This window comes from Epinephelus lanceolatus, chromosome 20, assembly GCF_041903045.1.
Source record: "Epinephelus lanceolatus isolate andai-2023 chromosome 20, ASM4190304v1, whole genome shotgun sequence".
Classification (NCBI taxonomy): domain Eukaryota; kingdom Metazoa; phylum Chordata; class Actinopteri; order Perciformes; family Serranidae; genus Epinephelus; species Epinephelus lanceolatus.
In genome coordinates this window covers 21,043,101-21,288,722 of record NC_135753.1, presented here as the reverse complement: position 1 = coordinate 21,288,722, position 245,622 = coordinate 21,043,101, and the positions used below count along the sequence as shown (strand labels likewise).

Here is a 245,622-nt window from a genome sequence, read left to right as displayed (position 1 = left end):
GGGGCGTAGCACTAATTTCTGGGCCCTAAGTTTTTATTTAGGCCAACATGAAGTTTGTGTCGTCCTGGTTCCCTCACCGAAAAATCAGTGGGATTTTTCCATTGGATTTTAGATAATCATAGAAAATAAGCTCCTCTGCAAACAAACATTTATGATATGCAATTTGTTCAACAAGCTAATCTTCACACATTAATACCCCCTTCATTATTTTTGAACCCTAAATGTAATCGCCAGGAGTAAAAAGCTAATGTTACCAAACTACATGGTTGAATCACTGTTGAATTGTGTTTTGATTTTGAAAGATGATTCAGCATCAATTTTGCAATGTTGTTTCATAAACTTTAAACATTGTTTTAAAATTGTTTCAACCTTAAAACATCTTTCTGAAATTTCAGTGTTGATTTATGAGGATTGTGTTAACCTTTTTCCAACCATAAGAATTAAACATGGTTTCATTGTTGTTTTAATGTTGAAACAATAACTGACATAATTTCAACCATATTTAAATGTTGAAGAACGGTCGTGTGCCAGCTGGGTACCACAGTCACACATCTTAACATCCCTACCACAACAGACTTTAAAGCTGTGCTCGGTGTGGTGACGTGCTTTAGTGTCACTTAGCTACTTGTTTACCATTTTATGGCATACAAATGCTTCAGAATTCACGAGTGGCATATTTACTGATGTATTTTATGTTGCAGAACAAAATATAAACTCCCTTAAGCTTGTGTTAACCACAGACCTTATTTCAGGCATCTAGCCAAAGACCCATTAAAAAAACAAAAAACATTGACTTTTAGAAGAAGGAACCAGGAGTGCAAAAATACTAACTCATTTACAGGTTTTGGACTAATTCCTGGGACACATGCCGTTTCTGTGGCCCACTGCCCTTTCTCTCTTGATCCATGTTTCTCGTGCACCTGTTTTTTTGTTCCGAGGTCAGTTTGCTCTTTTCCCTGTCCTTTCTTTTCTTTTTTTTGGAACCTCACTTGTCCTTTCTTGGGAAAGACATGACAGTGTACTTTGGTGCTGCAGCAGGATATACAGTCACTCATTTGGCTCTGGCTGCATTTAGAGATTAATCCTAGTGCAGGGGTGGACTAAACCATTCTCCGCCTTTAAGGGGTGAGAGGACTAAAGGGCATTCACCATTGTTTAAAACAACGTTCAGTGGTCCAACTGATTTATTCTGCCAACTTTAATTTAGTTATGGCACTAATTACTTAGAAAAAAAAAAATGCAGACAAAACCAAACTTTTCTAGGGCCCCCCTCCCATTGGAGTCCTGGGTAATCAGACCCCCAACTACAACACCTTTGACTTTGATAATTTGATGTTGATGTATAACTTTGTATTATAAAGGCAGCTTGATGACTAATGACTCTTCTCTACTAATGCAACTGTTAAACTACATTTTACCATTTACTGATAACCCCTTTAAATGATAAGCAGGTGTATAATAAAACATACTTTCTGTTACAGATACATTTCAGTCATCTCTGAAGCAGATTATCATATGTCATAAAAACTGCAATACGAAAACCTTTCATCTTTTTTTGAGTGTTAATTTTTTTGATAAATTGATACAATAGCATTAAAAAATGCCCATTATATTCAATCTCATACTTTGCGCCCAGAGGACACTGCGCGCACGTACGCATCACATCATGCGATGCGCGCCTCCGTGGCTCAACTGAATGGACACCCATGTGATCAAGCCACACAGGACAGGACCGGAAGTTTGATAGTTGTCCTTCAAAATAAAGGTTCACGGATAACTTCTCAGAAGCATGTAAGTAAAATTGTTGAAGTCACTATAAATGGGAGCTGAAACTAACAATTATGTTCATGTCAAATAATATGCCACTTATTTTCTCATTTGTCAATGTATCATTTGGTTAATAAAATCAGATACTGACAAATGCGTTTTAACGTTTACTAAACCCCAGGTTGTTTTATTGTTTTGTTCTACAAATCGTTGAAACTGAAAATATATTTAATTTACAATAGTAAAAAAAAAAAAAAAGACAAATGATTTCAAGAATTGACTAAAATAATTTCAGATTATTTTGCATTATGTTACTAATTGATAATCAGTTAATTATTTCTGCTGAAGTGTAATGTGACTAAGAATAAAACAGCAGTGTCTCAAATGGTACACATCAGAAGAAGTAAAAGTATAATGTTGTATTACTTCCATGATATCGTAAAATATAGAGATATATGATGGTCATAACGGTATATTTCTTAATATGTGGTCTTTTAAAACTTTCTTTGGCTTCAAGTAAATAAAAAATAAAGATATTATTGTGTCCCAAAAAGAGCAATGTAGGCTATTTGATGAAAAAAGCCCATTTGTAAAAACCACAAAGTCAAGTCAACTTTATTGATAGAGCCCATTTCATACAAGTGTAAACTCAGTGTGCTTTAAGATGCATCATACATGACAAACAAAAAATATCATATGAGACAAAGTATTACACATATATAGCAAGCGAGACGTGATAAAAACAAACAAAATAGGAAGGTACTATTATTATTAGTGATACAAAGGAAATTTAGATGCTTGTGTATGTCTTCAGATCTATAGTAAACTGTGACACCCTTATCTGCCAGTTTCCTCAGGTCTGTCCAATTTTTATAGGCTGTAAATGTTGTGTTAGAGTATTAAATGTTAAAAAAAATGTGAAGTATTTTCTAGATAATATTTGTTTAAAATAGCTTGTAACATTGATCTTGCAAATGTGGCTACACCTATCCACAATTGTATTGTCACATGATTGAACTGTACATGCTGACAGGTAAAAATAACGTTGTTATTTATTACACTGAAGATGGAGCGCATTCCCCTTGAGCCTTTACTGTAACGTACTTTATTTTGAAAGCAGTGACCGGAAGTAGCACTTACTTCACTGCGCCTGACTCGACGCTGGCTGAAGCTACCCTCCACAACATTACCTCCGCGGTCCTGCCGAGAAATAATGGTCCCTGAGCAGCAGCAGCAGCGGCGGCCGCAGCCCGGGCCTGGAGCAGCCTTCCCCTGCTCTGTCGGTGAGCCATGAGCATGCCACCGCTGCGGCCTCCCCGCCCCAGCCTCTCTGACAGTCCTTCACCACCAGCAAGATGTATTTCAACCGGAGAGCCAAGAAGATACACAGTGAGGGAGGTAAGCTATAAAACAACAACAAACACCTTGCTCAATATCTGCTCTGTCAAGGTTCCGCCCGCTTAAATCGTGATCTGTCACTGTCAAACCGTGTTAATATCTGTGTCGATGACAGGCTTGTCATTATAGAGGGTATAGCGGCCTGTATATAATCGTGCGTAGGCCTCTTTGAGATGTGCTTGGCATAATAACGGGGATCGGTGTTGTCCGGGACTGCGGCATGCATGTGGGGTGACTTGCTGTACCGGTGTTTATCCTCCAGTCTCGCTCGGTTTTTGGCACCGGTTGGTGATGCAAGGGCAAGCAGACTGCAGGTGCCTGCTTAAGGTAGCACCGTCTGCCCTTTATATAATAAGATGGGATATTTATATAAACAAGCGAAGTTATCCGTGCTGTGCCTTAACGAAAACATAACATTTATTCTTGATAGGATGAATGTGATTTGTTGTGTGACCTTATCACTCTGAATTCAATGCACTGTGTTTCCTATGGCATCATTATGGTATTATATAATGTTGCAACAGCCTCTTGTATCCAGACCTCCTGGATCGCATCATATGGGATATTTTCGCATGGAATGACTCGTCTAAATTAGTCCATATCCAAGTGTTCAAAGGGAACTTATTTTGCATTTCAAACGTCAAAGCCAGATCCCATAGATCAGTCAAAGAACAGCCTATTACCTCGCCGACTTAAAATCCACGTGACCGTCTAAAGAGCGTTTCTCATTCTGAGCCCGTCCAGAAATTAAGCTCACCTGACCTGAAGGCCATCCACACATCCAGGACCTGTTTTACATCACAGCAATGTACACACTCATGTCTTCAAAGGTGTAGATTTCAGGGGGATGCAGGAGACATGCCCCCCTCAGTAAGAACATGAAGGTAGCAGAGGGGGTTTATTTTGTCAAAATAAGACATTTACAGCAGAAATTAATACAGAAAGGGCACAAATTGGTGCATAGAAATTCACCAGAATGCAGGACATTAATTGCCAAGGTCCAGACCTTGGAATCTGTCCACTCCTCCCACAATTTTGCCTGATATTTTCCAGCAGATGACCCCCAAATCCTGTTTCATATGTGTGTCCCCAGATGTTGAAACGAAACCTGCGCCCATGCACGTGTCGGAAAGAGATGGTTAAGGCAGTTGCTCGGAGGGACTGTGTCTGTATGAGTCCAAGACTGTTAATTCAAATAAATCCCCCATGACAAACTGTATGGTGAGGGCTATAGTCTCACTTTTTGGGAGAAGATGCCTCATATTCTCGTCAGAGTAGGAGCTGGAGAGAGGAGGGGGATTTTTAAAACACAAAGCTGCCTCGGATGACTTCACTCATGGCAAACTGACATCGGATTGGATTGTCCTGGAAGAGAGGAGCATGTGTTTGGCTCATCCAGTGGCTTATAATAGTGACTGGCACATATTGTCGGGCTGCTTTGCTGTTGTGTGTGTGTGTGTGTGTGCGCATATGTGTGGCTGCATGCCTCATGCAGCTTCCAGAAATAGTAAGCAGGGCAAATTTGGAGCAGAGATGAGCGCCAACTGGGCCACACTGTCTTCAGGCCAGAGTTTCCCAGAAATTTATTTGCTGTTAAAAGAATATGCCACTCGATCTTTTGACACTGGGGGTAGCACATTTTTACTAGAAGGCAGGTCAAAGGTTAAAATGGTTCAGCACCAGTTTCAAAAGGTAGAGGTGTACATTTTTGACTGTATAGTGACAAAAGGTATATAATATTTGCCATCATATTTGTAAGTTTTAATTATATATAATATCATAAGGCCTCACAAATGAGTCACATCTCTGTTGTCAGTTGTTTGTTTTACATCCAGTACTGACCTAGTCATGTGTTTTTCTTCTTGTTTGTATCAGAGCAATTAATGTGGGACTTTAAGGATCTCTAGTGGGCATTTGTTTTGGTTTCTGGTGTCTGAAAATTGTATAAGAGTGTTTACTATTGCTGTATTTAAAGCATATCAGGGTGGATGTGGAGGGGTACTCCAGTATGTACATGTGTTCTCTCCTGGATTCACTTTGCTGCCTTTACGGTAATCTCTTGGAGCCTGACCTCTTGCTTCTTTGCTCCAATTAGCGAGCTGCCATATCCCTGGCGATGACGTCTGCGGCTACCAATCTGTCACATTTACTCACACACTCTGAAACACATTCACACACAGAGTAATATTTGTACTTGTTTGTATGTAGGAAGACCATAAATAAAAGGTGATACAAACTCAAACCAACATTTGCACCTTTTATACAGAAGTGGTCTACTCACAAGCACATAAAGCACTTCTCACATTGGTGGAGAAAGCATATTATACTGTAGAAAAAATGATTTTACCCTTATGTCACAGAAGCTAAACAAACTGTAATGGAGATGTCTTACAGTTTTTGCAGACAGTCCTGGACAGCCCATAGGATTTGTATTTAAATGTGAGGGCACATCTTGTCCCTTTGTTGATGTGTCTAGTTTATGCGAGTCATGCAGCTCAGCCAACTGTCAACAATACATCTGTTTTGGAAAGATAATGACCGGTTGTCATGGCTGCCAAGCTACTGAAGATGCCTATTGAGAGATAGAGAGAGGCCTAATAAATTGCAGTAGTGATGTATTTACGTATTTTGGACACAGGGGGGCGCTCCTGTGCAAGCCACAAGGTTTTGGTCAAGTCTATGTCTGTATGCAACTCTTCGGGGCCAACATATTTCACCTGCAGGCATGAATCTCATCTGACTATCAATGCCTCCAGCAATGGGCAAATACAAACACATTTACAGTTCAGTTATTGACACAGATGTGTTGTGTGTGGTATGTGTATATTGACTCCTTGTCTTGTGTGTGTTGTTTTCTCCTGCCGCGGCCTCTCTGGCACCCACAGAGCAGTTAGTGTTGACCACCATTAGGCAGGAGGCTTCTGAACCGCAGGACCCAGGCGAGGGCACCGGCGCTACCATGCGTGCCCGCCTCACAGACAGGTTTGACAAAAGTGAGTTTGCTCGAATTAGACTGGATGACGCCCCATTTGTGTCTGGAGTCCCAAGGTGCATGTGGCCATGCGCAACGGCTAGGAGCAGGTGTCTCCCAACCCCCGGCCCTCAAGAGCTACAATGTCTAGTGACCTACTAGAGTGTCTCTGGTTCTTGTCTGAAAAGGTGTAGATACGAAATATCTGCTGTGGACCTTGAATAATCTGTAGCTCCTTGGGGCCTGGAGTGATGAATGCTGAACAGGAAATAACCCTTTCACTGCATGTGCTTGTGGATAGTGGGGTGGCCACTCATGTCAGACCATGCCGATGAAGACAGATCAATATGCACTGGGGTCAATAAGCAAAACTGTCAATATAGACACATCTGCATGCTGTAGAACACGACACATGCATGTGTTGCCATGGCATGCCTGAACAGAGCATGTACATGAACACTGCTGCATGTGTGTATGACACATAAGTGACTGAGATGTCAGACAGGGGGCAGGGGACTAGCAGCATGTCGGGGCCTTGCATGTTTTCTGGCATTAAAAGATGTATGTTCGACTCTGCGTGTGTGTGTGTGTGAGAGTGTACCCATAAAACAGTGTCAGTGTGTGTGTATGTATATGTGCATATGCATACATCAGTGTAATGTGTATTTGTGTGCGTGCCGCAGTGTCACCTGTAGGATTACCAGGTTATGGCTTAGCAGCAGGTGAAGTTGCAGAGCAGACACAGAAGGGATTATCATGCTCGTAAACTTGGTGCGTAAGAGGCTTTCTTTCCTTACTTCCTACTCTGTTATGGTGACAAAGGACCCACTGGGAATGCTTGAGGCTAGTTAAACGAGGACCTGCAAATAGGGCCTGCAGGTCTTGAGGCCAGGACAGCCATGGGACGTAGGGTTCGCTCAGGCAGACGATGCTCTGTTGGTAATGCATTTCTAACCACACAGCATTATTGTTGGCTGGATGGAAGTGTGTGGGGAAAGATATTTTATGTTTTGTTTATTTTATTAGTTGTGAAAACTAATTAAGGTGGTTGTGGTTGAGTGTTTAGCTCAAGAACACTTTTGCAGGGCCTGTGGCTGTTAGAGGATTCATATGCACAGTATATGCAATACACTCTGATTTGCCATGCTCATTTAGCTACCCAAGTGCAATTGCATTTTAAATGTTTTGACAGTTTTCCGATGATAAAAATGTGTAAACAGCCAGAGTGTGTGTCCTCAGTGTTGCTTGTGGGGGTTGGAGTGCTCAGACAGCTGGGGATAATTGTAGCTATTCTACTATAACTGCTGTTATGATTAGTCGTTCTTTCCTTTCTGGCTCATTTCCGCCCTGGGCTGGGTGTTTAGAAGATATGAAGTGCATTTCTATTAGACGAGATTCAATTAAACGTGCAAGCATTTCCAAAAGCTATATCGGTGTCATTTAAGACGCAGTTCTGGCAGTCGCGCTAATTGACACAGCCGCTGAGGGAGACACGCCGATAGTGGCTGACATGTGAGCCATTTCTTGAGTGAAGACTGGGGCACAACACCAAGGCAGAGCATCTGGTGAAATATGCTCTGCCATACTGGAAAATGTAGATGAATTATGCAGCCCGTCTTTATCCATTATTTAGTAGCCTAGCCTACTTTTAACAGTGAAACTTTGGCTCAAGGCCAGGGCAGCTTGGGCTCAGCCCAAAAGTTAATACTCCATATTAAGATATTATGAAGCGTGTGATGAGTGACATCTTCTTCAAATGACATGCATGATGGATTTAATTGCCTGCATTTTCAGACTGCATTGCCCTTGTTCTGCTCACTGATACCAGAACCAGTAATTTTATCTGCCCACTGTATAAAATGTTTTTGGTTTAATAGGCTTCTAATGACACACATGTTCATGTTGGAGAGACAGTAAAAGGGCTATTAAGCTCCTCTACATAATGCACGGAAGTTTGGCTAATTAATGTGTAGCATTGTTTTTAAGAAAGGGGATATTTGCTGTTTAAGCCTCACCAACTAAATGGGTAGCTGATCGGTCTAGTCTTACCTGCTCTGGCTGCAGGTTATCAGACCTATGGTACCTGTCCGGCCAGCCTGGGTGCTTCATGTGTAATTGACCTGACTGTGCGCTGCTGGGGTTTGCTGCTGACTCATCAGTGGTGCATCAGTAATAAGTTACGGAGGTGACTGAGCCTGTTCTCCATCAGAGATGAGTAACCGAGCCATTGATCTCTTCAGAAATGAATCAGAGCTGAAGTGGGCTGCTGAGAAAGCCATTATTGATCTGCTTGGAAAGGTAGGATCTAGAGGGTTAAAAGGTGGAGGTAAGGAGGGGTTGAGAGGACAGTAAACAGTGCTGCATGAACAGAAATAAGCAACAAGGTATAGAAGGTGTAGACGATTCATGAGGAAGAGAGAAAGGTACAAAAAGGAAAGGGAAAGAAGACATTCCAGGTAACCATGTGCATCGCCCTTCACTACCTTTTAACCTTCTTAATCATTTCCTTACAATCACTCGCTATCTTGATTGACCCCTGTGCCATTTGCAGTGTGGAGTGCTGAGCTGTGATTGTGACTTATTGCTCTATTAGGTCCAGAGGTAATAGCTTGGTTGGAGATATAGCAATGAGGGATAGGCTGCTTATTATCATTTTGCTTGGATAGACTTTGACCCTTGCTCTCTTCCTCGTGCAGACACTTTGCAGGCTGGTGTGCTATAGCACTATACTGTGCTTAGAGTTTTAAACCAAAGTAATATCTCCCCTTTAGATAGGATAGATATGATATGATAGCACCCTTTAAATAGCACTCAAAAAGATGCAGTTATTGAAGCTGTTTCCTTTTAACACACACGACTTTCTGTGTGTGGTAAAGTGGAAGTCTGACATGTCAGTGGTGATGATAGCACATCAGGTAGATAAACCTGACTGGCTTTTATCTGGGTCGTTTTACAGTTCCTCGCCTGCTTCAGAATAACAAGCTTGAGTGGAATATAATGCTATTTTGGTTATTGATGAGGGGAGAGAATGATCCGTTAAATGTGGGATTATAGTGCTGCAGAAATAGAGATTCAGGACTGTGGAAACTCAATCTGCTAAAGCCTGCAGTGTTTATTCGATCCTAAATTATTTATGCAATTAGGCTGTTGTTTTAACTTACAAGCTCACTCACAGACAGGCACACAATTCCCAGATCCTAAGAAAAGATAGGCCTGCAACAATCCGCACAAATAACCTTATTATGCAGCTCACCATATATTAACAACTGAGCACTACAGGCACACTGCACGGGCTATATTATCAGAATAATAACAGGATTTTGTTAGAGGCTTACCTGTGGCTTTCCAGATATAATTCTTATATCTTATCTCATTACTGGAGATGCAGTCTGACACAAACTATCTGCATCTGTGCAAACTAATGAGAAAGAGCAGAGACTTGTAGTTAGTGGACACTACTGTTGCACGGTGGAAGTGAAGCGACATGAAGTGATCTCCTGATGGATGGTTCCTGCCTCGGCGATGTCATTTGACCCATCTGTCTGACCGCAAGACCTCAAGGCGATATCAGGCTTCTGGCCCTTTAAAAGTGGAGCCCCGGCTTTGCCCCTCCGCAGCACTGAAGGAGCGCCATATGGCTCCCTCTTGTTGTCTGCACCGGCAGTAGTGAGCCGCTCAGCATCAAACTGGACAAGGAGACTGTGCAAATCGCGCCCGCATAAAAAGGCGTCCCGAAACGGCAGGTGGCCAGATGACACGGCTGCGGAGCTTGGCGGGACACTATCTGTTACCGGGGCCGCGAGCTTCCTCTTTAGCAGGGCCGAAGGAGGAGCGAGGAGGCACGGGCACGGGCGTGCTGCTGCATCTGTCCTCGCCCAGGTCCGCCGTTGTTGTACCAGCTGAGTAAACTGTGCCGTCCAGACCTGTTTGCATTGCTCCCACTTCCCCTACAATGTCCCTGCACAACTACACACATTCTCCCGTCATTAGGCGCACTCAAGGATGAGAAATGTCCCGCTCCTGGAGCTCATGCGGGGGTGAATGCGCGGAGATCACGACGCGTTAAAATGGTTGGAGATGACAAAGCCAGGCGGGCGGGACGCAGAGAGTCTGCAGGAGAAGCGTGTTGCATCCTCTCGTGTCACTTTTTGGGATAATTTGTGCCTGTAGTGTAATGACAGCCGCGATGTGCGCCGGGTCTTCTCTGTGTTGCATATGGACAAGTTGACGTGCTGATAAAACAGACAAACTCGGTGTGTTTGTTCGCCATTGTGCATCCCTCAGCACATCCATTATACGCGGGGGGTCCCGTGGGCGTCGCGAAACGCGCGTGTGCATTGACGGTACCTGCATAATAATACTGAAAGACAAGGGGGGTGTTTATAACGGGAAACGTCATTGAATCGACCCCGCCGGCTTCAGCATACATCAGCATACAGTAGCCTCTAGTACTAATTGGTCGCCTTCGCTTTTGAGCCGTAAACCACGTCTCCCGTCCATGTCTCTGTCTCTCTCTCCCTCCCTCTCTCTCTATCTCTGTCTCACTGTCTCTCGCTCGCATTCACTCAGCCTCGCCTCTCTCCCATCAATCCAACGGTGCAGGACCTGCTTGCTCGTCCGGCGGTTACCGCAAGGCAGATGATGAGATGTCCGGGACCACTTCCCAGGCGGATCCTGTAGACGCCACCGCGCGGACGGTGCTGCTCAACCGGCCCCAGAACACCAAGTTCTGCGACAACCATGTCAGGTAGGTGTCACTGTGGACTTCTATCAACTGCACGTTTTGCTGTGTGATGCATGCTGTGTGGCTTGTTTGCACTGATTTCTACAATGTGCACTGAAAGTTAAATATTAGCCTGCTTGGTGAGCAGCCAGCAGCCAGAGTGGTGTATCAAAACTAATTCAGTGTTTTATTTTGCATAAGCTTTAATCCAAAGCAAAGTACTGCCTTGATATCAGACTTATGAAAGCTCCGGTCATGTTATCTGATACTTTTTACTTATTTTGTGTTAAATCAGAGAGTGATATGCACATCTTGGCTGGATTTATTTAAACACAAGTTCATGTGTTTGCTTGCCTGAGGTCAAAGTGCAGGGTCGGCTTGTAGGAATTCCGTGTCTTGCTAAAGGACGCTCCAGCATTGTGGATGTTTGCTCAGGGGGGCTTTTCTCCAATGTTGTCAGGTTAAAGGACAGCCTGTTTGTATGCTTTTCTTACCATCATACCATGTGTGACAAGTAGACTTTGGACCACTGAGAATTTGCTTTATTTCTCTCTTAAACATTTCCCTTTTTTTCAGTTTCACAGTATCACAGTAACCTAAATGAAAAACTTTTTGTATTTTGTTTTACAATTACTAAAATCTTACACGTGAAACTCTATAGATAAGGCTATTTAATAACTAACCTATTACTGTAAGTTACAACTCTGCAGCGGCCCCCGACGGGTGAGGCTGATGTATGTCACCTAAAGTCCTGAAGTCCACTCGAGAATCTCAGTGGAAAAGTGCTTGGCTAAACAACTTAATATGACCGTGTTGCTTAATCAGTGTGTCCGAATGAATATTTAAGGCTGCCAATGAAAGTAAAGTAACTACGCTCACATGTTTTTACACAATTGTCAGAAAGCGCCTTAGCTGTGTCTTTCTCAGACCTTGAGGGTGTGATTTCTGTAGGAAGGAGGAATACAAATCTTGGACTACACTTTATAATATTTCACATATTGTGCCGATGTGGCTTCCCATGGTTCAGCAGTGATTATCTGATTGAATTCCCTGATTGTATGTAGTAGGCAGAGTCATTAGCTGGGCCAAATGTCACATACTGTAGTGGAGACGTCACTTTCATAAGCAACATCCCAGCTGTCATCTCCATGTTTTATGGGCTTGGTTGTAGTCATAATTACTAAGTTGCAGTCAGGCAAACTATTAGAGTTTGATTTAGACTGACAGCAATTTCATTCCCCCTCTGTCTTTACCTATTATTATTTCTGTTTGTATGTACTAACTGTGCCTGGCGCCATCGGGAGCAGTGGGCTCATATTCTATAAGTTGGAGGCTTGTCGTTATTCGGTTGACATTCAGTGGTCTGCCATTACGGTCAGGAGATTTAATTTCACTTTTAAAAGAGCCTATTTCAGCTCTACGAATAAGATTAAGGCAAGTGCTCCCTGGCTCATCTGATTGGATCACGTGTGGTGTTCTGCCCCTTGCCGCATGCTGATTGGAGAGTCAAGAGCACTCTGGCTCCAGGAGGGGTGCCCTCTGATGTCCCTGTGTTCCTGTAACTCTTTAGTTTATGTTTGAAAGGTTCAATAGCCTTATTGATTTTTCTCAGATTAAAGCCTTGTAGCTTTTATCTGTGTACTCAACTCACCGTCTCTCTATTCCCCTGGTCCTCCACTTCCATATTTCATTGTATACAGTTGTGTTTATACATACTAAGCATTAGTGCTGCTCTCCTGTGCACAATTCCCGCAAAGTAACCTGCTTGATTATTCTTAGGAATGGACATGGAACAATGTAAGTAAATCATGTGAAACTGAATAGCGCATGCTCCATTCTATTGTTACTTGAAATTAAATCAAACTTGGCACAGAAATTGAAACAATTATTTTACACTTGTATTTTCAACAAATCTACCTGCCTGTGTTCACCAACTTTGAGAGGTGTTCTTCTCTGATGACAGCCCAGTGTTTTCTTTTTTCTTTTGGCCTATAATGTACAAAGAACACTGACCTTTGTATTAAAAAAAAGAAAAAAAAAAGACAAAGCCACCCAGCAGCAGGAGAGCATCACTCCTGCAGCTAACAGCTGTTAACACCACATGCAAGTTGGACATCTATAGTGTGAAAAATAACTCATGTTTTTCCTTTTTTTTTGCGCGCGGTCCAATGGAAATGTGTGTGTGTGTGGTCAGATATCACTTTTCTTTGATTGGATTAAGGCGGCTTTATCTGTTGGATCATAGGTGTAGTATCACCAACTCTGAGTTATTCAGAGCGTCAGGGTCAGGACAACGAGTGTGTCTGTGTGACAGACGAACAGCTGTTGCTACTCTGTCCTGTGTGTAGTGTCCTGCTCTTTGTAGTTTTGTGTCTGCGTGAGTGAGGCACACGGAAAAAGCGGTTAAGGGTTCATCTCCTAGGAGATGCTGAACTGTGATGGAGGGGGTGTGGTTTCCCATTCAGTACTTGCACTTGCTGCACTCAAACACATAAACACCAACACACCCCATCCCTTAAACAAATGCCTTTTCAGAAGCTCTTATTTTTCACTCAGGCCATACAGGAAAAAACAAGGCAGGCCTTGACTTGAAGGTTGACTTTTTGTATTTTTAACCTCTCTAAAAGCTTTTACGGTAGCTCCTAGGTAAAACAAGGTTAATCAATACAGCTGTCCAATCAATACAGCTGATTGGCAGACAAGTTGAGGTCGCCAAGGTTTCTTGCACCTATTTTATGGGGTTTCTGGTCTAAATATAGATTGCTGGATTTAAAGTATCGGTCTATTTATAGCTGTGATGTGTGTGCACCCCATAATGGCTCTGTTTGCCCTCTCTGGGCACAATTGAGTGTTTCGAATAGATTTTCAGCTGCTGCAATATTAAAACCCAGCCGTTAAGGTAATGCTATTTGAGCTTGTCAGGTGAAAAAATCATTAGCACACAATTTATGCATGAAATCCTGCTTTTGCTAATGCACTACTTGGCGCTGCCTCCATCTGTCTGAGTGTAAACAGAGCATAACGTCTCCTTTTCTCCTCGTTTTTTTCCGCAGTACCACCAAGTATGGGGTTCTCACCTTTCTGCCCCGGTTCCTGTATGAGCAGATCAGGCGGGCTGCCAACGCCTTCTTCCTGTTCATTGCACTCATGCAGGTAAACCCCACGCACACAACTGTAACGGCTCAGTGTGCCGTTTGGTTTCAGATTGCTTCTGTGGCCCACACAGACTTTAGATGATACATCCTGAAATGTCTGTTTTAAAGCATTCCAGGATTCCCACAGGCCCAGCTATTTTTGAAATACTGCGTTATGGATTATTGAGCGTCGTTTTCTGGATGGCAAAAGTTAAATTTTGGTACATTTCTTCAGAAAGCCAGAAGGAGGAGACTAAAAACTAAATGTAAATCATGAATATTTCACAAATGGGTCACACCACATATACTGATACATATTTGTTATTTATAAGATATTAGTAATAGTACCTAATTGCTTAACAATATTATATTCCCCACTGATGGTAGGAGAAGGCGGGCACTCTCCTCTGTGTGAGCCTCACGAAAAGTCGCACCACCTTCCATCATGCTCACATGGCTGTGCATACCCATCAAAGATTCATTATACAGCACACTCATTACACTCCGCTGCCTTGTCTAATGTTTTTTTCTGTGGCGTCACTATGGTGATCCATTATAGGTTCTTTAAACTACTCAACATTTGCTATCAGCAGTGATTTCTGAGTGCTGCCTCTCTTGACTCTTCTCAGCAAATTCCTGATGTATCACCGACCGGTCGCTACACCACACTGGTCCCACTCATCTTCATCCTCACTGTGGCCGGGATCAAGGAGATCATAGAGGACTACGTGAGTACCACAGCACCACCTGCTCTACAGTTATTTCTTTTCAGACTTTAAAGTGAAGGAGAACATCATATCTTAGCTAACTTGTCTTTATCTGTGTCTTTCCAGAAAAGACACAAAGCAGACAACACAGTAAACAAGAAGAAGACAACAGGTATCGTCTGCATGTGCGTGCTTGCTAATGTGCGTCAACTGTCTGTGCGCTTTTCCACGAGTGTGCTCGTGTCTATTTGTGTGGGTTTTGTTTTCCTTTCATGGCTGAGTGAATGGCTGTTGTCTGTCACTCACTATAGTGCAGGCCCTAGACAAAAAGTTTAGCTGCTATGAATACTGTATGAGTGCTGCTCTATAGGCTGACTGATGGCTGTGTTGTCCTTGTCTCTCAGTGCTGCGGAACGGAGCCTGGCAGACGATCATCTGGAAACAGGTATCACTATCATCACAGACTTCATCTGTGTCGCTCTCTCACTCATCACTCCTGTGCTTTGCCTTCCTCTCTACCTCGGTTTCACTGTTCAGTTTGTATACATGCTTAAAGGGAAACTAATGTACATTTCAACATTTTCCCATGATTTTATGTGTAAGTGACTAATGGAGACAGCAATTTTTAAAATTGGTTCAGTACTGAGCGAGACTGCGTTAGCTGCAGCAGTGAAACAGGCTGTAATGTAATCCCTAAGGGCAATTGTGGGCCATCGGTTTACATCCACTCAAAGTGCTTGTTTTTGCCACAGAGAGGCTCAGATTGTTATTAAACTTGTCCGACAACATTCTTGAAAAGACCCTACAAAGAAAAAAAAAATCTTAGTGTGTGTAACCAAGTGTCCCTTAAGGAGAAGTATCGTTTTAAAAATCCATGGACTTTTCCACATTGTTGAAATTAGCCAAATAAAACACTGAAAGTGTTTTACATGACACTAAGCTAGGCTTTCTGTACTCCAACACAACAGACTTCCCAGCATTCCTCTCTCCAACTCTAACTACCATTTTACCATAGTTTTCCTGCAACACATCACCTGGCACAAGATTTTAAAACATGACTTCTCCTTGACAAAGAAAAGTTCTCTATAGGGTCTTTTCCATAATGGTGTCAGACACTTCTAATAACAGTCTGAGCCTGTCAGTGGCAGAAACAAGCACTTTTAATAGACTTAAAATGATGGTGCAAAATTGCCCATAGGGATTACATTGCAGCTTTTTTTTTAACTGCTGTGGCTGCCGTAGTCTTCTTTTGTACTAGATCAATTAAAAAAGTATTGTCTCTATCAGTCATTTACGCACAGCATGAAAATGTGAAATAATACTGTAAAAAGCATGTAAGAAATGCAAGCTTTTAAGATACACTTGTTCTAAAAATAGAAAACAATGTAAGTAGATTAGCAAACAAAACTAAATCAGTGAAAGCAAAAACATTCAAATAATAGTGTAAATATGAGAAATACTGCAAAAGCAGGCACTGTAATAAAATGAAAGTCTAGTTGTTGTTTTTAAATGAGGGATTATCTACTTAAATGTTTTAGCCTTTTTTACATTAAATGGTTACATTTGTCTCAGAGGAGCGACATTTCGGTCTCAGTCTCACCTGTTGTGAAGTTATCCCATATTTTCTCCTCTTTTGGTGTCCAGGATTTCTGGCGTTCAACTTCTTGTGGCTACACTGCAGTCTCTCCGCCTGTCTCCCTCGCAGTAAAAAGATACTCTGTCAATTAGTATTGATGTTTTAGGGACAGATAACAAGTAAATTAGTAGGTGATTTGTCCAGTAATTCACAGAGACACATGTTGTCTTTGGAATAAGTAGGTTTTCCCTGATTATCTGCAGCTCATCTAAGTCATTGACCTGCTCAAAGTTTTCAGTGCAATCTCTGCCAAATTTAAACACACCTGAGCAAAATAAATCCTTGTCACAGTACAATGAAGGCTCACTGTACATTCTTAAACAACAAATGCATCAACTATTTTCTTGAGTGTAGCCATTAACGGAGTCCAGCTGTGTACATTCTTGGTCCAGCAGGTCATATCAAATCAAACTTGAGTTCTTGCTATGCGATTTAGGGCAGGAATGCAGCCCTCTTGTTATTCAGGGTCAGAAAAGGTGAAGGAATTTGCTCCAGCTGCCCCGCTAACTCAGTAATGTTCATGTTAAAGGGAGGTGCTGACAATTAGTTTCACTGAAGTGCTCCCTTTTTCGTGGCAGAAGAACTCATATAAAGTGTCATAGAAATGTCTCTTCTTCTCTCTCTTATCTACATGCTTGTTATCTTTGTATCTCATTCTGGTCTTGCAGCCTAATCACAAGAGTTAAAGCTTTGCACCGCTGTACTCACTGTCACTTTATCTCAAGTCTTCTTCTATCTCTATTGGCTGCCTCTTGGTTGGTCACTAATTAACCTGCCTGTTGTTTCCCCTCTCTGTCCTCCCTCACCCCTCCTATTACCCCTTACCCTCTGCCTCAACACCCTTCTTTTTCTTCCTCCCACTTTCTCTCATGCTGTTGCACTGCTGCGTCCTGCCCACAAGGTGGCAGTAGGAGACATAGTGAAGGTGACCAATGGCCAGCACCTTCCAGCTGACATGGTTATTGTGTCCTCCAGGTCAGACTCCAGTGTGTATGAGTGTGTGTGTATGTGTGTGGGTGCTCATTTACATTTGTATGTTAATATAAATGTGTTGTAATCATTTGTTGTGTGTTATACCACTTTTTTGGGGCTGCAAATAATGATTAGTTCTTATTATCGCTAAATCTGTTGGCTAGTCGTTTGATTCATTACTATGTAATGATAAATTTCTGTCTTAAATTGCGGTGGAATAGTCAAATAGTAGTTTTGATATTAATAATGTTAATAAAGTGAATATTAAAAAGATAATTCCCTAGTTGATTAGTTGATTTTCGAAATTGTCACTGACTCATTTCCTTTGGATTGATGGATTAATCACTTTAATCAAATCAGTGTTTATTGCGTCTTCTCCACAGCGAGCCGCAGGCCATGTGTTACACTGAGACCTCCAACTTGGATGGAGAAACCAACCTGAAGATCAGACAGGTATGACACTGGAGCACATGCTTAGTGGTGTTTTAGAAACATCTAATACTTGTTGCAGTTTGGATGCAAATGAACAAATTAATAAAAGATGGTGAACAATGTTGGCATTGGCTTTCAGGACTCTGTCTCAAATTAAACCTTCGCAATCCTCACGTTTGCGTCCACACGGGTCACAAATAAGATCTGATCATGTTTCATGTCATTCTTGTCCATTCTGTATCCCCTCTTGTTATTTGTGTTTGTGACCTGTTTTGCTTTTCCATAATGTATTACGTGATAATCCTGTAAAATTGCACCCACGTTTAACTTTCCCTTACTTGTCTTGTTTAATTTTTTCCAGGGTCTCTCGCTCACAGCTTCTTTTCAGACCCTGGAGGATTTGATTGCACTGTCAGGTCGTCTGGAGTGTGAAGGTCCCAACAGACACCTGTATGACTTCACTGGCACACTGCGGCTGGAGAACCAGAAGTGAGACACACACACAGACATAGTTTTTTCCTTGATCAGTTAGTCATAATTATATATGCTAAATTTTGTGGTTTTATTAATATACAGGTCAATAGAAATCAAATAGTATCTTTGTGTAAAGCAGATCTAGCCAAGACAGCAGGATAAATCTGTAAACCTATCAAAGATTTCATATTTGTATAGACTTATCCAGCACAAAAGAGATAACATTTTAAAACCAACCAGGTACATGCAGCCTGTCATTGTAAAAACAACATTAACTTTTATAAAGGGTTATATAAACTAAAATTTTGAAGCAAAAAAGTAAAGCTCGAGAAGTGAAAGAAGAAAACACCCACAGTATGAAGAGCAATGTCCTTCTAAATGCATCAAATTTACTCATAAATAACCCAAAAATGCAGGGCGCCCTGAATCTGCATTTATTTATCATGTTCTGTTGCTGATTACCGCCCTTGTTCTTCTCAGTCCAGCTCCCCTGGGTCCAGACCAGGTGTTGCTGCGCGGCGCCCAGCTCAGAAACACTCAGTGGGTTGTGGGCATTGTTGTCTACACTGGCCATGACTCCAAACTGATGCAGGTAAACCCATGCGTCTTGTCTGAATTTAGTAAATTGTGTACAATGCATGAAAACAAGTTTGACTTGATGTTATTTAATAACTAGAATCTGTCCTTCCTTGTGAACTTCATAGGAATAATTTAGAGGTTTTAACTGAGTGATGCATTCATAACTGGGAGCAGTCACAGCATTTGGACTGCTGACACATTCTTCTGCCAAAAATGATTTTGTAATTGTGTATGACAAATTATATTAGTGGAGCAAAAGTGTTCAAAGGCTGCAGCGAGTGGATGTCTTCCCAGAGAAACCATTGTAGCTCAGTGAAAGTGTTCCCTCATCCAGCACCGTCTTGATGTCAGTGTCTTTGTGTTGTACTCATCGACCTGTCCACCTGCCAGAACTCCACCAAGGCACCACTGAAGCGCTCTAATGTGGAGCGGGTGACCAACATGCAGATCCTGGTCCTGTTTGGCATCTTGCTGGTCATGGCTCTGATCAGCTCCGTGGGCGCTGCCATCTGGAACAAAGAACACACTGAAGATGCCTGCTGGTACCTGTCCCGGGCTGGTGAGAATACACACACATACACATACCACATCTCACAAGCTGTAACTAAAGTCTCTTAACAGTGATAGAGTGGGATTAACACACAGTTTAAGAGTCAGCATAAAGGTGAATATTATTTGTTTGTGCAGGTGACATCTCCACTAACTTTGCGTATAACCTGCTGACGTTCATCATCTTGTACAACAACCTGATCCCCATCAGCCTGCTGGTCACTCTGGAGGTGGTCAAGTTCACACAGGCCCTCTTCATCAACTGGGTATGTTCCATGTCAGAGCATGTGAACAGAGTGGAGCGGTGAGTGGATTTCTGCTCCTTGCCCACAGAGCCGTTTGTTCCCTCTACACCCCTGCTCAGTATCGCTCCGCGCTTAGCCAGATTTCCCCCTGCTCCACTCAAATCGCTCAGTTTCCTTTTAAAAAGCACTTTTTAAACCCCACTGTCGAGTTCACGCCAGCCAGTTTTGACAGAAAATAGTGTGTGTGCACACTACACAGATGCATTCTGAGTCTGGCATACTTTGAACTCCTGGTGTGAGCGGTATTGGAGCAAAATTGGAGCGGGGTCGAGCGGGAGATAAGGCATCACTCCAACTTTTTAAAAAATCCACACTGCGCTCCATCCAAAATCTTTCCCCTCACACTCCCTGCTCCCTCGCACTCTGCTCCGATCACATGCTCAATTCCATGTGTGTTTTATAAGGCATGTTTTCAAATTAACTTAATGTAAGTGTTCAAATATTCCTCTTTCTCTTTATCACTTTGCTTATGTTTTTCCCTCAGGACGTGGAGATGTACTACTCAGAGACAGACACACCAGCCATGGCTCGAACGTCAAATCTTAATGAGGAACTGGGCCAGGTCAGTTCCTCCACGTCCTCATAATCAGTGGCTTTAGGATGGAAAGTAGGAATGACTACAGTAACCGTTACATACACAGTCAGTCAATACACGCCTGTTATCACTTGTGCTTTCATTACCTACCGTCTGTCTATCCTTTCCAGGTTAAGTACCTCTTTTCTGACAAGACAGGAACTCTGACCTGTAACGTCATGCACTTCAAGAAGTGTACCATTGCGGGAATTACATATGGGTCAGTCATCTTTTTTTCTTGTAAATCCATTCTTGTCTCTTAGCTCTGCCTTTAAAGGAGCCAGCTGCTTAAAGAAAATGCCACTAAATGCACTGTAGCACTGAGTCACCTTTTAATCTCTAATTATTATTTTAATTAATGTCTCAGACTAACTTATAGTGAAGAATAAGACATTATAAATCCTGCTGATTAAACTCTTGCATGCTTGATCAAATGAACTAATCAACTCATCAACTTGATAGTAACTTGATTCCTCTTTCAATACACCCTCATTCATCACTGCAGCCACTTCCCTGACCTTGACTGTGATCGGTCAATGGAGGATTTCAGGTCAGTGACCTTCTGACCTTCGTAGCTGTCTGCACCTTTCTGATTTTCTTCTCCACTTAGGCTCTGCATGTCTCAGCATCTTTTACAGTCATATTCACAGTTTTTGGATCAGAAAATAGAGAAATAGTTGACAAAAACTCACCTATTGTAGGCTGTGATGCTAAAATGATGCCAAAAATAAATTTTCCACACAATCTTAGAATAACTCCTGCCATCATTTTTTTCCCCGCAGCAATCTGCCGTCCAGCAGCAATAACTCTACAGAGTTTGACGACCCGACTCTCATCCAAAACATTGAGAACCATGTAGGTGTCTCTGAGGCTTTTCTCATATTTCTTTATTTTAAGTAACCCTATTCAGCCCCAAAATAACCAAAGGATGCTGTAAAAACCATGTCCACTCTGTTTGTGTGAATGTGTACAGCCTACATCACCTCAGATCTGCGAGTTCCTGACAATGATGGCAGTGTGCCACACGGTGGTCCCAGAGAGAGAGGAAAACCAGATCATTTACCAGGCCTCTTCGCCTGATGAAGGAGCGCTGGTCAAAGGGGCCAAAGGGCTAGGCTTTGTCTTCACTGCAAGAACCCCACATTCAGTCATAATCGAAGCTGTGAGTGTGTATCTGTGTGTGTCACTGCAGTAAAAGCTGCTTTTTGCAAAGGTAACAGCTGACATTTTGTTGTTTATTTCAGAGAGGAAAAGAGATGAGTTATGAGCTACTGAATGTGCTGGAGTTTTCCAGGTAACACTCCCATAAATGTTCTTCTCAGTCAGTAAATAACTCTGGAATATAAGACTGTTGTGTGTTTTGAAACTAAGCCCTCTGCTTCCTTCACAGTAACCGCAAACGCATGTCTGTGGTGGTCCGAACCCCCCACGGGCGGCTACGGCTTTACTGCAAAGGAGCTGTATGTTTATCTCATTACAACTGTAATTCAGTACTCTAAATGTCTCTTGACATTTTCATGGATGCTTATTTTGTTGTTTTGCAGGATAATGTCATTTTTGAGCGTCTGACTGAGACGTCCCAGTACAAAGAATTAACTGTTGCTCACCTGGAGCAGTTTGCTACAGAAGGTAAGACAGAGAAAAAGGTGGAGGGAGAGAAAGCCATAGTTGAATTTCTATGTTCGCCGTTGCTGCAACAAGTCTTTTGCACTGACTCAACTTTACATATTTTGCTCTGTATTAGCATTATTTGCCATATCTTGGTACTGATCTGAATTCAGATAGAAGTGTCAAGACTAGGCCTAATGATAACTACTTTTGGTAGATGATATAATGTCCCAGAAATAATTGCAATAAACTTTTATTATCGTCATTTTAAGACCATTTTATTGCCACTGATATAATGATAATAGTATTATCCTGCAAATACAATCTTTCATAGAATAATAAACTTTTAATTCTCAAGAGTTTTTGACACTGGAATTGGAATGTGAAAAAATATTAAGTTATCCTTAAAAAAACATAGAAACATCTATGTGTAGCCCAATATAAAACTCTTAAGAGGGCAGACGAGAGGACAGAAGCAGTGTGACCAGAAATTACACCAAAACTTCTCTCAGCATAGTTTGTTTCTGTTAGGCACTGTGACAAAACGCAAGTCTTAGAACGGTTGGGAGACCCCTGCTGTTAATTCTGGCATCATGTTGACTAAAATTATGGTGACATTGTTATGTTAACCTGACCTTTATAAGTCAATAACGTAATTATGGTGTCAGGCCTAGTCAAGACTTGACATTATTTGGTCCCACTTCCAGTTTAGGCTTAAAATACACCAGAACCATCTTTCCCAAGTTTCCTCCCTTCTAGCTGCTTCTGTGTTCCAATGGAAAAACATTGGAACACTCAGTTCCTGTCAGAAACATAATCTGTTCTCCATGATCCACTGATCGATCATCTTATCCTCCCTTCTCTCCAGGACTGAGGACTTTGTGTTTTGCCTATGTGGACCTGGAGGAAGAAGCCTACCAGGAGTGGCTGAAGGAATACAATCGTGTCAGCACTGTGCTCAAAGACCGCGCTCAGAAACTAGAGGAGTGTTATGAACTACTGGAAAAGGTAAAATTCTCCATAGTGATCTACATTGTTGGTATCCGACCTTATGTGAGATGTTTTGAAATCAAAGCAGAACCCTGGAAATTCTTCATGCCATGAAACTCCTCCTGATATGTACTCACACACACACAAACACACTCTGTGTATGCCAGCAGGGGGCAGAGTGGCCCCATTGATTCCCACACTTGAATAACCACGGTGCTCCTTCATTACTCATCACCTTAGTAATTTGTAATACACGGTCAGAGGTCCCTTTCAAGGTGTGTGTCTTTTTTTTTTTTAGCTGAAAAATATAAAGACAGATACTGCTTCATTCTGAAAGGATGACTTTGTGAGAATCATGTCTTGGTTGATCAGAAATATGGCACTGTATGGGCAAAAAGTGTACAACATACTGCAGAGATTTCAGATGAGAGGATATTCAGAAGAGAGCTAAGGAGATGTGGGAAAATGAAGGATTTAAAGTAGAGAGTCTAGGTGAGAAAAGTAAGTGAGGAGAAAAAAAAAGAGGAAGCTGGAGGAGGAGGGGAGCTCAGACTGGGAGACCACAAGGGTAATTACCTGCACCAGCCTGCCAAAAGCCCCATAAAACTGGAGTCAACAACACAGTAGTGTTAACTTGTGTGTCTGTGCGAGTGTTTGTGTGTGCGTCCGAGTATGTCTAATGAGGGTACACATGCATTTAAATGCTGAACAAATTAAAGCAAGGGGGGGAAAGGTAATGGGTTACTTCTTGGCACGTAGACACAGAGTTGGTACAGAGGTCTAAAATGAGCTGCTGTACCAACTGAACTGAACTTTCTGGCATCGTTCTCATCCTCTAACTAGTTAAGGGTGATGTTCTCGGTAGAGAAAGAACCCTCACATACAAACTGGTGATATTTGGCTGGATCTTTTGCCTAAATAAGATCATTCTCACTGTTTAATAATTTTTGCTTCTCAAATAATCTCTCTGACATTCTTCTGTTACATCAACAGAACTTGCTGCTGTTGGGCGCCACAGCCATAGAGGACCGTCTGCAGGCCGGCGTGCCAGAGACCATCGCCACTCTGATGAGGGCTGACATCAAAATATGGGTCCTCACTGGGGACAAACAGGAGACAGCCATCAACATAGGTACGGAGAACAGCATTTAATATTCACACTATGGCCAAAATGTGAGTTTAAGTCACAGCACTGACAGTTTTGCCAGAAGAAGATGGAGAATAGGGTGTTTTTAGGCCTTGTTCAGATTGGCATATCTAGATTGCATCCAGATTTATTAGAGAAAGTCTAGACAGCTAAAAAAACAAACAAAAACAAAACACATGTAATGCGTTTTTTTTGCAAGTCAGCTCCAAACCAGATTTGGAGGTCATTTGAAATGCAATTTCAATCAGATTTCTATCAACTGCGTCTCCGTCTGGACGTTCTGGCGGCTTCAGTCGGATTTCAAAGTCTCTTTTGCATCACTTGCACACAACAACTACATCAAATCCAGGACAGAAGTACTGAGCAGAATCCATGTTGGTACTAGCAGAGCGCTTTGGAGAACAACACAGCGACATGATGGCATTTGGAGAGCGCAATGATGGATCTCCATTTCTCATACTTGTGGTGGAAAGCTTTGCCACCAGCGTAGTTTGGTCGTTACTGAAGGCCACATCATTACTGCAGCAACCCATGCAGATACTGTAGGTTGGTGATGTCTGGAGACACAACTTGCAAATAACAGTGAGGACAGTCAGTCTTAAAGATCTGATTTGCCTACAGTCTGAACGCAGCTTTAGTGGAGCATGTGCCAGCGATGGTGTGGAAGTCCCCTTGTCACTGCAGACTGATGTGCAGCAGTCTAGGAAACTGCATCTATTGTGGAGATTATTAAATCATGGCAAAAAGAATAGAGGGCATTATGTGAGCTGTGAAACATCAGGCACATCTGCAGTCTCGAAGTGAAATTTGCCAGTGGCCAGTGTGCTCAGGGAAGAAGGGACTTAAGGTTGCACAGCAATGTCGTTAGTGCATTTGGTTTCTCTTGGTAGTTGTGGTGGAAGTCTGTGGCAGATGGCCACAAAAACAACACAAATAAAAACAAAATTTAGTTTAAAAGTTTGGACATCCTCTGAGAGTGTACTTTTCCGCACACTTTTATATAATCAAACTGCTCTCTACACCTGTAATAGTATTCAGATTACTGTGAGTTTTGCTGTGTCTATTTGATGTATAATGTAGCTGAACAGCCCACAATAGAGATATGATGGCTGGAGGCTGACGGAAGAGAGTGGAGTCGGGTAGCTGTGAGAGAATGGAGCTGGATTTTGCAGTTGTACATGAGACCAGTTTTTCACCTGTGTTTTGGGTTTGAGTAAATCTAATCTCCTTCCCATCCCCCGCTTTCTACCTTCCACTGTTTGTCTCTTAGGTTACTCCTGTCGTCTGGTGACACACGGCATGTCCCTCATCATCGTCAACGAGGACTCTCTGGATGTGAGTAGACCCTCCTCGTCCTCTTGCCGACCGCCTTCATTCATGTCTGTGTGCACTTTGTACAGTGTTGGGACTGTTTGTGTATGCATACAGGAGGGAGGGGCTATGCGGTGGGGTCTTAAGCAGGTTACCGTGGGAACTAGGGTGTGGTCCACAGCTAGATTGGTGGGTGGGGCTCTTTGTGCGCTCACAGGTGTGGGCAATTAAAGTCTCTGGTGTCCCTTTGGAGAAAGGGATGAAAAGAGACAAGTAGGGAACTATCACTTCTTTCCCTCCTTCTGTTTCTGTCACAATATTCACGTACAGTACCTGACTTTTAACGATCCCACAGTGCTTTCACATTGTTTGTGTCTCTTTATCTAACCTGTGTCTTGCTAAATGGCAGCACAGTTCACAGACTATACATGTGTGTCTGTTCCTCTTGCTATTTAGAGTTAGATCTAAGCTCTCTAGATTAAATTTCTACCCTGGTTATGTGATCTTTGCATTCAGGTTTCTGTTTAACCAAAGTGGCTTGATTACTGTCATGTGTCTCTGCGTCTGTCTCTCTTTCACACACTCCCAGACTCCCACATGTGTGCTTATACTCAAACATACACACACACACAATCACAGTGTGTTCACTTTTACAGGGTTTGTTTATATGTGAGACTGGGGAGATTATGCCTTATAAACTCTAAGCGTCGGAACTGTGTGTGTGCTTGTGTGCGTGTTTACGGGTGTTTGTGTGTGAGCGCCTGTTTGTGTACCCAAAGAGGGATTTTATTAGTCTATAGCATAATCAACACGGCATCAGACAGCTCTGTGTGGTTAGCATTGCATCCAACTGGAATCCTGTGTGAAAGGATTTAAATGATGGTCATAATTTAAAATTTAATTGCACAACTTCACACCTATAATAATTATTTTGTTTCACTGTATTCTAGTAAAGGGAATATACATTTTATACTCGCGTGCATCAAAGTGGTGTCTGGCTGGTCAAAAGCCAGACAGCGTGCAAGGCCACTTAGACGCTGAGTAAACTGAATTGGACAGGCTGAATGTTTAATGTGAGGGTGATATGGGTACTTTAGCCTGAGAATCGCCTGTCCAATTAACACAAGAGGGTGGAAGCTAATACAGTTAGCACTGTAAGTGGATCATTCTTAACGTGGTTTGAAAGATTTTGTTAGCTGCCTGTCTTCCATGTTTGACCACATACTGTACTTTTCCAGTAAACAGTTCAAAGTCTGGTCAATACAGTCTGGGTCGGAGGATGAAACATTTGGCTCGAACTGGTGACAACATAAAAACAGTTGTTTTATTTTCTTCTCTTCTGTTATGGCTTATAAATATTTGAAATCTTTGTCTGTAAACTTTAATTGCAGCCCAAGGGATTGTTATGCCCATAGATTACCCAGAGATTACACATAAACACAGGCAGATCCAATAGCACATCAGACAAGAGGTTTTTGTTATCACGAAGTCTTTTTGCACCCACATGTCAGAAAAGAAAAAAAACCGTTCTCATCCCTGTCATTAGAAATATTTCCAGACTGAAATAAACTCTCTTGTACAGATGAATGACTTGTAATGAGGCAGGATGTACTGCAGCAATGAAGGATTTAGGCTGTTGCTGAGAGGTGCTGTCTAAATATGGGACTTCCAGTATAAACAAAAAAAGACTGGGGGGAATGGTATGTAAAGTGGTTGAGCTGATCATGTAAAAAAAATGTAGAAGTTACACCTTTAAGACAAATCTTTTTATCATGTAGATTTAATTGAGAGTGAATGGCAACTGGAACTAAATAAAACGTTGACTTAACACTCCTGATGACTGGAAAAAAATTGTTAATACGATTCTGTGTGATGCCGTTTCAGAATCCATACGCCAAATGCAGACAAAGACTTTCCGTTCAATACACGCCATTTAGCAACAACTCAAAACAACGTGGTGCAGCAGGGAATCCATCTTTCAGCTGGAAAGCCTGGCCCACACAGAAATGGCAAAGTTCCACTCTGCTGAAGCAAGTTTTTGAATTTGTACCAGCTCAGGGTTTTTAATCATTCAGGGGGTTCTTTTGTAAAATAGTTGTACTAACACATTTCTGTATGGCACACAGAGACAGGAGAGTTGAGAGGGACAGCTGGCTGACATGAAACATAAACCACGGGTCATGAGGGGAATTTTTCATGATCTGCAGTATGCTTCAGAGCCGGCTGTGTTTGTTGCACACTTTGAAGTGAGTGTAAATGCAACACAGTAAACATGAGACAGAGTAAACAACATGATAAACTGAAGCAACAAAACCCAATTTTAGAAAAACTTGTATAATATAGCATCTTCTTATACACAAGTAGAGTAATGGCATCCCACAGAAAATCAGGTATTTGTGAGATCAGATATCCGACGTCCTTTCCTCTTGATTCGCAAATCTGGATTTATTTTTGGACACATGGCTGTAAGAAAAGAAACATTCTCTGTCACGTATGAATGCGGCATGCTTGTGTGTGCACGTGGTGTCACAGTCATGCCTGTCAATCAGGACGACTTCAGAGAGCGGTTGTCGGCACGGATGAAAGCAACACTGTCTTCATTTATCTCACACTTAAAATATTTTGCGCTGGCTCAGCTTCTTTATGCTTGTGGGCCTGTTTGAAAGTGTAACTGTGCGTGAGCAAAAGCAGAAGCTGCTTATCAAAATCTCACCGTGAGGTTGACCTCTTGCCACCATTTTAAAAAATAACTGTCCCAAGTTTTGTCTTTGTCTGTATCGCGCCCTCCTTCTGCTATTATCAGTGTGACGTCTGATCTGTACGAAGGATCTTGCAGTTGGCAGTCTTGGCGGCAGATGCAACCCCCCCCTTCCTCCTCCCATCCTGACCAAGCCCATTCTCCGCTCCATGTCTCCTTCACACTACCACCTCCACATCTGTCAGCACCCTCTCTATGCACAGGAAGCGACTACACAGGAAAAATGAGCGCGTGGGTTAGAGCGAGATTCCGAGGAAGAGCAGAACAAGCAACAAAATACGTGTGTTTATCTCAGTGAAAGCGGCAGGAGTGTGTTTGTGACTACAGCAGAGGGAGTGTTTATTGTACTTCATGTATGAGACAGACAATCTGGATTGAGAAAGAAAAGGGGGGGCAGAAGGGGGCCGAGCCATGTGAGGGCGATGAGTGAGCGGTAATGCGATCTCCTTTTGGTGCTCCTCCTCATCAAAACAAACCCTGTGAGCAATGCCTCCTGGGTAAACGGTTTGCGACCACTGAAGCTGTGACAAGCGCCATCTGTCACCTTCGGATCACATACCACACACAGACTGACACAAATCTTTGCCCTGTCTGCTTCTGTTTAGTCAATATTGAAGGACAAGCGTACGAATGTAAAGTCTCCTTTGTGCCCTCTTATTTCTGTCTCTGAATCACACACACACACACACACACACACACACTCAGAGAGACACAAACACACACACACACACACACACACACACACACTCTCTGTTTACCCCAAATGCAGTGGCACATGATCACCCTGATCGGCTTGATAGTTCTGAATATACATTACATCTGACTTTCCCACAATCCCCCGCTCCCTGTCATGCTGCCCGCAGTACAACTCTTAAACAAACAACATCTCTCTTCTGCTCATTAATCATCTTTATGCACACACACACACACACACACACACACACACACACACACACACACACACACACACACACACACACAAACACACATTAAAACATACACATTTTGTAGCACCTCAACTTGCATGCTCTATTGTTCTGGCATTTTTTAATTTATTATACTTTTTTGAACACCAGGCCTCCCACTGTTAAAGTCCACATGTTTTTTTTTTGGTCAGCAGTGTGTGTGTGTGTGTGTGTGTGTGTGTGTGTGTGTGTGTGTGTGTGTGTGCTGGCTCAGGCAGCAGAGGATGTGGGTGTTTGCACAGATGCACAGTCTGATAATTAAACGGTATATTAAATCTCAGTGGTGACAGAATCTGCACTTCAGATATGAGTCTTTCTCCGCCTTTTTTTCACTCCGCACCCCTCTCTCTCTCTCTCACTCTCTCTCTCTCGCTCTCTCTGTCTTCCTTTTCCCGAGTTGACTTCACACTCCATGTCCTTCATCATTCCCTTTGTCTTTGTTCTTTTTTCCGTCTATCTTGCTTAGTGCTTTTCTGTATATTTTATACTCTGCCTATACATTTGTCATAATGGCACTAGCGATTAAGCTCTTTTTGAATGGAGAAGGCGGCTGGAATGGATCAACATTTGGCTTTCCCCATCCTCATTCTGTGCATTTATATATATATATAGATATATATATATAGATAGATGTGTGTGTGTGTGTGTGTGTGTTATGTTGAAGTATGCAATGAGAGAAGGTGACCTGTGATATCTCAAACTGCCTCCATGCCCTTCCCATTTTGCGATCCAAATATAAACCTGATAAAATTCCACGCAGAAGGGCCTGCGAACATGGTTTACAAAGTGTGTGTGTGTGTGTGTGTGTGTGTTTGTGCGCCCGCGTGTGCATGTGTGTGGGTGTTTCCACCTTCTTCAAGCTCAGATGCACATGACAAAATAAACATTTATTTTGGAACATTAAAATGCTTGGTAATGAGATCTGTCATATTGCAACTGCTGCAATCAAATAATTAAGCAAACAGAAACGGCGGGTAATTTAGCGTGAGAATGAGGAAAGTTACATACTAACGGCTTTTTCTTTGGTCTCTCGTGTTTGTTCTCTTGAGAAAGTGTTAACAGATCATAGTGGACCTTTTGTGAGCTGTTTCTTTTCATGTTAAGACGCTGGTCTTTCTCATGAGGATACAGTTAGGTCTGGGCATGCTGTACTTGAGGAAGAGGCCGCCTGTTAGCTTCAAGAGCTAACTAGTGTTTGTACCTTAGTTACTTTTTTAATCTTCGCTCTTTAATGCTGCCTGCATACTTAGCCTGGTTATTATCCCGGGTTATCTTAGCCGCCGCTTAAGCTTTGACTCAACCTGCTGTGACAAGTTGCTGTGTTGTATTAGCACCTCACTGCCAGGCTGGTGAACTGTTTGCATTCACTTGAGGATTAACCCGTGTGTGTGTGACCCCCTCTTTCAGTGCCTTTATGATGTGGTTTATGATATTGTGACTTTCAGACATTATTATTCCCCTAAATAAATCATACAGTCTGTGGGATTGTAGCTGTCCCCTCACACACCCACTCATATAATGTCAGAAAGAGCCTCACAGAATTAATCTCCATGCAGCAAGTTGTGCAATACTTGAAGCATCAACACCCACCGCCCCGAATATGTGTCATGTGCAGTGTTTTCATACAATCATTTTTCACTTACAGGCTGTTTACTTTGCATTATGCCGCTGAGGCTTTCTGTGTCCATTCCTCTGTGATGAGGTGAGGACAAGCAGGGAAAAGGAGGTTTTGTCAGATTCTCATCTCTCACACATGCACGACATGTACACATACATGCAACCCCTGTGCACCTACATGCAAACACTCATACATGCGTACACGTGTTTCACTCCTCTGTAATAACACATGCACATCACACACACACACACACACACACACGCAGACACTTTGAGTTTCGGGACTCTGACAACCTGTAATCTCCTTTAATCCTTTCATTATGTTTTTGTTTTCCTTTCCCCTGTTTGGGGGAAAAGGTGAATGCAAACAGGAATTCCGGCATACAAAGAAAAACACACACAGCCTCAGGCTGAAAAAACAAGAGCAGGGAATTTTTGGGAAGAGGAGGGACACTTGTGTGCATGTGTGCATCACTATTTGGCAGGAAGAAGAGAGACCGCATTGTTCATATGATTACATACATGTATATGTGATTGTGTGTGTGTGCTGCTTTCTCTTGCACATGCTGACCGGTGAACAGAGGGGTCATCTCTCTGCGGGTCACTGGACTCTCTCAGGTCCAATGACCGCCAGTAACCCACCACAAGAGTCAGTGTAGATTGTTAACGCCGCCAAATTTTCAAATGTTTGTGCACTTTTGCGTCTAGAGTTTGGTATTGTGTGGCTGATTGCTGTGTGTTTTGTTGTATTGCCCGTGTTTCCGCAAACAGTTCCTGTTATGGGGCATTTCATTTTGCGTCATGCCTCCTATTTATTATGTGTATAAGCTGAATTCCACATGTTCAACTACCAAAACTGTCCCTAGATGGACAGTTAGTGAGCTGTTTGATGGATAAAACATCTGGTTAGTGTTGGAGTGGTTTTAATAGGCTTTAATAATGTGAATTCACCTGGTGATCTCCTTCATGTTAAGAGTTCTTAGAAAAATTAAAGGAACAGTGCGTAAGATTTAGGTATATTTAGTGGCGTCTAGCGGTGAGGATTGCAGATTGCAATCAGTTTGAACTTTTCCTGGCTAGAATTCTTTCAGTGTTCATTGTTAGCAAGGTTTTTACCAGAGGCCAGATTATCTGCAGAGGTCTCCTCCTCTCCAAAAACAGACAGACCAGATGATGATTCAAACTGGTACAAACACTGAATAAAGCAGTTTCATGTTACAAATCAGTGTTTCTCTGACGCTATTTGGCACGTCGCAGATGGGCCGTTCGCCCGGTGCCTGATAATGTGTGCTCACCTCATTTCCGATCCAGACATTCAGGAGGACTTTACCACGAGCTGAATTGTCCACAGTGGTCTCCTCCTCACTGAAACAAGCAGACACAGTGATTTAAACTGGTAGAAACACTGAATAAAGCAGTTTCATAGTACAAATGAGTGTTTCACTGACGCTGTTTGGCATGAGGGTGACAGGTTGTTACACCAGCACCTAATGTGTGCAAACCTTTTTTCCCTAATAACTTAAGATCCAGATGTTCAGGAGGTTATTAACAGGGGCAGAATTATCCGCGGAGGTCTGTTCCTCTCCAAAACCAACCGATGCAGTGATTTAAACCGGTAAAAACACTGAATAAAGCAGATTTGCGTTTAAAAAAAACAGTGTTTTTCCTGTGCATTTGTTGCAGAGGGACTGCTATCTATGGTAGCTGACGCAAAAACACAAATGGACCTATCTAGAGCCAAAGTTTTGACTTGTCCATTCTGGACTACTGTAGGAGCATGGCATTGCAACATGGGGATCTCCATATAGGAGGACCTGCTCCCTGTGTAGTTAAACAGCTCATTTAAATGTAATAAAAACACAACAGTTCTTATTTTCAGGTGATTATACATTGAAGAAGGCGTACTCATTATATTGTATTCCATTTCTGCCAATATATCCCCCTTAATCCTACAAACTGGAGCTTTAGGTCAGGGCTGGAACTGTTAAGTCCTGTTAACCTTATCTATCCTTATCTAACCTTATTTACTGTTCTTAAATGGTTTAATAATGATTTGTAAGTAAAAGCTAAAAGTTGTTCCTTTTTATTTCTAATTTCTTATTGTATGATCAACAGAACGTCTGCCTCCCATCTAAAAGGCACAGATGGACCACACAAGGCAGAGATGATGCATATTGAAGCATTTTAATGCTCTATAACATTGAGATCCCATGGAAATCATAATTTCAGTCAGTGGAAATGAAGAATTCAGGTGTGTGTGTGTGTGTGTGTGTGTGTGTGTGTGTGTGTGTGTGGCCTGACTGGTAGCTTATAGCGTGCCTGCTCCTCCACATGGAATTCATTACAACTCCGTGGGATGTTTATTTTCTCTATTAATCCCTGTTCCTCTATTATCAAGAGCTCCATCAAAACTGCCCTCAAACTACTGTCCTGCAGGCAAGCTGGCATTTACACACACACACACACACACACACACACACACACACACACAGACACACACACACACTTACACTTTGCTGATAGAAAGGATGCATTTTACCCTGCTATGACATTAATCTGGCTCGTTTATCGTTTTTTTTCCATTTTCCTCTGTTTTGTGTGTCTTTTGCATATTTTCTCTCTCTGCTCTCAGTTTTGACACCATGGTTCAGCATGCCCCCAGGCCCCTATAGCGTCAGCTTGTTGTGATGATGTCTAGAACAACTGTGAACTTTATATTGGCATTCTTAATTGTTGAGTGTACACAGAAGCAAATTCTTTCCCCAGATGAAAGCAGCCCGTGCAACCAAGAGCATATGTCTTCCATTTACCGCCGGTGGTTTTGACCTTTCAGCAAATTTGTCTGTGTTTTGATGTGTGTGATTTGTATTTTCACCACTTTGTGAAGCCACAGTATCTCCACAAATGCATAAAACCTGGAAATGCTTTCACTTAAAAGCGTTGCTGCTGGATTACATCAGAAAAAGAGTCATTTTCAGGGTGAGATTTAGAGTTGCATTTGGTCAGGGTGCAGATTAGGATTTAAGATTGTCGGCAATTAGCGGTGAGGTATAGGGTTAGAGGTTAGGGTTTCACTCAACGAGAAACCCACCAGCATTTCCTGATGCATCCTTATGAGCACTGATGTGTTTGTGTGTGTGTGTTGCTGACTTGAACCAACTGTTGAAGAGATGCTGGAGATAAATTCTCATCAGTAAAAGCATCTAACCAGTTTCTGAAGCTTAGCTTGGGGAAAAGGGAAAATATCTACTCAATCTTCCCTTAAAGATTTAAGAATAACCCAAACCCTTTCTCTGTGTCTTGTCTCCTTGTAGGCTACTCGTGCCACTCTGACAGCTCACTGTTCGTCCCTGGGCGACTCTCTGAGGAAGGAGAATGAGCTGGCGTTGATCATCGATGGTCAAACACTGAAATACGCACTGTCCTTCGAGCTCCGCCAGGCCTTCCTTGACTTGGCGTTGTCCTGCAAGGCTGTCATCTGCTGTCGGTAGGGAAGACTTACTCATCACACACATACACACACATGCATTAGCAAACTTTGGTTTATTACAGAGTGTCTGCGCAAGTCTGGTAAGCCTGGAAAAAATATAAAACTTCATTGCTTTACCTTGTCGTTGCTTAAATCTAAATAATTGTTAGCCATGAATCAAAAGTAGTTTATGGTGCATTTGATGGAATAATTAATAATAATAAAAAGGAAATGACAACTTGTCTTGGTCATCTATGATGACATTTCATCCTGTTGAAACATAGCATGGAAAAAGTCAACATTTTTTTCTTAATTAAAGGAGCATGAAAGGTAAAAGTCCCACAAAACACACGGACCTCATATAAAAATGACAGTGTGGGCAAATTTGATGTCTTGTGACCATAAAACTGAAACAAATAGGTCTGCAAGAAGTCTAGACAAAGTCTGGAATTTTAATCCGTCAAAAGGTCGAGCATCCTGTATTAGAAAATCGTTTACAGATACACAGGATCATTGTGCTGTTGTGGGAAAACCCCTCTGTACTAACAAAAAGAAGAGCTTGTCTGCACGCTGAAATTTCAACGCTCCCAAAAGTATTCTTTAAACGCAGCTTTACTTTACAAGGTCTTGGTTAGGCAAACCCTTGTTTGTTAGCTGCTTTTATGAAGCCTCTGTTATCACGTTACCAAGCTTTTGTTTTACTTAGACATGGCGTTTTGACCTCAAATGGTCTTCCTCAGGTGAATGTGAGGGTGTGATCTGTGATGACATGTCAGACATCATCTCTGAAATTAATTCTGACGACAAACAAAACCTTGATGGAGTGTTCCTTAAACCCTTAAACTTCTTTAAGAACGTAAGCCAGTGTTCTGTGTGTGTGTGTGTGTGTGTGTGTGTGTGTGTGTGTGTACACACGCAGGCATGTATACCTGCGTGCATGCGTGTTTGTAAAGGTTGTCGGTTGCCCAGGGTCAGCTTATTAACGAGGATGATAAAAGCCTGTACCGCTGCACAGCAGGAGTAATGTAATACACTACGCTGCATGGAAATGTCAAAGCCATGACTCACTGGCTGGTGGCACCCCGGGAACGGGCACCGACACACACACACACACACACACACAGACATTGCCGTTATACATTTCCATTCATACAAAGTGCACTCTGTTCATAGATTGTTTACTGCATGTTCCCTTTTTTGGTCATGTTCCACTCAGCACCAGCTGTGATGTTTAACAAAAGAGTTTCCACTCGTCTTTTGTGTGTGTGATCGTACTTGTGCGTGCGTGCACATGTGCGTTTGCAGCCAGGAGGGAAGTAATTGACTCTCCCTTGCATATCCAGGCCATATCCGGACTCAGGTCTCACAGGCCTTGCAAACAGCCTCCAGCTTCCTTTCCTCTATTCTCACTCCATCCTATTTTGTCCGTGTGTACATCTCATATCTCCCTCACTACCTTGGTTAGGGCTGGTTATCAGTCATCAATACATGATTAATGCAGACAGTTGAAAACATGTTAAATACAGAAAGTTGGCATCAAAAGTGTGGTCTGATTCACAGTTAGTTCCTGATTTAAAACAAAATTTTGCCAGTTGTAAAACAAGTTTTTGATCGTTACATGGCTTGTTCATGGTACCTGAAGTTTGCTTTTTTGCACATGTTGGTGTAGGTCACCTAAATGGAGGGTGGAGAGAAAACAAATCTCCCCATCTCAGTATCTAAATATTTGTGTTCAATAAGTTTGGTTATGTTGGCTTTAAAGATCTGTAGAATTCCTTTTGATAATCATTACTGCAGTATCTTTACTGCCACAAAAGATAATGAGTGCACACAAAAAAAGTGAGTGCTCTCCTTTGTCAAATATTAAACATGAACATTAATATTATTTTTTTTTTTTATTCGCTATGATATTGAACAATAGAAAGATATTGTATTACTTATGGTTTGGTGCGGCTTCTGCAGTGATGCAGGTGCTGCGCCAGTCCGTCGTGGTGAAGAGGGAGCTGAGCCAGAAGGCAAAGCTTTCGATTTACTGGTCCATCTACGTCCCAACCCTCGCCTATGTTCATGAGCTCTGGGTAGTGACCGAAAGAATGAGATTGCGAATGAGATGGATTGGGGTGGCTGGGCTCAGCCTTAGAGATAGGGTGAGGAGCTCGGACATGCGGAGGGAGCTCGGAGCAGAGCTGCTGCTCCTTCGTGTCAAAAGGGGTCAGTTGAGGTGGTTCAGGCATCTGATCAGGATGCCTCATGGACACCTCCCACTGGAAGTGTTTTGGGCAGGAGGAGCTGGAAAGCGTTGCTGGGGAGACCGATGTCTTGGGTGCTTTGCTCGGCCAGCTTCCCCCACAACCTGGCCCCGGATAAGCGGATGAAAATTGTTGGATGAATGACTTGTTCCAATGGGTTGCAGACGACTTCTGGTCTGATTGCTGGTTACATGATTGGCCACCACAGCATGCCGTCGGTTTGTGTTTCTCCAAAACTTGAATCTGTTTTAACTTTCCGTCGTAGGCCTCTGCTTGTTTTTTTGTTTGTTTTCTGGGCACCCCTGCAGCCCCACCTCCTAAGCCTAGACACACTACCTGCATTCACATAAATTTATGAGTTTATGATGTGATGCAGCCTAAAGGTTAGGCAATACTTTGTGGAGTGCATCTGAAGATTTACCCATTGAGCAAAAACACTGTCTTTGAGATTTGCCCATTTAGAGCATGTCTTTATATGAGCGGTTAGTTCTTGTACAGCTGCTTGTGTTTAGACAATATTTAACATTTGAGAAATTTGGCTCCAAAAATGGTCTTGTAGAAGAAAAGTTTTTATTTATCAAAGTTAGAAATCAGTAAAAATATTGACTCTGGTAGATATTTGTGTATTCTACTGTAGGTCAGTGGTTCCCAATCATTTTGGGCATGTGGACCCTTGATAAGCTTCAACCAAAGAGTTGCTCAGACTCTTTCATTTGAATAATTATAAGAGTCCTGATGAGATAAAACTCTCCACAGCTCAGATAAACAAAGATTAGAGAAAAGTTACATATCACACTGCCTTGGGAGGTCCCAACCTGCATGTTGGGAACCACTGCTGTAGGTGATTTCTGTTTGTGTGTGTGTGTGTGTGTGTGTGTGTTTGTATGCATCCAGGGCACAATACTGTTAATAAGGTGCCTGTACACAATGAGCTTTGACTTTTAAGCACAGATGTATCTGTGAGATAATAGCTCACCTACTGTATGTGTACAATGTTTCACAGTATTGGAATGTGTGCATGTGCGTGCGTGTGTGTGTATCTCATGGGCGGCAGAGTCGGGTGCACTCGTACGCATGGCTTCCTGACTTCACTGTGCGTTTGTTTATGGGAGGACTTAGCGGCTGCTTATTTTCTGCTCAGTTCCACCGTGAAGAGCACCGGGAGCCTTTCATCTCCCCAACGCCACTTTACACAATCCCAGACACTGTTAGCAGTGTTTAGAGGAAAGGTAGAGTGAGAGAGAGAGGGAGATAAAGAGAGATTTGTGGTCAGAGGCCAAGAGACACACAGGCAGACACACTCGCACACACTTCAGACGCAGAATCGGGAAAAACAAAGAGCAGAGGTTGATCCCATCCTTCTGCATGACTACAGAGGCCAACGCTCTGAGGTTTTCCCCTGTGGTGTGTGGTGGGGTGGGGGGACAGGAGGTGTGTTTGTGAGTGTGTAAATGTGTGTGTTTTTGCACACGCCTATGTATGAATAGTAAGCAGACCACCCAGCTCTGTGATTTCAGCTTGACCGGGGCATGATCCTTCTTACATATTCATAGAAGATAGACCATCTTTATGACCTGTGGGTTCCAGCCGGATGTGTGTGTATGTGTGTGTGTGTGTGTGTGTGAGAGGGTTCATACATCTGCTCATAATTTCATTTTGTCATATCTTTACCAAGGCATCTTGCTGCATTCTGTCTGCATGTGATGGCTCATGCAGCTGCTCATAATTAGATTTTGTAATTACGAACATGGTGGGGATTTGATGCAAGACCTTAGAGTTAGCGCTGTGTGACACACACACACAGAAACAGTCATTGAGACAGGGACTCCTCCTCTTTCTAGGAACAGTTTGAAGTATTGTCTACATAATAGCCCAGTGTTGATACTCAAATAGCTATCACCTAATACATCACTGAGGCTCAGGTAATTACTATAATCAGGGAAATGTAATGTAAATATTTAATATCTGGATTTGTGCTAATCTCTAGTTATGCAGCCTATAGGCAAAGTGGCCTACTGTACCTTCAAATGTATGAATTTGTGCAGAATAAATACCAAATTTTATGTAAAACACACACATAACCTGTTTGAAGTTACTGTAAAATGTTTTGTCTCGTACTACACAGTCCTGTGCTGTGGGAATTATAGCTTGCTTTGTTATAGAAGTTTAATCCCAGTGTCAGTTTTCTCCCATGTCTCCTCCTTTGTAGATGTTTTTGTTTTCAAAGCACAGGTTGAAGGTAGTCGGAACAAAACTCACTTAAGCTGTACGCATGTGAATGAAAGGCAATAGGAACGCCTCCTCATGCAAAACATGTTTTCAAAGCAGAGATGACTGTACAAATAAAATGTTTATACTAATGCATGTGAGAAACAGGATTGTATAAATGTCTTGGTAGCTCAGCAAAAAAGAAACCCTTCTTCTCTTGTCACTGCTTCACAAAATGAACAATGTGATACAAACCTCAAGAATAGCTACTAAATTGGACCTTGTGGTGCTGCTTCCAAGGTCACAGCCAATGAACTGTCAATCAAATTCAAACAGATATTTGCTATGTAAAGATAAAGTGGAGTTATGGCGTCCTGTGCAGAGAATAAAGTCACGCTCCCTATGTGTGTGTTAAAATCCGAGCTTCTCTGTGGGTTGTTGTGGTAGCTGATCCAGCCGCTTGTGTCTGGGACTGCATGTTTGTATCCTCATCTCTCATCGCTTTGCACTGCACTCATACAGTGGTAACCGCTGATATCTGGACAGCGTTGTTGTGGAAGCATAGCACCCACCCTCTGGTTCGCGAATCTGCATTTTCTAGAATTGCGAAGGTGTGACCCGCCCCACTCTCCCTGATTGGCTAGTACTTGTTGCCTTTGGTTGGGTTGGTTGGGTTCAGGCAAGAGGAGTGTGATTTGTTAGAGTCAGGGTAAGCCAAGGTGCGTCATGCCTTTGCCTTTGTTTAGCGCTGCCCATGGAGTTGTTAGCTGTTAGTTGTTAGCCGCTGGCTCAGCCTTGTCCATGTCAAGACAACTCACACGCTCTGAATTTTGCACAGAGGCCCTTTACAGTGCTCAGAAAGGGGAAAATGGGAAATACAAAATTTTCATGACAACTGGGCAAACTCTTTTTGCTGGGAAAGGCCATGTGATATGATCAACAGCTCCAGTTCTTATGATTTTTTTTTCCACAGCAGATGGTGGAAAAAATTAAGGACTGATGGGAAAAAACAATCTCCAAGCCAAACAGAAAACCAGTGCAGCGGAGGGCAGCGGTTTGAGCTTTTTCCTCATTTGTCCGCAGGTGTAACACATGGCACCATAAAATGAAAAAATACCCACAGTACTTGAGCAAATGCACCATAACACCTCGCTATCGTCTCTCAGTGGCCCTGAGGGAAACGTCTGTAATGGAGCCTCCCTGGGTCCTTCATTGTCACTGAAGAGACAGAACCGGTTATGGACAGGAGGATCAGTGATACAGGTCAAGAGGGTGGAGTACCAATGAAAGCTCCCTGAACACACACACACTCTGAGGTGTACTCAGATGTACAACACACACCGCTGTAAGCACACACACACAGATATATAAACACATCAAACATGAGCTACCCAGAGTGTTATTAGCAGAACAGTGAATCATTGTTTCCTAATTCCTGGTGAAGAGCAGTTAACAGAGCCCTGCAGTGAGTGTGTGTTTCTGCCAGCCTCTCGTTCATCTTTCTTTTTCCCCTTTCAACTGTTTCCCACTGTTACTTTTTCAGGCTTTATTTTTTTCCCTAGTTGTTGGCATCTTTGTTTTTCCCCTTCTAACTCCAAATGTATTTATTGTTTTCTTTATTTCTCGCTGTATTGTTTTATTTCCCCATTTTTAGTAAAGCTATTTACACTTTTAATATCAACCCACCATCTCTATCTTTCTCTTCTTCCTGTTTCTGCAGAGTGTCTCCACTGCAGAAGTCTGAAATTGTGGATATGGTGAAGAAACATGTGAAGGCCATCACGCTTGCGATAGGCGACGGCGCCAACGACGTGGGCATGATTCAGACGGCTCACGTTGGAGTGGGGATCAGTGGCAACGAGGGCATGCAGGCCACCAACTCCTCTGACTACTCCATAGCGCAGGTGGGCTGCAGACATAACACAAAGACATGCAGAAGACAGTCACTCATGCTTGGCCAGGGTCATACAGATATGTTACAGGCTTTATATGAACGTAGATAATGGATTCATGCTTGGTTGTCCACCCTGATCAAGTGTCTTAAGGCAAGACACTGAATCTATACCTGCTCCTGATCTTTGACCTCCCTGCAGGGCGACAACTGAAAGGAGAATTTACTCACAGGGGTCACTCAAGTATCGTGTTGTCAATAGAAACACACAACTCATCACAGGTGTTTAAATACTTACATTAATGCAAGTCCACAATAAAATACATAGATTTTATATGCTCCTAGCAGCATGAGGAAGTCACCTTTTGCCTGTTTTAGTGTTGTTTCTTTTCAGGGGCAGTTTTATGCAAACTATTATAAATGGTAATTTTTTACAGCAAAAATGAATTTAAAGTTAAAATTTAAACATGAATAACTTACATAGAGTAATATTTAAAAATATTAGATTATTAGATATTTTTACCCAAGGTTTCCTTATTGTTTAAGTAAATCCAACCAAGACAGTTCATAACAAGATTCCTGCAGATCCTTTAAATTCTTAAAAAGCATTTAATTCATAGATCTAAAAATAAGGCCTTAATTGGTATTACAGTGTCTAAATAAATCTTTCTAAAGTCCTAACAATGCTAAGATTTGAAAGTAGGATTTTAGGAATCTTTTTTTATGTTGCTTTTCAAAATATTTGGTAACATGTATTTTTCTTAAATAATTTACCAAATGCCTATTGCTCTAACATCATGCAGATAAGGATAGTGGAACCAAAAACACTCCAGGATGCTCAGAGCAGAGGATCCACTGTCCACTAGCCAGCTGTCATTGTGTCCTGGATGACAAATACATAAAATTTGGCCATTAAACCAAGATTTTGTGGCGTGGCTGAAACCGGCACAAGGCAACATCGAGCCTTCCTATGAGACTCAGTGTATTTTATGCAAAAGGTTTTTCAAGCCCACAATGGGTTGTGTTCCTAATTTCCTTGTGTTTTTAATGATACAATGACAATAAAAGACATCCTGGGATTAAGGCAAGAAACAAAATTGCCGACAAAACTCTGCATCAAATGACAAGTATTTCAAAGTTCTGTGTAATCCCCGTTGGTGCCACAAGAAAAAAAAGTTGTGTTTTATGTTACAGTAAATGCTTATGCAAAATTTGACCTAACCCTCTGTAACTGATGCCACTTCATATATAGATATATATTTTTTTAATCTTTTGGCTATTTTAAAATTGGTCTTAAATTTCATTCCAAGTGGCATTAAAATGTCTTAAAAAGTCTTAAATCTAATTTGCCCTCAGCTGTTAGCCATTAATCATCTGTTAGGCTCATAATGACAACTGAAGGTTCTCCTAATTACTGAGGAGCCTTGTCTTTGTGTCTCTATCTTGCACAAACGCATTCTGTCACTTTCACTGTTTGGCACATTTATCTTGTAGCCTTTGGGCTTCTTGCACAGCTTATCTGTATCAGCGGGCCTCCTCTTGCCTCAACTTTCTTGTGTCCCTGTTACATTCTTAATGTTCTCTCTGTTCCCTTTACATCTCAAATTTTCTTTGTAACTCTTTTTTTTTCTTCTAATTATAGTAACACATTTCTCACTCTCTCTCCTTTCTCTTGTCCTGGTTGGTAGTTCTCCTATCTAGAGAAGCTGCTATTGGTCCACGGGGCATGGAGCTACAACCGTGTCACCAAGTGCATCCTCTACTGTTTCTATAAGAATGTGGTCCTCTACATTATAGAGGTAGGAGCTTCACCACCACACCCTCTCTGTTTTACACACACACACGCAGTCACATTAACAGAGACGTTCTGCAGCTGTTTGTCGACACGGCTGACAGTGATGGACGAGGTGCCCTTCTGGTGTCTGCTTTCTGTCTCTTTCGCGCACACACACATACACACACATGCACAGAAAAAATGTGTGTTTAGATCAGCAGTGGCGAGACCTTGGCTCCAAGGGTCGACAGCTTTGTGCGTCTGTATGTATGTGTGTGTGTTTGACATGAAGGCACACACCGCTGCCCTGGCCTGCCTGTTATGAGGGGTATTTGTCAGCTGTGCTCCACCCCCTCCTCGCCCCTCTGTCTCACATTAAGGATGCCAGCAGGTGCCGGTCCTCATGGGAGCCTACTGTCCTGCTCACACCACCACTCTGTGTCCATGTCTGTGTGTGTGCGTGCGTGTGTGTGTGTGTGTGTGTGTGTGTGTGTATATCTGTGTGTTTCCATGATTATCTCACATGATTGGCTCCCTGCAGGGCACTCTAGGCCAAAGGTTAGAGACTGTCTCTGTCCACTTAGTGGAGACAGAATAAGGGGGATGGGTGTTGGTGTGTGTGAGTGTGTGTGTTTTTGTGTATCTGACCTCACCCCTAGGCTGTATGCTTCACTGTATGCCCCAGGAATGCCACACTTCCCACTAGCGGCCCCAAACATTTTCTGTATCTGCCCTCAGATCAGCCTGAGAGCCAGTCCAGTCTGTGTGTGAGTGTGTGTGTGCGCATGTTTGTGCGTGCGTGCGTGTGTGTGTGTGAAGGCGTTAACGAAGGTTTCCCCTGGGCCAGAGTCATATTTAGACACTGTGTTTTCAGTAAATTAACTTCTATAAAATCAGAAAGTGGTTTCAGAGCCAGCCACGACCTGTGTGAGGAATGCAGTAAAAATTTCCTGCCAGACAAGTTAATGGAGCTACAGGAAGTGCAACTACCATACAAGCATATATTATATTTTATTTTACATAGAATCAATATAGCATTGCCTGATGAATCATTATGCTTTGGAATAATTACTGTAAACAAATGGGACCACAGTCCCTTTTGCCTCTTACATCAGTGGTATTGTTTGTTGTTTCTCAAAATCAGTGCAAAAACCCTCCACTTTCTGTCTTTGTTTCTTTTCTTCAATGTGTTAAAGAGGTTAAAATGCTGAAAACCAGTTTTCTGTTTGCCGTTTTATTCCTTTTCTTTTCTTTTTCATGTTTCCCCTGTTTAACAAGGTACAAGCATTGAAACCTTACAACAAAAAATACAAACAGTATAAACAGCTTAAGACAACTGTCACACATGACAGAAGAGTGCGCACAAAATTCAGTTATGACAGTTTGGACTTGAATTCAACTACAGAAATCACTCATTGTGAGGTAATTTGAAGAAGAAGAAAATTAGAAGAATAGTGATTTTAAAAAACTATCTGGCCCATCATACAGTCTTATGTCTTGTAAACTATGATAGACCCTCATTCACATATCTGAATCTTACCTGATAAAGATTTATCAACTGGAATGTCATAACTAAAACAAAAAGCCTTAAACTTTTAAAGAATCCTTCTCACCCAGACAACAACCTTTTTAATATCCTTCCTCTTCACAAAACATTGAGAAGCATTAAATGGATACTTTGCCCATTTTCAACCAGCTCTGTGTCTCCGCGATGCGGGGAGTGTGTACAGATAAACACTGTTAAGGGGCCTCAGTGCCTCAAGCTTGCGGAGCTCCCTACTGGTCAGCCAGCCGTGTTTTGTGTTCTCAGGTGAATTTGTGCTGCCGGCACAGGGGCCACCTTAACACCGTCCATTTGCACACACTCCCCAGACCATGATGACACAGACCTGGTTGAAAATCTGCAAAGTATCCCTTTAGGACCACAATATCCAGCTATCAAAACAGCACATATCCTGAAGCTGTCTGCCTTCCTAACTCAGCACAGAACACCACTTGGCAGGTTAAATAATTGTGCAGTAGGGTGGATTTTTAATGCACTTTAAGCACTTTATCTAGTGGGTCGTTTGATGCTGTTTATTTCCCTATTGGTGCTAGTGGTGCTCTTATGTGTTCGATTTTATTTGACCAATTGGTTTTATGCTTTTATGATCATTTTATGGGTGTAGATATTACAAATCTTTTTTCTTTTTCTTGTTTACTTTAATGTATTATGTGCTCTATGAGTAAGTGGCTTTACTATTTTTGTTTAAGTGAGACACTTAAGTTAAGACACATTCTAATCAATCATGTTGATATGGCAATAAAGTATTGAACGTTTGGTTTTCTATTGGTTTTCTCTGCCACTAAAGAACAAAATGTTCTAATGAAGTTATTTTATTGTGCATTCATATAATTTTGTAAACAGATGCACACATTTGGCCATCTCTCCCTGCTGTTTCCACTATCAGTACCTCCCTAAGGCAGATTTACCCTCCACTATTGTCCCTCTCATCCCCTCTCATCCCTCTCTTTGTGTCCCAGCTCTGGTTCGCCTTTGTGAATGGGTTCTCTGGTCAGATCCTCTTTGAGCGCTGGTGTATAGGCCTCTACAACGTGGTGAGTATCCACCCCTGCACCCTCTCAAACCGTCTCTTTTCCATTTCTACACTCTCTCACCAGCTCCTTGTTTTACTAAGTTCACGTTAAGTGCTGTCTCTCACTCTTAACCTATCTCACAATCACTCTCACTTTGTCTCCTTATCACTGCTCTTTCTGAATGCCAGAAATGTTTGTATGTGTGTGAGAGGTTTTTACCTCTGTGTGTACTCTGATTGCAGATACCTTCAGGCACATTATGGAATTTCTCCTAATGCTGCTGCTGATACGAACACTGAATGTCCAACTAGTTGAAATGTGTGTTTATATGTATACACACAGATCTGTCCTCATGTGTTTTAATGGCTGTATGTGTGTCTTGTGTGTGATGCAGATATTTACTGCACTGCCTCCGTTCACTCTGGGGATATTTGACCGGCCATGCAGCCAGCAGAACATGCTGCGTTTCCCACAGCTTTACCGAATTACCCAGAATGCCGAGGGCTTCAATACCAAGGTACACACACACACACACACACACACATTTGCAGTCCGCATGTGCTGCGTCTTCAGTCAAAGCTAAACACTCTGCATTCGACTTGTCATTCCTTGTGGCTTGTCTGTGGGATTGACGAGTGATGCCTGCTGTTTGTTTGGGACGCCAGCGAGTAAACAAGAGTGGCAGGGAGACCGGGACGTTTCCACGGCAACCCCTAATGAGATTCATAGGGCCAGAATAAGGAAGTCTTTCATTTTAGAGGGTACACCAGCAACCTAACCTACTGTATGTGTGGGAGTGTGTGTTAATGTGTGCAAGTGTACAGTACAGGAGGGCACTTTTGATGGCAAGGACACAGTGGAAGATGTGTGTTACTGTGAGGAATTGCTGTTTTTGTATGTTTTTATGTGTGTGGGGGCATATATGTGCTTTGGCATTAGTCTTCACTGACTTGTTTCCCACTCTTTTCTCCCCCTTCTCTCTCTTTCTGTCTCTCTCTGTACTTCAGGTGTTTTGGGGTCACTGTATCAATGCACTGATTCATTCAATTATTCTCTTTTGGTTTCCGCTCAAAATGTTAGAGCATGGTAAGTGACATGCCTGAGTAACTCGTCTACATTCTCATAATTATGGCTGGTAACACTTTGTCATGAGGCATCTGTGCGTGTGTGTGTCTGTGTGTGTGTGTGTTCCTTACAGACTCTCCGTTCAGTGACGGTCAGGGAAATGACTACCTGTTTGTTGGAAACATGGTGTACACAGTAAGCATCTTAGTTGTACTTTCTTTTTGTTTATGTTCTGTTTGTGTCTATTAGCATTGCTGATTTGTGCTTTTTTTTTTGCATATGCACAGTATTTGTGTACACACCAGCACTGCGCTGCTTCCTCAGAGCCGTTTCAAGTCTCCAGTCAATCTCGACTTGTCTAGCCAGTCTGTCTCCCCTCCACAGTCATCAATCTCCTCTCTCTGTTCACCTCTCCATCTCACACTCTCGCTATCATTTTACTCCCCACAGTCTCATGTGTATTGCTGAGTTTACTATTAATGTTTATTATCTCCACAGTCGCCAGCAAACTAATCCTGTTTCTCTGTTTTTTTATTTGCCCTCCTTCTACTGTGTGTGTGTGTGTGTGTGTGTGTGTAGTATGTGGTAGTTACAGTATGTCTGAAAGCTGGAATGGAGACCACCGCTTGGACCAGGGTAAGAACATTAACACACTCTATTACGCCACACCACATGTGCTGTGTTTTACTCAGCCGTTGATAAATAAAGAGGAGGAGGGAGCCCACTCTGTGAGGATTTCATATAACCTGAAGTCTAAATGCTTCATATTCAGGATAGACATGGGAAAAGATGTGGTGCACCTTGATGTTGTGGTGAAGGTTTGGGGTTTCTTAAACAGCAGTTGCTTACACCAACCCGCCAGCTCATTTGTGGCGGCGATTTTTTTCCATTGCTCCTGTTCAATATTTCAAAGTTATCCACTTTCAAAAAAAAGCTCTGAAAATGTCAAAACGTTAATAACTTCCTAAACATTTAAGTCAGTCAAATTTACTGTTGAATATGCCTTGACAGATGAAACTTGCAAGGATCGCATAGACGTTGTTACTGCTCAGCAAAGGAGAAAAACAGACAAGAAAACATCTGTTAGATGAAGAGTAAATACAGAAACATAAGAGCGAAACAGATTTAATTTAACCGTTAACTTAGAGCCCAGATGTCCTCATTCCTCTCAAAGAATGTCCTTTTCAAGTCATGAGAAATATATTTTTACACTCGTCTGTATGGCAACTGTCAGGAGTTGAAATAGAGACTATTGATGTAAATGTCAGGGCACACTGCCAGCTCTACTTTCTTTGGACCGGTTTCTCACTTATAAACATCAAGAATATGAACACCACAATGTCGTAGTAGCTTAAATATTGACAGATCCACTATTAATTAAAAAAATGGAAGCTACTTTTTTTTAACTTAAGTTTTTATTAGTTTTTACAAAAAGAAAAAAGGCAGACAAAAACCAATAAGAGACAAAACCAACAACAGGCAGGGACATTATAGGCAAAGGTGAAATGCCCAACATTGAGCAAAACTGAAAATAAGAAGAAGCAAGGCTATACAGCAGTGCCACTGACAACAGATCTTCCATGTCCATAATCGTCATGATCGTCTCTCAAGGTCCTCATGATCCCCAACGTTGACCCCGCTTCAGGGAGGGAGAAATCTTCAGTCATCCATGAGCCACGATCCATCCTACATGTCCCAACACCAAGGAGGACAAAATGAAATTCACCAAACAAATTAGATCGCTTCAAAGTCAAATAAAATTTCCATTTTTCTAATATTGTTCACATTTTTAGTGGCATGTCTCAGGGAAAGTTAGTTGTTCTATAACATAATTTTCCTTAACTATTTCTGTCCAGAGGCTGTTGGAGTCTCTTTACTCAACCATTTTCTGGTTATTGCCTTTTTAGAACCTGCTAGTAGTATTTGTAATAAATATCCGTCCTGCTTTGATCGTCCAGTTAAAATCCAGCTCTAAACACGTTATTAATCTGATCTCTCTCTCTAACCACATTTAGCCAGTAAGAGGAAATTTTAGGCTGAAAATGACCAGCAGGAAGCTACTATTTAAAAAATGATTATGCAGCACTTGCACTCATGTCCTAATTCCCCTTCTTACCTGTAGTGCTAGTTAACAATCTAGATTGTTTTTGTGTGAGTTGCCTACTGTTGGAGGTATCGGCCGTGGAGATGTCTGCCTTTGTTCCAATATAGTGGAAGTAGATGGCACTCAGCCTGTTGTGTTCAAAGCACCAAAAAAGGGAAGTGTACACCTACTGCGAGCTCACCTAGCACCACTGAATCTAGCTAAAGTTGCAGCTCAGCCGAAGGACGCCATTAATGTCGATTTCTTGTACTGTTGTGAGCTTGAGCCTCTCGGCCATGATTAGATGCATGCTTCCCTCTGCGTGGTGTAGTTCGGTAGACAGAAAATAGTTCCTACATGAAACTGCTCACAACAAGGTCTGTGGATTATCTTGAGTAACTGGGTCAGGATTTCTGGAAAGAGACCACCACAAGCCAAATGCTATCTAGTTCCATTATATTAGAGAGAAGGCAGACATCTCAACGGCTGATATCTCCAACACTTGGCAACTCACACCAAAGCAATCTAGACTGATTAATAGCACTACAAGTAAGAGGCAAAATATGTATTTTGGATTAAGGGGTGAATTGTCCTTTTAAGCATGGAATCCCATGGAGAAATGGCAGCTTTATCAGTGATATCACTAATAAGGACCACACAAAGTTAGCTCTTCCAACTAGTTAGAAATTATCTGTCATGTGTTCCAGACCAGCAACAGGCAGAGTGGGTTAAAAGTGCTGACACCAGCCTGACACTAGTAATGTCAGCATTGAAAATGCTGCTGTTTACTCTCAAAATATACCAGATAGTAGATATATGCCAGATGTCTTACAAAAATAATATCAGATGACCGCAGTGTATACAGGAAAAACCTGAGCAGCTGTACACAAACTTTACCTCAGTAAAATGAAAATAAATAGTTAACAAAATGATGTTTTAAACAAGGAAGTTCAGTAGTCAGCAGAGATGGATGTAGCAGTAGCTCGGGCCGTGATGGTGACATGACTTTTGGCTCCTTTCTGCTGTTGGAGAGAGAGGGAGAGATTGGCAGGATGTACGAAAGGCGCTGACACTTTTGTCCGCTCAGCTGTCCACACAACAGCCTGGCAGTAATGAAGCAGGGTCCCACTGGAATTCACACAGTGTCCCCTTTCAGCGGATCACAGAGAACAGGACCAAGATATGGGAACGAGTAAGGGAAAGGTTGTGTATATTCGGATGAGCTGTATGTAAACTATTTGACCTCATGCTGTCTTTCTTCCCCATCTCTTAATCTCCATCCTCTCCCACACTCCCTCCCATTGGCTCATTTTTTGATTTCTTTCTGTCTCAGTTTTCCCATTTGGCGGTGTGGGGAAGCATGGCGCTCTGGATGGTCTTCTTCGGTGTCTACTCTGCCATCTGGCCCACCATCCCCATCGCTCCTGACATGCTGGGCCAGGCAAGTTCCTCTCCGTAAACATTCAATTCACTAACAGGGGGTGAATGACGTTAAAATAGTCCCTTCCTCTACATCTCTTTTCTGCAACTTCCATCACCTGTCCCTCCCTTGTTCTTGGTAGCCAATACATGGCGCCTATAAGACTCACCTCTTGGGTGTTCCACGTCGGCACTGCTGGAGCCCCAGGGGAGATTTATGCCTAGCCAGCCCCTCTCACCAGGCTTCCTGCACCTGCTGCATGTCACCCGAGCCCCCCGTTTTTTACTGCCCTCTGTGAAGGTGTTGACTCAAGAGGGTAGACTGCTGCTGGTGATGAGGATCCAGTGGGGGTGAGGAGAGTGGACATGGGGACCCCTTGATTGAGAGACTCATTTTTAGAGTTTAGGGATCAGGCGGGGGTGAGGTGAGGTGCCCCACTGAGTGGGTAAAGAGTCTTGGGAGGGGAAGGCAATAGGGACGTCTAAACTCCCCACAGCCCATTAATTCAATTTGTGTCAGAAATCAGGAATGCGGTCAAATATCTCTGCAGCTGCTCAGTCTTACTGAGGAATGGTCAGAGACACTCAGCCACCAGCCCCCAACCCTCCATCGTCCCCCCCTAACTACCCTATTACCTCTCTTATTTCCCCTGCTCCTGCTATCTATATTTCCATCTGTCCACGGGGGACAGGGGATGGAAAAGAGCTGTGTATTTCTGCTCAGAATAACTGTGTGGGTACGTTTGTGCATGTGAGAATTAATGCGCCATGTGTGTCCAGCTATGTGTGATTTGTGTTGATTGTAAAGCAGCGGAGACCAACAGTCTGTTTCTATGGATATAACAAAGCAGAGAAAATCATTTAGCATTCCTCCATCCTCAGAGTGTAAAAAGACCATGTGATATAGTGTGTGTCCAGTTGTGCTGTAAAAACGAACTGTGTGGAGGTGTTTGTCGCACACAGAAAGATATGTGTGAGTCCAATTGGATCGTCTGTGACTTGGTTGTGATTCCAGCTGTTGCCGAGGATATTTCCTAATGGTTGTCCGACTAATTTTTCCAGTTTCCTCTCCCTCTGGGAAACAAATTGTCTCTACATCTCTGGATCTAAACACAGGAAACACATGATATGGGCAATAAAGTAGAATTTCAGGGCGTTATGGCACATAAAGTGTTTGTGACTGTTGACTTAAACGTTAACGCCTAGAGACAAAGACTTGTGAAACACCACAGAGCTCTTGCAGATAACTAAAGGGAGATATTGGGTAATAAAGGGAAAATGGAGGGATTTGCAGTAACAGGCGAGGACAAGCAACAGAGGATAAAGTCACTAATAATGAAAGGGAGTTGTGAAAGACTAAGATTGGGGGGGACCACAGGAGAAAGAGATGTGTAGGAGTAGGAGGCATGGAGACAGACAGACAGACAAATCAAGACAGCGGTTAGATGCATGATTAATCTCAAGAGACAGACTCAGGAGGAGGGTCAAAGGTCGATGAGGCAGTTTGCAGCTGGACCGCAGAGACAGGTAGGGGGGATCTGTGGTTAGTCACTAGCATTTTTACCTTTTAGCATCATGGAAGCATTGTATTTCAGCGCTGGGAATACTGTGTTAACTCCAGTTTGTGGTGTAGATATTGGGTGTGAGAGAGCTGTTAAATATGTTTGGCCACCTCTGATGTGAATGGCATTCAATGTGCTTTGTCCCACATAGCTCTTTGCCTTTTCCACACATATTTCTCTGCACTCGCTGCGGAGAAAAATGACTTAATACTCAATTTGAATTAATATACGAGTGAAATAAATGGAGCCTGTGTGTTGTCATTGCAGGCTGGCAAGGTGATGCAGTGCTGGCACTTCTGGCTGGGCCTGGTCCTGGTGCCTACTGCGTGTTTACTCAAAGACTTCGCTTGGACCGCGTAAGTAGAACACATTTAATATAAATACATGGGAAATCCATACAGAGACTATTTAACTTTACAGAGGCGTTTACATAACCCATATTGAGTCTATGTCAACACTTACGCACACTTTATATTATGAATCACATGTGTCTGCAAAGTAAAACACTCAGACTTTCCTTCATGGGTCTGATGAGCTTATTTCTGCTTTGCAGCACACGTCGCACTGTGAGAAAGTCTCTGTTAGAGGAGGTGCAGGAGCTGGAGGCTCGGGCCGTGGACCCAGGGGCAGCTGTACTTAGGGATGCCAGCGGCCGCAGGTATATACAGTATGCTAACAAGCATCACCTACATTCATACCCACTTTTATTTGTCATCAGTTAGTTCACTCTAATGGTTTTTGTTGATTTATTTACTTTCATTTAATTCATTTTATTATTTTTTTATCAATGTTTTATCTCAGAATAATCCATTATTATTCATATTAACACTCTATGTATATTTGCAGATTACAATTACAACTGTAACATACTTCGAGGCCACCTTGTTGGGTACACCCATAAAATTTAATGCAATTCATTACAACAACACAGCCACACATTTTACCTTTACAAAGATAATTTTCATTGACACTGTCAGAAAGGTATCCATTTACAGGGTTCCTGTGGATCCTTAAAAAGTCCTAAAAGTCATTGAATTCATCAAAAAATGAGGCCTTAACTGGTACTAAAATGTTTTTTATAAATCTTTCAAAAGTCTTAAAAATGCTAAGACATGGGAAGTAGAATTTTCTGAATAATTTTTCTGACGTTGCAATGTAAAATCTCAAATAGGTAACAGATTTTTAAAAAATAATAATTTACCGAATGACTCTGGCTTTAACGTTGTGAAGATCAGGATAGTGAAAACTCCACATTCATATATTGTTTCCAGCCAGGATGCTCAGAACAGAGGATCCAATGTGTGCTAGCTAGCTGCCACTGTATCCTGGACGATATGGGGAAGTGCAAGTTTTACGAAAAATTGGCTGTTTAACCAAGATTTTGTTGCATGGCTGAAATGCAGAGTGAGAAACAAAACCACCAAGAAAACTTGCCAAGAAATGGCAGCAATTCCCCAGTTCTGTTCCACCCTTGCCCAAACCATGAGACAAAAAAAGTCATGTTTAATTTTCCCTAATCTAAAGTAATTGGTATTGGTTCATTTTTTTCCCTTCAATTTTGGTTATTGTAAAATTGGTTTCAAATTCTATTCCAAGTGGCATTAAAATACTTTAAAAAGTCTTAAATCTAACTTGCCTGCAGCTGCAGGAACCCTGAGGCTGGCTGTTTGTTACTGAGTCTACAGTTTACTGTGGTGTTGAACAAGACTGTATTTTATTCAGAGGGGTTTTTAATGTTTTGCCAACCCCATTTACAAAAATGAGGAAGAAATTATTATAGAAACATATTTATTATAATACAGTCCAGTACAACATCACTACAACCTACCACCTCAATAATGAATTAACACATCTCGAAAAGGTTTTAACAAAAACTTGTGATTCTAAGCTTCATATAGGAAGAAGCTGTTGTATTGGTCTGCATTAGATTGTATGGGTGTACCTAATAAAGTGACCAGGCAGTGTATGTTTCTGTATGCGTGAAAATTAACATTAACATTTCTAACTCCCCGGTGGCACCGTCCACAGGGCCGAAGCCAAGGCTGAGGTCCCGTAGAGCCGTCACATGCTCACAGAGGTAGCTTCTGGGTTTGCACTGTCCCACTGTGTGAACTGTGACCTCAAACGACCTGTGTGCCCCGCTGCAAGCTGCTTTGGAGTGACCTGCGCTTGTTTTCCATTCACTGAGTTCACACCTCTCTCTGGTTATCTTTCAGTCACTTGTTCCCCTTTGTCCTCTTTATCATTTTTTAATTTCATTTCTCTCCTTATGTTCATTTTTTCCATTTATCCATCTGTGGAGTGTGTCATAGGTGGATCAATTTGAACTGCTGTACAGACCTGGTGTGTCTTCTGGATTTGTCTATAGTTCTCTCTCTCTGTGATTTAGTCATGTGGTGTCACTAGAGCTGTGTTACTGTGTTAGAATCGATTGCATTGTTTAGTGTTTTAGGACATTTCTCTGAGTTAAGATATGGCATGAACTTTGTAGGATTGTAGAGGTTTGACCGTTCGCTAGCAGCATTGGAAGTACAGATTTGAGGTACCTGTACTTTCCTTGAGTATTTCCATTTTATGCTGCTTTTTACTTCAACTTCACTACATTAACTTAACAGCTTTAGTTACAAGAAGGGATGTCCTGATCAGGTTTGTTTTTGCCCCGATCCCAATCCAAGTAATTGAAGATTAAGTATCTGCTGATACCAAGTCCCAATCGGATATTCTCCCCTGATAATACAGCTGTACAGTGTACACTTCAAGTATTCTAACGATATTAAAGATATTAAAATCAATCCAGTGGATATGCTTGAGACTTAATTAGCTCCACATTGCATAAAGGAAAAAAAAATTCCCTGCATCCAAGCTGTTCCTCGATGTTTTCACAAACATATAAAGCAGGCTATAAAACATCAAATCTTCCTATCCCTACTCTGTCCCTTTAAGAGCATATTCTCCAGTGTTTGTTGCTTTGATGCAGCATCTTGTCTGGGTTATCTGACTAAACTGTTCCATTAAGTGTTTATTTTCGTGGTCTGTACACTATGTTGATGTGCGGATTACATTAATTAATTAATCTCCTTGTCTGTTTGCCCACTGAGCTTTTGTTGCACTTGCGGTGGAGTCATGAGTGTCCGAGGTGAAGCATGCACCATATAGCCTGTGGCAAAAAAACAAACCACAAGTTACTCTCTCACACTGAGCTGAAATGAAATGAGTGCACATAACTTAGGAAAATTACACAAATAAACAGTCTTACACTGCATTTTGCTGTCGCTTAATGTGTGTGGTGTTTCACCGCAGGCGGGGCTCAGCCCTCGCTCGTACACAGTAGAGTAGAGGAGAGACAGATAGTGGAGAGTTGCAGAGTTGATGACGGCTGCATGAAAGCTTCGCAAGAAAAATTATCTGTGTGATGGCTCACGTAAAACAAAGGATTTAATCGGGCTGTATACAGCTCGATATTGCCTATGCTGATCAATCAAAAATGTCTTGATCGACCCTGTTACCGATCTTTGAGGTCGGATTGGGACATTCCTAGTCACAAGTTAATTTGCAGGCTCAGATTTCAGATACTAAACATGATCCACAAGTAAAATGTGATGTTTTTATAGATTAAAAAGCCCCAACAGCATATAATTTACATAAAATTAGCCCAACCTTAACCAGATATAACATTGAAATGCAGCATATATGTAAATGCATCAGAAATAACAATCCACTAATACAACAGAATTTTAAATTCCAAAAGGGTCCATCTTGCGTAACACACCTTTTTACTTTTGATACTTTAAATATATTTTGATGCCAATACATTTTGTACTTTTAATTAAATACACTATTTAATGCAGGACTTACTTTTGCACAGTGGATCTGAGTCCTTCTTTCATCACTGTTTGCCCATAAGGATTGCTAAGACTTTCTTAATAATGACTCACTGTATTAAAGACTCAGATGTGAGTGAGTCACTAAGCTCAGCTACTTTCTCAGAGCAGTTTGGTCGTTGAAAAGAGCTGAAGAAGTCTGAGGTATGCTTTTAAGGGTGGGTAACCACGCTTGCTGCTGACCCCTACACAGGGCCCCGTCCTGGACTGACCCTGCTTTAAATCCAGGAAACCAGGACTGGGTCCTCAGGACCTCTCAGTTTAGAATAAGAGAAGTAAAGTAGTAGTGTGCAGAGAGGCAATGGAGCAAAATGGAAAAGAGCACATCTGTGTTTGTAGTTCCTGGGGAGGTCCTGGGGTGGGCATGGGAGAGGGGAGGAAAGGTAGAGTACAGGAGCGTCTCGAGGGAAGAGTTCAAACGGAGCACATCCTTGGGCCTTTTTGAATCGGAGGTTAGCCAGAAAGAAACATTACAGAAGGACAACTTGAGTCGCACTGATGCATGAGCCTTTCATTTATTTATGCAGCCACCATTTAGTCTTTTATCATTCACTCAGCACTGTCATCTTTCTAACAGACATAATTTTTTTGGCCAAAGATTTCTTGAGCAAACTTCAGAGCCTCTCAATTTTTTTTTTTTTCGACAAACACTCTAGTGAAGGTTCCCAACAGTCACATACAGTATTAAGAATTTCCTAACTGCCTGATCCAAATGTTAACCTTGGGTAGGCTGGCTCTGGTCCATAAGTACTCCGTTGATCATCACAAGTGCCAGGGAAACCCCTCTTCAACGCTCCATTGGCAGATAAATGCAGAAGATGCATTTATTCAAATTAAACTGGAAACTGTCTGATGTGGCGGTTGCTGATGCTGGTGTTCTTACGTTTACATCCAGCGCCTCCGCCTAATTACTTTAATGGCTGTAATGATGGTCATAAAAGTGCAGAGAGGTATCGGACTAAATAAGTGTGTGTGCATGCATTTGTGTGCATGCTTGCATTTGTGTGCAATATCTGGAAAGGGCTTAGTTATTTTTGGTCACAGGAGGAGAGGAGCCGTGACGGCGTGTGGTCTCCGAACAGAGGATCCAGTCTTCTTCTTGGAAAGGGGGAGAAGTAGGGGAGAGGAGAGAAGAGAGGAGTTGGGGGGGGGCTGAGGAATAGTTTACTGTGAATGTCCTGTTACCCTGCAGCCAGTTTATGACTTTCTGTTAGGTTAAATTGCATGTCAGGAGCAGTCAGTATCCGGGCGTCCTCATACCAACATCCTGGTTTTAAATCCACTTATACTTTGTTTGCTCGTTGATCTGAGTGTTTCTACGTTGATCCTTAAAGGAGAAATACACTTTTGGCTTTTATTCTTTAATGTTTTGCTCAAGGGCATTTGAAGGTTGAACAACTGTCTTTAATCATCCTGCTGCCTTAAATCTGTAGGTAGTTAAGACGTTATATTTTGTCTCAAAAAAAAAGGCTAAACCTGCCACTGCTCATAACTGAAAGCAAAAAGTGAATAAGCCCAGTTTCCCAGTAGCTAGTATCGGTGTTGTGGAGTTTTGTGAATAGTGGAGAGCCTCTCTTTAATTACCAATTATTAAGTGGTTATCTGCCGTCACTGTGGAGTAACTGATCCCTTTTTCTTTTCTCCGCAGTCTAAACGAACGGGCCCATCTGCTGACAAGAGTCTTTAGGAAAACGCCTTCAAGCGTAGGACGCTCAAACTCGGTGCAGCAGACTGTGTCACGTGAGTCTCCAAACACACACACGCTATAATGTTATCAATGTCTTGCTCTAGTACCGGCCTTAAAAAGAGAGAATTGTGTTTCAGTCTTTTTCTTGTCCCTCTCACTACATGAAATAAAGTCTTAAAAACACATATGTAGTTTTACAGTCAGTGCATATACTGCCAGTATAAACTAATGCTGGTTTCCTGTGGTGTGAAGTATGTGCAGATCAGGGGAAGGCCATCATGGCCACACTGATTTCAAATGTCAAATTTTCAACATGTTCAATATTTACGATCCGATATCCTGTTGTGAGGGGGGAACCCTGAGAACTGCCGGAGGTCCAGCAGATCTTGGAGGGTTTTGATGTAATATCAAATGGGATTCAACTCAAAACTTTCTAGCCTCCAGCTCATGCTGTAACGTATACAATCCATGTCCATTTTATGTCTCCATGCCAGCGATAGCCTCGGCCAGAGGCATCATGTGTGTCCATCTGTCCCATTCTTGTGAATTGGATATCTCAAGAACACCTTGAGGGACTGTTTTTTTTTTTCTCCAAATTTGGCACAAACGTCCACTTGGACTCAACAATGAACTGATTAGATTTTGGTGATCAACCTTGCATCCATTTCATTCTCAAGAACACGATATATCAGGAAAGCCTTGAGGGAATTTCCTCAAATTTGGCACAAATGTCTACTTGGACTCACCTCAACTATTTAAAATTTGATAGTAGGTTAAAGATCAAAGTCATTGTGACTTCACAAAATATGTTTTTGGCCATAACTCAAGAATGTATACACTAATTATGACAGATTTCACACAAATGTCTAATAAGATAAAAATGATGAAGTGATGACATTTTATATACAAAATGTCAAAGGTTACCTTCATTGTGATGTAATGCTCTGCAGAAACACTATTCTGGCCATTACTGAATGTCATATAAGTAACAGTACACAGACATTGAATTGGTAACACTAATCCTGGGTGTTCATCTTGAAACTGCGCTGATCGTATAGATCTTCTGTGCTGCTGGGGGGAAGATGTGTGTGAAGCATCCATGTTTTCACTGACAGAGACCTAAACTGTAACTGCAACTTGACAGGTTTGCAAGGTGGTATTTCTAGTTCTTTGTGAATTTTTTGTAAAAAGAAGTGAAAAAGCAACAGCTAGTTTTTCCTGCACACCATCCACCACATTTGTTTACTCTAAAGTCACATTTGATCATGAGAGATTTGCAAGATTTCCAGTTTTGTGAGTTGGGACTGTTTGTTTCTGTTTAGTTTATCGTTCAGTGTGTGGGGTGCTGTTTTGTCCAAATCGTTGCTCTCCACACACGATAGACATTCTAAAACTTGACCACATAAATTTTCTAAATGGCCCCCTTTGTATTTCGTTTTGGGATGTTTGTTAATGCAGATGCCGACAGGAAGTGAACAGGAACAAAAGCTGTTGCCAAAGCAACAGAATAACAATGAAAGAATCTATTAGAAGAAAACTTTTAAATTTATTATTACATCTTTTTTCGTGTGGAGTCTCCCACATTTTCAACATCTGTTAAGATCTTTTTATGTGTGGGCCAGTATGACAGATGTAGACGAGGAGAAGAAAACAGCATGTTGATTTCTATTTTCTATATATTTGCAGAGTCCGATTTGTTTAGTGCTTCTGATTGGTTTGTTTGCTTATGTGTTTATTAAGGGTGGAAATCTGGCAAACCATGTGGAGAGTAAATGGAGAGGGACAGCAATGCTATTTCATGTTTCTATCTTACGTAACCCAAAAACAACAAACTGATTCCCAGTATTCGGACAAATATTGAGTGACCAGGAAAATACAAACCCTCGTACACAGTTAGGCAATCCAGTATAACAGTCGTGTAATGAATAACACATTTGTGAAACTCAGTTTAATTATTATTGAGGCAGGGTTTGTCTGCACACGAACATCCCGTGTGATTAACAAAATATGGAGTCATACAGTTGTTTGTTTTGTTAAAATGTTCCTCCGTCTTGTCTCTCTCTGCAGATGGCTATGCCTTCTCTCAAGAGGAGCACGGCGTGGTGTCCCAATCCCAGGTAGTGCGCTCCTACGACACCACCCGCCAACGCCCCAGTCTCTAGCCCCACCCCTGACCAAGGCTTCGGCTCACCGTAGCAACGGTTAACAAGGCGACAGCGGAGACAGACTCACGTGACACCCTCACGCCGGGTGACTGACCCCTGCTGTGGCCTTACTGGAACTATAACCTGACCCCTTGCCCAGGGCGGGGGTCACGGTCAGGCGTAGAGGCCATCGCTGGTGCATAAGAGGACTAACTTGAGAGAAGGGACCAGGCTGACTTTATGGGGAAAAAACATTCTTCAAGCTGCACAGGCATGAGCAATCATATCCACGCACAGACATGACAAGTCAAACTCAGAGACTGCTCCTCATATCTGTATACCCCACAGACTGGGTTTGCTTCATGCCACTGTGTGTTTATCTGTGTGTGTGTGTGTGTGTGTGTGTGTGTGCGTGAGTGTGTATATGTGTGTGCATTCCCGTGCGTCTGTATCTGCCTGTGCATGTACGTCTGCACGCGTTGGCGCTCCTGTGTTTGTGTGCATGTGTGTCGGCCCGCGTGTGTTCGCTTCCACGGTTCTCTCTCATCTCTGTTGTGAGGTGGGTTTAGCTTGTCTGTCATCACATGCCGATGCGGGAGGGAAAGGGACATCTAAATAAACACACACATATGCACTGATGAATTCCTTATAAAGGGACGGAGGGAGGGAGGGAAGCAAAGAGGGAGGACCATTGCAGCCCTGAACCCCAGCTACAGCCCCCCCGTGTCCCATTGCAGCACCAAGCCTCACTGCCAAACACCACAGAGATGCCACTGAGGCAAAACGCTCATGCCAAACTGGACCACCCTGCTGCAACCCCTCCTACCCCACTGGGACGTCCTCCTGCTTATCTCTCCTTGTACCTCTTATCTCTCCATCTCTTAGCCGCTCTGCAGCCTCCATGTCTCCCCTCCTCTAGCACATCATGTCTTGGCCAGTTTTTAAAAAAATTCCACCTTGTTTCCTGTTGTTTCTGACTGCTCCTGTGATTCCTGACGCCGCCTGTCAAGCATCATCAGCTGACATGGAAGCAGCGAGTCTGGCATTAAAGCTTCCTTCTTCAGTTTTGTTGGATTTCCATTCTTTACTGGACTGTTTCTTTTTTTATTATTATTAAAGTGGACATTAATGTGTATGTTTATATTTTTTTTTTCTCTTTTCATTAATGCCTGTTTTTGTACTCATGTGTGGAGACATGTCTTAGAGGGAATACTTTACTTGAACTAGCACTAATAGGCATCCAAACAGAAGGGATCTGCCTGGATCATGTGTTTTTCTGGCTCTGGGGTTTGTCTGAATGTAGAGTCCATTGTGTGTGTGTGTGTGTGTGTGTGTGTGTGTGTGTGTGTGTGCGCTCTGTGTTGAGGACACTCTGGTTCAGGAATGCAAGACTAAAAGGGAGGGAGAGAAGGGGGGGTTGTCCATCCGAGTCCTAATCATTAAATCTAATCAATCCATGGCCTGACTAAATGTCTCTGTCTCTTGACTTGAAGCTGTCTCGACTCGAGTAATCAAGTGAATTTTGTGAGTCAAAATGTGGCTGCAGGCAGGGTGTCTGCACATCCTTAAAAATATGATTTTATAAATATAAGGCCTTGAAAGTCATTAGTCTTAAATTTGAATCTGTGAGGTCTTATTTGCCACAAACATTTTATCTAATTTCATTCATCCATCCCTATTTATTCATTTATTTTTGTCAGTGAGTTAAGCTCTTCTGTGTGACAGTCCACATTTCTGATGTTACTGTACTTTTACTTTATACCCGCAATGTCCTGTTAGCAAAATGTACCTAACCTAACTCATTTTAATGACAGCATTCCTACATAATAATAATGCTAGAGCACTTTCCATGGTACTCAAATACGCTTTGCATTGGTTAAAAACGACCACAAAATAGACCACAATAAAATACACACAACATCATTCACACATTAAAAGCCATTCCGTTCACTTGAGTAGTGATTTGAACTTGGACAGGTCAGTGCAGTCTCGAATGTGTTTGGAGAGAGTGTTCCAGAAGAGGGGCAGCTATGGAGAAGGATCTGTCGCCCCAGGTTCTGTGCTTGGTCCTGAGTGGTGTCAGGAGTTGGGAGGCTGCGGGAAGGAGTGTGGCGGTGGAGCAGGTCTGTGAGGTAGGAGGGGGCCTGGTTATGGAGGGCTTAATAAGTGAGGAGAAGGACTTTGAATTGGATGCGCTCAGTGTTGCAGCACTCAAGATAGGTCTTAATCCGGGGACTGGTCTCCACATTTTAACTTGGCTGTTTCGGTGTTAGACAAGACTCTGGATTTTATGTCAAGACTGGTCAAGACTGAAACTGCGGGGATATCGCTAAATTGCCTGTGCAGAAAAATGACTGTTAGATAAGGATGATTCGGTTGATTTTAGCTCCTTAGTATTTGTTGATATTTGTCTACTCATAGAAAAAGGAAAAGTCCCACACAACATATACATCTAGACATTTCTCATGGTACACTCATACATACACACATATATACACAGTGTGCATGCAAAGAGATGCCTGAAGAGGAGTCTTTGTTTTCCTTGGGTGTTTTCACGGGAATGTGGATCTTTGAGATCAATTTGAGGAGTGCCTCGGGTTTGTGCTTTCCACATTTTATCCTATGTGTTTCATGCCGTGTGGGACTCGCAATGGTCTGGTCTTGACTTGGTCTCAACCCTCAAAGTCTTAGTCTTGTCTCGGTCATGACTGACTCAGTTTAGGTGGTCTTGACTACAACACTGATCAATTGTACCCATACCTTTATACTCACCTACAGTGCTTGAATAAAAAAAGGTAGGTCCAAAAATCAGTCTTAAATTTTGTTAAGCAATTATCTTAAATGTTTTAAAAGCATTAAATTTAAGTGTTGATACCTGTAGGTGCTCTGACAGGGCAGTAGGAGGAGCTGGGTTTATGCTGTATGTTTAAAAAGGATCAAAAACGCTCTATTGGTACATGAGATGTGGATGATTTCATACATTACCAGATTCAAACCTCTCCCACGCTCCCTCTTGAAGCTCATGAGAGCCAGTGTAGACAGACCATTAAACGATTAATACACCCCCCAGCCTCTGGACACTGGAGTCCAACTGGAGCTCCCTTTCCCACCCACCTTCCTGGATGTGGCCCAGCCCAAACCGACTACAGCTGCTCCAGTATGGAGAATCCATCGGGCCGCGGCCGAGCAGGAGCCAGAGAGCCATTTGTGCTTTTCAACTTCTCCCCAGTGACTCCCCAACCCAGCGGCCCGCTCCGCTTTCCACATTACTGTAGTTTCTGGAGGAGCTTGCCAAAACTACACCTCCACAACTTCCCATTGTTGTGGTTTATTGTTCCACCGCTCTGTGATGTGACGGGTACTCGGTCTGTCCACTGTGGGTGGCAGAGCTGTCTGTAAAGGTGTGTAATTAGTGTTTCTAATAGCTTTGCCGTGAGTGTGTTTGTGTTTCGAGGGGATTAGGGATGTGAGACAGTTCTTTGTGTGAAAACCCGTTCACCTCACAGGTTTGTTGTTTGTTAAGCAGGCTTTGTCTCTGAGTGTGTGTGTGTGTGTGTAAATCTCACTCATCCTGACAGTAGAAGCTGAAACACAAAAGCTGTCAACACACTGATTTCTGTTTAAAAGTTTATTTTCTTAGAACTCATATGAAAAATGTCACTGCTGCATCAAATTGGACCAATGTTCATTCATCATTTTACTTATCTTGTCAGGCACAAGCTGCCGACTGCATCTTACAGACATTATGCTCGCAGCACAGATGAGGTACACACAAACATACCAGTTTCAGTACTCTGGGACATCTCAGGCTGCACGCTCAGTGGAGCAGCACATTCCTCAAGTTGCATGTTACTGAGTTACCAGTGACCCAGCTGCACGACAGTACGCAGAAAAAAATGCAATGTTGACTTTTTTTTTTTTACATTAACGAGCAGTAACCGCCACTTCTCTGCTGTTTTTAAGTGGGAAATAATGAGTCAAAGCTGCCCTGGAGCTGCCAGTGCCCTCAGCTAACGCACCGAACTGTGTTAGTGTTAAATACACACACACATGCACACACACACCTCTCACAGGAGAGACGTGAAGGGGGGCAGTTTTTGCTGTATAATTAACTCTGTAATCTTCAGAGAACGGCCTCTCACACTTCTCTGGGACATTAACTGCCAGCCTTGCATGAATATTTAAATTTTTTTGGGGTCTGTATGTGTTTCCGCTCACTCAGAGCAGTTTGGGGGTTTTTTTTCTGTGTGTTTTCTTTTTGGGTGGCAGGAGAGGTTGTATGGCAGGGTGGAGCGTCACAGTCTATGTCCTGTGTTCACTTCATTAGAGTTTAAATGGTCTAAGGGGAGATCGCGACTGCCTTTCACATTACACCACCTGCATTTCCCATTACACACAGTTCACTCACAGTTACTCATACGACCACATCCCTCCACACTTCACACTAACTCACACATGTACAGTACAAACATCTTTTCACATGCTTTCTTTCCTCACACTCTCAACACAAACAAATGTTACTGTATAAACCACTCACAACTATTCACAAGTGCAGATGTGCACATGGCATAAACACAGCATGTGGTCATTACTTTTTTTTTTGCTTGAATATCCACTTTTCATTCAGTCCACTGCTATAAATCATCCAGTCATCACTCACTCCAGCACACATAAGCCAACAAATCTTTTTCTCACTCTCACATACACATACATGCAAACACAAACACATGCACAGTCTTTATTTGAGCTGCAGGCTGCTGCTGCTGCTGCAGTGGGCTGTGCGTGATCACCCATCTGGGCTGTATAACCCTCCTATATGCAGTTTTGTCTTTGCATCAAGACAGAAAATTGTTTATGCATCCATCACGGGCTGAGCTTAGCTCATTCCAACTTGCCAAGAGATCATATGACACACTAAACAGACACACACCGTACACAATAGCAGGGCAGGCCCTGAGCCAGCAACAGCTTTATGAGTCCTTCATGTGAGCCTGACTCCCTGCCTTTCTTTTTCCACTCTGGCAGCGTCCCCTAAAGGTCTCTGGTACAGCCCTCACAGGTTAAACTTCACAACAAAGTGGCAGAGTGGTCTGCAGGCTGGGCCCTCATCACACAGTCACTGCAGGGAATTTCTGATCACTGGTGACACTGGACCCAGCGGTGGGAGGAGGGCAGGGGGACTGGAGGGGTCTGTATCCTCCCTGAGTGGGGTCCAGGAAGGCTGCCTGGGACACAGGGTGAGCAGCGTAGCCGATGTACTGCGGGTGCAGAAACTGTCCCTGATGAGGCATGATTTGCGTGGCCTGCTGGCAGTTGAGTACGGAGAAGTTAGTGGGCATGTTGACGAAGACGCTGGCGTCAGGGGGCAGGCAGCAGGAGGCCTGAGCCCGCATGAGGGGAGGGGGAGCAGGACGGGGTGCAGCGGGCGGGGCGGAGGAGCTGGACGAGGTGGCCGTGCTGGACTGGCGGGACGATGAACCTCTGGAGGTGCCCACGCTGGCCATCATGGGGATAGTTTCCAAGAGGCGACCACTGCCGGCCCCTCCTCCTGACGCACCTCCTGATGACAGTTCCTGTTTGGGCCGGAGGCAGCGGCAGCAGCACACGGCGACCACAGAGCCCACCAGGATGAAAGCTACAAACACAGAGCCCACGATCAGGAATGGCACGTAGATGGGCACTAGATAGAGAGAGAAGACCCATTCAGGTTAATGAAAACACCTGTAAGATTTTGTGGCAGACTTCTAGGTTGAACAATGAAGGTCCAGTGTGTAGGATTTTGGGGGATATATTGGCAGAAATTAAATATAATAATTATTATTATTTCTACATAGTGAGCGGGTCGGCCATGTTGCATTGCCATGTTTCTACAGTAGTAGGCCAAAATGGACTGTTAGTGTTTTTGTATCAGCCACCATAGTTAGCAGCGCTTCCAGGACGAGCAGTGTATAAAAAACACAGAGATTTTTTTAACATGAAGCTGCTTTATTCAGTGCTTTTGTGGTTTAAATCACCTGGTCTGTTTGTTTTAGAAAGGAAGAGACCTCTGCGGATAATTCAGCTCCTGATAAAAACCTCCTGAAGGAATTCTAACCGAGAGGAGTTTCAGCTGGTTGCAATCTGCAATCCTCACCACTAGATGCCACTAAATCACCCTTAACCTCACACACTGGACCTTTAAACTTCAAAGCAGCACCGCGTCACACGCTCAGGTTTTGCTTTTCTGCACAGGCAAAGCTCCTACATGTGAGTGGAGATTGGGTGAGACAGTGAAACAAAAGACTGAGCAGAGAGGAGTGTTTGGACTTTGGTAGAAGAATGAGAAGTACACTGGGACCGAGTCCCCAGGGAGCCCCGGGCTCTCATTAGCAGTTATTAACTTTGTTTTGATCTGTTTTAATCCTCAGCACCCTGCTGTGTCCCCAGCCTCCTCGACCCTGCACATCTGTGTGTGTATGTGTGTGTGTTTGCATGGGTGACATTCTTAAGCCCGGCTGCCAGCAGATATTTGTGACCCTTCTTTTGCTGCGGCTATTTATGATCAAACCTTTGAAAATCAGTTACTCAAGTTGAACTGCAGTACTTGGCTCCTGCTTAAAGAAGAGTATTAAAGTTGACTGATTTAATGTAGCTGAATGGGAGCTTATTCAGCGCTTTAAATCAAAGGAGTAAGCCAATTTCTCCTCACTGACCTTTTCTTTTTGTTTAAAACAGCAAATCAGTCTTAAGAAAGTACTTGTGTAACTCACATTTCCACCCATCACTGATTCGCTGGGTCAAATAACAGAGGCATTATTAAACAGGTACAGATCTTGACAGTTTTATATGTGTGTCCATCTCAGGTTCCAGTTGGCTATCTGTAAATTTGCTAAATGGGCAGGAGAAGCTCCAAAAACAACTCTGAAACGTGATCAACAATAACTTTCTTTACAAGAAAATAACAGTTTCTGCTCTAGTTTCACCTTTTGGCTGAGCAGTGAGGGCACAGAGTGAACGTTTTGTTGGCAGAAGCAGGGTGACAGGCGAGATGAGGTCACTCCTGAGGTGTTCTCCTCACTTGTTCATTCCCATGCTCGCTCGCACAAACACCTTACAAACACAATAACGACCATGTTATAGTGTAAGTGATTAGTTGTGTTTTATTGTTCCCACAGGGTGCAGTTATTTTCCGCTCTGAATGTGCCCATGTGTTATGAGGTGTAACTGTATGCCAAACGGAGAGAGGTGGCAACTGGCTCCGGTTTCCTTTTGTCTCTTTGAAATACATCCATACGGCCTTGAGAAACTTTTCAGAATGCTCATCAAAAGTAGCAGGGTATTAAAGGGATTACTGCATGAGACCTGTTAAGAGCTGGGGGACATTCACTGGTGGAGGCGGTAAGTCCAGGTGACAAAAGACACAGGCCAGCGGCACAAGAGGCCGAGACACGGTGACATGAAACAAACTAGGACCTTGACCCATTTCCCTTTGACAAGAAGCGGCGTCGACTTCAGAGGCTAATGTACCTCACAGCCACACATCTTCCAGTAAACAGGTCTTAACAGGAACTCTGCTCTGGCAACACATATATACGTTACAAGCGCAGAAATGTCCCAGGGAGCCTTTGACTGCCCTCTTTTCCTGCACTTATATGGCCTCCACCTCAACATCTGGGCTTCCACTCCCTTTTTCTGCATGGCTGATGAGGATTAGTAATTGCAGAAACTTTCGTCTTGTTTTACTTCATCCCTGCTTTGAACTGCAGAGCTGCTTTCCAAAACACTGTACTGTAAATCAGTGATGGAGGGGGGAGAAAAGCACCACTTAGAGTTCAGCAAATAAACTGGTGTCAAAAGAACTGAGGTCTTTGTCCAACTATAAATATCAGCACTGCAATCTGAAAATACTTCACAACAAGTAAAAAACAAAAGAACTCAGAGTGGCCCAGGAATGAGTCCTAAAATCTGAATTGGTTAGATGCCTGAAATAAGGTCTGTGGTTAACAGAAGCTTATGAGAGTTTCACGTTTTCTTCTATGAATTAAAATACGTCAGTGAATACCCACTTGTAAATTTTGAAGCCTTTACGTGTCTTACAATAAAAGGTTGCTAATAAGTGGCTAACTGAGACTACTGAACGTCATTACACCGAACATGGCTTTACATCTTCGTTGTGGTGGTGACACTAAGTCATGTGATCATAGTGCAGTTCATTATATCCTAACGTTAGCTTTTTACTTCTAGTGATTACATTAAGGCTTCAATGATCATGAAAATGTTTTATTTTCAGCAATAATCCAAAATCCAATGGAAAAACCCCAAAGGCTTTTTGATGAGGGAGCCGGGGTGACGCTAACTTCTGTGTTGGCCTGCACAAAAACGTGATCCGTGAAGCACTCTGTTATGCAAATTGTTGCAGATTATGCAAAAGGGCCCAGAGGGTCACAAAATAAATCTGTGAAGCTGCACTTAAGTGAAATGTTGCTTCGGGCCAAATGCTAATATCAGCATGCTAACATGCTCACAATGCTAACTGACTGACGTTTAGTCAACCATATTTACAATTTCACTTGTTAGCATGCTAACATTAGCACCAAACACAAAGCACAGCTTAAAGGGCCAGTGTGTAAAATGGGTTGAAAACAGTGACATCAGTGGTCAAATTCTAGATTGCAGGGCTCACTCGCTCACCCCTCCCGTCGGGTAAATGACGGTGGCCTCGTAGGGTCAAAAAGCCTTGCGCACGAGTTTTTCAGGAGTAGGTCTATCTAGCGACGAGGTGAATGTTTATTTAGAAATCTAAACCATGTTACGATATTGTAATGAATCCCTCACGAGCAGGAGACCAGAGTAGCGTTCGGGAAAAAGGCCAGTTTATTTGAGCACTCCAGAAACTCCGGTAACACTCCAGGGGGTAAAAGACTCCGTCCCAAACTCTGACTCTTCTAGCGTAACACACACACTTCATAACTTTACACACATACTCGTTTACAATACTGAGTGGGGACCCCCCCTCCCCTCTCTGCTCCGCCAATCTCCAGCCTGCACACTGACTGACAGCGTAGCCGGTAAATAGAGCTCAGCTGTTTATTTAGCCTAGCAATATCTCCGGACTATAGTAGCTGCAATGGACGACTTTGAACGCGATTTTGAAGAGTTTCTTGTAGCGGACACAGACCCAGAGCCATACCTGTTTGAGCCGGAGCATACAGATGAGGAACTCCATGTGTTTGATGCTAAGCGGCCGAGAAGAGAGGCTGAATGCACAGAATGGGATTCGGTGCTACTGCTACCATCGTTGGGGAGATATATCATCAGGAGGAAAAGCGCCGCAGAGAGTGCATCACAAGAAGTGAAGTTGCGTCTTCTTTTCCTCGCAGATGACGGTTCGGGTTCATTCTCTCCTGTTGCGTGGTAAGTGTGGTCCATTCGCAAACTTTATAACTAAAAAAACTTTTCACTACTCTCTATCAATGAACTACTAACACTCTCTGCTGTTTCCTCCTCCTTCTTCCTTCCTTCCGCTGTCTTCGTTGGTTCATTTATACACACAAAACGCGTTCTCTGGCTGGCTGGATTGTCCGCTTGGACTGCCTTACATACATGGCGGCGCAAGATGTCGACCTCTCTAAAGCAAGGCCCATGCTATATACACAGTACAGGCCAAAAGTTTGGACACACCTTCTCATTCAATGCGTTTTCTTTATTTTCATGACTATTTACATTGTAGATTCTCACTGAAGGCATCAAAACTATGAATGAACACATGTGGAGTTATGTACTTAACAAAAAAAGGTGAAATAACTGAAAACATGTTTTATATTCTAGTTTCTTCAAAATAGCCACCCTTTGCTCTAATTACTGCTTTGCACACTCTTGGCATTCTCTCGATGAGCTTCAAGAGGTAGTCACCTGAAATGGTTTTCCAACAGTCTTGAAGGAGTTCCCAGAGGTGTTTAGCATTTGTTGGCCCCTTTGCCTTCACTCTGCGGTCCAGCTCACCCCAAACCATCTCGATTGGGTTCAGGTCCGGTGACTGTGGAGGCCAGGTCATCTGCCGCAGCACTCCATCACTCTCCTTCTTGGTCAAATAGCCCTTACACAGCCTGGAGGTGTGTTTGGGGTCATTGTCCTGTTGAAAAATAAATGATCGTCCAACTAAACGCAAACCGGATGGGATGGCATGTCGCTGCAGGATGCTGTGGTAGCCATGCTGGTTCAGTGTGCCTTCAATTTTGAATAAATCCCCAACAGTGTCACCAGCAAAACACCCCCACACCATCACACCTCCTCCTCCATGCTTCACAGTGGGAACCAGGCATGTGGAATCCATCCGTTCACCTTTTCTGCGTCTCACAAAGACACGGCGGTTGGAACCAAAGATCTCAAATTTGGACTCATCAGACCAAAGCACAGATTTCCACTGGTCTAATGTCCATTCCTTGTGTTTCTTGGCCCAAACAAATCCCTTCTGCTTGTTGCCTCTCCTTAGCAGTGGTTTCCTAGCAGCTATTTGACCATGAAGGCCTGATTCGCGCAGTCTCCTCTTAACAGTTGTTCTAGAGATGGGTCTGCTGCTAGAACTCTGTGTGGCATTCATCTGGTCTCTGATCTGAGCTGCTGTTAACTTGCGATTTCTGAGGCTGGTGACTCGGATGAACTTATCCTCAGAAGCAGAGGTGCCTCTTGGTCTTCCTTTCCTGGGTTGGTCCTCATGTGTGCCAGTTTCGTTGTAGCGCTTGATGGTTTTTGCGACTCCACTTGGGGACACATTTAAAGTTTTTGCAATTTTCCGGACTGACTGACCTTCATTTCTTAAAGTAATGATGGCCACTCGTTTTTCTTTAGTTAGCTGATTGGTTCTTGCCATAATATGAATTTTAACAGTTGTCCAACAGGGCTGTCGGCTGTGTATTAACCTGACTTCTGCACAACACAACTGATGGTCCCAACCCCATTGATAAAGCAAGAAATTCCACTAATTAACCCTGATAAGGCACACCTGTGAAGTGGAAACCATTTCAGGTGACTACCTCTTGAAGCTCATGGAGAGAATGCCAAGAGTGTGCAAAGCAGTAATCAGAGCAAAGGGTGGCTATTTTGAAGAAACTAGAATATAAAACATGTTTTCAGTTATTTCACCTTTTTTTGTTAAGTACATAACTCCACATGTGTTCATTCATAGTTTTGATGCCTTCAGTGAGAATCTACAATGTAAATAGTCATGAAAATAAAGAAAACGCATTGAATGAGAAGGTGTGTCCAAACTTTTGGCCTGTACTGTATATATATAAAAGCATAATTATAAGGCTACAAAAACCAAATGAATTTTATTTTATAGCGATTATACACTTGTATAAACATATTAATGGGTAGAATATTCAGATTCAGATTCAGATTGACAATAAACCATGCCAAATATTACACACTGGCCCTTTAAGCTGTTGGGAATGTCATTATTTTTCAGGTATTTGGTCATAAAGTGGACAAATTAAAACTTTGACTTCATGATGACACTCAATGAAAAGTTGAGAGATCACAATTCATCCTAACGCTGCAGTCCTACAATACGCAACCAGTTTGTTTAAACTTATGTCCACTCTGCCTGGCCAGTCACTTGTGTCTGCAGTTTGACTGGCTGTCTTGATGTGAGCACTGTCTGAATTTTAAAAATTGTCACACCCTCTCATTGTATCACCAGTTTGGTCTGCATAACACGTATCCTAACATGCTTTGTGCAGTGAATCAGTCACTTCCAATACACAATGAATGGGAGCAAACTCCTGATTGTGTATAGGGCTGCACTGTACAGGGGACAATGAATATCTGTTTGAAACTTCATGAAAGTCTTTATTAATAGTTGTTGAGATTTTGATCTAGACCTAATTGGTGGAACAACATAGCCATCCATAGAGCCTGGCTAAAAACTAAAAATTTGTACACATTTTTAGTACTTTTAATCCCAGCTGTTTTTAAGAAATGCTGGAAAACTAAACCTCTTTAGGCTTTGAACATTTATTTAAACACAATTCTCCCTCTTTAGTGAGCCGCTAACAATTCGTAGACATTGGAATTAGGGCTGGGCAGTATATTAATATTATATTGATATTGTGACATGAGCCAAGATATCGTCTAAGATTTTGGATATCGTAAAACTGTATGTGTTATATCTTAAAGGCTGCATTACAGTAAAATGAACTTACCAGACTGTTTCATTATTTGTCTTTGCCTACGTAGTCATTATCTCCACATTACTGATGATTACTCATTGGGTAAATATTTTGTGAAAGCACTAATAGTCAACTCTACAACACCCTCACAATATTGATATCAGGGTATTTGGTCAAAAACATCATGATATTCTCCATGTTGCCCAGCTCTATGTTGACCATGTTACTTTAGTGTGTTAGCATGCTAACATTAGCACTAAGCAAAGTACAGCTGAGGCTGATGGGAATGCAATTAGTTTTGCAGGTATTTGGTAATAAATCAAAGCACTAGACACATTAAAACAACTTAATGATGAAATGAAACACACACAATTCATTGTGAGGGGGAATATGTTCTAAAACTTCACAGAAATCCATTTAATAGTTGTAAAGTTTTAAATATGAACCAAAGCAGTGGACCAACACACCAATAGAGCCATGATACCGGCATGGTTAAAAACTTTTTTAAGATTATTTTATGGCATATTGCCTTTATTAAACTGGACAGTATTAAGTGTAAAAGGTGGAGAGACAGAGGGGGATGATATGCAGCAAAGGGCGACAGGCTGGAATCAAACCCGTGGTCACTATGGCAAAGACATTTTAGCTACTAGGTGCCTTCTGTGTGGTTAAAAACTTAGCTTTACAAGACAAATTTGTTCACATTGTTATACTTTTAATCTATGTTTTTTATGAAATGTTGCAAAATGGTACCTCTTTTAGCATCGAACAGTTATTCAAATTGAATTATCATCTCTTCTGGGAAAAAGCTGCTGTCAGCTCATAGATTTCTAAATGTGACAAAGGGTTCAGAGTAGACACTGGAACCACTCGGTTTATTTAACAATGTCTTGTGATTTAAATACAATTGAAAAAAAAACTATTTCATGGGGAAAAAAAAGAAACCTCAGAAAGAGCAGCTGAGGAGGGTTCCCTCTCCCAGGGCGGACAGATGTGCAATAGATGTCGTATGTACAGATTACACCATCATAATAAAATTACAGTTTTATATAATCCAACTTTATAAGCTTAGAATATTTTTATTGTAAAATCTTACTGTGTAACTCATAACTACAGCTGTCAAATAAACATGGTGTCGTAAAAAGTACAATATTTCCCTCTGAATTGCAATGAAATGAAAGCACTTGAGTACTTTCTACTGCTGCAAACACTGAATCTGTTCTTGGCTTCTCAAATTCAGGACTTAACTGTCCACAATATCTCAAGAAAGGATTTAATTTCTTTTCCTGTTGCCCTGTGTGATTTTCTCATCTTGTGCACATGCTGTTTGAAACCCTCCTATTGTTCCCTGTCACTCGTCCACACCTGTTGCTGCAGTTGAGCTGTGGCAGCCATGCCGCAGTAACAGCAGCCCCCCTTTCTTAAGCTCTTGTTTTGGGCACAGTCTTTGTGGCTGCGCTGGCTGGACTCTCCCTCGTCTCCCTCGTCTGTCCCACGGGCATTCTCCTGTTCCTAAATACCATATGTTCCTTCATGTTGAGCACATTAATAATTTCCTGCCTGTTATCCATTGACATCACAGTGTGTATCTTTCTTGGATGATTAATAGGCTGCGAGCATAAGAAAAATGAATAAAATGCACAAACTGAACTCGGCCTTCCTCTTTGCTTGGGGAGGAAAAAGCTGCTTTTCTTTAAGTTATTTTGGCTGTAGGCCACTGAATGAAATGTATATACCCCTTCCTGCAGCGATAAGGCATGATTGTCTTAGCAAATGACAGATTATGGCTGGAGGTCCAAAAGAGGGCATAATATCCCCAGGGAAACATGAAGTAGGGCTGTGTTGCTGTTCTCTCTGATGTCCAATATTTGCTCCATTTCTCTGGAGTGCTCTTATCTACTTGTTGATCTTTATTCAAGATATGATGCAGCTTCACAGGACTTCATGGTGGATTAATTTATGGGAATGTAAGCAATGACGAATGGAGATAAAGAAGTTTGTATACTTGTCTTATCCACTTGAAAATATGGGTTATGTTTGCCTTTAGTTTTGGTAATGATGCCCCTCTGATATGCAGTTTCTGTGTCTGAATGTGAGTGTCTTCTTTGAGTGCGAATCCCTTGAAAGCCCACAGACACCAGAGAGAGTGCAGTGGGGGATTACAGGAGGAGCGGGGCTCCACGAGCCTAGTAGGAAATGATACATAACGTGATTTGTGTTTTTTTTATGAGCAGAGCTGTCAGCGCCTTTGGTGAGCCACTGTCCAAGATCCGGTCAAGTCCAAACTTGATCCCCGTGGGGACAGCGTGATCTGAGCCCGGCCCCCTCTTGCACTGTTACAGGCCAGAACAAACACGGCTATTTATAAGTGCACCACGGCACAGTTTGCCATTTGTGAGTGCAGTTAACTCGTTTTTTTTTTTTTTTGAGGAGTCTGTCTGCTGTCTCCTGTGCAGCTGTCGTTGCCAACCGGGACAGGGAGCAGATGAGCCTTTTAACAGGGAGATACTGTGGGACTGCTGGGTTTATGAGGGGAAACCGGAGCTTGTAATAGGTCTGCAATTCACAATATCAAATTTAGGGCATCATGTGCATGTGCCTCTGGCATGGCGTCAACACACTTTATACCATTTATAATCATTTATAAGACTTTTTCAATTAAATTTATTTGGAATTAAAAAAAAAAACAAAGGCTCAGCTGAGATTAACAATACCACACTGACCACTGAAGCAACAGGTCAATTAGTTTCAGTACCAGTCTTCCTCTGACATAAATCACAGTGAGGACTACAGTGTGGAAGTGTTAGCCTATGTGTGTAGGGATTATCCATGGGCGGATTACGGGACAATGGGCCCCTGGGCACAGATATGCAAATGGCCCCACCACCTTTCCTATAGGAGCAAGAAATACAGACTTCATTGATGTTTAGCCTCTTTTTTAAATTAATTTTGTGTCTCTTTGTAGTCCTTTTATGTCTCTTTGCAGTCATTTTGATTCTTTTCATGGTCATTTTGTGTCTCTTCAGAGTCATTATATGTCTCTGTGGTCGTTATGTGTCTCTTCGCAGTCATGTTAAGTCTCTTCCTAGTCCGTCTGGGTCTCTTTATAGCCGTTTTGTGTCTCTTCATAGTCATTATGTGTCTCTTGGTAGTCATTTTGTGTCTCTTCATAGTCATTTTGTGTCTGTTTGTGGTCACTGTGGGTCTCTTCGTAGTCATTTTGTGCCTCTTTGTAGTCCTTTTATGATTCTTCGTAGTCATTTTAAGTCGCTTTGTAATCATTTTTTGTCTCTTCGTAGTCATTTTGTGTCTCTTTGTGGTTGTTTTGCCCCTTTTGTAGTCATTGTGAGTTTGTTCGTGGTCATTTTGAGTCTCTTACTGGTCAGTATGTGTCTCTTCAAGTGACATTTTGCAGGTGGAGGCCAGGGGGCCCCTGACACTTTGGGCCCAGTAGGCCTGTTCAGTAATCCATCCCTGGGATTGTAAGGCTTGTACTGTGACAGTGCCCATACTCCAAAAATATTTTCAAGCATCACCTTTATGTGCTAATCCTTTTTTAAAAATTGCTCTTGCCCTCTTTTGCATTGTATTTTGTTGTTTAAGCAGGTATACACACGTTTTCTTTAAGACTGTAATTAATGATGACTGGTTATGATTATCAACATACATCATACTTGTGGTAGAAGTTGTTCAAACATTAAAAGTTGTGGGTTAATACCTGCACCGGAGTCCTTGTTCTCCTTGCTCTCTGTCCCGGGCTCCTCAGCCTGCCGGTCGTTATCGCAGCTCCCCTGATCCAGCCGTGCCTCCGTGCTGCTGCAGCAGTAGCGCAGCTCGCATTTCCCGCAGCAGATGATCGCATCCTCTCCGTCGATCTTCTCCGGACACTGGAACCCTTCTTTCCACGCGCCCTGGGAGTCGCGCCAGCCATGGCAATACTCCCCGCTGGCTTTCACGTCGATAATAACCAGGAGGAGAGTCACAATCGCGGTGACAGACATCGGGAACCCTCTTCCCCACATCCTCAGCCGGGTGGCCTCACGCTGGCGCACTGAGAGAGACGGAGAGGTTTTCACTCCCTGCGTCTAACCTGGTGATACGGTGGGTCGGTGCGATACAGGGAGCTGAGGGGATGAAGTGAGGGAGCAATAAACCACTTAGAAGCTGTCATTTGTCAGAGGAATCCCGTGCGTAAATCAGATCCAACGTCTCCAAAAGTGACTCCGCAGTGTGGCTGATTATCCAAGAGTTGCAGAAAACAAAACTCAGAGTAGCTGCTATTGAACTGTAACAGAAATCAGAGTTAAGCTTGACTGATACTCCACTTGCAAACCTTCAGAGCTCTAAAATCCAGTATGAACAGACTAAATGATCTCCTGTGGCACCGCAGCAAGGCTGTTCATGTCTCCTCCTGACTCTTAAATGACTTTCCTCAGGGATGCAAGGAAACCAGCACTTGTAGCCTGATCCATGCTGCTGTCACTCCTGAGACCCCTCACAGCCAGCCCCGTGCGCAAAGATAAGATTTCAAACTTTTGTGACTCGGTCTGCATTGTTGGGGCGTCGGGAGTCAGTCATCCAAGTCTGGGTCAGTGTAGCCCGATTGAACTAGAGCGCGCAGAGTCTATCCTACTTTGCGTCAGAGTGAGAGGGGCGTGCAGAGAGTCAGATGCAAATACACATCCCTCTTAATCGAGTAATAAACTGTCGGAACTACCAGTGTCAACGAAGAAAGAGTTAAATACAACTTCCGATTGAAACCTTTTAAAAATAAAACCATGACGCGGAATAAAAAGTGCATATTTGCGACTTCATGGAGTAGCTATAGGAAGGCACTAAGATGAATATAGAAATTGCCAGCAAGCATTTAGCTGCAACTTGAGGAATTTTTGGCATTATTCTTTATCCTTCCAGTCCTGCTCCAGAGATATTTACTTAAATAGCTGTAAATTATGACTTTATTCGCTGTCACTCACTTTCATGTATCACTATAAATGCAGACTTTCCCCAAGCCTAACTTCTACATCGACCACTAATACAATATTCACTAAACCATGCTTTTATTTTGACAGCGACCTAGTTTCCTTCCTGTTTAACATTGTTGCCGACTTGACGCAGCGCCTCTCATCATTCTCCATCCGAGATTTGCTTGCAGCAATTGTCCCAAAGTTCAGTTAAACTTTTCCAGGCATAGTTTTGTGGTAACTGCCTCCTGGTGAAAAGCAGCTGAGAGTTTTGGCAGTTTGGCTCATCGCCTGCTAACATCCCTCGTCTGCTCCCTCTGCCCACCAACTGAGATTTATATGGTGACAATGCCATCTAGTGGAGTTTCCAGATGCTTGCTCCTTTGTGAACATCTGGCAACACCATTAGAGAAACTAGAAGTTACAAATGCAACTTTTGAAATGACCTGGTGGGTGTTTTAAGGAGACTTGTTTTTTAAGGACAATACTGGGTCATATGTGTGATTCTAATATTATCATAAATGTTTAAAATGTATTTTAGACAGTGTTATTACCAAGTGGCCCCAAGTACTTCTCCTTTCCTTGAGTAATTCCACTATTCTACTTAATAAATAATGCATCACATCTTAGAGGTGAATATGGTGCCACTTTTTACTACCTGTACATGACAGCTTTAGTTATAAACTACTTCACAGGTTAGGATTTTACATGCTACAAAACCAAGCATTTTATATGATGAAATATCTTGAACAATGGTGGGAAGTTATTACATAGCCTATATTTACTCAAATATTGTACTTAAGTACCATTTTTTAAGTTCCTGTACCTTAACTGAGTGTTTATGTTCTGTGCTACTGAATGAGCTTATGAAATTGCAATACATTGCTGTGGGCTGAACTTTATATAGTAGGCCTTAAAGAGCTGCAACTGTAAAAAAGCTGCTGACATAGTATGCATCCATAATAATAATTACATAATAAAATATGTAGTAGGCTAATAAAACACTGACAGGTTCCATTCAGCCCCATGTGGGGGTTTTTTTGTATATTTTGCTAATAATATGTCTGAATGCAGCACTTCAACACTATCTGCTACTTTTAGATAAAAGGTCTAAATATTTCTTCCACCACTGGTTACTACCCAGCAGCAAATAAAGCCAGTGGTGAAATGTAATTATGTATATTTACAGAGTACTGTACTGAAGTACAATTTTAAGGGTACTTGTAGGCCTACTTTACTTGATTATTCCCCCCCCCCCCCCCCCCCCCCTTTACTATCTGCAAGAATAGAGCATGATCACATTAATTCATCAATAATTATAATATTCTTAAATGGGCTGTAATAAATAGCCTACTTTTACTTTTTGTTTTTTAAGTATGTACCAATAGCCTATTTTTGCATTTTTACTTGTGTAAGATTTTTAATGCAGGGCTTTTACTTCAGTAAAATATTTGAATACCTACTTCTTCCACCACTGAAAGAAGCAGTTAGCTCCCACTCCACAAGCTAGCTACTACATTAAAATTGTTCTTAAAAAAACAGTGTGTATCAGTAGTAATGACTAAATTATCTAATTTTGCAGTATATAACACTCACGCCGTCTATTTTAATGTAAATTTAATTTCTATACTTACCTTGGTACTTACTTTTTGACACTTCCAGATTCCTCTTCTGCCGCTGAGCCGCCTTGCTCGCCGGTACTTCATTTCCCATGATGCCCCGCCGTGAAGCGGTGTCCGTGGCAACATCACAGGAAGTGGCGCGCAACTGTTGAAAAACTGTCACACAACAAACTGAAGAGGAGATGTTGATGCTTTTCAGCTTCGTCAAAGCGGCGGTGGCGAACTTACAGACGACCTGAAACACTTTTCTGATATAACTAACCGTGCCTTCGGAACTTAAAACGTAAGTGTTGTTTAAATATTTGGCTAGCTTCGTATGAAATCACGTTTTAGCTAACCTTAAGCAAAACTGTTCGCCGAGTGAAAACAGATAGCTAACGTTACCTTACTGGTGCACAAATATCTGTAGGACAACTATGTTGAGGGAAACTTCACTCACTCACACGTTTGCTGAAACATTCAGTTAGTGTGGACATGTTACTAAACAACTCTGTTCATACTGTGAAGCCATAGGACCAGTAGTTGGTGAGGTGGGTGTAACTTACTGCTAGGTAGATGGGTAACAGTAGGTTACAGAGGTGGAAACTGGTTTACTCCCCTATATATCCCAATGGCTTTGAGGCTAATAGGTGGGTGTTCTGTAAATGGGCAGAAAAAGAGGTCGTTATACACTGTATACCTGCATACACTCTCCACCACACCACTACATAGGACTAACCTTTTCATATTGTCTGATCAGATGTCATTTGTGAGAGTTGGGCGTCCGCAACAACACACCAAAGGAAAAAGGCCTGTTCGCACCAAGAAGGCTGCAGCTCCCAAAAAAGACTGGGTGGTGAGTACTGACATCAAAGTATGTCCTTGTACCCTTTTTAGACACATTCTTGCTACTCAATCGGGACTTGTGTTTGCTGTGAACATTTATCCGCCATAGTAATTTCTTCTTCTATAAATAAGAAATGACCTCTACGTTTTAAATTCATTTAGTAACGACAGCTGTCTCTTGTTGGTTTCAGAGCACTGTCAATGACCTGTCTGTGCACAAGCTGTCACCTGCGGAGCTGGTAAGATGTTTAACCCTGTGCTCGTTCAGTAGTTCTTCGTACATGTGATGTGTACAACTGTAGAACAATTTAAACTGTTTCATTTCATACTATGCATTAAATTAGCACCTGAACATCATTTTAGTGAGCTGATAGTACTGAAACAATTAAAAGGGTTGTCTGCAGCCCATATTTGCTTGTCTGATTGTTCACTTCTGCTTCAGAGCCATCGTCATGAGATCCACAAGTCCCACAACAAGGCAGCGGCTCAGTGGGAGTTGAGAGAGAAAGCCCTGCAACGCCGTTTCAGACACGCTGGAAGCCCTGCACCTCTCGACAAGGCCAGCCTTAGCATCATCAGGGAGGTGTGTGCAACCTCTTATTGTTAGTGTCTCTTTTGCTTACTCGATATTTTTTGTTTAAGAAGATTTCGCTGCTGGGGATGGTGGTGTGTTTTACTGCTGCAGGTGTTCTCTGACCAGCTGCTGCTGCAGGATGTGCTGGCTCGGTCTGACAGAGCCATGGCTGTTGTCAAAGACTTGTTTGGAGACGCCCCACGCAGGCAGACTGGTAGATTATCCATCATAGCCATAAATACAGTACCAATAAAACATGTGGAAAATCTGTTCCCTACTCATAGATATAAGCATATGCAACACATTTTCACCCTTTTGAATGAGATATATGATTTTCCCAGAAGATTAGGTGGTGTATACAGTGTGTTTGTGAATTTCTGCAGGGCACCCCAGTGTGACGATGGCACCAAACTGTGACTCTGACTCAGAGCCTCCTGTTCTCCAAAGACCAGATCCTCCAACTCAGCTCTCACTGCTCAGCCAGTCTATGATGGATCCACAGGTGTGTGTGTTTTCCCTTAATAATAATACACTCTTAGTCTGTGTCTTTTTATAACCTAGTTTTATGTTTTTGCCTAAAGAGTTCAATCTGTATTAACGTGTTTTCATGCGTAAAATTTCCCCTCAGGCTCTTAATGAACTTGAAGCTTCAGAGGAAGACCACAGTGATGAAGATACCCATCCTACTGGCACTTCAGGCCATCATGTGATCCAAAGGTAATAATGCCTGTGAAATAGACAGTACTTGCACAACACTGAGCAATCTGAGATAAGAGACCGCCTTGTGTTTCTTTATAGGTGGAAAACATAAATTAGTGATCACTACTGAAGCTTCAGATCCTGATGACATCATTACATTGCTTGTGATACTTTTCTTTTCAGGGCCAATTTACGAAAAATGAAGGCACAGTCTCGGGGTAGAGGGATACAGCGACAGAAAGCCCATCATCCCAACTCTGACCAGGCTGATCGGGATAATGTTCCTGTAACCCCCTGCACATCAGGCAGAGCACCAGACCAAACAGGTACAATGAAAAGACGAGAACAGCAGTTAAAAAATATTTATTTCATGCAGTCATCACAAGGAAAGGTTTACTTTTAAATCAGGTTTGAAATCCTTTTTCATTTACAAACTCATCCCACCTTATTACAGCTCTCAACGCCACAGTGGCTGTTGAGCGTGTTCGGTCCAGACAAAGCCAGTCAGAGGAAGGCAAGGAGGAACCGTCAGTCCTGGTTTCTCAGGTCCTGAATCCTGAGCTGCCTCTCAACCAGTCAGGTAATATCAAGAGGGTATCTTCATATGACAGCCTGTGACAATGTGTCATCAGATGAACAACTAAATGCTGCAATAAACAGAAGAAATTAATGATATCTTTTTTGGTTTCTCTGTATGTGTTTCTCAGGCAGGATCAGTAGTCGTACCAGCAGGAACAGGAAGTGTGTTTCTCAGAGCTCAGAGCTGGATGGCTCCTCCGTTACCTCTCTCAGTGGGGACCAGTCCAGTCTGGGCCTCCTGCAGGCCATGTTGGGTCAGGTGGAGGCAGACTTGGATACTCTGAGTCCTGACAGTGAACCAGCTTCAGCACAGAGTCAGAAACCACACAGAACACAAGGCCTCACTGGATTCTCTGTCGCCTTGGTGTCCACTCTGGGACGTTTGGTGCACCTTCTCAAACAGGTACTGCAGTTGCTTCAATTAAGGCTTTGTTACACACTTTTATAGACAGATAAATCCAACATGCATGGACACGTCACAGAAATGCTCACAAGAGCTTGATGTTTGACACTGTGCTGGACCATCGTTAATTTCATGACATCCACTTGTTTTTACTGTCCTCAGAGGGAAGAGGAAGCTCAGGAGGAGGCTCGAGAGAGGAGGAGACTGGAGGAGGAGTTGAAAGAGCAGCGTGGGCTGGTTGATGCTCTCACTGCTGAGACGATGACTCTGAGAGAAGAGGCCGCTGCCCTGCAGGTGAGACAGAGCTTACAACATGGTCTGATTGTCCTGATACCAGCTGTACTCATAAATCCTGTCTCTTTCTGTTTGCTTTCTCTCAGGCGGGGTTGCAGCAGCGGACAGCAGAGCTGGAGCAGAAGTTGGACACAGTGGTGTTGGTGATGGGGGGACTTGGACTACTGGAGGCACACGTTGACCCACCTCAAGGCCCTGATATCAAAGCTACAGGTTCAGTTCAATTTGGTTCAGTTTGTCAGTCTGCACCTGAGCGAGATCCTGAACGACCACAAGCCCCTGTGTCCCCCGCTGTCTTGCTCTCCCCGCCTCGACAGAGAGACAACTGGCAACAAAGTCCCGGTAACAGCCTGTTTCTTTTTTAGTTATCTGATTTCAGCTGTACGACCTCATGCCATCATCTCAGCTGTCAGAATTCAATTTTTGCTTTCTCCCCTCTTCTTCAGTGATCCATCCTGCCCTGCTGCACCACGAGCTTCCTCCTGCAAATTTCCTGCATTCCTGTGAGGACGTCCGCTCCCACAGCTCAGCCTCTAGCCTCACCAGCTTGCCTCTCACCAGCCTGCCCTCTACATCCTCAGTATCACTGACCTCTGACCCTCTCGGCTCACACCTCTCACCAGAGGCCATGCTGGCTGAGATCGCTCAGCTGAGCAGACAGAACGACATGATCAAGGCCCAGCTCAGTCAAGCTAGGGGCCTTGGGTCAGGGGTCACAGGATCGCCTGACAGTAGCAGCGAGCAGAGGAGGTCAAGCTCCAGCAGCACAGGAAGAGTCACACCACAAAGTGTCGTAGAGAGGAGGAAGTCGGCTTCCAGCGGCACAGGAAGAAGGAGTCAGCATTTGCAGGCTGCTGAAAGGGAGCAACTGATGAATCAGGTGCGATCATTTATACATTTTTAAACAAAGTATGCCACAAAATAACCTTCTTGTCTGAAGATGTAAAATTTTAGTTTTAGAAACCCACATTAATTGTTTCATAAGAGTGTAACGGAGTCTAACTAGACACCAGGAGAAAATACACACTTTGCAAGAAAGAAATCCCGTCAAGGTGTCATCTCAAAGGTCGGGTCTGTAGGATTTAGTGGCATCTAGTGGTGAAGTTGCAGAACTGAAACTTCTCCAGTGTGCCAAGCATGTAGGAGAACTAAAGTGGCCAACATGAAAACGGGAATGACCTGCTCCATTTGTAGATATAAATATCTCATTCTAAGTTAATGAAAACATAATTCTTATTTTCAGAAGATTATAAACTAATGAAAACATAGTTATGGATATTATATTCCATTTCTGCTTATAGATGCCCCTAAATCCTACACACTGGAACTTCAGGGGTCACAGAGCATAGAATTAATTTTCCTGATGCACTTTAAAGCTTTATTTCATCTTTTAAATTGTGTTTAAAAATTCTTGAAGCTAAAAAAGTAAATGGGAGGAGAGATTCCTTTGTGCATTCTACCAACACCACAGAAATTCCCCTCACAGATAGGTTGAACAGCCTGTTGAACAACCAATGAAGCACAGCTGATGATTTATTTCTGTCTCTCTTCTTGCTCAGGCAACATCACCCGACACCCTCCATGTGGGCAGTGTGGAGCAGCGCCTCCTGGAGCTCAACAGACAAAGTGCAGCAGCAAGAGGTCGACTGCTGGAGCTTATTGAGCAACAGAAGCAAAGTGTTTCAGCCAAAGTTTCTCCCTCTGGTTCCCCCATCCCTCCCTCCGCCTTCAGCCCACATACAGCAGGTACAGTGGCTCACCCGACACGTTTCTGTCTGTCTGTGTAATTTCCTGTCACTGTAGGAAAAATCATCTTCATCATATGTTTCTCAGCTGGAGGAGGAAGTCCAGAGCTGCTGTCTGCCCAGGAGCTCCCGTCAGAGACTTTTGGTGCTGAGAGACGGTGAGTAGCTCTTTAAGATGATGGAGATGCTCCCTGATGAGGCATGGGAATTAATTCTCCATATTGCTTTGTGTTTTTTGCTCGTAAGCTGTTTTTTTTTTTGAGCATGCCGTTTAACAGACATTTACCAGACAGTATTTTGAGGCTTAACATTATTGTATTACTGTGCTGCAGATCTGCTGGTTCTGAAGCGTCTTCTCACAGTCTTGGAAGAGAAACAAGGGATGGGAAAACACAGGTACACACACACACACACACACACACACACACACTATAGATGACATAGAAGTACTTAGGTTATTGTTACCTTGGATCTAAAACTGTATAACATCTTTTCTTTTCCCACAACAGATGGAGAAACGGAGAGAAAGAGACGGGTGGTTCGCCTTGTCCGCTCATGTGAGATGACAAGAAGAGAAGTAACGATTCAGCCTGAGGACATTTTCAGTATTTTATCTATGCATTTTTAAATGACTGAATTAAAAGTGTTTTTAAATGAGATCTATTTTTTGTCATCCCTGTTTTATAACACACACTGTGCTGTGGGAAAACCCTGATATATATATGAGTAATGAGTGATATGTGAGCAGAGACAGTAAAATAACCAGAGTGCCTGTTTTCATTCAACCTTATTGAGATTTAATGATTTTCCCTGCAGAGCGATTTCTGTGTGTTATGTACATGTGTGCAGCTGCCTCTCCAAAAATGTGTGTGTGTGTATCTGAGTGGCCATATGGTGTCTTAGCCCCCTAAATATTTTAAACTCCAGCTATATCAAATCCTGCATTAAGGTCCAAACTGCACGAGGTCAGTCTGTCTGTCCATCTGTCTCTTTGTTTCTGTGCCAGTAGTTTGGTTTAATTATGGTCTGTTTCCACGTCTTTGAGGCGCGTTTGATATCCCTTAGTTTCAGTGTTTGTGTTCTTCAAATGGAGGAGGGAATTGCGTGCCAGTAAGTCACAAAGGAAAGGAGCAGAGGAGAGAGCAGGGGAAAAAAAAGTAGCTTCAACCCACTTAGTTCTCTCCGTTGTGGTTTCAACTAATGTATGGCCTCATGGGGCTATTTAAGGTACACAAAGATATGATACACGCACACAAACATTTGTTTTTCTTCTTTTCTTAGACTCTGTTATATCTGATGTCTGTTTATCTGGGTCTCTGTGGTCCTAACAATCATCTCTCTTATTTTATGACAGTTGTTATTTCTTAAGAATTCACACACACAAGTTGGTTTAAAGGAACACTTCACCCCCCAAGTGATCATTTGTATATCAGTCACTCACCCCGTGCTACACTGAAATTCATGAAGAAAACTCTTTTTCTCACATGCCACCATGGTGAGCAAAGAATCCCAAAGTGGAGAAAATTCTGCAGGGCTGCGTTAAACTACAGTAAAATTATATTAAACATCACATCTCTATTTCTATCAAGACAAGACATGCGCGACAGCGTGCACTAGGGCCCTACATAACTTCCTTACACCACTGGGCCCATGCATATATAAAAATAAGCCTTTCTCCCTTGGCTCATTTTTTTTTTATCTTAATTTTTTTGATGTATACACTTTGTCTCCGAGTACATTTTCACTTGTTTCTAATCTAGTTCTCACTGTGCAGTAGCCTGGCAGCAACATGACAGACCTGCAGGACTCTCAGCCGCCATGGATATCTGTAGAACAGTCACCGTAGACATGACAACCAATTTCAGCAGGTGATGACAGGACTGTTGCGTCATTATGTTTTATTTTTCCACTTCTTGTGTATGCTGTGTCTCTCTCATTCATAAGCTGACTCTGATGCATTTATCTTTCCATTCGTGTCATATGCACTGGGTTGTGTGTGCGTGTGTGCAGGAGAAAATGGTGCACTGCAGTCCAAAGTCAACAGATGGCAACCTGGAGTCATTCATTAGAGAGAGAAAACACCGAGGTGTGAGGACATCTCTGGTACTGGTCAAACTGCAGCAGGTAAAAGCCTATACCCTGTGAAGGAATCAGCTGTATTTCCTGTACTAATATTATTTCCACATATTTATTCCACACATTTACCAATACAATACTTTTACAGAGCATGTTTTTAAAAAATATATTTGACCTTTGTTGGACCTTTATTGTTTGTATTAAGTTACACAAATCCATTCAGTAAGACCCCTGTAACAGTAACATGTTGAAAAGAGATGCCAACCTTTGGAAATCCCACCACACAGAGCAGACATGTCTGACGTGACTAACTTTTTGTAGGAGGTAAACTGAAAAATTAGATTATTTAAAGACACAGTGACATCTGGTGGATTTTCTCAGCACAACATACCTAAACTGAATGGTAGTGACAGCTCAGTCAGGTTGAGTTCAGTTCAACACATTTCTCATCAAAATAAAGTGACTCAAAATGTGCTCTACCAAACTGTTAGCAGGGCGTTAAAGGGTTAACACCAACCATCTTGAGCCATACAGGGTGATGCCAGGGCATAATATCAAAAAAAGTGCATATTTCTATGAGGACCATTTCGGTACTGATTACACAAGCAGTTTGCATTGTAAGTCTTCCGTTATTGTTCAGTTATTATTGACATGATGACATCACACAGTTGCTGCAGATTTGTCAGCTGCACATCCATGATGTGAATCTCCCGTTCCACCACATCCCAAAGGTGCTCTATTGGATTGAGATCTGGTGACTGTGGAGGCCATTGGAGTACAGTGAACTCATTGTCATGTTCAAGAAACCAGTTTGAGATGATTTGAGCTTTGTGACATGGTGCGTTATCCTGCTGGAAGTAGCCATCAGAAGATGGGTACACTGTGGTCATAAAGGGATGGACACGCTCAGCAACAATACTCATCAATACGCTCTGTGGTGTTTAAATGATGCTCAGTTGGTACTAAGGGGCCCAAAGTGTGCCAAGAAAATATCCCGCACACCATTACACCACCACCACCAGCCTGAACCGTTGATACAAGGCAGGATGGATCCATGCTTTCATGTTGTTTACACCAAATTCTGACCCTACCATCTGAATGTGGCAGCAGAAATCCAGACTCATCAGACCAGGCAATGTTTTTCCAATCTTCTATTGTCCAGTTTTGGTGAGCCTGTGTGAATTGTAGCCTCAGTTTCCTGTTGTCAGCTGACAGGAGTGGCACCTGGTGTGGTCTTCTGCTGCTGTAGCCCATCTGCTTCAAGGTTCAACGTGTTGTTGGTTCAGAGATGGTCTTCTGCAGACCTTGGTTGGAACCAGTGGTTATTTGAGTTACTGTTGCCTTTCTATCATCTTGAACCAGTCTGGCCATTCTCCTCTGACCTCTTAACTTAACTTAACTTAACTTAAACTTAAGAAACTTTGATATACGTATGAAATGTAAAAATGTGACGTATCCATGGTTTGCAGAAACGTACAATGCCAACATTTTCTCCTGGTGCTGCTCTTCTGTGCGGCTCCTTGTTGCCTAAATCAAAAAGCCATCAATAAGTGGTCGTAAGCTGACTCATTTCCACTTCAGGTAGTGTTTGCTGAGGGTTTTAAGGTTTCGGGGGTGATGCTGGAGGAGGAAGGAGAGCACTTGAGTTTTCCAGTCAGTCAGGAGAGCTGTGTGGGCGACCACAATGGCCAGCAGGGAAATCAAAAGGAGTAAATATTGCAGATAATAACAGGATGGAGGCATAAAGGGGCCAGGGACAGCAGCCGTAAACGTGGGGTCAGAGGTCACTGTGGAGAAGCAGGAGGAGGCGGGCGGGGCTTATTGTGCCCGGCCTGGCTGAGTGAAGGATGGGGTGAATGGGGATTAACCCCACCCCAGTGCCTCTCAATGCCCCCCTTCCACCACAGGGCCGAGGGAAGGTTCCCATGTGACACCACCACCTTTATGTGGGCCTCTCAGCAGCCTCGACACACCTCCTTTACTCCTCATATATTCACACATGCATCATGCAACTTATAGCTGAGGGAAACTCAATAGATGTTAATTAGTGTTTTTCAGTTTTAGGTAAAAAATGTGCACCCGATGAGAGTGGAGTAAAGTCACACAGCCACATACAATGACGTGGGGGTGCAGCGGGGGCGTTGGGGGTGGGGGGTAGTTTTCTTTACTCATTTAAATCTGCCCCCACTTCACCTCAGTAAAGGAGGCTGAAGTCACTCAGAAAAACACACACACTTGTGCACACAGTGACACACTGACTGACTCGTACTACTGCCTTTGATAGTGTCCAAAGTGACGTAGGTGTTGTCAGATGGTCTAGAGTCCAGAGCGACCTGAGCAGGAACTAGTTTATTTCTCCAAAGAGAAAGCCATTGATAACTATTACTATATGTTGTGGTTTTAAGCATTTGAGCCATAAACTTTCCTGAGCTATCAGAGGATCGATCATCACTAAGATGTTTGGATCTTGTTTATTTCTGCAGTCAGTTTCTTAGGTATTTAAAAATTATATCAAATACCATACTCCAAATAGCTTATCTTAATATAACACACCTCTGAATGTTTTCTTTTAGATTTAAGTTTAAGTTAAAAAGATGTGTTATCTTTATTCTTTAAAGGAATACTTCTCCCTCATCAGTTTGTCGTGCCATGTTCCCTTGAATTCATGAAGAAAACTGTTTCCCCTGGCATTCTTTCATCAAAAACAGCCACATATTGATTTATTGATTGACTGGGGACAAGTCTCATTTATTGAGCAGTGTGCGCATTACTTTCTAAATATATTCATGTTTTGCCAAACCTTAAAACTGAACTAAAAGTGATCTTAAGTGCAATATTTTAGGCAGCTGGACTTGCTTGAGTTTCTTGAAGACATTTCGCCTCTCATCCAAGAGGCTTCTTCAGTTCTAACAGACTGGTGCACACATGCAGGAGTCACATACTAATTTATGAATTGATTGAGCCTGCGTCTGAAGAAGCCTCTTGGATGAGAGACAAAACGTCTTCAAGAAACTCAAGCAAGTCCAGTTGCCTATGATATAGCACTTAAGATTACCATGACCTGGATGACTGAGAATCTTCACCAACATTAACTAAAAGTGCTCTTTTGGAAGGCAGACTCCAATACTGAGGTTTTAGCGATACATGGATGTGTTTTGGAAGGACTGAGCATATAACTGGATAAATGAGACTTGGATTAAACTGCTGCAGTTATGTGAGAGTTTGTTAACAGATGTTACAATATAGTTTTGCTGTTGTTAAACTTGGTCCCAGTCAAAACATACATCAGTATGTTCCCAGTTTTCCATGGAGGGAAGTTTTCGTCATGAATTAAAGGTAACAATGCCACTTAGGTGAAGTATTCCTTCAACTTCTCTGTCCCTTAAATGTTGCAGTGTGGTTGTGATGCCACTAGAGGGCAATATTAATGTGCTGCTATAGTTTAATTTTGGGTCTTGAGGAGTTTATATAGAACTATTTGATCAACTTTCTCTTTTTCATTGTATCTTATTAATTTAGCAAAACCACACCGCACATTACACTGACAACAAAATACAATGTTTTTAAAAAGAAAAGAACCTAATGGTGCCTTTAAAGCATCCATCCTGTATGTTATGTGCACTATTTCATCAGCTTTCAACCAAAAAGAGGCACTGAAATAAATTAGACTGTGATACCTTAGTGGTTTAATTCACACATGAGCCATTATAACCAGCAGATCCCATTTTTTATACAGAGTGTGAGTTTGTTTTGGTGCAGATGCAGCTTGTTTACACGTTTAGAAGCCATTTTGTGAATTAACTCCGCTGCGTTCTCACCTAAAGTTCCTTCAAAATGTCTCAAGTTTTGGAACCAGCATGGTGTGACATGTGCGTGACGAGGAAACTGTGTGTGCATGTGAGTGGGTGCCCATGTGAGAGCGCTCTGCAGCTGTGCGAGGCTCTGATCTGAAGCAGGCTATTGCTTGCTGTGAAAATATTATTGCAAGTGTTTATTATTGCTTCAGTGTGAAACAGTGGGAGTGTTGTGTGTGCTGCACGGGCTGGTGGAGTGTATGTGGAGGGATAGTGGTGGTACTGGTGGTGTGAGTGAGTGGGGAGGAGGAGGAGGAGGAGGAAGAGATGGAGGAGGAGGAGGGGGGGTGTGCTGCCTTCTCCTCCTCTCTGTTTCCCACCGGCCAGCCCCCAGCCCGTGGCCCATTGCACCCTGGGTAATGGGGAGGCCTATTGGAGTTGATTAGTTCCGGCTGGATCCCAGATAGAGTTCTGACAGGCAGGAGAAACGAGCTCTCAGCGTGACCCCCCACTTCCCCCTCACACACCCCTGTCTCAGGCACAATGGGCAAGGCAGGGGAAGGGCTTTTTAAACAACTGCAGCTCCACTCTACTCCGCTGCTCCCCCCGAAAACCAGACCATTATTACTACAAAAACCACATTACACTGCTGCACAGATTCAACCTCTAATGTGTCTACTATTAGAGGTGCATGCGTGCATTTTTCCAAACTTTTCCCCCTATCTCTGCCGGGACAAATAAATCTATCTATCAGCGACACAGTGTCACAACTTCCTTTGATGAATGTTATGGATGCAGCATGCTCAGTGTGTTGCCCACAGAATTGGCTGCATACATCAGGATCAGCCGCAGCTCATTGTATTTCCCTGACAAACCATCACATCCACTATGTTGGACACCTGTGGCATAAACTGACACCCATTGGACACATTCCTCAGCAGAGCAGCATCATTCACACACTCTTCCCTCCGCAGCTTCATCCCCTCTATCCTCTTTATTTCCCACTCCACCCCCCACCAGATCCTCTCTTTCTTCTTCTCTCCTTCTCCCTCTCCCCCTCTCTCTCCACACATAATTGATTAAGGGCCGTTTTCATAAATCAATTTGGGACGCACATCAGTCAGCCCTGAATGGAGGAACCCCCCTCTGAGCAGCGGTATTAATCTACCTCAGCATGCCCTGCCACTCTCACTTACACACACACATACGCACACACACACACCAACACTGAAATCTGTATAGTTTGTTTTCTTTACTTTAGGTTTTGGCTGTAGCAGGTTGCCAAACATGAAATATGCAAATGTTTTCAGCAGTTTTGTAGTTACTATGACCTGGAACAGGCGATCTGACAGACGCACACACAGTTTCCACTGAGTCTGAACAATGCTCGCTGTTATGAAGGAATTGGAAGAGAAACACGGGTGTTTTAAGGGGGCTGGAGGGGTTGATGGATTAGAAGGGACGACAAAAGCAAAGGCAAGCAAAAATAAAAAAGCCTTTTTTTAATGGACGTGAAAGGAGTCCAATTCTTTCCACATGTCTGTGCTGTACATCCCTAAACAAACAAATATGTTGTTTGTACACTCAGCAGTCTGTCTCCAAGACAAACGTGTCTCACTGCTGTTTATAATTACATTGATTTAATTGCCATTACTATTAAGTGACTTCATCTCTTTCTCCCTCTCTCCTCTTCTCTTTGTGTGTCTCTTTCTCCAATTCAAAGCTGTTGTTTTGGATGTTTTGATATTAATGTAACCATGACACCGCCCTTTCTTATTAGAAAAACTGTGCCAAGTTGCAATGGATTCTGGGAACATGAGCCTGCAACAGCTGCAAGTGATATGCCTGACTTTTCCCCTCTTCTCTCAGTCTGGGTTTTCTTACACTGCCCCCTTTTCTCTCCAACCTTTTCCTTCACCTTGATCTTTTGTTCTTTTTTTTATTACCTTCTTTGTACCCCCGTTGCTCCAGCTCTATTTGTTTCTTGTTCTTTCACCTTCCCTCCATCATTCCCCCCTCACCGCCGCCCCTCTCTGTGCTCCAGGGTGTTGGCTTTAGTGGTAGTGAAAGCTGCTTTGCCTTAAAAAACAGTTTGTCTTAATGAGAAGGGGGGGCCAGGCAGGAGGGAGGGGGCGGCGGGTCACAGCTGAAGCCAATTGCGTCCCTTTCCTGTCTGAGGTGCTGCTGGCCGGGGTCAAGCTCAGGGTCACGCTGCCCCGTCACTCCGGCTGGGTCCTGGTGCCGGTTCTGAATTGCCGCCGGCGTGTGTGTACAAGACAGCGTGTGTTTTTGTACGAGTTAAGAGAAGAGGGGCAAGAGGCACATCTGTTTCTGATCCCCCAGAAAGCCTTGCTCTCCGGACCTGGAGGTGCTGGCGTGCCTGTGGAGGACTTGCGAGGGAGAAGGAGGGGAGGGGAGGAGAGGGCGAGTGAGCGGTCACACGCACACAGTATGTGTCGGGTACGATGTGGTGCGATGTGGCCTGTTTTTACCGCCACCTCCTCCTCCACTTCCTTCCACTCATGCCGCTTTTACATTTACATTTTCAGAATGTAAGCAAGTTATAATCAAAGTCGTCAAGTATAGGACATCATATACACCATAAATGGCCTTGGATAAGCCGCAGCTGCTTAGCTTAGCTTAGCATTAACACTGGAAGGAAGGGAACACCGTTAGCCTGGCTCTCTCCAAACAAAATCTGACTGCCAACACCTCTAAAACTCACAAATTAACACGATACGTCTTGCTTGTTTAATCCGTACAAAAACCAAAGTGTAAATATGATATTTGGTGGTTTTATGGGGGTTTTGTCCAGAAATAGTAACAACTACACAGTTACTTCATGCCACAAAGTTTAATCAAGACCACATTTTGATCCTACTTAGATTTTCGACAAGTTAATATGTTTGAAAAGTTAAATCCCCACCTATATCTATGCATATTGCACACCAATAGGCTGTCGATAGCAGGTGGAAACGTCTTGATTGAAATTCTGTGACATGGAGTACGTGTGCAGGTGTTACTTTCCTCCCCATATATGCTGTTTTTTATAGCCTTGCACCAACATGAAGTGTGTATAATTATTCTCCCTCAGCTTGCAGGACTATCTCCTGGCAAAGGACCAGTACCTTCCTTAAGCCTCCGCTGGTTGTTTGCCAACCATGTGTTGGCAACAAGACTTTTTAAAGTCATTTTTCACACTTTCTGGCAAGGCTAGCTGTTACCCCTGTTTCCAGTCTTTATGCCAAGCTAAGATAACTGTCTGCTGGCTCCAGCTGCAGTGTTTTTCTTCAGATATTAGAGAGGTATCTATTTTCCTATCTAACTCTTGGCAAGAAAGCAAATAAGCATATTTCCAGAAATGTCAAGCAAGCCTGTTGACAACCCTTAAAAATAAAGTTTTCCCCCTTGAGTCCCCTGAAGTGGTTTTAAGACTGTTAAAATCATCTTCTAAGACACTCTCCAGCAGTTTTTGTTTATTCTGTACCAGCCAGCTCTTATTTGAAGCTGTGTGATGTTTTCTTCTTCTTTGAGTTAGCTGCTAACTGCTATTGGCTCCTTTTTAAATCTCCCACAGTGGGTCGCACACAACACATGTCATCAAAATGTCACACAGGTGCCACCCATGATCCCATCCTGACATCATGCTGCACCAGTGTGTGATTTTAGACAGCATGCCAGCATCGTGGAAGCAAAAGAGACATGACAGGTGTGACATGTAACATAACAGTGTCAGCCTCGAGTGTGACATATAACATACGCATCATAACAATAACAGTGGCATAACATGACAGTAACAATCATTTACATCCCTGTTCTATGGCATTGTTTCCAATTTGCGAACATTGTCGGGCGCTGTTCTTCGTCTTTTAGTTAGCTGCTAACTGCTACAAACACTTTTTAAATCTCCTGCTGTGGGACGCGCATTGTCAAAACATACCTGTGCTGCCTATGATCCTGTTGTGCTGGCTGTCCCTTTTAAACAGATGTCATTGCAGCGCTGTTACTGCGTCCAATGCCACCTTAAAGGCGGGACAACTCTGTCCCCCACATTCCGTTATTGTACCTTTTATACAGAACGGCAAGGTGGCATAACCCTGTGAGATTCTGGCCTTGAAGAGGCAGTGTAAGAGGGACCTGTCCAGGACTCCAGGGCGTACCCTGCCCCTCGCCCAGTGTCAGCTGGGGTCGGCTCCAGCATCTTCGTGACCTTGTAAAGTATAAGCAGTCACAAATAATGGATGGGATGAGTTTCTAGCACCTGACTCTGACTATTTTCTGATAGGTCAACGTCTTCTTTCTAGTTTGTTCTTAAAATTTAGACTACAATATATTGTGTTCTTAATTAAGGATCTTTAAAAGTCTTTTCTGAATTTTTTTTCCTCCCCTCTGTCCAGTTTGTGTCTGGCTTCTTCTTTGCCCCGACATCATCCTCTTATGAAAGCATCATCTTACCTCATGCTTTCTTTCCAGAGCTTTCAAGTCTTCAGTTTCTTGTTGTTTTGTTTGTTTTTGAGACGTGCCTTCATGCTCCCACCTATATGACACAGTATTTTCCTATCAAAATATATTTTTCAAGCCACAACCTTATGAAAGTGTCTCACAACCCTCCGCACTGTAGGCCCCACTCCCCCCTCTTCCTCCTCCTCTTCCTCCTCTCCTCCGTCTCTGACTGCGTGGAGAAGGTAAGTTTGAGATGAAACACCACGTCAGTCTTTGAACAGAGCCCATAAAACAGGCGCATATTAACGAGCATGACTAACAAGCTGCAGGACCTGCAGAGCTGGATCACACTGTGCACTACACACACACACACACACACACACACACGCCATCATGTCTTCTGCGTGATATAGTTTTCTTTCTCTCCCTTCATGATGGGTTTTTTTGGTCTCTAAGTTGCAGCTTTCCTCCATTTTCCACACACTTCACGGATGATATACTCCAGAGCTGTTTTTAAGTCTTTCTGATTTTTTTCTATGTTGTGTCAAAGCATAATTCCAGCTCACTTCGACTTTGAGTCTTATTTTAGTTGCCTCGCCTTGGCCTCAGTTTCTATCGGTTGTGATGAGATTGTAGGCCGCTCACCAGAGTAATTGCTGAGGACACTGAGTCAACAATAAAGTCTGCAAAAAACAGACAGATAACGAGACGTGTTGTAAACAAATCAAACGTTTAGACAGATGATCTGGAGGTAAAATGAAACACGAGCTTACCAAAGTTGTGACTGATGATCCTCATTTAACAGTGAAACTACAGCAAGCACATTATGTCAAAGTTCAACTGGGGAGTCTGTAAACTGTGACGGATAATTACCGGTTACGCTGGATGTTTTGGGTCATAATTCTGCTGTTTGCCTTTGTTTTGTCCTGCATATACATTTTTCTAACTGACTGCTGTGTTTCTTGCTGTCTGACTTCTTTTTGTTGATGTTGCCGTGCTCCCAGATCAGCAGTTAACTTTAGGAGTGAAGTATCATCATATCCAGTAATACCGTTTCCAAACCTAGAAAAAAAGAGGCCAAGTTGTGTGAACTAGAATGACCCTTTAATTATTTTATTTTTTTACACAACTGAGACCGTCTTTTCAATGCAGATGTCCAATGAGTAAATCATTCTGGTTTCTGGCTGTGCATGACCTGCCTGTTGGTCTGTTTTTTTACTCTCCTGAGATTTCACGACACAACTTATGTTTCTCTTTTTAGGTGCTAGTCAACTCTTAAAGCAAGACCATGTCACCATATGGGATGTTGTCACTAATTTAAAAAGAAGAAATAAAACAGTCTTCTGATTACAAATGAAAGTTTGCACGAAATAAAACACAAAATTGTCAGTTGTTTAGTTTTAAGTCGACACTTTGGTGACTTAAAGAAATGATTCAATATTTTGGGGAATAAACATACTGGCTTGAATACTGAGAGTTAGATGAGAAGACTGATTTCACCCTCATGTTTGTACAATAATTACGAAGCTACAGCTAGCAGCCAGTTAGCTTAAATTAGCTTAGCGTAAAGACTGGAAACAGGGAGATATACAGCTGCAGCCATGTTACATTTGAAGGACATATGCCCTGACAAACTGTGTCAACCTGGAGGTCCAAGACAAACCCACTAACCTGACTGTCATTTGAATCCTGCAACAACTCCATGTTGTGGTGAATAAATATGAGGCCAAACGCTTTATAATTCATTATACATGAGATGTCATTCGTGTTGTAAGTAACAAGATGAAACCTTTCCCTCTGCCCTTAATCCCTCCTCTTTAACACTTAACACTTCATAGCGAGTTTAATCTCATTTTAACATTTGCTTTAGGGCTTCCACTTGCGGACCAAGGGCTGAAGGTGGCTGATTGGACTAACATGGACTAATGTGTAGGTATGATGGATGAGTCATGTAGCTGCTAGGAGGGTCACATAGCTGCTATACCTACTTGGAAACAGGTGGAAACTGCTAGCTTGGCAAATGTGACAAAACCTACTAGCACCTCTGAAGGCCTTTACACACCAGGGCATTTAATTCAGGCAATTAATTCCCCAATATTTAATGAATGTTAATAAATCAGGTGTGGTTCTACAAGTACCTCGGCCTTAGCCGAACAGTGTCTGCTCTAGGTTACAACAAAGTCTTGATTTCTTAGGAAGACTTCGGGTGTTTGGGGTGGACCAGAGGATTATGTCTTTATTTTATCAGGCTGTTCTAGAGAGCGTTGTCAGGTGTGGTATGTCAGCATGGTTTGGGAATCTGAGTGGGGAGTTAAAATCCAAACGTGCTTGTCTGGTTCAGACAGCTATGAAGGTCATGGGGAGGAAGGAACACCATCCCTTCAGAAACTGTATGAGCAGTCTGGTCTCTGTCTGTCTGACTCTTCCCACATTCTTCACACTGAGTACAAGCTCTTACCTTCAGCAGATGACACAGGATGCCAAAACTTAAACTGAAGCATTTTAAGAATTACTTTGTGCCAACCTCAATCATGATTTTGAATGATATCCCTTGATGCTTTAGGTGCTATGTGGTGCTTTGCTTATGGTGCTCTGTTGTGTGCTGGTGTTAAGTGCAATACATGAGTGGCTGATGTGCAAAACTGTTTTGTGTAGTATGTGTTTTTATGTTTTTATGGTGTATGCTTCATTTCTGACTGACTGACTGTCACTGTAAGGCAGCAATACTTGTGCAGCTCCAGAGTGCAAGATAAATTTCACTTTGGGGACAATAAAGTGTATTGCATCGTATCTTATCGGGGGGGGGGGGGGGTTTAACAGTTTTTTTTTCATGAGTACTTTCACACAGAACACAGATGTTACCTATGGTAGATATTTTTTCTTTTTACCTTTTGCAACGCAAAAAAAGGCCATCAACTATTCACGTTATGTCACAACGTCACAAGAATGGCAGACCTTTTGCAACTGTCGTAAATTCACATTATATGGGCGAATATTTCGCATTTTTGTGTCATTTATTCATCAAGCCCCTGCTATGTAAAGGCCTTGAAGCTCGCTGGTTAACATCTTGTTTGATTAATTCATACAAAATCCAGAGGTAACATGCCGATAGGTGGATGTTGGTACCGCTGGACAAAACCAGGCTTATTTCTCCTGGTGCAAGTACTCCGCTTGTCGCTAGGCTAATTTATAAAATGTAAAATGCCATAGCTTGTGCTAATAACGTTAATAAGTACTTAATAAGTATAAGTAGGGGCTGTGACAAACAGAGAGGCCATGAGAGTGGTATTAATCTTTCCATCAAACTCTGGGTAAAAATGCAACTAAGTAAATTTCCCCCCAAAAAGAACTTTTTGTAAGAGTCTGACTCAAGTCTACAGCTCAGTACTTTCCTCTCTTCTGTCTGTTTCACTTTTCTCTCTTTCTCTTGGTCGCTATCCATTTTCTTCAGGGTAGACACACACACACACACACACACACACACACAGAGCACACAGAGCTCTTTGCTATGACACACACTAATATCCCCCAGTCACTCTTTCACAGTCCCAGACTCTCCGCCCGACACACCTGAGCCAATAAAGTGGAACGTTTTTGCCAGGAAAAGCTATTTCATTCTGTCTCTGCCCTCCCTCTCGCCTCCCCCCTAAACTACCTCCATTTCAGTCCCTGAGGCCCTAAAAACTGCCCCGTACTTAACTTCTCCCAAACCCCTGAACACCACCATGTCCACCATCACCCCCCCAGTCCTTCTCCTGTTCCTCAACTCCTCTCTGGCTCCATCCCCGAGGGCCTTAAGCCGCCGAGCATTTAACGCGTCCCTCCCTCCTTCTCCTCCCCCTCCTCCCCCCTTTCTCTCTCCCCCTCCAGGCTACTCCAGAGAGGTTCTTTACAGCCCTGTCATCCCTGCCAGAGCAGTAAAAAACACATCTGGAATCGCACTCTACGCTCTACGCTCTCACCCCGTGTTTAAGAAGCCCACCCTCTCTTACCTCCCCCTTCATCCTCCCCCCCATCCCTTTCCCTCACACACACACACACACACACACTCACTGCGAGGGCCATGCCGCAGGAAAAACACTCCCATAACGAGCTACAAACACTGAAATAACACTGTTACCCTAAGTGAGATGTTTCTAATGAGGGCTGGAGAGGAGCGTGACAGAGAGGCACACATTTTAGGGGGGGAGGAGGAGGACTGGGGGGAGGAAGGACACCGTGAAACAAGACGCAGGCACGTTGGATTTGACTGTATTCATCCACCCACACAGGCTGAGGCCATTTTGGATCTTGGTCAAGCTTCAGCTTTCCCTCCCTGTGTTCTCTCATAAGAGGAGTTTGTCGTACGACCCCGTGTTCGCTCTTTTCGGCCCTTTGTGTGAGAAAGTGTCTCCTGGGCTGAAGCGTGACTATATATACATTTAATAAGGGCCTTTGTGGTGTAGTAATGGGCGGTTGGGCTCGGCTATGGTACAGGGAGGAAATGTCAGCAACAGATAGAGAGCTAAGAGAGCGGAGAGAAAACAAATTGATTCCCTGAAATTGCCACCTCATCTTCTCTGATTGAGACTTGCGTGAAGAAACTTTGCTGCAGTGTTTTCGCGCGCAGTAGTGTGTGTATTTGTGTGTGTGTGTTTCCAAGCTTTTGGTCCACTTTACTGTCTGTGTGAGAAAGTCTGAGCCATTGTTCCTCTCCCTCTGTCTCAGTTTTCCTGAACTGGCTCCAGAGATGGATAATAAAGGCTCAAGAAATCCTCCAGCTCTTTTGCTCTCCCTCTTTTTTTTTTACTATGCAACTTAATCAGGACAAGAAAAAGAGGGGAGAAAAGGGGAATGATTGAGGAGGGAAAAATAGGACTCCTCCTCTTTCGCATTTTAAAAGTTTTAGAAATGAGAGGAATAACTCCACGACAGATTGGGTTTCATTTGGAGCCAAGAACCTTCTAACCAAGACCATGTGCCACTTCTTGGGTTGGTTTGTGTGCATGTATGTATGTTCATGTGTGTGTGTGTGTGTGTGTGTGTCGGAGGGAGACAGAGGGTCAGGTTTCGGCGCTGAGGGGAGGCGCTCGGTGCTGTAAGGGAAAGAGAGCAGTGCTGCGGTAGGTAAATAGGGCTCTGACCCAGGCCTGCCAGTGGAACGCTCTCTTCTCCCTCTGCCAGAATCTTTTTTGTTTTGTTTTTGTGTTTTTTTCTTCTTTTTCTTCTTCTTCTTCTGCAAGACTTTTGGGGGGTGAGGTGGGGTGAAGGTGGAGTTTAGGTGGAGGGGGAATGTGTGTGTGTGTGTGTGTGTGTGTGTGTGTGTGTGGGGGGGGGGGGGCTGGCTATTAACAAGCTCAGCACCATCGTTTTTCTAATTAGTGCTTTGGGGAATATTTTCTTAAGGACTGTCGACCCTCCCTGCAGAGCTTTTTGGGGGAGAAATGCATATGTGTGTGTGTGTGTGTGTGTGTGTGTAAGAGAGAGAGAATGTGTGCATGTGTGTGAGAGTGTGTGCACGTAAGTGTGTGTTTCTGTCCGTGCGTGTGTGTACAGTATGTTTGAGTTTTCTTTCTGCGGTTTTTCCCTTTTTGTGCAGAAACTTTGCAGAACTTTATTTTCTCTCCTCCTCTCGTCTTCATGACTTTTATACATTCGCACACACCCTCATCACATCCTGAAAGGTATATGGATGGACACACACACACTGCACTCCCAGTTCATTAAATCGAGGGGTTTCAGATTGTCTCCCCTTCCTGTATTCTCAGAACTCAAGAGCAAAGGAAATTTTCCTTTCTCTTTTCTTCCCTCTCAAAACTTTCTTTTCTCCTTTCTTCCCTCCTCTGCTGTTTCTTTTCAGGGAGTCTGCTGCTCTCCTCCTCGCTTTGATCCCCCCTCTTCTTCTTCTCCCCCCTACACCCCTCCACCCCTCCCAGGGCCTCTAGCCAGCTCACTGGAGCGGTTTCCTGAGTCTGCCCAGATTAATGAGTGTAACTTAGTGTGTGTGTACGTGTGTGTGAGAGAGAAAGAATGCCTCAGTGTACCACAAATTGTGAGTGTGTGAGTTTGCATACTGTACAAGCCCTTGTGTGTGTGTGTTTGATCTGCGGTTTCCAAACCAAACTTTATTTTGTGGATTTTCTTTTTTTCAGAGATCATCAAAGTAAGTGATTCCACAGAAGGCTGGCTTTCGCCTCGCATCTGGGCCATTTTTTTTTTAAAAAGAAATTCCCCCAATCACAAGGATGCTGGGATACGATTGCAATCAAGCGGCAGGCGTCTGCAAAAGAAGCCAAAAAAAAATGCTCCCAAAACTCGTCTCTGCGACGCTGTGAGGGGGTCAGTTTGTGGAGCCGGGGCTGAAAACTTCATTCACGTTCTGAGAGTGTGCAAAACAATCACAATACAACTGATTAGCATTCCTCCATGAAAACACAAAGTGCTAAAAATAATCCCCTGATTGGAGCCATGTGTTGAATTTGGGGTGGTGGGGTGTGTGTGTGTGTGTGTGTGTGGGTGGGTGTACTGCGGTGGGTCGTACAGAAAGGCAGGAGGCAGCAGAGGGTGGGATGAATCAAACCGGAGTGAAAAAACAGTTTGTCTTTTCTCTGAGCTCTGATAATAACGCCACGTGAGTCCCCGCTGCACAGCGTTTATTTACTCTCACAACTCACAGTGTACACACTTTCACTCTCACACACACATGCATACACACACGGACATGCACACACACTGTCGTCAGCACTGCAGACAAACACACATACACACACAGACGCCTTCCAGCAGACTTACAAATATGGACATAAACATGTAATCACAACCATGCATGGTCCAGTTTCTCACTGATCTCTCTCTCTCACACACATACACACACACACACTCACACACAGCTGGGAGGAGGAGTGATGGAGAAGAGGGAGCTCATAATGGCCAGGTGGTTTCAGTTAGGATGTATTCCACCTGAGAGCATATGAAATAAAGGAAAAAAGACAGAATGAATTAGTTGTCTTGGCCAGGTAAGTTTCCAGGAAATTCAACTTGGGTGGTTCTCACGTGTTACAGTAAAATGACATCGAATTTAAAAATGTTTACGGTAGAAATTAGAGTAAAGGTCTTTTTTTGGGGGGATACAGAAGCACTGTGAGACATTTGCAATAAGCTTTAAGCCCGTAACAGTCCAGTGTTTAGGATTTAGGGGCATCTGTTGTCAGAAATGGTATATAATATTCATAACTATGTTTTCAATCGTTTATAATCACCCAAAACTAAGAATCATTGTGTTTTTGTTACCTTAGAACGAGACGTTTATATCTACATACGGAGCGGGTCCTCTTCCATGTTGTTCTACAGTAGCCCAGAATGGACAAACCAAACACTGGCTCCAGATAGGGCCATTTACATGTTTGCATATTCACGTCAGTGATCTGCAACCCCTCAGAATGCCACTGAATCTCACACACTGGACCTTTAAAAGTTTCCCCCAGTATTTCAGTTCTATAAACTTGCAGGAAATTTACAAGAATGGTCAAAATCGAAGCAGTAGATTTCAGGATATCTTGACATTTAGTCTTAAATGTGGGTCAAGCTTCAAAAACACTGGATCCTACACTACCCATGATGCAATCTGGTGCTTTTTTTTTATCAGATCCTCAATGTTTGATAAGATGCCTGCACCTTTTAAACACCCCACCCCCAGTTTGAAACTTCTGTTAAAGATCTGTGTGGTCTCTCAGCTCAACCTGGGATAACCCTGGTGACATCACCATGACATCATCCCGGTAATTTTTGTCAGATCTTCACCAACCAGTTGCCATGGAGTTATAGATGTTAAAATTCATGTTTTTCCTTAGCACTTAAAGGATATTTCGTCCTTTGGTCTTGCAGTTGAACATGTGCATTTCAATGACATCCAGCCAAGCATCACTGATGAAGATCACGTGGTGTGATCGAAAGCTCCAAAATCAGTGTGATCTCATCCCTACATGTCATAATGTTGTGCTTGGGCTGAAGCCATTGGCGTTATTGTAATGATGGCGAGGGCCTCTGCCCAAGTGTCAAAACATTTTGCGTTGTAAGGTCGGAGATGAAACTTGAACTTAACTTATTTTACTCCCAGGACAAATAGATTACTGACTTTAAAACTGTAATGTAACGGCAACATTGAAAAACGTAGTGTCCAAGAGGTTATCGACTAAACCAAGAGGCAGTAAAAATACAAGAAATGCACCCATGGAATGAATGGATAGTTTTGTGTATCTGACTACATTTCAAATTCATTCATTCTTTCAGTCTGGAGCTCTCATTCAAGTGTCTGCAGCGACTCTCCAGACCCACATTTACTCATAAAGCCCCCATTGTGGGAGCCCTTATCTCTCTGTCATAACTGAGGGGGCTGCCATGGCAACAGGGAGGAAACACTGTGTCACATCTGCTTTGTTTTTGCACGCATCTCTGTGGACTGTAAATCAGGCACATCCACAGTGATACATTGAAGGAGATGCAGATATTGTAGATTATTGCAGTTGGCGGATGCTGTCAGTAGCATGTGGTTGGTTCAGCTGTCAGTCATCACAAACAAGCCGAGGCTCCACAGCCCGGAGGAAAGTGGGCGGGATATCCTCTGGGAGCGCGTGGTTGGACAGCGGGCTAGGAGGCAGTGTCTGCTTATTTGATAAGAAGTCGTCCGTCAGGAAGGAAAATAAACAGCCGAGCGTGCTGCTACTGCAGAGCCAGAGGAAGAGCTGTTACTAGAGCACAACACAATATTTACACTGCTGGACCACCACACATCCACATAGACGCGCTCGCCAGCACATATACCTGCACACATGTAGGAGTGAACAAACACTGAGACATGTGTACATATACACAGCACAGAGGGGAAACAGGTGCTGGAGGTGAAAACAGTCTTTGAAAAACATGATTTTAGTTGTACAAACAACAGAGACTGTGAATACGTGAAAATCAGGATGCATGTGAGGGCCTATATTTAGCACAGGAAGTAGAAAATGTCCTTTTCAAGTGCAATTACTATCACGTTATTGATGTTTCGGTGGGTGAATTCAAATGTACTTAGAATAACAATAACTGAGGGGTTCCCAAAGTGGGGGTCCAGAAATCAAAATGTATGTAACTAAAGCTAAAAAAAATCCTCTCACATTTTGGCGCCCTTAAAGCCCAGACACATCAAACCAACATCAAATAGCTAGTTGCAATTAAGGCCAACTGTCACCTCATGTCGCCTGTGTCTCGGCTAAAAAGTTGCACTTGAAAACACTCCAAACACTACAACCAATGGCCTACTAGCATGTACATTCTGCACCTGCATGAGAGGAAATAACTCTCCATACCAGTAGGCAATCGTAAACTATATTCCTCATTCCAAAAGGGAAACCAGAGGATCGACAAGCAGGATTCAAGATGCTAGTTAGCCAGTTAGCCATTAACAACACAACTTGATGTTGAAAGAACAAATGATAGCAAACTATAACACAAACTGACACGAATCATTCTGCTAAAGAGCTAAATGGCTAGAAAAAGAATCTTATCTAATATAACAAGTTTGTTTTGATCTCACTCCCTCTTGACTTTAGCCGTTTGTTTGCTTTCCTCACTTCTGTTTCTCTTCTCGTGTGCTGAGCTGAACTGCTGATTACATATGCTGAATCAGCTGAAAAACAGCTGACAAAGACCGACAAGGGCCGACTGGTATAGTGTGGGACACACCGCAAAAACTAGACAACATTGACCAACAGCCGACCGTCATTTGGTGTGTCAGGGCCCTTAAAAGGCAACCATCGGCTAGAAATTATTTTTTTCCCCCAGTGTCAGTACACTGTGACATCACTATTAGGTGTGGCACAGGTGCAACAACCTTTAACCTTTCAACCGAACATGGCAGTTAAAGGTATGGTCTGGAGGATTTTCCAGTTGCTGTTTGTAAACACACATTCAAATTTGGCCCCTCCTATCAGGCTCAACTCTCCTGGGTGTATGGAGCCCGGAGGTATGGAAGAAGGCTTCACAGAAGAGGTTCAGGCAAGGCTCGCGCTGGTGCACACTCGGACACGCTCGGGCACGGCTCAACTGTGTGCTGCCCCTACCCCTCCCGGCAGTTGGGTGTTACACAAAATGATTCAAAGCTCAATCCTCACACTACATCAAGCCATATATTAGCTAAATGTAAAGTTATTTGCATCGGTTGATAGTCGGAATTAGCCTCCACAACAAACTATGTAGGAATTACAGTTGTTGTAATGGAAAAGTTGATAAATTAGCAAACTAGCACAAGCTAACCGGCCTGTATTTGGGATTTACCTATCCAACAGAAAGCAGGCCAACTCCACGTCGCTGTACATCCCGAGCCTCTCCTTCAATGTTCGAAAGCGGGTGAAAGCCACCCCGATATTCACACGGGTTTTGGTCCGTGCTTTATCGGCTCTGCGTTTTGCCTCACTCACATTTAATTTCCTTTTCTTCGTGGGTACGTCTGTATCCGCCATTTCTCCCGGGTGTACGGAGCCCGGAGGTACGGAAGAAGGCTTCACAGAAGAGATTCAGGCAAGGCTTGCGCTGGTGCACGCTCGGACACGCTCGGGCACGGCACCTGCGCTCTCTCATTGGCTGGGGAAATCTCCACCCAGAAGCGGTCCGAGCTCACAAAAACACCAAAATACAGTTAAAGGGCAGGAGCTCTGCAAACAGAGTCACCACCACACATGAGTAGAAACCCATAGGTGATGATTAAGCAGGATTTCATTTGTATATGTCTATATTTTGTTTTGTTTGAAAATCCTCCAGATCCTACCTTTAAGTGTCTGGTATGAAGACAGCCAAACATTTGCTTAATCTAGCATCTCAAATGTGAGGATTTGCAGCTTTTTCTCTGTTTTCTACCATTATAAACAGAACATTTTGAGGTTTTGGAGTGATGGTTTGGCAAAAGTTGAGAAAGGCATCAGCCAAACCATTTGTGCTTATTACTCTTCTGCATCACAAAAGAATGAAGACAAAGCAAATGTGAACTTTGAAAGACTTTTTTAAAAATCAATCTGACAAAACAAGCAATTTGAAGACCTTCACTTGGACTCTGTGAACTTGCAATGTGAATTTTTCACTATTTCCTTACATTTTTTTTAGACAAAACTACTAGCCAATTAACTGATAAACTAAATAAAGAGATGGACAAATAATTAAAATCATCATTAGTTGCAGCCAAAGATGGATGTGACCCTGATCAACAGGTTCCAAAGGTGTTGGTTCAATCCTACAGTTATTTTTGAGGCTACAACTGGAGGTATCGTTGTGCCGTGTTACTCTGTAAGGTGTTCATGTTATTGTGTCCACCCGGCTGTGCTCATATTCCGCCTGTTGGTGAGAGCATCCCGAGGATTTGTTTGTTTAGATAAGGAAGGAGGGGAGAGCCGAGGGACCGTGAGAGTCCTGACCTCCTGGCTCTGAGCCCCGCCCTCTGGCTGTGACTGACAGATAGCATCAGTTCAGCTCCTTATCAGCTCCCTGCCCTCTGATCTGGGATCTGCCTCCCAGCACTGCAGCGAGGAGGAGGAAGGGTGGGAGGAGGCTAGTGAGGAGGGGGTGGCATGCAGAGGCAAGAGGGCACACAAGACACAAAAAGTGTTAGGAGTGTTATGTACAGTTGTACATATATGGACAGGTAGAGCTGTGTTGAGAGAACAATGCTCTGGTTTGTGGTTTATGTTAATCCGACATATGTGACACAAGAAATTAATAAAAACGGAGAAAACAGGAGGAAAAACACAGTTTGATTTTTGTTTAACCAAAGAACCAGGCAGCTTTTTTACAATCTTTCTCCCTTACTTTCTTTACTTTCTCATCAGAATTAGTCATAATCAGAGTTGCTGCCAGTGGACGCCTTGTATAGTGTGTGTCTGTGTGTGTGTGTGTGTGTGTGTGTGTGTGTGTTATTGCTCTTGGATAGTAGGCCGTTCTGTGTTTGCGGCCTGTGTTTGGGAGTCTCTGTTAGTCATTTGGTGTGTTTTTTGGAGGGGGTGAGATCATGCTTCGCCGCTGACGCTGAACATAAAGAGTCATTGAGTGGAGTGTGGACCATAGGCCAAGTCTGGAGGTACGGGGGAAACAGGGATCTGTGTATGCACACACACACACACACACACACACACACACACGCACACACACACTCGTACTCTCTCAGGGTAGTGAGTGTAGAGGGCTCCCGAGGGCCAGGGGGACTATCGTTTTCCCCGTTAATTATGACCGTCTGGCAGGCTGGAAAGCAGGAAGTCAGAGAGGGAGAGATGGAAAGAGGGAGGGATGGTAGATAGATGATAGGAGGGAGAGGGTGGCGGGTGGAGGGTGGAGGATGGAGGGGGGTTAGTGAGAAAGTGAGTCAAAATAAGGGAGGAGAAGGCAAAGCCAAGATGGATGATGGGAGGAAAGAGGGAAAAGTATGAGAGGGGAGTCCAGGAAAGGATGGGGGAGTGATAGAGAGACAGATCCAAATAAAACCATATGCAGGGAGGGTTTTGATGATAAAACCAGGTGCTTGATAAAAGGTGGAATGTCAGGGGTTTTTTTACCGTCGGCCATGTCAGGTTTTGGCTGTTTTCTCTTCCCTCCGCCGCTCTGTCTTCTGGCGTTCACTCCCTGACTTCTGATATACAGCTTACATTCCTCAACCTTGGCTTTCATTCAACCTTTTGACCCTTTCAGCAGCACCAACTTGTGCCTATAACTTAGCTTTACTATCCAACCTTTTGTGCCGTCCACCTCCTCTGACAGGTCATTTTTCATCCGACTCCCCTGAGAGCAGAAACAAGAAGACGTAGATGTAGCAACACAGCAGCCTGTGCACACAGATATTGATGTTTGTTGTTTAAAAAGTGAAGTGCTGTAAAGACAGTTCAGGCCAACCCTGGGCCAAGCAGCTATGAGAGCTGAGCTGAGCAGAGCGGGTCCTGGATTTAACTGGCTCCAGGTCCAATTAGGACTGTCTGCCGCATCTGGACACAGTTAGAGTCAGAGTCAAAACTCACACTTTGCTCCAATAGGGATATAAAGTCACAACTTTTAGACTGCAGGCCAGTAAAGCTTCACACCACAAAGAGCAGAGAATATTTACAGCTCTGCGGCAGTCATAACACGGCTGCACAGATAAAACCTGAAAGAGGAGACGGCAGTGTGAGATGGAGTGAGGCTGGCGTGCTGCTGTCAGATTGTGTCAATAAGAGGATTTTTTCCATGTTGCAACATACTAGTTATGTTTGAGGCTTTTGCTGAGGGCAAACAATTACTGGAAAAATTGCAAGATCAAGATCTCTACACTAACAATGCTCAGAGTTTTGCCTTCAAGTGTCTATTAAGCGTTCAAGCCAAGAAACACAGTTATTATCTCTACATACCCATGGAAAAAAGAAACAGCTTAACATAGAAAGATTGGATTCAAACAACTATTTCTATTTCTAGCATCTTTTTGTTGTTGTTGAAATAGAAAAAGGACATTTCACCAGTTCCCAGGCAGAAAAAGAAACTCAGATTTGAGACGCAAAATGTAAAAAGCATAGTTCCTATGAAGGGAATTTTTAAAAATTCCCTTTGGAGGGAGTTGAGCTCGCTGTTTTCTCTCATTTCCACACCTTATGCTTAGCTAAGATAACCAGCTGAGAGTGGTAGCTTCATATTTAACCAACTCTCCAACTCTCTGTGAGAATGCAAATAAACATATTTCACAAACTGGTGAACTATTCCTTTAAATTGAGTCTGTGTAACTTATATTAAACAACTGATTAACTGTAAATGCTACAGCAATGTGTAAAAATTGCAAGGTTAAAAAACATCAGTTATACAGTACAGCCATATCTACCTTTAATTAGCATTTAGCATTAGCATTATTATTAACATTAGCAGGCGGCACAGTGGAACAGTGGTTAGCATTGTCGCCTCACAGCAGTAGGGTTCCCAGTTTGAATCCAGGGTGGGGGCTTCGAACTTCGGGGTGGGGGAGCCCCTCAGTGTGGAGTTTGCATGTTCTCCCTGTGTCAGCGTGGGTTTTCTCCAGGTACTCCAGCTTCCTCCCACAGTCCAAAGACATACAGGTTAATTGGTGACTCTAAATTGTCCGTAGGTGTGAATGTGAGTGTGAATGGTTGTCTGTCTCTATGTGTCAGCCCTGTGATAGTCTGGTGACCTGTCCAGGGTGTACCCTGCCTCTCGCCCAGTGTCAGCTGGGATAGGCTTTGGCCCCTCGCGACCCAAACAGGATGAGTGGTCACAGAAAATGAATGAATGAATTAACATTAGCCAACATCAGCCACTGGTCACACCAGACATAATGAGCCTGTTTCAGCAGCAGCAGCAGCGTTTCATCCAGACCCAGGAAGTTGATTAGTTCATGGAAAGCACCCTCTGCTCCCTCCACCTCCTTCCTGATAGTCTGTCCAGCTGACCCCTCACTAAACCTCTCCCTGCAATGGCCATTGTCCTATTTTAGGATAGCAACCGTAACTAGGCATAAGAGGCCTGTCAGGCTTTCAGAACAAGGGAAAATGCCGAAATGGTGTACATATGGAACTGGCAAGTCCAACAGCAGATGTCTTCAAGGTTAAGAGGAGTGTTGTGTTTTTTGCTTTTCTGAAGCTAAAAACATGAGAGGAGAGATGTCGGATTAAACAGCGGAGGCCCTCACTTACAGCTTAATCCATCAAAGATCAACAACAACTCTTTGTTTGCTCAGAGGTAAGATGCTAATCAACGTCAGCGTTCTTTGCGCATTTGCAAATGAAGACGGGTGAATATTAATTAGAAGTTACGTATGTTTTAACTTTAAATTATGTTTAGGCTGTTTCCGCTTCAAACAAATGGAAGGGCAGGATAATTTAGCTTTGCGAGCAATGGGCTAAAACATTTATTGGATTAGTAGTTCCCAGCTGGTGGGTTGTGATCCAGGAATGGGTGACGGGTCCATTCTGAGTGGACCACAAGTGACTCACGAATGTGTTAAGTTTTAAAAAAACACACACACACTCTTTATTTTAAAGCACAGTGAATTTCTGACATGTGATTTTGTTTCGAAGCGCCATTTCAAACAGACAGCTACTTAACAGACAGCAAGCTAAGTATGACGCTGAATATATTAAACTGTGTGGACCTTGAACTGATGATGAAGGAGAACTCTGGATCCCTTGGCTAGACCAGTTGGGAACCACTGTATTAGATAATGAAAACTATAGAGTGCCCCGGGGATGAGTCCTAAAACCAGGAAATGAGTTAACACTTTTGCACTCCCGGTTCCCTTGTCTTGAAGTCAGTGTGTTTTTTGAATAGGTTATTGGTTTGATGCCTACAATATGGTCAATGTTTCACACAAGCTTAAGAGACTTTTACATTTTGTTCTACGATATAAAATACGTCTATACATACTCCATTTGTGAATTTTGAAGCTTTTACGTGTCTTAAAAAGACAGTTGCTAACAAGTGAGACTACAGAATGTCATCACGCCGAACACATTTCTACAGCCTCGTGGTAGGGATGCTAAATCATGCGACTATGCTGTAGTTTGTTCACAGCCTAACGTTAGCTTTTTACATACGGCGACTGCACTCCGGCTTCAAAAATCATAAACGTGGTGTTCATTTATGAGGACAGTGTTGCAAGTATCATAAACATAATTTGCTACAGAGCCAATTTTCTGCAATAATCCAAAAACAATGTAAAATCCCAAAGGCTTTTTGAGAGAACCAGGGCGACACTAACTTCAGCATTGGTCTACAGAAAAACTTGATCCCTGGAGCACTCTATAGGGAGTCATAACTAAATACTGGCTTGAAGTAAAACAACGTGCCGATTTACCCTACCATGCAAGAACATTGTTGTTCTTGTGTGGGACCAGTGAGCTCTTCCCTCAATCTTAATGTCCTCATAATTCAAAATACTCCACCGACAAATAAGCCTATATTGTGACTGTAGCTCTCAAATAGTAATCGCTTCCCGTCTACTTCTCTCTAAAATTTTTGAGCTGTTATTCCAGGTATTTGCTATTATTTCCTTTGGTGTATCTCTCAGTGATACTGTTGAAAATGCCATATAGATGTGTTTTGTGCAGCTTGACAACCCTCAAAGGGGGTGAGGCTTAGCAAAGTGTCAGTTTATAAGTTATGCATGATGTTCAACTTTAATTCACATTTTCGCGCTTTTTTGCATCTTAAGAACGTCTTCCAGTTTTCATCAGGGAGCGGGCCTTTTTAATTATGATGGTTTATATCAATGTCAGGCTTCGTCACAGTCTTCTGCACGAGATTTCAGCTCCTCAGTGAGGTAGCAACGAAGCCAAATGGAAATAGCTTAAAGACGAGAACGAACGTTGGATCAGAAGCCTTTGCACTGTGGAAACAACTAACGGATGGAACAGCATCCAAGCAGAAATGGAAAGTTACAGATTTCAGCTCCGAGCTGCGACGATGACCCACGTCGACGCGCTGGATCGACGTCAAGTTTCAAAATCTCTGGAACAAACAAGTAAACACAGTAAATAAAATAAATCAAATGGATCTCAACAAACAGATGCCATCACTGCTGCGAGAGCTCCGAAGAACAATAAAAAACAGTTGCAGAAAATTGCATCCAAGTCTCGGCGGAGATATGAGGCGGCCTTGCTGCAGAAAAACAACATCTAATCAGAGCAGTCACACACAGCACATTCCACATCATGACACACACAGTAACTCAGCCTGAGGTCCGACCCCACCTGAGCCTGGATCTCTGTCTCAACAGCACAATCACACTGGAATGAGAACCAATAACAGCCAATTACCCTCCATATCCCTCCAACACACACACACACACACACACACACACACACACACACACACACACACGGAAAGTAAGCTTTACATCAGTAAGAATGAAAAAGAACAATAAAATCTCCGGATATGAAAAGCTCCCAAGGCAACAATGTAGTTAAAGCACAAGATGCTCTTTCTTTGTGCTTTAACAGAAGACTTTAACAGAAGACATCTGAAAGAAAAAGACACCATAAATCTCTTCTCCCTGAGTCTTACTGAGAATTTTGATTGTGTGTCTCGATGTGAGGCCTGAAGCACAGTTTCCAGCATGTATCTGTAAAACTGAAGCAAGCTGAGAAATAGCAAAGTATGTTTCCTCCAGGAGCGTTCAGGTACTTTAGTACATACTTTTTCTGATGGCTGGTACCAATAGGTAAACGTTGCATGATGAAAAATAAACAAAAGGATGTATTATTAGAGATTTTGCTGCCTTAAAAGAATCCCTCTGTCTATGGTTTATTGAGGAACTTGTCAGTAGCTACTTGATAGTTTTTTAGGGATGGTGCTTCTTTTACGTAGGGAGGCACAAACATGGCAAGCATTATAAGTAAAACAAAAAACCTTTACTACAATATGATGGATTACTTAATAACCTCATATAGAAAGGGTGTATCTTATTCTTTAGAGAGTAAGTTATTTTCTCTAGAGGTATGCAACTGTTCACGTCTGAGAGCCACAATCCAACAGGTTGTGGGAGATCTGACCCTCACCTCATTGCAATACATTTTTTGGCAGTAGCCAACGGGATTTCTGTAAGCTTGATGGAATAGCTATGTCTGATATTGAAATTTAAGAGGTTGCTCAAAAGGCATACCTCCAGATCCATCGGGAAAGTGACTCCATGGATTGTGGATAACGCAGGTCTCCTGCCAAAAGCCTTGTAGTTTACTACACTGCCCTCAGCTAGACCACATCTACAACTATATCTTGAGTTTAGTGTACCCTCCTCAGTCTAGATATTTCCGGTTCAGAAATTAAGATAAAAGGTAACAGGGCTTCATAAACCTTAGAGATGTTTCTAACCATTCTTTGCCCTGAAGTCACTGAACTGAACATTCTGACACTAAAATTACATTTTTTAGACAATCAGGAGAAAATTAATCTTGTTCGAGAGCAACAGCTCAGCTACACACTCGCTGGATCTGGTAGCTATAGCTGACACAATCTTATACTTGGTTGAAACATTACATTTGTGCTTTGTATATGTTGTACTGATCTGAATCTGCTTTCATCCATCCACACAATGCTTACAACACCTCAAAACAATGTGGGGGAAGAGACAGGACGACTTAAGAGACAGGAAGTGTATACCATTTCATATCATGTCGCAGCTTGTAATGTGTTATCTTTTGTTACAGAGCATCTTTGGCTACACTAACATTCATACTGTCATTTTCCATAACTGCTAATCCTCGTGAGGGTTACGGGGTTGCTGAAACCTATCCCAGCTGACATTGGGTGAGAGGCGGGGTACACCCTGAACAGGTCACCAGACTATCACAGGGCTGACACATAGAGACAGACAACCATTCACACCTACAGACAATTTAGAGTCACCAATTAACCTGTATGTCTTTGGACTGTGGGAGGAAGCCGGAGTACCTGGAGAAAACCCACGCTGACACAGGGAGAACATGCAACAGAGGGGCCCGAACCCCCCACCCTGCATTTGAACCAGGAGCCCTCGTGCTGCTAATGCTAACATTTTCTGTACAGACACCAGTCATATAAATTTTTCATCTCTCTCTTTTTTTCTTTACGGATTGAGAATATTCTACTTCTTCTTATGTGAAACCATTTGAATCTTCTCAAAGAAGGTGCATTGTCACAAAACTGAAAACACGTCTGCATTTCTTGGCTCATGAAAAGGTCATATTTTGGGGATACATGGTTTTCAGTGACAGTGACAATTTAAGAATCTCAACAGCAATGTCTCTATAAAGAAGCAATTTCCTGATAATATCCTGGATCATCTACAGACCTCACTGTGGACAGTTTTTACTATGACATTCAGCAGAATATATTTTACAGTTCAAGAAAGTCATATTCTTTTACGGTTTGAGCATCTTTGGGTAAAAAAACACACCTTGGGTAGCTCAATGCTCTTTTGTGAACATCTGGTATCTGTGTGTCTATTTAAATACTGTACAGTAAAGTCCATCTTTTTCATAGCTAGTTCAGTTTTTCTATTTGAAGTCAAAGAATAGGTCAGTTTGGATTGCAGGACTGGTGCTGTTGAGTAAAGGATTCGTGAACTTCCTCCTCCACTGGATTTTAGATAAATCATGTGCATGAAGCTGCAGTGCAGAGGTCATAAAACACCATCATTCAGTTCTCCATGAAGACATTTTCCCATGAGCTCCTTCACTGAGTTTTTTAAATTTAGGAGCACAGGAGAGACAGCTCTGACATGTGCTCTGCAGTTTTTCAACTCGCATGGGTTTATTTTTAAGTTTATATGCTCAGAAAACATCAGGAAGTAAAACTCCTGCCACTGAGCTGTTGCCTCTCCTTCCCATCATGCTTCGTTTAATCCTTTCTTCGGATACTGTAATAGTATTATGTGTCATGAATAGGAAGGCCTTCCCTGTGCTGGTATAGAAACACCTGTTGTTTGAATGTCTGGGTTATTGTAATGATTTGAACCATGACTGAGGGTGTTTATGCAGCGACCAGCAGCACGTTGCTCCAGTCAGTGGAGATGAACCCTGAAACTCCCACAGAGCGTTAGGCTGTTGTTGTTTTCACAGAAATATTCAGTTTGTCACTTTAAAGAATTGGTTTGGATTGTTGCCAAGGTTATCTTAATCTATTAAAGCCTTTACTGGTGGTGAGGTGACGACCCTGTAGTGTAGGGGACAAAATTCACAGTCCTCATTTTATGTAAAACGCACTATGAAATAGCAACAATCTTGCAGGTTTATGTCACACTGTGTGAGATAAGTCTGATAAAATCTTGGTCACAAATCTGTGTCTGACTGTACAGTATCTGTTTGTGTTGAAGGAGAATTTAGTGAGGGCCAGGTGCAACTATGATGCAAACAAATTGCAAGTATAGACACATCATCAACCCGCATCATCCATCTGCACCACCGTCATGTTCTGTAATGCAGGAAAACAAGAAACATCTCTGGCCAAGAACCAAGAGAGTTCAAGGAATAGTACTGGTACTGTTGTTTTTTTTTTACTTAAAGGAATACTTGTATGTCAGGTACTCAACTCATGTTACAGAGAAGAACTTTGTTTTTCTCAATGTCCTCCGCAATGAATGAGTAATCCAAAAATGGAGAAAACTCTTGATGAACTGAGGTGAAAGACGTGCAGGTTTAACGACAGCAAAAATATATAAAAACATACATTAAAGGGATAGTTCTGTTTGTTTGTTTTAAAATTCTGAGGTAGTAGCAGGTCAGACAACAGAATCCTACAGCAGAAAATTTGAGCAACAGGGTGAAGCTTATCATTTGCGTCCATAGCACTTAGATGACTAAATGAGAAATGGATGTGCACTGGCAATACTAGGTCTGAGTGTTTTGTATATAATGTACTTGTAGATTGTATTACGTATAAAATGTGTATTTTATTTTATATTTCCGGCATGCACATGATATGTGTGTGTGTTTAATAGTGCACATACAGTGTATCTTAGTGTTTTTAATGGAACATGTATGACTACACGAATTTTCCCTTTGTAGGATAATAAAGTTTACCTAAACTGACCTAAAGCTTTTATATAGATAAGAGCTTTCACGTTCAGCTGAAGCTCATGTGAGACTTCAGCAGCCTGATATATTAACATTAAGTGGTGGGAAACATGTTTCAAGACAGACTTTTACATAAAAAAAAAAAGACTGAAACTTTGGTGGATACTAAATTGCATCTGCAGTGAGACAAAAGCCCTTTTTACACAGAGATTCCGCTACAAAGTCCCTTCTTTGTGCTGCATTTGCATTTTTACACAAAACCAAACAATGGCAGCATCATGCTGCTCAAGTGTATGATTTCAGACAGCATGCCGGCATCAATCAAAAGAGGCGTGACGGGCATGACATGTAACACAATAGCATCAGCCTCCAGTGGGACATAAAACATGTTGGCAGTGCTTTATAAACAATAACAATGGCATAACTTGGCAATAACAATCATTAACAGTCTCTGCTATATGGCGGCTGATCTCGTTCTCTATTCTAAGAGTAAGGACATTTATGGCTGCTGCTCTTCTTGTTTGAGTTAGCCGCTAACTGTTAGCAGCTACTTTTTAAATCCCTCGGTGGGTCACATGCATGACACACTGTCAAAACATCACATCTGTCCTGCCGGCTGTCCTGTTTATACAGACACCATTTAGGTGCTGTTTCACTCTGTCCCCCTATTTCGCGATCATACTTCATATGCAGCACAGCAAGGCCGCATAACGGTGCGATATTCTTGAACAGGCAGTGTAAAGGGAGCTAATGCAACAAGATTGACGATGTCCAGTCTGAGTAACAGATCCACGACTTTGACGGCTTATTGGGTGGCAAAATACTGCACATATCATACTATGAGACAGGATTTCATGTCACGGTCATGACCATCTTATCCTCTATTAGGACGATAGGTAGGTAAAACACTTGCATGTATTTAATCGGCCAGCACCGCAATGCATGATGTTGCATTGCCAGTTTGAACTTGCTTTCTTAATCAACTCTGCATTTTTCACTGGTTCATTTTGTGTCAGTACCTCCACTGTGTTAGTGCAGTGGCCCCAAGGAAATGAATGAAGGAGCTGCATTTTGAAGTCGCACTATGAGGGAATCACTTCCCGGCCAATATGTACAGGGGGGATGATTACGGTGATCAATAACCATTTCAATGTATGTATAAAAACCCCTGGCTATCCTTTGATATTTCCTCTTGGCAGCTTTAGATCAGCAGCACACCCTAAATGATCAATAGTTAAACAGTATACGAGCGTAAAAGAGCAAGACTCCTCTTCTGTCTTGCTTTAATGAACGTGAGAGTGAAAGTGTGCTGATTTAGTACTCGTATACACCACAAAGCACAAGTGTGTGTGTGATTCAATCTGGTTTTGTCACACTGAGGAAGTGACACAGCTGCTAAGGTCAGCAGGATACAGAGAGGGAAGGAGAGAGAGGGTCGTTGTCATGGCGCCCAGCTAAACAATGGAGTGAGGAGGTCGGCAAGGAGGCAGCGTCGCATGGTTGAGACCCTTGAGGAAAAATCACCTCCTACTCCACACACACTCTCATTGATGAACAATACACCGTTCAATAATGAGACACACTGAACGAGTTCACACCTGACAGCCAACACCCAAAACTCACCCTGTGCTCTCACTCCATCTAACTTCTTCTTTGTTGGTAAAACGCACAAAACACACCACAGCAACACACAGCGCCGACGCCCCCCGTCTCTCCTTCTCGCTCTCCATTACTTTCATAACAACATTTATAATCATCTACATGACAATCTGTGTGGGGCTCTATAGTGAGGCTCGGGGGTGACAAGGGTTAGCGCTGAAGGGAAGCGGTGCATGCTGGGATTGCGGCCTGCTGAGAGAGTGGCATTCTGGGAGGCAGTGTCCTGCGGGCAGGGCCTCTGGGGGATGCAGTATGGTTAATAGGCCTTTCATGGCCGGCCCACAAAGCCTTTTGTCCCGAGCTAATTCATCCAGCCCTGCATGGAGAGATGGAGAGGGGGGGAGGGGCACCATGGAGGGGTTTTTTGGGGTTGGGAGTCCCCATTTTTTTCTCCCCACTCTGTCTCTCTTCTCTGCAGTGCAGTGCAGGGTGGCGCTAGTGTGAGGGAGCCACATACAAACAGAGCCCTGCTCGGTAGCAACAACACCAAAACATTGGCAGAGCTTGCTGGCAAACTGCAGCACAACACTGGAAAACACCCACGATTAATGACTGCTTGAAAACATCTTGAAGCTGGAACATCCTGCTGGGTATTAAGTCAAAGGGATGTGTGTACTCTAATGTGGAGTGGGGTTTTATTTAATTGAAAATGCTGAAAAAGTGTCCACACACAAACATACCTTTTCACCTGAACAAGAACAACAGGTGTCATAAAATGCCACAGCTGGTCGGTGAATGGAGCCCCGCTGGGTTGCAATAACCCCTCAGGTACATCATGGTGGGAGTTCTTGCGTTCACAGAGGCGAGACGCGGCCGGCTTCCCACCATCAGACCCCCCTATCAAACCCTGTGATCTGGGAATAGTCAGTTATTAATGAACTGGACAGGAACGGCTCCCCTCGTTTCAAAGTGTGCTGATTGAAGTGGAGAAGAGAATTCCAGAGTGAGCGCAGGGGGGTCAAGCTGTGATCACTGTGCTATGAGTGTGTGTGTGTGTGTGTGTGTGTGTGTGTGTGTTGCACAGTCCTGACTGGGCCCGTCCAGTTCACAACAACACAACACAGCACAGCACTGCACAGCTGCACTGGAGGGCCTGCAGGCCTCAATGGACGGGGGTCAATACAAACTCTGTGGGGACCAACGCATACCAAATCAGGGGGAACAGAGCAGGAGGAGGGGGAGGGGGCGCACTTTTCTCCTCCAGGACACCGTAGTTTTTAAGAAGTTAAGTTTCTATGTGTTTTTAATTATCAAACACACACATATATACTTTAAAAGTATTGCTCCTGGTTCCAGTTGTACGCACAACCTCTGGAAAGTCCTCATGTGCAGTGAGTAGGGATCTGTAGTGTGGAGAAACGGCGGCGCAGTACCCAGCTCTGGGATTTTGGGAGCCAGTCCCTATTGTTCAGATCCCTCCTCCTGCTTGGGAAGTGGGAGGACCCGAAAAGGCGTCGCAAAAGGGAGAATTGTTTGAGAGCTCAGTCATCCAAAAACGGCCTTTCAATGTGAGAACTTGGGGAGCCGAAGAAAATGTCGGTGGCATCGCAGTAAATTACTAAAGCAGCGAGGCTTTAGAGGGAAAAGAGAAGTAAAAACTGCTGTTTCTTGGGACTAAAACTCACCGCAGAAGAGAGCAGAGGAGGAGATCGCTCGCTTAAAACGAGGTGTGAGCACCAAATACAGCAGTTTTGGTAAGTTTTACCTCTTCATGCGGTTCATGTTTTTGCGCTGTTACGCTTTGTATCAACATGTTTTACAAAGTTGTACACAAAAGTAGCAGCTTTGGTGCGTGTTTGCAGCCTAACGGAAGTATTTACCGACTTATTTGCTACTTTATTTACACACAAAGTTGTGATTTAGATTACTACTTCATGCTGGTAACTGCTTTGATAGCCGCATTTGTTTTGTTATTTCAGCTTATCGATGCGCGTAAACTTCCCTACAAACTTTACGCAACACAGATCCTCTTAATTCGGATGGAAACGCGTGTTTCTGCTTTTGGTTTTAAAGTTACATTAAATAAGAAACGTTAACTTTGCGTCCGGACTTAGCCTGTTGTTGATTGGTTGAGCGCTGCGTCCATATTTTCCCAAGTTTTCCTTAATTTTCTGCCTCTATCCGCAAACTATTGCAGCACTATGCATGTCTGTGGAGAGGACTCAGCTTTGTGTGACACGTTGCAGAAACTCAAAGCACTGTTTTTGGACATAGTGTGTTTTTTTTTAGGGAAAATGCGTCTGCGTTTTGCAGGCCGCAGCCTATAGTCGCTCCCATAGGGTAACAGAAAACAGACATGGTGAGCCGTGCCAGATTTACCCCCATATTATCATCGGGGAGTGCAGCTATGCAGAGGCAGGCTGGGAAACAGTGAGGGAGAGCTACTAAAATGATGCATCATGTTTGTTAGTGATGCGCACGATAATAAAAATGTGTTACCCAGAAAATAAGGAGGGTTTTTTTTGGAAAATGCATGCTGTTATTGCACAAGATGCTGCTCAGATTTTATTGTTTGCATAGAGAAAATCATAAGGGAGTGCATGTCCATAGTGGCTCTCCCCCTTCACCCCCCAAATCAAAGTCCGGTGTCAGAATAACCTAATTAAAGCCTCCAATAAAGTGACAGCTGCTCAGTGCAGCCAGGAATGCAGCATCCTGCCTCCCTGTCAGGAGAGTCTCTCCTGATACCATCGTCTCATTCAGGTTTGATTTAATGAGAAAATGTTTGTCTTAATCCCCGAGCTGCTAATGAGTGTTTGGCCCGGGGTGTCACTCACCGTGCGGGGCCGTGCAGAGAGGCAGAGGAGGAGGAGGAAGGGGGGGGTATGCGGACATGGAGGAGGCCTGTAGGAACAGCCGCAGGGGCTCAAGTTTCCAACCCCAGGTGTCGTTTTGTTATTTGGATTACATTTAGCCTCCGCTGCCTCGCATGGAGGAACCTCGGCGATTCAGTGACAGGACATGGCATCAGACAAGAGGGCCCGATTGTTCCCGCTGAATCAATGTCACTTGGATTAAAAGTCGAAACGAATGGCCTGGCCTCCTCCAATTAGGCGCACAGCTTATAAGGGAATTAATTGGTCTCAGTAAAAAGGAGCCTCTTGTTGTTTGGTCGCAGGGTTGGTTGTTGTTGTTGATCATCTCTGGCAGTCGGGTGGATCAAAGTTGGACTAATTGATTCCACTCTGATTATCTGCTTGTTTCTCACACGGTTTGGCCCTTTTGATTACTTATGTGGAAACTGGAAAAACACAATTAGAGGAATTCATAATCAATCTTGCAGGACGTGATGCAAAAAATCACAGAATATTTCAGTACTGTGCAGCTTCTGTTAGTTATAACTATGACATATAAACTCTGCAGAGGATAAAACAATAAGGACTGTAGTAAAGTAGACCCAATTCATTACTGAATGACACACTTCCCTATAGCAGGTTTATAATGATGTTATTCAGGATATGATGCTGAATGAACAGCTCTCAGGGTGCAGTCCATGGCCAAAGTGGAAGTACAATAGTTTCCTTTATACAGAAATACAGCAGCAGAAAGTGAATCATCAACCACTTTGATCACTTGTTAATGTTTTTTGGGCATAAATGTCAAACACCCAGCTCCGCAGATGTGAGGATTTGCTTCTTTTCTTCATCTGTTTTGATCATAACTTTAGTATCTTTGGATTTTGGACTGATGTTGGGATGAAAAAAAGCTCTGAGACACTACTGAAACTGCAGCCCTAGATTCACTAAAGTAGACTCAATCCATTACTGAATACCACAGGCACACTTCAAGTCCCTATAGGAGTATTATAATATGTTGTTTTCTATACAGGACACTGTGGCGAATGATTTCAGGCCGCACTCCCAGGCCAAAACAACAGCTACAGCCTGGAAGCTGTCCTTAAAAGTGTATAATACCCTGCACGCTATACTTTTTGGCCTAAAAATGTGCATAGCTTTAGGCGAATGAGACCTCTATGTCAGGACAGGAAACTAACTTTATTGTCTTTTGGTTCCAGAGCCTGATATGTGTCAGATTTTAGGAGCCTTCTTTTTTTTCGTCTCACTGTTACAGCGAGGCTGGAACTTGAAATTATATGTGATTGATCTTGGTTACCTGCCAAGCAGAAATATAGCGGAGACAAAAGCTGCCAGTTTTCCACTATTTGTCCAGAAGCTTGTGGATAGTTTTTCATCCCAGTGTCTATAGGAGCTGAGATTTCATATGTGTTGCAGCTTGTAAAAGAAAAGTTACTGTGTGGATTTAGGTACGCAGCCAATAGCAATAGGGTTTCTTACTCATATCTCAGTTTCGAAATTTACTCTGCCATATTGAACCGTGATGTGAGATACGAGTGGCAGGATAGGATTTAACTTGTTTGGCTGTCGCCTGGTGTGTTTTTACATCTGGATGTAAATCAAAGTCTTTAGATGAAGATGGATGTCGAGATGCATTTCGAGATTACAAACAGCCAGCGGTTCCATCAGTTGCTGCTCTGATCTCAGTGTCTGTGAGCCAAAGTTCCAGAGGTTTGACTGCGGTGCTGGATAGCAGCATTGTTATTGTAGAGGGTGTAACATTGGCGTTAATTGACAAAGGAGGAAGAAAAAATCCTTCCTGAGGGCAGGCTTTCATCTCTATGACAGCGGGTACACTCATGCAGTCATAACAGCCTGCAGGCACAATCTGTGGGCCTTTGCTGCACAGATGTGTGTGTGTGAGTGATAGTTCCTGTCCAATCAGGATTATCTCTTTGCACTGGAATGTATTGCTTGTCACTGTGGTCCTCAACTGGCCTCACCTGCATGGTCGTTTTGAGATCACTGCATTAGAAGAAGGAAGAGAGTGTGTGTGAGGGAGAAAGGGGTAGTTTAGTTTTTCTTAAATGTTCATAAGGAACACACTCATCACCAAATAAGGCTGCATCATTTCCCAGAGCCGGACGTTATTGGCCTGCTGACATACGGTGCATTAGTCCCCCAGCGCTGACAGATTGGAGGCACAGGCTCAAGCCCCATGCCCCCGGGAGGGTCTCTGTGTCCGGACATTGGATAACCAGAGAGGGACACCTGGACCGACAGGTGGCCGGGGTCCAGGCTCCTCCCCTGGGGTTGCATACCTCTGTCCTCTCCTCCCTGTCAGCCAGGACCACAGACCGAGAGCAGGAGGAATGTGAGGGGGAATAGTGAGGGAGAAATCTGACAGAGAGTTGGAGAGGCTAATTAAACAGGCCGTGATCAAACAGAGGGAGAATATTGAGGCAGGGATGAAGATGAATTGGACGTAAGGAAAGAAGAGACATCTGTCACAAGAGAATTAGCTTTTTTAGAGATGGAAAACACCTTCTTTTAAAGTTCCAACTAATATTCAGAAGCCATGTTGATGCCCGTCCAGTTTATATCTGTATCATAAATATAATCTCACTCTCATTTGTTGTCTTAACCACCTAATAGGGATTATCCAAAGCCTTTAAACCAGCTGAGTTGATTTGTTCCACTACTTAAAGTAAAAGTTAAGAAGCTCTTGATTGGATAATGAAGTTACCCAAGCCGTACTCTCACTCTCTCCCTCTTACACACAAACACAAACACACATTGTGAGTCTGGAGTGAGTGCTGTTAGATCATTGATCAACTCCAGACTCGGGTAAGAAAGCAGTGTGTGTGTGTGTAGACAAATAGCCCTGTGTGTGCAAAGCAGATATTTGGACAAAGATTAGGGGGTGTTATTACGAGCCAAAAGCAACCCAGACGCTCTAATAGATCATTCACACACAGGCACAAGATTGCTCTCCGACTGGGGCTGTTCAATTTAAGCTCTGGCCAGTCATTCTTTTTCTCTTTGTGTCTCAGCACAGACATTTTTAAAAGTTGGCGTCACTTTGGTTAGCTTTATTAGACCAGTTATTTCTCGTACTCCTTTTATACACTGTAATGATAACTGCGTAATATATTCCTGTCGTGATGCATGTGCGAACGAAACAATAAAAGTGCCAGAAACGTCAAGGAATCTGGGTCGTGTTCCAGGGCTTTAACCAATAATCAGATTTAAAGTGTTGCCCCAGAGAGAAAAAACTCATCATTGAAGAATGTCAAACTGGCAGGAGAAGACATGATTCAACAGAATAAATCACTGGGCACCAGATTAGTTAGTTATTGGGCCCCTGAGGTTATCACAACTGGAATTTTCCATCGAAAGCGCTCCTCTGTGCTCTGCTTAAATGTGTGTGAGGTTTTATTTTATATTTCGCAGCCCCCCCCCTTCCTCCTCCTTTAGGATAACGCACATCCGTGGCTCTGAGTGACAGGACAAGTGGTAGCTCTGCTGTACCACGCAAATCCAGCTCCTGACACTGAGAGCTCTCTTTGAAACAAGCCTCCTCCAGCTGTTTCTCCTCTTAAGAAACTCTTTCAGAGCAGCAGCTTTCACTTTATAACCGTGGAGTAAGCAGTCAAAGCCGGTTGCACCATCTCCTGCACAGTTGACGCCCCACAACGCCTCGCTTTCTGTTTAATTTCCTGCCTCCTCTCCGTTTTCTAATTCCTCCCCGTAGCTGTTTTTCCTATAACGTTCTCCTTCGGTTGTTTCATATAACTTTACGGCCTTTCTCCATTCCCTCATCTCTCTTTCCGTCTGCCTTATCTCAATTTCCTAATGCCTCCTCATATCTGTTTTTCATATAATATTTCACTCTCTCTGCTTTTCCCTTCCTTCCTTCCTTCGTCTCCCACTGAGAGTTGTAGGGCCAGTCTATCTCTTTTTTTTCCCCCTCCTGGTTCCTGCTGAATAATGGGGAGAAATTGCTCTTGATTTATAATTGGTTCCATTCACTCTGATGCATGAGCTGCCAAAGGAGTTTGGGGCCCCTTTCACCCCCTCTCATCCCTCCTCCCTCCCTCGCTCCTTCCCTCCCTACGATGCAGGAACACACAGGGAGCAGGCTGCAGATATGTACAGCTATGAAAGCCTATATTAGCGTGCACGAATGCCGTGGTGTGTACGTAGTTTATCTCGCGGGCCGGGGTGAAGTGGTAGTCTGTTTTTGTGCGTGTTGACATTTGGTGTTGGAAAAACTTCCTGAGGTCTGCATATTTATGTGCCTCTGTGAGTATACTTTTACCATGTAATAGGAGTTTGTGTGATTGCTTGCTTATGTGTCATCAATTGTGTGTGTGTGTGTGTGCAGGGAAAGAATGGCTGTGGGTAAATGAAATATGTAACTGCATGCGTGTGTGTGTTTGTGTGATGAGCACTGTGAAATCGTGGGTATTAGTTAGTTTTCCCAGCCCTGTATGGGAATGATTAAGTGTGTGTGTGATCTGTGTCCTTAGACTCTTGATGCTCGCCCAAAGCTTTTCTCAAAAATGTGTGTGTGTGTGCCACCAAATAAGACTCACACACATACTGTACTATATAATGATTGGGTTTTTTCCATAGTGATGTTTTTAATTTCTTGGTTTGTCCAAAACTTGAAAGTCATCCAGTCTTTTTTGAGAAGCAGTTATAAAAATGTTATTTATTTATGATATTTTTTGCATGTATGATGATAACATGTTTAGTGTGTCTTTCATTGAGGTTTAAAGTCAGCGTGGTCAAAGTTTTTAGTTCAGCCTCTTAGACTTGTTTTATTCTAGTGTTTTAGACTGCAGCTAGTCAGCCATCTTTAGTTTTCATCATTCCTTCAATCTGTCTATCCTCCCCTCTTTACTTCTGTTTCTTTATTTTCTGCTTTCCCTAACATTCTTTCTTTCCTCCAGCCACTCATCCATTTTATCTTTACTTCATTTTATCGGTCCATTCATCCAGTTGTCTCTCCTTCCTTCCATCATCCAGTCATCTATCATTGCTTCTTTCCTTCCATCTATCATCTATCCATCTTTTCAATCTTTCTTGCCATCTTTCTTCCCTTCTTTCCATCTATCCATTCCATTCTTCTCTTCATCCATTTATCCTTCCTTTCTTCCTTCTGTCATCCCTTTATCTATCGTTACATCATTGCTACTTTCCTTCCATCATCTATCCGTCCTTCTTTCTTCTTTTTCCCCTTCATCCTATCATCCATTTTCCCCTTTTCCTCTCGTCTGTCCATCTCAGTGTCTTTCCTGCCTTTCATTCCTTCCATCCATTCATTCATCTTTTCCTCCTTCCATCTATCCACTCATCCCTCTTTTGCCACATCCACTTATCCATCTACCTTAACTTCCTTCACTCCTTCCATCTATCATCCATCCATCGCTCCTTTATCCTTCTTTCCTCTCATCTATACATCTTGCAGTCTTTCCTGCCTCCTTTCTATCCATTCATCTACCTCTATTTCCTTCCATCAAGCCATTCATTCATCTTTCCCTCCTGTTCATCCAGCCCCTTCTTCTTTTCTTCCATTCATTCATCCATCTTTCTTTCCTTCCTTCTATCATCCATTCCTCTATCATTGCTACATCACTTCTTTCCTTCCATCTGATCACCCTTTTTTCCTCTCCTTAGTCCATCGAGGTGTCTTTCCTGCCATCTTTCTTTCCATTCATCTATCTTTATTTCCTTCCATTGAACCATTCGTTCACCTTTCCCTCCTTCTGTTCATCCAGCCCTCCTTCTTTTCTTCCATCTATTCTTCCATCTATCTTTTCTGCCTTCTTTCCCTCCAACCATCCATCCATCTTCCTTTCCTTCCTTCTATCATCCATTCATCTGTCATTGCTTCTTTCCTTCCGTCTGATCATCCGTTCCTCTCCCAGTCCATCCTAGTGTCTTTCTGGCCTTCTTTCTATCCATCTATGTTTCTTTTTTCCCATCCATCCATTCATTCATCTCCTTCCTTCCCTCCCTCTATCATCTATTTGTTTTTCTTTCCTTCTTTCCTTCTATCTGATCATCCATTCTTCCTTTATCCTTATTTCCTACTTTCTACTTGTCTGTCCATCTCAGTGTCATTCCTGCTTTCTTTCTATCCATCTATCTTTCTTTCCTCCCATCCATTCATTCATCTGTCCCTTCTGCTATCCATCCACCTCTCCTACTTTTTTCCATCCATCTACCCGTTCTGCTTTCTTTCTCCTCCAACTGTCACTTTCTTTCCTTCCTTCCCTCCAGCCTTCTATCATCTGTCCATCCTTTTTTCCTTCTTTCCCTTCTTGGTGTCTTTCCAGCCTTCTGTCTATCCATCCATCTCTCTTTCTTTCTTTCATCCATTCCTCCCTCTCTCTGATCTGATTGGCTGATGCACCCTACATCACTGTCTGGTCCGTCTATCTGGCTCACACTCCCGCGGCAGTGCCGATGATCCGATCCTGTTCCCATGGCCCCTGGTGGGCATGCTGGCATCCCACACCAGGCCCAGGAATGTGGGTGGGTGTGTTCACCGTGGCACAGTAATTAGCTCTCTGTGGTTAATTCAGCTTCGTTATCTAAATTATGCAAATGCCTCAGTGCCTAATTGATTAGAACGCCCCCCTCCTCTACACGGCGGGCCTGTCCAGATCCCTCTCGTTAATCCTCGAGATGCTCTGTAGCTCGTTAGTGTCGGTTCGGGGGGCGAAGGAGGGGTTGGACAGGCATATAGCTTGTTAATACTTTGTGAAGCGTGTGTGTGTGTGTGTGTGTGTGTGTGCGTGTGTGAGTGAGTATTATGAAGGAAGAGGGGGTAAATTCTCAGCCTCGTTAGGGATGCTGAGATGCTTTTGATGTGTAATTTTATGGCATGAGAACGAGTGATGTCTCGAGTGGAGGATTTGGACTGGCCCCCTCTCCACCTGTTGGGCAGAGTTTCCATGCCAGGATAAGACTCCAGAAGGTTCTCTTGTGTCTGAGAGATAGATGGGAATAGATTTAAGATCTGCTCTCTGCCAAGTTTTTGCTCGTGTGAAGCGCAGCAGAGATTCTCCATTTAAGTTTGAATTATCAGAGACACTTTGAGGTAGAGGCAGCCACGTCCAACAACATGATCTCTATGAATATCATGTATTTTGGTTATTTTTAACACACTGATACCCAACAGACCATTTCTTCCCTTCTAATCATCTCATAAACCTCAATAACAAGCAAAAAGTTAGTTCATAGATACATACATTGAAAAAATACAATATTACTTGGGGATATGAGTGCAGATCAGAGCTGCAATAATTAATCGATTAGTTGTCAACTGATCCCAGCTTCTTAAATGTAAATATTTTTTGTTTCTTTACTTCTTTGTGACAGTACACCCAAATTATCTTTGGGTTGTGGACAAAACAAATCATTTAAGGATGTTATCCTGGACTTTGTGAAACACTGATCGTCATTTTTAAATGATATTCTGACATTTTATCGACCAAACGACTAATCAATTAATCAAGAAAATAATTTGTAGTTTTAGCCTTAGCAAACCAATCACTGATTACTTATTATTTCCTAAAAATCTTCCCCCTCTGTGTTGTTGTTTTGTTGCTCTGGTACCATGTGATGGTCTGATGGTGTGCCACTGGTTTGTTAAGCAATCTCCGGATCCTCCTCGTCCTCCTCCACCCAGCACCAACCTTGGGCCAAACCGAGAGAGATCAGCAAACACATTGACAGAGTGAGGGGAAAATATGTTGGGACATTCAGCGACGCTCTCACACACGCTCTCTCAAACACACCCTCTCATTGACGAGGCCCTGCTCTCTCCTCCTGCTCGCCCGCCAGTTGACATCCTCTTTATTAATTTGAGTCGCCGTTCTGCTTTCTCAGTCAACCTCTCCACCCCCCGCCCCCCACTGCCTCCATAAACCCCCTTCACCCATCTCACATCAATCCATAGAAGCACTGACCCCCCCCCCCTTTCCTCCCCAAACTCTCTACTCTCAAACCTCTTGGTCATTGAGCCCCCCCCTCCTTCTCTTTGGTCATTGAGCAGGGCCCATCAGCTCTTCCCTGGGCCCTTCAGAGTAGCGTCTCCCCTTTCTCCAGGGGTCCGTGGGGTCTTTGTCCGTGCACCGGCTCACTGCTTTACAATGACTCTCCACTCTATTAAGGTGCGTTCTGCCTGTTAGCGTCGCCAGGGGCAACCGGCCTCCCGCATGGCAGCTATGCAGCATGGCATTGTGGGCCGCGGGCCCGAGCGGAGCAGTTGAACCCCCGGCACTCCTCACACTTGACACCGCATGTGTTTATCTAAAGGGGGGGCTTTGTGGTGTTTGGAGAACCTCGAGGAAGGGGGGTGGGGGGGGGGGGGGTGGGGGGGTGGGGGGGGCACGGGGTGTAAAAAGACATAAAACTGGGGGAGGAGGGAGGGCAAGAGGGGAGTTTGGGGAGGTGATAAATATTCAACAGCTCAGCTCCTCAGAAGGAGTTACTACCCTGCTACCCCTCCACCACCGCCGCCCCTCCTGTGTGTCCTCTCCATGCCAGAAAGCAGATGGAATGTGAGAGCTCAGGGAGGTGGCTCCAGTCTGGTTTTATCCAATTAGCAGGGTTGTCAAAATGAATTTATCCACGGAGGCTGGGGGACAATGGGACTGGCAGTGGCCCGGGAGAACAGGGGCCCCGGTGTCTTTACTTAGCACGCTCACAATGAACTTCTGTCAAGTGACTCTCTCTCACAACGACATATAAGGTACTTGCATACCTACACTCATGATGCATGCCTGCACACCATCGCCACAACCTGGAACTCTCCTTCCCTTCGCCCTCTTTATGATACATACACTTAAAAGTCTTTTCACTTGGGTCCAAGTCAAGTCACAGATATCCAAGACAAGTCCAAGTCAGGTCTGAAGTCCTTGAAGGCAAAGTCATGAGTCTTTAAAACCAAAATACAAGTCAAGTCGCAGTCAGGCCTCTGTGTCTTAACCTTTTAAAATGAAACAGCTATTTCTTGTGTCCATGGTAGGGATGCACCAATCTATTACTTTACTGATACAGATTCTGATATCTCAGCATAAGAGTCTGCCATTACTATACCAATACCTAAAACAAACAAACAACTTAATGACATTTAATGAAATCAGTAAAAACATCTTTACCTTAGGGAAAAGGCAAATGCATGCAACAAGCAAAGGATGTAACTGAGAGTGGAAACACTGACGTCATTGATTAGTGACGACATAGCCCGTATCCATTCCAATCAATAAGGTCTGTTGTAGGACTACAATTAATGATTAATTTCATTGTTGATTAATATGTTGATTATTTTCTCATTAACTGAGTAGTTGTTTGGTTTATAAAATGTCAGAAAACAGTGAAAAATGCAAAATCTGTGTTTCTGAAAGCGCACAATGACGTCATCAAATGATGCATTTTGTTCACAACCCAAAGAATTTAAGTTTACTGTCACAGACGAGTTTAAAAAATGAAAATCAAACACACAAAAAAAACCAGAAAATATTCACATTTAAGAAGAATCCCAAAAAAAATCGCAAAAAATTACTTAAACCAATTGATAAATTGTTGCATCTTTATACCACACTTCATGAAATTCATTGTGTAAGGTATTAAAAGTAAAAGCAAATACATGTGACAAGCAAAGTGTGTAACTGATGGTAGAAACACTAAATTGTGATGACATCATTGACAAAGAAACTCTATGTAATGTACATCAGTGATGTCATGTCCAATATCCAGTCCATTTAATGAGGTCAGTGTCTACACTGATATCCCTAATTAATGTTTTTGTCAGTTCATGTGTCTAATAAATGAATACATAACATCTGTTACCATGTAAGGCCCACCTGTTGCAGGGGCTAGGCGTCATTTGAAGTTTTTCGACACTAGTGCAGTACAATGCTTAGTATTGACAGTGAAATTAGCCTTTTTTTAACACGTTACCTAAAGGAAAATAATCAAGCTTTTCTACAAAACCCTTTTTTCATTCAACAAGAAAAGCAAAACGTCTCAAATGTTACACGTCAGAGAAGTTGTGCAAGAAACTCTGATATGAATTAGTAGGTGTCTGATAAAACACAGCAAGTAAACACAGCTTTGAATTCGACCAGACATTTCATTTCAGCTTGACACATTTTGATTGGTCACCATAGCAGCTTTGAGGTTCATCCCAGGATTTTGCCAAGTCAGAATGTCAGACTGTTTCCCCCTTTTTGGTCTTTAAGGAGTCAGCTCTTCAGATCTCACAGTAGTCAAGTGTCATTTTCTCAACATGATTACACAAATAGCTTCACTCCCCTATAATCATACTTGTGCACTAGAACTGGCAGATTTGAGCAGTTCACACAGTTCTCCTCAGTGCACTGTCACTGAAGTATGTTTTAATACCACAAAGCTGCTCCCACAAAGTGTTGGCCACGCAGCGTTGTTCCTCACTGGTAAGGCTGTAACAAAACAGTTGCAGGAACACTTCAACACACACACACACACACACACACACACACATTCCCTTGGTTCTTAATTTAGGGGAGCTGTCTGTGCGTATGCTCTGGTTTTTATCAGTCTTGCTGATGCGTAGGAGGCTCTTCTCCCTCTCTGTGTCTGTGATTTCTCTGGGAAGGATGGATGGAAAAAGTTGGACATAGATGTCAGGCCAACTTTTCATCTTGAGGCAGGGTATCCGCTAAGCAAACACAGGACCCAGCTGACTAATGAATCAGACGGACAGACAGGCTCAGAGGAGTATGGCTGTTTTTAGGGAGTGATGATATATGAGGGGCCTTCTCATACCGCTCTTATAACAAAGCTCTATCTCTGTCTCTGTCTCTCCTCCTGTCTCACTGTCGCCACTTTCATTTGTGTGTGAAAGACAAATTGGACAGGTAAGAGGTCTCACCAGCCGGTTAACGTGTCCTGCTGTGTGTCCGGTCGGCAGATTGACTGGTGTGGGTTTTACGGTTAGTGACTCTCACAGTCGGGACAGGTGCTTCATACAGATGTGTGTGTGTTTTTCATGGGCAGCTGTCCCGGGTTGTGTCCATACAGCGACCAGCCACTGAAGCCACAGACCTTCAGCTTTGCTTCCTGGTTCCACAGCAGCTCAGTGTTTGTTTACTGAGCGAGGCCACGGCTGATGGGCCGCTCTGAGTGGCCGAGGGAATGAATTAAACTGTACATGTATGTACGACAGCGACTGGGGATTATTTTCAATATCCAAATACTGAAACTGGCTGTCACAGTCTCCCAGTCCATGGTGACATCCCCAAATTGGAAGCTTAATAGAATAGCCTGAAGTAACTTAGGCAGTACAACTCAGACAGACTGCCAGATGCTGCTCTGGGTCAATATGATTCTAGTGATTGTTGTAAATTTGCATCACAACCCTTTATGGATCAAGTTTTGCAACTGTTGCAAATTCACATCACTGCTGATATGAATCATTTTATTCATCACCCAATGTGTAAAGGCCCTAACAGTCCCAAAACAAAGATACTCAGTTTGCATGAAGATGAATGAGAGAAAGCTGCACATTTGAGAAGCAAGAGCCAATGTTGGTCATTTCTGCATTAAAAATGTATTTTATATGTACAGAGAATTATCACCCAACTCTTAAGTGTCTTTAAGCTCTTTGTTTTGGTTTCTGGGCCCGTAACTGTAGTGTTTTAATTCACTCTCACGGCTCTCATCAGTTTTAATAAGTCTAAACACACTAAAGAGGTGGGTTAAAATTTTCCAACCGACCACTGTCAGCCCAACAAGCAGCAACTGCCGATATATTAGCGCAGGTGTGTGTGTTGTGTGTATGCTTCAAAAGCTCTCCTAGATTTTTTAGTCCAATAACTACATAAAATAAACTCACAAAATATCAAGAAAACAGACAAAAACAGAAAATACAATCGCACACCCTCTAATTCAAGTTTCATGTGTTCCTGATCTGAAATCTTAATTGCCTTGTTTCCTCATCGTGAACACACTTCATTAAGACTTATCAGAAACAAAATAAAACAGTCTTAGTCTTTTCACTGTTCCAACAATCGCCAACTCTGGTTGAAATAAACCCTTAATTCACTGAGTTAGATGTGAAAATATTCTGGCTCTACACGCTGTTTTCTCACTGTCTCTTGCTACTAGCCGAGCAGTGGCTCTTATTTGTTGGTCTGAGGCAAACCATTAAATTAGCAAAATAAAATGACAAAAATCGCCCAAACATAAAGACTGGTGATATACTCAGCCATACAACCGATACATTCGTCAAATTACTCAACCCTGGTAACCTACCTGCTTAGGACCAAACAGCAGAAAGTTAGTAATTTGTTTGTAAACATATTGAACAATTTGGCAGCGAATAAGTGAGATGTTTCCCTCATGAGATGGTGGAGACCAAAAACAGAGCTAAAAGAGAGTGAAAATTGGACTTGCACTTATCAGGTGGTCAAAGACACGACTCCAAATGAAAGCTAATGCACCATTTACAGTGGATGTGTGAATAAGCAACTGTTTGCTCACTGGTCAACCATATAAACTTTAAAGGTGCTGTCAGTGTTATAGTGTGAACAGATTGTTTGTGCTGCAAAAAAATAAATTGCTTTTTTGCAGGACAAATAAATTAATGAAAAAACTGCTGATTCACTATGTGAGTAATTGACTAGTCTTTACAGTCCTGCGAGTTGGACTGGAGTTCTGCGGAGCTGTTCATGTCGTGAGAATTAACAATTTAAAAGAGTTTACACACATTCATAATATGCAATTAAAACATCGCAGAGTAATGTGTGGCCTTAGTGTGGCAGTTGGCGTAGCTGACAGCTGTTTTTCCATCAGCCTGCTGCTTTGCTCATTTTCAATAAATGTGCCAGGCAGCTAAACATTTTCACTGCTGCCATTAGATGATGAAGGTGCACTGTAAGAGTTTCCATTCTCTTACTGTCCTGCTTTGGCCCCTTGTGTGTGTGTGTGTGTGTGTGTGTGTGTGTGTGTGTGTGTATAGTCCCTAGTCTCTGAGCTTCATTAATCAAACCCCTTGCCATAATAAGATCAGGACAAATATGTATGAGAACGCTGTGTGCTTCCATTTTTACTACCCCATCTCAGGACAGTTTATGCCCTTGAGTGTGTGCATGTTCGGCGACATGTATGTATATGAGAGAGGGAGAAGGAGAGATTCAGTTTTGCAGGACCACCCTCCTCATCCTGACGGGAAGTTGTTAGTTTAACCTGACAGGAAAGAATTTGGGAAACTTGGCAGTAAGCGACAAGGGAGAGAGAAAAGCTCCCCTCTCTGCTTTAACTGTTAATAGACTGACCGTTACCGTCGCCTTCTCCATTTTCCCCGCAAATATAAACTGCACCCATAATACACCCCATCTTTCCTCCATCTCTTGCACACTCCTCGCTGTTGTGATATATATTTCCCCCCTTCCCCCTCCCCGTCCTCCTGCTCATTAGTTGTTCTTTGTCCCAACTCCTGAATGCAGCCTGTGTGTTTTCCCCTCTCCTCCCCTCTCCTTCCCCCTTCCTCCTCCTGGACCCTCTACCTGTATCGGTTACACCTGAGCGGGAAGGTGGAGGGGTCGGGTTACGGCCCGCAGAATGTGGGCGCCCCTTTGATGAACGCAGGCTGGATGGGTGCGGGTACAGGCGGAGGAGATGGGGTCAGCGGTGAGATGGGGGCTGACAGAAAAGAAAGGCTTTATTTGTGTCTGGAGTTTGGCTGCTGAGGGTACCGCAGAGTGCACCGCCTCGCCTGGGTTGTGTTTCCTTAATGGCTGCCTGTTTGTGTATGTGTGTGTATACAAGTACGATAGAGAGCAGCTTATGTATGAATCAAAATTGACTGTTTAGATGGATGATGTATGTTTCCAAGTTCTGGTAGCTTTGTTTTCTGTACAGTTCTGTCTGTGTGTTTGTGTCAGTCAGAAGAAAGTGGTTTATGCTGTTTGTTTTGAGTGTACCAAGTCTGTAAATGACCCTCTGACCTTCTTCTGTATATGTGTGTGTGTTTCAGGGGGTAGTGTATGGAAGATGTCTGGAAAGCGAGACTGGACTCCGTGGATGAAAAAGAGAAGGGCTCCAGTGTTGTGCGCTCTGGGTGCAGTACTGCTATGCTGCCTGCAGAGCGGCGCCTCTCTCCCCGGTGAGTAGACAAACTGAAATGGTTAAAAAAACTGGATCAATCTGCATAAATAAGATTTAAAAAGTTTCCATTTTGTGCTTTTTGTCACGGTTTCAAAATGTATATTACTGACTTGATGTATGCTCGCTTTATGAATGCCTTTACATTAGTTTTTCCAAACACCTGGTGCAGGATAAGTCTTGCCAGGGACAAAATATTCTGGCTCAGTCAGGGAGAGGGAGGGAGGTGTGTTTTACGTGTCTTGGCAGCAGCAACAGCAGTTTATTTGAAATGAACTGAAGAAGTGGGTAGTTTCAGGCCATACCAGCCACCATGGGTGAACGAAGAAGAAAAGAAGCACTGTATGAAGAGAACTAATGATTAGTAGATAAAGAAAATCAATCAGCCGCTCTTATTTATTTATTTTAGATTATTCTTTGGGATTGCCTTTATTGATAATTTAGCTTAAGACTGACAGGAAAAGTGGGAAAAAATGAGTGATGACAGGTTGCAAAGGGCTGCAGGATGGAGTAGAACCCAAGCTGCTGCAAATGACTGAGCAGATATGGGGCGCACACTCTACCAGGTGATCTAGAGGGCGCCCCGGTCAGGCACTATTTCATTATCTATTATTTAAAAAGTTATTTTCAAGCATAAATGCCAAACATTCGATCATTTTAGGTTCTCAAATGTGAGAATTTGCTGCTTTGTTGAGCATATTTGTAGCTTTTAGACCGGTCAGTAGTGAAGTTAATTGCTAATTGCAGCCAAAGACATTCAAAGACAAAAGATGTCACACTGCTGGCCTCATGTAATCAGTGGGAAAGGTCTTTATGTGCCAGAGGTGGAACCAAATCTTTGTTTTGCAACTCCCAAGTCCTAAACTTAAAGTTTCGAGTCATAAACAAGTCATAATGCACTCTTAGCCAAATGTAATGCCATTTTAACCACAGGGTAATAATATATAAAATGTGGAAAAATCATGAATGGTTACTAAAATTTGTATTTGTTTGTGGAACAAGGTTGTTGAAGTTGTTGCTTCCTCGTCTGTAATTGTGACCCACACGTTTTGCATACTGTGATTTGGGTTTTTTCGACCATGTGTAGTTTTTATACACAAACAAAATTAGCTTTTGTGTCAGTTTTTCCAGCTGCAGCTCAGTAACTTAATGTTAGTTCTTCATAGTTCTCTCCTGCAGCTTGGACACTGTTGGATCGGTTCCAAGAAAGTGCATTAGCGGGGAATTAAGTGTCATCTTGTAAGGAGTAAACGGCACCAATGTGAAGTTGATTGAGGAAATGGATGGAAATGAATTGATTCGTGATACACTTTTGAAATGACATACGTTTTAGTCTTTGGGCTCAAGTATCAAGTATTTTCAAGTCACAAGTCTGAAGTTAAAGTCAAGTTGCAGGTCTCGAGTCCACACCTCTGTAATGTGCTGACTTGTATGAAATAAAATATGTTTCCCAAGATGCTTAATTTGTTTCTGACTGCTTTCTTTTCCCTCAGACAATGTGCTGCTGTTCACTGAAGAGCCCATGTCCGTGGTGCAGAAGCTAGGAGGCAGTGTGAATCTTCGCTGCAGCGCCCAACCCGCCTCCGCCAACATCAGCTGGCGCCTCAACGGCCAGGAGCTGATGGACGGATATTTGGGCGTTGTGCTGGGACCCAACAGCCTGTTCATCCCCACACTGTCCAACCTGACTGTGGGCAGATACCAGTGTGTGGCCAGCACCAGCGCAGGAGCCCTGGCTAGTGTACCCGCTAACGTCACCGCTGCCAGTGAGTAGCCACCCACACAAATCTGAGACAAATAAACAGCCCCTTTTTGGTTTGTCAGAGTATCCAAAGAACGCCTTTGACTTAATTTTCCTTGAGTAAAACAAAAACAGTGAAGGGGCGGTATTTGTTTGCTTTAAATCATCACCAATACAACTCTGTAAACCTTGTACTTTTCCACCCGTGAGTGCAACCCTCGACCAACTGCAGCTCTGATCAGGATGAGAAACTGCTGCACGTTATTGATTCCTGACATTCAGATAGTCACCCTGTCTGGTTTAATACAACAGCTGCTTTTATGGAGTGCCATATTGATCTAATGGAGTTCAAGTGAATTATTCTCACTGCTAACGTTTTTAGTGTGCTGCTCCGAGTGTGTGATGTTATATTTGATATGCATCATGGGACTGAGAGGGGGGCCTGAAGCTGTGTAATCTGAGCCAGAGGAATGGAGGGGACCTAGGGGCCGGGGCCCGGTCAGAGCAAGGAAGAGGGGACCAGGACTCCAGCCTGGGGGCCCCCTGCTTCCATCGGCCCCTCTGCTTCCCACAACACCACATTCCTCTCCACAAGGCCCGACAGCAGGGCTTGCCAAAAATTATGGCCCCGTAATTGGGTAGAGGGCTCGGGGGGGAGATAAGGGTGTTTGTGTGTGTGTGTGTGTGTGTGTGTGTGAGGGGGTGGACAGAGGATATGCCTCACTACAACACACCATTAGGTAAAAAAAAGTGCTGTTAGCTGTATTGTTTTACATGTAGTGATGTGATGTATGAGGCTGCCAGAGCTGGAGAAACTAAAGGTGTTTTAGGCCAGTCGAGACAAGATCCTCACACAAGATGAGACGTGATGTCACATTCTCTGTCTCCTCGAAGGCCTCCGTAACCTTACACACACTTACACACACGCATTTCTCTTCTTCTGCACATTTTTCACTCTTCACCCTGTCACTTTCTCTCCTCTTGCCTCCTTTCATTTCTCTCACTTTCCCCTCCTCTTTTGTCATCTTCACCTCTCATGTTTTGCTGTTTTTCCTCTTTTCTTCAGAGCAGGCGCGCAGGCCGTAAAAGTTATTGATAGTTCCAATAGTGGATGAATCGTGTTGAGATAACCACATGTGGAGGCAGACTGTTCGCCCCACCTCCCCCCCCAAAAAACGTCTCTAATTTAATAATGGTCTCCTCTCGGCCACCCCCAAACCGCCTAAGGAATTGCTCCACGGGGAGTGTGTACGTGCCTGCTTTTCCATGTGAGCCCTCTTAGCTGTACGCACATGTTTTTTGTGATCAGGATAGGTTGATTCCAGACCCTCCTCGCTATCCGTCTCTGAAGACTCTGCGCTTTTTTGGCATAAGTTAAAAGCTCTTCGCTTGAATTCTTGTGCAGACAATCGCCCTCCCCCTTTTTTTTTTGCTGCAGAAAACAGAGACATGTATCTGCGCAACGTGAACGCACAACACGTTGCACAAACATGTTATAATTCAGACACACACACACACAGGCCTCCTACTGCTCCACATAAAGATGATGAATGCACTGTCTCTCTAGAAATATTTAAGTCTGCCTTGCCAAGCAGCCCTGGTGCGGGAGGTCTGCTTCACTTTATGAATACCATCAATCCTCCATCGCTGCAGGACGCGCGCACACACACACACACACACACACACACACTCACACACACTCACACAGAAATACATATGCACGCTCACACACCTGAGAGGCACCCATGCGGGGTTCTTCCTGTGAAGAATGCGGGGTGGTAGAGTTGTGGGGGGGTTAAAAGGTACAACTGGAGGAATTTGGGAGAAGCAGGCAGGAGGAGGAAGGTGGGATGGGTAGATATGAGGGGGAGTCAGGAGGAGAAGGGGGGTTGGCTGTAAAAACAGCACCTGATTGATTTAGCAAATGGAGCGCCACACGGTCCCTCTTTAAGGCTTTCTTTCCCTCCAACACACACTCATACACCACTTAGCTTGACATGTCCTGGCTGGGATTCTCATCTTTCAGAATAAGAGCTCCAAGTCAGAGATGGAGTTGTGTTTTAGTGTTTGTCTGTGTGTGTCTGCAGCTAAAGCTCCCCCAGATGCAGACAGAGGGACAGATGCATGGTGGATAAATCATCTGTCCTGCAGTGAAAGTGTTTGTTTAGTGCTTTGAGTAAATCACTGTGATGTCCCTATCAGCAGATACCCTGGCCTTAACTAAACGTTTCTTATTGAATTAGAGCTGTATACAATGTCTCATCAGCTGACTGTGTGTACCAGCAGCTTCTTGCCAGAAAGAGCGGCCGGTCCAAGAAAAACACACCAGTCAAAGCACCTCCGGAAAGAATGGAGAGAGGCCGTGTTTGTTAAGAATAAATCAACAAAGGCTGGTAGACGGTTAATTACGTTCCTGGAGATTTATCTTTCATTTCGCTGCTAGACTACTTCATGACAAATTTCTCCAGTTGTTTTCCCCCTCCTTTGCTGCTCCCTCCAGTCCTATTTTAGTTTTCCTCTACTCCAAATCTACAAAATGGCAGCATCCCCCCGCTAAGATTTTTGTGGGTTTTTCCTTTTTTTCCCCCTGGCCTCTTAAGAGCAAGAGTTTTGCTGTTTCCTCCCAAACTGGATATCTTTCTTTGAAACTCTATAGGATGGACACCTCTCACCTTTGACCCCGTGGCCAGGCCTCTGGGCCACTCAGGCAGAGGGGGTTTTAGGAGGTCAGAGGTCACATGAGTGTCTGTGCTGTGCAGACTGTGTGTCTGCGGGACACAGTCGCAGCACATGGCCCCAGTAATCCCACTCCACCCATTTCCCACAGAATCTGAACCGGCTCCAGTCCCAGTATAATGTTTGACAGGATTAATGACACCTACTCCAATGTTACAGACACCACTCTTAGGCTTTGGACTTACCCAGAGCGACATGAATTGAGCAAAACAGAATAATTAGTCAGAGATATAAAATTCTGGCGACTTAAAGCAGATCATGTTAAGACAACATTACTAAATGGAGGTTTTCTTTCAAAGGGAAGGACATCGGAGACGTTGTGGGAATGTGGTTACAATACAATAGGGACATCCAACGTGGAGAGACACCCAATATGGAAACAGCCCAGTTATTACAGAGTTTATTATTGCTCAGAATATTGTGGTTTTCTGCTTCTGAGGCTGAGGACTGACTGTATACATGTGCAGTTAGATGTGATTTACACTGCGTATTAAGATGATGAAAGACGCCACTGACTTCTCCCCTCGCCTCGTGTGTTTTCCAGAGCTGCGGGACTTTGAGCCGGACGACCAGCAGGAGATCGAGGTTGACGAAGGCAACACGGCTGTTATTGAATGTCACCTCCCTGAGAGCCAGCCCAAGGCTCAGGTCCGCTACAGTGTCAAACAGGAGTGGCTGGAGACGTCCAAAGGTACCGAGCTGCTTGAATTCATTAGGATTTCCTATAATCACCCCCCACTTCCCTCTTAATTCTCATACTATCTTCATAATTTACCGGAATGCTATAATCCTGCTATCTGTCCCATTATAAAACCGGTGATAAGGGTATTATCTCGAGAATGTTGAAACATGGGAATGCGGTTGTTTATTTTTCAAACTAAGTTGCCTGGAAGAGAAGAAAAGCTCCAGTGGTTTGTGGCTGGTATGTTGATGATGCCTGGGAGCTGTAGGTACTGATATCTGCAGCTTATCTGTGAGGAAATGAATACCACATTGAGGGGCATTCACTGAGTGTTCTCAGACTCTGGGGCGCCACCTTGTGGTCTGTGCTGTTAGTGCATCTGTGCACTGGAATGGCACATAGTACTCATATTACACACTGTTTCGCAATATGGACTTGATTTTTCTGCGGTTCCTGTTTGTCTTGGTCATATTCATGTATTGTATAATATATTTCCACATGGATGTGCTTTAAAGTTTGGAAAGAAGTATGTGAAACCTGGTCTCATGTCAATGCTGTAACAGTATTGCTTGTGTAATGCTCTGCAAATCCTTTTTACTTCCCTGCACATTTGCACTCAAGTGTGCACAAATGCTTTTTGTGTAGTTTTCTGAACAGCTGTGATGAAGTTAGAAGTTTTTTGTCTTTGTCTGTGCTTTTTTTTTCTCTTCATCTAATACTTATTTTTACCCTTATTGTTATTCTGCACCACAAAGGCGAAAAACCTTAACTCACTAGAGTGTAACTGACTTTAAAATGACTTTAAAGTTGTTTTGGCATCAAGTTTAATGAATGGTTGGCATAATATTGGAGATGTGGATTTCTTTGTATTGTTAATGATTTTATTTTATATCTACTTAAAAATCTTGAGCTCAAAATTGACCTTTGACCTCTAATTTTGGAAGCCACGATATTAATAAGGGGTCAGACCAACTTCCATTTGATCTCTTACACTGTTTTTGATTACAATACTGTATTAAAATAATTATGACTTTGATAGAAGCTTTTGATGTATTATGAAACTACCCACTTAATGTAATATAAATAAGAATAAACCAATCAATTTGTAGGGGTTCTTTTTAAACCTCTCTACTTTGATTGTCTTTAATGGTTCATCACAAGCTCACATCATTAGGACCAAATTGGGTCAAGAAATATTTGTTTTGAATAAAAACAAAAGCATACATTTTTGTTTTTCTTAATTCTCAAAATTTCAAGTTGAAACACCAAAAATAGTATCTTTATGCATAAGTGCAACATAACAAAACCAGAGAACCTTAAGTGAAGTTACATGGTGATGCCTTCTCCCTCTATTTTCAACAAAAACATAACACAGGAGACTTGGGATATTTATCCACATGATAGAGTGGGTCTTTATTGTTCCAAAAATGATCAAAATGAAGTTAAAGTCTTGTGCTTTTGCATGGCAAGAGACAACAAATTCTTCAGCCCATCAGAAGCAATAACTGCCCCTATAGATGACGACTCTAGGTGTGCACTCTGATTCATTTGTGGGTTTGTTAGTCCTTAAAAGCACACTTCAACATCTGTTTGTTTTTGTTTGTCTACAGGGAACTACCTCATCATGCCATCAGGGAACCTGCAGATAGCCAACGCCACGCAGGACGATGAGGGACCGTACAAGTGTGCTGCTTACAACCCTGTCACTCAGGAGGTCAAGACATCCACCTCGGCTGACCGCCTGCGTATACGCCGTGAGTCATGACCTCCAACACTATGATGTTGAAATGGAACATAAAGTTTTTTATTAGCACTGCAGGTTTTGATGAAAACGCAATTTAATAATGTGTAAGAAGAAGTTAGGGGTCAAACTGAAACATTAACAGTGAAGAGCTATGTCAGAAAAGACATTATTAGAGAGCTTGTGTTACTGTAGACACATGTGGTGTACATGTGTCCCACACCCTCCACTTCAGTGTGACTTTTATCATCTTGCCAGGACACATTTAGTCACATGTGAAGTGTGAACAGTTCTTTGTATTTTAGACGTGATTTCAGCCACATGAGCAATGTAAAGAAATGAAGAAGGGCAGAAAAAAAATGCACAGATATTTTCCTACATATTGACCACATATTCATACCCTGACTGTCCGCATCTTTTTCAGGCTCCACCTCAGAAGCAGCTCGCATCATTTACCCGCCGGCCTCTCGTTCCATCATGGTGACCAAAGGCCAGCGGCTGGTGTTGGAGTGCGTAGCCAGTGGCATCCCCACTCCACAGGTCATATGGGCAAAAGATGGGAAGGACCTGCGCTCCCACAACAACACGCGCTTCCTGCTCAGCAACCTTCTGATCGACGCGGTGGGCGAGGCAGACTCGGGCACTTACATTTGCAGAGCGGACAACGGCATTGAGTCGGCCGGCTCTGCAACGGTGCTTTATGACGTGCAAGTGTTTGGTGAGTAAAGTGGAAAGTTGTTTTAGCGTGTTGTGTGTTGGCTGCTCTGGGTGTTTATATACTTTGTTTTGATAATCTTTTATAAAGACCTCGAACTAATCTGTTAAACGCAGCTTCCTGTAAAAGCTTTTCATAGTGAATGGAGTTTATTCTTTTGACTCTGCGATGATTTTCTTTTTTATAAGTAGAGTTTTGTTTGTATCATGGATTTAATAATTAAACCGACTCCTGTTTGGCGCACAGAGAAGACAGGGGTCTGTATGTGTGTGCGCAGTCATGTGTGGGAGAAGCATGTAAGCCTGGGCGGTGTTGTGTAAGAAAGAGTTTGTGGAGACAGAGCTCTCTATTCTGTAGCGGGACTTGATTGAGTGTGTCTAGGTTATGGATGACTGTTTTTACAGTGATTTTCTGTGTGAGTGTGTGTATGTATGTGTGTGTGTGTGTGTGTGTGTGTGTGTGTGTGTGTGTGTGTGTCTGTGTCTGTGTCTGTGTGTGTTGTAGGCTTGTCTCTCTGCAGCTGGCTCTAATTAAAGCCAGAGAGCTGCTGTAGCTGTAATGAGCTCCGTCTTTCCCTGATTCACAAGCAGCCAACCATCAACTAGCTGGCCTAGCCCCGCCTGCCTGGCTCTATACACCCCTCTGTCATGCAGCCTTTAGAAACACACACGCATGATAGTGATTCTACTCACACATGTGCCCATACACGTGACGTTACTGATGCTTAGCCTTAAAAACTTTTAAAATGGTTGTAATTAAGAGAATAATAGTAATTTCCTGCTGATTAATTACCTCAGCTCTAAGGAAAATAATAACCATTTGCACGATCACACCTGTGCATGCACAAACAGGCTGTTCAACTTTGTTTCTGTGTCGTGCAGAGCCTCCTCAGGTGACGGTGGAGCTGCAGCAGCAGGAGGTGGTGTACGGAGAGACTGTGCGCTTCACCTGCCAGGCCCGCGGCAAACCCACTCCCTCAGTGATGTGGCTTCACAACGCCCGGCCCCTCTCCCCATCTCCTCGCCACCGCTTGACCTCCAGGGTGCTGCGTGTCTCCAACGTGGGCCCTCAGGATGACGGACTGTACCAATGCATGGCTGAGAACGGGGTGGGCAGCTCGCAGGCCTCCGCTCGCCTCATCACAGTATCAACCGGTAAGCCAGATAGTGGGTAACCTTTTAGAAATGTAACTAGTTTAAGTCAAAGCCTTTTTGTTTCATGATGTATTTCTCTTTAGGGATCTCATCCAGGGGGAAGCTGCCCTCCATCTATCGGCCGCTCAGCCCAGATAAGGTGCTGAGAGAGCAGCCGCCTGTGAGGCCGGGGGCCACCGGTGCCATGTTGCCTCTTGACTGCTCTGAGCTGCCGGGACATATCCTGCCTGCCGATGCTCCCATCATCCTCAGCCAACCCCGCACGGGCAAGGCTGACTACTATGAGCTCACCTGGAGGCCACGGCATGAGCGAGGAGCCCCTGTACTGGAATATATGGTCAAATACAGAAAGGTACTGCAGTCAGTTCACTGCACTCTCAGTTAAAATACACACAGATTCACTCTCTTGGCGTTTTGCCTCGGTATATTTGTGTGTTTTCTGTGCTGTGTCTCTTGGATGCCTGCTGTTTATGAACTGGCACCCAGTCGCCACCTTATTATAAATCCCTGTCCTCACCTAAGTGCTGTGGGGGTACATGCTCATAAACACCCAGACACAGAATATAAGTAGGAAGTAAGAAAATAGAGACGGAAGGATAGTCTGGGTCGTAAGTGATGATTTAAAGGAAAATTCTGCATAGCATGTCTTCAACAAACATATACTCGTACTTTGTCAGTTACTCACCCTCCTGACTCTCTGTCTATCTGTCAGGTGGGAGACCCTCTAGCAGAGTGGACCTCCAGCAGCATCTCAGGCGCCCTCCACAAGCTGACTCTGGCCAAGCTGCAGCCAGACAGCCTGTATGAGGTGGAGATGGCTGCCAAAAACTGCGCAGGTTTGGGACAACCTGCTATGATGACCTTCAGAACTGGCAAAGGTAAAAACACTGTCATGTTAGCCTTGTCAGTGAGAGCAAGTTAGCACGCTTACATTAGCATTTAGCTCAAAGTACTGCTAAATGCCCTGCCATCCCTCTCCATCCCCAGGTCCAGACCCGGACCTGCAGCATTTGTAGCACTAGTTTAGCAACCCGCAAACTCTGTGCATTCTGATAAGCAATGTGACGCCAGTGAGTCGAGAAGTATTAACAAATTGCCTGCTGATTACAGCCTCACAGAGCTGCGAGCACAGCTGTGGACTTGTGAAAATGTTATTTCTGCCTTAAAAGAGAATTCAATTGAAATTTTATTTGGCCAAAAAGGCAGTTCTTTCATTTAAACTCTGATCTAATTGTGTTTTTCTGTCTTCAGGTCGCAGAGGTCCAGGGCAAAACGACCCACCAAAAACTCCTGCTGTTCCTTCGCCAAGCCTCTCTCGTAAGTATCCCTCCAATCCTCCTCGACCTCTCAATGCCTCTTTGCAAAATCTATCTCCTATTAACTATACTAACTATAAAAAGTCACTTATACAAAAATAACTGTATTGTTTAACTTCTAACCATTCTTTTTACTAACATGCAAACTTCTTAATCTCTTTCCTTTCTGTCTCTGAAGGATGAGCTCTCAGTAAGTGCTGAATGAATCATGTTTTTCCTTTTAACTGACATGATTTACAGAATGTCTGTGAGTTGTTGTCCTCTGTCTGACACCATTCCTCCTTCGCTGCAGCTCCCGAAGCCCCCGACAAGCCCACAGTCTCCACGGCGACGGAAACGTCGGCGTACGTGACTTGGATTCCTCGTGGTAACCGTGGCTTCCCCATCCAGTCATTTCGGGTGGAGTACAAGAAGGTGAAGAAGGCAGGAGAGGACTGGGTGACGGCGGTGGAAAACATCCCCCCACAGCGGCTCTCTGTGGAGATCACGGGCCTGGAGAAAGGTCGGCCATCTTCCTTAAACAGTGTTGTTATTATTCACAGCAGTTTACTCTGAGTTGGGGGGGAGAAGTAGGATGTCGTACCGTATAATTACAGCGATGATGTCCTGCATAATTACATTCCCACGGCCCGTAAATTCATCAACATAATGAGTGTTGTTACAGTCATTTCAGTAATTGCTGCCATCAATCAAAACCATAACTGAATCGCTTGAAAGGAAAACATAAAGTGATGTGAAGACAAACATCATTAGTCAACACAACATAGAGCTTCAGTCTGGGCAGCTGGTGGCCCCCAGAGACACATTAGTAATAGTTATCCCTCTCCCTGTAGGTACGTCATACAAGTTTCGTGTTGTGGCGGTGAATGTAATCGGTTCCAGTCCTCCCAGTGCCCCTTCGAAGGCGTACACAGTGGTGGGTGGGAGAACTCATGAACGCCCTGTTGATGGACCCTACATCACCTACAATGAAGCCATCAATGAGACTACCATCATGCTCAAATGGACGGTGAGTGACTGGAAGAAACAAAAATGAAAAATGACTGCAGTGCAATGTATCGCCTGTTCATTGTGATTCTAACATGATTGATTTCCCTCCCGACAGTACACCCCCGTAAACAACACACCCATCTATGGTTTCTACATCTACTACCGGCCGACAGACAGCGATAATGACAGTGACTATAAGAAGGATGTGGTGGAGGGAGACAGATACTGGCATTTAATCACTGACCTCCAGCCCGAGACCGCCTACGACATCAAGATGCAGAGCTTCAACGAGAAGGGAGAGAGTGAATTTGGCAACGTGGTGATCCTTGAAACGAAAGGTGAGGTCATTTTTGGGCGGAAAATTAAATGTACCATACAGGATGACAAGGACATAGGTTTTGTCTCAATATCGGGCGGGGACACATATGAAATGGGGGGTTTGGGGGTCCTCTGCCAGAAAATTTTGAGCATCAAACACTTAATTTTCTGTATTCTGGTGCCATTTTTGCATCAATTTATGGTGTAAATATCTTACTTTTTTTTTTTTTATCAAATTAACTCCTCTGAGACAAATGCACATGTTCTAAATATTGAGAGGGACGTGTCCTCCTCCAAAATCTACACCTATCTGAAGGCAGCACAGTTTCTGCTCTTGTTTAAACAGATCTTTCCCCTTTTGTCTCCTCAGCTCGTCCTAATCACCAGCGACCTGCTCCATCAGAGACCCCAGACCACGGGTTAGGACCCACAGGTGGACTTGTGCCTCGGCCCGGTGACCTCCCCTACCTCATAGTCGGTATTGTCCTGGGAGCCTTCGTCTTCATCATCGTCGCCTTCATCCCCTTCTGCCTTTGGAGGGCTTGGGCCAAACAGAGTGAGTTCTCGTCACAGTTCCTGTTACAGTCGTTAAAATATTAATCTTTGTATCTGTGTAATCTTCTCTTTCTGCTTATTTCAGAGCAAACGTCAGACTTGTGTTTTCCTGCCGTGGCCGCGCCCGTGTCGTCATGCCAGTACACCATGGTTCCCCTCCAGGGACTTGCCCTGGTTGGCCACTGCCCGCTGGACAGCCACATGACGGTGCCACATGGCATCTACCCTGCTAACGGAGAATACACCCCGAACGGCAAACCTCACCACCCCACACACTGTCTGCCAGGGCTGCAGCAGGTAAAACAAACTGAACTGGTCATTACAGGTTGTTAATTAGCTGTCCATGTTATGGAAGTCCAGTAGTGTTGAATATATGATGTATATGCTCTTGTGTTCTGCAGGAGGAGGTGGACTGTGACATGGAGTGTGACACGTTGTTGCCACAGACAGTGTCAAACGGACATCTTCCTGTTTACCACTACTCCACCAGGTATGTTTACGCATAAAGCTCATATACGGTATTTACTGTAATGCACAGGAGGGACTATGTAACAATTTGTAAATAATTGAGTAATGGGGAGCAATAATCTGTCCTTAAAGTGGTGCTGAAACAATCAGTTAAAATCCTTTGAAAGCTGGAGCGACATTACATTTCTTGTGCTGCTTTCAGACGCCTTTCGCAAGTATTTAAAACTCTGAACCCGAATAATGGGTGCAGTTTCTTTCAAAAACAGGAGGAAAAAAGGCAATGAGAAAATTTGTAAAAAATATTCCACACTATATTTAGAAATTTATTAAAAAAAAAAAAAACTAGGGAAAAACTCTATTTATAATTATTATTATTTTATATTTAAAATTATGTTACAGAAGTACTAGAATTTTCTAAGCTCTTTTTTTTTGGAGTAAATTCCTTATTTGCTTGTTTTTTTTTTTTTTGGTTTTTTTTTTAATTTCCTGTTTTGATTTTTCTCCTTTTACCAATTTTTTTACTAATTTTGGGGGTAATTTCTTCTTTCATTGCTTGTTGCCTTCTTCCCATGTATTTGAAAGAAACAGAACAGAAAAATAATTTAAGTAATATTTTTTTTTATCAAAGACGCCAAATGTTTCTGCTTTTTGAATGTAATGCTCATGCTGTATGTTTTGAATGTATCTTCATATCATTGTAAATACAGTACTGACTGAGGGATGCCTTCAGGCACATTATTATTGAGTGTAGCTCAGCCTGTGTTTTGGCCGCGCTCAGAACCCAAAACACAGTTGCTGGGATTTTGCATGTAAAACAGGAGAAATAGACTTGAAGCATAAAAATTATGGAAGCTTATTAATGCAGTCACTTGAGAGAATAAAATCTGCTTCGTTTTTCTGATTAAGGACATTATTATCTAAGAATTCTGAAAGAAGATTTAATGGAAAAAAAAAGCAGCTTGTTTTTCTGAATTGAGAAAAATAATCTTGTTAATTGAGACACTGGACAGATTTTTTTTTCCCCAAGTAAATGAATTAGCTGCCATATAAAAAATACATTAAACACAAGCTGTAATAAACCTATTTGAAAGTTCCATCTTGGAAATAATAAGCTAATAATAAACTCACCTGCCCCTCTTTGTCTCTCTGGGTGCTCTGTCATAAAAGCCACAATAAAAATTTTTTAAAGATAATTTTACTGAAAATATTTTTAAGTTTAAGCACTAACATAAACGTTTTCCTCGTCTTCTTTAGTAGTCCAGATCATCATGAACAGAGTTGCTGTCCTCCTGATGACTCCACTCTTCAGCTCCTCAACTCTTCCCATCAGCACCTCAGTTCACAGGAACAGGAAGGTGACGGCCACTTCTGTGGTGGAAATAAAGCAGAGGATGGCATCACTTACAGTATGTGTGGATATTTTCATTTACTGACTGAAATACTCTCAAGTTAGGGTTAACTAACACATTTAGAACATAGCTTTTCTTGTATGTGAAGTCTACAAAATGAGCTTTATATTTGTCTGACCAGCTCTCCTCCCCTCCTCCTCTCTGCAGAGCCTGCGTCCTTTCCTCTTCTCTCTCTAGAAGACGAGGGGATCTTCACCACATCGTCATCTTCAGCAGCCACAACACCGCACTCCCAAGACATAACAATACAGGAAGTGAACATCCTCCCAAATGAAGCATCCCCTGAGGACGAAGGGACAGCCAACACAACAGATGCATAAGAGACTGTTAGACAAACAGAAGAAAACAAGAGAAAATATTTATTTTTGTATCACAGATATTTATATATTTATGCTTTTGTACATAGGTGTCTGATTATACTGTATATAAGGTTATTTTCATATTGAAAAAGAAAAGCTGAACTCTGTCTGCGTTTCCTTGGGAGGGACGTCTTTCCTTTGTGTTAAGAAGATCAGTCAGGGGACCTTTAAACCTGCAGGGGATTCCTCTCAGCTCAGCACTTCATGTCAAGACCCTCCTCGCCCACGTCATTCCTCACAGACGTCCTCCATCCTCAATGTTTGGACCTTAGGTACTTAGCTTTATGTACAACAGAAACAAAGGGACCATTCAAACCAGTCTGATGCTGTAATTATGAGGTGCTTCATTACCGTTGTAGTTCCGTTGCTTTGTCACATTTTCAAAAATACAACTGTCTGTCGTCTTGTATAGCAGTAACACAAATGTATTATGCATTGCTCATCATTAACAAACTATTAACAAGTGTATGCAACATAAATCATTCTGTTTCAGTAGTGAACAAGAGATTATATATTGTATAGTTATTTATTTTTTTGATTTTTATGTTATTTTTTTAAATCACTGAATGGGAGAGATTCTGGAAAAAAATATCTTAAACTCAGTCATTGATAAGCTGAACTTTATACTGCAACCACTTCTGTGTTTACTCATTTGCTGGTTACCAAATGACTGCCAGGTGAGGGTGCTGTGACAGGTGTGTCAGTATTACTCCTCCCTCACAGGTTGGTGCATAAGTATTAGTCTTTGCCAGAGACATCTGCAATCGAAATGAAGGAGATCCTGAATCTACACTCCCCCTTTATCAGTGTGGCCGCTCTGTGGTTGCACATGCTGGAGCACTATTGCATGTAAATAAAAGCTTATGAAACTGAATTGTTTGGTGCATCTTTTCATTAAATGTGCTAACTACCGTCTGTACACTATGATTAAGATGATTTTTTTTTTCCTATGCTTTGCTGTTTTTCAGTAAAAACAATTTGCTCTGCAATTTCCTTCTGCAGATGTAGCAGCTTAGTTTAAAATCCACTCTTGCTGGAATAAAGTCACCACTACCACCACTAATTTTGACTGTTTCTCCAACTGGTGGATCTGGAAACAACCCCCTGGAGCTAAGACAAAAGAAAAAGATAGCAACTGAGTTAAAGTGGCATCTAGTGGAGGGAGCAAGAAATGCACACAGTTCTTCAGTTGGCAGCAAATACAAATGTCTCCTTATAAACTTTATTAATCAATTTTGTATTTACAAATACATACATAATCTAACAATTCTGATATGAAACACTGGTATTTACAAAATAGCTCTTGGAAAAAAACTGATTCTGTACAGTACAACCTGATATAAGTTAGTAAATTACATTGGTAGGTAACTGTGCAGAAGGTTTCTTAATGACCCAGAAGACACTGATTAAAGTTCTAAACCTAAATTCTGTTTTATCACCAAACTGTCGGTTTGACCAACGCTTCAAACAAAGTAGCTTTAAGGGACCAGATTTTCCTGTCGTCCTACAAATCAAAAGATTTCTGAAATGATACAACTTATAAATTTGACATCACACATATGCCAAAAGGAAAAACAATTTGAGATCGAAACTGAACATGTAAACAATCAGACAGACATGGTGTCATTTCATCAGGAGGTGCTTCACCACCACTTTGTTGAACATTTAAAAAAAAACAAATCTCAAATCGAAAATTAAAGTCTTCACTTCAGAACACCAGCTCATCAAAATGCAGCAGGATGCCTCCTCACACAGCCGAGCTGCCGTCATGGCCCAGAATGTGGCTGATGTTGTGGGCGGGACGATTGGGCTGCTTGCCAGAGTCAGCAGCTGAGGTGTTGGAGAGAGACAGCAGGGGAGACATCGGCATGGCCGAACCGTCGGTGGGCATGCCTGTGGCGATCTCGGGGAACAGCGAGGTGAGGCTGAAGTTGGATATATGGGGGGTGATTCCAGACGAGTTGGCAATGGGCATGGGGGGCATGTCTGGGAGCAAGGGGAAGCTGGGCTGGCCAAAACCCACAGGACGAGGTGGGGAGAGGATAGAGCCGAAGCGGTTGTTGAGCGGTGGAGCGCTGCCCTTGTCGGCACTCGGGCTGGTAAACATTTGGTTAGATAAGTACTGGAGGGTGACATCACTGGGTAGGCTGGGGTGAGCAGCAGGAGAGTAGGAAGTGTAGAAGGAGGATAAAGTGTTCTGGGGCTCCACAGGCAGAAGGGATGGTGTTCGGGAGGCGTTGGGCTGGCTGACTGGAGGGATGAATGTGGAGTTAGCATTAATGGGAGGTGGAGGGTTCATTCCTCCCTCTGGAATAAAGGGGAAACCAAAGTTTTGTGTCAGGTGTTGGTCAGGAACCAGGTTGTTGTCACTTGGAACCTGAGCACTGTCAGCCATAAAGCGAACAATAGTGCTGCGTCGCTCTCCTCCAGACTGCGGTCTGCTCAGCAGCATCCCTCCACCCGAGGGCAGAGGCAGGTGGCCCTCAGGCTCAAAGGGGTTGCTCTGTCTCAGAGTACCTGATCGAGGCCGGTCACCAGGTCTCAGCTTGGTGGGCTGAGTGTCTCGAGCGATGTGGCGAGAGTGCTGGCTGACAGCAGTGGGTGGTCTGGAGGGGGCTGAGGAGCGGCCTGGCTCAGAGCTGCTGTGTGGGGTTGGAGGGTGGGGGAGACCTGTGCGCACACCTGGGCCTCCATGCATATTACTGCTGACCTGAGAAATATGGCCCTTGTTGCCCTCTCCAAGCCGCATAGCTGGGGCCTTCTGCGTCTGGGGCACACTGGGACTGGAGGCCTTGGCCTGTATGTCTCCTGAAGAGCTTCCAGGCACACAGCTGTACTCCATGCTGACGGGGGGACAGCACTGCACTGCTCGCTGGTGGTTGCTCTGCTCAGGCAGGTGAGGGGAAAGGAGGCTTTGCATGAAACTCTGGTGACAACCCTCCTGCTCCCGGGGGAGGCCGACCTGTACTCCCTGTGAGCCGGGATGAGCTGCACTGTAGCGGTTCCTGCCATCTGCTGGAGGTCCAACACCCATCCTGAACCCACCCTGCTGCTGCCCCTGAGGGCCCCTCTGGGACGACGGTACTGACTTAGGGGCCATGTCACTCCCACGAGACACCTGAGCCTCAAAACCACCAAGTTGATGTGCTCCTCCTCCCATGGCCTTGAATGGCGGACACTCAGAGACGCGCTGAACATCTGCGGATCCTGGATGATCGGAGGGAAGGCGATTCTGTGGGTTGTGTGCAATGTTGGCTTTCCCTCGTGATGTGTCCAGGTAACCGCGAAGGTCTGGCTGCTCCTGCGTGGCACCGCGGCCAGGCTGAAGGTGGAGACCCATGCGCTGTTGCTGTTCGCCACTGGTGGAGCTTTTACCGATGAGCGCCTCTGCAGAGTAGCTTGAAACACGGTGACGCTCCTGCCGTGAAGGAGCGCAGGCCAGGTCAGACGACCGGGACACAGGGTTGCTGGGAGGAGGGATGAGCTGCTGCTCCAGAGTCCTTGTGCTCATCATCCTCTGCATAGCGTTATGGTCTTGACCAGGCTGAGGGAGGAAAAAAAGTCCAAATGTTATTTTCAGACAAAAGTCATATTAATTATTCAGCATCATCAATTTTTATCAGCATTTCTTCCTGACACTTCCCAGACATTTATAGATAAACGCAAAACAAATTAAACATATTTACAGGCGAGATATCGCAATAATTTAATTTTTAATCCTCTCTTTTAATTGTGACGATGTCAGTGACTAACAGATTGCTACTTGACAGAGACAGCAAACTAGCTCGACGACACAGCCAAATGCAAGGATGATGCTGAATGTATTAAACTGTGTGAACCTTGAACTAATGACTAGGGAGAAAACTGGACCTCGTGGCTGGACTATTTGGGAACCACTGCTTTAGACTGCACTGACAGAAATCTAACACCTGAGGTAGTGATTATATATGTTGTTTTTAAATCACGCAATCATAATTAAACATCTAATATAATTAAAACTGCCCTCACAAACTCCTGGTGTCTGCCAAGCCAGTTATTGCAATTTAGTTGTAAACAGCCAATGTGTGATATGGTTTAAATGAAAATCAAGACAGAATTGTGTGTTAATTAGTTGGCTCCACACTTTTTTATCAAACTTATCAACAATTAATTTTTGCTCTCAAATGCCAGTTAAATAACAAGATACTGGGACAAGATCAACCAAAGTACAAAATGTGCCACTGTACTTTGTTCCCAGTCTAATTAAAATGTATTGTTTTCTTTTTTTTGTTGTTGAGGTTTTTATATCATTATGTAGCTTTCGAATCCAAAAATTAAACTTTTTGCGTAAAGAACAAAATGCTATTTTCCCAAGCGCCTCAAACTTTTTCCTACTGAAAGTCACACAGTAACACTAACAAACTAAATAATTGAGGCTGCGGGTCGATCAGCAAATCCCGTGTGCTGTGAGGTAAAATTACTATTTCTCTGAATGGAGGCTGGTGGCTTTGAAGAGGGCGATATACCAGCTTCAGTTCCCCATCAGAGAGAGCTGTCTGACAGCAGGGTAAAGTTGTAAAAATAATCCAAATATAAGTGGCCAAAATACATTGCTGTTGTCTAGTTGCTGGTCTACTGCTGCCTCTGGTCTGTTTGTGTCCTCACTCTGAATGCTTATGCTGTCACAGAACAGTGTGTGTGGGGGTTGAAGGAGGGATGAGCATCAGCGCTTCTAACCTACAGTATGTCACTGCTTTTTGCTAGTGGCTACATTTATATAATACACATGGACCCTCCTTTTAAACACACTATCATAGTATTTAGCACCATGTGACACCAACCTTAAGGTGCTCCTGTTGGGCCAGGTGGCTGCTGTGGTGCGCCCTGGATCCTGCTCCCTGGGCTTCACAGCTCTTCTCCTGGTGTCTAAAGTGCTGCTGTTGCTGCTGCTGTTGGATCTGCTGCTGTAGGTGCTGCTGGTGTCTGGAGTGGGAGCTCTGCTGCTGCTGCTGCTGTAACTGCTGCTGTTGGTGTTGTTGATGCTGCGTCTGTGGCTGCTGTTGATGCGTTTGCTGTTGGTGCTGTTGGGGATGAGACTGTTGGTGTTGCGTTGGCTGTTGATGCTGCTGCGATTGTTGGTGCGACTGTTGTTGGTGCTGCTGCGACTGCGGCTGCTGTGTGTGCTGTTGATGCTGTGTCTGCTGTTGCTGTTGATGCGAGTGCTGCTGCTGAACTCCGGACTTCTCCAGGTGGTGCTGCTTCTGTTGCAGCCCAGCAGGTGAACCACTCTGACTCCCTCTGACAAGCGCCCGCTTCTTCTGCACATGCTGCTGCTGCTGCTCCTGCTGCTGAAGCGCCCTCTGTTGTAGCGAGTGGCGCTGTGCCGCGTCAGGCTGAGTCAGGTGGTGTTGCAAGTGATACAGATGGTGTCTCTGTTGCTCCTGCTGCTGTTTCATGTAAATGTTTCCTCCAAGGTGCTGGCCAGACTGGGTTGCAGCATGCTGTGGATGACCCTGTGGCAGGTGAAGCACACCTGGCTGGTTCTGCTCAGGGGGTCCTTGAGGGGGACAGTGGCCATCGGTGGGCCGAACCACCGGGCTCATGAAAGAGTTTGTGGAGAAGAGGGGGACTCCGCTTTCTGAATTAATCCTTGTCATGACAGCTGAGGATGTGGGGGGCAACTGTCCCACCATCATCTGGCTGTGGTCTGGTGCTTTCACGTCCATATGGCTAACAGTGGTAGCTGATGGAGGGCATGGCTTGGGCCGTTTTCCAGTGTTTAGCATCACCTCCTCCTGGGCCTGCCGCTTGGAGATGATCTTTACTTGTCGCTCACCGACACCGACTCCAGCCTGAGCCCTCATTAATGCAGTCTTTAAGGGGGTGTACTCATTCAGTTGGGCTGCACCAGGGCAGGGTGAGAGGGCGTTGCTTGAGGGTTGGGATATGTGGGCTGAGGTCCCTGCAGGTGAGGGAACTGAGCCCTGTTGGCCAGCCAGACTGGGAGAGCCAGGGTAGGGCTGCTGACTGGAGCTGGGCCTGATCAGGTTGTTGACACTGAGGCTAGCCACAGTGCCGCTCTGGGATGAGCTCTGAGACTGAACCTGGGGGAGAGGCTGAGACTGGGAGTATGAGATGTTTTGTGGATGTCTGCTTCCATTTGGCCCCTCCCCAGCCTGAGCTCTGACAGATACCTGGGCAGCGGGTTTAACCGTTACTGTATCCATGGGTTTAGTCACTTTTGCCTGCTGTCCAGTTGAGCCCCTGTCTTTACTGCTAGACACTGCTGGGGTTTTGGGGGGCTCCCATGTGGCTGCAGTGGGGTTTGCTGAAGCAGTGTTCCCAGAGCAGCTTCCACTCCGCCGTCCTGGACTGTCCTGTTCTAACATAGCCAAGGCAAGCATTTCTGCCTGCTCAGAGGTGAATGTAAATGTCCCATAGGAGCCAGGTGATGCACTAATAGTGTGGCCCTGGGGAAGCATGGATGCTACAGAGAACCCTCGGCCTCCCCCAGCCCCTGAAGACATGGGAGAATCTGTCTGTCTGCTGGACGTCATAGGGTGCTCTATAGTTTGATCGTCAAGGTTAGTGTACACCTGTTGAGATAGGGCAAAGTCCTTCCTAGAGGGAGGGCCAGACGTCACTGCCACCAAGCCATCTTTCTCTGCTGCTGTGGCGTGTCCCTCTACCTGAGCCTCCCTGTCTCTTCTGGGAGGCTGGGATGGTTTGTCTTCAGCAGGCTGACAGGGGGGAGGGTTGGGCATATTGACATCAGTCTGCTGTGTTGGAGCTCTACTGGTTGTGACCCTTTTCCTAATCTCTGAGCTTGCTGTAGGGGCTGTAACAGAGCTGTGGGCTGCAGAAAAAGTTGCTGCATGTGTTGAGATTGCAACAGTTGCGGACACCAATTGTGAAGTGGTGGCCTGAGAGTGATGTTTATTACAGGTTAGAGGATCTTGGGTATTAGATACCTGTGGATGACATACTGAAGTTGGTTGGGTAGCCTGATTTAAAGATACTTGTGCAGTAACTGGGAGACTGCTGGTGCAGACTGGAGTCAGACATGCAGTAGAAACAGTAGTGGAAAAAGTCTCAGTGGCACCTGCAGAGCTGACCGCAGATTTGCTTGGTTTAGAAACCGCAGCGGTGGCAGCCGACTTACTTTGTGTTGTGCTAGTTGCTGGACTGGTGGTTGGCTGTTTAACCTCTGGAACTGAGGGTTTGGTTACTGCTGAGCTGTTGCCAGAGACTACAGCTGGTTTACTCTCAATGGACACAGCTGCACTAACTGTTTGCTTAACCATTGTGGCACTGGCAGTTGTAACTGCAGTTGCCACACTACTAGTGTTAGTATGACTGAATATAACATCAGTCTGAGTTACAGTAACAGAGTTTTTGCTGTGTGAATGTGACTGACTAAGTACAGTGGACTCACTAGATGAACTACACACAGTCGTTATCTGAGAGTTTTGTGTGGAGGTGACATTCTCTACAGCTTCACTACAAGCAGCAGTTGTGACAACTGTGAAACAAGTGGTGGGGATTTCTGTGACTTTTACGGTCGAGGACTGTACAACTTGAGATACCGAAACTTGAACTGTCTGACTTTCTCCTGCAGCAACCACTGGTTTGGCTCTAACAGCAGCAGCAGGCAGTGCCTGACTGAGCTCTTTTTTCTTGACTGGTTTAGTCCTTTTGGTTGTTGCCCTCTTTGTATTCAAAGTTGTGCAAAGCCTCTTTCCTGGAGGCTTAGAGGAATTAACCACCGGCCCTGATTTGACTGGGTTCAAACTAGGGACCTGTAGCTGCCGTGCAGGGAGAGCAAGTGCGGTTCCAGGGACGGATGCGGGAGCAGGAGGCTGCTTCTGCTGGACTACTGATGTTGGAGCAGCTGAAGGCTGGATATTGTTCTGGCTAGAAATGCTAAGTGGAAGGCCCTGAGAGATGCTCTGATTGAGACTGCTGAGTGCACCTAAACTGTTGAGGGCCACATTAGTAGTTGGTTCCTCAGTGGTGGTGGGCTGGACCAGCTGAAGTGTACTCTGGCCGGACTGGGAGCTGGATTTGTCAGACGTCTTCATGGGCTGCAAGGCAAACACCCGGCCGTTCACAGTGATAGTCTGTGGGGTTGCAGGAACAGGTGGAGAAGAGGAGGCCTGAGTGACCTGAAGGGGATGGTTCATCTGAGGTGGAACAGGACGTGGGAGAATGTGCACCAGCTGCTTTCCCCCAACACTCTGTAGGGAATTGGCAGACGTCGAGCTGCTGGTAGTGGGTATTTGAGTGGACACAACAGGTACTGCAGCGGGCACAGCAGCAGGCACCATGCCAACCTGAGGATTTTGAGGGGCAGGTGCAACCTGATTGGGTGCCTGGATGATTACAATATGCTGACATGGTGTCTGATTGGTTATTTCCTCCCTCACAACTGACTGGGCTTGGCAAGAACCTGCCTGCTGTAGGATGACTACACTTGGGTTGTTAGTGTTCTGTGGTGCTGTTACAGCTGAGACTGTCCCTCCAGTTGGGTTGACCTGCAGCACCTGCATGGTCTGAAGGAGGGGCAGCACAGTGGCCTGTGGCTGGGGCACCAAGGCTGGTTGAGAGATGGGCTGAGGCTGAGGTATGAGGGCTGTTGCAGGATGGGGAACCAATGATGCGGGTTGCAGTACGGCAGGCTGGGGCTGTGACGGCACGACAGTAGGGTGGGCAACCACACCTGGCTGGGGTGCTATGGCTGACTGGGACAGAACAGCGCACTGTGGTTGGGGGGCTAGAACAGGCTGAGGCTGTGCCTGATTTAGGATTGCTGGCCTTAGCTGGGGTTGTCTCTGAAAGGGCTGCGCTTGAATGTGGGCTGTAATGGGTGCTTGCTGTACAGGCACATGTGGTTGCATCTGTATTTGAATGGGCTGAACAGAAGGTTTGTTGCCCATTGGACACACAGTGACCTGCTGGACAGCCTGGGTGGGGTTGATGACCTCTGGGGTGGGGAGACTCTGGCAGACTGGCTGTACTGTGTTCCCTGCCATCTGCAGTGTTGTCCAGGTAGTCTGTGTGCTGCCTGCCGCCCCAGCCCTAAGAAGGGCTTGGCTGTTGGGGAGAGCGGTGTAACTTATAGTCCTCATGGCATTGTCCTGTGTGACCCAAGAGCAAACCTCTGAGGCTACAGCTCTAGATGTGGTTATAGCCTGGGTAAGTGTGGTGACACTGGACACAGGCTGAGCGGGGCTTTCAGTGGGGAGCTGTGAGGCTGAAGTGGCTGCTATGGTGAGGGTCGGGGTTGGGGCAGCAGGCTGCGGTTGTTGGGGCAGGGCTGCGGTGGCTGCAGGGATCTGGAGGGTGATGTAAGACACAGAGGGTGGCAGAGCAGGGGCTGCAGGTGGTGCCTCAACCACACACTGCTCTATCATTCTCAGGCCTGGTGTAGACTGGATGGGCGTGGCGGTCGACCCAGGGAGAAGCGCAGGGGTGGAAGAAGAGGTATTGACTTGCAGCAGGGCTCCATTAACCCTTAACCGTGCACTGACCTCAGAAGGTGGCTGAATAATTATTGTTTCAGAGGGCTGCTTCGCTGGGCTGGTCTCCTTTCCCGCTGGGCACATCACGTTGCCATTGGAATAGACAATGATCCCCTTTGGGAGTTGGTGAGTAGGGGTCACCTTTGCCACCTTGGCGCAACGCTTTTTTCCCTTCCAGTGAATTGTGGGGTCCTCCAGAATGTTAATATCATGGGCTTTGAGGAGCTCAATGTAGTGAGCACTCTCCCTCCTCAGGTCGTCCATCTGACGCCGCAGCCGGCGGATCTCCTCCGCTGCATAAAGACCAAGCACACATATAATCAATCAAGTGTACTTAATCATACGTTAAAGATTCCAAGTGCATATACTGTACTGTATAGTCACACTTTCTGTATTTGTTCAACTTCACCTTGGACTTTATCCCCTCCTTCCAGAAGCAACGTATCATTTTGTTTCTTCAGTTCAGTGATGTAGCGAAAGGCCTGGTCCAAGATCATGTTCTTACTCTATAGACGAGGGACAAAGTTTTAAAACATACCACACAGCCTGTGCATTAACTTCACGTCACATGTTTCTGATAAGGAAAACGAGTAATTCCAGCTTGTCTCTTACCTGTTTAAGTGCCTGGGAACAGGGCAAAAGATTACCAATGCGGGTAATCCCTGCATTAATCTTCTCTTTTCTGTGCCTCTCACCTATAAAAAGAAGAGACTAAGCTTATATGTCCAGTTACATTCATAGTGACCAGAAACTCTCCACACTAAATCTGTGCTTACTAGGCAGCAAAGTTTGAAAAGGAAATAACAGTTATAATATAATCATTTTACCTGCATTGTGAGTTTCTTTGTTTTTCTTCTTTCTGCAAAACAACAGTTCACATTTTTCATTACAACTATGCACACATTTATCCAAGTACCTCTGATGAAGATTAGACAAATAATTAAGAGCAGACATCTCAAACATCCTTACTTGGGTTTACGACCAGGTGTCTGAGTTTCAGTCATCTCTGGCATTCTGTCCAAACAGTTGCCTGTATGATAAGGCACCAGTCAACGCATTTAACAGGTGGACCCCAAATCCTTTTCGTGCCAGTCCTACAATGAACATATAAAACATCCGTGCATGGTGTTCATTTTAAATCAGGAAGAAACCAGACAACTGTATAACACCAAAGAAAAACCACTCAGATGCATTCATTCCGCTGTAATGTTGTCATATAATTTAGTACAGCAGACAAAAATCCTTGTTAAAATATACTGAGCTTCTACTTTAACTGCTAGATGCTAACAAGCTAGTGCTGATTAACCTAGCTATACAGCTAACCTAAACTCATTTACCTGTATATTACAGCATAATTACAGCACGTTTAAGGAACTGCACACACAGTCGAGAGTCCTGCTTTACGTTGTTGATAGAAAGCGATGTTTAGATTATTATCCCGTCATTTAACCAGCTACAAACCAGCAACCTGTGCATTTACCTATTCAGCTAGCTTTCTGTTAGCTAGCTGGCTAACAGCTAGCTTGCCTTACCGTTACTGACATAATTAATAAACACATGAATGGCGGATTTCCTCGCGTCCCTGCTGATAAAAGGCTGCTAATGGATGGTAGCTTCCACTCACCTCTAGCCTCGGCATTTTGGAGACTATTTGCCGATGCGAGTACTTTGAGATTGGAGGCTAACTGTTAACTAGCAGAGCATTAAACTCAACTCATTTCTCAAAACAATCTAGATACATCTAACCTTGTGCAGAAAGGGGCGGGCTCTAGGGGAGCTGATAGCCAATAGCATTCCAACTGTGGGAGGTTTCAGCCAATCACGACGTGTAAAGGGGCATTCAGGGACGGGTATACAACGAATGCACCCAGGTATGTATGCTGTTAAGTCCTCTATGTAGTAAATGATTTTAAATTAAAATTTAACAATAATTCAGTGCATTTAGCTCATAAATCACCATGGTCATAAAAAATAATAAGACGATTAGCAACACATTTACTGCAAATAGTAATTCCTTTATTTAGACGTTAAAAAGTCTTACAATATAGAGCTCCAGAAAAGATAAAATTCTTCAAAGAAAGGAAAAACATGCTTATACTACAGTGGAGAGGACACAACTCTCCTTGCATGCAGAGGGGACAGAGCTTCCTCTGGGTTAAACACTGTTCAAGAGATTAAACCCAAACTTCCAAACTCTCAGCTGAGCTTCAATACCTAATGGTGTGTGTAACAGAAGCTGACTGAAGCAGGTAGTTTGAGAGGACCAATTCTGAAAGGTGGCTACATAAGGTGCCAAAGGTGTTTAAGGTAAGCTGTCTCAAAACACTTCCACGTGTTTAGAGACACACATCCTCACGCACCTTCATTAAATTACTGAAAATAATGCCCAAATCCAATCCCAAACGGCCAATCTGTTATTTTAACATCCCCCACAAGACAATGTGGAGTGCCAAAAACACATTCAATACAATTTTTGTTTCTCTCATTCTTTAATGTTATCACTCTTAGTAGTAAACCCAGGAGAACCTCTGAACCATTTGCCATTATAATGTAAAAAATAAAAATAACAGTTGAAGGGGAATTAAATTAACAGGCTAGAAAATAAAGTTATTCAGAAATTATGAGTGGTGACAACGTCTTTCCACCACCTCAAAATCCATTCAGCCTTCTTTACGTCTGAACACAGAGGATACATTTCTGCCTTTTCCCTCTAGACATAACATATCAGCAAACAGGTCAGACTCATTTCCCATAGATCCCAGGGTTCGCATGGTGAGGGAATAGAGTTGTGACTGTTCCACGAGACAACTCGGAGCATCACTCCAAGCTGACCGGCTGGTACTTGTGTGTGTCCGTTTCAAACACTTTTACAGCTTCGAACCAACTGTTTTCTTTTGCTCAACAGTATAGATATGTCCCCGTTAGCTTTATAACCGCATAAAAACAACTTAAACACAAACAGTATGATTTGCAAACACCACACCCTCCCCCTCCACCAAGTCTAAAACTGTCTGAAGTTGGCAACTTTGTCAATAGGAGCACTTTTTGATAGTGAGCTTTTTGTCATGTTCAATTATCTGTATGAGGAAAAGGGAGCAATAAAATATGCAAAAATCAAAGGGGACCCCTTTGCAAAAAAAAAAAAAAAAAAGAAATGCAGCATTTTTTGTACATTAAATTTGTTTTCTCTTTTTAGCGTCCTTTGAAGAAAGTGTTGAATGTGTCGACCCTGGGGCATTTGTCACAGTTCTGTTTCTGTGGAGGCGGGCACATCTGTGCTCTTTCCAAACGCTGTGTCCCTACTCTGCCTTCTGAAGCTCTCCGGTGGGTGGTGCACATGGGCTGCGCAGACTCTTCTGCAACACATGGGCATCTGCGGGCTCTATCCTCTTGTAGTAATTCTTTTTTGTTTCAATGATCTCAAAGCCAAACTTCTGGTAAAAGTGAATGGCTGACTCATTGCTGATCTGCACATGACTGTGGAGAGGGAAAGAGAAAAAAATAATTAGTGGTAGAACAATTTGAAGAATTGCTCAAAAAGTAACAAAGGAATTAATTAATTTGTTTCGCTATGCCTCAAAGAATCAATTCAATCAGCTTCAAGGAAAAAAAATCTGATTAATCCACACTGAAAGTATGTGTCACAGATTTTTTTGTACAATCAACAAAAGCTACAACGACATCACCTCATAAAACATCTATAATTAGACACTCACAGGTAAATGTTGTCAAAAGTGCCATCCTTCTCACAGATGTTTAGCACATGATTCAGCATCTTTGTACCTGGAGAAAAAGACAAAGGAAAAGCTGAAAAAACAAAACACAAGGTAACAAGGTGCACTGCAGCGTATTCTGGAGATGCGGAGCTCCTTACCAATTCCAAGCCTACGGTAGGGTGCTAGACAGCCGAGCGTCATGATGTACAGTCTCTTCTGGTTCTGAGAGTGGTCCACTCTGCAGCACACAGCACCCACTGCAATGTCATTGAAGTATGCTGCAAGACAAAGAGGAGGGAAGACTGAAACAACAACAGCAGACAGGGAATCCTTACTTGATTGCTAGACTGCAGAGGGCAGGGAAATGTACAGGTTTTCATGACAAAGTAAGTTAACTGGGCTGACTGTGTCCCTGGAGTACTGTGTGGAAAACAATCAGTTACAGAGGAATGCTTTTCATTCATGTCATTGTTAAATCCCCAACATTTCATGGACTGAATCGAGAATCCTGCCAGTGATTTCCCCCTCTACAATCTCACTATCATGAGAAATGCATTAGCTTTATGCTTTTTCAAACAACATAAAAAAAAGAAAGTTCTTTGGGAGTAGGTTACATGAGTGATGTTTCTTACCTAGCTTTGCAAGCTCTCCTACTTCCAGAACATCTTTGTAAAACTTGTCATTGTAGCTGACAGGGAAGATGACTTGATTCAGGCGTTTCAGCTGCTTAATGTTGTGGGGCGTAACATCCCCCAGCTCGATCCGGCTACTGGAACAAGAGCAAAACGGTCAAATGACTGACAACGGGTGCACTGTTATACACAAGAAAATTAAATTCAAATGCCATTTGTAACTTTGAGTTCCAGTTTAAAACTCTTGAGTGCTTAAAATCTTATTCAGATGAATCAACTGGTGATCGTCAGAATAACTGTTATCATGACTAATCGTGAAGCTGCAGACCCTACATAAAATTAATCTCCACAGTAAAATGAAATGATGGTCAATACACAGTTGACATACAAATGTCACACAGCACAATGATTTGACACACAGTATTTCCTAGTACCAGACACATTCCACTTTTTCAACAAAACAAATACGTACAGCTAATTAATTTTGATATTCTTCTATCACTGGGAAATTAATATGGCGCCTGTCAAATACAAGTCCAGATAGCCTGGGAATGTGTGTTACAGTGTCTTAGTAACTAACCCAAACACAACTCTCCAGCACTGAGGTATTTATAGACTACACATCCCAAAAAAAAAACAGCTGTTGGTCACGTGTGTTGTTCATCAAGATATACAGTGGCAGCATCCGTCAAACTTCAACCAGTAACGTCTCTGTAACACTATCTGCACATTTTGACACAGTTCAGCGTTAATCTCGGTCGTGTTATCTGAGACTCGGGACGGTGGCGAATAAAAGTGTCACAACGTCGAGCATCACTGCTAGTGTGTTAACTTTGACAAGTTACACTGAGCTTACTGGAACATACTCTGAAGTTGATGTCGGGTATAACATTAACGTTATCACAGTATTTGAAACAGGGTTGAGCTTACAGTGCCAGCAGCCCTTTCCTAATAACTTAGATAACACACTTGGCTACCTTACTGCAGCTGAAGTTCAGTTGAGGTACACATAAATTCTCTGAGAACCAGAGTCTGCCTCTTTAGCTTAGCTAAAGTAGGTTTACTGACTCAGCTTCCCAGTAGCAGCTAGCTAGTTAGCATCGCTTGTTCGCTACCTAAACGAGCCGACAAGCGGCTTAAGCTAAAGAGGATATCCCTGACAAAACTGTTGCGGTAACGGTGCTGTCGTTTGTATTTTTTTTTTGTCCCACACCTAAATAAAAGTAGCTTAGCAGGCTAGCTAGCCTCGTCGTCTCCTCCCCGCCTCCCCTTGTAGAAAAAAACAGACATGAAAAACTTTACTCGTGCTAAGCTACTTATTCGTGACTCAAAAGCTTACACTCACCCTTTCATTGTAAACGGATATTATCCTTTATTTTCGATGAGGCTGAACTTTGGAGTTGTTTTGGGTAAAAAGAAGGAATTTTGACAGAGTTAGGGTCGGGGATGCCTCCCGTTTTACCCTCCACATGTAGCTAGTTGCGGTGGTTGCAGTTAGCCTAGCCGCCGCACTCCTTCCACGACTGTGTGGAGACTGTCAACCCTGACCCCCGCATGCGCACAAACACTGCTGCATATTGCATTGAGAATTTTAACCCCCTGAGGTTGGTTTGTCAGGATGTCCACTGTGCGCAAATCAAGAGGAGCTGCGTTTAATTACAGTACAGCATAGTAATAAAAGCCAGAAAGGTACCCTTGATAATCCAGTGTTTGTGTTATACAACATACTTTTGTGCTGAAATTTGATAAGTGAAGGTTGAGATAAAGACCTGTATGAAACCTGAGAGGAAGCACTGCCTGCAAGGCTAAACTTAGGGCACCAAAACCGTCTATCTCTACACGTTACAACTACTTTCATTTTTGGAGCTATTTCTGTAGTTTTGTTAAATCAAATACAAAAAGACAAATCATTTTGAAACACTGCCACAAAAACAAAATTACAAACATAGACCTTGCCTAAAATACATATCCAGACCACTTTAGATAAATTCCAATATACAATTCTTTGATATAGAACATTTATTTCCTGTAACATCGCCACATATAAGATCATGTTGTAAGAGTGAGAGAGAGGGAGAGATGTAGCAAATAGTTAATCACGGCAATTTGTGATAGCGCCTCCATTTTGGCTCAAACGCTGCTGTAAAGATATTCAACGCATAAGAGATAAACGCCTCCCTCACCATGTCTGATTGTAAATTATGTAATTATTCCAAACTAGGGATGATAATGATTAATCGATGATCGAATTTGATCGAACATAGACATTTTAATTGATCAATATAATTTGCAACCCTAGTCCAAACAATTATCTATCTCAATTAAAGCCCACTAGCAGCGACAAGGGACAAAAATTAGCTGTTATATATAGAGTGGCTTTGAGTAGATTAATTGCAATATTATTTAAGAACATGCATGATAAGCACAATACAGAGGGTATTAGTATTAGAAATGCATTTTGACATAGGGCCCCTTTAAAAGACAGGCGTCAAGGAGCCATGTGTGAAGGCTGTGACTCAGGGCAGGTTATAATAATCAGAATTAGAAATACTTTATTGATCCCAGAGATAAAAAATTGTGATTTGTTAAAGTAGCCCTGATGTAGAGAATAGAGAATAATTATAAGTAATTATAAGAATAAGAAACAGAAGTATATAAATATAAAGCAATAAAATAAAATGATAGAAATGAAAATGTACATTATAAAATAAAAATAAAAAATAAATATGCATTATGCTACAGTGTTTAACACTAGTTCTTTAGATATAAAAATACTAAAAACTGAATATGTATCATCACTGTGCTGAGGCTGTAAGTGTGAAATTCAAATACTGTTCATACATCAATGGAATAAAGAAGAATAGAATAAAAGCAGACATAAAACATGTACAGTTATGTGCATGATTAAGTCGTATACTGAAAAATATTGCACAGTTGAATAATTGCACACAATGTTGAGTAACTGTGCCTAAATAATGATAATAATGCAGGGGGACATACAATTTTCAATTTTGAATGTCTTAAACAAACTGATAGATTTTTTGATTTTGGGTGCACATCTATGAGTGCATGTTTTTACCTTTGGTCTAATAAATGGAAGGCATTTTGGCATAGTTCATACGGGGAAAAATGTAGTCAAATTATGTTCTTGCTCAGGTAGCAGACGAAAACTGCTCTAGAGCGATCGATCACCAATATTCACAACTTGTAAAATCTTTGCGGTGTCCCGGAGGCGAGAAGGCATGTCCCGCCCTACTCTGCCTCTGATTGGCTTACTCTGATTTTCGATCCTAACTCTAACCAATCCATCAGCCCAGGCAAGGAGTACTAGCCAATCAGAGGGAGAGCAGGGCGGGCCATGTCTTCGCTATCCTAGGAAAAAAACTGCAGCGTCCCGGGGCGGATCCAAAATGGCGTCAGTTGCCGTGGCCCAGCAGTAAAACCGAGCAGCGAGTGAATGAAGTCAGCTGATCTTCAGTTTGCTGTCACGCTCCGCAGCACCCATCGTTTCTCTCTCGAGGCAAGACAGCAAACCAGCACTTCACAACCAGACGGTAACCATTATATTATTTTCAACTGTTTTTCCACGATATTACAAACAGACGTTAGCTTTATGGTTTGTTGACACTGAAATAATTTAGCTATACAGTTGCGCCAAAACGGTAACGTTAGAGCCAGCATTTTTCAGCCAGGCCGAGGGACCAGTCTTGCTATCGTTTTCACAACACCGAATAACCTGCGGTGGTAGCTAACGTTTATTTTTACTACTAAAACAAACTGGGGTTGAGTGGAAATTACAGACACGTTTATTCATGATGTGTTTAGGTGTCACTGCTGTGTCAGTAAAGCTAGCTAGTGCTTAGTTTCGAGGAAAGCTGTCAAACTGAGCACCGTGTATGGAGACCAGCTTCAAAGCATATCACGTTATTAACATATGCAGTACATACAGGCCATACTATGTCATTAAATCTTTACTACAGGCGTGGATTTTCCTATTTAAACACTATCATGTAACTGTTTTTCATGCGATCACCTGCATTCAAGGAGTTTGCAATTAACATCAGTGTGTCAGGATGTTTCTGCGTGGTCATCTCACTTACATGAAACATTTCTGAGCCTGTTTTGCACACACACCAGTACCTAAACATCTTCTGTGTTGTTAATCCTCTTTTCTGCAGCTCAAACATCCAATAATGAGCATATATAGACAGACAAGAAGCCTGCCTTCAGCCCTTAAATACAGAAAATACAGCATACTTGTATCTGCCTGGTTTACCTGCCATGTTTAACCTTCAATTTGCCACCTTTCTTTACTGACCATCAAGCCAACATTACATCTAAGGTCAGCAGCGTAATAATGAAGGGTAAAATGATCTTTAGTATGTCTCATGCCCATTTTATTTGGAGGATTGTAGTCAGACGGAGAGATTTGTGTCCACACACAGTCATAATTTGTACTTCCCAGTTTTGCACCATGCTAGTTTTCCACTTCCTTAAAGACACTCATACAGAGAGGCCAGGCAGTCATGTGCCACGATCATATGATCAAGTGTGATGTCTGTTGTTGTAGCCAGCATTATTACAAGGGAATGTGACCTTAACTGCTTGTATGAATACTGTCATATTATTGTCATGAGAGGCATTTCCCCCACAAGGTTCACATGTGGTTTGATTTGTAGTATTTGGATTACTCAATCAGATAGAGAGTTGTCTGTGATTTTATCTCAATTACTCATCAGAACAATAGACCTTATCTTCTCACTGTACTCCTATTTAAAGACTCCCTTTAAAAATACACCAGGGAACATTGATACTACAGTCAATTAGGGCAGTATACCTGTAAATATTGTGCTCAGTTTGTCTTTAAGATAAGAAATTTAAGGGAATTTTGTATGCTGTGTGTCTCTTTTTTGCATTTGTTTGTAAAAATGGTATACAAGAAGAACAAAGTGAAGCCTTTTGGGGTGTCATTTCTTGTTATTCCCGTATCGACCCATTGGTGGAGCTGCAATATTCCTGCACAGATGGGCTAAGCAGCCTAGCGTAAACAGGAAGATCTGTACATCAGTGGGAAGGACAAGAAAAGGGCATGGATGTAGAGAACTGCATGTGTCATATGACAGTCAGATGGAGAATAAAAAAAGAGGAATACATTGAGGAATTAAGCTGTATGAGCATGTTGACTGGATTTACTGTGTGCGATGCACAGTACATTGCACCTGCTCTTTAATGTGTGCAGAGCATCTGCAGTCGGCTCTTTGTGGATATGGGTTTATGTCACGACTGCAGACAGCTTGTGTTTGTGTTGCTCCTGCATGTAGCTGAAGTGAGTCAGGATAGGATCTAGCAGACATGAGAAATATGATTATTAGAGACAGAAAAAAAGGATGCAAAGATGCACCCTTGGGGGACATTTGTCACTCTGTATGAAAAATACGCATGTTTACGCTCATGTGCTGTGCATACACATGTGAAGGGATAAATGAGGAACATGCTGCTCTGTGGGATTCCCCTCTAATGTTAGCCTAACGCGTCATACTGACTGTACTACTGCACCTGAAGCGTGTGCATCCAAGGAGGAGAAGGAGAAGAAGAGAGGGATGGCCTAGATCAGGGAATGTAATGCTGAGAAAGAGAGTCGTGAGCAGTGATGTTGCTATATTTCTTTGGCAGTTTCCATGGTTACAGTAGGAAGTGCTGCCACCAAAGTACCAGCACGGTGCCTTCGTATATCTCTGAATTTATGGATTCTATCAATAATATTTTTAATTTCGATTTTTGTCTTGAAAAGCCATTTTGTGTTAAACATCATACCAAAAATGATGCAGGTGACATACTTTACTTTTAGAAATGTATTAACAAAATGTTATGTTTAAGTTGGCATCAGTCTTTAAAGTCAGTGTAGATTCCATATTCTTCATATTAACCAGTTGGCTCAGCGCCTAAATAGATTAGTAGCACTGTGTGGTCTCAAATGAAATTAACTTTTAACATCAGTAATCAAAGCACTCTTACCCACAGCTGCTTTATGGCTGCTAATAAAAGTCCTCAATAATTAAAACTGCAGACACAGAGGCCATGCTGTTGTAAGTGACCACTGCAGAGAGAGGATGGCCTCTCCTGCAGTCCTCTGGTTAATTTCCCCCTTTTATTTCTCTGTTGCCTGATGTGTCCTTCACATTAGTTGACTTCTCTCTGCTCCTCCTTCCAGTCAGACAATAAAGCGGTGAAGATGGACCTGTCCAAGCTGCCCAAGATCAGGGATGAGGAGAGGGAGAGCCAGTTTGGATACGTTCATGGAGTCTCCGGACCAGGTTGGCCACCACACACGCCATCATCACCATCAAACTTTTTCCCCACTTTACTCTGACAACAGAATTACTACAGAAGCCTTCAAAACAGATGCATGCTGCATCTTTACAACAATATTTGAGCTGAGGCAGGAAATAAGAGGACAGACTTGTTCAGCTCCTGCTTTTCGGTTGCCTGGGGTTTGATTGTTTAACTTCTATTCAGTCAGTCCTATTATTTACCTTGTTTGTTTTAATAGTGGTGACAGCTACAGCCATGGCGGGTGCAGCTATGTATGAGCTGGTCCGTGTCGGCCACAGTGAGCTGGTGGGAGAGATCATCAGGCTGGAGGGAGACATGGCCACCATCCAGGTCTATGAGGAGACATGTATCCTTTTGACCATGTGACCGTCCATTCCCTGTCTTTACCCAATGTCACAGCTTTCATATTCATCCACTGTATGGCTGCTTTGAGTTGTACACTCTTTTAATCCATAAGTTGGTGTTAGTAAAGGGCCAAAAATGACACAAAAGAAAGGAAAGAGTGAAAGAGCGCTAAACTAGTTTAGTGGTACCTTTGTTTTTAAAGAATTCTGACCCGCATTTTCAAGTATAATATTTATTAATAGCTTATATAAGAATGACACAAACAGAATACAGATGTTTAATTGACAATATATATATAGATTATATTTCCTGGTCTGATTAAAATAGTTTTCTTTAACTGAAAATTGTCACTTCTCTTGTCCAGTTTGTATGATTAGAGTCCAGCATGTGTTGCATATGTAAAAGTTCATATCAGAAATAGTCCTACATTCCCGTCTTTAACATTTTTTCCTGAGCTTGAATCTAGCCGGTGTGTCTGTTGGAGATCCCGTGCTGCGGACAGGGAAACCTCTCTCTGTGGAGTTGGGTCCAGGAATCATGGGGTCCATCTTTGATGGTATCCAGCGACCACTAAAGGACATCAATGACATCACACAAAGCATCTACATCCCCAGAGGTGTAAACATCGGAGCCCTCAACCGAGATCTCAAGTGGGACTTTTCTCCGGTCAAGAGCCTGCGGGTGTGTGTTTGTGCAGACTTTAAAACTTTAGCTTGACATTTGCCACTTAACTGACTTTCAACCAGCTCTATGTCATCGCAGTGTGTGCAAATGAACAGCATTTGGCTTCTCCCTGTGCTGTGAGTGCCTGGAGCTCCCCACCCATCCGCTGGATAATGTGTACCAGTTGGTGCAACATGTCATTGAAGTCCGCCAACACATAAGTGGGGAGCTCTACACGCTTGTGGCACTCAAACACCGTTCATCTCAACACACTGCACACACCACAGTGACAGAAAGCTGGTTGAAAATCTGCAAAGTTTCCCATTAAATGATCAGATCGATGCCAACATCCCTGATTTATCACCATTAGGTCGGCAGTCACATTACAGGAGGAGACATCTACGGCATGGTGTTGGAGAACTCCCTCATCAAGCACAAGATCATGCTGCCTCCCCGGAACAGAGGCACTGTAACCTATGTGGCTCCACCTGGAAACTACGACGTCACCGTGAGTTCACCACACCTCCAGATATAAGTGTGTTTTCCGACTGTTAGATGTTGCTTTGTGCTGATGGTGGTGGGTGTTTCTCTGTCAGGATGTGGTGATGGAGCTGGAGTTTGAGGGGGTGAAGGAGAAGTTCACCATGGTGCAGGTGTGGCCTGTCAGACAAGTGCGACCAGTCACAGAGAAGCTGCCTGCAAATCACCCGCTGCTGACTGGACAAAGAGTGCTGGACGCCCTTTTCCCGTAAGTATCGCATCCTACTTTTTAAAACCTTCTTTGTGCAAGACATGTGGAAAATGTTTCCCCCATTTCGAACTTTCCTCTCTTCTCTGTGTGAAGATGTGTGCAGGGAGGAACCACAGCCATCCCAGGAGCCTTCGGCTGTGGAAAGACTGTCATCTCTCAGTCCCTGTCCAAGTACTCCAACAGTGATGTCATCATCTACGTAGGCTGCGGAGAACGTGGTAACGAGATGTCAGAAGTACTGCGAGACTTCCCTGAGGTGGGTAGGCAGGTAGCGGTAGTGTTGTATTCCAAATTGATTGGTGTTCAGAGTGACTGACAGTGTTGTCTGACCAACAGCTGACCATGGAGGTGGACGGGAAGACAGAGAGCATCATGAAGAGAACAGCACTGGTGGCCAACACCTCCAACATGCCTGTAGCTGCCAGAGAAGCCTCCATCTACACAGGTAAATACTCTTTAATCACTTATGTATTCAAATAAAGAGTCTCATTCACGCTCCTCCTGTGACTGCATGTAGATTAAAGGAATAATTCACCCACCAAATAACCATTTGTATGTCAGTTATTCACCCTGTGTTATGTTGAATTGGTATTATTGTATGATTCTTTGTTCATCTTGAAGTTTTCTCCAGGAATTCAATGTAACATGGGTAAATGATATACAAATGGTCATTTGTTGGACAAAGTGTTCCTTTTATACGCATGAGTGATGTATACTAACTCAGTTTCTTTTGTCAGGAATCACGCTGTCAGAGTACTTCAGGGACATGGGATACAACGTGAGCATGATGGCAGACTCCACCTCCCGTTGGGCCGAGGCTCTCAGGGAGATTTCTGGCCGTCTGGCTGAGATGCCTGCTGGTAAGTTTGGAGTCTGCTGGAGTTATAATAAAAGCTAAAGGCAGGTGATTCAGGCTCTGGTATTTCTGATATAAGCTTCATTCCAGCTACAGCTGAAATGATTGATTAAGCAGTTGACTGACTAATAGAAATTCAAAATCAAGTGATGTAAAAATGCAAAAATTGAGATGGATCCAGCTTCTTAAATGTTTTCTGTGCAGGTTTTCTGAGGCATCTTTGATGGTGAACTGATAATTGTTGTGGGTTTTGGATTCTTGGTCAGACAAAACAAGTCATTTGATAAGTCACAAAGGACCCTGGGATCTTGTGATGGGTATTTCTTATATATTCTCTTTTGCGATATTTATGCCTTCACGTTGGCGATAGCCGTGGCCAGAGGCATAATGTTTTAGGGTCCGTACATACATCCGTATGTACATCCCATTTTTTGGCACAACTATTGACTTGGGCTCAATGATGAACTGACTTGATTTTGGTGGTAGTAGGTCAAAGGTCAAGGTCATTGTGACCTTGGTCTGTCTTATTCTCGTAAAACGCAATAACTCAAGAATAATTTGAGGGAATTGCATCCCATTTGGTACACACATCCACTTGGACTAAATAATGAACTGATTAGATTGGTCAAAGGTCCAAGGTCAAGGTCACTGTGACCTTGTCATGAATGCGATTTCCAAGAATGCCTTGATGGGATTTCATCAAATTTGGCACACCTGGACTCAGTGATGAACTGATTAGAATTTGGTGGTCGAAGCTCAAAGGTCAAGCTTATTTTTACCTCAAAAAAACATGTTTTGGCCATAAGAATTTATATGCTAATAATGACCAAAAAAAAAAAAGTCCAGCAGGATAACATTGTGAAGTGAATCGTTTTATAGCCAAAGGGCAAAGGTCAGCTTCACTGTGACATCATAATGTTCTACATATACACTTTTCTGGCCATTATTCAACATCATAAATCAGGAACAGAAGAGGTTACGTTTGGTAAGAGTGAATTGGTGACACTAATCTTTGGTGTCCACCTGGAAACTGTGCTGACTGTATAGATCTTCTGTGCTGCTGAGGGGAAGAAGTGTGAAACATCCATGTTTCACAGACATGGATGTAAAATATGATTACAACTTCACTGATGCACAGAGGCATACAATCACAAGGTAGAAATCCCTGCTTTCAACTGGGCTTTAGTTGGAGTGCAATAAAGTTTATATTTTAAAGGCACCGTGCTCAGTGTCCGAGGTTAAAATTACATCTTGTTTTAATAATAAGAGTCATTGATGCTTTTGCCTTCTTCCAAATCGTAAAAGTTAAGTATGTGAATTGGTGCACAAGTGTGAAGACAATCTGAATGCCGCCTGGCAGGTATTTGTTTACATTTCTAATCCTTAAATTCCCCTCTTAAGTAGCTGGAGATAGTGCCTCTTTGTTATGTGGTGCAACTTTCTTACAATTTGTGTAGCCATGTATGTTTACTTTGTAGTGAGCATGAAGCCAGATCCAACAGGTATTTCTGTATCTGCCCACAGACAGTGGTTATCCTGCCTACCTGGGCGCCCGTCTCGCCTCCTTCTATGAGCGTGCTGGAAGGGTGAAGTGTCTGGGCAACCCTGAGAGGGAGGGCAGCGTCAGTATCGTAGGAGCGTGAGTACAGCTTTCTACCACTAGAGGGAGACATTACTCTGCACAGCCTGTTTTTACTGAACCCAAGTTAAACGTTTTATTCCTTTTTCAGTGTATCGCCTCCTGGTGGTGACTTCTCTGACCCTGTCACTTCAGCCACCCTCGGTATCGTACAGGTACATGATCACATTCAGATTCTAATCAAGCCTGGTTGATTAATTAAAGAAGCTCAGTTCTTGATTGTATTGTGTTTGTTTCCTGTCTCAGGTGTTCTGGGGTCTGGATAAAAAGCTGGCTCAGAGGAAGCACTTTCCCTCTGTGAACTGGCTGATCAGCTACAGCAAATACACTCGTGCTCTGGATGAGTACTACGACAAGCACTTCCCCGAGTTTGTGCCCCTGCGTACCAAGGCCAAGGAGATCCTGCAGGAGGAGGAGGACCTCGCTGAGATTGTGCAGCTTGTCGGAAAGGTAATGCAGCATGAAGCTGGTGGCAGCGGTTTGATCTTTGGATGAACTCTTTATTCTATATCTGCTTGTTCCAACACATTTTATCTTACATTTTTAACAGGCTTCCCTGGCAGAGACAGATAAAATCACCCTGGAAGTGGCCAAACTGATCAAAGACGACTTCCTGCAGCAGAACGGTTACACTCCTTACGACAGGTAACGTCAGGCCTGCAGCATGAACACACTGATCAGATTTTAAATAGAAGTTGGATAAGCTGGAGAGTAAATCTGATCCAAAGTGGCTGACTGTTTTGTGTCCATCCCCTCAGGTTCTGCCCCTTCTATAAGACAGTGGGCATCCTCTCCAACATGATTTCCTTCTACGACATGGCACGGCACGCAGTGGAGACCACAGCTCAGAGCGACAACAAGATCACTTGGGCCATGATCAGGGAGCACATGGGAGAAATCCTCTACAGGATCAGCTCAATGAAATTCAAGGTGTGTGTCACCTTATGTGTTAATTTTGCGGCCCTCAGGCTGATTTAAAGTCGTCATACCCTTCATACCCTAATATATCAGATTTCACTTTTTGTTAATGAAGCTCTAAGATTCAAAATGAAAAGAAATCAAAGCAGTCAATGTTGCGCAGAGGTTGCAAGGCAAAAATGTTGAGACCTGACTTTTAAATGTTGACTTTTGCGTCATCAAGACAGTTCTTTGTTTGTAACATGCTGCAGGAGGTCTGTCTGCACATTAGATGGAGAGTGTCTTTGTGCTGTATCTTGACAGGATTCTTTAAAGCTTGATGACGCATTGTTTGCTGCAGTACACAGAGCGTTTAAGAGTGGAGACAGTCACAATAGGAAAGTGGAAAGTTAAATAGCTTTAACTGTACCTGATGCAATGAGCTCCACCCACCTGGTTTCCTTCTGTCTTTTTCAAGAGAGACAAAGCATGAAAACATAGTTAATACAATAAATGCAGGTAACATGAATGAGCAAAGACAACTGTCTCATGGTATAAAAGAGAGTAGACCATATTCAGTTAAGATGCATAATCAGCAACAAATCAAAGTAAAAACAGTACATTTAATTAAAGACATAATATCTAACTTTTTCGCATTAAAATCTCTAAAAACGATGAGACCAATGTTAAATTATTTGAGTTGCATTGTGCTACAAAAATTTTCAACATTATTCAAACCCAGAGAAATCTGTATTTTTACATCAAGGACACAGTCCATGTTATTTGGTCACCGTCATATCCCCTTTGCGCTTGCGTCAGGGTTGTGGTTGTCTGCCAGAAGCTGTCATAAATTGACTTTATATCCAATCTTAAGCCACATTTTTACAATACACATTTTAGATCTTGGTTTGTTTTTAACTGTATCAGGTGAAGGATTGTAGTCATCACATGTCTGGATCCTAAGTTATCAGAGAAACAAGCTAAGCAAACATTACTGGCAGCTCGGCTCCAGCTCCTGCTGTGTCGATAAGCGTCAGAGAGACACTGATTTCTAACATTTAACTGCTCTCATCAGTGTTTTTACTGGATGTAATCACCTGGGGTCTCATTTATAAAACAGTGCAGAGGATCCATACTAGATACTTATGTACAGACAAAAGCCGAAAATGGCGTGCGCCAAAAAATATCTGACAATTTCTACAATCAGGCTTCCACCTCACCCTCTGCGTCACTAAAATGTTCATAAGCATGGGTCAAAGTTTCTGCCATCAAGTCTGCTTTCATAGATCACAACTTGTGCGTGCAGAATGGCACACGCCATTTTCAGTACATACTGTACATTTAACCAGATGTAATCAGCTCTGACAGTTTCAAGTCTGTACATTGTCCTAGGAGGAAGGGGTCACATGTTTAAAACCTTTTTTAAAATGTAGAACAGTGTGAGAATGACGGCCATAACTCTTGCACTGCAGATCACGGTGCACACACTCTGCTCAGGCCCTTTAGTTTTCTGTTCGTGTTGTAAGGTTATATTTCTTTGTCCCTACAGGACCCAGTGAAGGACGGCGAGGCAAAGATCAAGGCCGAGTACGCTCAGCTAGTGGAGGACATGCAGAATTCCTTCCGTACGTTGGAGGAATAGGCTCCCACCTCTCACGACCTTTCCAGTTTTCATCTCTGACCCCTCCACTGCAGAATCACATTCCACCTCCTCGTGCCCCCAAAGCCCACGTGCTCCCCTGTGCTCCCTTTGTGAGTGACTGTGTGAGTGTGAGTGCACAATTACATGTGGAGGGAAAAGAGAAAGATGTACTGTACTCATTATTATTTGTTGCCTCATATGGGCGCACTCTGGATCCTCTGCATGGTCGTTGATCGTGTGTGTGTGCGTGCGTGGATTTAATGTGTGTACGAGTAAGAGGGATCTCTTCCACCCCGTTTCTTCCTTTCTCTGTTTACATGATTTCTTTGTGTATCCGTGTTGCTCTTCCTGAAGAGGATTGTTTGGTTGATGTATTGTAATTCATAGACCATCTGTACAGAAGAGTATTGAATATAAATTTAATAAGATCAGCCTATTTATTGCCAACGTGCGGACGTGAAGGCTTTGTCGTTCTTTTTGTTTTTATGGTTGTTTCACGCTGTGCTGTGTCGTGTACTTTGCTGTGTGAATGTGTAAAGAGTCGACGCTCTGCTGTCCAATGCTTTCATCATGTTACGCCCAAAGAATTAAAACATGAGGAAAAAGAACTGTGTGTATGTGTGTTTGCCTGTTTGACCTCATAGTTTCTGATGATGCGGTCAGGGCTGCTTAACTGGTTTATCTGCATATCACTTATTCTCTGCAGCACTCTGCCCTCAGGATGATGAGTTAAATCATTTTAACTACTTTAACTGTTTTGTTTAAATGCTAGAGCTTCATTAAATTAAGCAAATAAAAATGTTGAGTTCAACTTCATGAAGTATCACACTGCTGTAGCTGGCTCACCTGGACACTTGAGATACAAAACTACACAGGTACAGCTTCTCTGAAGGGCTCCTGTTTAAATCAGTGGTGGTGAATGTAGGTAAATTAGGTCATTCTGGAGCCCTTAACTAGCTCTGTGAAGACCAATGAGCGTCACCGGTGAGATGACAACTCCTTAAGGTATGTGCCCCTAGCTGGATGAGATGCACCTGTAACAAGATGCACATTTGAAGTCATGCGCAGAGCCTCAGAGCTGTGAGGGACAAACTAACCGGCGTTAACTTGGCTTTTTCAACTCGGTCGCAGTGACAGCAGAGCCGAAACCCTGGGTCCACTCCGTGCCAGGTAAGTGACAGACAACAACAGGTTTGTCTCACACAGCCCGCATGTGGAGACATGTTAAAGACTCAGCACGCCTCTGCGCTCATGGCGCTGTGCGTAAAAGTATTCAGACGCATGTTTGTCGGCTTTACAGATCTGAGAGTCACTTTTTATCAGCGTGATTTTGTGTGACAAGACTTGACATCTATGTCGACTGATCCTATCAACCAAGACAATCTGAAAGCAGGGAGGTGGGGGTGGGGGGTGATATGGTGGCATCAGGTCGCTGTCATTGTGTGCAAGTGTTTTAAATAATTCAATTTTGCGACACAGCTTCGCTCTTTAAAGGATATTCTACCACTTAATAAAAGAGACTCATACGTGCACAAAGGTTTCTGTTCATTGGCATGACTGCACTTCTCCAGCTTAACCCTCCTGGTCAAACCAGTTCTGTTGCAGTGATAATGACTTTCCTTGTGTTGCTGCTGGATCTTTTTTTCATGACATTTACCGCCGAGTCTCACATCATGTTCTAGTTTAACCCTCTGCAGACCCACACAAGTTGTATATTTTCCCCCCAGTGTGTCTGAAATGTGTGTAACATCAATCTACAGGAGGGTTAAAGAAGTTTCACAGAAGCACATCTCTTTATTTGAGCAGCGCAGCAGCAGAGCAGATGGACCAGGTATCCAACCGGTCAGCAGTGGGCACTGATGATGTTTCAGATGAGTTTACATGGAGCTCTGATGAAGAACAGGTAAGGTAACAACAACCAGACACTACACTGTTCCAGGAGCGCAGCCAGACATTGTACACAGTCAGGGCTCACCTAAGCCTAGGGGGGAACCAGGGGCATGCTCCCTCATTTACAGACACTATATGCAGTATTTTCAGGCCTGTTGAGATGATAGACAGCCTAAAAATCTGGACATCATTTGGGAAAAACATGGAAAAAAATCATCCTGTTGAGCCTATATTCTATGTTGTATCCAAAGGCCAAAACACACCGGCGGTGTACGACGCGCGTCAAAACAGCCGCCCCCATTATTTTCTATTTACAAACCCACACCGGCGGCGGCTCGACGCACGTCGACGTGCCACGCAGCGGCACTTCACACTATTGTCCTATTTTTCCAGTGTCGCCGCCCTTGAAAAAGCACTATTTTGTACTTCCCAGCTTAGCGGACTGGAGTGTGCAATAGAAATTTGGTTGACGCCCTGCAGTGCGACGCTTTTTGTGTGTGTTGGAGGCAGCACTTGACTCGCGTCAATGACGCCGCCGTCGTATGACACCGCCGGTGTGTTTTGGCCTTAAGTGTTATTCAACTGTCATTCTGAAAACAAAACAAAACAAATCCCTTCCACTGCTGAATCAGCATCACAAGTGGTTGAATCACTCTTAAGTTATGTTTTGATTCTGAAAGATGAATCTGCATTGATTTCCTCATGTTGTTTCATAAACTTTAAACGTAGTTTCAAAATTGTTTCAACGCTGAAACAGATCTTTCTGAAATTTCAGTCCTGATTTATAAGAATTTTTGTTAACTTTTTAACAACCATCAGAATTAAACATTGATTCAATGTTGTTAAATGTTGAAACAACAACTGACATAATTTCAACCACATTTCAAAATCGAAGGTCGGTTGTGTGCTGGACTAAGTTTCACTCCTGCCATCTAAAGGAGGCAAAACTACGCTGGAGTAGGGTTCACGGAATTCATGATTAGCTAACAAGTCTGCTATATTTAAATCTATCCCATAAAAATCTGTAATTGAAAAACAAGTATCCCCAACAATTAAGGGTGTGTGCTTTGTTTCAAGGGATTTGGGTGTCCCTTGCCAAATAGATTGAGCATCAAAAACTCAATTTATCTGCATTCTGATTTCTTTTATGCACCATTTTGTGCATTTTCTGCATCAATATATGGTACAAATATCTTTAATTTTGACAAAATACTTGTCCTCTTCTACTTCAATGATTTTATTGGGTGGGGCAAATTCACATGTTCTAATTGAGGGAAGTGTCCTCTGCGTCCACCCAAAATCTACGCCTATGCCGACAATGCCAAAATAAGATAAGACAGAACTTTAATGATCCCGTGGGTAATTGCTGAAATGTGGTGTAAATAGTCTGAACTGGATGATAAGGCCAACAGAACAACATTCACTCAGTCATATTAGATTTGTTCAGTGGGTGGCACAGCAGGATAAACAACATGGGCATATATTATTATTATCTGAATGACAAAGTTGAAGGTATTTTAAAAACCTAAAAGATTCAGGGCTTTTTAGAAAACATTCAGAGCTGGGGCACCTGAAGCCACCCCCCTGCTCCGCCCCTGCACTGTCCCAGTTAACATAAAGCTCCTGCTGCTTGTATATGACATTTAGACTTCTTTCATACAATTCACTAAAATCATGCACTTCTAGTATAACCTCTAATTATCTGTGACATGGAAAACCTGTGACTGCCCTCTTGTGGGTCACACTCATTACACTATGTGTCACCTCACACAAGTGGGATTGCTGTTGCCTCTCTGATGCAAAGCCCAGCAGGCTCGTAATGCTGTTTATCATCTGCGCAGACTCACAGGAGATGTTGCTCATGTCTCTGTCTTGCTCTATCTGTCTGTCTACTTCTTTTACCCTCAGAATTATACACATCTTATCATTTGACAGAACAAATATGCTATATCTTAGTAATGTCTCAGTAATGTTCACATGTCCTCCACCAGAACTCTGACCCTCAGGGACAGTGTCTTGCTGCGCCACAGACTCCTCTGCCAACCTACAAACAGAGGTTTGATGAATTTAAGAAGTTGTTCAAAGAACTGCCGGAGTCAGAGAAGCTCATAGTGGGTGAGTGACAAAGACTGCTTGTTCCATGATACAGATATTTATTTTATTACACTTAAATGAGTTAATTATATTCTTACAGAGATCCAGTAATTCAAATTTCCATTTTTAAAAATCTGCACACCATATTTTATGCCATGAAATTACAAAATACTCTGGTATTCAGTGCAGTCATGGTCTCTGGTCAAATAAGAACCTCCTATCGTTCAATCAGTGAGAGGTCACAGGCCAATATTTTAACCAAACTTACACACTATTCAGAAAATATTAAAACCCAAGACTACTTGTTTTATAGCTACACTGTTGCTTCAAACAGAAAATGATCATGTTTGATCCTGCACTGTAACTTTGCATGACACCGACAGCGACTCTGGAAACCACAACTTGACTAAAGTCTAAGATAAATGTTAAAAATCTCTGGAGAAGGTGAATCACAGTACGTCTCTCACCACAGTGGCCTGTTTTATAAATACAGTATCACAGAACACCTCAGGCACACTCATTTGTATGGATGATGTACCTGCTTCAGCAACCCTTTATATATTTCTCCTCAGACTACCCATGTGCCCTTCAGCGGGACATCCTCCTTCAGGGACGCCTCTACCTCGCAGAGAACTGGCTCTGCTTCTACAGCAATGTGTTTCGGGGTACAAAGGTAATGAGAAAGTAGAGAACAGACAGAAGAGGGGAGAGTGTATAGTGTAGGACAGGGGTCAGCAACCTTTACTATCAAAATAAAATCTGTCTGGAGCTGCAAGACAAACACTACTCATTTCCATATGATTTTATTTTTTAAATCCGCTGGAGAAGGGCTTAAGACCTGCATGTGGCTCCAGAACCACAGGTTGCCTACCCCTGGTCTAGGAGCACAAAGGGTTCACATTCATGTCACTGCAAATGTGTGGACAAAGCAACAAAATAAAGTGCAGGAGTATATTTTCTTATAGGTGACATATGCATGCTTCTTCTTTAAAGTACATCTCAATAATGTTGGTTTATTATCTTTAAATAATAGCTGACTATTTCACACTGTTAACACTTTACTTGCCTTTTAAAAGTGGGAGAAAAGATAAATAGTGTGCCGAACCTTAAAGGAAAAATCTGCTCTAGAACACTAGATTAAAACAACTGCATTTCTGCCCCTCCTTTTGTTGTGTTTTTTGTGTTATTCCCTCAAAAGGCGACTTTAACACACACAAAGAAATGTACATTTTGAATGTTTTCAGCAGCACTAGACTAAAAGTGTGTGCACATCCAGGCAAAAATACTCCGGTTCAAAGAGACCGTAATTGAGTTGATTGCTGCCTCGACAAGAAATACCCGTTTTCTCTTTTACATTTGCCTGAGGAAGATCTTGAGATCAAAATGTTGCCTTAAAGGAAAAGAGATATAAACTATTTAGTTGGAGCCGACAGTGTGCCGATCTCCTGTGTGAACTTCAGCCATACAAACCACAAGATAAATATCCTATTTTAGTGTCAGCGAGGAATTCTAGTTTGCAATCATGTGCAACAGATGAACAACAGCTGAGCTATAACAGGAAGAACAAGGAAGATACAGTAACTGCAGTCGACCATATGATAATGCCACGATGCTGCTGAGCTGTGAGTTCATGCCTCCTCTTGGGAGAGTTACTCAAAGTCATAACACATCGTCACAAAGGAACTCTATCTATCTGACAACATAATGGTTTTTTTCTTTATAGCACTCTTTGATAAGTGCTTTAACCACTGTAACCTTTCACCTGTTTTATAGATCACACTGACTCTTAAAGACATCGTGACTGTGACCAGAGAGAAAACAGCTCGGCTGATACCCAACGCCATCCAGATCTGCACGAGCACAGAGAAGGTATAATGTGTCAGAACAGAAGAGAGCAGAGTTTGTTCCCTGTGTCATAAACACATCATCAATCACTGTTTCTGTCTTTCTGTCTTCACCTGCAGTTCTTCTTCACATCCTTCTCGGCAAGAGAGAAGAGTTACCTGGGTGTTTTCCGCATGTGGCAAAACACGCTGCTGAACAAGGTAAAGCTCTGCTCCACTGAACTGCTATTAATACAGTCTCCTATCTACAGACACTGATCAGTGAGATTTTCATACTCCATGTGGGAGTAACCGCTGTTCATGCAGGTTCAACAATAGTCCCTGTTTCAGACCATCAGTCACGTGTGTCCACATACCTGCAGTCATTTCACATGTATCACCGTTGTCACACAGACTTTGCTGCCGTCCAATGACTCGACAGCTGTGACTACAGCTCTGTGACTTTACCCCATTATGCAGCACTTATCTAATCGGTCCAGAGTACATACACTGCCCTTGTCTTCCCTTTGAGGTTATCAGTGCTGCTCTGTTATTGCACTGAGGGGGAAGATCTGCACACAGCGGCACAGCAGAGTTTAATCATGAGGCCAACAGATACAAGCTTTTGTTTATTGTTTCACATAATGACGTGTTGTGTTTGGCATGATTAAGCTATATGCATGTCAGGAATGTGGTTGAAACTAAACAGCTGAGCCACCATATTTGTGTTCACCCACATCTTTGCATACATTGGCTGTGATTCAGGAGCTAGAGAGGATTGTCCACTGATGGGAAGATTGACTCGTCCAGTCTGCATGTTGAAGTATCTTTGGACAGGATACTATGTGGAGTGTGTGTGAATGTTTAACTGAGTAGCAGTTGGCAGCTTCTGTGGTAGTGTATGAATGTGTATGTGAGGGTGAATGTGACAAGTACAGTAAAGTGTATTTAAAAGCAGAGCCAATCATTTTGGGAAAACCTCCAGCTACTCTCAGTCAAGATGAAAAATACCTACTTACAATCTTGAGAATCACAGCACTGAAACAGATCACCAAAGAGTGGAATACAAACGAACCCCCAGATATAATGAAATGGAAAGGTATGATTCAAGAAGTAAAATCTATTGAGAAAGTGACTCACCAAATAAGGATTAGGAACTTGATAGAAATAAATCAATGCCGGCAGACACCATTATCACTTAAAACTTGCTGGATAACCATTAATCTCAGTGGGCCCAGGCTTGAGCCCTTGCCAGTAAGGGTGCTTTCAGACCTAGAGTTCGCTTGCTTTGGTTTGAATCAGGGACTAATGTTGTTACAAAGATAATTGCCAAGAGTTGGTTTGTGTTCTCCTTAGAAAAATCCAGGAAGTAAACAAAACGTTGAAGAAGAGTACACTTGCAAGATAAATGCAACACTTTCTAATGTCACAATGGAGGGACAACTACGCAGGCTGATTTTAGCGCTGCTCATCGTGGACTATATTGCTGTCATTGTTCATTTTAGTCAAACCATACAGTTTGAAAATGAGGCACGGCTCCAACTAGAAAACAATGTTTTGATGCATTGGATGTGCTGAATGTGCATATTAAGGCAGTACAGGAGGAGGTGCACATTAATAATCCTCCAGGACTGTAACATGCTCATGTTTAACCCAAACAATGTGTCATGTGACTGCAGTTGGTTCAGATCCAGGTCATAACAAGTTCTCACCACAAATAAACTACACCAGAGTTTGTTTGTAACCAGACCGAGACCACCTCTTCAAGAAGGTCTCGGTCCGGTTGTTTCGGTGCGCACCCGAGTGCAATTGCTGTGTTCACACCTGCCCAAATGAACCGCACTTAGGGGGCAAATGAACTTGAGTTCAATTGAACCGAACCAAACACGGCAGCAAACCTTACAAAGTTTAACAGGCAATTCATTTTTATATTTGTATGGTTAAATATTATTTATTTACTCGCCCCTGGTCTCTTGTTTTTCTGCAAAAGTAACCCCTTTGCAAAGCAAGTTGAGAATCCCTGATACAGAGCATTGGCAGTATGAACACATTAATGTGTTTTTAGGAGGAGAAAGCAGGCAGCAATGCTTACACTAGACTCCTCTTATAGACAGGCACTATGGCAGCCTGTACCCACGGGGGTGTGAGTCTGCCGGGACCTGCAGCACAAACACCTGTATATAAATACATCACTAGAGTTCATTGACCTCTCCAGGTGTGGCCATGAGGGCTGATTTACATGCTGCCTTTCACCGCACAGAGCGCACTTGACGCTCCGCTTGTGTCGAAGCTCAAACTATTAACGGAGTCGCTTCTAAACAAAGGAACTTGTCTGGCCGTGCGAACTGGCGGTGAACCGGACTTTCGACAGGTAGGACGAGCTTTTATTTACCTTTTTATCGCGGTGTCAATCTGGGCGGCGCGTCTTTACGCCCCTGCGCTCGCTCCGGGGACTTCCTGAATGTGCGTCCAGGTTCCAGATCACCGTGTGACAGCCTGCTGAAGCTCACAGCCGCGGGGGAAATGTCCTCTGACAAGTAAGTAAAGTCTGTGTGAGTGAATCTGAAACTTTCTCTCGGTGTTAGACGCGCTAGTGCGGCTCCATATGGAAATACGCGTTTATTTCCCGTCGGATTAAACACGCCTACAGTGATAGAGACGTTTTTTTTTTAATCACTGTGCCATATGGAGCAGCATATCTTGGTTTTGTAATTTTGTGAGAGTGAGCTTCTCCTGGTTGTCAACACAGAAATGTAATCTGAATATCCCAGCGGTCACAGAGACAATAAGGTTTGCAGGTTGTTTGTCACCTATGGAGATAAGACTGTAAATTATACTGTGTGGAGGCTGGATGTCCCTAGGTTACCACAAACTACTCCAAACTCTGAGTCACCTTGAGTTTATTGTTCATATTGTGCTTTCTGTCTGTCAAAGCTTAGTTCTTATAGGGCAAGAGCAAGACATTGCCTCAGTTGATGTTTCCATGTCTTTGTGATCTCTGTTTCTACCACACATTCAGCCTCTGACCAGCTTGGAGTTGTGGCAGATGGTTAAACAGCATTATGGGTATGACCTGGGCCTGAGCCATGAAGAGATGGAGAGTTTACAGCTATCAGCAGAATCAAGCACGCCGACCAGGTGAGCGAGCTTCCACCTGCACCTTTCACACAGTCACAGTGCGCTGTAATTTAACACTACCTGTTTGTCTGCAGCCTGACAGTGAGGCCTGGTGGTGATGATGGTGGTATAGGGAGACTTGAGCGCCCTCATTCCCTTCGCCTCAATGGGATGGAGCATGTGCCTTTAGAGGCTTCCACTCCTCAAGGGGAGGACTTGCCTTCCCCCGTCAGCTCACAGAGCCCTCCCAATGCGGTATTACTTTTGTTTTCATCATTGTTTCGTCTGTGTATGAATGTCTTAATCTTTTCACACCTCATTGTTTGTTTTGTATCGCCTTCCAGCAGGATGACTCTCGCAGCACCCCGTCTCAGAGGCGCAGCCCAGTTCCTTCGCTGGACCGTCTTGCTCCAGAACGGGTCTCCAAGCGCTCCTCACTCTCTCTTGACCTCAACGCCAATGAGAACGAAGCGTCCGAGCAGAGCGGTTCAGAAAGCATCGAGGATGGTAAGAGGAGGCTGGAGATTGCTTGATTTTATGTGATATATTTTTGTGGTTTAATATTTCTTTTCTCTGAACTTTTTGCCTCATCAGTGGAGGAGCGGGTGGGTTTGTCCCAGGTGCAGGGTCGACTTTATCTGAACAAGGTGTTCCACATCAGCGCCAGCAAGATGTTTGAGCTGCTCTTCACCGACTCCAGCTTCATCCGCAGGTTCATGAACATCAGGAAGACGACCAGTAAGTGTTGAACCTGTTTTAATTTAGATTTTAAGGCATAAGCAGGAGCTCTATACACATTAAATCTGTTGCATTGCTTATGTAAGGAATAATATACAGTGAGCAGGTTAATACTGTGAAATAAACCCCATCAGAGTGATGCAGGATGGTGCTGCAAACGCAGAATACCACGTACAAACGGCTGGCAACAACGCTTGTCTGTATGATCCCTGTCAAAAAAAGAAATAGAATTATTTTCAGCCATCCCTGAAACTGATTAATCCACCAGTACTCGCCAATAAAAGCTTCCACGTGTACCATTCAAGTTGTCCTTTTGTGTTCTCAGATGCCAGCTCTACTGCATGGCAAAAAGACGCCTCGGGAAACATGAAGAGGAGTCTGAACTACACAATAACCATCAGCAACCCTCTGATTGGCAAGTTCTCCACCGCCACAGAGAACCAGGTTTGTTTACATCCGTGTGTGAATAATGTGTGAACGCCTGAATGGATAAACAAACACATATTTGTACTCCCATTATCTCCCAGACGCTGTACAAAGAATCCAGGGATGGTCAGTATTACCACGTAGAGTCCGAGGTTTACACTCATGACGTTCCCTATCACGACTACTTCTACACGCAAAACCGGTACTACATCATAAGAAACTCGAAGCGCAAGTGTCGACTAAGGTAAGATATTATTACCATAATGTGACTTGTACATTTTTTTTTAAGTGACTGCAGTTTACAGAGTTTGTTGTGCTGCCAGGGTCTACACTGACGTGAAATACAAGAAGCAGCCGTGGGGCCTGATCAAGTCCTTCATCACCAAAAACTCCTGGAGCGGCATAGAAGATTACTTCAGACAGCTCGGTAAGTGGAAAGCTGTCCCTGTTGCCTTTTCTCAACTTGTGGTTTTATTATGCCTCAATGTTGGCGACAGCGGTGGCCGGAGGCATTGTGTTTTGGGGTTGTCTGTCCGTACCATTCTTGTGAACGCGGTATCTCGGGAATTGCATAAGGGCATTTCTTAATATTTGGCACAAATGTCAACTTGGACTCAAGGATGAACTGATTAGATTTTGGTGGTCAAAGGTCAAGGTCAGCTATGGAAATATTCACACAAATGTCTAATAGGATAAAAAATAATGAAGTGATGACATTTCCCATCCAAATGGTCAAAGGTCAGTGTCACTGTGACATCATAATGTTCTGCAGAAACACTTCTCTGGCCATTTTGGGTCATAACTCAGGAACAGAAGGTGAGACATTTGGTCAGATACTGAATTTGTGACACTAATTTTGGGTGTCCATCTTGAAACTGTGCTGATTGTGTAGATCTTCTGAGCTGCCGGGTGGAATGAGTGTGTCAAGCAGTAAGTTTTAGAATATGTAGCTTATTGCAGCAACATTATTATTTGAAGCATTGTCAGCTGTCATGGTTACAACCTCTATCCTGTTCCTCTGATAGGCCACCACAAGCTCTTTGATTTTGCTGATATTGAGCCTCAGATGACTGTTGTTGCACCAACAATTATCTCTGATCTGATATCAGCTGTTTCCACCGGCACACATCAGGCTCTGCAGCAGTGAATAATATTACAGCTGCCTTTATGAGAAAAGGAATATAACGTGCAGTCTAGCCTGCACCAGCCTGAAGCTATCAGCCATTTTAGGTACACTATGCTTAAATGTCTTTCTTGTTTTTAGCAGTACTTGTTTAATCAATCAGTGTCTAAATACTCGGACACTTAAAACACATGGTGTTTTTTCTGTCCTAACCGTTCTCATTCTGCCCCATATTTGACTCTTTGTGGCCCTGTGTTGACACTGTACAGAGATGGAACTGCTGGAGGAGGAAGCAGAGATGAATCAAGAAGGTGGGGACTCTGGGAAGTCGGGTGGGCTTCGGAGGAGGAGGCGGACTTACAGCCGGACTCTGCCAGAGCACATGAAGCCCAACAAGCAGTACGGGCAAGACCCTGAACAGCACAGAGATGGCAACATGGGTACATGATGTTAACTGTTTCTAATGACTTTAAAGGAATGGGTTTGCTGAGAAGATCAATACCACGCTTATGTCTGTCTGTTAGACATGAAGCTACAGCCAGTAAACCGTTAACTTAGCTTAGCATAAAGCTTGGTAGCAGGGGAAATGGCTAGCTTGGCCACCAGCACCACTTAAACTCACTAATTTACAGGTTGGTTGTATAAAGATGACAAGTTGTGGCTTTGTGGGAGTATATGTGCTTGAAGTATCAACTTTCTGGTCGCTAGGAACACACTGTGCCCCTCCAAGAAATAGTAGATTATTAACAAGACATATTGTGTCAGTGAACATTAGAGGTGCTGGTAGATGGATTGGCAGGCCAGCTGTTTCCAAAACACATGTAGGCATTGGTGCTGTAAAGTTTAGTTGATTAAAACACACATTAAACATGGCTTAATAGCGACAATTTCAAACACAAGTACACAAATCAGCTTCACTATAACTCGCAGCATTCACAGACAAAGCACTTGTCTTTATCTGGACACATTTTCCCCACAAATACAACGTGCTAATGCTTTTAGCACAAGCCTATGGCATTTTACATTGTATAAATTAGCTAGTGGCTAGCAGACTTTTCCTCTACTCATATGAAGCCAGGGACAACAGCAACATTTAGCAAAGGTAACGTTACAAAATTGAGCTCTGTTACAACTCACAAGGTTCACTGACAAAACAACTGTCTTATACTAAACACGTTTTCCAAACAAATACAACATGCTAACATTATTAGCACCAGCCTATGGCATTTAACATTGTATAAATTAGCATTTTCAAAAAAGTACCAAAATGTTCAAATGGTGACTGTTGTGCATCAGACATTCAGTTGCTCTGCACTGTTGAGAATTTCTTACTGCGGTCGTAGCAACTGTAGAGCATTGAAAGCAAATGTTAGTTGTGCAAACTGTATGCCAGATAACAGACACAGCTCTATAGACGTGTAGAGTTAGGTTATTGTCTTACTGAGTTGCACTCTTGACACACCCACAAAACTGCAACGTTTATACTGCATCTCAGGATGTTGCAAGATGTTGCACATTATTGGGAGGAAATATCCAGGAAAATGTCGCAAACCAGTGCAAAATGTCCTCATATTAACGACTGTAAGCCAGGTTTTGTTTTTTCTTTAAATATATAATTAATTAAATGATCCATCCTACTGCATTTCAGGTCCCATAGAAATGAACGGACCACACAGATGGAACACCACGACGATAGTGGCTGGAATGAGTGTGATGTAAGTTAACAACCTGGAAACACACTTGTGAAACAGTTTGATGTGTATGGTGTATAAATGAAAATAATGCCTGTATTTTGTGTTGTTAAGGAGAGTCATCCATCTAAAGTTGTCACTGTATGCACCAGAAGTCACATTAAACCCGGCCCCCTCTGTCTCTTTCAGTTTGCTGATTCTGACGGTGATGAATCTGGGTCTGTTTTTCAAGTTGTGGGCCATGGAGGATGTGGCCCACCGCATGTACCTGAGCACAAAGCATCAGCTGAGGGAGAGGAGTGAGGCCAGGTTAGATAACTCTCTGTCTGTTTTGCGTATGCATATTCCATCTGATCTTCCCCCTTGACTCATCATCTATCACAGACAGTAACCATATAGTTGCCACAATCACTCAGAAAGCAGAAGTCTCAGTGTGGGTGGAGAGGGGAAAGGGGTTAGTCTTCCTCCATTTTTTATTATGTCTGTGGCGTCTCAGCAGCCCACATACAAGAGAGCTCTTATTCTAATGACTCAGTGTTTAAACTGCTGGTTTGTCAGCCTCAGTAACGGTGGTTATGTAAGTGACTTGCATCTGTGCTCCTCCACACTTAGCCCTCCTCTTACATTTCCTTCCTTCTTGCTTTCTGCCTGCCTTCTGCTGGCTTTATGTAGCACATGTGAACATCATATTTTGCCAAGGGCATGGGTTTTGTTTACAAAAACTTAATTTTTTTGCATTCTGGTCAATTGTTTGGACCAGTTTATGGTAGAAACGTCTTTATTTATTGAAAGGAAAACACAAAATTCAGGCACCAGGTTATAATTTATAATATAGGATTTTAATGGAACATAGTCCATTAAGGCTATGTCCTCATCTTCTCAGTAGATCCACCCCTCGCTCTCCTGGCTCCAAAAAACAGTGATGGTGATGGTCGTAATGCCGAACTTAAGGCTTCAAAACAGGAGTCCACAAACCAATGGGTGACATCACGCTAGGTGGTGGTGATCAAATATGAATCAAGATTCTGTTATTACATATTTCTCACCTCAATTATTTTTAGAAACATATTTTAGTGTACTGTTTAGTTGTAAAATCAAAGTCTGTGACCCGGCTGCCATGTTCTCATTTTACAGCTAAACAGTACACTAAAATATGTTTCTGAAGACGTTTGAGGTGAGAAATAGCCAATGCAGTCACAGAATCTATATATTTGATTAGTGCTGCCTAGTTTGACAGTCTGACCGCAGTTTACGAGCAGTATCATCACAAATATGCTATGTTTTAAAAATGGAAAGTAGTCACACACTGAGAAAAATAAATCATGCACAGAATATATATATATATATATATATATATATATATATATATATATATATATATATATATTATATTTTTTTTTTTTTTTTTTGATGCATCGATAATCTTTTTATTGTCGCATCGCAGCCCTCTGAATCAGAACTGAATTATGAGGTGCCCAGAGATTCCCACCCCGAACTGCAACCAAATGGTTTCGCTCCTGTATGCACTCTCGTGTGCATCTTCAGTCTTTTCTCACAAATGCTACAACCAAGTGGTTTTTCTCTTCTTGCAGAGAAATCGTTTCTCACAAACGCTACAACCAAATGGTTTCCGTCCCGTACGGACTCTCATGTGTCTCTGCAGAAGGCTCTTGTAGCTGAATCTAATTTCACAAACGCTGCAGCGCCATGGTTTCTGTCCTGTGATAGATGATGATGGTCGATGTGAGTCTGAGCTGCTGGCTGCCTCTGTTTCCATCTGTTGAGCTGAGCTGCTGGCTGCAGCCTCTGTGCTCTCCTCAGTTTGGCTTTCTTCATCATCTTCACTCTTGGTGATATCAGCCTCCTCCAGTCCTCGAGGCTGATCTCCCGCCAGACTGGTCCAGAGGTCATCCTGTTTTTCTTTAATGTGTGGGTGCTCTGGGTCCGCCTGGTCCAGACTGGGGCTCACCTCAGGGAGAGCATCTGCAGGGAACACTGAAACACACACAACAAGAAGTTTGAAATACTATTAGTTTACAGCCATTTTTGCAGAAGAATAAGAAAAGAGATAAACAATAATGTGAAAGACAGAGTTCCCTTAGGGAGTGTAAGAAAAAAAAATGCGACTGAGATTAAAACCCATGAAATGAATATGAAGACTGAGAGTGACACTAAAACTGTACAAACCTGATTGAACTTTGGTGTTGGAAACAGCATCCAGAAGTTTGTATCGTTCTTCTTTTAAACGAGATAACTCCTCCTCATAATCCATCAGTGTTCTGTCAACCAGCCCAAATATCTCTTCAGTGACTGCATCCAGCTGCTGCCTCTGTCCATCCGTCTGCTTTGACATGGTGCTAAACACAGAAACCTTTTCTCCAGAGAAATGTCCTCAGAGGTGACTAAACAGTAAAAACTGAGTCATAACAGTCTGGTCTCTTACAAACAACTGCTGCTGTTGCTAGGTTACGACCCTACCAATCCATTTTCATTTCATAACTTTAATAATAGTACCTGTACCTAAGTAGAATTTTGAGGTACTTGTACTTTACATTACAGTAGGCTATTTCAATTTCATGCTACTTCATAGGCTACTGCTACTCCATTACATCATGGAGGCAAATATTGCACCTTACTTAATTTTTTCTTTAACCTTAGTTACTTTGGAGATTCAGATAATGCAAAATATAATTAACTTATAAATTATGATGCATTATTAGCACTCAGAACTTTATAGGCCCTACTTATACCACACTGTAAAAATACTCTTGTGTAAAGTAGGCTTAAAATCTTGCATTGAAAACCTTACATAAGTAAAAGTACAAAAACAATGTTGGCATAAAGACATACAGCATATCCAAGGTAAAAGTACTCATTATGCAGAATGGCTCATTTCAGAATATCATATAGTACATTATTGTATAATAATTATTGATGCATTCATGTGTTCACGACATTAATATTGCAGCCACAGACTGTAACAATAATGACAAAGCTACCGTGACGTCACACATTGGTTTGTCTTCTCTTTGAAGCTTCGAGTTCGGCCGTCGCCATCTTTGTTTTTGTGGAACCATTAGTGACCATATTTGGTGTTGTGGAGGAATGAGGGGTGGCTCTGATGCATGATGCACTTAATTATGCATAACTTTAAGCCTTAATAAAATGAAAACGGGTGTCTAATCATCAGCTGGCACTTATTTTACTCAGAAATCCAAATTTTTTAAAATGGTCCAACGTAATATCACAGCTAACCAACAAAGGCTAGTGGGGAGTTTAGGCAACAAAGCCAAAGTGTTAAGTTTGTATGCAAATATAGTTTATCTTTATGGATTATAGTGATGCTGAATTGACAAGAATACTGTCAACATGTGACACATTTTATCCTGTGTTTCCAGACTTATGTGTGTTTGAGGACACACAAGGAATTGTTAATGTGTCCTATTTATTAAAGGGAGTTTGGTGCAATATTTTTCACCAGGAGCAGGATGAGAAATGAAAGGAATCTAATAGTGACCTTGTAAGATCCCTGGTCTTTGAAAAATGTTATAGTGTCTTCAGATGAGAGAGGGTGTACAAGACTTTTGTCTTTTAAAGGTATTTTCAAAGTCTAGTCTAGTGCATGTTAGGAGTTAATGAGCCAGCTTAGTGGTGCACTGATGTGATAGCTCTGCAGAAAAGTGAAAATGAAACTCAAGCTCCAGCTGCCATCTTAACTTTCAGATGGTTCTATTTTAATGATGATCTTTCCTTTCTTAATAATGTGCCCCGGAGTTTTAACTCAACAAGGACACATATTTCATAAGGAACATATTTCCTACTGTAAAATTTAGAGAAACAGACAGGTGTTTTCTCAGTGTTAGTGGGGACATGAAAAGACAATGTAATGAATTTTGCTTTCTTTCTGTTGGCAGCTTGGCCTCTGAATATGAGCCCAGACAGGGACCAGGGTTCAGGAGCCCAGAGGATGTACAGCTGCTAAAAACTGTACTACAGGACTCCATCAAACTTTTAGAACAGGTAGGATGAGCTGGGAATGCACTGTATACATGAAAGGTCTGATTGTACTGTAGCTCCAGTGTGGCCATGACTCTGCAGTGCTTTGTGCAAAGTAATGTAGTTCATCATAGATTTTTGACACATAATTAGAAAGCAGAATTTAACAACCAGCAGGTGTCCATCACATAAATTCACACCTAGTTTTTAACACTTTTTTTAACACCTAAATCAGGTTTTCTAGCTGCTGACTCATTTCTTCTTCTCCTCACAGCTCCGCAGCTCCCTGCTGGTGCTGCAGCAGAACTTTGCGTTGGCCAATCGCACAGCAGCACCACAGTGATGCTTCACACTGGAGACTACACAGTGCCTGTCTCCAGCCCTGTGGAGGGAAAACAGGACTGCAGCAGTGAGCTGCCTCTGAGGAAATCTCTGGTATCCAGTGACATTGCCATGTAGACGCGTCCCCAGACCCCTGACATGCCGTGTGTTGCCACGGGTTACACGTCCCAAAGCCTGTGGCGGGGCATCAGGTGCCAGGATGTTTTTAAACCTTTGGACTGACTGCTGCAGGGACAGAGTTACATCAGTCGGCTGCACACGGAGCAGCAGGTTTAGATTTCTTTAGGGTGCTATTGTCAGCTCCCTTGGCTGGCTTCTTTTTCACTCTTTACTTAAATAGCGGCATTGGATTTTAGAAAACTCTTTACCTATGTGTCGTCTTATGTTCTTATGAGCCTTGTGCCACACCAGATGAACTTTTGGAAATACTTTTATTTGCGTTTTATTTCAGGGAAGTGAATCAGTTATTTAAAAGAACAATTTTCTCTCTTTACAGTTTTGCACATATTTTAATTTTTGCACAAGTGCCTTGTAGATTTGGCCTGTTTAAATATATTTTGGGATTTTTATTTTTTCCAATAAAATTGAAAGGATCAGAGACTCTCTTTTGTAATCATAGTAATTCATCCTTTTTTGTGTATGTAAACTGCGACATTAAATTTACAAATTGCAAATAAAAAATATATGTATATATTTTAGAATACTGTATATGAGCCAAATCTGGTATACAGAGATACTGCTGATGGTGTGCCTTTCTTCAGACGACATATTTAATATACTTGATTAATTTTCTTTACTCACCTGTTCATGTGTAATCACAGTTTTATGTGCTTTCTTTTTCTACACTGAACCAAGTAAATAACTGGGTGTAAGGTACAGTGTTGCCATCACTCGCATCTGTGTGCATATTTTTGTTCATCTATTCTTACTTAAAAACACTTCTGCAAGCAATCTCTTGTTTAAAATCGGTTCCTGTTTTGTACATTTTTAGCATATTGTAATTTTAATAAACAAGATTTCTTGCCAGAATCAGTACTTCATTACCTGTTCTGACATTTTTAAGGTACAATATATTACAGATGCATATGATAATTGTCATTATTGATGGGTCTGCTATTTATTTTCTTTGACAATTGTTATTGTCAAAATGTCAGATAATATAAATGTTAATGAAATATTAGCCTGTAAAATAGTAATGTCCATCACAGCAGCTGAGGTATTTTAATGTCTTGTTTTGTGCGACTAAGTAACCATTCAAAACAATATTAACATAATATTATTCACAAGTACTGTAGGTACTAGTTTGAGGTACTTTAACTTGAACATTTTTTTTTTATCATACCACTTTCTACTTCTCCACAACACTTCAGAGGGAAATATTAAAATTTTTATTTCACTACAAATATGTGATAAATTACTAGTTAAGTAGCAAATTTAGATTTTTGCATACAAACCATATGAACATTCAATTTTTCTCATTTTCCTGCAACAACATTTTATGGTTCCAGCTTCTAAAATTAAGTACTTTTATTGATAATATGTACATGCATGTTTCTGATTGTATTCAGACAGTGTGATAGTATTTTTGCTCAAGTATTCATCATTTATCAGAATACAGACCACATAGAGAAACTGCAGGCTAAAACAAGCTCATAATCATACACTGGCTATTTAACAGTTTTGGTTCATCATTCTTAAAACTGGACTGTGCAAGTTGGTGAAATAGCCACAACTGCACTTTTTTTAAGGAACTTACTGAACTGAGAGTACTGGAAGTTATTCTATTAAATCAGGTTCAGTGATTCTTTTTGTCATAGCTGATGCTGGCAGGAGCTGCACACTGTGTCCTGTATGCTGCTGCTGGAAAAAGAAACGGAAAACTAAACAGGAGTAAAGCCAAATGTCTCTTTGTTGCTGTATCAGAGGTGAAATACAAAACTACTAAGACTGTGTTTAATTATTGAACAGTAGCCTGTCCTTATTTACTCCTAGAGGAAATACTATATGTCATCTATAAGCCTAGTATCCTTAGGATATATGATAGTGGCAGCATCTGCACCTTCTACGCCGTCTACACCGTCTCCCGCTGTATACTGTATGGAATTATCCCTTTAGGAACTTCTATAAAGTTTCATTTTAATATCCAGTGGTGTAACTAAGTGCAATTACTCGGACACTGTAATTCTGAGTACTTTAAAATGGTAATGTTATATAATGTATAGTCAGTGGTGTTGTGGTTGTTGATGAGGTGGGTGTACTACTAGGTAGATGCGTCGATGAATTGCTTAACAAGCCTACTAGGCACAGGTCCAGGGGTCCAGATTGTCAGGGTGCCCCCTGGTCTTCATCTACATTTGTCACTCAACTCACTGTAATGTGTTCCAACCAGGAAAAGACAGGCAAAGCAGCTGTGAATACATGTAACACAACCAAAAAAAGACACAAAATGATACAAAACACATAAAGATGTGACGTGACTACAAAGATCTTGCTCTTTGTGTATAAATCACTCTGTGGCTCAGATCCCAAATATATCTCTGGCATGCTTGTGACATATGAACCTTCTAGGATCCTTAAGACATCTGGGGCCGGCCTATTGACCGCCCCAAGAGTCAGAGCAAAACATGGTGATTTGTTATCATGCAGCACAAACCTGGAATAACCTCCCAGATGATGTTAGACAAGCCCCAACTCTGACCACTTTTAAGTCAAAGCTAAAAACATTCCTTTATTACACTGCCTACTCCACCCTGTAATGGACAGTGTCCCAGTGGACTTCCAGCCCCTTATCAAAGTCTTTTAACAGGCAGGCTGCCCGTTCCATGTTTAGTAAGTCCAGATATTCCTTCAGCCAAGAGTCCCTTGTGAAGCAGGATGCTTTACGCTCCTTCCAGTTTAGAAGAATTACTCTCTGCCCGTAGGCGCTCAACAGATACTCAAACATTACTGTCCAATTTCAGGCCCAGCAAGCATACTTTGGGGCACACTGGGAAACTGACATTGAAAAACTTTGACATGAGAGATATCACTTCTAACCAGAGTGTTTTAACAGCTGGGCAGCCACAATTATGCCAGCATAAATCTTGATGTTTGTCAGGAGTGTGAAATCCAGCACAAGACTGGCCAACAGCTTCTACCCACAGGCCATCAGACATGCATGAAACACAGCCCCCTCCCCATCACATCATACTCACTGACTGCCCCAACATTTGCATGAGGCATGGTGCACTTTACATTTGAACTCAGGTTTTTAAGCTTATTTTTTCTGCTATTTTTTATTTATTTGTTCTTAAATCTAACTTTAATTCAATTTTTTTTATCGTCTTGTGACTGGCACTTAAGAATTTCGCCGTACTGTGCAAACTGCTGAGTTTTCTACTGTGAAAATGACAGTAAACTTCTTGAATCTTGAATCCATCGTGGATAATCTAACAGGAGTAATATATGCTCTGCACTGAAATGTGCTATACAAATAAAGCTGCCTTGCCTACTTCCTCAAAACGTGAAAGAACCAGCGCAGTAAGAATATCCATCCTGTATTCAATACAATTCAATTTGTTTTGGACTATGTCTGAAATACTTTTACTGGAAATTGTTTCATTTGCGTGAAGAAGAATGGTTTTTAGGACCCATTTTAAGCAGAATTATCTTTATAAAATTGATTTTTTTGTGCACAGTTAGTGATTGAACTGCTCAGCTGTATATTTTAAGTAGTTAAAGTGAGCTAAACCCAACATTAAAAGCAGTGTGTGGCCCACATCTGTCCTGTACGTGAGGACATAGTAAACGTGCCATGGGCGGGGAAAGTCCAGCTCCTCTGACGTCAGGAGGGAAACAGTTTGGAGGCAGAGCCACAGGACGTCTCCCTCAACAGCGAACCCGAACCAGGTACATACCCGGTGAGAAAACCCCGTTTGGACCTCGGACACTTGAACCCACCCATATTTGTGCTATTCTGGAGACTTCCTTGGCTCACGGAGCGTCATGTAGCTCCGAGACACACCGGATACGACAGCCGTTACCAGGCGCGAGACTTCCGCTGAGGACTGAGGAGCCCGGCTGAGGGGAAACTGCTTCAGTCGAATCGATATCTACTGCAAAGCGTCGGCATGTAGCAGCTCAGTGTGTGTTCAGGTATGTGTAAGCTGTGTTTCGGCTTTCAATTTCTGTCTCTGGCACCACGTTTAAGCCCCGTTTGATCCTGCGGCTTGTTTACAGGTATGACAAGTGAAATCTGGGTCAACTGTGACCCTGCGGTCGGTGATTAACCGGCTGTCATGAGACGTTCAGTGACCACAGACTGCAGTAATGTTTATTTCAGTTAACCTCAATCAAAGTAGGCTGCATGGCGGAACTATATCCTGCACATAAAATGACTGACAAGACACACCTACCATTCAGCTTGATCCATTTATCATAATGTTAAAGCAAGTTTTGAGCCACATGATTTATAAATATCTCAAAAACGATTTAATTTGTGTAACATTATCCTCAATAATGTCTCAACTATGTCACCTTTAATGAAGACACAAGCTGCAGAGGCTGTTAGTCATCTTAGTTATACTGATCAGCAGTTTTTCTATCAATTTAAGACATGTAGACCTACAGATATTATTTAAAATAAAACTTTGTCAACATCTGTTTTTATCTAATAGGCAAAAAAAAGTTTTCAGTCTGTTCATCTCACTTCAGCCATTTTTTTTTGCAGTAGCAAAATGAATCTAATGGACTGAAAAAGCAATTGATTATGTTATTCTAGTAGGCTATCTAAAGTCAAGTCAAGTCATTACTTGAAAAGAAACAGACAGCTTCCTTATATGCTTCCGTATTATAAGATACAGCCAAGCCAGGAGCTGTTTAGATAAGTTTAGCATTAAGACTGGATACAAAGGGACATTTTTTTAGCAGGTGCAGTGACTGTATGTGCCCAGCCAAAAAATAGTCCAGCACAAAAACCTGCATAAAACCACAACTCCTTTGAACAGTTTGTTTTTTAAGTGGATTGAGAAAACAAGATATAAAATAATGAGTGTGCATTAGAGATGGTCGTAGGCAGAGTTTTTCAGGCTACCTGTTTCCCTCTGTTTCCAGTCTTTTATGCTAAGCTAAGCTAACAGCCACCTTGGCTGTAGCTTCACATTTAACTTGTGTTTGGGAGTAACATGCAATTTAATTACAAAATAAATAGTCTAGTAGCCAGCCCATAGAGCCCCATTGTGAACCCGGAAATGTTGAGTACACCAAAGTTTTATTGCAGAAATGTGAAGTATGGGTCCCCAGCATACAGAAACTGCAGGATGCTAATTTTCATATGTTGAGCAATTTGCATAATTAGCACAATTAGCAGAATCATCCAGATTGACAATAGATTTTGCACTGTGTGACCAGTTTCTAGAATATTGGAGTGGTTTAAGAGGTTTTAGAGGATGCTGAATTCAATTCTGGCACTTTCAGACTTCAAAGTGGTAATTCTATAACAAATTTGGATAAATTTAGACACATTTTTCATTAATTTCGGACAAATTTTTAGGTTATTTTCATGGTAAACACAATAATCTCACATTTCAGAATCACAAGAGCTCTTGCTCTTTGATGTGAATGTTGATAACCTAAATTTGTTTACATTTCTTGAGGTCCGGTCATGTTTTTATGCAAATAAGCTGTTGCAGCTAGCTGTTGTAGTTGTAATAAGTATGTTGTAAAGCAAGGGAGCATAGTCTAGTTTTAAAGTACTTGAAACATTTAAAAAATGTATGGAAAACTTAATCATAAAGGGAGCAGTTTCACCAACTAGCAAGTCTTCCTTAAAGCGGAACGCCGGCGTTATTGAACTCATAGCCCTATCGAACAAGCTAATCACAAACAACTGAAACGTTAAGGAATGAGAATATTTGGTACAACATAACTTAAGTTGTGTGCTCGGCAGTAGAGCTAACCTAACAGGGCATTTTTGCAGTTTCGGTTTCATTTCAAAAATGCCTGGTTCAGTGCGCTTTAGCAGCTGGGTACAGAACTCGTGCTACGTATTACCAAATTTTCCCATTGCTGCACATTTTGGTTACTAGTAACAATCTTGCATGATAGGGCTATGAGTTCAATAACGCCGGTGTTCCGCTATAACACTGGGAGGGAGGTTTACCTAGTAGAACAGGCCCTGGGTCGAACCTGCAACCACCCAACAACGGCAGATTGGGAATTGAGAGTGCTTATCTTAAAATCCCTGAATACATGTCTACTTCTGGGTGAGGTTTACCAGTGTTAATATACCTACCTAGCCTCAGTTACGCCTTCTGTGACACTCACCCCCCTTAACCTCACTCTCATTTGTCACGGCACCAAAATATCAGCAGTCTTCTCATATAGTCTGCCTGCCCTGGGTTTCAAACCTGTGACCTCCCAGCAACACCAGATTGGTAATACCAACACTGAGCTGACCCAGGCTCCCAACTCAGTAGTTAGTAAAGTTGGTTAAGTGAGTGAGGTTTACCAACATGCACTAGTGCAACTAGCATCCTAGCTGGCATCAGTTGGCATCCATTACACTAACCAGTATCCTAAAAGCCTGGATTGCTAGTCTAGGACGGCTAGTTTACCAACGCCTCTCTAAACAAGTTTTGACATTGTCAACCTGGGTGACCAATGTGGTACCATTCTGGCCATGCATGCTCTTTCAGGATGTGATACCACCTCACATCCTGTTGGGAAGGGGAAGGTGCACTCAAGGCCATGAGAGTCGTACCTGGTAAGCTTCTCCACTGTATTGGAGAGGCAGAAGCCACAGATTTACAGATCACAAAAGCAACGAGGGCTTTCTTTCTGGCTCTGTACAATCAGAGGAACTCTGTAACCTTGGATGCAGCCCAGTATGAAATTTACTGAAAGCGCAAAAGGTCCCCAGCACTGAAGACACTACCTCCTACAGAGCGCAATATGCGCCTTCATGGAAGACGTGCCCACCTACAGGTGCTGCTATGGAAAGCAGCAGACCAGCCTGATCCACCGGCTGTGGATATCACCTTGCTTGGATGGGACAAGAAGATGGGCCTAAAGGAAGGAGAGGAACTGATTATGCCCACCCAGAATTCAAGTCCAGCTGCTCCTCCTGCTTTGTTAGATGTTGTCAGCTGTGGTTGCAAAGCCGGGTTGAAACCTTGCACATCAGCAAAGTGCAGCTGTGCAGCTGCAGGTCTGGCCTGTACCAGTTATTGTTCCTGCAAAGGCAATGATGGTATATGCTGCAACATACTCACACAACACCAAGAACACAAAGAGAGGGATGATGGGTCCGGAGAAGATGATGACAGAACAGACGAGGATAGTGAAGATGATGAGGCTGCCTTTTGTTAATTGTGAGGCATAGCAGATTGCCTGAAGGTGGTAGCCAGTGTGTGCTTTGTGTGGTGCGGAGGTGAGGCCCTCTTGGTTAGCCTTGCATCTGGCGGGCTGACCCAGTTTGCCCAGACTCAGTTTTAACTCTTGCGTCTCGCAGAGTTTTAACTGAGTCCTCGTTGGATTTTGCGACTTGCGGACCAACCTGGGCAGCCCTTCTGCCATTCGGGCCTGGCCCTAGCCATTTGCGGGGCCTGTCTTGTATGGCATGTATATAGTGTATATTTGTACATAGTTCGTTGATCACACATGTTGATGGGCTTAGGTGATGTCATCTCATTGGGTGTCTTAAAGAGCTACCCCATTAATACCCCATTAATATGTATTGTACAGTTGCAGGATCCAAGTTATGTCAAATACCCGCATTGCTTTTTCCTCCAGAAATGCATAACATTGAGTCTAACAAAGATTCAAAGAAGCAATTTCAGCTTCACTACATCCTGAAAACAATGCATCAACATTCACAAGAGCACTCATGATTCTGAAATGTAAGATTATTGTGTTTACCATAAAAATAACCTAAAATTATGCCTGAAAGTAATCAAAATTTGCCTAAATACATCAAAATATATAATAAAATTAGCTCTTTGGAATCCGAAAATGCCAGAAATGAAATCAGCATCCTCTAAAACCTCTAAAACCACTCACATATTGTAGAAATTGGCCATACTGTGCAAAATATGTGGTCAAAATGGACGATTAAGCTAATAATGCTAATTATGCTAATTATGCAAATTGCTCAACATATGCAAATTAGCATCCTGCAGTTTCTGTATACTGGGGACCCATACTTCACATTTCTGCAATAAAACTTTGGTGTACTCAACATTTCCGGGTTCACCTAGTTGGCTACTAGACTAAAACTTAAAAGTAATTATAGAAAACAACAACAAAATGGCAGGCCAAGTCCTTCCAAAATTACACCTCTTGTACGGTCCTCTCCAGACTCAATGTCCTGTTTCTATATATTCTCACATATTATCTGTTATTGCATAACACTGTCAAAAAAAATCCAAATCAACATAAACCTCATGTCGCTCTTTACGCACAGTGTTGTCCACAATCTCCTACTCTGCACTAAACTGCTTTATGGCACTATACCTGGCGTAAATAACTTGTGTCTGCATTCTTACACATAAATAAGCTAGACATAAACATAACTTTAGTATAGTCTGCTACCATACGCTATTGAAAATATACAGAAACTGTTGTTTTAACTTAAATATAATCAGAACCTATACAATATGTCACATCAACACAGACATTTTTACCAAATATAAATACATGCTTAAGTGACTCTTACAGTAATTATTAACAGTTACTGAAAAAAATATGTAATTAATTTACAGTTACAGGGGTTAACTCCACATATATTCTTGTCAGTAAAAAGGTTACATGTAATATCATTCATTCTGTTGCTTTGCATCAGAAGGTCCAGACACACCAAACTGTTGTTGGAGAACTAGTGGCATTCAGTCAGGTATTCAGTTAAGTATCACATAAGATACAGAAAATTGGTAAATCTTCTCAATTTATAAGCTAGAAATGGCAGTTTATTGAAATAGTTGCCAGTCCATTTTCTGTCTTCCAGCCTATTGATAAATCAAGTAATCTTTTGACCTCTAAGGAAAGAATACATCCCCACTCTTATTCCCATCTACAAAGTCATCAGTCATGAGCAGCAGCAGCCATCCTGAGTTGTATTTTAAAGCTTTTTAGGGTCCTGATGCACTTACAAGTCAAACCACATACAACGGAAAATCCCTCAGTGTCACAAGAGGACATAAAATTGCTGAGCACCACAGTCACGCTATGAATCCTTGCAGCAGTATTTTATTTATTTATTTATTTTTGTCAGGGAGCAGATGTGCTAGTTGGTGTTACCACACACCCACACACTTATTAATCAGCACATGTAGCCTTCTGTCTTCTCTTTAGGCCATTTAACTTGCTTTAAGGCTGCCACAGAGGACTCACCAGTTAAATACTGATGACCTTTACTGAGCCTGATGTCTTTTCTACGATGCTAGTTTGATAAGTGGCTGACCAATAGTAAAAAACACGATGACATGCTTTGATTTATTGCTAATCAGAGGCTTATTCAACAGAGCCAGATCTCCCTAGAGAGAGGTTTAACTGAGCTAAAGGGTTAATCCCACTGCTCTTGCTCTCTGTGATGGAGGGGACACTGAACACCTGTGATTGTTATAAATGCTCCCACTGCCTCATCTAACCTCAGATCCATCTGTGTGTCTAAACAAGCCAGCGGGCTGCAGCGGTGAGACCGTTGTAAATCATTAAAAGCATGATGGATGTGTGACAGATGTGAGGGTAGCGGTCAGATGGGGTAGGGTCAAGTGAGCAGGGTCTGTTTTGCAGTGTGGCGTGGTGGAAATCTGTTTGGAACCGCTCCACCATTTATAACGCATACAAATAGCTGGTAAGCTGCTGTGTGCAAAGCATGTTGCAGTAAAGTGGGCTTTTAGAGAATTGTTGTCTTTCACTTCCTGTCTCTTATCTGCCACTTTTCTCATCTTTGAATATAGTTTTATCTATAACAGAAATGTTAGTCACGGCACTAATAAACTTTTCTATGATCTGATAGGCCATCGACCATGAAGAAGCGAGCCAACAAGGTGCTGGAGGAGGAGGAGACCTTGTGCTGCTGCGAGTATGTGAACAGACTCGGAGAGCGCAGCCATGTGGCAGCTTGCTGCTGTGACTGTGAGGACCTGGATGATGCCTGTGACAGGTGAGTCATTAAATTCAACAACTCTGGGGCTGCAACTAATGATTACTGTAACTGACAATCGATTTAGTCTATAAAATGTCAGGATGTCAGTGAAAATATGCCCATCACAATTTCGCAGAGCCGAAAGTGGCATCTTCAAATCTGATAAAGAGTCCAAAACCCATAAATATTCACTGTACTATGATATAAAACAGCAGGAAACATGAAATCATCACATTTGAGAAGGTGGAACCAGCAAATGTTTGACATTTCTAATTGGTCTTTTGGTTGGTCGGTCCGATCCAGACTGAAATATCTCCACAACTATTGATGGATTTCCTTTGAATTTTGTACATTCATGGTCCCAGGAGGTTGAATCCTACATACTTGAGTGATTCTGACATTTCCTCTGGCACCAACAGCAGGGCTGTGTTCTTTACATGCAGAAATTCGTGTTCCCATAGGATGAATTAATAACGTGCCAAAATAAGATGGTAAACTTTAGCTGTGTTGTCATTTTTCTCATGTTAGCATGCTGACGTTATCAGTTAGTTTAAAGATATACCATGCAGGAAATTTCCGAAAAAGACAGGGGTATACTTGCTTATAGCTACGCGTTTGCATGTATCATACATATTTGCCATTGTCATGATATTCTTGATTTAATGGCCTTATCTACGATTTCACTGATTTCACTGCTGTCACTTTTTCTGCGGTGATGTCAAAATCAGCAGTATAGTAACATCTTCGGGTGTTGCCATATTTATCGTTTACATCAGTGGTTCCCAACTGGTCCAGCCACGGGGTCCAGATTTCTCCTAAGTCATTAGTTTAAGGTCCCAACAGTCCTCAACAACATGGCCAAATGCAAGTTTGACGCTGAATATATTCAAATATATTCAGCGTCAAACTTGCATTTGGCCATGTTGTTGAGCTAATTTTCTGTCTCTCTCAAGTAACTGTCCTTAAGTTGCTCACTCTACAGCAGGAAACGGCACTTCAAATTAAAAGCTTTGTGTCAGAAATTCACCGTACTTCAATATAAAGTGTGTTTCTTACAAAGTTGACACGTTCACGAGTCCCTTGCGGTCCATTATGAATGGACTTGCAACCCACTTTTGGACCGGACCCACCAGTTGGGAACCATATCATGCAAATTTGGAAGTGTGACCTCTAGTGGAATCATCCAGTAACACGAGTAGTACATTGGCAAGCATGTGAGCATTTACGTTCATGATGCAGCCAGTTATCAATGTGAATGCCTGCTTACAAAGCAAGTATATCTCTGGCCTTAAAATGACCTCACACAAACTAGACCTAAACCAATTAGTTGATTAATTAATCAGATAAGCCAGTTAAAGCACTGAACATGCTGATTAAGATTTTAAAAATATGTTTCTTTATTTCAAAACATAATTAAAAAATCTGTAGTTTTTTTTTATTAAAATAAGTATCTCAACTTAAAGGGAAACTACACCTGTGCTCTCCCTGCTGTGACATTAAACTCAAATGTCAGGCTTTAGAGAGGTTTATATGTATTCTTCAAAACAAGTTAATGAGGGTTTGCCCACTTGGTGGCTTTACCAATTTATGAATAATTGTTTTTTTTTCTTACCCATTCAGGTTTCTGAAGAGGGAGCCTCAGAAGCCTGAGTCCCTGTCAAGTTTGGCCGCAGTTGTCACAGACCGTATTCGTGTGCCCTGGCTGTGGGGTGGAGCCCGAAAAGTGGAACTGTCCGTCATCCCTCCTCTTATTCTCCTTCCTGTCCTGCTGCACCTCGCTGCCCTCCACTTCCTGCTCGGCATGGTGACTCTGACAGCTCTGCCTGGCCTGGTGCTGTGGTATTACTACTTCACCCATCGCAAGAAGGGACAGACACTCTTCTTCCTCAGCCTGGCCCTCTTCTCCCTGGCGTACATGTACTACTTGTTCATCACTGAGGTGTTTCCCCGCAGGGATGTTGGCCTGGTCCAGTTAGTGGTGGTAACCTTAGGGGTCATACTCACACTGGCAGCCCTTTTCCACACCAAAAGAGAACCTGGCATTGTGCGGCCAAACCAGGAGTCCGTTCACAGCACAGTGACATACTACAGCCCTCTGGCAGACAGGGACCCTGCCGTCAATGGCGGGAGGCAGGATGTGACGATGACAGTATCCAACCGGGCGGGATCGCCGGAGCATGCAGGGATGGAGCAGAAGGAAACCAGCCGAAGAAACTGGTGTCCGGTGTGCAGGGTGGTGCGGCCCCCAAGGGCGGGACATTGTCGGATCTGTGGTGTCTGCGTGCTGCGTCTCGACCACCACTGTGTCTGGTTGGTTCCATTAAAATGCCTCTCACTCGGCCTGTCATCACTGTTTCTTCCACTTTGTCTCACATCTCAAACACTGACATTTCCTTGTCTGTCACCTGCTCCTCTTTCCAGCACAAACAATGCAATAAATCTAAAAGAAGTCCTTCTAACTTTCAAAACAATGCCCTTAAGCAACTGTCTTTCTTTCCAGGATATGTAATCAGCTCAGACTGAATGAGTGTTTGTCCTGTTCACACCTGCTGTGTCTTTATTAACCATATTTGTATGTTGTGTCAACATCAGCTACAAGTGAACAGTTCATCGCCATCATCCTCTCCTACACTTATACGTGTGGTCCTGCATGTGTGTAGTGTAACCCTGGGGTCTCAGTACCATGTTCTGTCTGCCTGTGTGTGTACTTGTGTGTTTGTGCGTCCCCTCCGTGGGTGCCTGGGTAGGATAAACAGCTGTGTGGGGCAGGCCAATCACCGCAGCTTCCTGCTTACGCTCGTCCTCTTCCTGTCGACGTCCTTGTACGGGATCACCCTGGTGCTGCAGAGTGTGTGTCCGAACCAATACCTCCTCACTGCCTTGCTCTACTGCCCCGGGGTCTACGACCAGTACAGGTAGTAAGAGCAAAGACATACACTCTGTACACTCCAGACTGGGTAAATTAAATATTATATTCCCTTAAAGTTAATATTTATCTAATTCTGAAGCTCCATTATTCTAATGTACGTTTTTGTTCACACAGTTGTGAAATTCCTAGAAAAGCTATGCAATTAGACTGTTTTCCAGGCCTGGAAATGATTTGGAATTGACAGAATGTTTTGGAAAAGTTTTGAATATACTATTTTTGTATAAAATATGTTCATAAAAATCCCAAAACATATTTTATGTTACACGAAATCTGTTCCTTATATTACCTGTTTACAATATAGTGCTGCACTTCATGACCACTGAAACATTACTAGTGTCGAATGATTGGCATATGCAGCTAGTTGGCGTTGGGAAAGTCTAATGAGCAAGTAAAGTTAGAAAGCGCGAGAAGTTTGCTTATCTGCAAATGCTTGGGAAGTTTGTATTTAATAATGTATAGCTTTTGAACATAAAATGACTTTAGAGAGAGGCAGACCTTAGTCACGCCAGATGTATCTCTGCACCAAAACTTATGACGTTAACAACATGTAGAAACTGTTCTGATCAGCCATACTAAAGTGAAAAAGCATCAAGACAACCAAGAGGCTGCCGGCACTGGTATGTTGTACATTTTGCTGCTATGCCTGTCATAGCACACTTGAGAAAGAGCCCCATTATTGCGCCCTGTAAGTGCAACATAGGCCTAACATTACTGATTTTATACTACTTAAATGAAGTCATGGGAATGGGATAAAGTATGATGGAAATGTTACGGAAAAGTTTTGAAAATTCATTGGTAAAAATGTGTTGAAACCCTCGTATACATGTAGGTTACACCACATTCATTATTTTTGCTCCCAGGCCAGAGGATGAGAACAGTTCAGAAAACAAGTAAGAAGAAATCCCAGTAAAGAAATGCCAACTGTTTACTATTATGACTATGCAGACCAGAGAACACCGATGAGTATTTTTTATTTACCATCCTTCCTCAATGTCTGTCTTTCAGCACTGCACTTTGCTTCACCTGTGCGTGGTACAGCAGCATTGTGACCTGTGGGCTGCTCCACCTGCTGCTGGTGCAGGTCATCAACGTCAGCTACAACGTAACCGAGCGCGAGGCCCGCACGGCCCTGCGAGACAAAACCGCTCGCAGCTCCTGCTGGGGACTCATCGTGGACACCGGCGTCTACTCCCGAGGTTTCCGTGGCAACTGGGCAGAGTTCATGACCATGGGAGATAAACTGAGTCCACCCTCTCCCGTCCCAACAGACCTGGTGTAAGAGACTTGTTACCCAACCTTGATTTTAAAAGTGTGGAGCTTCTGGTTGGTGTTCTTCTTCATGTCCACTGGATGGCAGCATTGCTCCTTTCACTCTGATTTCTTCTTCTGCTTGCAGCAAACCTGAGAGCTGCCATCACTGGGTTACTACAGTTACTGAATTGCTCTGACTTTGACACAACAGCAATAACAACTACCAACCCCAATAAGATGCATTCACTGCCATTAATGTCACTCACAACTGGCATCTCCTCTATGCAGCTGTATCTGCTCACACTGACCTTCAATCTCTCTCCACTTCTCATTAGTCTATCCGCCAATCAGATATCCCTGTTTCCTTCACGCTGACTGTCTTCCCCAGACTTGAACATTGTCTTTATGTGTCCTCTACATTCTAGTGCCTTGCTGGGAGTCGGCGTACAAGAGAATACATATGAGACTGAGTAATCTGTTCTGACATTCTCTCTGAGTACGGCATCAGCAACAAGATGGTGCCTCTGGAGTTGGTCAGTCCTGCACAAAACATTGTTCAGAGGTGTTCAGTGGTCTCTGCACACTTTGTCCTCCACAAACACTTATCCACAGTGTTCACAAAGCAGGGTACCTCCTTGTAATTGAAATGTCATGGATATTTATCACAGATGAATGAAACATCTCAGCACAAGCCACATAATCAGGATAATTAAAGTTCTACAGCATGTCATTGCATTAAACACAATGAACGATTGGATGGTTATAAATGTGAGTAGTTACCTTTATTCTCTTGAGCTGTTTCAAACTGAATTAAACAGCTGTGAACATGTGACAGAAGCAAATAAATCAACGCACATTAATGTCCTTGAGAAGTTAGTGTTTTACACTGTTGCTGCTTTTATTGAAGGGACTGAAAGCTCCTTGTTTTGGTATCCTAAAAATTGTATGGGTCCAGTTGTGTCTTTGTATGAAATGTATTTTATTTATTTTTATTAAATGAATGTGAGAAAGGTGCATGTGTTATTGTGATGTTTGCAGTTTGTCTCCTACATAGTCGCTTTCTACCAAAGGCTTCACAGCTGATGGGAACAAAAATCAGGCAGAACCGCGGTCACTCTCCGTCCCAGCCTCTCTCGCCGCTCCTCCCTCACTCTCTCCTTGCGCAGCACACAGGGAAGCTGCCTCCAGGACAGCAAACATCGCCGCAGCACCCATCTGAAGTGCAAACAGATGGAGGGACAGACGGGAACAGAGCAAATGAGCAATAAGAAAGTGAATTATTGGGACCAACACCTAGGGCTAATGAGTTTTCACATGATGTCACAGGGGGCTTATTGACAGTGGCAGCTGGGCAGCTGGTGGGAATTCACCTGCAGGCTGTGGTCATTTAGCTGACCTAACCTGAGAAGCTGAAGTTTATAAGCACACATATTTTGTGTCAATGACGGGGACAATATTAAGTCAGACCAGTGCTGTGACAATCATTATTTTTTCCACAGTAGGAAACAGAAGGCCACCTAATAATGCTGCTATTAAGCATAACCATAACCAAAAATGTGTTTGCTTATTTACATTGTAAAATTTGTAGGAGGAAGCAATTTTGCAAAACTATTTAAATGCAAATTGGTAAAGTTCTCAAAGAGTCACCAAACCGGCTCTTGTTTTGGCCATGCTGGCAGTGTGGCTCTAGGGATGACAATGTTGGTCTATCTGTGCATCACTTGTGTTCAGACTAAATTTTCGCAACAACTATGGGGTGGGCTGTCATCACATTTTGTTTACATACCCATAGTGCCCTTGTACTTTTCCTTTAGTGCCATCAGCAGGTCAAAGTTTCTACTTGTCCAGTAAATTATCTCAACTTCAACAAGGTGGATTGGCAAAATTGACATTCACAGTTCCAAGAGGATAATTTCTTATAACTTCAATGGTCCTCTGACTTTTCCTCTCCTGCCACTGTGGTTTTAAAGGAATGCTTCACCCCAAATTACTCATTTTTACATAAATGACTTACCTGGTGTTATGGAGAATTGCTGAAGAAAACTTTCTCACATGCTTCCATGGTAAACCAAGAATAAAAAAACTGAGAAGATTCTGGATGAATTTAAGTCATTAGGGTCCACCTTAAACAACAGCAAAACTATATCAAAACATCCATTTACACACTCGCACAACTCGTGCAGTATAATCCAAGTCTTGTTTATCCAGTCGTATGCTCAGTACCTCCCAAACAGTCAACCATTTCTGGTGGTGAAGTGAACTGAAAGTGAAACTTTCATCCTGATCAGATGCCCATATCACTTCAGCTGACCGCTTTCGACGTGAAGGAGCAGCGGCTCTACTCCGAGCTCCTTACCCTATCTCTAAGGGTGAGCCCAGCCACCCCACAGAGGAAACTCATTTTGGCCGCTTGTATCTGCGATCTCATTCTTCCAGTCACTACCCAGAGCTCATAACCATGGGTGACAGTTGGGACGTAGATGGACCAGTACATGGAAAGCTTTGCTTTCTGACTAAGCTCTCTTTTCACCACGATGGTCCGGCACAGTGCCTGCATCACTGCAGATGCCGCACCAAACCACCAGTCCATCTCATGCTCCATTCTACCATCACTTGTGAACAAGACCCCGAGATACTTGGGCTTCCTTGGTGGGGGCTGTGGCTCACTCCCAACCTGGAGGGGCAATCCACTGTTTTCCAACTCTCATGTTCAGCAAAGTATAATGACTGTTTTTGTGAAAAGAAACTGACTTTGAAGAGAGCATTGGGAAGTATCACTTTCAGTTCACTTCGCCATCAGACAGAGCCGTCTGTTTGGGAAGTGCTGAGCATACGACTGGGTAAACAAGACTCAGATTATACTACACGAGTTGTGTTGAAGTCTGTAAATGGATGTTTGATATAGTTTTGCTGTTGTTAAACATAGACCCCTATGACTTCAATTCATCAAAAATTTAATCAGTTTTTGGACTCTTGGTCAGCAGAGGCATGTAAGAAGTTTTCACCACAAATTCAACGTAAGGTGGGGTGAGTAATTAATAAACAAATGGGGTGAAGTATTGCTTTCATGTAAAATGTCTCCACGACTTTAAGCTAGAAAAAGAGTATTACTGCAGAAAATACTGTTTATTTTGAACGACCCAGGGCTAGAGACCAGTCAGGCTATGAACACTCTCAACAGGAGCAGCAAAACACCACAACTGAGTCCATTAATCACAATACGAGACATTTACAGCTGACAGCAGATTTAAGGCACTTCACTGGAGCTAAAGAGATGATGGTTTATAATCTAATGTACAGACAGCTGCAGTGGACAACTCCCTGTAAAAGACAATGGACCGCAAAAGCTCTTACATTTCACATTGGTAAATGTTCAAGAACTGCTTCTGCTCAAAAATTTATTTTCCAGTGGGTAACCTTTATGATAAAGTCTCATCTTTCTTCATAGCATGGGCCTTTAAATGTCTACAAAGTCTGATACACATTCAAGGTATTGTGGTTTTCCTGGCACACTGTGACCAAACTGCTCTGATACCACCTTTCAACTTGTAATTAAACAAGCTGTTAAATTTAATTTTACACCCTGTTAGTTGGTTGTGCTACAGAGGAAACAACCCGCAGCATCCACACAATGAACATATGGGGAAAGTCATGGGAAGCCGACCTGTTATTGTGCTCCTGAGCCAGCTCCTGACGGTCCCACTCCACCAGCCTCTCCTGGGTCACGTGGTCCAGCAGTGCCAGCAGAAACCTCCTCAGAGTACGAGTGCGATAGAAACGCTCAGCTCTCTCCTCTTGGATCATCCGCCAGTCCTTTAGCTGAAATGGAGGACACATGCACAGAGATGAGGACATTTAATGCTGCTTATTGGCACTCAACCCATCTTTTAGCAGTAAAACCAACAATGAAACAAGTTACTCTGTGTGTTAAAATAATGAGGATGGCACTAGCTTAAACAAGAAGTAGAAAATGGTCAAAACTTTCTTTTCTTTAAGGACTGAAAACATGATTGAGTGCAGGTAGAAGAGGAGATTAGGAAAAGGTGGTGCTCTAGGTCACTGGCAGAAGATGGGGAGACTGCAATCCTGATTGAGTAACTGTTTGTGTGTGTGTGTGTGTGTGTGTGTGTGTAAGGGAGTATATACACACTCTTTTCCAGCAGCTTAAGCCCCTCCGAAGCAAGAAGTGCTGGTGCAGTTGGTCAGCAGAAGCTTCTTTCTCAGACAGGGACTCTCTTGCTGATTCCTGCCAGCCTAGTGTGCACCGCCTCAGGAGGGAGAGATTGCGATGATTCTCGGCCAGCTGGCGGGGATTGAAAAGAAAAGCGCTGAGGCATCCAAACTCAATCATACGTGCAGGGTTGAAACAATGGAGCACTATGAAATGAAGCGCCTGCATCTCACATTTAACAAAGAGGGTTTATATCTAGCTGTGAAACATGTATGCACAAGAGTTTTTGTGTGATGCTATGAGAGGAGGATTTTGAAGATGAAGAGAATGTACAAAGTTGTCACATGCTTTTGTTTGGAGATTTTCCCTCTCCCTTGCTGAGCATGTGTGTGTCCAGGCTTTTTGTGTGCATGTCCAGGAGTGTAAGTGTGTTATTGGGTGGTGGGTTTATGTGTGTTTTGTGGCTTTTTAGCTGCAGAGGGACTATTTTTACCACAAGGCCCAGTCTATTAAATGTGTTAAAGTGGGTTGCCTGTGGATACGCAGCGTGTCGTTTGCGATGCTTCATCGTAATAATAATAACCAACTCTATATAGCACTTCTAAAAATCAAAGTGCTATCCAATCGGGGAAAATGCGATACCAATGGACAGATATTAATAAAATGGAATGACAAATCATCCCAGCAACAGGGACAATAAATACAGAATAAATAAATGAATACAAAAATCAGCCAAGAAAAAAGGAGAAATAGATGAAGAGCCAACTCATTACGGCAGTTTTAAGAAGTTATTTATACTAATAGTTAAAAAAGGCTGTGTTAGCTGTGTCTTAACAGTTCTACCTCTTCAGTTAATGCCACTGACAAGACAACAATAAAGCCTGTATAATCTTAAATAGCTAAAATCTAAGGCAGATTAGTCTTTGTAGTCTTCGTCAGATGGATGAAAAATAACTAAAGAAGCTTTTTTAGTATGAGACCATTGGGAAGCTTTATGTCCACCAGCAGCCCATGAGCCATAAAAACATCCACCCACTTGTAAAGATCTGAATGATGAAAAGCCTTTCATAGACACACGTGGCCTTTAAGCGACTGCCTTTAAGTCAGAAAGCAGATGTGCCGCACAGTGTTGATGTTTTTAAAAGCAAACTCAAGACCTACCTGACTTTTATTTGAGCTGTCTTTTATTTTATTGTATTATCATTTATTATATATATTATTATTTCATTTTATTTTATTTTTTAAATTTTGTATTTATGATTATTGTGTATTTTTATTAATCCATTTTTTTAGCTGGCATATTCTTCTTCTTTTTTTTTTTTAAAGATATTTTTGGGCCATTTTGCCTTTAATGGACAGGACAGGTAAGTGTGAAGGGGGGAGAGAGGGGATGACATGCAGCAAAGGGCCACAGGCTGGATTCGAACCCGGGCCGCTGTGGCAACAGCCTTGTACATGGGGTGCCTGCTCTACCACTAAGCCACCGATGCCCCAAGCTGGCATATTCTTCTACTTAGTTACTTATTTATTTATCTTCTTTATTCTGAGTTTTTATCCTGCCTCTGGTGTTTCCCCACTTATGAGAGGGAGGTAGAGGAGGAGAAATGCAGAGCAGCGGAAAATAAGAGGGAGGAGAAACGGCAGGAGAGAGAGATGAGATTCATATTTTATGATCGTTCCCAAAAACATGAGTCAGAATACAGGAAGCAGTGAGTGACACACAGCAGACTGTACTCTCATGACACACGGCAGAGTATTAAAATAATGTCACTTCTTTCTGTGTGTGTGTGAGTGCACTTTGTGTTGCAGTAAGTTTGTATGAAAAGTGCTATATAAATACAGTTTGATTGATGCACATGCAGTACTGTATGCAAGAGAGTCTATAAACAGGCTTTTTATTATTCAAATCCATGGCATGCACCTGGATTTCGATTTACCCTCGTAGGTCAAAATGCCCTTTTAGTTATTATAACTCTGTTATGTGATAATGAAAAGCCTGGAGTGCTCCTCGCACGGCTTCCTGTTTAAATAGGTTTTAAAAATCAAGAGTGCCTCCTGGGTTCTTAAAGGGGTAAGAGTTAAGGGGATTTAGTGGCATCCAGCAGATTGCAACCAGTTAAAACTTCTCTTATGTGCTGAGTGTGGACTCACGTTTAAAACTCCTTCAGGATTCATTGTTCAGGAGGTTTTAACCAAGAGCCACATTATCCGCAGAGAACTTTTCCTCTCCAAAACAATCAGATCAGGTGATTAAAACAGGTAAAAACACTGGATAAAGCAGTGTCACATTACAAATCAGTGTTCCTCTGATGCAGTTTAGCATGTCAGAGAGGGGCTGCTAGCCCAGCACGTGCTAGTGTGTGCTCACCTTTTTCCTCTGATAACTTAAGATCCAGATGTTCAAGAGGTTTTTAACAGGAGCAGAATTATTCGCAGAGGTCTCTTCCTTCCCAAAACTAATAGACCAGGTAATTAAACCTGGTAAAAACACTGAGTAAAACCGTTTCATGTGAAAAAAATCTGTATTTTTCAGACACTGGTCGTTGGGGCTGCTAACTATGCTGACCAATGTGGAGACGTGGAAATGCTGTGACACGAAAATGCCAGTGGCCCTATCTAGAGCCAGTGTTTGGTTTGTCTGTTCTAGACAACTGTACAAACATGATGGTGCAACATGGCAATCTCTGTAGAGGAGGACCAGCTCCCTATATAGATATAAGCAGTTTATCTGAGGTGATGATACACTAAAGAAAACATACTTATTATATAATATTTAATTTCTGCAATATGTCCCCCTAAATCCTACACATTGGACCTTTAAAATGTTGAGCTGGAGCACTGAGGGCAGGCTGACTTTGGCTGAAAGTACTTTGTATGTTGCGGTGATTCACCTGTATGTTAGCTTGTCTGAGCTGAATGAGGCGTTTCCATGGCGCCAGGCCCCGCCGTAGCAGCAAGTTTCTGTGGTAGTGTTGACGAGCCAGCTTCAGGAGCTCCTGCTGCCTCTTCAGTTGTCTCTGTTTCTCCTCTTCCCTCTGAACACACACACACACACACACACACACACACACACAGAAAGAAGTGACATTATTTTAATACTCTGCAGTGTGTCATGAGAGTACAGTCCTGTTGTTTGTCACTCACTGCTTCCTGTATTCTGACTCATGTTTTTGGGAACGGCCATAAAATATGAATCTCACCTCTTTTTCCTGCCTTTTCTCCTCCCTCTTCTTTTCCGCTGCTCTGCGTTTCTCCTCCTCTTCCTCCCTCTGCCTCTGTTCCTCTGCAGCTTTCATCTCAGCCTTAAAAGTTCAGTTAAATGTGTGTTTGTCTGACATTGTTTCAGACAATTACATTGTGCGTCTCATCCTACAAAGAACTAATCAACCTCTTACCAGTTTTTCCTCTTCCTTCTTTCTCTTGAGCTCCTCGATCCCCTTCCTTCTCTCCGCGCGTTCTCGTGCACGGGCCTCCATGGCTTTAATGACAAGGAGAGGGTAGAGTTGAGCACACGGTATTCCTCTGTGGTACACCGGAGTCTCAGGAGTGAATATATGGATGTTTTTAAATGCCTTCACATTCTGCACACGTAACTAGAAGGAAAACGAGTTCTGCTGTTGCAGGACTTCTGACCTATAGGATTATACATATGGAAATGCAATGTCTGCATGTGTGTGATTCAGGGTCATGCAATTTTCTTGACAAAAGAGCTGGAAAATTTCATTTTGGAAGGATATGTAGCTGCTATGTATGTTCATATGTGTGACTTTGTGTGTGCTGTCTTAGCGAAGGACCTTGCAGACTGACCTGTAATGATTGGATGTGGGGATGTCTGGCGTGTGACAGCTTTCCTTTGAGGTGCACAGAGACTGTCAGGTTCTTCGGTAACTCTTGGCACCCTGCAACAGTAACAATCACAGCCAGAGGCATGGAAGCAAAGGCCCGTCATTACGCTGTCTGTGCATTCACATCACCCTGATCCTTACTGGGGAAATTTTATTCAGACAAACTTGACAGACATGCGTCACTGTCCATAAATCTGTAAATGAATTTTAGTGTGAGGTAAAGTGCAGAACTTTTTGCTTATATTCAAAACCGAAATGTTCAAGGTTGCACAGACTTCTTGGAACGTGCATTTTATTTGCTATCACATAAATATATAATCACAAGAACCATGAATGTTCCAACTTTTGCACAACCTCCTACTCCTCTGTTCTCTCTAAGCTTTAAAATCCCTCTGTAGCTTATCTGTTTCTTTCTCTCTGCTCCTATGTGACTTGTATTTAATAAGGAAAGCTATTAACAGATAATGACTTTTGCCCCGATTCACCTCAGTGTGGCTCCTGAAAACAATAAGTATCTGTACTTTTCTAGACATTTGAGATATAAGTTTAAAAGGGTGTTATTTCTGCAAATATCCTTTCAACCCTGGTTTAATTACTGAGGTGTCCAATGACCTGGTAACATTAGTCTGCACTGTACAAAAAGTAGCAGTGGGCTAAACTAAGTGTTTGTTCATCTAAAGAGAGTTTTAGAGCTAACAGCACATTTGGGGCATGGAGGTATGGAGACAGTCTTACTTATAATGTAATTGTCCAGGGGGTTGCAGTAGGCCAGGCTAAGAATCTATACACACACACGCACACACACACACACACACACACACACACACACACACTGTATTGTACTTGTTCACAGGACTGAACAGCCCTAATTAAGGATAACCTCCATATTCCTGCATTATTTTCTAACCTTGTACTATCAAATTGCTTAAAGGGACAGTTCGTTCCAAAACTAAAGATGCATATTTTTCCTCTTACCTGTGGTGCTATTTATCAATTAGATTATGAGTGTTGGAGATATCAGAAGTAGAGATGTCTGGCTTCTCTTGAGTATAATAGAACTAGATGGCATTCAGCTTGTGGTGTTCAAAGTAATCCACAGACCTTGTTGTGAGCAGTTCCTACATGAAACTGCTCACAACAAGGTCTGTGGATTATCTTGAGTAACTGGGTCATGATTTCTGGAAAGAGACATTGATGTTGAGTTTTTTAAACAATTTTTTTTTGCGTTTGAGCACCACAAGTTGAGTGCCATCTAGTTCCATTATATTTGAGCGATGGCAGACATCTCCTCACCTGATATCTCTAACACTCACACCAAAACAAGCTAGATTGATAAACAGCACTACAGGGAAGAGGAAAAATATGTATATTTGATTTTGGGTTGAACTGTCCCTTTAAGACTCACTATAACTTTAGATCTACATCCAGACCCACTGGACCAACTTTTAAATGGTTTCATTTAGTGTAACAGTTGCAAGTTTGACTAATATACACTTAATGGTGATCACTTCCTGACCTAAACTAACTTGTTATTGTTCCTGAAAATTGAACCACTTTCTAAAAAGATACCCTTTATAAAAGGTTGATAAGATGTAACTAGTGGATTTATTAACACCTAAAATGTTATTTACTGATGCCTTATAAATCCACTATGAGCCATTATAAAGAACAATGTTTGGCTTGCCAGGTTGTGTAGAATCTAGTCTTCTCTGGAATGTAGACCACCCCAATGGCCGATTAGAAATCTGGGGCCAGGTGCATTTAAGTTAAAATTTTCCTTTAAATCTGAATTAAGGTTGCACAAAACATCCTTAAATCTTCTCCTTAAGCTTAGGTTTTTTTCCTTATCTTGGTCTTGTACTTAAAGGGATAGTGCACCCAACAATGAAAATTCAGCCATTATCTACTCACCCATATGCCGAGGGAGGCTCAGGTGAAGTTTTAGAGTCCTCACAACACTTGCGGAGATCCAGGGGGAGAGGGGGTAGCAACAAAACTCCACCTAATGGAGGCTTACGGGCTACAATGAGGTTAAAAACAGAGTTCAAATTACGTTTTTCCAAACAACTTTTTATGTCGGGGCTTCAGGACACTTGGATCACTATGGACGAGCAGTATGGAGATATTTTGTGGTTTCGATTATGTGTTTTTGGACGTGGGCGCCGTCAGTTAGGTGGAGTTGCTACCCCTCTCCCCTTGGATCTCTGCAAGTGTTGTGAGGAGTCTGAAACTTCACCTGAGCCTCCATCGGCATATGGGTGAGTAGATAATGGCTGAATTTTCATATTTTGGTGCACTATCCCTTCAAGGAATTGATTAAAGTTTATTAAACTGGTCCTTAGCAACCAAAGAAAGGTCAAAAAACATAAGGTACCTCTGACTACATCTTAACAGCAACATGGCTTAGTTTATGGTGATAAATAATGAAAATAAAGGCAGGAGAAGTCCAGAGAAGAGTGTTCCCAACCAGGAGAACCTGATGGATGCATTGTAAATTTGATCCGAGGTCAGTTTATGATTTGCCTCAACTTCTTTTTTTTTCTTTCTTTTTTTAAAGATATTTTTTGGGGCATTTTTAGCCATTAATGGATAGGACAGACACGTGTGAAGTGGGGAGAGAGAGAGAGGGAGTGATATGCAGTAAAGGGCCACAGGCTGGAGTTTAACCCAGGCCGCTGCAGCAACAGCCTTGTACATGGGGCGCCTGCTCTACCACTAAGCCACCGATGCCCCAATTTGCCTCAACTTCTGAAGTTGGATCACTCAACTTCCAGAAGCTGCGCCCTTTCAGCCCCGTTACAATTAATGATTGCTCTGCAGTTTTATGGAACGGGATCTTTCCAATGAGTTATTGCCGAGGCATTTTATGTTCACAAGTCAAAGGTGTGCCATGTAATTCACCGGGTTTCAAACACCCTCATCCGCCTGCTGAACACTGTAGTGAAGTTTCTGTCCCAACAAGAAAAGAATGAGATAGCAATAACAGGTAGGCTATCACAAGCGCCAGCAACAAATGGTCTCCATGGAAACAGTAGAATTGTACTGCTGTAAAATCTCTTTTAGTGCCAATGCCTAAACGTTAGCAAGAGAGATTTTTCACAAACTGGCGACCTATAAGTTGTTCTTATTAGACTGACTAATAAGGTGGTAGTAAAAGGTTTATTAACCATTAACAAAGCCTTCAGTTACAGCTCATAAAGCCCTTATGATGGGTGTCATATAGAGTGTTGAATCCATGAGCCTACCTCTGCTCTCTGGGGTCAGAGTCATTTTTCTTTGGTCTGGAGCCTCTCACCACTGATAGCTGGGTGAGCTGTGCAGTTTTCTCCATTTCCAGCTCCAGTCCCATCACGCTCTGAACCTCCTTCAGCTGGGCTATCTGATCTTGCTGCTCTTTCAGCAGCTTCCTCTGCTGAGCGATGATCTGCTGCTGGACAGCGTGTCTGTTCTCAAACCTGCCGCCTGGCGAAGCTGCCCTTTTTGAACAGGTAAAGCTGCCGCCCTCACCTCTCTGCTGTGCCCTGTGGAGCTCAGCGGCAGTCGGTGCTGCATGGCGTTGGGTCACCTGCCATGGCTGAGTGGGCTGGGCCAAAGCAACCACAGGAGTTTGATGTACTGCAGACGCGTCGGGGGCTACAGTGGTTGACCTCTGGTGATCTTCCTACAGAGAACAGCAGATATGAAGATGGTGTCACATATGAAAAAATCATCTACGTCTACAAAAAAGTTTTAGGGGAATAACAAGGAAAGTATCCAGTGCAATTTAAACTTTACTGAGCTCTAGATATCCTGATATATAAGCAGCAGGGGCCTGATATGGCCTCTTTATTGACCCCTCCACCGTGAACTCCAGCAACTCAAACCTCATCTCCTGTTGTTTTTTCCGTCCCTCGAGCTCTGTTCCACTATCCTACACCTTGTAACATCTGCTCTATGCCTTCCCGTCCCTTATAGTTGCTCTGCTCCTTCTTTCCTCCTCTCAGTCTCCAGAGTTGTGAATATTTCAGCAGGAAAAGTTTTTCTCCCTGGTTGCCTACCTCAGAAAGGTTTAGGTCACCCCATGCAAGGAGCAGATTTGGAAAACTATTCTTATTCAACCTAAGTCCCAAACTTATTTGTTGCCTCAGTGATTTTAGCCTTTTGCATCATCTGCCAAGGATAGGGCTGATGTTTTAGTCATGATCTCACTAAAAATGTGATTTGTCAAGTTGTTTTCAGTGGGAAGACATTTGAATTAATCCCTTTGCATTGTTGCTGATGATATGGAGATATGTGAGTGCACCTCTCACCTTTCTCTTGGTCTCAGGTTGGTTAGACGCCTCAGGTGGAGCCATGATTGGCTGATAAGATTGGGTCTCTCTGTGTTTGAGCTTGCCTGTTGTTGCAGCATTGATTAAGGCAGCCATCTTGTGCCGGGTCTCCTGCTGCTGAGCCAAAAGCTCTCGCTGCTCCTTTTCCATCCGACACCATAGCCGCCACTCATCCAGACATCGCTGTAGCAACCGCCTTCGGTCGCTCTCCACAGCCAGCTGGCGTTGTCTGAAGGAGGGAACAGATGTGGTCCTATTTTTAAACCTCAATTAATGCTTGTCTATCAGTGAGTATCTTCTAGAAATACTGTCATAATTAATGGTCTAATATGAAATTTATGTTGTAATTCATATTGTGTCACTTGTGGTAAAAGGTAGGATTTGTACAATGATGGGTTCAGGACCCTTTAACATGACCTCTTTCAACTCTTGCCTGTTTTCAGCTCGCAAATCCGTCTCTGTTCTCGCCACCTCTCGCTGCTGATGTTCTGCCCACACCACTGCCCGCCATGCTCGCCATGCTCTCAGCTGGCGCTTCCAATCAGAGAGAGCCATGGCCTTACCTAAACGTAGCCTTCGGTCCAACACCACTGAATACCATCCAGAGAAATGCTTCTGCAGACACTAAAACATGGACATAAATACATGTCAACACTCAGGCCCACAAGGTAGAGAATTTACATTTACATATTTGCTCTATCAAACTACAAACACACCCACACACACGGCACAGGTACCGACCTTGAGGTTACCGATGTGAACCATGGTTTGAATTTTCTGTTCTTTATGAATTCGCTCTGTGTCCTGCGGCTGCTGTTTTGTGGGAAGTGGAGGAGCTGACTGGACGCTTCTGGCTGCCTTTTGCCCCTCCACTCTCTCCCTTTCCCTGTGGAATACACATACTTTACATATACATGATCTACCAGGGCCCTGTAAAGAATGGCAAGCAGTGAAAAAAAAAGTTGCAGTGAATACATATATATTGTATATTGCATATATTGCAAGAACATATACTGAAGAAATAACTCACAAGTTTTTCCATAAGCAGGCCTGTCCACAAAAAGGGCAGGGCCCCTGAAAAAGTCCAGTTTTTTTATGCGTTTTTTCTTTGTTTGTTTTGTTTTGCAATGGTTGCATTCAAAAAAGAAAGACGAAAAAAAAATCAGGAGAGGGGGTTTTCATTATGAAACAGGCTGCAATTTACCAAGACAACAATAAATACAGTGTTTATTGTTTTAATAAGTATGGTGAATATTTTGGTTTAAGATAAAATATTAAGGATAAACATGATTATTGTTGGCCGCCATAAATGCCCCCTAGTGGGTGGGCCCCAGAAGTATTTCCCCTTTATAGCACTGTATGCACGGCCCTGTTCATAAGTGCACACCATATTTCCTGGTATCGACCCAATCATTTTTTACTTAAAGCATTGCTGGACCTCACAGAGCCGTAAGCATGGCTGTAGATGAATATTCTTCGTGGTGTAATAAACATTAAGCATAGCATTAGTTCAGGCAGGACATGATGTCAAGTTCAGCTCACATCCCAGCTACATCAGCTGATCTCAAACAGCCAATCAACTGATGGAGCAGCTGATTGATGGAAGGGAGTCAGTTGATAGATCACATGATTCCTTTCTATGCAACCAATTGGCGAATCTCATTCAGGGCGCCCTGTTTAAACTGCTCTGGCCTGCCTACTGTTGCTGCTTCCTCTGCAAGCCGCTTTGCAACCCACCTCCATCCCAGCTCCTCCTTTTCATGTTCTGTCTGACTTATCAATGTCATTTCTGTTTGTCACTGATGCTGCTCTGTTCTGCTCCCTGCCTTAGGCTTTTCATGTAGGTGCGTGGAAGGGCAGGGAGGTTTGCTCTCTCAGCCTCAGGCTTTTCTTATTTGCACGTGGAAGGGCAGAGAGTTGTGCTCTCTCAGCCTTAGGGTTCCACATAGGTGCTTGGAAGAGGCTTTCTGCATATGCCTGAGGAAAGACAGAGAGGCCCCAGAACAGGGCCATACCGCCAAATATATTATCTGCAAATGGAAATTAAGTTTTCACTGACTAAAGTGTTCCTAACTGAACAAAGTTTGCATTGCATTGAGATTATTTTTCATTTTGAGTTACTTTGTAAGTCATTGCCAAACACTTATACATTACCAATACTTACTATACTATGTCTACTACTACTACTAATATTAATAATGATAATAATTATCATTATCATCATCATCATCATCATAAACTTCATTCATGAAGCACTTTTCAATATGAAGTTACAAAGTGCTTTACTAGGATATGTAACATTGTAGGATTTAGGCAAATATAAGTTATACAGAGAGTAAACAAAAAAAGACAAGGAAAGAAAAGTAAAGAAACCAAAAGAAAATCCCATTAATCCATTACACCCACGTCTTACTTCTCTTCTCCCATTATTACACCAAGACCATTCATAGTTTGGGACAAAAAAGTGTGTCGTTAATACTCCTCTTAATCTGACATTATGAGGAATATCAAATGGTCTCATTTTTGTTTCCGCATGGTGACAACCACTGGTTGCATTTAACAAAGGATGGTCATGATTGGAGTTACCTTAGGACAGAAAACCTTGGCTGGTACACATTTTTTGTGAGAGATTACACAGCAGTGTTGACCGAGAGATTATGTACCCTCCACAGGGACACTTCTACAATACTTGTTAGGGTCAGGGAACTGGCCCACTTCCCAACAGGTTACCATTAATCCATTCAATCCACCAAAGGAAGGTGAAAGAGGTAAGATCACGTACGGTGCAATCAGACAGGAGACTGAGGGTTATTTTTGATAGCAACAATAAGCATTTCAGCACAGACCAGTAGATGGTGTGGATACTATACCTCTGTCGAACCAGCTGTTCCAGGCCTCTCCTCTCCTTCATCTGCCGGCGCAGTCTCACCATCTCCTGCTGCACCATCTCCTCCTGCCTACGTGCCTGCTGCTTCTTCCTCATCTCCTCCTCTCGCTCCCTTCTCTTTGCCTCCTCTCTGGCACCCCGCCGAGCCTCCCTCTCTCTCTGTTGCCTCTGCCTCTCAGTCTCCCGCTGGGCTCTGTTCTCGCGCACCTACAGTGGCAATTAGTGGAGCAAGTGTGAACACAACTTGGGTGCCCATTGTTCTGGCTGATTCTACTCACAGCAGTCACATCTCATATCTTGAGGAAATCACTGTAGTCACATACCTGCAGGTGTCGCGCTTCCATGGTGACAATTGGATCTCTGAACTTCTTCCTTGTTTGTCCAACATCCAGCGCCAGCTCCTCCATCACTCCAGAGTCTAACACCTCTCGCTCCATCAGGTCTTGAAGAAAGCTGTTAACAGTGCTGTGCTCTTCCTCCTCGGCCAGGCAGTTGTATAGATCTTTGCACAAGTGAGTGTGGGGAAAAAAGTATTTCACAACTGGAGAGTTGTTTTAAAGGAACTGCACTGGTGATTTTATATGTTTTATTCCATTAATATTTGTGCTGAAAATTACTGCTGACCATTTTGAAAAGCATACAATAAATCTTAGATTGCTTTGCTGGCAGTTACTGGTTTCAGTTCATTTCACTATGACATGAAAGTCCTTGTGCTGTGACGAAACACTTGCTTGAGATAGTCCCCCAGGAGGACATACAGCTTTAATTTGAAGGAGTACATTGAATATGAGGAACAAAACATTTACTAGGAACAAGCCTTCTCAAGTATGGGGTGACTCGTGGGTACCCACAGCACCCATTTTTATTCAGATATATTGACATGAGAGTTCAAGGGAACCCTTTGAAAATGGCCATGCCAGCTGTTCACTCAGGCAGTCTCTCAGGTACAGTCTCTTAAAGAGTAATATTGGCCTCAAATTATTTTTGCCCAGGTGGGGCCAGCAATTAAAGCAGCAGATCTATTACAGAAACCATTTAGATAACCATGAATATTATTGTTATACTCTATAGCAGTGCAGTTATGAATTGTTTTGGAAGTACATGGAAACTCAAGCATCTAAGATGTGGAAGTAACTTGTTGAAAATCATTGTATTTGCAAGTTATGTTGTAGGAAATAAAACCCAAATACCAAAAGATTAGGACATTTTGAAGAGAAATGAAAATCTGGTTAACTCTTGGTTTTAAAAAACATTGCAGTTTTGCATTCAACTCTAGCATCTTGTATTTTAGACTGTGAATGCACCACTAATAAGAAAACTATAGCCTACTACCAGTATGTGTCATCATAACTATGATACCTCAATGAGTGCATTTACATGCACACTAATAAACCGATCATTATCTGATTTCTGGAGTTACCTGATTATTCAAGTGGTCATGTAAACAGCATAATCCGATAGGCTTTATCAGATAAAAGCCATTATCTGATTATGAGAAATCAGATAAACACATCTATCTTTTTCCCCAATAGTCAGATTATTCAGTGCATGTATACCCTTTAATCTGGTTTCTTTCGGGTTTTGCTATTTTATACTCCCTCTCCACTACATTTTAGAGGGAAATATTGTACTTTCTACTCCACTACGTTAATCTGACAGCTTTTGTTTCCTTTCAGATAAAGATTTTACACAAAATAATATATTTTTATACTCTCAGTGTTTAAATTGTCACTTTTATTTTATCTCACTTATATGTTATGCACTTTGTGTGACAAGTTTATATACAGTACACTTGTATATTGCACTTTGCAGTACTTTTACTCCGAATCTACCCAAAGTATGTAAAATTGGCTCCACATTGATAAACTACACATTAGAATGCTCTCACATGTATTTGTTAATGATAAAAACAAACAGTACTGTAAGAATATAAGCTATCAGAATGATGAGTGCTTTATTTTGCAAATATATGACTTGCGTACTTTTCGAGGTTTTTCAAGGATATGTGTACCTACTGTAACAGGAAGTTTGAGTTTTATGTCATGTATTTGAGGAGAAATCCAACTGAAGGACTGAATCATGTAAACCAGGTTTTTCTGATTATCAGTTTATTGAAGAGCATGTAAACGCATCAAATCGGATTATTACCATTACCTGATTATTCCCAGTTATCTGATTATTGTGCGCATGTAACCGTGCTCACTGATTTAGGGGGATTTAGGGGCATCTAGCAGTGAGAATTGCAGATTGCAACCAGCTGAAACTTCTCCAGAATTATCTTCTTCTCCAAAACACATGGACCCAATGATTTAAACTAGTAAAAACACCTCATAAAGCAGTTTCATGTTAAAAAATCTGTGTTTTTGCAAAGCTCTCATCACTACGGAAGCCCATGCAAAAACATGAATGGCCCTTTCTAGAGCCAGTGTTTGGTTTGTCTGTTCTAGGTGACTGTGCGGTGCAACATATCGTTCTGTGGAAATGAGGATCCGCTCGCTATGTAGATATAAATGGCTCATTCTAAGGTAGCGAAAACACAGCAACTCTTATTTTCAGATACACTGAAGAAGATGTATTTATTATATTATATTCTATATCTGCCAATATTCCCCCTAATGTCCTACACACTGGACCTTTTACTTTGCCAAAATTACATTTTATAAATTCTTACTGGGATCTATATCTAATCTCAAGCATGTTTAATATCCCTGTAAGTACATCTTCACACTGCAGTGAAATCAAATCAGTGAGTACCTGGAAAACCAGGAAGATTTTTACTCAGAGGAAGCTTCTCTTTTGCAGAAACGCCCTGATCACATTCCCACAGTTACACACATACACACCTGAAAGCTGCCCAGTACAACCACAGTCTGATCTGCTGGCCACTGAGCAGCTCCACTGCAGCAGTTTGGGTTAAGGGCCTTGTTCAAGAGCACCACAGTGGTGCTGAAGGTCTGGGGATTGAACCACCAACCTCCTATTCACAAGCTTGCTTCTCTAACTTTTAGGCCACCACTGCCCAAAATGGTCAATATAGATGAAATAATTTGTGGTTAATGGTCTAAAAAGTACTGGTATGGTCTGTAACTCTAATTAAATTAATTTGTTTTATTTGTCATTTTGGCTCACCATTCCCATTATGGCCAGGGAATCTGACCTGGTCCTCATATCTGTCATTCATACAAAGAGGGAAGTTAGTTGGAGGGGTAACATAGTTTTCGTCCTTGCCCATACCATCAAAGTTGCTGTAGTCAAGGGCGGCAGGCTGAGCACTTCCCAGTGCAGCAGGGCTTCTTCTCTCACCGGAGCACATCAGGTCATCTTCTTCCTCAACGTCCAGCTCCAGCTGTAACTTACTGCTCAGCCAATCACAAAGGAGAGCCTGAGCTGCAAGAAGCAACCACCCAAATATTACTGCTCAGCCTGAGGCTGCTGCACTCACGGCTCAACTCTATTATATAGGTAACACTTCTCCAGAGACACTTCTATCTTTTTATATATGGGCTGACCTACCTTCACTATAAGCATCATCATGATCTCTTAACTGCTCAGAGCTTTGCAATGGTACAGCCAGGCTGTTGGTTCGTGACTGAGGTTTCTTGTCGGAGAGGACTTCAGATACAGCAAACTCAGAGGCCACCTCCACACGCTGGGGACAAGGAATAAGACTAATGATTGTTTTCATTATCAGTCAATCTGATGATTATTCAGTTGCTTAGTTTATCAGTCCAGTGTGCCATCTTCAAATTGCTTATTTTGACCACCAACAATCCAAAACCCAGTTTACAGTGATACAAAAAATGCACATAGGGTCCTCTTACCTTCCTCCACTGATCGATATCACCATTCTTGACATGCATCTGTTATTGAAAGAAAAATAACGTCAAGTGTAAGATACAATTTGCAAGAGAAAACACTAGTCTCAGGGTGAACTTTGCCTGTTTAAAAATGCCCAGCCAAGCTCTCAGACACCTTGAGCTGTGGGCACAGCGTGCAAATTGAGGGCTGAGCCAGTGCCTGATGTCTGCGGATTATTTCATAGGAAAGCTTAGCCACAGCAGATTACTTCAAAAATCATTTCCCAGGCGTCCAAAAGTCGGTGCTTTACTCGCAGCGATTCAGCTATCTGTGTCCCAGGCAGCAGACATATGAGGCTGCAGGCACGTGAATATTTGATAGGGCAATCTGTGACATTTTTTTTTAAAACCTTCCCCTGACATGAGCCATGCATTTATCCATGGTATTTGCACTGATTCATTAATAAATCCAATGCGACCCTCTTTACAATTATGTTTTATCTGTTTAGGGGATTTGACAATCCTGGGGAAAGGGTGTAAAAAGTGAAAATAGATTGAAAAATATTATATGTAAGAGGACGTGTTGAAGTGAGCTTCAATTTATTATCAATAATAGGCAGCCACAGTTTAATCCCTTTTTTCCAATTACATGAAAAACCACATACCTTTCACTTTAACATTAATCTAAAAACTACGCTTACCTTGTCTGCAGATGTTTTACTCTTGCCGTGGCTCCTCCACCTAAACAGGTGAGGGTTGTGACCTGGAAATGTCATCATGTGTTAAATTATATTAGTCTTTTACATCATTACATTGTCCTCTCCGACCAACAGCCACAAAAGACGACTATTTTACTATGTTTAAATCGATAAAAAGTGTTCAGAAGTTGCCACAAAGAGCTCTCACAAAACACAAGTCATGTACACTTACTGCTATCGATTTGCATCACAAAGGATTCTGGGTATTGTAGTAAATCAACCATTTTTCTAAGCTAAATGTACCGTCAACGAAGCATTTTTGGACTACATAGCCCAGTACACTTTTTTTGTAGTTCTTGGTAACCATAGCAACGCTGCTCACTTGTCTAGGCTCATCAACGGTCGCTGCGACAAATAGCACCATGCCTACTTTTTCGATTAAAACACCAATTTATAGTGTTGTCCGTTATACAGACATTTAAATAAAAAGGGTTATTGGATGTCTTTAGTTTTACTTCAAAATTTTATTACATTTTACACGCAAATTGGAGTTGTCAAAGTACCACCGCGGCCGGTGATGACGACATATTTCGTCGACTTGTAGTTCCTGTCAGGCAGTGAGTGTTGTTGGTAAGCGAATGAAAGATGCTCTTGAAGTAATATTTAGATCATTCAAACAAGCACAGCTGTAAGTGCGTAGGTTTATTTGACATACTTTAAGAGGAATAAGCATCTCAACTCGCCGGAAACCTGTTTAAAGCCGTAACACGTGAGTGGTTAAGCTAGCTAGCTACGTGGCTACTTCACGTGTGTGTTGCTAACGGTAGCTAACCGGCATCGCTGTCATTCAAACTCGTTGTGGTTTAGGTGTCTGTGCGTTAGTGTAGATTAGTGGATCTTTTAGAAGCGACTGCAGCTCGTATGTCTTGCAGTAGGATGAAGCTGGAGCTGTGCCGTGTGGTTCAGGGAAGCAGTCGGCTGGGTGTCCTGAAGGGGCTCGGCAGGACTGGACAGCACTCTTTGAAAGTCCCGGGGTGTCTGCTGCACACACATTTAGGCACAGTGCCCCACCTCACCCAGGACACACTGCACACCCTGAGCAACCTCCCCTCTGTCACCCAGGTCACCCTCTCCAATCTGTAAGATATACTCATCACACGCACACACACACACGCATGCACACATACCAAACTCTGCAATATAACTATTTTCCTCTCTCTCAAGAGCAGAGCACCAGGAAGTGTTGGAGGAGTTTAAGGATGGATTCAGGAAGTTTGCAGGTACTTTTGATACATCACATTTTTATTCTTGCTCTCTCCTCCCTCAGTACCGCTTATATTCCAAAGAACAGGAGAAAAGTGAAGAGGATAAATTGGGACAGTATTGATTAGACATAAATTCTCATGACACCCAGTGTATTCAGATGTATTTATAAAGAGGTAATCCATCATCAGCTTTTAACAAACAGGAAATCATGAAGAGTTGTATTCATAATAATGCAGTACAGCATTATTTACAGCTATCTAGTAATGGCACCAAACTGACCATGCATCTTAAATACACTGAACAAAAATATAAACGCAACACTTTTGTTTTTGCTCCCATTTTTCATAAGCTGAACTCAAAGATCTAAAACATTTGCTATAGACACAAATCTCACAAATATTGTAATATTGTTCACAAATCTGTCTAATCTGTGTTAGTGCTCTCCTCTGCCGAGATAATCCATTCCACCTCACAGGTGTGGCATATCAAGATGCTGATTAGACAGCATGATTATTGCACAGGTGTGCCTTAGGCTGGCCACAATAAAAGGCCTGAAATGTGCAGTTTTGCTTTATTGGGGGGGGTCTGGGGGGGTCAGAAAACCAGTCAGTATCTGGTGTGACCACCATTTGCCTCACGCAGTGCAACACATCTCCTTCGCATAGAGTTGATCAGGTTGTTGATTGTGGTCCACTCCTCCATAACCCCACCGCCACCATGGGCCACTCAATCCACAACGTTGACATCAGCAAACCGCTCACCCACACAACGCCCCACACGCTGTCTACCATCTGCCCTGAACAGTGAAAACTGGGATTCATCCATGAAGAGAACACCTCTCCAATGTGCCAGATGCCATCGAATGTGAGCATTTGCCCACTCAAGTTGGTTACGACGACGAACTGCAGTCAGGTCGAGACCCCGATGAGGACGACGAGCATGCAGATGAGCTTCCCTGAGACGGTTTCTGACAGTTTGTGCAGAAATTCTTTGGTTATGCAAACCGATTGTTGCAGCAGCTGTCCGGGTGGCTGGTCTCAGACGATCTTGGAGGTGAACATGCTGGATGTGGAGGTCCTGTGCTGGTGTGGTTACATGTGGTCTGCGGTTGTGAGGCCAGTTGGATGTACTGCCAAATTGTCTGAAACGCCTTTGGAGACGACTTATGGTAGAGAAATGAACATTCAATTCACGGGCAACAGCTCTGGTGGACATTCCTGCAGTCAGCATGCCAATTGCATGCTCCCTCAAAACTTGCGACATCTGTGGCATTGTGCTGTGTGATAAAACTGAACATTTTACCGTAGGTCAACATCGCTGCAGACTTACGGTAAGGAAATTACCCACAGTTCATAGCGTTGTGACGTCGAATACAGGGGTTGCCCTCGGAACACCGGAAGTGTTAAAAAAAAAAGGTAAACAAATAAACACAGTCGGCAGATCTGCAAACAGTAACAATATAGATATAAGGTAGATATCACTATATCACTTACAGCACTTTTGATGCTAGTTTAGAAAAAAACATGCATATGGTAAAAACACAGTAAATTCATTATTTCAAACTTATCTCTTGCCCATTTGCAACACAAATGGACAAATGGTCTTTTGTGTTTATAGAAAATGTTTTAGATCTTTGAGTTCAGCTCATGAAAAATGGGAGCAAAAACAAAAGTGTTGCGTTTATATTTTTGTTCAGTGTATATACAGCAGCGTTAAAACGTTTTATGTATGGAAACTGATTTGTACTAAATAGTTGATATTACTTTATATGTGCAGGTAAAGGCAGTCAACTGCAAAAATAATATGGAGAGGTGTTACTAATTTGCAGATCTGGTACTTGTTATTGGTCAAAACATTGGACCAGATATTAGAAAAATATTGTAGCACCTAGGATCGCATGATATGCAAAAAGAAATCATATTGCAATTATTTTGACAGATATTGCAATTTGAATTCTGATTTTAATGGGAATGTTTGTTTTTTTTCTTCACACACACAAAAAAGATTAAAATGAGGATGATGTGATTTTTTTTGTACCAAACAAGCATGTTCCCTTATGTCTGCAATATGATTTGTAGCCTGGAGCATCTCTGTCTCTTCATTTATGATGTTATGTTGTAACACATTTTACCTTTATTGAAAAATTGCAGCTCCTGCGAGTTGGATGTTGCACTTGAGCATATTGCGATTTTGATTAATTGTGCAGCCCTGGTAACAGCATACATCATTACAACAGTGGCCAGTCAGTGCTGAACTGCTGTTTTAAGCAAAGTGTGTTAATTCAAATAGTGTAATGGCATTTTCTGCTAAGATTTGACGTTTCTTCTCGACCTGGGAAAAAAATGATAAAAACAACTCACCACATGGTTCACCCAGTCACTGTTCCATTCCTTTGGACTTTGAAGCAGCATGCGTGAGATGGTTTGAAATGAGCATTAACAGATCTTTAAAGAGGTTGTGAGTGTAAATATCTTCCTCAAAGTTGTCTTTTTTTCCTCCCCTTTAAAGGAGCAATCAGTCTGTCTCTGCTGAAAAGCGTTGCATTTGAACTGTACTGTGTTTAGACTATGTCCGTCCTTTGACTGAAGGAGTTTTGGTTGTCATCTAAAACACATCAGTCTCTAAAGCTGTCAAAACAACAAGTAAAGTCATCTCTCTGACAAAGATTAGGAGGCTGAGGAGCAAAGGACTGTTTGTTCAGCTGTTTTGAATTAACCTTGGTGCTGTTGTGCCCCACTGTTATTGTTATTTAGCTCTCTACATTAGTCATATTTGAAATAGCAAAAACATTAGAAGAACGCCTGCTAGGCTCAAAATCCTTCAGTGGTGTGACTTGTTGATTGATGTAAATGTCATGCATACTTGATGCACAAATTTACTCTTAAGAGCTCGGGGTGTATGAACATTATTTGCACTGACTAGATTGAAAAGAATGGAGAAAATTGCCTCTAAATATACAGTTGAGTTCAGCATTGAAAAGCTGATTAGCTCCATGAGCTTGACCAAAGCATGGTGCCGCTCTGAGTAATATTTATATGAATGCCCCAGAAGAGTGACACCATTCAGCTTTGCTGTAAAACAGTAGCTGTGGTGTTAAGCCTTACCCTGCCTCAAGCAACAAAATTTAAAATTAGAAATGTAATCATTGTAGCGTCGCTTGCCGTAAACTGTCAGGGGATTACTACTGTGCTGTCTCTTCAGTCCCAGAAAGGAAGAGCAGTGATTGAATAATTAGAAATTGAATAATTAGAAATATTAACAGCATTTGCTGCTGTTCAGCCTTTTTGTTTTCCCACCTTTTGATCTTCTGCTGCAGCTGGGTTTGCTGATAAGGCCGCACCTCATTCCTCTCTGCCGCCTCTGAGCCGTCACATTAACATGCAGTAATGAAGCATCTCACTCCGTCACCTCGCTTTGTGCTCGGCCTATGCTGACTTTAACCCTCTGATTCTGTCCCCTGTGAGTGATAAGCATTGATTTTCATTTTGTGCTTTTTTTGCAGGTCTTCACGATACTGTGTTGTACTGCTCGCTTCACGACCCTGCGACCCCCTGCCCCACAGGTTACACTACTAACAAGGTGAGATTAAGCTTCTGCTCAAAGAAATAGGTTCCACATTTTTGGAAATACACGTATTCTCTTTCATGCTGAGAGTTAGATTGGAAGATCAATACCACTTTGATATCTGTGCACTAAATACGTAGCTGGAGCCATCAGCCTGTTAGCTTAGCATAAAGCCTGGAAAACGGGGAAGCAGCTTGCCTTGTTCTGTCTTAAGGCAGCAAAATCCTCCAACCATCACATCTGCGACTCAAGGTGTGAAGATGATGTAGTTTTAGTATGGATTAGTGTCTGTTTCTTTACAGGTAGCAGTTGCTCGGCAACCAGTGTGGAGTATGACTTAGAGCTATCCACACTTAACATACAAACCCTATGTTTAACCACACTGTCGTTTTTGGTAATTAGCAAGCTTTAGATTGCTGGAAAGTGGATTTTGTTACCTTGAGACAGAGACAGAGCCAGGTTAGTTGTATACTCCTGTTTCCAGTCTTTATGCTAAGCTAAGCTAACTAGGGATGCATGATATTGGATTTTTGCCAGTATCTGACATGCCGATATTTTCCAGCTAATTCTGGCCGATTGCCGATACTGATACCGATATATCCACATATTTTTTTTAAACCTAATTTCAGAGAACATCAAGTCTCTCCTGTAGTGGAATTAACACATTAACGAATGTTCTCTTTGGGCCAAGGCGATGTTTTATTTTAAAGCCTTTGACTGCTGATACCTGTAATGTGCTGATATTGTTGTGTATTTTTACAACTAACCATCTGTAAGGTTGGTATCGATCTTCTCATCTAACTCTTGGCAGGAAAACGAATAAGCGATTTTTCCAAGATGCTGAACTCTTCAAAGAGAGGTTTATTTCACCAAAGTTGCTGTTTAATCTCGAGCATCTTTCCTCATAAAAGTGCCTTCTGTGGGTTGTTATTAGACGGTGTCAGTTTGGGGCAGCGGGGGACGGATAGAGCTGACTGTGGCCAAGTTCATGGCTCTCCAGAAGACCGTGCAGCCAGACTGGTACCAGAGCATGGCAGACGGAGAGACGTGGCAGAACAACACCTCTCGCAAAAGGGTTCGAAAGTCTGTGGATCGAACTCTTGCCCACTTGGATGAGTGTCTGCTGGTTCACCAGAAAGCACAGGTACAGACACACAAGCAGCAATCTAAACACCGCTGTTCTATTACATTTGTGAATTAGTCATGCACAGCACAAGCACACAGGACAAGGATTGATGTTCAGTGTTTGTGTTGTCGCAAGGGCCGCTGTGCTGCGGCTGGAAACACAGAGAGATTAGGTGGAATACATTATCAGAGTCGGAACATATGTTATCAGTAGGTGTGTAAGGGCTCAGCATCGAGCATGAATAATAAAACAAACTGTTCTTCTTTCTTTTATAAGCAGCGAAACGTTACCTCATTTCATGACAGAGAGAACAGAGTGAAGCTGATCCATACAAAGAGGTGCAGGAGAGCGTATACAGACACACACAGCACCTTAACTCAGCTTGACTTTAGAGAAGATAATGTGTTTTCAAACTGTATTGCTTTAGTCCTAGAAAATGGGAAGTAGTTTATTGTATTTTATTTTGGTTGCATTAATCTGAAAGTGCCCTTTTTCAGTATTGTGTGTACATTTCGCCGCCTGTTTGTCTTGTAGATGTGCTTGTCTGAGTATTTTATTGCCTGGCTGCAAACCTAATTTACCTCGGAACATTAAATGTGTAAGTGTAAAATAATGTGAAGCAAAAACAACCAACAGTGTACTGCAGGTAAGTCTAGATCAACTTTAAATGAGCTGCTTGATTGCTACAGAGCTGCATCTTTCCTCCTCTGTATGTGCAGTCAACTACAAGGAGTCATCAAAACCCAGATGGGCTCCAGTGAGAATAATGAGAGCATACCTGATCACACACCACGTGTGCTTAGAAAAAGATCTATGTTCTGATGGGTTTCAGTCTACATTTGATCTCTTTCTTCTTCTATTTCTCGCCCTCCTTTCTGTCTTTAATGGTTTCCTGCTGTCAGCTGTTTCATTACCAAACTCTCTGTCTTTGCCAGGAGTTGGAGGGAGTGGAGGTATTTGGGGTGGTGGAGGGAGGAGATATCCTGGACGAGAGGGTGCGCTCAGCCAGGGAGACAGCCAAGAGGCCTGTGGCAGGATTCTGCCTGGACGGACTTCAGACGGGCTCCATGGACCAGACCCTGAGGACGCAGCTCATCACTGCTGTGACCAAGGAGCTGCCAGAGGACAAACCCAGGTCAGCTTGTGACAGCTTGTGTCAGAAATGTGTTTATTGATTACAGTTGTAAGGGGAGATTTTTTTTCTCACTACTCATAAGCCCTTTATACACAGAGATTGAGTGGTAGGGCTGCTATGAAGTCCCTTCTTTAGAGAGCTTTAAGGAGCTCCCGGACCTTATTGTTATTCCAATTTGCTGACATTTTCAGCCACTGTTTGTCTTTTTTTGAGTTAGCTCCAACTGCCTGTAGCCGCTTTTTAAATCTCCTGGCGGTGGGTCGGGAAACGTTACACCCGTCCTGTCCATGGTCCCATCCTGCCAGCTGTCCCTTTTACACAGATGTCAAATTGGCACTGTTACCACATCCAATGCCAGCTTAAAGGCAAGACAACTCCCCATTCTTCTGTCGTACCATGAAGAACATCAAGGTGGAATAATAGCGTGATACTCTCGCCTTGAACAGGCAGTGTAAAAGAGGGTAGACACTCTTCCACAGTGTTTATTTGGAAAGTAGTCACTGAAAACAGTAAATCAGCCGAAGCCAAACAAAAAGAGGCGCAGAGACAAACAGTTCCCTCTATGTTATGTATTATCTTGGCATCAGTCAGACATATGTAACATAAAAACATGCTTTGTAGTTAATCATCAGCGTAGAAACAGACTAAATGTTGGCATTGTACATTTTTGCAAACAACATTTACGTTACGTTTGCACATTGCTATGTAGCGGATACTACGTAACAGCGCTGTGGCGAATGTTTGGTTGGGTTTAGGCACAAAACGAGACAAAACGCGAGACTAGCTGATGGCTAGTGGTGGTGCTAGTTCTCGAGTCTCACACAAGTTGCCATGTAAACACATCACTCCTGCAGGGCAGGCTAACTGACCACGGTGAGAAATTATGCTATAAAAGTGGAGTAAATTACGTCTTTTCAAGTCAATTTTGCATGCAGCGGCTTCAGGGCACTTGGATTACGACGGACGAGCCGTTCTGACGCTTTTGAAATGCATTAGCAGAATTTTATTACATTTTCAAAATGTGGGTTCCATGCACTTCAAGTGTAGCTGTTATTCCGCCTAGCTGTTAACCTTCGATACCCCGAACGAGTTTTGTGGATTAAAAAACTACACTGGACTTCTTGTCGGCATGAGGGTCAGTAAGTACTCTATGTATTTTCATTCTAAAGTGGCCATTTCCTTTAACAGGTGGGAACCTAAACCTGGAGCCAGAGGGAAAAGTCTGAAATTCAGTGAACAGGGTGGCTGGCATCCGACAGGATGCATTTAGCCTTCCTCCTCACCTGTCTGGTGTACAGATCAGAGAGTGTGGTCTGCTGTACCCCCAGAATCTTGCTACTCATGTCCACAGTTCTCGGCTGCCGATCCTTTTCGACAGATATTTGTTCTCAACAGTTGGAAAGCCGATCATCACAACAGAGTGACAGTAACAAGTTGTTTCTTTTATTCCTTACAAATACATTTTGCAGCTTACTCAATTAGTGCAAACAAGGGTTGCCTCCTTCATCTGGCTCAAAGCCAAAGTGTTACCATAGTGGCACATTCTTTGATTTCGTCGAGACTAAATTGTCCGCCATTATCGACTCCCCGTCACTATTAAACAAACTCCAGGCTCAAGTAGAGGCGCATGCGCACTCGCACCTCCTAGCTCAGTCCCCGCCCCACCCCCCTCTCTCTCTCCTGCTTGCTGTGCGCTTGGTGAAGAGGTGCTCACAGACTCGGGCGTACTATAAGCGGAGTGGACTACGTGTAAAAATGTCTGTGAAACTTCCCCGCGATGTGAAAAATACATGCCAAACAGTCTTTTGTGTGACACTGGTGTGAGGAGCGGAGTCCGCGCGGTCGTGCTTTGCGCACACAGGGCTTGCGGACGTCCACTTTTATCAGGCGCTCCGCGTACGTTCTGCCCGAGTATGCGGTCCGGTCGGTCTCAAAAAATAAAACCCGGTCCAAGACGGAGTACCGGACCGAATTGGTATTACCGAGAACCAACCCAACCCTACTACTGGCCTTAAAGTCCTCAAAAACCGCTTGAACTATTTGGAAACAGTTTTATGTAGGAATCTTGTATCTGTGTTCTAACCGTCATCAACTGATTTTACAAGTAATGTTACTCCATTAATTTAAACACAAGATGTCAACTGTTACATCTGCCCCCACGTACAGGAGAATACATGTAACAGCATACTAGGTATGAGATGCATTTTATGAAACATAATTTGACACTTACATCTTAGAACAAAAATGTGCCTGAAGCCCTTCTTGTCTCAGTAGACACACTGCTGCTGGAAAATATCCTTGGCGAAACACAGTAATTGATTATTTCCTCAATTAAGTGCTTATCTTAAAGCGCCAGAATATAGTGAAAGTGTCCAAAGTGATGTCCGACTAACTTCCGATATCTAAATATATTTAATTTACAATGATATTAAACAGAAAATAAGCAGAAAATCCTCATGTTGGAGACTGAAACTAGACAAGGTTTAAACTGCTAAAGAGCAACCAGCCATTCATATAAACAATTTTATACAATACAATTTTTATTAAATTGATTGGTGTTCTTGTTAAGTAAACAACAAACAAACCATTGCAGCAGTGTAGTTTAATGTGCAGTGACTGATTACGTTATGGTTGTCTGTGTACAAGATGGTGTGATTCAGAATCTTGAGCTGGCCCAGTTGGTGGGTCGTACTCAATCAGTTAATTATCCTGCTTGATTGATTACAAGTGAAAACCCAGCAGCTCTGCCGTACCCCCTTACACACACACACACACACACACACACACACACACACTGTCAGCAGTCACTATCTCAACTTTAAAGCATGGTACCAGTGTCAGTTAATCTTTATCCATTTTACTACTGTCCGTGTTACGTTTATAGTTCTCCAATAGTTTTGTGTTGTCTGGCTGACAGTAATTTTTACAATCTAAAATTGAAAACGTCAAACTTCAGTTGAAACCGCTGAAACCGTCCTGGCTAACAGACACCTTGAACAAAAAAGACATTGATTTAAAATAAGTGACAGCGTAAAGGATTACAGTGCGGTTTAGATGTGGATGTTTACCTGTGATAGTGTCACATAACTGACAGCAAGGAGAGCATGATATAGTCTCGTATTGATTTTAAAACATATGAATGTATGGCTAAAACAGAAACTTAGTTTAGCAAATTTTTAATAATCTAACTTATAAACAGTATACAGTATGTAGTAGCGTTTGATGCTGTCTTCCATTTTACTTTTGTAATTGAATTAGAGCTGACAGGATTAGTTATCAGGTAATTGTTTGTCATTTTTCCAGCAGAACGCACAGTTATTTTCTGCTTCCAGCTTCTTTAATGTGAGGATTTGCTGCTTCTCTCTTTTTTAAGTCATAATAATTTGAATGTCTTTGAGGTTTGAACCGTTGGTCGGACAACACAAGTCAATTTGAAGATTATCTAGCCAGTTTTAATCCTGTGGAATGACAATTGTACAATGATAAAATCCTTATTCTGGAGATATAAGGACGCATTCACATTGGTGCTATTTGGTCCGCTTTAAACGAACCCTGGTCTGCTTCCATGGATAGATTGGTTCGTTTGGAGTGGTGTGAACGCTCATTCAAATTCTGGTGCTGACCAAATGAGCAAACCCTGGTCCGCTTGAAAACTGGGGACTTGGTTCACTTGCAAGTGAACCCTGGTGCGGTTCGCTTACAGTGGGAAGTACAAACGGACTATCCAGCAAACCAAAGAGAGGAAGTAATGTAGAGCGCAGTGCATTTTGGTGTTTGGTGCCAGCTGAAGAGGATGGATTTCCGTTTTCCGTCCTGGCCAATCGATGAGCCGGGTTTTATTCTTCCTCATGCTTTTTTTCTTCCTGGTCAGTGGTTGTTTCGAGCAATACCGTCCCCAAACGAACAGCTGTTGTAACTGTGTGACGTTGTCCAGCAAGTTTGGTCCGCTTTAAATAGTGCAGTGTGAAAGTGAACCGAACCAAATCGAGGTATGACATTTTTCGGCATCCCCCCTGAATGCGCCCTTAAAAGAGCCGTAGTGTCTCCAACTAGACCGACTAAACTTTCAGAGTAAAGTTTAAAGGTCAGACCTTCCCTAGACGCTGCTAATCCTCCAAACTACACAAGCCTGCAGCGTTTCAGAGGCTTTTCACCAGAGACCGTCCCATTTGAGGGCTCCTCTCCTGGAGGCTCTGGCAGTGGCTCTAAGTTTGAGAGAGACAGCCCCAGAGGAGTGATAGTCTGTGTCCAGGAGCTGCCTGTGAGCTTTGCTTCATTTGCTTGTGAACAGGCTCATCTCATATACCGTGCGACACCACCGTCCCTGCTGGTATTTCCGGCTGTTGGGAGATGCTGCTTACTACTGGAAAGTGAAGTGGAGTCATTACCACATGCTAAATTGGGCCTGACCTTGATGCTTGCAGGCAGATAGTCAGAGGGAGGCTGTTAACTGGAAGCACACGATGAGAACAAACACACAAGGGTGCTTATGTTGTAAGAGGGTAGAGAAATGCTGCTACTTACAGATGCTTGTATGCGTTACATTAATGTTAATGATTTATTTAATTTTTAATATCTGCTGTGTGTGACTCTCAGACTGCTGCAGGGTGTAGGGCGACCTGATGAGGTGCTGGCGTGCGTGGAGGCCGGCGTGGACCTGTTTGAGAGTTTCTTCCCGTTCCAGGTGACGGAGCGAGGCTGCGCTCTTTGCTTCAGCTTCGACATCTCCCCGGACCCAGAGCTGGCAGGTAGAGCACCCCCTGCAGGTGTGGTGAAGAGCTGTAATGAAGAATAGTTTTGTTACAGCTTTTTGTTTTTTAAATGATGTCATTTATCTCAGACAAAGCTAAACCAAAGTAATGAAAGAAAGTGGTGTGTTAGTGTGATGACAGATATTGATCTAGTAATTTATATATGTGGTGCCTCTGCACCAAATAAGGCTGGGTATCACTATTCAATATCTTTAAGGTATCGACTGAAATAATACTTCTCGAGTCAAACGATACCTGCATTCAATCCTTTTTGTACCCACAGGGTTTCCTCAGATCCTTTAAACGTCTTTAAAGGCATTAAATTCAATAATTTAAAAGTGAGCTAGTGAGCTGCCATTTCACACTGGACAACATGGAGGGGCATATTCAACGAAAAGTGGCTATTTAACCAAGACTTTTCAGGATGTTTCAAACCAGTAGCAGGGTGTCGGCAGCTCCTTAAAGAGTCTTGAAATGTCTTACATTAAAATCTATAAATATTAGGCATTAAAAGTCATTAAATGGTCTTAAATTTGAGTTTTGTGAGGTCTTAATTGCCACACGCATTTGATCTAATTTGATTTATCCATCTTTTAGTTACTTTTTGTCAAAATGTGTCAAGCTCCTCATTGTGAAAGGCTGCATTTCTGATATTACAAATCTTTAAACCTACCATAGAATGTTATGCCTGTTGGAAAAATGTGGATTAACCTGAATACCTCTAATAATCATATCCCTACATAAACCCATCTCTGCACTGGACCATCCATATACTACTAACCTTTATAATTACCTGTACTGCTTGAATACGGAAAATATGATTCATCCAAAAATCAGTCTTAAATTTGGTTGAAAATCATCTTGAAAAGGTCCTGAAAAACCTTAAATTTAAGAACCTGTCGACACCCTGGGTACAAGCCAAGGCAATGCAGGCTCTGTTTCTATCCTTGCCTTCGCATCTCCTCCACCCCCATCTGTGACACCAGCACCAGGTTCAGCAGCTACACATCTCTGAACAACATTCAGGTGTACGCCTACACAGAAAGCAGAGGTACTGTGGTGCCTGAACATGAACTATTCCGTGCTATGTTCCCAGATTCTAAAATTTGCCTTATCTATTTCTTCAATTTTGGTTATTTTAAAATCGATCTTGGGGCGTCGGTAGCTTAGTGGATAGAGCAGACGCCCCATGTACAAGGCTGTTGCCACAGCAGCTCGGGTTCGACTCCAGACTGTGGCCCTTTGCTGTATGTCATTCCCTTTCTCTCTCTCCTCCCTTTTACATTTGACTTCCCTATCAATTAAAGGCAAAACTGCCCAAAAAAAATCTTAAAAAAAAAAAAAAATCGGTCTTAAATTTCTTTCCAAATGGCATTAAAAAAAGTCTTAAATCTAACTTGCCTTAAGCTACTATTTTACTATTTGTATGGTTTTGCTTGGAGACAATCAGCACGAGCGCTCTTTGATTTATTGCAACGCGTGATTGGCTGACTACGGCAGAGGCTACAACCTATACAATCTGTGGTATGCTGAGGTCGAGTGCAGTGTATTTGATGGATTTGGCAGTTCAGAGTGCTGTGATGATCTGAAACAGTTTCATGTTGACATCCCACCACAGGTAACGGACACAGACACACACATACTCCAGCATATAACCAACACTTGTTCTCTCTGTCTGTCTCTCATACACACACAAAGAGGCTACCAACAATGAGTTTGCTTCCATTCACACAATGGGTATCAAATGAGGTAGAAAAAAGAGGTATGAGATGAAGAACTCTGTTGGTTTTGGTATTATATTAATGGTACTTGTATCATAATTTTCTGAACAATAGCACCAAACTCCATTAATGAAACTGCTTATATTATTATAATTAATGGTTGTACTTCTATTGTCTTTCTCTTGTACTGCAGCCTCAGTTTGATGTTGCAGCATGAATTGAGCATATCAGTAGATGCAGATCAAGCTTGTTAACTTTCAGCTGCTCTAACATTCCCATTTAATTTGCATTAATCCATTGTCGCTTTATTCTGCTGACGGAGTACAATCACAAATGCATTGTTTTATACTCTGCAGCGCTGAGAGGCCAGCTTTCCTGTTTTTTTTGTTTTTTTTTTCCGCACTAACTTTTTTTTTTTTTTAGATTATTTTTTGTGGGCTTTTGCCTTTAATGGATAGGACAGTGTGTGAAATGGGGGGACAGAGAGAGAGAGCGGGGACTGACAGGCAGCAAAGGGTCGCAGGCCGGACTCCACCCGTGACCGCTGCAGCGAGGCAATGCCTCTGTACATGGGGCGCCAGCACTATCCACTACGCTACAGACGCCCCTTTCCTCACTAACTTTGACAGCTGTCATCACCAAACATTCAGCATGTAAATCAAAGCACATAAAGGTTTAATTCCACATTTAAAAGAGGACAAGGAGACAATTCTGCTCTCAAACAAAATAACCTTTTCGGGTAAAACAACCTTGCCCAAAGCCACAAAGTGAATGTTTTAAAGCGTGATGAAGTAAATTATCCCAAAGAGATGAAAACCATTTGAAAAAAACATACTTTCTATTCAAGAGCGAGCGATATATGCCTGGAGCAAATTGACATGTCACAATGTAATTTGGGAGCTTGGGTGGGGGGTCTCTCTCTCTCGCGCCAGATGCATTTGGATTAAATGAAACCTTAATGAAATGAGATGGTGGTGAGGAACATGATTCCTCTCACCATGATAGTTTATACAGCATCATTTCTGTTGCATAAAAGAGCAGCGAGGAAATATTTAATGTTATAAATATGCAGAGATGTCACGAACAGTGTAGATTATAGGAGGGGCATTACTTTGATGTTATTAATGGCACAGAGTCAGAGATAATTAAAGATGCCCAATAATGACTCAAGCAGGCTTATGGTTAGTTCTATAGGAGGAGTCTGTGATGTTGAGTTGAAAGCACTTGCAGATATTCGTGGTACTTATACAGCTGTAAAGGGATCATTTGTCTCCCAGCGGAGAGAATTTTTCTCTAATTACACCATCTTTAACGATACTTAAATGGTTCTGTGTACAGACTTAAATGACTTCAGCAAATGAACAACCCTTCATAAAATTTCAGTTTGGTGAGAACAAGAACAGGAAAAAAAGTTTCCCTGCAGATGAGCCGATGAATTTATTTTGCATTATATTCAGAGATGGATCTCATGGCTATTGAAGTTATGTGTATGTTTGTTTGTTTCTGTGTAGTGGCTGGTGTGTATTTTCTAGCCCCAGGTCGGTTCAAGTAATTGGGAAGAAAGGAATTCAGCTGGTGAAATGAAATCAATGGTGTATCTCTTAGCAGTAGGGTAACAATTAAGTCTGGGTCGTTGTTCTGATTGTTGTCCCGAGGTGAAAGCTTAAGAAGTTTTATGACAAGAGGTGTGGGAAAACAGCGACTCGGCCCGCTGAGGACTTTGTGCTTCATTAAAAAGTTGCGTGAAACTCGTCTAACAGGCGAGGAGTGAAGTTCTGTATCCGGCAGCATCTAGCGTCAGACAGCACTAATCGATTCTGCACAGGGAGCTTAATGGAGTCCAGTGGCGGTGAGAGCAGTGATGGTGTCAAACTGAAGAGAAATTCTAATTTCCCTCTCAGCCAATTACAAGGCCCCACAGGGTGGGTGTCGACCCCCTCACTTCACAGTTAAGGCCCTTCTTGACACAGAAGTCCATATTCTACGCTGTGCTGCTTCCTTCCTTCTTCCCTTCGCACCCTCTCAAAGTTTTCCTCCTTTTCCATCTTTAGAACTTAGTTATTATCATGTGATACTGCACTTCCTCCACCTATACTGCCCCAAAAAGCCAAACAGCTGTTACTACGTATTCTAGTCGAAGTCGAGTGAAGACCAGAGTTTTTCCTTAATATGAAAAATTATTGTCATAGAAATGTGTTGTTTTTAGGGAATAAACAGCATTTGTAAATAATAGAAATAAGGTACAAACTAAACTGTAGCACTTTACAAGTTAAGAACAGTTTTAATGCTCCAGCATCTTAATAATAGAGTTTGTTAGACCACTGGTTTCCAACCTGAGGGTCCTAAAGGCCATTAGGGGTCGCCAAAGCTTCACAGTGGGTCGGGAGGCCTTCTTAATTTTAAAGGGTATAAGAAAGCTTTTTAGGAAAATACACAGAAGGCCTTTTTCTCAGCGTCTCATTCATTGCTGTGAAGAAAATTAAATGACATTGTTATTTTTAAAGTTTAGATTATTATTCGAGATACAAACACATCAAATCATAAAAAGTCTCACAGGTTAAAGGCACAGTGAAGACCTAAACACAAGGTACATTCACGGAGCCTTCACTCTCTGCTGAACAGCCTCGTCCTGCATTAGAAAAGTTAAAACAGTTAAAACAACCAAAGAGCTAATAGAACAATTTACACGCGCCAGGGAGGAGAACACAATTAATTTGTCAGAAGTATAAATGAATGTTAAAAATATATATTAAAAAAAAGAAGCAAAAACACAACTACAATACAGAATCATATGTGAAGTTCTTAAAAATATCAGGAAAATTTATCTCTGATCTGTATTCACAAGAAATCAGTTTGAAATGTATCCAGATCTCTCGTTTTAGACAAATTACCTGCATTTATTGTGTTCACTGTTGGGTTATTTATACAGTTTATTAGTTGTTTTGTACTGTTATACATGAATATAAATTGAAATTTTGGTAAAATATGTCACTTAATCTTCATTTTGCTTGGCCTGTTGCCTCCACGACAGCCACGGATAAGCGGTTGAAAATGGATGGATGGATGGATGTTTTTTGTTTTTGTTTTTGTTTTTTTTTAAATGAAGCACGGCACATGGCTTTTGTTTCTATGACAACAGTATCTTGACATTAATGTTAGCAAGGTAGCTACTGTGACCCTTATTTAACATAGGGTTGACAACACACTTAACTCAAGTGTCCAATGCATACAATAAATACACATACATGTGCGGCTGATCTGCTCCCACAAATGGGCTTTTCTGCCTTTGTTGTGACAGTTTCTGAGCTACATATAATACAGCTGGGGATAGACGGTAGCTAAAGGAGCGATAGTGATGACACCAGTGCCTTTTTGAACAAGATGTGCGCAGAGCCGCAGCACAAAACACCTGGAGCACTCTGAGAAAAGACGCTTGATGCAGTGCTTTTTCTCATGGCAGACACATGCGGCTACATACGATCTCTTCTTATTTGGAACATCAAAAAAAAAAAGATGCTGGCACTCAGTAAAAATGCTTTGGACACAGGCCCTAACGTAATCATGACGAAGAACGAAAAGCAACACCAGTCCTGTTAACCTGACTAGCCTAGCTTGTCAGAGAGGCAGTAGCCGCTGTCTCTGTATCCTCTGACTCCAGCTACCTTTAAATCACATGTTTAAATGCATTTAATTAAAAATTAATTAATGAAACTAGCTCATTTGTTCAAATGAAAAAGAAAAATGAAGACGAAGAGCATATTTTCTTTGTGGCTGTGTTTTCACTGCGGCCTTTAGATGTTCAACCATTGAGTGCAGCATCCAAAGAGTTTAACAGCCTGAAAGGCATAAAATTAAGGTTTACAATAATCACACAGTTTAAGTCCTCTTCAAACAATCTTTTCTCAACTTCACTATTTCTGTAATTACTGCTCTTTGCTTTTGTAAAGCAGAATTGCTCTTCAAGCGCAAGTCACTCCGTCCTTTACTTCTTATTTCTTATTAGCTTTGGTCAAGCCTCATTTTGGCCCCTTATATATATTCTTATCACCCCCCCTCAAGCTAATTTTCCTTTTATGCTTTGTTGTTGCACTGTTGCTCTTTGCTTCACCCATTTAAGTTTGTACTAAATCAATTTTTCCACTTTGTCCCTTTTCTCTTCCCCTCCTCAGTCTTTTTCATCTTTCTCACTATACTTATCACTTGTGTCTTTAATTGTTCTGTTACCCTCCTCCTTGATAAAAACACAGCTCTTCATCCACTCTGGTTACTTTTCCACTCATTAAATGAAGTGAAGTCACCTTGCAGTGAACACCCATCTGTGTAAAACAGACTTCGGTTGTCAGAACATAGCCAGTAAGTAATTATATTACAACGTCTGAGAGAATATAGGACACCGCAGTGTTTAAAAGGGGTCAAGCTACAGTATGTGTTCCCGTTTTATTTTCGCCGGCGGGCTGATTGAGCGCTGTGTTTCTGTGTGTAGGTACATATTTGCTGCCAAAGGATAAGATCATGGTGTGAATAGATTTGGGGGTGTGCTGGTATTAACGAGATGCATGTATGCTTTGGCAGTACTGGAGCTGGATGAAGAGCGGGGCACGGCGGGGGAGATGCAGCAGAATGGAGAAGTTAATCTTGATGATCAAATGCAAATGACATCCTTTGAGATCAATCTCAAAGACAAGAGGTTTGTGGCAGCTATAACAAAACCCCCTGAAGGGTTTCATAAGTAGCAGTGCTTGCAGAATCAAGAACACTTGATTTACAGTTAGGCAGGCTGTTCTTGAATCCTACTTAAACTTTGTATGAACTTCTTTCCAGGTACCAGGATGACTTCAGGCCCCTGGTGGAGGGGTGTGGCTGCTACTGCTGTAAGAACCACCAGAGGGCGTACCTGCACCACCTGCTGGTGACCAATGAGCTGCTGGCCGGAGTACTCCTCATGATCCACAACACAGCCCACTATCATGCCTTCTTTGGCGCCCTGAGAGAAGCTCTGGCCAGTGATAAACTGGCCCTCCTTAAGAGACGAGTGCTTGGGGAGAGAGTCGGGCAGACTGAAAGAAAGGATGGAGACAGATAAATCAGAATGATAGGAAAGGGACTGATTCAGCCTTTCCTCTGAAGGATCACTGGACTGACTTAGCCAGACACAATCAAGGTGCCATCTTACTCTCTGAATCCCTGTGTGCCTCCTGTTGTGGTCTGATTACAGGCCAGCACATGACTAATATCCTCTGCACTCATTGACATAGCAGCGTAGACCAGAGGGAGAACTAACTTGGTGACCAGTTATTGGCGGGGGGGGGGGACGGACGGACCAAAATAGATCCTGCTTTTACACTGTAATGTCATGGGTATAAGATAATAAGATTTCCTTGAGGCTTTTTTCGTTTCATACTTAATGGATCTGTTGTCATCATTTGTCATTTGTTCATGAATCTTTTCAATGTTTCAGCTGGATGAGCTTCTCACACACATGTACATTGACTTTGTACTGCTGTCAAACCCACTGACTAACCAGCATGTATGATGAGACTGTGTGTCACATTAAACACGCCACTCTCACCATGCAGATGTGATGGCTGTTGTCTCTCGTGGGTTTCAGGGAGGTTAACTGAAGGTTCGAGCTGACAGCTCCACCATTCCTGCTGCTGGGAGAGGATAAAGATCAGGGAGAGATATGGGTCTCTGCTGCCTCCCATGCAGCGGTGGAGGGAGGCTTTTTGAAGGTGAGGTGATATAATTGACTGTCAGACCGTGCAGATGTCTGTGGGGGACAGGGGACAGACCGAGGGAGAGGAGAGTGTGACAGATTTATGGAACAGCAATGCGGGTTGTTGACGCACTTCTGGGTTACCTTAACTGCATTGAGCATAGTATAGAAGTAGGAGGATATGCTATCATCAATAGGTCGGCGCTGTGCATGAATACCTAAGAAATATAGACATAAAATGGGTTGGAAAAAATGAAAGTCTATTAATGCCTCTTGGGAAAACCGGTGAAAGATAAAACAAGCAATAACCTTGAGGCTTATATTTATTTTAAGGTTTAATGGTAAGGGATGGCAGTAGAGACAACTGCAGAGAAGGTTGTAAAGTCAATCCCCAAGATTAGCTAAATAAAATAGTTTCCTAAATAACTGCTGTTGATATTTCACTAAGAAATTGTCTCAGATGAGGTGTTTAGCAGCTAACTAAAAGTAACATTTCCTTGTGTATCTGACAAATGTTTGTTATAGACTGTTATGCTGTGATAACTATCGCACATTAATAATAATAATAATAATAACAATAATAATAATAATAATAATACATTTTATTTATAAGGCACCTTTCATGGCACTCAAGGTTGCCGTACAACAATAAAAAAAATACAGGTAATACAATTAAAACACATCTTTTTTTTTTAAAGATATTTTTTCGGGCATTTTTAAGCCTTTAATTGATAGGACAGATGAGCGTGAAGGGGGGAGAGAGAGAAGGAGTGACATGCAGCAAAGGGCCACAGGCTGGAGTCGAACCCGGGCCGCTGCGGCAACAGCCTTGTACATGGGGCGCCTGCTCTACCACTAAGGCACCGACCAGAGACGAGGGGCAGAGCAGCTGAAGGCTCTGGACCCCATGGTGGACAGACAGGCTGGGGGGACAGTCAGGCTGATGGAGGAGGCAGACCTGAGAGACTGGGTGGGGATATTGATGAGTAGATGGTCAGAGAGGTATGAGGGAGCAAGGTTATGGATGGCCTTAAATGTATGGAGGATTTTATAGTTAATTCGGTGTTTGATGGGAAGCCAGTGGAGTTGATGTAGAACGGGGGTGATGTGACTGATGGATGGTGTTCTGGTGATGATACGGGCAGCAACATTCTGGACCAGTTGAAGTTTATGGAGGAGTTTGTGGGGGGAGACCAAAGAGAAGGAAATTGCAGTAATCCAGGCGGGAAGTGACCAGAGAGTGAACCAGGGTTGTGGCGCTGTTGGGAGTGAGTGAAGTTCCCTCTGAGCGGAAGTCGCTAAAAGAGTTGGAGAAGTCCGGGGCTGTTCATAAAACATTCAGGACGCCACAGGTTGTTCCACACTACTGAAGCTGCTCGTCTTTTGGGGACTGCCACGGAGTTGGTCATTATTTCGCTTTCAGCCATGCTTGTTGTTGCCAGGGGTAACAGTATGAAGTCAATATATACGAACAAGTCGAAATATCAGGAGTATCACAATATGAATTTTTCATACGATATTAAAAATTAAACCAGTATTATTGTGAACGACATGAAATGGCACAGCACTATTGCTGTTGTTAGCACTGTTAGCTGCCAGCTCAGTCACCACCATGTTGAGAGCCGTGTACAGGCAACCTTGGCCCAGACTCTGAATCATAGATATGTTCTTAAACAGCTCCTTTAACGAATTCTTTAGTTCAGGTCAGTTTGCTCTTTCCAGCTCCTAACGTGACATTTTGTCAACTATGCTGAGCCAAGAAAATAACTGAAGGTCATAGGTCAGATAGATCACCCTAATATAGTATTTTTTTTTTAAGTTTTGGGCACACCTGTAATGTTGTGGGAATTCATTTACAAAATGCACTTCTACTGTTACGCTACAGTTGGCAGGATTATTGATTTTCCTTTCAGCTCTTTTTTGCTCACCGCCAACTCCTGAGGGAAATACCAGTGACTCTTAAGCTGCTAAATGTCCCACTACGTCCACCAGCTAGTCA

The 245,622-nt window shown here is 42.8% G+C and overlaps 11 protein-coding genes across 22 annotated transcripts; 7 read left to right on the top strand and 4 right to left on the bottom strand.

Annotated features, from left to right (window-relative positions):
• The first annotated feature begins 2,924 nt into the window (after nt 1-2,924).
• Nucleotides 2,925-60,089, top strand: atp8a2 (ATPase phospholipid transporting 8A2). 5 transcript variants are annotated; one of them, XM_033638621.2, is made up of 37 exons: nt 2,978-3,165; nt 6,051-6,158; nt 10,739-10,883; nt 13,913-14,012; nt 14,623-14,721; nt 14,827-14,872; nt 15,105-15,145; nt 17,238-17,311; nt 17,692-17,761; nt 18,102-18,229; nt 18,695-18,806; nt 19,184-19,352; nt 19,481-19,608; nt 20,132-20,209; nt 20,353-20,441; nt 20,727-20,771; nt 21,004-21,076; nt 21,195-21,383; nt 21,466-21,515; nt 21,612-21,681; nt 21,766-21,850; nt 22,698-22,837; nt 23,813-23,951; nt 25,237-25,301; nt 33,932-34,104; nt 40,264-40,447; nt 42,123-42,233; nt 44,732-44,806; nt 45,180-45,302; nt 45,793-45,871; nt 45,984-46,045; nt 46,430-46,486; nt 49,267-49,374; nt 51,182-51,270; nt 51,468-51,572; nt 56,444-56,535; nt 58,550-60,089. In XM_033638621.2, the coding sequence occupies exons 1-37, from the start codon at nt 3,123-3,125 to the stop codon at nt 58,642-58,644; spliced, it is 3,639 nt and encodes a 1,212-aa protein (XP_033494512.1). In that variant the 5' UTR covers nt 2,978-3,122; the 3' UTR covers nt 58,645-60,089. The 5 variants fall into 5 exon arrangements, with proteins under 5 accessions (XP_033494516.1, XP_033494512.1, XP_033494515.1 ...); XM_033638625.2 differs by lacking the exon at nt 6,051-6,158 and having other exon boundaries at nt 2,925-3,165; XM_033638624.2 differs by lacking the exon at nt 6,051-6,158 and having other exon boundaries at nt 10,706-10,883.
• A 2,150-nt stretch (nt 60,090-62,239) lies between these two features.
• shisa2b (shisa family member 2b) lies at nt 62,240-75,466 on the bottom strand. Of its 2 annotated transcripts, none has more exons than XM_033638285.2 (2): nt 74,494-75,466; nt 62,240-64,306 (listed from the first exon to the last, which is right to left on the bottom strand). In XM_033638285.2, the coding sequence occupies exons 1-2, from the start codon at nt 74,795-74,797 to the stop codon at nt 63,735-63,737; spliced, it is 876 nt and encodes a 291-aa protein (XP_033494176.1). In that variant the 5' UTR covers nt 74,798-75,466; the 3' UTR covers nt 62,240-63,734. The 2 variants fall into 2 exon arrangements, with proteins under 2 accessions (XP_033494176.1, XP_033494177.1); XM_033638286.2 differs by having other exon boundaries at nt 62,240-64,261.
• A 2,016-nt stretch (nt 75,467-77,482) lies between these two features.
• spice1 (spindle and centriole associated protein 1) lies at nt 77,483-83,139 on the top strand. Its single transcript, XM_033638489.2, has 17 exons — nt 77,483-77,644; nt 78,101-78,196; nt 78,378-78,425; nt 78,629-78,769; nt 78,872-78,974; nt 79,144-79,262; nt 79,389-79,477; nt 79,643-79,785; nt 79,914-80,039; nt 80,167-80,441; nt 80,604-80,735; nt 80,822-81,077; nt 81,182-81,615; nt 82,295-82,481; nt 82,569-82,638; nt 82,813-82,876; nt 82,990-83,139. Exons 2-17 carry the CDS (start codon nt 78,101-78,103, stop codon nt 83,044-83,046), a joined length of 2,340 nt encoding a protein of 779 aa, XP_033494380.2. The 5' UTR covers nt 77,483-77,644; the 3' UTR covers nt 83,047-83,139.
• A 33,313-nt stretch (nt 83,140-116,452) lies between these two features.
• On the top strand, nt 116,453-146,993 carry boc (BOC cell adhesion associated, oncogene regulated). Its single transcript, XM_033638999.2, has 18 exons — nt 116,453-116,668; nt 131,808-131,936; nt 133,429-133,701; nt 136,957-137,103; nt 138,705-138,848; nt 139,260-139,553; nt 140,432-140,704; nt 140,788-141,056; nt 141,417-141,582; nt 141,956-142,021; nt 142,313-142,522; nt 142,854-143,029; nt 143,126-143,348; nt 143,699-143,884; nt 143,969-144,180; nt 144,285-144,373; nt 145,606-145,757; nt 145,908-146,993. Exons 2-18 carry the CDS (start codon nt 131,825-131,827, stop codon nt 146,078-146,080), a joined length of 3,165 nt encoding a protein of 1,054 aa, XP_033494890.1. The 5' UTR covers nt 116,453-116,668; nt 131,808-131,824; the 3' UTR covers nt 146,081-146,993.
• Nucleotides 145,908-157,351, bottom strand: usf3 (upstream transcription factor family member 3). The gene is made up of 7 exons (XM_033639140.2): nt 157,244-157,351; nt 156,589-156,713; nt 156,447-156,478; nt 156,232-156,314; nt 156,029-156,125; nt 150,940-155,912; nt 145,908-149,663 (listed from the first exon to the last, which is right to left on the bottom strand). The coding sequence occupies exons 2-7, from the start codon at nt 156,630-156,632 to the stop codon at nt 147,867-147,869; spliced, it is 7,026 nt and encodes a 2,341-aa protein (XP_033495031.2). The 5' UTR covers nt 156,633-156,713; nt 157,244-157,351; the 3' UTR covers nt 145,908-147,866.
• A 262-nt stretch (nt 157,352-157,613) lies between these two features.
• Nucleotides 157,614-161,492, bottom strand: naa50 (N-alpha-acetyltransferase 50, NatE catalytic subunit). 2 transcript variants are annotated; one of them, XM_033638254.2, is made up of 5 exons: nt 161,313-161,492; nt 159,968-160,104; nt 159,494-159,613; nt 159,336-159,402; nt 157,614-159,096 (listed from the first exon to the last, which is right to left on the bottom strand). In XM_033638254.2, exons 1-5 carry the CDS (start codon nt 161,318-161,320, stop codon nt 158,919-158,921), a joined length of 510 nt encoding a protein of 169 aa, XP_033494145.1. In that variant the 5' UTR covers nt 161,321-161,492; the 3' UTR covers nt 157,614-158,918. The 2 variants fall into 2 exon arrangements, with proteins under 2 accessions (XP_033494145.1, XP_033494146.1); XM_033638255.2 differs by having other exon boundaries at nt 159,968-160,101; nt 161,313-161,466.
• Nucleotides 161,493-163,372: 1,880 nt separating this feature from the next.
• Nucleotides 163,373-173,701, top strand: atp6v1ab (ATPase H+ transporting V1 subunit Ab). The gene is made up of 15 exons (XM_033639399.2): nt 163,373-163,521; nt 166,179-166,281; nt 166,518-166,646; nt 167,112-167,326; nt 167,679-167,816; nt 167,905-168,056; nt 168,153-168,315; nt 168,396-168,504; nt 168,797-168,919; nt 170,440-170,554; nt 170,646-170,709; nt 170,801-171,004; nt 171,105-171,199; nt 171,313-171,484; nt 173,001-173,701. Exons 2-15 carry the CDS (start codon nt 166,200-166,202, stop codon nt 173,091-173,093), a joined length of 1,854 nt encoding a protein of 617 aa, XP_033495290.1. The 5' UTR covers nt 163,373-163,521; nt 166,179-166,199; the 3' UTR covers nt 173,094-173,701.
• A 420-nt stretch (nt 173,702-174,121) lies between these two features.
• Nucleotides 174,122-191,215, top strand: gramd1c (GRAM domain containing 1c). Of its 4 annotated transcripts, none has more exons than XM_078162499.1 (18): nt 174,122-174,263; nt 174,900-174,996; nt 176,975-177,098; nt 177,650-177,750; nt 178,851-178,946; nt 179,042-179,122; nt 181,920-182,038; nt 182,113-182,272; nt 182,365-182,524; nt 182,612-182,755; nt 183,081-183,199; nt 183,283-183,425; nt 183,505-183,608; nt 184,574-184,744; nt 185,953-186,019; nt 186,185-186,304; nt 189,910-190,015; nt 190,266-191,215. In XM_078162499.1, exons 2-18 carry the CDS (start codon nt 174,916-174,918, stop codon nt 190,332-190,334), a joined length of 1,965 nt encoding a protein of 654 aa, XP_078018625.1. In that variant the 5' UTR covers nt 174,122-174,263; nt 174,900-174,915; the 3' UTR covers nt 190,335-191,215. The 4 variants fall into 4 exon arrangements, with proteins under 4 accessions (XP_078018625.1, XP_033494108.1, XP_078018624.1 ...); XM_033638217.2 differs by having other exon boundaries at nt 174,123-174,263; nt 182,362-182,524; XM_078162498.1 differs by lacking the exon at nt 174,122-174,263 and having other exon boundaries at nt 174,884-174,996; nt 182,362-182,524.
• A 2,930-nt stretch (nt 191,216-194,145) lies between these two features.
• zdhhc23b (zDHHC palmitoyltransferase 23b) lies at nt 194,146-205,650 on the top strand. 2 transcript variants are annotated; one of them, XM_033639350.2, is made up of 6 exons: nt 194,147-194,467; nt 200,328-200,474; nt 202,077-202,766; nt 203,204-203,371; nt 204,391-204,660; nt 205,062-205,650. In XM_033639350.2, exons 2-6 carry the CDS (start codon nt 200,338-200,340, stop codon nt 205,108-205,110), a joined length of 1,314 nt encoding a protein of 437 aa, XP_033495241.1. In that variant the 5' UTR covers nt 194,147-194,467; nt 200,328-200,337; the 3' UTR covers nt 205,111-205,650. The 2 variants fall into 2 exon arrangements, with proteins under 2 accessions (XP_078018650.1, XP_033495241.1); XM_078162524.1 differs by lacking the exon at nt 203,204-203,371 and having other exon boundaries at nt 194,146-194,467.
• ccdc191 (coiled-coil domain containing 191) lies at nt 205,394-224,815 on the bottom strand. The gene is made up of 17 exons (XM_033639349.2): nt 224,348-224,815; nt 223,671-223,709; nt 223,363-223,498; nt 223,084-223,236; nt 220,173-220,351; nt 219,833-220,056; nt 217,704-217,848; nt 217,396-217,586; nt 216,942-217,191; nt 215,898-216,313; nt 212,615-212,706; nt 212,203-212,285; nt 212,008-212,109; nt 211,699-211,842; nt 208,787-208,939; nt 208,301-208,455; nt 205,394-205,851 (listed from the first exon to the last, which is right to left on the bottom strand). The coding sequence occupies exons 1-17, from the start codon at nt 224,423-224,425 to the stop codon at nt 205,710-205,712; spliced, it is 2,682 nt and encodes an 893-aa protein (XP_033495240.1). The 5' UTR covers nt 224,426-224,815; the 3' UTR covers nt 205,394-205,709.
• A 119-nt stretch (nt 224,816-224,934) lies between these two features.
• qtrt2 (queuine tRNA-ribosyltransferase accessory subunit 2) lies at nt 224,935-243,478 on the top strand. 2 transcript variants are annotated; one of them, XM_033639502.2, is made up of 8 exons: nt 224,935-225,483; nt 225,569-225,624; nt 229,113-229,189; nt 230,109-230,318; nt 231,236-231,435; nt 236,032-236,183; nt 242,480-242,594; nt 242,729-243,478. In XM_033639502.2, exons 1-8 carry the CDS (start codon nt 225,266-225,268, stop codon nt 242,988-242,990), a joined length of 1,290 nt encoding a protein of 429 aa, XP_033495393.1. In that variant the 5' UTR covers nt 224,935-225,265; the 3' UTR covers nt 242,991-243,478. The 2 variants fall into 2 exon arrangements, with proteins under 2 accessions (XP_033495393.1, XP_033495391.1); XM_033639500.2 differs by having other exon boundaries at nt 224,947-225,483; nt 236,032-236,201.
• Nucleotides 243,479-245,622: the final 2,144 nt, after the last annotated feature.

Excerpts from the sequence above, each read along its gene's own strand:
- qtrt2 (XM_033639500.2), top strand. The coding sequence starts at position 225,266 with ATGTCTTGCAGTAGGATGAAGCTGGAGCTGTGCCGTGTGGTTCAGGGA. Across the intron at positions 225,484-225,568 it reads CAGGTCACCCTCTCCAATCT|AGCAGAGCACCAGGAAGTGT; the intron begins GTAAGATATACT and ends CTCTCTCTCAAG. Across the intron at positions 230,319-231,235 it reads TGGTTCACCAGAAAGCACAG|GAGTTGGAGGGAGTGGAGGT; the intron begins GTACAGACACAC and ends TGTCTTTGCCAG.
- gramd1c (XM_033638217.2), top strand. The coding sequence starts at position 174,916 with ATGGACCAGGTATCCAACCGGTCAGCAGTGGGCACTGATGATGTTTCA. Across the intron at positions 177,751-178,850 it reads ATGTGTTTCGGGGTACAAAG|ATCACACTGACTCTTAAAGA; the intron begins GTAATGAGAAAG and ends CCTGTTTTATAG. Across the intron at positions 178,947-179,041 it reads TCTGCACGAGCACAGAGAAG|TTCTTCTTCACATCCTTCTC; the intron begins GTATAATGTGTC and ends CTTCACCTGCAG.
- shisa2b (XM_033638285.2), bottom strand. The coding sequence starts at position 74,797 with ATGTGGGGAAGAGGGTTCCCGATGTCTGTCACCGCGATTGTGACTCTC. Across the intron at positions 64,307-74,493 it reads GAACAAGGACTCCGGTGCAG|TGCCCATCTACGTGCCATTC; the intron begins GTATTAACCCAC and ends CTCTCTATCTAG.
- boc (XM_033638999.2), top strand. The coding sequence starts at position 131,825 with ATGTCTGGAAAGCGAGACTGGACTCCGTGGATGAAAAAGAGAAGGGCT. Across the intron at positions 141,583-141,955 it reads GACCTTCAGAACTGGCAAAG|GTCGCAGAGGTCCAGGGCAA; the intron begins GTAAAAACACTG and ends TTCTGTCTTCAG. Across the intron at positions 144,374-145,605 it reads GTTTACCACTACTCCACCAG|TAGTCCAGATCATCATGAAC; the intron begins GTATGTTTACGC and ends CGTCTTCTTTAG.
- ccdc191 (XM_033639349.2), bottom strand. The coding sequence starts at position 224,425 with ATGATGACATTTCCAGGTCACAACCCTCACCTGTTTAGGTGGAGGAGC. Across the intron at positions 212,707-215,897 it reads TCTGACCCCAGAGAGCAGAG|GGTGCCAAGAGTTACCGAAG; the intron begins GTAGGCTCATGG and ends TTACTGTTGCAG. Across the intron at positions 208,456-208,786 it reads GCTTAAGCTGCTGGAAAAGA|CTAAAGGACTGGCGGATGAT; the intron begins GTGTGTATATAC and ends CCTCCATTTCAG.
- usf3 (XM_033639140.2), bottom strand. The coding sequence starts at position 156,632 with ATGCCAGAGATGACTGAAACTCAGACACCTGGTCGTAAACCCAA. Across the intron at positions 156,315-156,446 it reads CAAAGAAACTCACAATGCAG|GTGAGAGGCACAGAAAAGAG; the intron begins GTAAAATGATTA and ends TTCTTTTTATAG. Across the intron at positions 156,126-156,231 it reads GTTCCCAGGCACTTAAACAG|AGTAAGAACATGATCTTGGA; the intron begins GTAAGAGACAAG and ends CCTCGTCTATAG.
- atp8a2 (XM_033638621.2), top strand. The coding sequence starts at position 3,123 with ATGTATTTCAACCGGAGAGCCAAGAAGATACACAGTGAGGGAG. Across the intron at positions 21,682-21,765 it reads GGCTTTACTGCAAAGGAGCT|GATAATGTCATTTTTGAGCG; the intron begins GTATGTTTATCT and ends GTTGTTTTGCAG. Across the intron at positions 51,271-51,467 it reads AAAGACTTCGCTTGGACCGC|CACACGTCGCACTGTGAGAA; the intron begins GTAAGTAGAACA and ends TCTGCTTTGCAG.
- zdhhc23b (XM_033639350.2), top strand. The coding sequence starts at position 200,338 with ATGAAGAAGCGAGCCAACAAGGTGCTGGAGGAGGAGGAGACCTTGTGC. Across the intron at positions 202,767-203,203 it reads CTCGACCACCACTGTGTCTG|GATAAACAGCTGTGTGGGGC; the intron begins GTTGGTTCCATT and ends GTGCCTGGGTAG. Across the intron at positions 204,661-205,061 it reads CCCGTCCCAACAGACCTGGT|TGCCTTGCTGGGAGTCGGCG; the intron begins GTAAGAGACTTG and ends TCTACATTCTAG.
- atp6v1ab (XM_033639399.2), top strand. The coding sequence starts at position 166,200 with ATGGACCTGTCCAAGCTGCCCAAGATCAGGGATGAGGAGAGGGAGAGC. Across the intron at positions 168,057-168,152 it reads GTGCTGGACGCCCTTTTCCC|ATGTGTGCAGGGAGGAACCA; the intron begins GTAAGTATCGCA and ends CTCTGTGTGAAG. Across the intron at positions 171,200-171,312 it reads GGTTACACTCCTTACGACAG|GTTCTGCCCCTTCTATAAGA; the intron begins GTAACGTCAGGC and ends CCATCCCCTCAG.
- spice1 (XM_033638489.2), top strand. The coding sequence starts at position 78,101 with ATGTCATTTGTGAGAGTTGGGCGTCCGCAACAACACACCAAAGGAAAA. Across the intron at positions 78,975-79,143 it reads CGCCCCACGCAGGCAGACTG|GGCACCCCAGTGTGACGATG; the intron begins GTAGATTATCCA and ends GAATTTCTGCAG. Across the intron at positions 79,263-79,388 it reads AGTCTATGATGGATCCACAG|GCTCTTAATGAACTTGAAGC; the intron begins GTGTGTGTGTTT and ends ATTTCCCCTCAG.
- naa50 (XM_033638254.2), bottom strand. Across the intron at positions 159,614-159,967 it reads AGGAGAGCTTGCAAAGCTAG|CATACTTCAATGACATTGCA; the intron begins GTAAGAAACATC and ends TTTGTCTTGCAG. Across the intron at positions 159,403-159,493 it reads CTACCGTAGGCTTGGAATTG|GTACAAAGATGCTGAATCAT; the intron begins GTAAGGAGCTCC and ends CTTTTTCTCCAG.